The 288358-nt window shown below is 35.8% G+C and overlaps 4 protein-coding genes across 11 annotated transcripts; 1 reads left to right on the top strand and 3 right to left on the bottom strand.

Annotated features, from left to right (window-relative positions):
* Positions 1–891: 891 nt before the first annotated feature.
* LOC148946544 (uncharacterized) lies at positions 892–2187 on the bottom strand. The gene has a single exon (XM_089097142.1). The coding sequence runs from the start codon at positions 2185–2187 to the stop codon at positions 892–894; it is 1296 nt and encodes a 431-aa protein (XP_088953268.1).
* A 45900-nt stretch (positions 2188–48087) lies between these two features.
* On the top strand, positions 48088–265183 carry LOC148946542 (uncharacterized). Of its 8 annotated transcripts, none has more exons than XM_089097432.1 (16): positions 48160–48295; positions 88697–88810; positions 113389–113520; positions 121845–122000; positions 138436–138573; positions 171515–171742; positions 181651–181836; positions 198603–198879; positions 208341–208510; positions 219589–219758; positions 230535–230647; positions 243255–243451; positions 247355–247526; positions 249798–249853; positions 251902–252178; positions 261061–265183. In XM_089097432.1, the coding sequence occupies exons 2-16, from the start codon at positions 88735–88737 to the stop codon at positions 261074–261076; spliced, it is 2364 nt and encodes a 787-aa protein (XP_088953558.1). In that variant the 5' UTR covers positions 48160–48295; positions 88697–88734; the 3' UTR covers positions 261077–265183. The 8 variants fall into 8 exon arrangements, with proteins under 8 accessions (XP_088953557.1, XP_088953558.1, XP_088953556.1 ...); XM_089097430.1 differs by lacking the exons at positions 48160–48295; positions 88697–88810 and adding exons at positions 96711–96980; positions 109705–109928 and having other exon boundaries at positions 230583–230647; XM_089097429.1 differs by lacking the exons at positions 48160–48295; positions 88697–88810 and adding exons at positions 96711–96980; positions 109705–109928 and having other exon boundaries at positions 230538–230647.
* On the bottom strand, positions 220660–229165 carry LOC148946543 (uncharacterized). The gene is made up of 2 exons (XM_089097433.1): positions 229120–229165; positions 220660–222185 (listed from the first exon to the last, which is right to left on the bottom strand). Exon 2 carries the CDS (start codon positions 222174–222176, stop codon positions 220758–220760), a length of 1419 nt encoding a protein of 472 aa, XP_088953559.1. The 5' UTR covers positions 222177–222185; positions 229120–229165; the 3' UTR covers positions 220660–220757.
* A 6096-nt stretch (positions 265184–271279) lies between the features above and the next one.
* On the bottom strand, positions 271280–282870 carry LOC148946541 (uncharacterized). The gene is made up of 3 exons (XM_089097036.1): positions 282754–282870; positions 281664–281921; positions 271280–271920 (listed from the first exon to the last, which is right to left on the bottom strand). Exons 2-3 carry the CDS (start codon positions 281847–281849, stop codon positions 271552–271554), a joined length of 555 nt encoding a protein of 184 aa, XP_088953162.1. The 5' UTR covers positions 281850–281921; positions 282754–282870; the 3' UTR covers positions 271280–271551.
* Between the last annotated feature and the right edge of the window lie 5488 nt (positions 282871–288358).

Here is a 288358-nt window from a genome sequence, read left to right as displayed (position 1 = left end):
ATACACATGTCACTTATTGTAGACAGTAACATAAAAAGGCACAAACGAATTGCTGAAGCGATTAGTGCGGCACTTGGGCTGGGCTAGCCTTGTTGCTTTTGATCTTGTAGTTTCTTTTTTTGTCAGCATTGGGGGTAATATATTTCTGTGTTTATCACTTGTCAGAAGAAACTGGCCAAATTTACAGATAAGTTGAAAACGGCGATCGTGGAGTGACGGCAAATTTAGTTGAGACAGTGCTTATTCGTAATCGGTGTACTGATCAGACAGTATGGCCTTCACCGCTCTTTTCTGGACTGATTCGAGTACTTCGCTCATATAGGCAGTGTTCTGAACCTGTGGACCCCATACAGGGCACGCATACTCTAATATCGGGCAAATATATTTCATGTAGGCTGTTTTCAATTGCGGCACTGAAAAACCAAATCTTCGCATCAGTAAAAGGGGACGCATGGCACAGTTCGCCTTTTTTACTACCTCTTAAACGTGGAGGTTAAAAGAACAGTCAACGCCGAAAGTAACACCAAGTACAACTACCAACTATGCATATTAGCATGATCGAGGGGGGAACTGAAAATCCCTTGTGAGAGGGTTAAATCTAAGAATTTTGGTGTTTGTTTTATGGAGTTGGACGCTTTTTTCAGAATACTGGCCTCTAAAATAGATGATAAATAATTCACTGAACTGGGGAATGGTTTGAGACTTCTCAATGAGGTATTTTAAGAGGGTGGAAAGGTCGTCTACAAATTTGAACCATTCGTCAAAATCGGCCAGGACAAAGTTGATCACTGCCAAGAACAACAAGGCAGCGATTTTAGTTCCTTGTGGGACACCACACGTAAGCTCAGACCATTCCAAACCAGTATCACCTGGGTAGAGACCATATACACTCTATAGTTGGTCGTGTAAGAAATCTATTATTAATAAGAGGATATGTCTGCAAGCTCCCATAACCTTCAGATTGTTCACTGCAGTATAATGGCGTATCAAGTCGAAGGCTTTTCTATAGTAGGCTAGAAGGAGATCTACAATTGTGCCTCCTTGGTCAAGCCATTCAACAATAAGGTGATACAGACACACAAGATAAACAGTTGTACTACTACCTTTCAAGCACCCGTATTGGTATGGATCAAGAGAGCCCTGGACTTGTGACATACGTTCACGATATATAAATGATTCCGCTACCTTAGAGAGGTTCGGAACTATCGAAATTGGGCGGAGTTGGTCGCAAGATTTCGGGTTTTTCACTTTTGGAATGACGCGCACATAAGCTCTCTTCCAAACACTGGGGAACACTTGTTCGCGAAAACACTGGTTAATAATAGAGCTTAGTGGCTTTGCAAGAAAGATGGAAAACTCGCGTAACAACTTGACAGGGAGTTCACCAGGGTAAGACGCACAGTTTACTTTCAGTTTCTGAAGTTCCTTAAAGACGGCATATTCAGATACTTCACATATCTCATCAGTCCCGGTGCCAGCAATGATATTCTCAATTTGTGAGTTTGTGATTGATGGGTATGTGGTGCATATGCCGGAGAAAAAATTGTTCACTTCAGTAGCTGATGTCAGTGTGCCGTCATCTTTGAGTAGTCTCGGTTCCTTTGGCGTTGATTTCTCTGCAAGGGTTTTGACCGAGGAGTGCCATTTGTGAGGGTCAGTGTGCAGTAATGGCGTTATTTTCTCATTTACATACTGTTTTTGGGCTAGTCTGTTTAACTTCACAATTCTGTTGCGCAAACTGGCTGCAGCCGCTTGATCTCCAGCTTTGTGGAGACTACAGCGAGTTTTTATCATCTGCTTGAGTTCGCGGGTGATCCATGGTTTGTCAGTGTCACAAACTGTAATAACTTTTATTGGAAAAAAATCGTGGAACTTTTCCAACAGAAGGCTGTTCAGTTTGCTGATTTTGACATTAATGTCGGCCTCTGCACAAATGTCCTCAAAATCGTAAGTACCAATCCAGCGACCGAATTGAGCTATTGAAGACCTTGTGATGGGCCGAATTGTGGTTTTTGTTCGTTTCGGTCGTGGGATACTTGCTTGTGCTTCCCAGAAAATTATAAAATGGTCAGAATTCTTAAGGGGACCTAGAGATCGGGGAGCGTTATAAAGTTCTGCCAAGTTCATAAAGATCATGTCAAGAGTACTGCCACTTTGGTGAGTCGGAATGTTCACTACTTGTTTCATATCCAAAACGTTTGAGACCCACTGACGATTGGTCTGATTGAAATCGCCAGCAATCACAAACGCAGGGGAAGTGTACTTGTGGCGTATTCTGTCGACGAACACTTGTATGTGTTCAATAAGTTCTTTTCTGTTCCCAGCGCTTTCTGGATAGTACACTGACGCAACTATTAAGCAGGAGAATCTTCACGACAGATGCGCCGGTCTGCACTCCACCCACACAATCTCATGGCTCGAATCATTGGGGCTACTTAACAGTTTTGATGGTAGGTCGTCACGTATATAAAGTCCTACGCCACCTCCGTGACGGTCAATGCCTCGGTCATGTCGAGTGTTGAGGTAGCTTCTGTAACCTTTAATCTGTGCAGTCTCCTCAGTAATGTCCCAACACTCGCTGATAATCGCAATGGGTACGTTATTCTGCTTAATTAACACCTCCAGCTCGTCCCTTTTATTGTTCAAAGATCGAGCGTTACACATTAGCATATTCGGAAGTTTGTATTTTGCTGAGAATTGCTCCGGACGCAAATTTGGAGTAGGTTCCGAAGCACTGCAGTTAACATTCTCTATAAACCAGGGAACAAATAGGGGTGGAGTATAGTGAGGAGGAGTGCAACGAATTATGACGAGGTTAATCGTCCTTGTCAACCTGTCATTTGTCTATCTCCGGCAGCAGATATGCACTAAGAGTCTCACTTGGTGTTTCCTTTTTGCTCCTAGTTTGCCACGGTGGGTTCACTTATTCAAGAAGTCTGATAAGTGAGAGCACTCTGGTGGCTCTAAGTATCCAGCTATCTCAGTGCGCACTGGTGGTTTCTTTAAGAGTCCAAATAGCCACAAGTTACAAAAGGTAGATGGTGCCACTAATAAATCTGGTGATTGAATCTTCATTAGGGCCGGTTTTTCGTATTTAATTTGCATGATGATTGCACTAAGCAAAGTCAGGAACAGCAAGTCTTTGGTTACTTTCACTATCACAGCAGGAATCCGGATAAAAAAAGCACTGGACTAGCTAAACTAAGAAGTCGGAGGCAGCTTTTTCAAAGCACTCTCACCGCCATCTACATCAAGGAAACATCAGGGAAACCTCAGGAGCAAGAGATCACCGGGAGCAAGGGAAGTGTCGAGACCTGCTCACCTGTTCCCTGCAATTTAAGGCTAATTAACCGGCAGGTACCAATACGGCGCTTCCGGCAGGTTCTCTCCCCTCTTCTGCTTGGTCCCAAGCGATCCACGCAGTGCACAGGACTTCACTAATTCAGAAGAAACATAAACATATACACACACCGATTTTAACCTTTTTTTCGCGCCCGAAAACTAAACTCACAAACAAGAATGGCAACGCTGCGCGGCCAAAAATCACGCAATCAGCGCGTGCGCATCCAATAGACACGCCTGGTTCCTAGTATATGGCTCTTCTTAACTGGAAAAAAATATTCACTTGCTTGGAAAATCACAATTATAAATCTGGTTTCAAAAATTATCCCAAAAAAATATCCAAATCTTATTCAAAACTAGTGAAATGACAAGATATATTTTCCTTAGTTATTTCAGCCCTTTCAATTTGCAATTGAATGAGCCCTTTTTGAAGTTTCTACAACATCGCTTTCTATAAAAAAAAACTTAAATGCCCCCATTGAATAACCTACAACCCCCGTCCAAAACTTTCAACTACGTTGAATAAAATGGCTATCTAGAAATTTTGACTGCATGTGTTTCCGGAAAAAGTGGGCGTAAGAGGGGGTTGGTTGCCCTAAAATCACTTTCGACTATTAAAAAGGGCACTAGCCCTTTGGATTTTCAATCGAATGAACCCTTTTTCAAGTTTCTACGACATAGATTTTAATAAGAACCTTGCATGCTCCCAAGGCGTAACTCATAACCCTTGCCCTGAAGACTGTGGGGGGAGTGTCCTGCTCAAAGGTATAATTTCCAGGTCTTTCAACTGGGTTGAACAAAATGGCTCTCAAAATTTTGATTGGAAGTGTTTAGGGAAATGGTCGGCGTGGTAGGGGTGTTAGTTGCCTTCCAATCACTTTTGTCTTTTAAAAAGGGCACTAGCCATTTAAATTTCCAATCGAAGGAGCCCTTTTTGAAGCTTGTACGACAAAACTATCCATGAAAAGCTTATATGCCCCCATGGCATAACTTACAACACTTGTCCTGAGGGCTGTGGGGGGTTGTCATCCTCAAAGATCTAATTTCCAGAACTTTCAATTACGTTGAAAAAAATGTCTATCTCAAAATTTTGATTGGATGTGTTTGGGGAAAAGGTGAGCGTGAGAGGGGGGTTAGATGCCCTCCAATCACTTTCGGCTATTAAAAAGGGCACTAGACTTTGAATTTCCAATTTGTATGAACCCCTTTCGAAGTTTCTACGACAAAGCTTTCTATATAAACCTTTTATGCCCCCAGGGCGTAACTTACAACCCTTGCCCTGTGGGCTGTGGGGGGAGTGTCCTCCTTAAAAACATAAATTCTATCTGTAAAGCAACTACGTTGAACAAAATGGCTATCTCAAAATTTTGATTGGATGTGTTTGGGGAAATGTGGGAGTGGAAGGGGTGTTAGTTGCCTTCCAATCACTTTCGACTATTAAAAAGGGCACTAGCCATTCCAATTTCCAGTCGAACAAGCCCTTCGAGACAACTCCTTTCCTTCGATATGAAGTGCCCTGGTCTAAAGAAAAAAAAAATAGATAACGCATTATGCCAACATTCTTCTTTACTTAGGCAGCGCGATTGCGCTGCCTATGATTGACCTGATGGCACTCAATTTGCATACGTGCCTGAATACAAGCTATTGAAATGAAGGGCATTCTATGATAATAAGCCCCATTATTTCAGGTATGTAACTCGTTGTTGTCGTTGTGTTTATTATAAAAAACCGGCCCAATAGTTTGGGGAGGGTAAGGAACCAATGGGTAACACGCATTTTATCATTTAATTAATTAAAAAAACCTTTTTTAATTTTATTTTATAGTAGAAACTATAATCAATTTTAGTTTCACTTGTTTTAAGATTTATTTATTCATTTACATTAATATATATTGTATGCTTGTTCGCATTGATTGTTATTTAATTTCTGTTCGTTTTAAGTTTCATTTATACTTTAATAGCAAAATATTTTTTTTCATTTTAAGCTTGATTTTCATATTAAATCTAAGCATTACTCACTTTAAGATGTATTTATTCATATATATTATTACTTGTTGTATGTTTTTTGCTATGATTGTTTATTTAATTTCTGTTCGTTTTGGGTTTCATTTATTCTTTAACTGTAATTTCTGGTCGTTTTGAGTTTGAATTTTAACAAGTATTTGTATCTCCTGAGCTTAAGTTTAAAATGGCCTTTACTTTTCTTTGAAAAACTTATTTTTTTAGTTAATTTTTGTTTGTTTTTGATTGCAAAAATTTTCAAGTTTTTATGGCATGGGGGGGGGGTGCTTACTGTCCAATTATTCTTGACTTTAAAAAACGGATCTAGAACTTTCAGTTTAAATAAATCAGGCTTTTTTCAAAGTCTGTACGATTACCTCTTTGATAAAAACCTTATATGAACAAAATGGCTATCTCAAAATTTTGATTGGATGTGTTTGGGGGAATGATGGGCGTGGGGGGGGGGCTAGTTGCCCTCAAATCATTTTAGACTATTAAAAACGGCACTAGCCCTTTAATTTTCAATTGACTGAGCCTTTTTTGAAGTTTTTACAACAACGCCTTCTATAAAAACCTTATATGCCCCCAGGGCATAACTTGAAACCCTTGCCCTGAGGGTTGTGGGGGAGTGTCTTCCTCAAAAATATATTTTCTATCTGAAAAGCAACTACGGTGAACAAAATGGCTATCTGAAAATTTTGATTGGATGTGTCTGGAGAAATGATGGGCGTGGGGGGTGAGAGGGGGGCTAGTTACACTCCAATCACTTTCAACTATTAAAAAGGGCACTAGCCCTTTAATTTCTAATCGAATGAGCCTGTTTTGAAGTTTCTACGACAACGCCTTCTATAAAAACGTTATATGCCCCCAGGGCATAACTTCAAACCCTTGCCCTGAGGGTTGTGGGGGAGTATCCTCCTCAAAAATATATTTTCTATGAGGAAATCAACTACGCTGAACAAAATGGCTATCTCAAAATTTTGATTGGATGTGTTTGGAGGAAGGATGGGCGTGGGGTGGGGGGGGGCTAGTTGCCCTCCAATCTATTTCGACTTTTAAAAAGGGCACTAGCCCTTGAATTTGCAATCGAATGAGCCTGTTTTGAAGTTTCTACGATAACGTCATCTATAAAAACCTTATATTCCCCCAGGGTACAACTCAAAACCCTTGCCTGGAGGCTTGGGGGGGAGTGTCCTCCTTAAAAATATATTTTCTATCCGGAAATCAACTACGCTGAACAAAATGGCTATCTGAAAATTTTGATTGGATGCGTTTGGGGAAATGATGGGCGTGGGAGGGGAGGGGGCTAGTTACACTCCAATCACTGTCCACTAGTAAAAAAGGCACTAGCTCTTTAATTTCCAATCGAATGAGCCTGTTTTGAAGTTTCTACGACAATACCTTCTATAAAAACCTTATATGCCCCCAGGGCATAACTTGAAACCCTTGCCCTGAGGGTTGTTGGGGAGTATCCTCCTCAAAAATATATTTTCTATCTGGAAATCAACTACGCTGAACAAAATGGCTATCTCAAAATCTTGATTGGATGGGTTTGGGGGAATAATGGGCGTGGGGGGGGGGCTAGTTGCCCTCAAATCACTTTCGACTATTAAAAAGGGCACTAGCTTTTTGAATTTCCAATCGAATGAGCCTTTTTTGAAGTTTCTACGACAACACCTTCTATAAAAACCTTATATGCCCCCAGGGTATAACTTAAAAACCTTGCCCTGAGGGTTGTGGCGGAGTGTCCTCCTCAAAAATATATTTTCTATCTGGAAATCAACTACGCTGAACAAAATAGCTATCTTAAAAAGGGCACTAGCCCTTTAATTTCCAATCGAATGAGCCTGTTTTGAAGTTTCTAAGACAACGCCTTCTATTAAAAACTTATACGCCCCCAGGGCAGAACTTAAACACCTTGCCCTGAGGGTTGTGGGGGAATGTCCTCCTCAAAAATTTCTATCTGGAAATCAACTACGCTGAACACAATGGCTATCTCAAAATTTGATTGGATGTGTTTGGGGGACTAAGGGGCGGGGGGGGGGCTAGTTGCCCTCCAATCACTTTCGACTATTAAAAAGGGAACTAGCTTTTTGAATTTCCAATCGAATGAGCCCTTTTTAAAGCTTCTACGACAGATCCTTCTATAAAACCTTATATGCCCCCAGGGTATAACTTAAAATCCTTGCCCCGAAGCATGTGGGGGAGTATCCTCTTCTAAAACATTTTTTCTATATGAAAATCAACTACGATGAACGAAATGGCTATCTCAAAATTTTGATTCGATGCGTTTGGGGAAATGATGGGCGTGGGAGGAGGGGGGCTAGTTTCACCCCAGTCACTTTCGACTATTAAAAAGAGCACTAGCCCTTTAATTTCCAATCGATTGAGCCTGTTTTGAAGTTTCTACGACAACGCCTTCTATAAAAACCTTATATGCCCCCAGGGCATAACTCAAAACAGGCTCATTCGATTGGAAATTCAAAAAACTAGTGCCCTTTTTAATAGTCGAAAGTGATTGGAGTGTAACTAGCTCCCCCCCCCAAGCCCATTATTCCCCCAAACACATCCAATATATTTTTTTAGATAGCCATTTTGTTCAGCGTAATTGATTTCCAGATAGAAAATATATTTTTGAGGAGGACACTCCCCCACAACCCTCAGGGCAAGGGTTTTAAAATATGCCCTGGGGGCATATAAGGTTTTTATAGAAGGCGTTGTCGTAGAAACTTCAAAACAGGCTCAATCGATTGGAAATTAAAGGGCTAGTGCCCTTTTAAATAGTCCAAAATGACTTGAGGGCAACTCCCCCCCCACTCCCATCATTCCCCTAAACACATCCAATCAAAATTTTGATATAGCCATTTTGTTCAGCGTAGTTGATTTCCAGATAGAAAATATATTTTGAGGAGTATACTCCCCACAGCCTTCAGGGCAAGGGTTTTAAGTTATGCCCTTGGGGCATATAAGGTTTTTATAGAAGGTGTTGTCGTATAAACTTCAAAACGGGCTCATTCGACTGGAAATTCAAATGGCTAGTGCCCATTTTAATAGTCTAAAGTGATTGGAGGGCAACTAGCCCCCCCCCCCAAACCGATCATTCCCCAAAACACATCCAATCAAAATTTTTACATAGCCAGTTTGTTCAGCGTAGTTGATTTTTACATAGAAAATATGTTTTTGAGGAGGAAGATCCCCCACAACCCTCCGAGCAAGGGTTGTATGTTATGCCCTGGGGGCTTATAAGGGTTTGACAGAAGGTGTTGTCGTAGAACCTTAAAAATATGCTCATTCTATTAGATAGTTATAGGGCTAGAGTACTTTTTAATAGTCGAAAGGTATTTGAGGGCAACTACCCCCCCCCACGCCCATGAGTCCCCCAAACACATCAAATCAAAATTTTTAGATAGCCATTTTGTTCAACGTAGTTGATTTCCAGATAGAAAATATATTTTTGAGGAGGAAAATCCCCCAAAACCCTCAGGGCAAGGGTTTTAAGTTATGCCCTGGGGGCTTATAAGGTTCTTATAGAAGGCTTTGTCTTGGAAACTTCAAAAAAGGCTCATTCGATTAGAAATGTAAAGGGCTAGTGCCCTTTTTAATAGTCGAAAGTGATGTTATTTTGGCCATTTGGTTCAGCGTAGTTGATTTCCAGATAGAAAATATATTTTTGAAGAGGAAACTCCCCCAAAACCCTCAGGGCAAGAGTTTTGAGTTATGCCCTTGGGGCACATAAGGATTTTATTGAAGGCGTTGTCGTAGAAACTTCAAAACAGGCACATTCAATAGGAAATTCAAAGGGCTAGTGCCCTTTTTAATAGTCGAAAGTGATTGGAGGGCAACTAGTCCCCCCACGCCCATCATTGCCCCAAAGACATCCAATCAAAATTTGAGATAGCCATTTTGCTCAGCGTAGTTGATTTCCAGATAGAAAATATTTTTTGAGGAGGACACTCCCCCACAACCCTCAGGACAAGGGTTTTAAGTTATGCCCTGGGGGCATATAAGGTGTTTATAGAAGGTGTTGTCGTAGAAACTTCAAAAAAGGTTCATTCGATTAGAAATTTAAAGGACTAGTGCCCTTTTTAATAGTCAAAAGTTATTGGAGGGCAACTAGCCCCCCCTCCCACGCCCCTAATTCCCCCAACCACATTCAAACAAAAATTTGAGATAAGCGTTTTGTTCAGCGTAGTTGATTTCCAGACAGAAAATATGTTTATGAGGAGGACCATCCCCCACAACCCTAAGGGCAAGGCTTTTAAGGTATGCCCTGGGGGTATATAAGGTTTTTTATAGAAGGCGTTGTCGTAAAAACTTCAAAACCGGCTCATTCGATTGGAAATTCAAAGGGCTAGTGCCCTTTTTATTAGTGGAAAGTGATTGGAGGGCAACTACACCCCCCCCCCCCCTTCGCCCATCATTCCCCCAAACACATCAAATCGAAATTTTTAGATAGCCATTTTGTTCAGCGTAGTTGATTTTAACATGGAAAATATGTTTTGAGGAGGACACTCCCCCACAAACCTCAAGGCAAGGGTTTTAAGTTATACCCTGGGGACATATAAGGTTTTTATAGAAGGCGGTGTCGTAGAAACTTCGAAAAAGGCTCATTCGATTGGAAATTCCGAGGGCTAGTACCCTTTGTAATAGTCGACAGTGATTTGAGGGCAACTAACCCCCCTCTCACGCCCACCTTTTACCCATACACATCCAATCAAAATTTTAAGACAGCCATTTTATTAAACGTAGTTTTAAGTTCTGTAAATTAGGTCTTTGAGGATTACAACTCCCCCAAAGCCCTCAGGGAAATGTTTGTAATTTAAGGATCCTTCATATTATTTCTTATGGAAGGGATGCTCGTATAAACTTTAGAGAGGGCTCATTTGATTGAAAATTGAAAGTTCTTGTTCCCTTTTTAAGAGTCAAAAGAGATTGAAGGGCAACTAGCCCATCTTTGGGCCATCGGCTTGATTTTTGTCCAAAATTGTTCTATGCAATTAAATAATAACAATATACTTCTTGATGAGTGTGCGTAGCTGGGTTAATGTCAGGTGACTTGATTTTGTGGAAAGTTGTTAGTAGTAGTAATAGTCAAGGCTGTCTTCATGAAAAGAATTAAGGGGTTTTAATTCCCCCAAGTGAAATATTTGTCAAACTCGTAAAAACGTAATAAAAGTACACTTTTGACGTTTTGTTTAATTTTCCATTCTGCCTCTCCCCCCTAACAAAAAAAAATACCCCCCTCCACTGAACTAAAATCCATGATACGGCACTAGTAGTAGTAAGAGTTTCAATTTCTAATTAAGACCGGTCATTTTTTTATTATTAAGCCTAGTTACCCACTGTAAATTTTAAATTAAGACCCGTTATTAGATTTCTTCTTTTTACGTGTGCTGACTGGAATGTCCAACATTTGCTTTCGTATTTTAGGTTTATACTATTTAACAGAAAAATCAAAAATGAAAAAATACTGAAAATTATAAAAAAAAGATTACGATGATGTTGAAAAGAAATTAATGTTATGTTTTTGTTGCAGAATTTACATCTAAAATTAATTGTTATAGATGTAGAGTAGATCTTTACAGCCCCTCCCCTCCCATCCTTTTAAAAAAATATTTATATTCCTGAAAATAAAATAGATTTATAATGTTTTTTTATTAAAAAACACCTACTAGGCATCTGCCCACCACCCTAACAAAAGAATCAAAAGAACCAAAAAATCATATATAGCCTATACTCTATAACGTGTGTCTTAATTTTTATTGATTTTGCAGAGTTCACATATAAGTAAAACCAATAACTCTAATCCAAACTGGATATAAGGTAAGATTTTGTTATTGAAACGCTCATTATTTCGTATTTTAAGCGAAATTCTTGAATATACACTAAAAATCGCTGCATTGTTTTCACATTCAAATCATAGTCAAATACGCCGTAAATTATTCCAAAGAAATCAAGAAGAATCAAAAATCAGAATTTAAGAGAATGAAGCGAAAATATTGACAATTTTTAGTTTATTTAGCAGTAACAGAGGTCTTTAAACTTCCCCTCCCCCAGAAGTTTCCCCTAACCGTCGGAAAATTTCCCCAGGAAAATCACCCATGGTAAAATCTCCCAATTTTCCTTTCATAAAAATAGCCTAGACCTGAAATACTCGTGAGAATCAAGAGGTATTAAATAGCAACCCCCCCCCTCCAGCCCTTCCTTTGAACTAATTCTGTTTATACCTGAAGGCCCAATGACAGTTAGAATGTTTTGGTATTAACACGCACCTATTAGGCATCTGCTCTCCTCCCTAACAAGGAAAGAAACAGAGTGCAAGGCAGTGGCGGATCCAGGGGAGGGGAGAGGGGGCGTCCCCCTTAACGTAGTCTAAAGTAATGTAACTTACTTAATTACCGCAGCATTGCGTTAATTAAACTTGCTCCTAACGCAAGTTTATCGGATCAACCTATTTTGCCCCCCCCCCCCTAAATTACAGCCATACTTAAAATAAGGTTAAAATACATACTTTGCGATAAATGCTAAATTATTGTGGCACAAAAAATCCGAAAAATGGTCTAATCAAAATGATGCTGTTCTTTCTGCATCAACAAATGGAATAACCTAGCAAGATCCATTCATTGTTGCGTGACAAAATCAGGTTTGATTTTTCAGAGGCATGTAAATTAAGTTGTGTATAGCAAAGGTCATAAGGCTTCAATGTTTTATTATTATTAATTTAAAAAAACCTTAAATAAAAACAAGTTTTCTAAGAAGAGTAAAGAGCCATATTGAACTCGGTACCAGCAGAAATTAATTCCTATTATAGTTAAAACTCAAAAAGACCAGAAATTACTGTTAAAGAATAAACAAAAACCCCGAACGAACAGAAATTAAAATTAACTATCTTACAAACGTAAAGAAAACCGGTGCAAACATAAATAAATGAACAAATCTTACATAGCCTTAATATTTTCCCCCCAGAGCTGCTTTATATGCAAGGGTTAAAAATACCATTTTGTTAAAAATAGTTGAAAGGTCAAATCGTAGTCAAATACGCCGTAAATTAGTCCAAAGAAATCAATAAGAATCAAAAATCAGAATTTAAGAAAATGAAGCGAAAATAGTGAAAATTTTTAATTTATTTAGAAGTAACAGAGGATTTTAAACTACCCCTCTCCCAGAAGTGTACCCCAACCGTCGGAAAATTTCCCCAGGAAAATCTCTTAAAAATACCATTTTTTTAAATGTATTTGTAAGGTTAATTAACAAAACTCTGGCTTCAACAAAACCCCCCCCGGCCCGGGGGCAGGAAGGGATTCTCGTATAATCTTCAGAGAGGGCTCATTTGATTGGAAATTGGAAGTTTTAGTCCAGCTCTTAAGAGTCAAAATTGATCGAAGGGCACATAACCCCCCCACACGCCCTTTTTCCCCACCCCTTTCTTTGAACTAATTTTGTTTATACCTGAAGGTTAAATGAGAGTTAAAATGTTTTGGTATTAACACACAAATATTAGGCATCTGCTCTCCTCCCTAACAAGGAAAGAAACAGAGAGTGTAAGGCAGTGGCGGATCCAGGGGAGGAGACACTCCCCCACAATCCTCAAGGCAAGGGTTTTAAATTATATCCTGGGGACATATAAGGTTTTTATAGAAGGCGGTGTCGTAGAAACTTCAAAAAAGGCTCATTCGATAGAAAATTCAAAGGGCTAGAGCCCTTTTTAATAGTCGGAAGTGATTTGAGGGCAACTTACCCCCCTCACGCCCATATTTTCTCCAAACACATCCAATCAAAATTTTGAGAAAGCCATTTTATTAAACATAGTTTTAAGTTCTGGAAATTAGGTCTTTGAGGATGACAACTCCCCCACATCCCTCAGGGCAAGGGTTGTAATTTAAGGATTCTCAGAATCCTTCTAATTATTTCTTATGGAAGGGATGTTTGTATAAACTTTAGAGAGGGCTCATTTGACTGAAAACTTAAAGTTCTTGTTCACTTTTTAAGAGTCAAAAGAGAATGGAGGGTAACTAGCCCCCCCCCCCGCCTCCAAGCCATAAATGCACCAGATAAAAATTTTTAGATAGACATCTTGTTAAAATAGTTCAAAGTTCTGATAACAAAAAACTCCAGTGTCGACACAGCCCACCAGGGCCCGGGGGTAGGCGTTTTAAGTTATGCCCTGGGGCATAACTTATTAAGGGGGGTTTATAACTTGTGGAAAGGGGTTTTGTATTGGAAGAACACATAGGAAATTTATTATAATTATCCAACTATAAGGTTAAAATACATACTCTGTGATAGATGCAAAATTGCTTTGGCACACAAAATCCTATTATTGTTGTCAATCGCTGTCCACAAGTTATGCAAGCTGTCTATTGTTCATATATAAGGTTTTTATCAAAGAGGTAATCGTATAGACTTTGAAAAAAGCCTCATTCGATTTAAAAGAGATTGGAGGGTAACTAGCCCCCCCCCCCTCCTCCAAGCCATAAATGCACCAGATAAAAATTTTGAGATAGACATTTTGTTAAAATAGTTCAAAGTTCTGATAACAAAAAACTCCAGTGTCGACACAGCCCAACCCGGGCCCGGGGGTAGGCGTTTTAAGTTATGCCCTGGGGCATAACTTATTAAGGGAGGTTTATAACTTATGGGAAGGGGTTTTGTATGGGAAGAACACATAGTAAATCTATTATAAATATCCAACTATAAGGTTAAAATACATACTCTGTGATAGATGCAAAATTGCTTTGGCACACAAAATCCTATTAAGGTCAATTCCAAACAGTCGTGATCCCTTTGTGTCAGCAAGTGAAATGGTCTAAACCCCCTTATTGGAGCTATTTTTTCAATCACTTTATTGTTGTCAATCGCTGTCCACAAGTTATGCAAGCTGTCTTTTGTTCATATATAAGGTTTTTATCAAAGAGGTAATCGTATAGACTTTGAAAAAAGCCTCAATCGATTTAAATTGAAAGTTCTAGATCTGTTTTTGAAAGTCAAGAATAATCGGACAGTAAGTACCCCCCCCCCTCCATGCCAAAAAAACTTGAAACTTTTTGCAATAAAAAACGAACAAAAATTAATTAAAAAAAAACTCTCCTATAAATAAGTTTTTCAAAGAACATTAAAGGCCATTTCAAACTTAAGCTCATTTGATACGAATAACTGTTGAATTTCAAACTCAAAACGACCAGAAATTACTATTAAAGAATAAATGAAACCCAAAACGAACAGAAATTAAATAAACAATCATAGCAAAAAACATACAACAAGTAATAATATAAATGAATAAATAGATCTTAAAGCGAGTAATGCTTAGATTGAATATGAAAATCAAGCTTAAAAGGAAAACAAATATTTTGCTATTAAAGTATAAATGAAACTTAAAACGAACAGAAATTAAATAAACATTCAATGCGAACAAACATACAATATATATTAATGTAAATGAATAAATAAATCTTAAAACGAGTGAAACTTAAAAAGAATATGCAAATTAAATTTGAATCGAATAAAAATAATTAAAAACAAGAGTTTGAGTATCGTTTCACTGCAGAAACCCAAAACGTACTGTGTCATTGGCGCTTTACTGAAAACGAATTATATTACAAATGTTTTCTTTTGTACTTAATGTTGAAAATAAATATTAAAATTACAGTAAAATTTTGAAATGATGAGCTTTCAGCAATTAATATCATTATGCATCAAATTTTCAGTTTAAATTGTTAGTTCTTTTCAAGATTGGCCAAGGCAAATATAGTTTCACTACAACAAAATTTGTATACTTCCCCCTTCTTTAAATGTAAAAACCTAAAGCCTTCTGCGTCATTGGTGCTTCACTGAAAACGAATTACTCGTATATTACAAATTTATTATTTTCCAGTTCTTACAGCATTGAAAATGAAAATAAAAATTACAGTGAAAAAATTGTTTTCAACAATTAATATCATCATATATCTAATATTCAATTTGATTTTGTTTATACTTTCCAAGACTGTTCAAGACTCATATAGTTTTGCCATTTTTTTTAACTCTGCCATTTTTTCTAACTAATCGTGTTAGTTTGTTATGAAAACATTCTATGGCTTCTAGACATTTCTCTTTCAGCGGAAAACTGCACCTCAAACTTTGTGGAACATGCATTTTCTTGCATGAAACACCAAAATATAATAAAATGTCAAGTTTCGGAGTGTTCCACCACTCTCAAGCAAGTTCCATTGGTATTTTTGAATCCGCATGGTCAATTTAGGGTTTGGAGGGTAGGCTAATTCTCATAGCAGCCCCATTCCGTCCTGGTATGATTCACATTTTCAACACCTAGCGTCCGGACTATCATATAATCTACCAAGCATACAACTACCCCAAATCAGTATCAATAAATAAATGAAACCCAAAACGAACAAAAATTAAAATAAATATTAGAGTCAAACTCAAAACGAGCATAAATTAATGTTAGTAGGGTTCTAAACCCTATGCTTTCTAAAAGCCAGAATATAATTTGTACTTAACTGAAAAAAAAATTCAAATGAATATACTGAAAAAAAAATGTGCATTGTCAGTTTAATATACATATGCTGATATTTATTCCTTAAAATCTTAATTAATTCTTGATTTCTTAAAGTTACAAAAGTGAAAATATTTCAAAGAATTGTTTTCAGTAAAGCGCCAATGACGCAGTGGGTTTTAGGCTTCTGCAGTGAGGCGATACCCAAACTCTTGTTTGTTGTTATTTTTATTCGATTCAAACTTGATTTGCATATTCTTTTTAAGTTTCACTCGTTTTAAGATTTATTTATTCATTTACATTAATATATATTGTATGGTTGTTCGCATTGATTTTTTATTTAATTTCTGTTCGTTTTAAGTTTCATTTATACTTTAATAGCAAAACATTTGTTTTCGTTTTAAGATTGATTTTCATATTCAATCTAAGCATTACTCGCTTTAAGATCTGTTTATTCATTTATATTATTACTTGTTGTATGTTTTTTGCTATGATTGTTTATTTAATTTCTGTTCGTTTTGGGTTTCATTTATTCTTTAACTGTAATTTCTGGTCGTTTTGAGTTTGAATTTTAACAAGTATTTGCGAATTGGATCGTGCGAAGGTGGAGAAAAAAAGAGTTAAACTGATTAGCAGTTAAGGTAACCCCGAAGGGCTTGTTAACTCAGGTAATTTATTATAAATTTGAGACAACATCAATCTATGAAAATGGTTAACGGTCATAGAATAACATTATGAGTTGACCTAGCTTTACCTCACCGATATGTTCTGTATAATACACAAGTGGTGTTTGAACAGTGTTGTCAATTTAAAATAGGGTCTAACGTCTTAGTATATTAAAAAGATGTTACTAAGAGAGATGTAGATGGCAAGAAAAGAATTTTAATAACGGATAGCTTTACTTCTTCGATGTGTTCTGTATAATACACAAGTGGTTGGGTGATGGCAGGGGGGTATCTTAGAGTACTTATCGTACTGTACTGTGAGCCAAATTGCTTGCGAAAAAACCCGAATGAATGAGTTGAAATAAAAATTTTAACTAGAAATGGCTGAAAAGTGTTTTTTTTTGGGGGGGGGAAGGGTTGATTTACTATTTTGGACTTTTCTGAGCTATGTTTCTTAGTCTTTTGTTGGTGTGTGTTGGCTGAAACCTATGATTTGGGATCTTTAGTTTGCAATATCCTCCTTTTCTGAGCTAGGTTTCATAGCCTTTTGTAGGTGTGTGTTGTCTGAAACCTATGAGTTGGGATACTATTTGGCCTTTCCAGAGCTAGGTTTCTTAGTCTCTCCTAGGTGTGTGTTGTCTGAAACCTACAATGTGAGGTGGGTAGTTTACTATTTCTGGCTTTTCAGAGCTAGGTTTCTTAGTCTCTCATAGGTGTGTGTTTTCTGAAACCTACATTTTGGGGTGGGTAGTTTGTTATTTCTGACTTTTATGAGCTAGGTCTCCTATTATTTCGTAGGTGTGTGTTGTTTGAAACTTATGATTTGGGGTATGTAAATTACTATTTCGGGCTTTTCTGAGCTAGATTTCTTAGTCTTTCGCTGGTGTGTGTTGTCTGAAACTTATGATTTGGAATGTGTAGTTTGCTATTTTTGACTTGGCTGAGTTAGATTTCTTAGCCTTTCATAGGTGTGTGTTGTCTGAAACTTATGATTTGGGCTGTGTAGTTGACTATTTTTGACTTATCTGAGCTAGGTTTCTTAGTATTTCGTAGGTGTGGGTTGTCTGAAACTTAAGACTTGGGATTGTTAATCTACTATTTCAAGTATTTATGAGCTAGGTCTCCTAGTCTTTTATAGATATGTGTTGTCTGAAACATATAAAAATAAACTATTTCCGGAAAATCTGAGCTAATAAGGGTTTTTGACCGTAAACTCTAGTTTTGTGTAAGAAAATTATGGAGAATACATTTCGTTGACTAATAGGTGAAACTTAAGTCCAGTTATGGATCGAAAAATAAACTATTTCTATAAAATCTGAGCTAATAAGGGTTTTTGACCGTAAACTCTAGTTTTTTTTAAGAAAACTTTGAAAAATACAATTCTCTGGTTCAAATTTGATACTTAAGTCCATTTATGGATCGAAAAATAAACTTTTTATGTAAAATCTGAGGTAATAAGGATTTTTGACCGTAAACTTTAGTTTTTTTGTAAGAAAATTATGGAAAATACAACTCTCAGGTTCAAATGTGAAACTAAAGTCCATTTTGGATCGAAAAATAAAAGTATTCCCGTAAAATCTAAGCTAATAAGGCTTTTTGACCGTAAACTCTATTTTTTTGTAAGAAATTATGGAAAATACAATTTTCTGGTTTAAATGTGAAACTTAAGTCCGGTTATGGATCGAAAAATAAACTATTTCTATAAAATCTGAGCTAATAAGGGTTTTTGACCGTAAACTCTAGTTTTTTAAGAAAATTATGGAAAATACAATTCTCTGGTTTAAATGTGAAACTTAAGTCCGGTTATGGATCGAAAAATAAACTATTTCTGTAAAATCTGAGCTAATAAGGGTTTTTTGACCCTAAACTCTAGTTTTTTGTAAGAAAATTATGGAAAATACAATTCTCTAGTTCAAATGTGAAACTTAAGTCCGGTTTTGGATACTCATAATGATGAGGACTGATGGTTCTAATTCAATATATTTTTTAATAAAAACAAACTATTTTTTTAAAACTTCGAAATTATTCAACTTTATTTATTTTCTTTTTGTACGTATCTTAAAATGACAAAGTATTCTTAAGGCTCTAACAATTGTACTATATGATTGGTCAGAGATACGATGTGGCTTTAACACTGGTATTCTATGTCCGGTTATTGACACTACCTAGTCTATTGCATGTATTAAATCAGTATTTCTTACGCAGTGGAACGATAAACACATAAGTCATATCTTTAAAAAAAAGTGAAGATGGAGCATTTTAATAAAGTGTGTTCACATAACAAGGTTATTGTAGCATTTAATGCTGACAAGGAGAAGTATTTAACCTATGAAACAAGTACAAGTGGTAGCACTATTGGAAATGTATGCATGCATTGTCATGACAGTAAGGAATTAAATTTCTTTGGAATACCGAAAAAATTCAACTCTTATGTTGGTGGTTATGCAAGATTGAGATCTCCAGAGATGATTGCACTCAAAGAGAATGCCAACATAAAAATAATCGTTGATGATAGAGGACAACTCCTTGCTACTGTGTTGGCCTCAGGCGGCTTGGTGCTGCGATGAGTTGTTAGTAGTAGTAGTATATCTTGTCTACGTGCCGAAACTGTTACCTGTATAAAAATAATGTGATTATAGACAGTGAAATTGCCAGAAAAATAAAAAGGGCATTGTCAGAAAATATCACTATGGAATATAAAGATAAATCGTTGAAAAACAAAGCACCAGCAAACGTTACTGCCATTGATCAAACAGTCAATGAACCAAATAATACCAAAGACGAAAAGCACATTGAGCCTGTTGACGAGACACCAGTAAAAATTGTGTATGACTCAAAATGGAATAATAATTATTCTACTGATTACGAACTAAGAGAAGACAATAGCTACAATATCAAGAGAGAACACGGTGAACTATTCTATGGAACAGATTCAAAATGTCCAAAGTTAATCATTGATATTAATAATGTATCATAATATATTTTTGTATTAATATTCTACATAGCATTATTTCATTAACAATATTACATTGTTATGTGTTCATTATTTTTAGTGTAAACTAGCATATCAAACGTTTAGAATGTCTATTAAAACATCGGAGATGTAAGAAAAGGAATTTGCATACATCTATTGTCAGACACATGGGATAGCATTGACAAAATCTAGGTATCAGAATGAATCAATTCTTTATCAACATCCATTGTTGGATATGTTATTATGTCATTATGAAAAAATTGTAAGTAAGTAAGTAAGTAACAAACTCTTTCTTGAATTCACCTCTTTGATACACAATACAGAAATTTTATTCAGAAAATTATGAAAAAAAATTGAACAATTTCTTTATTAACATTCATTATCGATTGAAGTCGCTTCCTAAACAGACAATACACCAATTTCAGAAAATCTAAGTACCAGAGTGATGGAATTTTATATCAACATCCATTTTTCGGATACATAGAATAAAGTTGACAAAATCTAAGTGTTAGTGGTAAAAAATTTTTTTTATCAACATCTTATGTCAGATACTTTAGATAAAGTTGACCAAATCTAAGTGTCGGAGTAAATAATTTTTTTTTATCAACATCATTTGTCAGATACATCAAATAAAATTGACAACATCTAAAATTCAGAATGAATAAATGCTTTAACAACATCCTTTATCGTATATGTCGGATAAAATTGATATAATCTAAGTATCAGAGTGACTAAATTCGATATCAGCATCCTTATCTCAGATACACAGCACAGAGTTCAGGTAAAATTAATAAAATCTAAGTATCAGATTGATAAAATTCTATATCAGCATCCATTTCTCAGGTACATGGGATAACATTGACAAAATCTAGGTATCAGAATGAATAAATTCTTTATCAACATCCGTTGTTGGATATAACATTATGTCATTATGAAAAAATTGTAAGTAAGTAAGTAACAAACTCTTTCTTGAATTCACGTTTTGGATACACAATACATAAATTTAATTCAGGAAATTATGAAAAAAAATATTGAACAAATTCTTTATTAACATTCATTATCGATTGAAGTCGCTTCCTGGACAGACAATACAGCAATTTCACAAAATCTAAGTATAAGAGTGATTAAATTCTATATCAACATCAATTTCTGGGATACATAGGAAAAAGTTAACAAAATCTAAGTGCTAGAGTAATTAAATTTTATTTATCAACATCTTTTGTCAGATACATCGGATAAAATTGACAGAATCTAAGTGTCAGGGTGACTATTTTTTTTATCAACATCCTTTGTCAGATACATTAAATAAAATTGACAAAATCTAAATTTCAGAATGAATAAATGCTTTAACAACATCCTTTATCGGATATGTAGGATAAAATTGACAAGATCTATGTATCAGAGTGACTAAATATAACCGGACAATTCTTTTTTTCTCTTTTTTATCACAAACAATTTTTAATGTGTGCAAGGCAGAGCAATTTCTTCATAAATTCCACTATTTAATGCCCCCCTCCAGCCCGCCCCTCCCCCGGCCCGCCGCAGCGGGCCCTGTGGCGCTTCCCGGCCCGCAGCGGTCCCCGCGGCACTTCCTGTCCCACCGCAGTGGGCCCCGCGCCAGAGGGGGGGCATTAAATAGTGGAATTTATGAAGAAATTGCTCTGCCATGTACACATTGAAAATTGTTTGTGATAAAGAGAAAAAAAGAATTGTCCGGCTATATTTAGTCACTAAAGAGAGGATCCCAGAAAATCTCATTTGCAAGTATGAAGACAAAGTATCCCAATGGGAAGACGATTTCCAAAGTGAAATACGACGACTTAATGTCACTTCTGCCGTTTGTGCCTGAGGACTATCATGCCTTCTACAAAATTTGCTTTATGACAATACAGCGGTGGACTACCTCGAAAATGAAAATGAAGAAGAATGAGCTAATATTCTCATGTTTTACAATTTTGTTTTACCATTTCTTACATAAACGAAGTTGACTTAGCTTGAATTTACAATTTGTTTTTTGAAAGATTTTGAGAAAATTCAATTTGCAAAAACCGATTAAGTATATTATCTCAAAATATACTCCATTTTAGTGAAATCTAATGGCGAATTTCAATTCCTCGATGTTTTTTTCGCATATATCATTTTCCCCCAGCAGTTTTCGTTCATAATCAGATTCAGGAGACGCTTTCAACCAGAAAAATCGCTCTCCTGTAAAATTTGGAACATGTGACTTAAACGGTTTTTGCATAAAGCTAGTGATATACCCCCTGGGTATAACTTAAAACCCTTGCCCTGAGAGTTGTGGGGGAATGTCCTTCTCAAAAATATATTTTCTATCTGGAAATCAACTACGCTGAACAAAACGGCTATCTCAAAATTTTGATTGGATGTGTTCGGGGGAATGATGGGTGTGGGGGGGTTTATTTGCCCTCCAATCAATTTTGACTATTAAAAGGGGCACTAGAACTCTCGATTTCCAATCGAATGAGCACCCTTTGAAGTTTCTACGACAATCCCTTCCATGTGAAGTGCCTCTGGGGAAAAAATAATAATAATAAATAAATAATAAAACATTGGAGCCGTTATTATAGGCAACGCTACAGCGTTGCCTCTGAAAATATATATGGTTGAAGGGATGATGTTAGGAAACGAAATAAATCAATAAAGTGGATTGCCTTGTGTATTTGGGTAGTATCATTAGCAAATATTGTCAATGAAGTGATGATCTAGGACTGGAATAAGCTATTCGAAGGTTTTTTAGCTAAACTTCAGAATATTAGAAAGGTTAGCCAGAGAACTAATACAAGAATGTTGGAAGTCACGGTACTGTAAGCCGTCAAATATGGTTCTAAAACGTTAGCAATTCGAGAGGCATATTTTCTACTGTATATCAAAAATAGCCTTCATAAAACATGTGATTCAATTCCGATTTACAGGGCTGTAGTAAAAAAAGGTTACAAATGTTAAGCTGCACTTTAAGTACGGAGGATGAAATATTTCCAAAGAATATACTTTATATCCTTCAGCTGGTGAAAAGGATAATTAGGACACCTCCAAATGAGGTCAGAAGTTCACAAGAAAAATCTAATGAAATTAAAACTTCCTGAAAATGGTCAAGAATGAAGTTTTGAATAGTATGAGGTAGACGAAGAGCGTAAATAGCTACTTTGGCCACAAATGGTTTGTTGCTGCCATAAGTTTTAATAGTAGTAGTGGCAACTGTTTTGTAAAATAAATGGCATTGTTCTGTCACATCACCTTGATGTATTCAACTTTAATTCTACTTTAACAGACTTTCAACTTCAATTTATTATTGTTTCGGAATCTGCACAAATTTTAAATTTATCCTTTTTTATTTCTCATTTGTACTTACATTTAGTATTAGCAATAATATTAGTTAATGATTCTGTCAACATGACTTAGTCTTGAGATCAACCCAAAAAACAGCTTGAACCTCGTGTACTAATTCTTGAATTTAAAACACAAAAGCTTTACTCTAAGATATTCAAGAGCAGAGAGTTGAACCCCAAACATAAAGACATATATGAAAATACCACACATTATAGAATAAAGGCACCACATTCCAAATTATTAGCCCAAAGACCCAAATTTATTTCTAAGACTAAACCTAAGACGTTAATATAAGTAAAATCAATATTAGCATAAGAAATAACACCCTTACACAAAAAATTTATCTTGACACTTATAGTTCAATACAACACAAATGACTAAGGTCAATACCTACAAATTTTCACCCCCCCCCCCAAAAAAAACAAATTTAATCTAGATATCTAATTACAAACAGAGATTTGAAAAAGGTGATTATCGGTCTACAAAAAGTAAGAAAACTGAAAAAACACCCAAGTTACAGAAAATTCAACCTTTAACAAAGGAAATCCAAAGTCATAACAGAGGAGCTCATATCAACAAACACGTCTTAGACCCCAATTATGAAGATAAATCCCACATTAATTCCCAACTAAGTCTCCGAAAGCCACTAACAGATATACGAAGATTAAATACAGAACCCCAATAAGAAAATTTTAGATCTAAAAAAGAAAATTGAGTAAATCCCCAAATATTATGACTTCAATCCTTATATGCACACATGTGCCTCCAGCACAAAATATTGATCCTAAAAAAAAGAAAAATTTAAATTTTATTTTTGTTTTTGTATAACAAAACAAAATTTTATTTTTGTATAATACTATTCAATTTCTGATCGCTTTTTAAATAATGGTGGGAAATCCGGCACCCCCTTCATAAAAATATCCCTCCCCCAAAGGAAACGTCCTCCATGGAAATATTCTTCCAACTAACCTCCTCCTCCTACCCCCCCCCAGAAAAAATCCCTTCTGAAAATGACTGTATACTTCCGGGAACTTCCGGGTGACTTCAGGAAAAAATGATTGTGGGAGGGGGCCAAGTTGCCCTCCAATTTCTTTGGTCACTTAAAAGGGCACTAGAATGTTTAATTTTCGTTGGAAACGACCCTCTCACGATATTCTTGGACTACTAGATCGATAAAATTACCCATGGGAAAAAAAAAAATAACACGCATCCGTGATCTTTCTTCTGGCAAAAAAAAAATACAAAATTCCACATTTTTGCAGATATGAGCTTGAAATATCTAAAGTAGGGTTTTCTGTTACGCTTAATCTCATGGTTTGATTTTCATTAAGATTCTTTTACTTTCAGGGGGTGGTTGCCCGTTTTTTCGAAAATAAGGCAGATTTTTCAGGTCCAAAACTTTTGATGGGTAAGACTAAAATTGATGAAACTTATATATTTGAAATCAGCATAAAGATCCGATTCTTTTGATGTATCTACTGGTATAAAAATTCTGTTTTTTAGAGTTTCGGTTACTATTGAGCAGGGTCGTTCCTTACTGTAAGTAAGGAGCGACCCTTAGTTACCAGGAACTGTTTAAAAATATGGAATTTTTTATTTTTGCCAGGAGAAAGATCACGGGTGTGTGGTTGTTTGTTTAGTTTTTTGTGTTGTTTTTTTTCCTGGGTTGATCGTATCGATCAAGTAGTCCTAGAATATTGTTAGAAGGCTCATTCAAAAACTCGAGTGCCTCTCTTATGCAAGCAAAGAGATTGAAGGGTAACTAGGCCAAGAATAAGCTAGACAACAAATGAGCAATTACACCAAAAAAAAGACTTGACTTACTTGACTTAAGACTCCTGCCAAGGGTTCGGCGTAGTGAACGATGATACCAGGCGCCTCCAGGTTGCCATATCGCTTGCCAGGCTCACAGCTTCTTCCACCGGGATGTGGCCTTGGGTGACGGTTTCATCGATTTTGTCTTTTCATCTAATGGGGGGAGGCATCCTCTGGACTCCTCCCCCACAAAAAAAGAAAAAACGTAAAACAAACGCAAACCATAAATACTAGAGGTTAAAGACGAACCTAAATTTGAAACCATAAACCCACACGCAGAATTTAAAACATAAAATATAAACTCGAGCCTCACAAACAAAAACATGAAACCTAACGTAAATAACCCAATACAATACAAAACTTTGACCTCTTAAACATTGACTGAAGGGCGAGAGAAAACAGCTAAAACAAAAAAAGACTAGAATCCTATATTGATTTTTGTCATTTCTTTTTAATTATTTTTGTTCGTTTCAAGCTTGATTTGTATATTCAATTTAAGTTTCATTCATTTTAAAATTTATTTATTCATACGAAATAATATCTATTGTATGTTTATTTGTATTAATAGGGGTTAAAGTCTGGAGGTGAAACAGGTTGTAAAAAAAAAGGTTAAAGATGTTGTAAAAAAAGGTTAAAGTCAGTATTAGAAGTGACCAACCCAAAAAAAACAGCTTGAACCTCGTTTACTAATTCTTGAAATTAAAACACAAATGGTCTGCTCTAAGATATTATATAGCAGAGTCTATATATATATATATATATATATATATATATATATATATATATATATATATATATATATATATATATATATATATAAATATATATATAAGCTTAATTTGCATATTTAATTTAAGTTTCATTCATTTTAAAATTTATTTATTCATACGAATTAATATCTATTGTGTGTTTGTTTGTATTTAAAGAGGTTAAAGTCTGGAGGTGAAAGAGGTTGTAAAAAAAGAGGTTAAACAGATTTTTAAAAAAGGTTAAAGTCTGTATTAAAAGAGATTGACAAAAATTAAAACCCAAACAGAAAGATATATATGCAAATACCACATATTATAGAATAAAAGCACCACATTCCAAATTATTAGCCCAAAGACCCAAATTTATTTCTAACACTAAACCTAAGACATTAAAATAAGTAAAATTAATATTAGCATAAGAACTAACACCCTTAAACAAAAACTTTATCTTTACACGTATTGTTAAATCAAACACAAATAATTACAGGAAACACTTACAAATTGTCACCCCCCCCCCCAAAAAAAAAACTGTACACTAGATACCTAACTATAAACAGAAGTTTGAAAAAAGTGCTTATTGGTCTACAAAAAGTAAGAAAACTGAAAAAAACACCCAAGTTACAGAAAATTCAAACCTTTAACAAAGAAAATGCAATGTCATAACAGAGGAACTCATATGAACAAGCACATCTGGGACCCCAATTATGAAGATAAATCCCACATAATACCCCAAATAAGTCTCCGAAAGCCACTAACAGATATACGAAGATTAAATCCAGAGCCCCAATTAGAAAATTTTAGATCTAAAAAAGAAAATGGAGTAAGTCCCCAAATATTATGATTTCAATTCTTACTTGCACACTTTTGCCTCCAGCACAAAATATTGATCCTAAAAAAAAATTATTTTTGTTTTTGCATAACAAAACAAAATTTTATTTTTGTATAATACTAAAGGCAACGCTATAGCGTTGCCTTTAGTATTATACTATATGCTATTTAATTTCGGATCGCTTTTTAAACAATGCTGGGAAATTCGGCCGCCCCTTAATTGAAAAGTCCCTTCCCCCAAGGAAACATCCTCCATGGAAAGATTCTCCCACGTAACCCCCTCCTCCTACCCCCCCCCCCCACAGAAAGAATCCCTCCTGAAAACGTCTGAATACTTCCCAATAACCGATATTATATGTAAACAATGGGCAAAGTTCATAACTTGCAGCCCTTCCCCCGAGAACTGTGGGGAATCAATTCATCCTCAAAGACATATTTATTCAATTTTCGACTATGCTGAACGAAATAGCTATCTCATAATTTTGATTGGGTGACTTCGGGAAAAAATGATTGTGGTAGGGGGCCAAGTTGCCCTCCATTTTTTTTGGTCAATTAAAAAGGGCGCTACTATTGAGCGGGATTGCTCCTTACTTACTGTTTGTTGCCATGAACTGTTTGAAAATATGGAATTTTTATTTTTGCCAGGAGAAAGATCACGGAGGTGTGTTTGGTTGTTTGTTTAGTTTTTTTTTGTTGTTTTTTTTTTCAGGGTTGATCGTATCGATCAAGTAGCCGAAGAATATTGTTAGAGGGCTCATTCAAGAATTATATATAATCTTTTAAGCGACCAAAGAGATTGGAGGGCACATAGGTAACATATAAGCTAGACAACAAATTATCACTTTCACCAAAAAAAGACTCGCCTTACTTGAATTAAGACTCCTGCCAAGAGTTTGGCGTAGTGAATGATGAGACAAGGCGCCTCCAGGTTGCCATATCGCTCGCCAGGCTCGCAGCTTCTTCCACCGGGATGTGGCCTTGGATGAGGATTTCATCAACTTTGTCTTTTCATCTAGTGGGGGGAGGTATCCTCTGGACTTCTTCCCCACAAAAAAAGAAAAAACGTATAAAAAAAACGCAACCATAAATACTAGAAATTAAAGACGAACTTTAATTTGAAACCATAAACCCACACACAATATTTAAAACATCAAATATAAACTCGATCCTCACACACAAAACCACGAAACCTAACGTAAATAACCCAATACAATACAAAACTTTGACCCCTTAAACATTGACTGAAGGGCGAGAGAAAACAGCTAAAACAAAAAAAGACTAGAATCCTACATTGATTTTTGTGATTTCTTTTTAGTGATTAAATAAAAAAACAAGTTTTTTAAACTGAAAGTAAGGAGCGACATTAAAACTTAAAACAAACAGAAATTATTCCGTATATGAAAGGGGCTGTCCCATCCTCAACGCCTCGCTCCTTACGCTAAAGTTTTTTATTGTTTTAAAAAATAAAGTTGGGAGACAGAGTCAAACTTTAGCGTAAAGAGCGAAGCGTTGAGGAGGGGAGAGCCCCTTTCATATACGGAATAATTTCTGTTCGTTTTAAGTTTTAATATCACTCCTTACTTTCAGTTAAAAAAACTTGTTTTTTTTTTATTTAATTTCTGATATTTTTTTAGTTAATGCAGCTTTTATTTGTATAAAAATTTTAATTTTCTTTTGCTAAATGGATGTCTTTACAAATTAACTTACGCAACTAACTTCTATATTCGTATATTTTTCTTCTGGCAAAAAATACAAAGTTGCAGATTTTTGCGGATATGAGCTTGAAACCTATGTAATAGGGTTTTCTGATACGCTGAATTCTGACGGTGTGATTTTCATTAAAATTCTTTCACTTGTAGGGGATGTTTCCCCCTCTTTAAAAAATCGAGTAAATTTTCTCAGGCCTGTAGCCTTTGATGAGTAATACTAAACTTACTAAAATTTATATATTTAGGATCAGCATTATAAACACATTCTTTTGATACATTTATTGACATCAAAATTCCGTTTTTAAAAGTTTCGATTACTATTGAGCCGTATCGCTTGTTTTTTTATTGTTTTTTTATTACGTATATGTTATTACGTATATGAAGGGGTTCTCCCCTTAGTCAATACCACGCTCTTTACGTTAAAAGTTAAAAAAAAATTTGATTAAAAAACCCCTGAATCATACAGGCCGTTTAATTATAATAGATAACTCTTTTGAAAGCACTAAAAAAAACTGTAGCGTAAAGAGTGTTGTAATGACTTGGGGGAGAACCCCCTCACATACGTTATAATTTCTGTTCGTTTTAAGTTCTAATGTTCCTTCTTACATTTCAGTTGAAAAAACTTGTTTTTTTTATTTAATTTCTGATCGTCTAATGATCGATTTAATTTCTAATGCTTGGAAATCCGGCGCCCCCGTCATAGAAGTGTCTCTTACCCCAAAGAAACATCCTCCACGGAAATATTCTCCAGAGTAACCCCCTCCTCTAGCCCCCCCCCCCCCCAGAAAAAATCCTTCCTGAAAATGGTTGTATACTTCCCAATAACCAATAAATAATGCTGGCAAGTCCGGCGCCCCCTTCATGGCAATTTCCCTTCCCCCATGAAAAATTCCATCATGAACAGATCCTCCAACATAACCACCGACCCACCCTTCCCTCCCACTACCAGAAAAAAAACCTCCTGAAAACTTCTGTATACTTTCCAATAACCAATACTATATGTTAACATTGGGTAAAGTTCATAACTTTTAGCCCTCCCTCTGGGAGCTTCGGGGGATTAAGTCATCCTAAAAGACATATTTATCATATTTTTGACCATGCTGAACAAAATGGCTATCTTAAAATTTTGATCGGGTGACTTTGGGAAAAAAATAAGCGTGGGAGGGCGCCTAGTTGCCCTTCATTTTTTTTGGTCACTTAAAAAGGGCACTAGAACTTTTAATTTCCGTTCGAATGAGCCCTCGCACGATATTCTAGGACCACTGGGTCGATACGATCAACCCTGGGAAAAAAAACAAAAAAAAAACAATAAATAAACACGCATCCGTGATCTTTCTTCTGGCAAAAAATATAAAATTCCACATTTTTGTAGATAGGAGCTTGAAAACTCTACAGTAGGGTTCTCTGATACGCTGAATAAGATGGTGTGATTTTCATTAAGGTTCTATAACTTTTAGGGGGTCTTTCCCCCTTTTTTTGAAAATCAGCCAAATTTTCTCAGGCGCGTAACTTTTGATGGGTAGCACTAAACTTAATGAAAATTATATATTTGAAGTCAGCATTAAAATCTGATTCTCTCGATATATCTATTGGTATCAAAAACCCGTTTTCTAGAGTTTCGGTTACCATTGAGCCGGCTCGCTCCTTACTTACAGTTCGTTACCACGAACTGTTTGATTTTAAACAGCTTGAACCTCGTGTACTAATTCTTGAAGCTAAAACACAAAAGCTTTACTCTAAGATATTACAGAGAAGAGACTATATATATACATATATATATATATATATATATATATATATATATATATATATATATATATATATATATATATATATATAATTAAACCCCAAACAGAAAGACATATATATGAAAATACCACACATTATAGAATAAAAGCACCACATTCCAAATTATTAGCCCAAGGACCCAAATTTAATTCTAACACTAAACCTAAGACGTTAAAATAAGAAAAAATTTATATTAGCGTAAGACATAATACCCTTATACAAAAACTATATCTTGAGACGTATAGTTCAATCCAACAGAAATGACTACAGACAATACATACAAATTCTCATCCTTCCCCCAAAAAGAAAACCCTTTTCTAGATACCTAACTACAAACAGAAATTTTAAAAAAGTGCTTATTGGTCTACAAAAAGTAAGAAAACTGAAAAAAAAACCCAATTTAAAGAAAATTCAACCTTTAACAAAGAAAATGCAAAGTCATAACAGAGGAACTTATATCAACAAACACATCTTGGACCCCAATTATGAAGATAAATCCCACATAATTTCCCAATTAATTCTCATAAAGCCACTAACCGATATACGAAGATTAAATCCAGAACCCCAATTAGAAAATTTTGGATCTAAAAAAGAAAATGGAGTAAATCCCCAAATATTATGACTTCAATCCTTTTATGCGCACTTGTGCCTCCAGCACAAAATATTAATCCTTAAAAAAAAAAATTTTTTTGTTTTTGTATAACAAAACAAAATTTAATTTTTTTAAAATACTAAAGGCAACGCTGTAGCGTTACCTATAGTATTATACAATTTGCTGTTTAATTTCTGATCTCTTTTTAAACAATGCTGGGAAATTTGGAATCCCCTTAATAGAAAAATCCCCTCCCCCAAGGAAAAATCCTCCATGGACCGATTCTCCCACGTAACCCCCTCCTCCTACTCCATCCCCCTCCCCACAGATAGAATCCCTCCTGAAAACTTCTGTATGCGTCCCAATAACCGATATTATATGTAAACAATGGACAAAGTTCATAACTTGCAGCCCTTCCCCCGAGAACTGTGGGGAATTAAGTCATCCTCAAAGTCATATTTATTAACTTTTCGACTGTGCTGACCAAAATAGCTATCCCAAAATTTTGATTAGGTGACATCGGGAAAAAATGAGTGTGGGAGGGGGCCAAGTTGCCCTCCAAATTTCTTGGTCACTTAAAAAGGGCACTAGAACTTTTAATTTTCTTTCGAAAGAGCCCTCTCACGATATTCTAGGACTATTGGATCGATACGATGACCCATGGAAAAAGAAAAAACAAATAAACACGCATCCGTGATCTTTCTTCTGGCAAAAAAAAAATGCAAAATTCCACAATTTTGCAGATAGGAACTTGAAACATCTACAATAGGGTTTTCTGTTACGCTTAATCCCATGGTTTGATTTTCATTAAGATTCTATTACTTTCAGGGGGTGTCTCTCCCTTTTTTCGAAAATAAGGCAAATTTTTTCCGGTCCAAAACAGTTGATGGGTAAGACTAAACTTGATGAAACTTATATATTTAAAATCAGCATAAAGATCCGATTCTTTTTATGTATCAGTTGGTATTAAAAATTCCGTTTTTTACAGTCTCGGTTACTATGGAGTGGGGTCGCTCCTTCCTTACACTTTTTTACCACGAACTGTTTGAAAATATGACTTTTTTTTGCCAGGAAAAAGATCACGCATGTTTGTTTATTTGTTTGTTTAGTTTTTTTTTTCAGGGTTGATCGTATCAATCAAGTAGTCCTAGAATATTGTGAGAGGGTCATTCAAGAATTCTACTGCTTCTCTTAAGCGACCAAAGAGATTGGAGGGCAAATAGGCCACAACTAAGCTAGGCAAAAAAAGATTACTTTCACCAAAAAAAAGACTTGCCGTATTTTATTTAAGGATCCTTTAAAGGGCTCTGCATTGTGAATGAATATACCTGGTATTTTCATGCTGCCAAATCGATTAATCGGCTTGCAGATTCATCGTTAAAGACATAGCCTTAGATGATGAGCTCATTAAATTTTTATTTTCATCTAGTGATAGCATGCTATTTCTGGACGCCTCCCCCACAAAAAAAGAAAAAACGTATAAATAAAGGCAAACCATAAATACTAGAAGTTAAAGACGAACCCTCATTTGAAACCATAAACCCGCACACAGAATTTAAAACATCAAATATAAACTCAATCCTTGCGCACAAAAACGTGAAACCTAACGTAACTAATCCAATACAATACAAAAGTTTGACCCCTTAAACGTTGACTGAAGCGCGAGAGAAAACAGCTAAATACAGAGGCAACGCTATAGCGTTGCCTATAGTAAAGGCCATACGGCTCCAATATTTTATTATTTATTTTTTCTCCCAGAGCCATTTCCTATGGAAGGGGTCGTCGTAAAAACTTCAAAGGGGTCTCATTCGATTGGAAAATGAAAGTTTTTGTTTGTACTGATTTTGTTCGTTTCAAGCTTGATTTGCATATTCACTTTAAGTTTCATTCGTTTTAAAATTTATTTATTGTATGTTTGTTTGTTTTAAAAGAGGTTAAAGTCTGGAGATTAAAGAGATTGTAAAACTAGGTTGAAGATGTTGTTAAAAAAGGTTAAAGTCTTTATTAAAATATATAAACCAATAAAAACATCTTGAACCTTGTTCACTAATTATTCAAATTAAAGCGCAAATGCTTTACCCTTAAACTATTAAAGAGCAGAAACTATATATACCTATATGAAACCCCAAATAGGTGGAGTTGTAAGAAAATACTAATTCTATGAAAATATTAATTCTAACACTAAACCTAAGATGTTAAAATAATAAAAAATTAATATTAGCATAAGACGTAACACCCTTACACAAAAACTTTATCTTGACACTTATAGTTCAATCCAACACAAATGACTCAAGCCAATACATACAAATTGTCATCCCCCCCCACCCCAAAAAAAACAACTTCACTCTGATGCTGAGTTTTATGCTGATTTCAAATATATAAGTTTTGTTACATCTAGTCTTGCCCATCAAAATTTACCCTATTTTTGAAAAAAAGGGAGAAACACCCCCTAAAAGTCAAAGAATATTAATGAAAATCAAACCGGCAGATTCAGCGCATCAAAGAACCTCATTGTAGAGGTCTCAAGCTTTTATCTGCAACTAAATAAAAAACAAGTTTTTCAACTTTAATTAGGGAGCAACATTAAAACTTAAAAGAAGAGAGATCATTATTTATATGAGGAGGTTCGCTCCTTAGTCAAAATCTCACTCTTTACGTTAAAGATTGAATTTTGTTCGAATCACAAATCCCTGAATCACAAAGGCTGTTTAATTAGACTAGATAGCTTTTTGAAAGTACAAAAAAAATTGCGTAAAGAGCGAGGTGTTGACTAGGGGATGAACCCCCTCATATACTTAATAATTTGTGTTCGTTTTAAATTTTAATGCTGCTCCTCACTTTCAGTAGAAAAAACTTGTATTTTATTTAATTTCTGATCGTTTTTAAATAATGCTGGGAAATCAGACACCCCCTTCATATAAATGTCCCTTCCCCCAAGGAAACATTGTCCATAAAAAGGTTCTCACACGTAACCCCCTCCTCCTACCCCCCCCCCCCCACCCAAGAAAAATCCCTCCTGGAAACGTCTGTATACTTCCCAGTAACCGATACTGTATGTAAACAATGGGCAAAGTTCATAACTTTCAGCCCTTTCCCCGGGCACTGTTGGGAATTAAATCATCCTTTAAGACATATTTATTATATTTTCGACTATTCTGAACAAAATAGCTATCTGAAAATTTTGATTGGGTGACTTCGGGAAAAATGAGTTTGGGAGGGGGCCAAGTTGACCTCCAATTTTTGGGTCACTTAAAAAGGGCACTAGAACTTTTAATTTCCGTTCGAATGAGCCCTCTCACGATATTCCAGGACTACTGGATCGATACAATTACCCCTGGAAAAAAAATAAACAAATAAACACGCATGCATGATCTTTCTTCTGGCAAAAAATACAAACTTCCACATTTTTGCAGATAGGAGCTTCAAACATCTACGTAGGGTTTTCTGTTACGCTTGATATCATGGTTTCATTTTCATTAAGATTCTATTACTTTCAGGAGGTGTCTCCCCATTTTTTTGAAAACAAGGAAAATTTTTTCAGGTCCAAAACAGTTGATGGGTAAGACTAAACTTGATCAATCAATCAATCAATCAATCAATTTTATTCAATCAATAAACTCAACAAAATACACTTCAATATAAACTCCTCTGTAAGGATATATGGCCAGGAAGATAACAGGGGAGCAACAAAAAGGAAATAAACACTTACAACACAAAGACATTTTCAACATCATACATTCAGACTTTAAAAGACTCAACGCAAGAGAAATTATAAGATAGAAAAATCATAAGATCAACATAAAAAAAAACTTAATTACTAGCTAGAAAATCCTTAACACAATTTTTGAACATACCAAACGAGTGGCAGCTTCGTGCAGACACAGGGAGCGTGTTTCAAATCCTTTTGCAAGTTGTCAGAGGGTTGAAATCCAACCTCACTAATGAAGCATGAAGAATTTGTAGATTGCAGGAAGACTTAGATGATAGGTCGATTGATCAGAAACAAAAGATATATTATTACGTAGAGCAGCAGGAAGATGGCCGTGCAACTGTAAAAAGATGAAAGAAGAACAAGAAAGAAAATAGAGAGATTTCAAATCAAGCAACGGTTTAAGTGAAGGTTAGTTTCCTTAATAAGAGTCCTTGCTTTATCATACAGTTTTGAAAGTGGCATCAGAGACAGGGGAAAAGTTGACATCCAAATAACAGAATAATATGAAACATAAGACTGAACTAGGCTGTAGAACAAGATTCTAAGAATCGACCCTGGAAATACGTGCTTAAGCTTTCTAAGGATTCCAAGACTCCTGGAGACTTTCATTTTATTAGGGTCAATGTGATGCTTGAAGGAAAGATTTTCGTCAAGCAAGATGCCTAAGAATCAAAATGATAAAACTTATTTATTTGAAATCAGCATTAAGATCCGATTCTTTTGATGTTTCTACTGGTACTAAAATTCTGTTTTTTAGAGTTTCGGTTAATATTGAGCCGGGTCGCTCCTTACTTACAGTTTGTCACCACAAACTGTTTGAAAATATGGAATTTTTATTTTTGCCAGGAGAAACATCACGGATGTGTGTTTATTTGTTTGTTTTGTTTTTGTTGTTTTTTTTTTCAGGGTTAATCGTATCGATCAAGTAGTCCTAGAATATTGCGAGTTGGTTAATTCAAGAATTCTAGTGCCTCTTTTAAGCGCCCAAAGAGATTGGAGGGCAACTAGGCAACAACTAAACTAGACAATAAATAATCACTTTCAAAAAAAAGAGACTTGCCTTGCTTGACTTAAGACTCCTGCGGAGGGTTCGGCGTAGTGAACGATGATACCCGGCGCCTCCAGGTTGCCCTATCGCTTGCCAGGTTCGCAGCTTCTTCCACCGGGATGTGGGTTTGGATGAGGAGTTCATCGACTTTGTCTTTTCACCTAGTGGGGGGAGACATCATCTGGACGCCCCCCCCCCAAATTAAAGAAAAAACGTATAAAAAAAACGCAAACCATAAATACTAGAAATTAAAGACGAACCTAAATTTGAAACCATTAACCCAAACACAATATTTAAAACACCAAATATAAACTCGAGCCTCATACACAAAACCATGAAATCTAACGTAAATAACCCAACACAATGCAAAAGTTTGACCCCTTAAACATTGACTGAAGCGCGAGAGAAAACAGCTAAAATCAGAGGCATATAGGCCATACGGCTCCAATGTTTTATTATTTATTTTTTCTCCCAGAGGCAATTCATATAGAAGGGGTCGTCGTATAATTTTGAAAAGGGTCTCAATTGATAGAAAATTGAAAGATCTTGCTTGTAGTGATTTCTTTTCGTTTCGAGCTTGATTTTCTTATTAAATTTAATTCTCATTCCTTTTAAGATGTATTTATTCATACGTATTAAAATCTATTGCATTTTCATATTCTTAAAAAGAAGTTAAATTCTGGAGGATGAAGGGGTTGTAAAAAAAGATGTTAAAGACGTTGTAAAAAAAACGTTAAAGTATGTATTAAAAGAGATTAACCAAAAAAAAACGGATTGACCCTTGTTTACTAAAACAAAAATTTAAAACACTAAAGCTTTACTCTAAGATATTATAGAGCAGAGATTATATATATAAACAAATTATATAAACAAAAAAAAGAGATTATATAAACAAATAAACACGCATCCGTGATCTTTCTTCTGGCAAAAAATACAAAATTCCACATCTTTGCAGATAGGAGCTTGAAATATCTACAGTCGGGTTTTCTGTTACTCTTAATCTCATGGTTTCATTTTCATTAAGATTCTATTACTTTCAGGGGGTGTCTCCCCCTTTTGCCGAAAATAAGGCAAATTCGTTCAGGTCCAAAACTTTTCATGGGTAAGTTTAAACTTGATCAATCAATCAATTAATCAATTTTAATCAATCAATAAACTCAACAAAATAAACTTCAATATAAACTCCCCCGTAAGGATCTATGTCCAGGAAAAAACAGGGGAGAAACAAAAATGAAACAAATACTTAAAAAAAAAAATTAATTACTAGCTAGAAAATCCCTAACACAATTTTTGAACATACCAAACGAGTGGCAGCTTCGTGCAGACACAGGGAGCGTTTTCACTGATGGAGCGTGTTCACTGAATCACTGATGGAGGTTTAAAATGTTGTAAAAAAAAGAGGTTAAAGAGGTTGTTAAAAAAGGTTAAAGTCTGTATTAACAGAGATCAACCCAAAAAAACAGCTTGAACCTCATGTACTAATTCTTGAAGTTAAAACACAAAAGCTTTACCCTAAGATGTTCAAGAGCAGAGACTATATATATATACAAAAATTAGAATAAAAGCACCACATTCCAAATTATTAGCCCAAGGACCCAAATTTAATTCTAACACTAAACCAATGACGTTAAAATAAGAAAAAATTAATATTAGCGTAAGACATAACACCTTTATACAAAAACTTTATCTTGACACGTATAGCTCAATCCAACACAAATGACTAAACCCAATACATACAAATTCTCATCCCCCCCCCCCAAAAAAATGTGCTCTAGATATCTAACTACAAACAGAAATTTGAAAAAAGTGCTTATTGGTCTACAAAAAGTAATATTACTGAAAAAAACATCCAAGTTACAGAAAATTCAACCTTTAACAAAGAAAATACAAAGTCATAACAAAGGAACTCATATCAACAAACACGTCTTGGACCCCAATTATGAAGAAAAATCCCACATAATTTCCCAACTAAGTCTCTGAAAGCCACTAATAGATATACGAAGATTAAATCCAGAACCCCAATTAGAAAATTTTAGATCTAAAAAAGAAAATGGAGTAAATCCACAAATATTATGACTTCAATCCTTATATGCGGACTTGTGCCTCCATCACAAAATATTGATCCTAAAAAAAATCAAAATTTTATTTTCATTTTTGTATAACAAAACAAAACTTTATTTTTGTATAATATTATATACTATTTAATTTCTGATCGCTTTTTAAATAATGCTGGGAAATCCGGCAACCCCTTCATGGAAATTTCCCTTCCCCCAAGGAAACATCCTCCATGGAAAGATTCTCCGGCGTAACCCCCACCTTCTACCCCCCCACCTCTCCCCTAACCCCCCCCCTCCAAAAAAAAAACTCCTGAAAACGTCTGTATACTTCCCAATAACCGATATTATATGTAAACAATGAGAAAAGTTCATAACTTGCAGCCCTTCCCCCCAGAACTGTGGGGAATTAAGTCATCCTCAAAGACATATTTATTAAATTTTTTACTATGCTGAACGAAATAGCTATCTCAAAATTTTGATTGGGTGACTTCGAGAAAAAATGATTGTGGGAGGGGGCAAGGTGCCCTCAAATTTTCTTGGTCACTTCAAGAGGGCACTAGAATTTTTAATTTTCGTTCGAAAGAGCCCTCTCACGATATTCTAGGACTACTGGATCGATACAATCACCCACGGGAAAAATAGAAAACAAATAAACACGCACCCGTGATGTTTCTTCTGGCAAAAAAAAAAAATATACAAGATTCCACATTTTTGCAGATAGGAGCTTGAAACACCTACAGTAGTATTAAGGTTGTATAAGATTAGAACGGGACAAGAAACGGGACAAGAAAACCCACGCCTAAGACACTACAGTTTGACATGGACATTTTAAAAAAGCTGGCAAACCTTTACCTATAAAGTGGTCAAACACGTTTTGAGACTATAGTCAAGGTTGTATAAGACAACCAGACTGGCTTTTTGTTATTGATATCAATTGCACAAGAATATGCAGCGTAGCTTCACGTGCACATTTTTAAAAAAAGCTGGCAAAGCTATAAATTGGTCCAACATTTTTTGAGAGTATAGTCAAAGTTGTATAAGACAATCATACTGTTTTGTTTTTTTTTTTGCTATTGATATCAACTGCACAAGGAATTTCACAAGAATATGCAGCGTAGCTTCACGTGTACATTTAAAAAACAAGCTAGCAGTACGAACGGGGATTCCCCACACAAGTTTGTTTCAGCTCCATGTTTTCAACCAGACTTTTTTTTTGCTATTGATATCAACCATACATGGAATTGCACAGGAATATGCACTACAGTGACACGTGGACATTTTAAAAAGTGGATGGGTTTTTGCAGCATATTCAGCATGGCGTGTTTTATTTTTTTATCTTTTTTTGGCAATTGAAGTTTTTTCTGATAACAAGTACCATTCATTGCGATCATAGCTCTAAAAAAGGGTTCAGCATTTGCGAATTGGATCGTATGAAGGTGGAGAAAAAAAGGGGGGTTTAGCATTTGCGAATTGGACTGTACGAATGATCTTATTTGAATAATATGGAGAAAAACAGAGCTGGATAACATTTGCGAATTGGATAGTGTGAAGGTGGAGAAAAAAAAGAGTTAAACTGATTAGCAGTTAAGGTAACCCCAAAGGGCTTGTTAACTCAGGTAATTTATTATAAATTTGAGACAACATCAATCTATGAAAATGGTTAACGGTCATAGAATAACATTATGAGTTGACCTAGCTTTATCTCACCGATATGTTCTGTATAATACACAAGTGGTGTTTGAACAGTGTTGTCATTTTAAAATAGGGTCTAACGTCATAGTATACTAAAAAGATGTTACTAAGAGAGATGTAGATGGCAAGAAAAGAATTTTAATAACGGATAGCTTTACTTCTTCGATGTGTTCTGTATAATACACAAGTGGTTGGGTGATGGCAGGGGGGTATCTTAGAGTACTTATAGTACTATACTGTGAGCCGAATTGCTTGCGAAAAAACCCGAATGAATGAGTTGAAATAAAAATTTTCACTAGAAATGGCTGAAAAGTGTTTTTTTTTTTGGGGGGGGGGGATGGGTTGATTTACTATCTTGGACTTTTCTGAGCTATGTCTTTTAGTCTTTTGTTGGTGTGTGTTGGCTGAAACCTACAATTTGGGGTGGGTAGTTTGCTATTTCTGGCTTTTCAGAGCTAGGTTTCTTAGTCTCTCATAGGTGTGTGTTGTCTGAAACCTACAATTTGGGGTGAGTAGTTTGTTATTTCTGACTTTTATGAGCTAGGTCTCCTATTATTTCGTAGGTGTGTGTTGTTTGAAACTTATGATTTGGGGTATGTAAATTACTATTTTGGGCTTTTCTGAGCTAGATTTCTTAGTCTTTCGTTGGTGTGTGTTGTCTGAAACTTATGATTTGGAATGTGTAGTTTGCTATTTTTGACTTGGCTGAGTTTGATTTCTTAGCCTTTCATAGGTGTGTGTTGTCTGAAATTTATGATTTGGGATGTGTAGTTTGCTATTTTTGACTTTGCTGAGCTAGGTTTCTTAGTATTTCGTAGGTGTGTGTTTTATGAAACTTATGATTTGAGATGTGTAATTTGCTATTTCCGGCTTTTATGAGCTAGGTCTCCTAGTATTTCGTAGGTGTGTGTTGTCTGAAACTTATGATTTGGGGTATGTAAATTACTATTTCGGGCTTTTCTGAGCTAAGGTTTCTTAGTATTTAGTAGGTGTGTGTTGTCTGAAACTCATGATTTGAGGTGTGTAATTTGCTATTTTTGACTTTGCTGAGCTAGGTTTCTTAGTATTTCGTAGGTGTGTGTTTTATGAAACTTATGATTTGAGATGTGTAATTTGCTAATTCCGGCTTTTATGAGCTAGGTCTCCTAGTATTTCGTAGATGTTTTTTGTCTGAAACTTATGATTTGGGGTATGTAAATTACTATTTCGGGCTTTTCTGAGCTAAGGTTTCTTAGTATTTCGTAGGTGTGTGTTGTCTGAAACTTATGATTGGAGGAGTGTAATTTGCTATTTCCGACTTTTCTTAGCCAGATTTCTTAGTATTTCGTAGCTGTGTGTTGTCTGAAACTTATGACTTGGGATGGTTAATTTGCTATTTCCGGCTTTTATTAGCTATGTTCCTTAGTCTTTTGTAGATATGTGTTGTCTGAAACCTATAAAAAAAAACTATTTCCGTAAAATCTGAGCTAATAAGGGTTTTTGACCGTAAACTCTAGTTTTGTATAAGAAAATTATGGAGAATACATTTCGTTAACTCATAGGTGAAACTCAAGTCCAGTTATGGATCGAAAAATAAACTATTTCTATAAAATATGAGCTAATAAGGGTTTTTGACCGTAAACTCTAGTTTTTTGTAAGAAAAATATGGAAAATACAATTCTCTGGTTCAAATGTGAAACTTAAGTCCAGTTATGGATCGAAAAATAAACTATTTCTCTAAAATCTGAGCTAATAAGGGTTTTTGACCGTAAACTCTAGTTTTTTGTAAGAAAATTATGGAAAATACAATTCTCTGGTTCAAATGTGAAACATAAGTCTATTTTTGGATCGAAAAATAAAACTATTTCCATAAAATCTGAGCTAATTAGGGTTTTTGACCGTAAACTCTAGTTTTTTTGTAAGAAAATTATGGAAAATACAATTCTCAGGTTCAAATGTGAAATTAAGGTCCATTTTGGATCGAAAAATAAAAGTATTCCCGTAAAATCTAAGCTAATAAGGATTTTTGACCGTAAACTCTAGTTTTTTGTAAGGAAATTATGGAAAATACAATTCGTTGGCTCATAGGTGAAACTTCAGTCCAGTTATGGATCGAAAAATAAACTATTTCTGTAAAATCTGAGCTAATAAGGGTTTTTGACCGTAAACTCTAGTTTTTTTAAGAAAATTATGGAAAATACAGTTCTCTGGTTTAAATGTGAAACTTAAGTCCGGTTATGGATCGAAAAATAAACTATTTCTGTAAAATCTGAGCTAATAAGGGTTTTTGACCGTAAACTCTAGTTTTTTGTAAGAAAATTATGGTAAATACAATTCTCTGGTTAAAATGTTAAACTTAAGTCTATTTTTGGATCGAAAAATAAAACTATTTCCGTAAAATCTTAGCTAATAAGGGTTTTTGACCGTAAACTCTAGTTTTTTTGTAAGAAAATTATGGAAAATACAATTCTCTAGTTCAAATGTGAAACTTAAGTCCGGTTTTGGATACTCATAATGATGAGGACTGATGGTTCTAATTCAATATTTTTTTTCATAAAAACAAACTATTTTTTTGTAAAACTTCGAAATTATTCAACTTTATTTATTTTTTTTTTTTGTGCGTATCTTAAAATGACAAAATATGCTTACGGCTCTAACAATTGTACTCTATGATTGGTCAGAGATATGGTGTGGCTTTCCCATTGGTATTCTATGTCCGGTTATTGACACTACCTAGTCTATTGCATGTATTAAATCAGTGTTTCTTCGCAGTGGAACGATAAACACATAAGTCATTTCTTTAAAAAAAAGTGAAGATGGAGCATTTTAATAAAGTATGTTCACATAACAAGGTTATTGTAGCATTGAATGCTGAGAAGAAAAAGTATTTAAACTATGAAACAAGTACAAATGGTAACACTATTTGAAATGTATGCATGCATTGTCATGACAGTAAGGAATTAAATTTCTTTGAAATACCGAAAAAATTCAACTCTTATGTTGGTGGTTATGAAAGATTGAGATCTCCAGAGATGATTGCACTCAAAGAGAATGCCAACATAAAAATAATCGTTGATGATAGAGGACAACTCCTTGCTACTGTGTTGGCCTCAGGCGGCTTGGTGCTGCGATGAGTTGTTAGTAGTAGTAGTATATCTTGTCTACGTGCCGAAACTGTTACCTGTATAAAAATTATGTGATTATAGACAGTCATATAGCCAGAAAAATAAAAAGGGTATTGTTAGAAAATATCACTATGGAATATAAAGATGAATCGATGAAAAACAAAGCACCAGCAAACGTTACTGCCATTGATCAAACAGTCAATGAACCAAATAATACCAAAAACGAAAAGCACATAGAGCCTGTTGATGAGACACCAGTAAAAATTGTGTATGACTCAAAATGGAATAATAATTATTCTACTGATTAAGAACTAAGAGAAGACAATAGTTACAATATCAAGAGAGAGCATGGTGAACTATTTTATGGAACAGATTCAAAATGTCCAAAGTTAATCATTGATATTAATAATGTATCATAATATATTTTTGTATTAATATTCTACATAGCATTATTTCATTAACAATATTACATTGTTATGTGTTCATGATTTTTAGTGTAAACTAGCATATCAAACGTTTAGAATGTCTATTAAGACATCGGAGATGTAAGAAAAGGAATTTGCATACATCTATTGTCAGACCCATGGGATAGCATTGACAAAATCTAGGTATCAGAATGAATAAATTCTTTATCAACATCCATTGTTAGATATGTCATTATGTCATTATGAAAAAATTGTAAGTAAGTAAGTAAGTAAGTAAGTAACAAATTCTTTCTTGAATTCACCTCTTGGATACACAATGCAGAAACTTTATTCAGGAAACTATGAAAAAAAATTGAACAAATTCTTTATTAACATTCATTATCGATTGAAGTTGTTTCCTAGACAGTCATTGCAGAAACCTCAAAAAATATAAGCATAAGCGTGATGAAAATCTAAATTAACATTCAATTATTAGATACACAGGAATAAGCTCGAAAAATCTAAGTGTCAGATTGAAAGCATTTTTTTTATCAATATTCTATTCTAAATACTTAAGCCAAAATTGAAAAAATATAAGTGTCAGTGGGAATAATTTTTTTTAATCAACATCCTTTGCCAGATACATCAAATAAAATTGACAAAATCTAAATTTCAGAATGAATAAATGCTTTAATGACATTTTTTATTGGATATATTGGATAAAATTGATAAAATCTAAGTATCAGCGTGACTAAATTCCATATCAACATCCTTTTTTCGGACACACAGGATAAAATATTGTATAAACTTGATAAAATCTAAGTATCAGATTGATAAAATTCTATATCAAAATCCATTTTTCAGGTACATGGGATAACATTGACAAAATCTAGGTATCAGAATGAATAAATTCTTTATCAACATCCGTTGTTGGATATAACATTATGTCATTATGAAAAAACTGTAAGTAAGTAAGTAAGTAAGTAACAAACTTTTTCTTGAATTCACCTCTTGGGTACACAATACATAAATTTAATTCAGGAAAATATGAAAAAAAATATTGAACAAATTCTTTATTAACATTCATTATCGATTGAAGTCGCTTCCTAGACAGACAATTCAGCAATTACCCAAAATCTAAGTATAAGAGTGATTAAATTCTATATCAACGTCAATTTCTGGGATACATAGGAAAAAGTTAACAAAATCTACGTGCTAGAGTAAATAAATTTTATCTTTCAACATCTTTTGTCATATACTTTGGATAAAATTGACAGAATCTAAGTGTCAGAGTGAATAGTTTTTTTTATCAACATCCTTTGTCAGATACATTAAATAAAATTGACAAAATCTAAATTTCAGAATGAATAAATGCTTTAACAACATCCTTTATCGGATATGTCGGATAAAATTGACAAAATCTAAGTATCAGAGTGACTAAATATAACCGGACAATTCTTTTTTTCTCTTTTTTATCACAAACAATTTTCAATGTTTACATGGCAAAGCAATTTTTTCATAAATTCCACTGTTTAATGCCCCCCTCCGGCCCGCCCCACCCCCGGCCCGCCGCAGCGGGCCCCGTGGCGCTTCCCGGCCCGCAGCGGGCTCCGCGGCGCTTTCCGGCCCGCCGCAGCGGGCCCCGCGCCGGAGGGGGGCATTAAATAGTGGACTTTATGAAGAAATTGCTCTGCCTTGGACACATTGAAAATTGTTTGTGATAAAAAAGAGAAAAAAAGAATTGTCCGGCTATATTTAGTCACTAAAGAGAGGATCCCAGAAAATCTCATTTGCAAGTATGAAGACAAAGTATCCCAATGGGAAGACGATTTCCAAATTGAAATACGAAGACTTGATGTCACTTTTACCGTTTGTGCCTGAGGACTATCATGCCTTCGACAAAAATTTGCTTTATGGCAATACAGCGGTGGACTACCTCGAAAATGAAAATGAAGAAGAATGAGCTAATGTTCTCATGTTTTACAATTTTTTTTACCATTTGTTACATAAATTAAGTTGACTTAGCTTGAATTTGCAATTTTTTTTTGAAAGATTTTGAGAAAATCCAATTTGCAAAAAACGATTAAGTCTATTATCTCAAAATATACTCCATTTTAGCGAAATCTAATGGCGAATTTCAATTCCTCGATGTTTTTTCGCATATATCATTTTCCCCCAGCAGTTTTCGTTCATAATCAGATTCAGGAGACGCTTTCAACCAGAAAAATCGCTCTCCTGTAAAATTTGGAACATGTGACTTAGACGGTTTTTGCATAACACTAGTGATATACCCCCTGGGCATAACTTAAAACCCTTGCCCTGAGGGTTTTGGGGGAATGTCCTTCTCAAAAATATATTTTCTATCTGGAAATCAACTACGCTGAACAAAACAGCTATCTCAAAATTTTGATTGGATGCGTTCGGGGGAATGATGGGTGTGGGGGAGTTTATTTGCCCTCCAATCATTTTTGACTATTAAAAGGGGAACTAGAACTCTCGATATCAAATCGAATGAGCACCCTTTGAAGTTTCTAGGACGATCCCTTCCATGTGAAGTGCCTCTGGGGAAAAAATAATAATAATAAATAAATAATAAAACATTGGAGCCGTTATTATACGCAACGCTACAGCGTTGCCTCTGAAAATATATATGGTTGAAGAGATGATGTTAGGAAACGAAATAAATCAATAAAGTGGATTGCCTTGTGTATTTGGGTAGTATCATTAGCAAATATTGTCAATGAAGTGATGATCTAGGACTAGAATAAGCTAATCAAAGGTTTTTTAGCTAAACTTCAGAATATTAGAAAGGTTAGCCAGAGAACTAATACAAGAATGTTGGAAGTCACGGTACTGTAAGCCGTCAAATATGGTTCTAAAACGTTAGCAATTCGAGAGGCATATTTTCTACTGTATATCAAAAATAGCCTTCATAAAACATGTGATTCAATTCCGATTTACAGGGCTGTAGTAAAAAAAGGTTACAAATGTTAAGCTGCACTTTAAGTACGGAGGATGAAATATTTCCAAAGAATATACTTTATATCCTTCATCTGGTGAAAAAGGATAATTAGGACACCTCCGAATGAGGTCAGAAGTTCACAAGAAAAATCTAATGAAATTAAAACTTCCTTAAAATGGTCAAGAATGAAGTTTTGAACAGTATGAGGTAGACGAAGAGCGTAAATAGCTACTTCGGTCACAAGTGGTTTATTGCTGCCGTAAGTTTTAATAGTAGTAGTGGCAACTGTTTTGTAAAATAAATGGCTTTGTTCTGTCACATCACCTTGATGTATTCAACTTTAATTCTACTTTAACAGACTTTCAACTTCAATTTATTATTGTTTCGGAATCTGCACAAATTTTAAATTTATCCTTTTTTTATTTCTCATTTGTACTTACATTTAGTATTAGTAATAATATTAGTTAATGATTCTGTCAACATGACTTAGTCTTCAGAGCGACCTATAATAGCAATAGATAGCAAGAACATAAAGATTTAAACCGGAGCCATAGTAGTTTTCAGCCGGTTGTTGGTCCAGTGAACCAAGAGACAAATCGCTTACTTGTGAAATTAAGAAAACAAGTAAACTTTCAGCTTTAACGGAAGAAGATAAAATTTTTGTTTGTACACTGTAGACGCTTTCAACCAGAAAAATCGCTCTCCTGTAAAATTTGGAACATGTGACTTAGACGGTTTTTGCATAACACTAGTGATATACCCCCTGGGCATAACTTAAAACCCTTGCCCTGAGGGTTGTGGGGGAATGTCCTTCTCAAAAATATATTTTCTATCTGGAAATCAACTACGCTGAACAAAACAGCTATCTCAAAATTTTGATTGGATGCGTTCGGGGGAATGATGGGTGTGGGGGAGTTTATTTGCCCTCCAATCATTTTTGACTATTAAAAGGGGAACTAGAACTCTCGATATCAAATCAAATGAGCACCCTTTGAAGTTTTTACGACGATCCCTTCCATGTGAAGTGCCTCTGGGGAAAAAATAATAATAATAAATAAATAATAAAACATTGGAGCCGTTATTATAGGCAACGCTACAGCGTTGCCTCTGAAAATATATATGGTTGAAGAGATGATGTTAGGAAACGAAATAAATCAATAAAGTGGATTGCCTTGTGTATTTGGGTAGTATCATTAGCAAATATTGTCAATGAAGTGATGATCTAGGACTAGAATAAGCTAATCAAAGGTTTTTTAGCTAAACTTCAGAATATTAGAAAGGTTAGCCAGAGAACTAATACAAGAATGTTGGAAGTCACGGTACTGTAAGCCGTCAAATATGGTTCTAAAACGTTAGCAATTCGAGAGGCATATTTTCTACTGTATATCAAAAATAGCCTTCATAAAACATGTGACTCAATTCCGATTTACAGGGCTGTAGTAAAAAAAGGTTACAAATGTTAAACTGCACTTTAAATACGGAGGATGAAATATTTCCAAAGAATATACTTTATATCCTTCATCTGGTGAAAAAGGATAATTAGGACACCTCCGAATGAGGTCAGAAGTTCACAATAAAAATCTAATGAAATTAAAACTTCCTGAAAATGGTCAAGAATGAAGTTTTGAACAGTATGAGGTAGACGAAGAGCGTAAATAGCTACTTCGGTCACAAGTGGTTTATTGCTGCCGTAAGTTTTAATAGTAGTAGTGGCAACTGTTTTGTAAAATAAATGGCTTTGTTCTGTCACATCACCTTGATGTATTCAACTTTAATTCTACTTTAACAGACTTTCAACTTCAATTTATTATTGTTTCGGAATCTGCACAAATTATAAATTTATCCTTTTTTTATTTCTCATTTGTACTTACATTTAGTATTAGTAATAATATTAGTTAATGATTCTGTCAACATGACTTAGTCTTCAGAGCGACCTATAATAGCAATAGATAGCAAGAACATAAAGATTTAAACCGGAGCCATAGTAATTTTCAGCCGGTTGTTGGTCCAGTGAACCAAGAGACAAATCGCTTACTTGTGAAATTAAGAAAACAAGTAAACTTTCAGCTTTAACGGAAGAAGATAAAATTTTTGTTTGTACACTGTAGGATACGCTTTCTACAAAAATGGAAATGGTAGTTCTTTCCATTTTGATTTGGCTCATTTAAAGGATAGCAATATACGTTTTTATACACTATCCCATAGCAAACAAAAATACAATCTAGTCTTATTCCTTAACAGTTTCAGGTTAATTTTGCTGAACGACAGCAATTTGCGCTTAAGTTCACTCTGGAGGAATTACTAATCTTCCTGCCGGAAGATTGATGTCTGTAGTGTGTAGTCGTCAAGAGTGGCTTTAGACGGCTGCTGTTTGACGCTTCTCTCGAAGCTTTGCGTTTGATTAGTAAATAGTTTAGTGTCTTATATTTATTTTGGAAAAGTACAGAGAAGACAATGGTTGTAGATATACCGTTGTCTGATATTGTGGGTATCCTGCAAGTGAAGGCATGGAGGTTTGGGCTCAGTGTACCCCAAGTGCCCAAAATGACAAAACAAATTACAAACTACTTTCTTGCAACAAAATAAACCATTTACTTGAAAGAAAGCGAATGAATTTTGACCTATTTAATTTGGGATAGGAAACTTTTAACGGCAGAATTTAAAAATCTTTTCTCTAAAAATGTACACGGCAATACTTGTGATTTCCGATTTGGCTCATTTTAGCTAGGCCCTAAAATTTAGAATTAAACTTTCTTCACAATCATGGCATCTTAAAAGAAAAGAGTAGCCTAGTAATCTGGGAGTATTCAAATCTAGGAAGTTGTAGAGTTTTATTATTGAGACAAATTCAAGTGCCAAAAATCTCAAAGTGCTTAATTATAGCCAAGTTTGAAATAAAATCAAATGCTGAGGATTATTTCAAATGAAAAGTGCTAGTGAACCAGATATTTTTCACAAAGATGGACAGGATAGAGATTTAGCTGAAAATAAGCCTAAATCAGCCACTGTTGGAGGTTAGTTTTTCCATTTGTCATCATTCTATCTAGGCTTAAATTAAGCATTGAGGCCATAAGATAATCTATCAGTGAATTATGCTTACCCAAAGACAAATTCTAACCAAAAGAAACTTGGTAAATTTTTTACCAGATCATATTACTATTGAGTTTCAAACAAAGTGAACATACCATTCAATGCCTTTTTTTATGCTGATTACGAATATAACAATTATTTCTATTGGACATGAATTTTAGACCCCCCCCCCCTCCTATATATGTCAATTCAGGATATATATTTACAAATATGGGGATGGGGGTTAGGTTAGGGGGGGGGGCTGAAATTAATTTCCAATAGAAATGATAGTAAAGTTCTAAGAAATCATATGAGTTAGGACAAAAATGAATACACCATTCAATATTCCTAATTAGCATAAAAAAAGGCATCAAATGGTGTATTCACTTTAGTCCTAAATGATATGATTTTATAGAACTTTACCAAAATGATTATTATATTTGTAATCAGCATAAAAAAGGCATCAAATGGTGTATTCACTTTATTCTTAACTTAATAATATGATTTGGTAGAACTTTACCAGAAACTTAGCTAAGCTAGTCATTCAAAAACAAAATCACTCAAATAAGCTTCATCAGCCCTCAGTTAATCAAAGATCTAGACAATTTTTTTTTCAGCCAAAAAATGATCAATGATTAGAACAATTAGAGTAATTAGCTTAATTAATTAGCCTACCTTGATTTGCACTTTGGAACAAAAGTGATGCATCAGTGCATCTCTGCATCAGTGATGGTAATTAGGGTAAAAAAAACTGTATCCAATTGAGCAAAATTATGTAAAACTAAAACTCTCACATCTTGTTACCAAAAAGGAATTGAGAAGGTTTTGGTATAGGCTATTAATGAATAGCTAAAAACTTAAGGTATACATCAACATGGTTATTATTAAAATTATTCAAAAACAAACACTTGGAATTATTAGTTGATTGAATTACCAACAGGGACCTCTTTTTGGAAATACCAGTTATCCTGACAAAATCAATAAGAATTCCAAATAGGGATAGGTCCTTTTATTAGACAGTGAAACAAAAATATAAAACAAAGACTCTAAATATCTCAGTGATGCAATTGGTCATCATCATCAGTAGAGTTACTAACTTATCAAAATTAAAAGAAACTGCTTTTATACTAAACAAAATAATCACTTCTGGGTCAAAGCAAGTTACCGGTCCATTAACTTAAAAAGTTCACTAACTGTTCTTGAATTTTTTAATACTGCATTGAGTAAAGGTGGTACAAGTTTCTTCAAAATTGCAGGTCAAAGCAGGTTACCAGTCCATTGACATGGAAAGTCCACTAACTGTTCTTGAATCTTGTAATACTGCATTGAATATTCTTCTAATTAAAAATGAAATAATGCTGAATTTAGAGGTGCTAAATTTATGATTTTATTCTTCAAATAGCAAGTGAAATGTTGCTGATTCTGAAGTTGGTCTGTCATCCCCATATATGTGACATTACTATTATTCTCCATGACCACACTGCCTTTTCTATGACAAAATCAATAAGAATTCCAAATAGTGGTAGGTCCTTTTATTAGACAGTGAAACAAAAATATAAAACAAAGACTCTAAATATTTTGATGACACAGTCAGTCATCATCATCAGTAGAGTTACTAACTTATCAATATTAAAACAAACTGCTTTGATACTAAACAAAATATTTTGATGTATGTATCCAACAGAAAATAGAGTCTGTTCAAAGGCGGGTTAAACAAAGCTGTTGATGGATGCAAGAACCTTGAGTATCCATCTTGCCTGAACAAACTACAGCTCCCAACACTTGTCTACAGACAACAGAGGGGCAATGTCATTATGGCTTACAAGCTACTGCATGCTGATTCCTCTTCTCAGAGTCCTTTCCAACTTGACGAATCATTCAGGACAAGAGGGTATAGTAAGAAGCTGCTCAGGAAGAGAGCTCACAGCAGACTCCGCAACCACTACTTCTCCAATAGAGTGGTGGGCCCCTGGAACAGTCTTCCCAATGCAGCTGTCACCGCTCCCTCTGTCAATGCATTCAAGATTACCATTGATAAGAATTGGTCCACCAAACCATGGAAAACAGAGTGGGACGCTGCCAAACCAGTGACTCCCCATCATCACTGACCAGCGACTCTACAGGATCTTTCCTTATTTTGCTGGACAATGCGATTTAAGGTAATTTAAGGTAGTGATTCAATTTTATTCATATATTAACAGAAAGCTCATTTTCTTCTGATTCTGGAAATGTAACTTTTATTGCTTGATATTTATTCTATAAATCACAAATATTAAATATAATTTTCCTTTACAATTGCTTTTCCAAACAGAGACCACATTTTCAATTTATGCTGACAAATCATTGGTGAAAATTTGACCAAGAAGGCTGGCTCTTGTTACTGCCCTCACATTGGTTCATGCTGTAGTTAAAGGGGTGGTCCAAAAACTCATGGCTATTTTTCTTGAAAAATAGCCATGGTCTTTCCCAAAAAGAGGTCTCTTACCCTATATCCTTTTAGTGTTTCAGTTTTTATCATATATTAACAGAAAGCTGATTTTCTTCTGATTCTAGAAATGTAACTTTTATTGCTTGATATTTATTCTATAAATCACAAATATTAAATATAATTTTTCTTTTCAATTGCTTTTCAAAGCATGAGACCACATTTTCAATTTATTACCTTAATTACCTTAATTCGCACTTTGGAGCAAATTAAGGTCCATACTGGATCTGTTGTGCTCCGGGTCAAATGATGGCAAAAATTCGTCACTGTGTTAGGGCCCAGTGACACGCCATAGGAAAGGTCTGCTGGAGAGATGCAATTTAAGCCCACTCGGTAGCGGTGGCCACGAGGTAGGTATGGCCCGTAAAGACCATTCTCAGTGGTATAGAGCTGACACCGCCGCTCAACAGCAACTTTGGATCGAGTATGCGAGATGGTTGGGTATGACAAGCGGCATCAGCCTACTAGCAAGACACTCATTATGATAAAGTTGGCATCAGTCAGTAGTTGAGTGGGATGGACAGTCCCACTCATATTTCCATGGCTTGTTATTCCATTCCTTGTCAAGTCTGGACTTGAAGGACACAGCCATAGGTGTGCAGTCGCCGTTTCAGCTTGAAGGCTATTCCAATTGTTGACAACACACTTGGAAAAGAAGTGTTGCCGCGTTCATGTTTTAACAAAACGTTTTGACAGCTTATGTGAGTGTCCTCTTGTCTGGTGCTGACTTGAATGTTTGGTAAAGAGGGGGTTATTTGGTTGTGCGTTATACTTGTAGGTCAGCATCATATCACCACGGCGGCGTCTGAAGACAAGTGTTGGCAGCTGCATGTGTTCCAGTCTCTTGTTGTATGGGAGATCTCGTAGGCCAGCTATGCATTTCGTGGCACGTCTCTGAACTCCTTCGATTAGACTGGTGTCATTCTTATAAGAAGGGGAGGTGAGACACGTACCAAAATCCAAAACGGGTCTAACTATAGCCTTATAGAGCCTTAGAAAGACTGTACGGGAGCGGCTGGTTATAGTGCGTTTGAGGAGACCAAGGCTTATGCTGACAAATCATTGGTGAAAATTTGACAAAGAAGGCAGGCTCTTGTTACTGTCCTCACATTGGTTCATGCTGTAGTTAAAGGGGTGGTCCAAAAACTCATGGCTATTTTTCTGGAAAAATAGCCATGGTCTTTCCCAAAAAGAGGTCTTTACTGTAATATAAAGTGGTTGAAATATAATTAAGGTAAATTCAAAATTGGATAAATTTTTTGCTGTTTGTATTATTGACTTAAATAAAGTGAACATTCCACTTGATGCCTTTTTTTATGCTCTTGACAAATATAACAATCATTCTTGCTGCAAATGAATTTTACCCCCACCTCTATACATACCAGTTCAGGGTAGGCCTATATATTTGCACATTACGGGGGGGGGGGTAAATTTTAAACTTACCTCTCATTTGCATCAAAAATCAGCTTTATCATCCCCCCCCCCTTATATGCAAATATTTATCCTGAATTGGTAGCCTATATATAGGGGTGGGGGTAAAATTCATTTGCAGCAAAAATGAGTATTAGATTTGTAAAGAGTATAAAAAGGCATAAAGTAGAATGTTCACTTTATTTGTAAGTCAATAATATGAACTGCAAAAAATTTACCCAAAATAAGTTTTGCATAGAATAGGCAAAACTGATAGCCCAACATGTGAATGTGGATGTATAGAAAACTATGAGCATGTCCTGTATGATTGTCCTTTTTATGTTTGTCAGAGGTTTAATATGTTTGAATTGAGAGAATATAATATCAGCTTCCTGTTCAATTTAAATTTGATTGTTGGTTTGGTTTTTAAAACATTGAGTATGGTTTAGTTAATGGGGTAAAACATTTGTTCATATCAAGTAGAAGCTAATGCTGTAAGTTAGACCTATGTGTATAAAAAAGTGTTAACAAGGGAAACCTACAGAATTTAATGAGACTCAAAAAGTGGCCATAGGTAGTGTTGTGAAATGACAGTAAAATAAAAATGTGGTAAGTAGCCTAAAATAGGATAGCATAAGGTACTCCCTAGGAGTATCTTATTATTAGATAAAGAATTGCCCTCTAATTTTAGAGTTTTCCTATAAGTACAAAACCAGTTGAGCATTTTTTTTTTAGTCTATCATTTTTTCAGCATTTAATGAAAATTTTAATGATTTTTATTTCCCTGGGCTTAAAAAATATAATGCCCATTCTTTAGAGTTCCATCAATTTAATTAACAGTAGCCTATAATTTATCCCTTTGGTAATCTTGTGTCTAGGGTAATACTGTAGTGCTTTGACAGTGCCTAATTTCAGACAACTATTTTGTAAAAAAAAAACCTTCAAAACTTCACTTGTTTTGTTACAGATGATTCAATTTATGGGTGCATAGGTTCAAACCAGAGAGATGCATTGGTAGAATGCCTCTCAGATATATAATTTGGACTATATCTATGAGCATAAGGGAGGAGGGGGGGGGTAAATTATAGCAATGGTGCATGCAAAATGTGTTAGCTACAATCATTCTGCATATTACAAAGTAAGAATTGTTTTTTTTACATGTTTCCTTCTCAATATCCCCCAATCTAGACCTTTATTACATAAACTATTCATTAAAATAGATTAAGCATATGTAAATAAGGTGATGTACTGCAAGAGAAGGGCTGGTCAAATACCAATTTACTGCTCAATCAGAAACACCTTGCAACAAAATTAATCAGCACAATTAAAAATGCTGTTGCTTTCTTGTGCTCTGCTGCGTATCAAGTAAAACTCAATAAAAATATCATATCAAAACCTGTTTCTTCCAGTCTCTTGGAGATTTTGTGTAGTGAAAACTACAAGGTGCTGTAAAATAGCAGTAAAATAGGTAAAATACAAAATTTACAGGCATCTGTAAAATTATTATAAAATACCCAATTTTACCATGACCAATTCAACCATTTACAACACTACCTAGATGCATTTAAAAACATTTATATATCCCAATCTGTTGCTAGAGAAATTATAAGATTGTAAATCAAATATATGAAATAATAAAGCCATTAAGTGAAAAGTCATTTAAAGATAGCCAAATATCTTGAATTATACTAAGATCAGGACATTTAGCAACACCTGCATATAGAGCTAAATTTTACAATGAAAATGAAAAATGTATATCTGTTTTGTGGTGAAGAGGAGACAGTGAAACATCAATCTTCTAGAACAGAGGAAAAAAGAAAACAAGTAAGAAAGTTTATGAAAGAAAGAAGAATAGTTGAACCAGACAATTTACTAAGCAGTGAAAGATCCCCAAAATATTTTAGTAAAGGAATCAAATTAATATTGAAGTTTATTAAGGAGACTAACTGAATTCATACAATATAGTGCATGAGTTTGGTCATGTCATATAATTGGTTATATACATTAGTATGACTTATTTGGAAATAAGCCAGTCTATATCAGAAGAAAAGTAAGCATCTGAGGTCACTAGGGAAGAGGGGAGGATGCCACTTCAAGTACCACCAAATTATGTAATATGCACTTGGACACGTTACAGAAATGTGTAACAAATTAGACATTTGATGGAACTAAACTTCTCAAAAAGTAATCCTGTAACTGCTGAAATCCCTTCCAAATATATCTCCAAACCATCCTATGATGTGATTGTCAAAAATCTACCAAGTGACCTAGCCAAACCAGAATCAAGGAAGGACTTCCTAGAACAAGAATTTGAGGTTGACATTAGCTCAAAACTGTTGAGCTAAAGTGCAACCAAGGTGACTGGAAAGTCATCACTGCATCCAAATATGATGCTCATGCAATAGAAAATGCACTTTGTAGCTCTAAAAGTACCATTAGTGCTAAGGCTAAAAGTCCTTCTCAATAACTAAGCATGTCCCAAATGATCTGAAATCTGATGATGTCAAGTCTCTTGTGCCAAATTGTAGTGAAGCAAAGCAAAGTGGCTCAACCAGATCTTTCAGGCTGAAATTTGAAACAAAAGAGGATTTATTACAAGTAATTAAGTTCCCATTAGTGATTGGTTTTGAAGAATTCCCCATTCAAGAGTTTTTGTTTCTACCCCTTCAATGCTACATGTGTCAATCATACAGACATATTTCAAGTGCATGTATAAACAAAATTTGTTGTTCTGTCTGTGGAGAAAAAGGTCATGGAAGCTCTAAAACAGCTCCCTCTCAGAAACCAACAAAATGTGCTCTTTGTAAATCAGACAGCCTTGTTACACTTACAAATGCCCTATCGCACAAGCTCTGCTGAAAGGTAAATTTAATTCAAAATGAGATTCAGGTGCAGTATTTTGTTGTGGAACATTAATTAAAAATTTACAAATTGAATCCCAATTCTTTTGCTGTTATTGCAGTCCCATGACCTAGTTCCAATTCAGGAGCTTTTCCTGTCAGAAGACCACCAAAGCCTGTTACCACTATTTTCTAATTTTAATCTCCTCTTTCATAGTGCAAGCATAAGACCAAAAGGCAGACCATCTGGTATTCTATCTGCAATTCTCTTGCAACCTATTAGCAGAGACTGATTATTTTATTGCTGCTAAGCTTGAAAATCATGTAGTAATTAATGTTTATCTGCCTACAAATTACAACTACAAACAGTCTGATTCATGGTTTGTATCTGCCTGCAAGCTTCTAGGCAGGTTTCTTAAAAAAGTTGCCTTCCAGAAGCCAGCCAGAGAACTACCGGCCCATAAGCCTTACCTCAGTCGTTGCTAAGCTGATTGAAGGAATTGTCAATGATGCCGTTATAGCTCACATGACAAGGAATGGTCTCCTTTACAGCGGCCAACATGGCTTTAGAAAAGGAATGTCCATTGAAACGAACCTGATCCAAGCTTATGAATCAATCACTGAGGTTATCGAATCGGGATCCCCTGTAGACGTGTTCCTACTGGACCAGGCAAAAGCCTTCGATAAAATGTCCCACCGGTACCTGATGATTAAACTGTCAGCATATCACATTGATGTAGACGTAGCCCAGTGGATCCATAGCTTTCTGTCTGATAGAATCCAGATTGCTGCAGTCTACGACCACAACGGAAACCTCGTGTACTCGGCACCAGTAAATGTCAGAAGTGGTGTGCCACAGGGAACTAAGTTGGGCCCGACTTTATTCAACCTCTACATTAACGATGCTCCTGAGGTTGTCCAGAATCTGCTGGAACTATATGCAGACGATTCCAAACTTTTTGGACCTGCCGCTTCTGACGAAGACTGCAATGCCCTGCAACAAGACTTAACAAACCTCTGCCAATGGGCCTCAACTTGGACACTAGAGTTTAACCCAAGCAAATGTAAAGTTTTACATCTTGGACTGAACAACCCTTGCCATAGCTACCATATGTTGGACTCTACTGGTGCTATAACACCCATCCAAAGTGCAGAGGAAGAATGTGATCTCGGGGTAATCATAGATAATAAGCTGAAGTTCCATAGTCACTGCCGAACTCAAGCCGCAAAGGCAAACAAGATCCTAGGCCTAATCAAGCGATCAGTGACTAGTCGCCACCCCAGGGTCATTAAGAAGCTTTACACAGCCCTTGTCCGCCCTCATCTTGAGTTTGGGATGGCAGTTGCAAACCCCCACTTTAAATGCAATGCAGAGTTGCTTGAAAAAGTCCAGAGAAGAGCTACTAGGCTCCCATTTGCCAACCAACAAATCCCATCTGAGCAACGCCTAGAAAAGCTTGATTTGCAAACTCTGACCTACCGTAGAAAAAGGGGGGACGTAATTTTGGCATATAAGTTGATGAATAGCAGTGTTATCAAGCCCATTCTCGAACAGGACCAGTCTAGCAGAGCGCGAGGTAACCCCATAAAACTCCGCCAAAGATTCAGCAGAAAGCGTGAGAAATACAACTTCTTCACCAATCGCGTTGTTCCATTGTGGAATTCACTGAGCGATTCAACTGTTTCCGCAGCTTCAGTTAACAGCTTCAAGACTGGCGTTGACCATGACTGGAGGAACAAGCCATGGAGGACGCAGTGGGATGAGCCTGCATCCACCACTAGGGTCTATTAGTGTGTGATATTCAACTGTCCTGTATACGTGTAGGATGTGATGATCCACTAATGAATTGTGCAACGAACTCCTGTCAATACTACCTGGCGACATCTACAGGTTCCTGCAACCTTAGTCGCTAGAAGATGCGATTTAAGGTAATTTAAGGTAAACCTGTTATCATCAGCAGGGATTTTAATCTAGATATAAGTAACACAATGTCTCCTCAATTGCAAATCTTTTGGGGCTGCATTCCTTCCAACTATTGTGTATTGCCTAAGAGTAACATTTTTTCATACATTGGGCTGCTTTCCTCATCTTCTAACTTAGACCATGTTGTTGCTTTGTTTGACAGTCAGGAGGTCAAAGTTTTAAAAAGATTCTATTCCGACCACCTTCCTATCTCTACTTGCTTTTACTCCTCCCCACCTATGGCTCAAAATAAAGAATCAAATTGGTTTTCCTATCAAGATTGGAAAAATATGTCAAGTGAGTCTTTCAGTAAAGTCTCTGACAAGATGCTGAGCAAAATCAATGTGCCTTTCTGTCTTTTACATAATCATGCTGTGCTGCCACAAAGTGAAAAGAACATCTCACTTGAGCTCACTTCCTACTTGGCACAAATAAATCACATGCTGAAATGTGCTGAAATAAGAACTGTTCCTCTTTGACATGTTTGTAAAAAGTCTCAGCTATAAGATTGGACAAAAAACAAAGATCTAGTGAATGTGTGTTATTTGGCCAAGCTATGGCTTTCTTTTTAGAACAACTGTGGCCATCCAATAGATAGCTTAGTAAATGACTTGAGGCACCATACAAAATGGAAATTTAATAAGGAACTGAAAAACCACAAGTTAACGCTGATCCAGAAAACTGTAATCTGTATTGCTGAAGACTCCTCCAGACTCAGGAAATATAGCAAGCCTACCAAAGCCCAGAGTGGTAGTGTGCCTGAAAAGAATTGGGTTGAATATTTTGCAAGGGAGCTCAGTGGTCCCAACCAAAGGACAGAGGAGTTTTCTTTTTTTAAAACAGCTTGACCTTGCTCTTTCAAATAAGACAAAATCTTTCCTCTTTGTGTTGCCAAGTGCTGTTATCTCTTTGATTCCAAAAGTAAATAAAAAATCTTCCTCTGGTGTTGATTATGTTTCAGCTAGGCACATGCAATTTGCAGGTTCTTTAATCAAGCAACATTTAGCACTACTGTTTCAGATCATCCTTGTCTGTGGTTTAGTCCCTTTGCAATTTAGTATCAGATAAATAGCTCCCATCCTTAAAAATGGCAAAAAAGACATTTATCTGCAAAATTCTTATTGCCCCATTACTGTTTTGTGTACTGCTTTCAAGCAGTTTGAGTCATTTTTGATAAAAAGGCAATTGAAGAAAATTGTTCTGCCCATCCTTGTCAGTTTTATTACCAGCAAGGCCTAGGTAGAGAGCATGCTCTCTTTCTTGTTATAAATGTGCTGAAGAAAACTGAAGAAAGAGGTGATTTCTTGGTCTTGTGTGCACTTGATGTTGCAAGAGCTTTTGACTCTTGTATATTTTTGCAGGTTTTGCTTAAGGCCCATTTGATACATAGGCCTACTGATGCTGTGGTAATTACTTGTTTAAGATACATGTATAGTAATCTGAAGGCTGGAATTAAAGATGGTAGTCAACTATTTCTGGCTCTGAAAGGTGCACACCAAGGAGCTCTGACTTCTCCAGTTTTGTTCAATAATTGTGTAACTGGTGCTCAAGATAAAGTTGAACTGTACATTTATCTTCAAAGGAGTTGATCTTTCATTAGTTATGTTTGCAGATGACTTACTGAACCTTTCCTGCACTTTCCAAAGGTGCTGTTCAACTTTTGAGCTTCTCTAAGAAGTGTACATTGTTTGAAGCTTTAATACTGATAAAACAGTTGTTCTACCATTCAACTATAAAGGGAATTGAAATTCAATAAGTCTATCCAGTTCTGAGGTTCCTTTAGCTAGCAGCCTTACTTACCTGGGCATGCCTATTGGACCAAACCTGAAAGAAACTGTAAACCTGGCAATGAAAAATTTTGCTAGTAAGATCCGGGCTGTGTATGTCTCCCTGGTTGAAACGTGTTGTATCTGAGTAGAGTTCACTGTTCTCAGTTATATAATAGCCTAACAGTTTCTCACTTACTTGCCCTTGCTCCAGTTTGGTCTTTTTTTAATTGTGGGAAGAGAAAGCAAGTTCATCGCCTTTATTTTAAATTTGCAAAGTATTTAATGAAATTTCCAACTTGGAGAAGTAACTTTTTTTCTGCAAAGAAACTGTCAATTGGTAAACCCAGCTGGGGTATTGAGAAATGTATTTGTGATTTATCTACTGAATGCCATAAGTCTTCCCATCTTTGGTTATTTCTGTTTGCCCCTTGTTTGTAGTTGTCAAAGTGTGTTTTTATTTCTGTTGTTTCTTTTTTGTTTTTGCTGATTTTTACTCTCTTTTTCTGGGCTTTGCCCAGTTTTTGTGATAGGTTATAAATAAAATGATGATGATGATGTTGATGATAGGCAGGCTATAATATAATGTGTAGCCTGTATATGACAGGAAGTATGTCATTGGGCTTTATACACAATCATTTCTTTTTTTTTCTTTAAAGGTCTAGATTAGGGGCTGTTGAGAAGGAAACATGTTAAAAAAGCAATTGCAACTTCATAATAAGCAGAATAATTGTAGCACACACATTTGCTTCACCATACTTCACCATACCCTTAACCCTCCCTTATATGCAAATAGTATAGTCTAAATTATATATTTACCATGCATTCTGCCAATGTTTCTCTGTTGTTTCAACTTGTGTACCCATAAATTGAATCAACAGGGGCAAAATAAGAAGCAGAAAAAAAAGAGAGATGTGTGGAAGCCTAAATTTCTCCTGATTCTAAGTCTTGGAGAGATTTTTCCATATCTGCAATTGCTATACCAATTTTGATCATTCAGAATGGCCAGTTTCAGCCATTAGTGTATCTATCTACAATTTCAAAAAAATGTTTTACCTTGGTTATGGGTTTTTGGTCTCATATCCATTGGCTCTAGTTTTTCAAACTTAACTAGTTTTTCAAAACCCTATGGGCATTGGGTATTAAAAACAACTAGCCAGGACCACTTTCTATTAACAGTCTGGATTTGTTTTATACAAATTTAGCCATTCTTGTTTTCTTGCAAATATTATTATTATTATTATTATTATTTATTGGAAAACCCGTCATACAAAAAAGGAAAAGACGGAGCAATAAGCAAAACAAAAAAAAAAAGCAATACACATAAACTTAGGAGTTATACATTTCGTTTGTAGTGACGAACGCTGGAGCTAAGATCTAAATCAGCACTTAGAACAAATTACACGAAACGAGAAAGAAAAACACAATTATACACTGCTCTGTAGGTACGCGACATGTTTCTTTTCTTTTTTTTAGGATCATAAATACTGAACAAACATAAATAATATGAACATCATTGCATAAAGCCGTAATTGGTAAAAAAAAAAAACCAACCAAACACTAATTACACTAAGCGCGAAAACAAACACTTAAAAAAAACAAACACAACAAATACATCTTAACTAATGGGTTAATACTGAAGACCAGGGATGATTCAACTTCATTAGACGGAAATTATAAGCACAAATTTGCTTTTCCACGGCTATAATGGGGTCAGCAATGCTGAATTTTCTAATCAGATAAGAATTGCGCGTCCAAGGGGGAAAACGTAAAAGATATTTTGCGAACCGGAAGAAAACTGAACGAATTTTTGACTTGTCAGAATTTGTGAGCATTTTCCAAAACGGCGATATGTACAAATAATGTGGTAGAGCGACAGAGTTAAAAAGTTTTGAGAGAAGATGGTGGTTGAACCGTAACTTATTAGTTACAAAAGAAGCATATGATAACCCAACTCTACGCTCAATGTGAGCAATTAATAGTTTTCGCGTGTGCATTACTGACGAACCAATGGGAAGACTGAGGTAGGTGGTATGATCTACTGGCTTAATCCAATATTTCCGAGAGGAATATCCCTAGGTGACGCTTGCTTCCAATTGAAGAATACAACTTCGGACTTTTCAGCATTGAACTGAAGACCTAGTTTTGCATACTCAGATTGTAGCGTTGCGAAAGTCTCGCTTATTCGCTGGATAGTGCGGCTGACATTCAGAATGTCGTCTGCATAACATACGAGAGATAAATCAAGACCGGCAAAGATGAATGATGTGGGAACAGCTGACTGTGCATCAAGAACTACATTATTGAAGAGTGAATGGGAAGAAACAGCACCTTGACGGGTACCTTTTTCAACATTGACAAAAATATTAGGGGTTGGTGCATAGACTGGAGAGCCGTCAACTTTAGCTAATGGGTGAAGTATTAGGCGAACATTAAGACAATAATAGATGTCTTGAAGGGCTCTGATATATAAGGGGCTCACTCCACGTTCTGCTGCATGGAGTAGCATAGTGGCGTGAATTAGAGAGTCAAACATTTTACAGATGTAATTCCAAGCTTACACGTGTGATATGCTCTATATATAAGTATCGATTGATACGTTCGCCATAACCAACACAGAGTGAGAACAAGCGAAAAGTAACTGGAATCAATCTTGTTAAGGAGAAACATAGATTTGCGCGTTTAAATTGTTAACTAGACAGTAACAAGGCTCGGAGTAGATCGTAGTTACTGTTATAGGTTGGAAGGACAGGCGCTGGGTTGCGAGTTTACCTTTCTTTGGAATTGGAGAATATTATTTGGCAGCTTTTTGCTAGTTGGAAATATGAGATTAGAAGCTAAGCCAGCTCTGGATAATACCCTATAAACAATATTGTGGATGGCATGTGTGCCAAAAAGCAGCCACTTTAAAATATAAATCTGGATTTTGAAATAGAGATTTTCAAATAAAACCTGAACCATTCAGTGTTAATTTTCAATAAAAATTTAAACATCATATAACACTAAGGTTTAATTCTATTCAAATGATATAATTTGGAAAAGCTTCCCATTATTTCCAAGAAGAAATCAATGAGTTTCTAAAATTAGGTAGAAGCTTAAACAAAGAAATAAATAGGATAATTAGCAAAAAAAATAGTACTTAGATTGCCAATAGTTGGTGGAATACTAGTGAGATAGGAGGCTGATGATAATGATCTATTATCTTAGCTTTAAACATAAAGTTGTCAAGTGGTGACTCACTGTGAGCATCTAGTTTATGGCAACTAAAAGAAGATAGCAATGCTCTTTGCATACAAATTGTAAGTTTTCAATCTATACCCTTACCAGTGGTATATCTTTCTTTAAGTCAAACCTTGTCTATCTTAATGCCTGTGCCAGATTGTAGTCAAACTTGTCAATAAAATCAAAATTACGCACGACTACAGCGCCAACGGAGTTTGCTGTTTGTATTTGCTCGAGTTGAACATTGTTCAACTTTCAAACATAAATTTCTTGACTGACCAATCAGAGTCAAGCTTTAAAGTCAACAGTTGGACACAAATGACTATTGGTGCAAACTCTTTAAACTAATTTCTTGCAATTTTAATTTTTTGCTTTTTAAATACAAGTATGATGCTAAAATCAAGAAAATTGCCATGTCATTCACAATATTTGGCTTTCTTTATTGATAGATGTGGCACTAGGATGTGGCACAGGCATAAATCAAAGCCACGTCTTTTGATGGATGACTATTTACTAAATATGACAGTCAAAATAGAAGAATCAGTTTCAAACTTTTCATAATAATTCTAATTTCAATTTCCATTCAAATGAGCCCTTTTGAAGTTTCTACAACAACGCTTTCAATAAAAACCCTATATGCCCCCAGGACATAACTTACAACCCTTGCCCCAAGGGCAGGGAAAGGGGGGTTTTCATCCTCAAAGACCTAATTTCTAGAACTTTCTACTAAGTTGAACAAAATGGCTATCTGAAAATTTTGATTTGATGTGTTTGGGGAATGTTGGGCGTGAGAGGGGGGGGGGGTTAGTTACCCTCCAGTCACTTTCAACTATTAAAAAGGGCACTAGCCCTCTCAATTTCCAATTGAATGAGTCCCCTTTTGAAGTTTCTACGACAATGCTATCTAGAAAAAACCTTATGTGTCCCCAGCGTATAACTTACAACCTTTGCCATGGAAGCTCTGGGGGTTTGTCATCCTCAAACACATAATTTCCAGAACTTTCAACTACGTTGAACAAAATGGCTATCTCTAAACTCTGATTGAATGTGTTAGGGGAAATGGTGGGCGTGAGAAGTGGGTTAATTACTCTCCACTCCCTTTCGACTATTAAAAAGGGCACTAGCCCTATCAATTCCCAATCAAAGGAGCTCTTTTGAAAATTTCTACAATAACTTTCTGTATAAACCTTATATGTCCCCAAGGCATAACTTACAACCCTTGCACTAACAGCTCTGAGGGGGCTATCATCCTAAAAGACCTAATTTCTAGAACTTTCAACTATGTTGAACAAAATGGATATCTCAAAATTTTGATTGGATGTGTTTGGGGAAATACTGGGCTTGAGAGGGAGGTTAGTTGCCCTTCAATCATTTTCGACTATTAAAAAGGGCACTAGCCTTTTCAATTTCCAATTGTATGAGCCCTTTTTGAAGTTTCTACAACATCGCTTGCTACAAAAACCTTATATGCCCCCAGGGTATAACTTTCAACCCTTGCCCTAAGGACTCTGGGGGCGGGGGAAGGGTTTTCATCCTTAAAGACCTAGTTTCCAAAACTTTCAACTCCGTTGAATAAAATGGCTATCTAAAAATTTTGATTGAATGTGTCTGGGGAAAAGGGTGGGCGCAAGAGGGGGGTTAGTTGCCTTCAAATTACTTTCGACTATTAAAAAGGGCACTAGCCCTTTGAATTTCCAATTGAATGAGCCCGTTTTCAAGTTTCTACGACAAAGATTTCAATAAAAAACTTTTATGCCCCCAGGGCATAACTTATAATCTTTGCCCTGAAGACTGAGGGGGGGGGGAGTGTCCTACTCAAAGGTATATTTTCTAGAACTTTCAACTGCGTGGAACAAAATGGCTATCTCAAAATCGTGATTGGATGTGTTTGGGGAAATGGTGGGCTTGGAAGGGGTGTTAGTGGCCTTCTAATCACATTTCACTATTAAAAAGAGCACTAGCCATTTCAATTTCCAATCAAATGAACCCTTTGTGAAGTTTCTACAACAATGCTTTCCGTAAAAACGTTATATGCCCCCAGGACAGAACTTACAACCATTGCCCTGGGGGCTGTAGGGGGGGGGTCGTCATCCTCAAAGACCTAGTTTCCAGAACTTTTAACTACGTTATACAAAATGACTATCTCAAAATTTTGATTGGATGTGTTTGGAGAAAGGCTGGGCGTCATAGGGGGGTTGGGTGCTCTTCGACCAATGTCAAATATTTAAAAGGGAACAGGCTCTCTGAGTAGTCAATTGAGTAAGCCCTTTTTGAGATTCCTGTAACAACACCTACACTAAAAACCCTTTCTGTCCACGAAACTAAGGTTGAAACCATTATCCCAGTTCTTGTTGGGGAGTGTCCTCCTCAAAAACATAATTTCTGTCTGGAAATCAACTATGCTGAACAAAATGACTATCTCAAAATTTTGATTGGATGTGTTTTGGGAAATGGTGGGCATGGAAGGGGTGTTAGTTGCCTTACAATCACTTTCGACTATTAAAGAGGGCACAAGCCACTCCAATTTCCAATTGAATAAGCCCTTTTTGAAGTTCTTACAACAACTTCTTCAATACGAAGTGCCCTGGTCTAAAGGAAAAAAAAAAAATAAATAATACATTTTGCCAACATCATTCTTATATCCCCCCAGGGCATAACTGAAAACCCTTGCCCTGAGGGTTGTGGGGGAGTGTCCTCCTTGAAACATAATTTCTATCTACGCAGAACAAAATGGAAATCAACTACGCAGAACAAAATGGCTATCTCAAAATTTTGATGGGATGTGTTTGGGGAAATGGTGGGCGTGGAAGGGGTGTTAGTTGCCTTCCAGTCACTTTCGCGTATTAAAAAGGGCATTAGCCGCTCCAATTTCCAATCGAATGAGCCCTTTTCAAAGTTTCTACAACAACTCCTTTGATACGAAATGTCCTCGCCTAAAGAAAAAAAATAATACATTGTCCCAGCATTGTTTTTTACTTAGGCAGCGCAATTACGCTGCCTATGATAAATGTTAACTAGTCTTATATATATCAGATAACTCTTAATACATCTATTACCCTGCACATTTCCTAAGAAGAATTTTTTTTACTTAGCCTACTGTGGCTTTATTTATAGTAATATTTGAAGAGTGGGGGAATCTTTCCGAATGGTTGGACATATTTTGGGAGGAAGCGACGAAAGGCTCAGGTACATGCACCTTCAAGTCCGAATTTCTTATGAATTTGTCTGTCATTTCATAAAAATTTCCCCATAATCTATTTCTTCTTTGTTTTTTTTTAACTCCCCTCAAAATGTTTTACCCCTCCATAAGTATATATCTGAGTTCATGCCTGGCCTGATAATCACTTCCTAACAAATAAAGGGAAAACAAGTAAGAATGTACTAACCAGATGCCCTAACAAGACATTTTTCGCAAAAAAAGAACAAAAAAAATCAACAATGCAAGATGCTTCAGCCCCAAAACTGTCTCTTAGAAAACAGGATATAAATTCATCTAAAACTTGTTCCTTTGTTTTGTCTGTGCATACATCGATGTGCGTTTACAAAACACATAAAATAGGTGTGCAAACTTCTTCTCAGCTAGAGCCAGTGGCACTAATTTAAGTGTTGGGGAGGGGGGCAATTTTTTTCGTTTTACTTTCAATGAAAATACTAAAAAAAAAAGGCTATTTTTCAATGTAAATACCCAAAAAGGTATTTACTGAAATGTGGGAGAGGGGGCAAATATCCCTCCCCCATTGACGCCACTAGCTGGAGCCACTACATTAAACTAAAACTTCAGTTAAAAAAAAAATACTTTTCCAATTCTTTTCTATTTTCTAGCCTAATATATTCCCTAAAAGACTGATCCCGGGAAAATGACATGGCTGTGAAAAAAGTGCTTTTGAAATTTAAGACCTCTTTTCCTCCAGGACAAAATGCACTTCTATGCACTATGCATTGCCATCCAAGCCCCCTTAAAATTCTTCACAACGCAATCCAAAATGCGTTATAAACCAGATGTTTTGATCTTATACCATATTTTTTTTTCTTTTTAATTGTAAAAACATTTTAAGGCTGCAACAATAGAATATTCTATTTTTGGCGGATGAAGGATGATAGGTAGTTTATTGCCGCTACTTTAAAGAATTTAGAACTTATATTTAAACTTATTTAGAGGTGGCGGTGGATCCAGTCTTCTGTTCGAGAGGAAGGGTAGGAGGCTGACTAGAATTTTGATAAAAAAAAATTTTTGTATAAATCAAAATATAAACTGTACCCTAGCAGGGAGCGCGACTAATCGTCTTGAATCTACCACCGTACATAGAGGCATAGAGAAGATTATCTTTACCTAGATACCGGCCGGTAATTTTTGCATAGAAACGTATCTATTGGACAAATAGACCTCCTTAAAGGCTGACTGAAGGCATTTTTGGTCTTTGTACAATGAAAAACTATTTGGAATTGGAATTGTTATCCGACGTATAGCTGAAGTTCTTGCTTCAAGGTTCTTTGGAAATTTCCTACCCATAGAATTTTTTTTTATGTCGTTGCTAGTAGCTTGCTAACATGTATGATTGTGTAATGTGTGTGTGGGGGTCAGATCATATTGGGAATCAGAACGTTTACGAATTTTCGTTTACTCGGTACTATCTGTATGTATCTACCTTCACTGGAAATAGGGAGTTCAGAGTTTGAGAGTCAGAACTTTTACAAATGGTCGTTTACTAGGCAATATCTGTTTGTATCTACTTTCATTGGATTATGGAGTTCAGAGTTTGGGGGTCAGAACTTTTACAAATGTTCGTTTATTAGGCACTATCTGTTTGTATCTACTTTTGCTGGATTATGGAGTTCAGAGTTTGGGAGTCAGAACTTTTATAAGTGTTCGTTTACTAGGCACTATCTGTTTGTATCTACTTTCACTGGAATTATGGAGTTCAGATTTTGGGAGTCAGATCAAATTAGGAACTTTGAAAAATAATTTAAATTCGTTTATTGAATTTATTTTACATCCATCATAAACACAGAAATTGATGAAAAAAAACAGCAGAAAAAAAACAAATATACATTTAATGGTACAGACAAAGCAAATACACATACACATCAACCAAAGTGACGAGAGTAGAGGTAGCCAAGGATGGCTGCTACCCTCCAACTTAGCACAATACTTGTCAAGCAACTGATTAACTGCAGAAAATGGATTAATTACTGCGTATCGCCGGATCAGGTCTGAATTACGCAGTGGAACTGGCAGCAGGAACTTCAGATATCGAAAGAAAATTCTACGGATTTTCAATTTATCTTCGTTACCCAGAAGTTTCCAAAATGGTGTTATATATAATAGATTGGCAGCGTGACAGCATTATAAATTCTAGCCAGTGAAAACCTATTAAGATTTCTCTTCGAAGAAATTGTGGCCCCATACGCAGTTCTAATTTTACACTCTATATGTGTGATGACTAGCGAACGGGTAGATGACAGTGCGTCACCGATGGGCAGTCCCAAGTATACTACTGACTCCACAGACTCGGCAGACTAGGATCCTAGTTGATTGTGAGGTAGAACAGTTTTATTCCAGTTAAACAACATTGCTTCTGATTTTGACACATTAAAACTAAAGCCAATATCACCATACTGAGATGACAGGATATTAAAATTACTTTCTAGGGATGTTATTTGCCGAGGAAAATTCAAGATGTCATCCGCAAATCCAACTATGGTCACATCTATTCCTCTTAGAAAACAGCTTGTAGTGACTTTGGACTGCGCCTCGGAAATACTATTAATAAACAACTCTGGCGAAGAAATCGCACCCTGTTTTCTACCTTTTTTTTACGTGGATTTTCCTAGTGGGTTCTGCATTAGGAATGCGTAAACACACATTTAATTGGCGATACAGATCATAAAGAGGTCGAACAATAGCTGGGTCGACACCATTATTCCCTAATTCTAACATTATCTACACATGTATGACCAAGTCATATGCGCAGCGTGCGTCGTATTCGCCAATAGCCAGCGATTCATTAGAAATGTGCGCATCTAACAGAATATTTGCTGCAACATGTAATGTGTGGGCGCATCCCATTCCTGACTGGAAACCAAGCTGGTGAGGAGGGGCCTTGCAACACTTCCTAATGTCACCTACTATTAACAATTCAAAAAGCTTGTAAAAAACAGAGGAAATAGTCATCAGTCTATAAGAAGAAGGTTCTGTTGCAGGTTTTCCTTTTTTTGTACAGGCGTTATGGATCCTAAGCAAAATAAATCTGGTACAACACCATGCGTCATAATAATCTGGTAAGCAATTGCAAGATGTTCAAATAAAAGGGGACTACCATTCAATAGATGATGTGCACATATTTTATCAGCACCACTTGGTGATTTTTTCTTAAATTTTGTGCACACTTCCCGGATTTGACTACTGTTCAAAACAAAATAATTTAACTCTTTAGTAAGGAGGGGACTTAGTTGCTAAATTTCCGCTTAGTAAAAATACGAATTTTATTGACTGCACCACTTTTAGGCCTCTCACGCTCATGCCAAATCTGCAGCCAAAACTTGGCCGCAGCCTTTGTATTAACCAAATCGGAGTTTTGGGCCCATCCTTTTACTCGAGATGCACAGCGCAATTCAGCACTCGGAAACAGCTGAGTTTTCAGCCATTTTTAAAACGTGGCATATTTCAGCAAAGTATAGGTTCAATTGCAGACTTATTTCACTATCAGGTAAGTCAGCATTCTACTGGAGCAAATGAAACGGGACCTTAATTTTTCCGAGGACTTCGTCACACTTTTGTCGGAATAAAGGGCGGTAGACTTTTCCAGTCTCTCACGAGCTTCGGTTTAGGTTTTGACGGGTATGCATTCACAGCACAAGGGATAGTGACAGACAGGGGCAGATGGTCTGAGTACATTCCGTCAAGTCCTACCTGTACGGTAGGTAGCTCAACATTATAACAAATAGCATCATCGATGTTAGACACAGACTGAGAGACACTTATAAAAGAATAATGCTTGTTTTTCGTGGTTAGCTAGAATCCATTAGGAAGCGAACTTAGAAGCACTTGGGCACGAGATTTGCTGCTGTCTTCAATGTTACAGTTAAAGTCCCCCAAAATCACTAATGGTAAGCCGTCCCTTAGTACTTTCTTTATTGAGATTCCGAGTCTCTTGCAAGCGATAGCAAACTTTTGCTCTGAAACGATATTATTGTAATTAGTAGGCAAGTAAATATTGGCTACAATGAGATCCCCACACGTAATAAGCTGGAAGTGTTCACTTTGCTGGAGACAGGCGGGGGGGGGGGGAGAGGACTAGAATTGGAGATTATAGCAAGCCCTCCTGAAGGACGTCCGTGGTTGCCGGATTTGCGTGCTGGCTGTATAATATAATGACGATCTGGAGAAATTTTTAGCAAGTTGACACTGGCTTCAGTGAGAAAATGTTCTTGGAGGCAAATAAGGCCGTATTTCTTGGATAGATCACTAAGAAATGACAATTTTTCCAGCACTTTACAATTCATATTCCAACAGTACACCTTGCAACCCATCATGATACAAGAGGAATAGACGGCTGCACTTGATTAAATGGGCATGAGGCGTGGTGGTAATTGTGCTTTTTTGAGCTACAATTTAAACACATTTGGTTTTTTTTACACGGGCTAACTTTTGAAGACATATGATCCGTGCTGCCTCAGTATGAGTACTTTTCTTGTTGGATGCTGGTGGTAGTAATATAACCATTACTTTCACATTTAAGGCAATGCCGGGCAAAAAACGGAACTCCTCAACCCTGAATAGCTCAGGATAGATTTTAAGGGGATTAGGACTAACATTGTACGGATCAGCACGACTCAGGTCGTATAAATTTGAAGACTTTAGTATCACCGCACTGGACAGCTTTTCACACCCAGCTACTCGGCTTAGCTCGTTTGATCTAGAGAACTATGAATCCGCTTTACAATGCCTACAAATTGAGGCACTTTCACTTGGGTTTAATTTTGCTTTCTACTCATAGCCTGGGCTTGTTGCGTTGCTGAATCGCGTGACTTGACTAGGATTTTCCAGTCATTGTTGTTACGCTTTAGAGTAAGAGAGTCCGGATCAACCCCACTTGGGCACAGCTTTCTTATGAACTCTTGCCTAGCCTGTGGCGAGTTGAGCCTGTAGCTTGTGGCGATTGTGGCATATTTTTAACCACCACTGAGTACGGAGGCTTCTGTTGTGTCACTTGTGGTTCAAGAGAGGGAGGGGTTCGGGACATAGTGTCGGAGATAGCAACACACTGTTCAGACGCTTTGCTTAATTGTTCGGAGAACTTATCTGTAGCTAGCTTGATTTTTCCAGCTATAGAGTCTAATCCAACATCTACGCGGCGACACATTTCATTAACTTTGACCCGAATGCAAGCACTGATTTCGTCTGGACATGTGGGAACTTCCTGGGGATCCACAATGACAAATTGTGGTAATGATTTCTTGTATCTGGCACATTGGGACAATATCTTCGCCATTTCAACAATATTATCATGGTCGTTGACAGTTTTCCGGAATATGTAATCATATCCCAGTTCGCTCCCGATAGAGATCAACTTTTCTTTCGCGTTTAGTATGTCCGTATGAGAGAACAGCTCCACTGCTCTTTTAACAATTTGCTCTATTTTGTTTCCTGTTTGCATCGAGAGATACATACAGTTCAGCAGAGCATTTCCTACAAGCGTCGCCATCGCACCTTCACGTCATCAGGCAAATAGCAATCCAATAATCGAAGACCAGGTAAATTCCTGGATATTATATTTTATAATAACCTGAAGTCATGCGTATTTTTGTTGCTTGAATATTATCGCATAGTATTGATGAGTTTGGGAATTTTTTATGGATGGAAAATGTTCACCCAGTAGCTTAATATATTAAAAAAATTTTGATTTGCTACAAGTTCGAATAAAATTCATTTGTACATAATCAAATCGCATCGTGTAATAAGACGTAGAATTCCATAGTTATTTAATAGTACCTAATTTTTAAAATAAAGCATTAAGTAGTTAAAAATTGAAAGATGAATAAAACAGTATAAAACTGACTCAAGAATAAATCTTTGAATTAAACAGAACCATTCAGTATTTTTTCCTTATCAGTTATAAAACAAATTCAAAGTTGATAAAGTCTTTATTATTTAAGAATGAGCTGTCAAAAATTGATTGTAACAATAAAAAATGTATATTTGCCTGTATCTGAACTTCTGTAATGAGTTTATGAAATAGAATTTTCTGCTCCTGATGTATTAGACTGTTTCGATGGATTGAGCCAAGTTAGCCGAGTGGCGCTAATTGGGGGAGGAGGCAACTTTTTTGCACCCTCCTTAGGTTTTAGAACATATGTTTTTTTGGTATTTTCTTTTAGAACAACTTTTTGGTATTTTTAAAAACAAGTGCCGGATTTGATCTGGTATTTTGGAAACAATTATGTAACACAATATTCCTTCGGAAGGGGGCGGGAGGGTTAAGGTTAAGAGTATTCATTTAAGATCATCTTGCCCTATCACTCTCAGTATGAGTGAGTAGAGTAAAAAATTGGGGCAGGATATGGACTAAAAACTGTTTCCTGGTGATGGTGGGATATCAAATAATCAAAAAGAATGTTGGTCAGTTCAATTATTAAAATTTGGATTCATACCTATTTTTTCTTAACCCTTAGGTCGTAATCTGACGGTGAATTATCCAGTCTAATATTGGGTCCCCTCGTTTCTTTACAGTAATTAATATTGAGTAGGAATATAGTTAAACCTGATAGAATCAGAGGAAGCTTTCTTAGTCAGGGTTGTCATAGGTAGCGCAATAGCGCTGCCTAAGTAAAGAACGATGTTGGTACAATTTAGTAATTTTTTTCTTTTTTTTGGGGGGGGGGGTTGTTTGTTTTAGACCAGGACAGTTCGTGTAGAAGGAGTTGTCGTAGAAACTTCAAAATGGGCTCATTCTGTTGGAAATTGAGAGGGTTATTGCCGTTTTTAATTGTTGAAAGTGATCGGAGGGTAAATGCTCCCCCATGCCCATCATTTCCCCAAACACTTCCGATCAAAATTTTTAGATAACCATTTTGTTCAACGTTGTTGAAAGGTCAAAAAATTATGTCTTTTAGGATCCCCCCCATAGCCCTCAGGGCAAGGGTTGTAAGTTATGACCTGGGGGCATAAGTAGAGGAGGGGGTGTTACTCGTGACCGGGCTCCTTATATGGGTATAGAATACTGACAGGGCTCCTAATAAGGGAATGGAGTCATTAGGGAGAATGATTACGTAATGGGGTCAATGACCTAAATTGATTGCGTAATCAAAGTGTGTCAACAACAACAACATCGACCTTGACATTCACTGAGAGCGTGCACTTACAACACCGGTACGAACCACGTGGTGTATGGTCCATATATGGGCATAGAATACTGACGGGGCACCAAATATGGGCATGGAGTCATTAGGGAGAACACGTGGTTAATGGGGTCAATGACCTAAATTTCACAACAACAACATCGACCTTGACATTCGCTGAGAGCGTGCACTTACAACAACAACAACATCGACCTTGGAACACCTGTGCTGTCGACCTCAATTCACCTATCGTGAATCAATAATTCCCCTTAGAAACAACAAATTAATTTCCCCTTTCTTGACAGATCAATCAATCAATGACATCATCTGTCAGACTTTAAAAATTTTCGCCCTAGAAACATTTCTCCAGGAATAGATCAAAATCATTAATGTCTTTGCCTCGGGAACAACTCTTTTGGTCGAACTCCAAAGGATATTAATAACCAAAGGCCATGGAAACAATTAGGCAAGAAACATCTTAGCGATGAATTGTTTTAGCGCGCGAAAAGGTTTCTTATTAATTTGAAATGCGTTAGCGCAGAGATGCCAATAACAAAGGAACACGCTGAATTTACGTTTAGGGATTATTTGGGCGAAACCGTTTTAGACAGGTTATGGAACTATTTCGGCGAAACAGATAGAGACATTTTAAAAGAAGATTTTTGAAGAGATTTTGGAAGAGGTTTTGAGTGTGGTCGTTATAATACACATGTTTCATATGAACAGTGTTGCGAGGTCCTCTAACCCAACCCCAGAGGGATCCAATCCTCCTACCCCAACCCCGAAGGAAGCCCCCGGTCCTCAAAAGCCCCCCAAGCTCCCAAAGGCCCTCCACCGGTCCCCAAATGTCCCCCAGGCCCCCAACTGTCCCCCCGGACCCTCAAAGGCCCCCCAAGCTCCCAAAGGGCCACCGGCGCCCCCAAAGGCCCACCCAGACCCCAAAAGGCCATCCCCGGGCCCCCCAAAGGCCCAACGAGCGCCCAAAGGACCAACGGGGTCCCAAAGGCCCTCCACCGGCCCCCAACTGCCCCAAAGGCCCTCCCCTGGTCCGCAAAGGTCCCCCGGGCTCCCAAAGGACCAACGGGGCCCCAAACGGCCGCCACCGGTCCACAACTGTCCCCCAGCCTCCCAACGGGGCTCCCGGTGCCACCCAGGCCCAAACATACCCCCAATGGGCATGCCAAGGCCCCCCCCAAGGCCCAACGCGTTCCAAACGACCCCACGGGTCCCCAAGGCCCTCCACCGGGCCCCAAAAGTCCCCCCGGCCCCCAAAGGCCCCCCCGGTGCCCAAAGGCCCTCCCTGTGTCCCAAAGGCCCTCCCCCGGCCCCCAAAGGTCCCCCGGACCAGAGAAGCGCCGCCGGGATAACACACACACACACACACACACACACACACACACACACACACACACACACACACACATACACACACACATACACACACACACACACACACACATAGGTGAGTGTTGTCTGAAACCTATGATTTGGGATATGTAATTTGCTATTTCTGACTTCCTGTGTGTGTGTGTGTGTGTGTGTGTGTAAGTTTTTGTGTGTGTGTGTGTGTGTAAGTTTTTGCGTGTGGGTGTAAGTTTTTGTGTGTGTGTGTGTGTGTAAGTTTTTGTGTGTGTTAGATCTTGTGTGTGTTATTTTTTAAGTGTTTGTGTAATTTTTAGTGTGTGTGTGTATAATTTTTTGTGTGAATGTAAGTTTTCGTGTGCTTGTGTAAGTTTTTTTTTTGTGTGTGTGTGTGTGTGTGTAAGTTTTTGTGTTTGTTTGCAAGTTTTTGTGTGTGTGTGTTAGTGTTCGTGTATGTGTGTGTAAGTTTGTGTGTGTGTGTGTGTAAGTTTTTGTGGGTGTTTGTAAGTTTTTGTGTGTTTGTGTAAGTTTTTGTGTGAATGTAAGTTTTTGTGTGCATGTTAGTTTTTGCGTGTGGGTGTTAGTTTTTGTGTGTGTGTGTAAGTTTTTGTGTGTCTGAGCTTTTGCGTGTGGTTATTTTTTTTTTGTGTGTTTGTGTTTGTTTGTGTGTGTGTGTTTGTGTGTTTTTTTGTGTGTGTTAGTTTTGTGTGTGTGTGTGTGTGTAAGTTTGTGTGTGTGTGTGTGTGTATGGGCGCGTGTGTATGTTTTTGTGTGTTTTAGTTTTTGTTTGTTTGTGTAATTTTTCGTGTGTGTGTGTGTGGTATTTTTGTGTGTGTGTGTGTGTGTGTAAGTTTTTGTGAGTGTGTGTGTGAGTTTTTTGTGTTCGTGTGTAAGTTTTTTTGTTTGTGTTTGTGTGTGTGTGTGTGTTAGTTTTTGTGTGTTTGTTTGTTTGTGAGTGTGTGTGTGTGTGTTCGTGTGTGTGTGTGTGTGTGTAAGTTTTGTGTGTGTGTGTGTGTGTGTATGTTTGTGTGTTGTTTTAAGTTTTTGTGTGAATGTTAGTTTTCGTGTGAATGTGTAAGTTTTTGTGTGTGTGTGTGTGTGTGTGTAAGTTTGTGTGTGTGTGTGTGTGTTTTTTTTTGTGTGTGTGTGTGTGTAAGTTTTGAGGTTTGTGTGTTTGTTTGAGTGTGTGAGTGTGTAAGTTTTGGTGTGCATGTGTATGTTTTTGTGTGTGTGTAAGTTTTGTCATGTGTGTGTAAGTTTTAGTCTGTGTGTGTGTAAGTTTTGTGTATGTGTGTGTGTGTGTAAGTTTTTGTGCGTGTGTGTGTGTGAGTTTTTTTGTGTTCATGTGTAAGTTTTTGTGTGTGTGTGTGTGTGTGTGTGTGTGTGTGTGTGTGTTAGTTTTTGTGTGTGTGTTTTTTTTTTCGTGTGTGTGTGTGAGTTTTCATTTGTGTGTGTGTGTATGTTTTGTGTGTGTGTTTGTGTGTAAGTTTGTGTGTGCATATAAGTTTTTGTGTGCATGATAGTTTTCGTGTGAATGTGTTAGTTTTTGTGTGTGTGTGTGTGTGTGTGTAAGTTTTGGCGTGTGTGTGTAAGTTTTAGTCTGTGTGTTTTTTAGTTTGTGTGTGTGTGTGTGTGTGTGTGTAAGTTTTTGTGCTTGTGTGTGTGAGTTTTTTTTGTGTTCATGTGTAAGTTTTTGTGTGCGTGTGTGTGTGTGTGTAAGTTTTTGTGTGTGTGTAAGTTTTGGTGTGTGTGTGTGAGTTTTTGTGTTTGTGTGTGCGTGTGTAAGTTTTATGTTTGTGTTTGTGTGTAAGTTTTTGTGTGCATGTATGTTTTTGTGTTCATGTTAGTTTTCGTGTGCTTGTTTAAGTGTGTGTGTGTGTGTGTTTTAGTTTTTGTGTGTGTGTGTGTGTAAGTTTCGTCATGTGTGTGTCAGTGTTTGTGTGTGTGTGTAAGTTTTCATGTATGTGTGTGTATGTAAGTTTTTGTGCGTGTGTGTAAGTTTTTGTGAGTGTGTGTAAGTTTTTGTGTGTGTGTAAGTTTTTGTGTCGTCTAATGTGAATTTCAACCATTCAGGCTGGTGGACTAAGACCCCAATTCTGAGCTAGTGAATTTCCACCATTCAGGCTGGTGGACTAAGACCCCAATTCTGAGCTAGTGAATTTCCACCGTTCAGGCTGGTGGACTGGGACCCTAATACTGAGCTGGTGGACTAAGACCCTAATTTTCCAACTCTTGCATTTCATGACAGAAATTCAAAATGAACAAGCCTGAAATAGCAAACTAGTCATCCCAAACTATTGGTTTCAGACAACAAACACCAATGATGGACTAAGAATCCTAGCTCTGAAAAGTTCAAATAGCAAACTACACATCCCAAATCGTAATTTTCTGACAACACAAACCTATGAAAGGCTATGAAAGCTAGCTAATAAAAGCCCGAAATAGCAAATTAACCATCTCAAATCACAAGTTTCAGACAGCACTCACCTATGAAAGGCTAAGAAATCCAGCTCGGAAAAGTCAAAAAATAGCAACCCACACATCCCAAATCATAGGTTTCAGACAACACATACCTATGAAAGACTAAGAAATCTAGCTTAGAAAAGCCCGAAATAGTAATTTACATATCCCAAATCCTAGGTTTCAGACAACACTCACCTATGAACAGCTAAGAAACCTAGCTCAGAAAAGTCAAAAATAGCAAACTAGTCATCCCAAACTATAGGTTTCAGACAACAAACACCTATGAAAGGCTAAGAAATTCAGCTCAGAAAATTCAAAAGTAGCAATCCACCCATCCCAAATCATAGGTTTCAGACAACACACACCTATGAAAGACTAAGAAATCCCACTCAGAAAAGCCCGAAATAGTAATTTACATATCCCAAATCTTAGGTTTCAGACATCATTAACCTATGAAAGACTAAGAAACCTTAGCTCAGAAAAGCCTGAAATATCGAAACTACTCATCCCAAACTAGAAGTTTCAGACAACAAACGCCTATGACGGACTAAGAATCATAGCTCTGAAAAGTTCAAATAGCAAACTACACATCCCAAATCATAAGTTTCAGACAACACACACTTATGAACGGCTAAGAAATCTAGCTCAGAAAAGACAAAAATAGCAAACCGCTCATCCCAATCATAGGTTTCAGTCAACACACACCTATGAATGGCTAATAAATCCAGCTCAGAAAAGTCAAAAATAGCAAACTACGTATCCCAAATCATAGGTTTCAGTCAAAACACACCAACGAAAGACTAAGAAACCTAGCTCAGAAAAAGTCAAAAATAGCAAACTACTCATCCCAAACTATAGGTTTCAGACAACATTCACCTACGAAATACTAGAAAACCTTAGCTCAGAAAAGCCTGAAATAGCAAACTACACATCCCAAATCATAATTTTCTGACAACACATACCTATGAAAGGCTAAGAAACCTAGCTCAGAAAAGTCGAAAATAGCAAACTACACATCCCAAATCATAGGTTTCAGACATCACACACCTATGAAAGACTAAGAAATCCAACTCAGAAAAGCCCGAAATAGTAATTTGCATATCCCAAATCATAAGTTTCAGACAGCATTCACCTACGAAATACTAAGAAACCTTAGCTCAGAAAAGTCTGAAATAGCCAACTACTCATCCCAAACTCGAAGTTTCAGACAACAAACACCTATGAGTGACTAAGAATCCTAGCTATGAAAAGTCCAAAAAGCAAACTATACCTCCCAAATCATAATTTTCTGAAAGGACACACCTATGAAAGGCTAAGAAATCTAGCTCAGAAAAGTCAAAAATAGCAAATTAACCATCCCAAATCATAGGTTTCAGTCAACACACACCTACGAATGGCTAAGAAATCCTGCTCAGAAAAGTCAAAAAATAGCAACCCACACATCCCAAATCATAGGTTTCAGACACCACACACCTACGAAAGACTAAGAAATCCGATTATGAAAAGTCAGAAAAGGAAATTACATAGCCCAAATCATAGGTTTCAGACATCACGCGCCTATGAAAGACTAAGAAATCTAACTCAGAAAAGCCTGAAATAGTAATTTACATATCCCAAATCATAAGTTTCAGACAGCATTCACCTACGAAATACTAAGAAACCTTAGCTCAGAAAAGTCTGAAATACCCAACTACTCACCCCAAACTCGAAGTTTCAGACAACAAACACCTATGAGTGACTAAGAATCCTAGCTCTGAAAAGTCCAAAAACCAAACTATACCTCCCAAATCATAATTTTCTGAAAGCACACACCTATGAAAGGCTAAGAAATCTAGCTCAGAAAAGTCAAAAATAGCAAATTAACCATCCCAAATCATAGGTTTCAGTCAACACACCTACGAATGGCTAAGAAATCCAGCTCAGAAAAGTAAAAAAATAGCAACCCACACATCCCCAATCATAGGTTTCAGACACCACACACCTACGAAAGACTAAGAAATCCGGTTATGAAAAGTCAGACATATCAAATTACATATAACAAATCAGAGGTTTCAGACAAAACTCACCTATGTGTGTGTGTGTGTGTGTGTGTGTGTGTGTGTGTGTATGTGTGTGTATGTGTGTGTGTGTGTGTTTTTGTGTTTGTGTGTGTGTGTGTTTGTGTGTGTGTATATTTGTTTGTGTGTAAGTGTGTGTATATGTGTGTGTGTGTATGTGTGTGTATGTGTGTATGTATGTGTGTATGTATGTGTGTGTGTATGTGTGTATGTATGTGTGTGTGTATGTATATATGTATGTATGTGTGTGTGTGTGTGTGTGTATGTATTTATGTGTGTGTGTTTGTTTGTGTGGGTGTGTGTGTGTGTGTGTGTGATCCCGGCGGCGCGGCTCGGGTCCGGGGGCCCTGTGGGGGCCGGGGGAGGGCCTTTGGGGCACAGGGAGGGCCTTTGGGCACAGGGAGGGCCTTTGGGGGCCTGGGGGACATTTGGGAACCGGTGGAGGGCCTTTGGGACCCCGTTGGTCCTTTGGGAGCTCGATGGGCCTTTGGGGGGCCTGGGGATGGCCATTGGGGGTCTCGGTGGGCCTTTGGGGCATAGGGAGGGCCTTTGGGTGCCTGGGGGACATTTGGGGACCGGTGGAGGGCCTTTGGGGCCCCGTTGGTCCTTTGGGAGCCCGGGGGACCTTTGAGGACCAGGGGAGGGCCTTTGGGGCAGTTGTGGGCCGGTGGAGGGCCTTTGGGACCCCGTTGGTCCTTTGGGAGCTCGATGGGCCTTTGGGGGGCCCGGGGATGGCCTTTGGGGGTCTGGGTGGGCCTTTGGGGGCGCCGGTGGCCCTTGGGGAGCTTGGGGGGGCCTTTGAGGGTCCGGGGGGACAGTTGGGGGCCTGGGGGACATTTGGGGACCGGTGGAGGGCCTTTGGGAGCTTGGGGGGCTTTTGAGGACCGGGGACTTCCTTCGGGGTTGGGGTAGGAGGATTGGAACCCTTTGGGGTTGGGTTAGAGGACCTCACAACACTGTTCAAATGAAACTTGTGTATTATAACGACCACACTCAAAACCTCTTCCAAAATCTCTTCAAAAATCTTCTTTTAAAATGTCTCTATCTGTTTCGCCGAAATAGTTCCATAACCTGTCTAAAACGGTTTCGCCCAAATAATCCCTAAACGTAAATTCAGCGTGTTCCTTTGTTATTGGCATCTCTGCGCTAACGCATTTCAAATTAATAAGAAACCTTTTCGCGCGCTAAAACAATTCATCGCTAAGATGTTTCTTGCCTAATTGTTTCCCTGGCCTTTGGTTATTAATATCCTTTGGAGTTCGAACAAAAGAGTTGTTCCCGAGGCAAAGACATTAATGATTTGGATCTATTCCTGGAGAAATGTTTCTAGGGCGAAAATTTTTAAAGTCTGACAGATGATGTCATTGATTGATTGATCTGTCAAGAAAGGGGAAATTAATTTGTTGTTTCTAAGGGGAATTATTGATTCACGATAGGTGAATTGAGGTCGACAGCACAGGTGTTCCAAGGTCGATGTTGTTGTTGTTGTAAGTGCACGCTCACAGCGAATGTCAAGGTCGATGTTGTTGTTGTGAAATTTAGGTCATTGACCCCATTAACCACGTGTTCTCCCTAATGACTCCATGCCCATATTTGGTGCCCCGTCAGTATTCTATGCCCATATATGGACCATACACCACGTGGTTCGTACCGGTGTTGTAAGTGCACGCTCTCAGTGAATGTCAAGGTCGATGTTGTTGTTGTTGACACACTTTGATTACGCAATCAATTTAGGTCATTGACCCCATTACGTAATCATTCTCCCTAATGACTCCATTCCCTTATTAGGAGCCCTGTCAGTATTCTATGCCCATATAAGGAGCCCGGTCACGAGTAACACCCCCTCCTCTACTGGCATATAAGTTTTTTTTTAGAAAGTGTGGTTTTATAAACTTTGGAGGGGGCTCATTAGATTGGTAATCAGAAGCTCTAGTGCCCTTTTTAAGAGTCAAAGTGATCGGAGGGCAATTAACCTTCTCCGAGCCCACACACGTCGTATTTTTCTGGAATGCATCTAATAGAAATTTTGAGATAGCCATTTTTTTTAAATAGTCCAAATATTATATAACAAAGCTTTTGGGGTTGAAACAAACCCCCAGAGCCTAGGGGCAAGGATTGTAAGTTATGCCCCTGGGGAATTTAATGTTTTTATGGAAGTGATGACTAAATAAAGTTTAGAGGAGGCTCATTTGGTTGAAAATTGGAAGTTCTAGTTCCCTTTAAAGAGTCGAAAGTAATGGATGACAGCTAGACCCTTTCCCCTCCGATTATCTCTCTTCACAAGACGAATCTGACTGAAATTGTGAGATAGTAATTTTGTTCAAAATAGTCCAAAGAACATATAACAATACCTCTAGGATTGGCACAACCCCTCAGTGCCCTGTGGATATGATTGTACGTCATGCCCTGGGGGCATATAAGGTTTTTATGGAATGGGCGGTGGTCGTATAAAGTTCAGATGGTTCTCATTTGATTTGAAATTGGAAGTTATAGTGCCCTTTTTAAGGGTCAAAAGTGATTTCTTCGTGATGAATTGTGTTTCAAATTTGATATTCGTATATTGGAAAATCCACGACTTCGTGAAATCCTCCCCCCTGAGCATCTCCCTTCGCGTCAAAGGCTCCCGCGACATGTAGCTCAACCGGTACCAAAAATTCAACTGGTACCAGCGCAGCATATGCAGTACACAAGTAGTTTTGTTCCCTTGTTCGTCAAGATTTTTAGTTCTGTACCCACTCGTCAATAATCGTCAATTATGTTCAAACCTTCAGGGCTACTTCTATTACTAGTTCTGCTCGTAAAATTTAACTAAATCAAAAAAGTGTAAGTGTATTCATAAACGAGTCAAACTCAAAACGAGCTGAAATTAACAATGAGTACGGCTCGAAACTCCTATGCCTTCGCAAGGCCAGAACATAATTTGCACTTTACTGAAAAAAAAAATTTAATATTTTCACTTTTATAACTTTAAAAAATCAAATATTATTATCATTTCAAGGAATAAATATAAAAATATGTATATTAAACTGACAATGCACATTCATTTTTTTTTTTTTTTTTTTTTTTTTTTTTTTTTTTTTCATTTTAGTGCAAATTTTGTTCTGGCCTTGGGAAGGCATGGGGTTTTAAGCCCTACTCGTGTTAAATTTTGCTCGTTTTGAGTTTGACTTGGTTATCTGTTGTAATTTCTGTTCGTTTTGGGTTTCATTTATTTATCGATGCTTATTTGTGGTAGTTTTACGCTTGGTAGATTGTTTGATTCTATTTTTGCTCAGTTTTGGTTTAATGGAGTTTTTTACTTTTCTTTGGAAAACGTATTTTGTGGAAAAAGTTTTTAAATTAATACCCAGAAAGATCGGATTAAGTTCTGTATAAGGGCTATATTTCTTTTGTCGACATGCTTACATCTTCATACTAAGCAAGGGAAACGTATCTTGAGGGACCCAAATTCAGATTAATGAGAATTTGAAGCAGGCACGTACGGAGAACTTCTTTTCGGGGAGAGGGGAAGGAAAGAATAATTCTTTTTGATCATTTAAACAAAAAATACCCCCAAAAATAGGGTTAAGCGGGAAAGGGCTGAGGCCATCCCCCAGAGGATGTTGCTGTGAAATCTAGCACTTATGTCATTACTGGTACAAGTTGATTTGAATCTCTTTCATTTCTCGATCTTTTTCCTCTTTTATTTCTTGTTTGTGTTGGTTGTGTATTCGTAATATGTTTTTTTTGCCTGCTTAATGTCCTGTTGAAAAAGTTTCCTGAAATGGAAGCCAAAATGCATGTGTATGTCCATTGGAAAAGGGTTGTGAAAGTAAACTCAAGGTTCTCACCATTAGAATAATATTCACTAGTTTTTAATCAAGGGTTGTGAAAGTAAACTCAAGGTTCTCACCATTAGAATAATATTCACTAGTTTTTAATCAAGGGTTGTGAAAGTAAACTCAAGGTTCTCACCATTAGAATAATATTCACTAGTTTTTAATCAAGGGTTGTGAAAGTAAACTCAAGGTTCTCACTATTAGAATAATATTCACTAGTTTTTAATCATTTTTCCATGTTTAGTACAAAAAGACATGTTTAGTAAAAAGGTAAAGGACGTACTACATACTAGACTTTAAAGTCCAAACCAATGGCGCTGATCTCCGTTTCAAGACCCTTCAGCCAGGAATTGTAATGGCGGGTTGTGGGCAAGCCATCCTATGCTTTCGTACACCCTTCCTGTTTATCTGTCCCAGATTTCTCTAGGAACTCGTTTAGAGTTGGGTCGAATCTGGCTGAGCTTACAGAGTCACGCCACTGAGTTGTGCCTCAACCCCAATAATCAGGAATACCAGGACTTGAACCCGTGTTCTGAAGGACATTGGATTGAAGGTTCAGCACGCTAACCACTCAACTCGAACAATTATGACTCGGAAATAGTGTATAGTTTTAGAAATGTCCTAAATATATCTTGTTCTTTTTCAAGCTTTTTGATCATTTTTTCGATGTAAGCCAATGGTCTGTAGTCATTCCCTTATATAGAGATTACTCATATCCTGCTTTTTCAACGACGTAGTTGTTGTGGTCCCCTGCTGCTGTGTTATGGTCCCCTGCCCCATTCAGCTAAGGCCAAGGCCAAACCCACTATGCTACCACAGAAATTTTGTTTCTCATACCAGTTCTGCTAATGGGAAAATTAAATTCGGTGCCGTCTTCTTAAAAGGGGAACTAATAAATCTAGATGGCGTCTGTGGTCCGTATTTTATGTAAGAAATATGCTTGTTGTCGCCGAAAAATTTAGTAATACACAAAGAAGTTTCAAAAATAAGATTGCAAAGTTTGGGGTTTGATTATGCTCGACGAATATTAAATGGCTTAGGCATTTCAACTGCCTGAAAATGGTTCAATCTGATTGCTCTACATGTTCATGACTCTATAAAGAATGACCCATCCCCTAATTTTTTATCAGAAGAACCATTTCCAAGAAAAACTCGTATAAAAATACCATTTTAGGTATTTTGGTCCCTCACCATGGCTTGGGGGCCAATAATATGCTCTACAAGCTTAGGTTGTAAAGTGAATAAAACTACATTTTAAGGAAAAGACATTTTCTCTGTTCTCTCTCACAGAGGAGTGTAGAAAACCTTTTTTTCTTTTACATCGGAAACCATATGTATTTTCGATGCAATACCTTAAATTGGTTTTTTTCCCCAAGAACACACTGTTTTTCTATGACGAACAAATAACGTTCAAATGGGGGTAAGTCCATTTATTAGACAGTGAAAACAGATACAAAATTCTGGATATTTCGACCACATATACAGCGATAGTCATCAGAAGAAAGACATGACGATTGTTGTTCTCTAATAAATGGAATTATCTCCATTTGAACGTTTATTTGTAAACCATATATACTTTGTTTGTGCCTTTTGAAACATGGATTAAAATTATGAAGTGTATCAATGCTTAAAGGAGGTATAAAAGAATAAACATTGTAACAAATTACCTAGAGTTCAAGCAAAGAAAAAAAAATCGACTGAGAAAAAAAGGAAATTTCATGAGTATGTAGGGGTTCCATTTAATTTTGGACCATTACAACCTTTGATATTTAATTACCTATTTTATAATGATCTCCCTTGTCCTTACCACAAAGATTTTGTTTTTTGCAATAAACGATGTATTACTTAAAAGGAAACTAATTGGCAAAATTAATTATATTAAGTTTGTTATATTAACTTAGTTAATATAACAATAATATTGACTATAACAATTACAATAATATCACAATAATATTGACTATAACAATTACAATAATATAACAATTAATATTAACAATAATATTAATATAACAATAATATTAACTTAGTTAATTTTATTAAATTTGCCGTGGTGTTAGATTGCCGTGGTGTAGTTACTAATAATGCAACAAAACGAAAATTAAAGTTAATTATGGAAACTTGTTTGTTAAAAAAAAAATGTTTCATTTGATTGGGCTATTGACTTAGTTTTTGATAGTCAGGAATTAGATTTGATAGTCATATTGCTGGAGTGAAATAATAATTTAAAGATACTTAGCAATATTCTTTTCTTCTTGTGATAGACGGATTGTGCTTTACGTTTGAAAACCGCTCCATGTTTTTCTACTGTTGGAGTCAATCTCTGCACTAGATACAGATTTACCGTGTTTTCTTGATACTAGGTGATTATCCATTCTAGAAGGGCGTTATAAGGAAGCCTGCAGTGAGTTAGTCCTGTTGAACTCACAGACAGATCTTGTAAAGGGATTCATTAACTAGACCCTATCTTAGATCGACAATGGGGGATGGAAGGCTCAGTGATCTGGTGTTAGTTTTATTGAAAAGCCTCTTGTAAGATCGTTGGATCTAGTTGGTATAGTTGATATTTTTGGGAAAGTGAAACCTCATCAATTCCCAGTGTTGCAACAAAACTGTGAATTACTTCCAAACATCAGTTTTATGTGTATTCATTTCTATGCTAGCCGCTGTAGAGAAATTGCTCTGTAAACAACTTGGCGAGCAGGGTACTGTAGGGGGCCCAGAGAGTTACCTCCTCCTTCTAGTTTAAAATGGAATGACATCACTGATTCTAGTGCGGTGTTGGTAAATACGGAGACATTTCCAGTACTGGGCTATGAATTCAGTGAAAATACCACTTAGGCCCAGATTCGCCAACAGGCTCGGGGCCTAGGGGCGCACAATGCCAGGGAGGGGGCAGTAAATTATCACTAAATCATTTTTTTTCTTAACAAACCTGGACTGATGTGATTTATCGTCAAAGTGTCAGGTGGACTCTGCTGCCGCGCTGCCTATTCACAGAAAAGTGATTTTAAAAAAATACAGGAATTTCGTGGCCACTTATAAACTGTCAGATGTCTCCCAAGAATAGCAGCTAAAAGTTCGGTACAATCTCTCTATTCTCTTTCATTACTTTTGGCTCATTAGTTGCGTTCTGTTCAGTGCTACCACTATCCCCGAATATTCTGGGATTTCCCTGAAAATCTCGCAAAAACGGAGCAGCAAAAACACTTGGGCCTAGAAGCGTCAAAGCTTTAAATCCGGTCCTGATATCACTCTGCCTTTTTTATGCTCTTTTCAAATATAATAATCGTTTAACTCGGAAATTCAATTTTAAACCCTTAAGGATGATACGTTTTCTTCTTATTTTTGGCTTCGGAAAAGGGTTAAAAACAAAAATTTTTACTTCATAACATGCAGAATAAATGTAGTTTACATATTTTGACTACAGCTCCACTATAATTCACCCCTAATATACAAATATGTAGTCCAAATTATATATTTCCCATGTGTTTTCCGGCTCTTGCTTTTGTCAGAGTAGATTCAATTTACGGGTACATGAGTTAAAACAAGAGTGACGCATGGCAAAATGCAACCTTTAATAAGACGAAAACACCTAACGGCTTAACGTAAACGTAGCAATTTTTGAAAGATTTACTCATTATTTATTTAATTGGATCTTGATGAATCAATAAATAATTTCCTAGACCACACTGTTTTTCCATTTGAAAAAAATTAAGAGAGAAAAATGGGATTAATTTAAATAAAGCACTGGAACAAAACAAAAAATAAAAAACAACAACAAAACTTTAAATAATAAAAAAAATCTGAACATTTCGACTCTACGTCCAGCAGCCTTTTTCAACAGAAAAACGATTAAGGAAAGAGAAACAATTTTTCTAAAATAAAATCACCTAAAGAAAACAACAACTAAAAAAGAGGAGATAAAAGAACTGACACGAAAAAAACAAACAGATAAATACAACTCGCATTTTAAACACTGCCAGAACTGCAAATATTGTAAATGTATGACTAAACATTAAGATCAAGGATTAGTCAGACAATTAAAGTATTTGCGGTTCTGGAATTGTTTAAAATGAGAATTTTATTTATTTGTTTGTTTTTCTTGTTTGTTCCTTTTTTCATCTGTGTTAGTTGTTGTTTTCATCAGATGATTTTATTTTTGAAAAATCGTTTTTTTCTTTAACTTTTTTTCCATTGAAAAAGGCTCCCGGGCTTAAGTCGAAATATTTGCATTTTTTTATTATTTAAAGTTTTGTTATTGTTTTTCTGTCTTTAGTTTTGTTTTGTTTTTTCTCTTAATTTTTTGTACTTGATGAATCAATGCCTGTGGATCATATAACTTTAGCAATTATGGATTATAATCCATAATGGGGGGGGGGGGGGTACAAAAGGATTTTTCAAGGGGTTAGGGTGTTTATAGAAAAACTTTAAAAAACGCATCAAAAATTTGTTTATATTCATTTTTGTTACGTGTTTGCGAGTCGGACAAACATTTTGGGGGGATGGGGCTAAAACCCCTAACCTCCCCCCTCTGGATAAGGCCTTGATGTGATGTGCTCCATCTTGTGGAACGGAATGTTTGGCGAAGTGTGGATAAAAATATTGACAAAGATAACGCTTTGAAATCATGATGTCATTCAATTTAAAACATGAAACAATTATTAGCTTGCTTTTGGTCCCCTCTACATACCAAACATTATTTCGTATTTTATTAAAAATTAAACATGAAGAAATACATACATATGCCATTTTTTAATTTTTCGGAAGAAGTATTTTCAGGCGATCCTCCTAGAATGGGCCCTCCTTATGATTTCTGATTTGACTCGTTCTAAGGAGGAATATGCAGTAAAGGAGTGAGGATAAAAACCGTGATTTTGTAATTGAGTTTCTGGATTCTGTTTTGGTAGAAAATGGGGTTTGATGAGAAACAAATGTTACTTTTTATTGAATTCTGTGAATTGAACATTTTGTATGAAACGAATTTAATAGTCACTCGCTGCGTGTTTTAAATTATATTTGAGATATTTAAAATTACTAAACAGAAAAATTGTCATGGGTTTGCGTATGGTACGAGCTCATTAACCATGCCTTTAAAAAAACTTGATCGACTCTCTTAGGTGAAATATTAAGCCTTTAAACACAACGAAAATCTTTAAATCAACATCTTTCAGTCAACATTTTATTTTCAGGCAAACTCTCTGTTTCTCTGTGCAATATCTTTGTGGATTTCTGTGGTAATTTTTTGTATGGAATTTTAGGCCAGGAAAAAGATGCAAAAGTTTTTAGCGCACACAGGGAGATACGCGCGGACTCTTCGCCGAAGAGCACATTTTATGCGATTTGCCTCATTTAGAAAAAAAGGTTTCTCTTTAGGATTTTGTTTTGTATTTATCTTATTGGGGTGCAATTTTCATGTGTTATGTAAAAAAAGAAAAAGTTATTCAATCCATATTACATGAAATTTGCTATATGTATTTTTTTCAAATGGTGTAGGCCTACTTCTAATTTTATTTTAAATATATTTTATTATAAATGTAATTTCCTATCCAAGTTTAATTTTTATGGAGTTAATAGAAAAAGACGTAACTTTAGGTTTTGATATAAGTGCGTAAACTGGAGGTGGAGTGGTGTCTCGCCCATATAATCTAGAGATTTAACAAGGTTCTATAACTTATTACGTGTCTTTTATGCCCAAAATAACTCTCAGTTAAAAAATATAAAACTGAGCTAAAAATTGTTAAAAAAAAGTTTTCTTCTTAATATTACTGTAAAAAATTTTGTTCATTTTTACGAGCTTTGGGCCATTTTAAAACTTTTGCCCTTCAGAAAGAGACATTTGATTGATAATGGTCCCATTTCTTCATGGACCACCTAAATATTTTCACGGACCACCAGTGGTCCATGGACCACAGGTTGGCAACCGCTGATGTAGACGACAAAATAATCTACAAACAAGCATAACACAATCTTAAAGAGGCGTCTAAATTAAATTTTAGTAAGATCCGAATTTCACACAGGCCTAGATGCATGACAGATGTTTGATGCATTGAGACTTAAGACAGGCACTTAAAAGGCATAGCTAATGTCCATTTAAAACTGAATAATACGTAATTTGTGATGAATCAAGGAATGCGACCACCAAAGTATCAGTGTAGTAGCTTCCCTTGGGCATATAGAAGGAGGGACTGAACGCAATTATAGAAAACTGAATCACTAATTAATCATAGTTGAGCCATATCAGAATTTAAACAGATTTGTTTTTAAAAAAAAGTTTATTAAAGTTTTCAGAAAGAGCTGCATACGTCAATACAAACTTTACGGAAAAATTTTCGGTGGGTTTTCAACACAAGAGACTCGGGGATCGCCACTGTCCCAAATCAAAACATATTCCCAGTTGAAAACAGATCATGAGCGACTGCTGTTTAAAGTTAGTGCTGAAGTCTGAAGCTGAATGATGAAATTTGAAGCTTACTGCTGTTGAAAGTTACTAGGCTGCATCCAAAACCGCATCCAGGGGGGGGGAGATAAGAAGATTAGAACCACCCCCACTCAAATCTTTGTCCGATTTGTAAAAACGTAACTAAAATGCATATAAACAAATTTGTAACGCGTTTTTTTTTAGTTTTTTGATGTTCCCCTCCTCGAAGAAAAATCCTGAATATGGCCCTGGTTGCATCATATATTGCGCCTCAGAAAAGGATGAAACAAAAGGAAGACACCGAAGCAAGGATAACAAGTACAAAACTAAATCTCCAAGCCCCCTACTCCGCCCCAAATTCGGAGGCGTGCACATAACCGTACTTTTACAAAGGAGTCCTACTGAGATTAGTGAAAAGGCCCCTGTCCTATAAAAATATGGCCGAAAATGTACTTTTTTTCATCGTTATTCGTAAAAAAAACTTCCAATAAAAAGATGCCTCACTAGGAGCATTTTAAAATACTATAAGGTCGATTTTAAGTCAAGGAGATAAATCCGTGCCTTATTCAGTGCACTGAAGAGAGAATTGAGAGCACAAAAGTAACTGCCCCCCCCTTTTCCTGTGAGTAGGTGTGTATTGTTACCGTACTTTCACGGAGGGGGGGGGGAGTGGTCCTCCAAAGATTGGAAGAAAGTCCTTCCCCTTGGAATACAATTTGTCCAAAGATGAACCATTTTTCAATACTGAGCCATCCTCAAAGGAAAATGTTACCCCTCCCCCATAAAGGATTTTCAAATAATATAAATAAATTTAAAGTAAAGGAATTAAAGGCTCGTTTTCTTCAGTACATCCATCTGAGAATCGAAAGCGCACCGAAATCACACGAAGTAGCACCGAAAACTCACATTCGAAAGTCGCATAAAAAAGCTTTAAGAAAAGAGCTAGACGTTCCGAACAAAAACAGGTTTCTAGTTAGCATGTTCGATACACCCCCTGAGTATCGATACACCACATGTGAGTATCGATTGGTACCGTTAGCGATCGGTAATTTCATAGAAAAAATTACCAGAGAAATCCACAAAGATATTACACAGCGAAACAAAGAGTTTGCTTGAAAAACAAAAATGTTGATTTAAAAATCTTCGTTGTTTTTAAAGGCTTAATAGAGAGCCAATCCCTAACCTAAAGTATAAATTTAATAAGCTTTTCACGATAATTACTGTCAATTATAGATTAATAATCCACACCCTTCTAAATTTAAGCTGTGTAAAGCCAGTTTTTTGCTCCAAAATGGCTCATTGCTTAGGGTTAAAAAAATATTTGACCCGGTAGATTTATTTACTATAAGTTAGAAACCCCATGCTTTCTTCCTAGCTGCTAATGCAGCATTAGTTGGAGGTAATATAAGCATTAGTTGGAGTTAATGTCTTTTGATTACAGACAGGCGGCAGGACATTATGGACTATATTCATGCATAAATTCATTTTGCATATATTATGGAATCCGAGGCAACGACCTCATTAACCTGATCATCCTTTTGTACGGCTGTAACAGTACTTGTAGCGGCGCCTCAGGGCAGGGGTGTTTATTGGTATGGGGTTATGCAATAGCCCCTATCCTTCAAACAGATTATCAGTTTAGCTGAACTAAGCAGCAAAGATAAAGTCCGTAAGCAGGAATTAAATTCAGGAGAAGGCAAAATAAAATAAAAAGATTACAATACCAAAACGTTTATTTCCAAAATCAATGACGAAGAAAATCGAAAAAAAAGGAATTTTCTGACCATAGCACCATGGGCCTTCCTCAGCAGTGACAAAGAACACAAAGAAACAATGAGAAGATAAACCAAAAATCGCGAAGAAAGGAAGAAAACGAGGACAATTAACAGCCAGTGAGGACAATTCACTGGCTGTTAATTGTCCTCGTTTTCTTCCTTTCTTCGCGATTTTTTGTTTATCATGATTAGCCAGTGTGGTCTCAGAAATTATTTACAACAATGAGAAGAAAAAAAAGAAACACAATGAACAATAAGAGAGAGGTTTGAACACGGCAAAACCAAATAAACAAGATATCATATATTGTTTTTCAATGTTTAATATTCCATTAACATAAAAAAAGAAAAAAAAGAAGGAAACTTATCATATATTTAAAATTTAAAAGTTACATTTATTAGTATATAGCTTTATTGCAACTGAAAAAGGCTAAAAAAAGAATTGAGATGGGGGTTTTGTTGACACATTAAACGATTTCTGCCGCTGTACATTCTTGAATCTACATACATCTATGACAGTATGTATTTCTGTTTGGCTTTCTATTTCTCCGAAAAAGTTTCATTCTGTTTCATTTTTCTATCCAGTCTCCAACATTAATTTAGTTTCGTTCCAAAGGCAACTTATACGTTCCTGATTTTTTGCGGCTCAGCATAAGCTCCTTGAAAGTAAACTAATACTTATGTGAGCAAGTGTTCTCAAAGTTGAAACAGGTAACCTACACAGCTATCACTTTCACAATTATTAAGTTAATGGACTTTCCTGAAATTATTGAGTGAGAAAATGCTAGGACCCTTTTCTATGAGTTAGAAAAGCCAAGTGAACATTTTGCACTTCTTTGGAAAAAGTGAAGATAAAATAAGTGATGAAAATAGTAACAATTGTGAGCTGACCAGTGAATTTGACTTACCAGAGCATCCATAGTCTTGTCAGACAACATTACAAAGAACATTCAAAAAGGAGGCGAAAAGAAAAAAAAACAAAATGTCAAGAAAATAGGATTCAGTCTACCTGAAACTTCGATTTATTGAAGAACCCAAGACCTCTGAATGAACTAGAACTGGAATGAAATGAACTGAATGAACTGTACCCAAGACCTTTTTGTGTTATTTATCATGCAAGTTTATCTAATGCTGTCCTGAAAACGTCAAAACTTAGAATTCACTTGCAATCAAAACACCCAGATTTGCATATTAGCCCCTGTTGCAGATTAGCCTTCATTAATGGCTTCCTACTTGATAGCACTCAAAATTGTACAGAATGATAAACCATATACGATAGGAGAAGACTTGATCAAACCTTGCATGTTTCAAGCCTGTGAAGCTGTTTTGGGAAAACAGGCTATCCAAAGACTGAAATTAATTCCCAATTTCTGCTTACACTTTTAGGAGCAGAATTGAAGAAATCGCTGAAGATTTTTAAAAATCAAGTTATGAAAATGGTAAGAAATGCATCATTTTATTCAATTCAACTTGATGAATCTATAGACGTCAGTAACAAAGCACTTGCCCCTTGTGTTGTAAGAGTTGATTTTCAATGGGAATTACAAGAAGAACTTCTTTGCTCGCTGAAATTGGAGATCAGAACAACCAGCTTCGATGTTTTTAAAGCACTTGATAGTTATTTCCTGAAGCACTTTTTTTTACTTTACTTTATTAATAAACACGATAATAACTCTTCACAATTTACAACTACTGCATTAATGAAAAAACCTAAGTTTTTACTGACGTGCAGTAAAACGGCTAGCCATTTAAAAAACACACGAACAAACAATAACTAAATAAACTAAAAAATGGGGGAAAACAACAAACAAACTCCTTCACATTATCAATTCCAAATTAACTTCTACCTCCCTACCCCTGGACCCCCAATCCACCCGTTCCTCCCTACCATCTCCATTTACCCTACCACCCCATCTACCCAATCCTCCCTACCTTCCCATCCACCCGTTACTCCCTGCAACCCCAACCACCCCTTCCTCATTAAAAATAAATAAATAATATTAATAATAATAAATTAAATCAAATTCACATATTTATTAATCATTTTTTAATAAATATTCCTTTACCTTTCTCTTAAACTCCAAAAGATGTTCAGCCGCCCAAATGCTCACTGGCAAGAAAATTCCAGACGGCAGTTCCAAGAAACTGCAATGGGAATCCTGCTCTCGCGCTACTTCTAAGCTCAACCACCAAATTTTCACTGTTGAAAATGGAAAAAATGCATTGGCATTTGTACAGACGGTGCTGCAAAAATGACTGAACATTGCTCAGGAGTTGTTAGTCACCCAGGCATTTTGTCTACCCATTGCATCATACATTGTGAGCAGCTTGTGGTAAAAAAAATGCCCCCAGAAACAATTATGGATTTGGATGAAATAAATAAATGATGAAATAAATTGGATGAAATAAATTGCGGATGAAATTAGACATAAAGCTCTGAACTCTCAGATGTTTGAAATGCTCTGCAAAGAAATAGGTTCATAGTATACTCACCTTTTTCATCATACTGAGGTAAGATGGCTATGGAGGGGCAAAATATTGAGCCGACTATTTGTCTTTGCGTAGATTTTTTTTTTAGTAGAAAAATAATCAGAAATTTCAAGGACTTGTCCGATGGTGAGTGGGTAGCGATGCTTGCATACATGGCAGATATTTTTTTCTCTATTAAATGAACGACTAAACATATCTTTGCAAGGACAACTTAAGGACCTGTTTACATTATGAGGAAAGATAGATGCTTTTCGACAGAAATCATCACTGTGATCCACGCGGTTGGCAGATGGAGACCTACAAATGTTGATGAATGCATGGGAGAGAAGGATCTCAACTGTCAAGGGGTATCCATGAGTATTCAACAGCACTTTCAGTCACTGATATAATATTTTGATTTGTATTACCCAAGGGAAGAAGATCCCAGACATGTAAATATGTAGATAATAGATCGATTTGTATATAACATTGAAGAGGACAAAAAAGCAAAAAGGAAACAGAAAGCCTCACTTGTCTTTCTTGTGATGACAAGCCTAAAATCCAAGTCCTCTTTATCAAAGGCTCATTTTTGGGTATCTCTAAAAAATGACTACCCATTACTGAGTGAGAAAGCTATGAAAACTTTCATACAAATTTCAATTATGTCTTTGTGTGACGAAAATATTTTATATGTGACAGTAATTAAAACTCGGTACCGCTCTCCGCTTGAAATATATGTAGCTCTTCGTTTTGCAGTAACATCTTTGAAACCTAACCTCCACATCATGATGTCAAATACGCAAGAGAAACCACCTCACTTAAAAACGTCAGTTAAATATATATATATATATATATATATATATATATATATATATATATATATATATATATATATATATATATATATATATATATATATATATATGTATATATGTATATATATATATATATATATATATATATATATATATATATATATATATATATATATATATATATATATATTCTGTATTTCCTATTAATCATATTGCTACTGGTTAAGCAGATAAACTACTATACAGGCATATTTTAATTAAATATTTAATATGTAGAGTTGGTTAGGTTAGGTTTTTGATATAATGCGATCTTGGCGACCTGCTCGCCATGCCTTAAGGCATGCCATTAATGAGAATCCTTGATCCCCACCCCTCAGCTTTTGATATTGTTTTTCATATGGTACAACCATCTCAGGTAGTATATTGCGTGTTTAACCTGAAATTGACTCTTCACATACTCTCTTCACAGAAATCATACAACCTATTTGAGCCATGAACTGTGAAGATTGGGTCTAAAGAAAGCACAGATTAATTCATCTTTATCTCGACTGCGAGACATTGAGGACATCACTCATGTCCTCTGAAGAGTCCGTCTGCAGCCATGCTGTAGACATCTTTAAGGGACATTGCAGGCTGGTTAAGGAATGTGATAAAAAAGAAAACATATATATATATATATATATATATATATATATATATATATATATATATATATATATATATATATATATATATATATATATATATATAAACAAATTAAACTAAGCATCCTTAGCACGGCCGTACATGGAGGAGGGTCTCCGGGTCCGTGTTCCCCGAAACCTTAAATTGGTCCCGAGTTTCTGAGTAGGTCTTAATCAAATTATCAATAAAATTCGTGTTTATCATTGCCCCATTCCCCCCCCCCCCCAAAAAGAAACGCTTGCATGCCTGATCCATAGTTACAATGGAGATTTGTTCTCAAATTTTGATCTGGATAAAGGTTTTCTGTCCACTTTTGAGAGAAAACGAGTTAGAAAGTGAGATAACAGTCCCTTGTAAAACTGGTAGAAAAACCAGGCTTGTAATATCTTTATCTAGTAAATTTCTACACAACAAAGCTGCTTCAACAACGATGACATGGATAACCTTTTTGGGAAAGTGTTTAAGACACGCTTGGTAGATTATTTGATTTTATTTTTGCTCATTTTTTGTTAAATCGAGTTCTTTACTTTTCTTTGAAAAACTTATTTTGTGGGAAAAGTTTTTTTTAATTAATTTACATTTATGATAGTTATCTCTAATAAAACAACTAAGACAAACATTTTATGAGACTAAACAATTAAGACTACTAATGAGTAAATCGAATTTGAATGAAAATAAAGTAAAAATTTGGGTACTTGTCTAGTATAGGAGCTAAGTCAAACAGGTTTCTTCGTTAGTTTCTTTCAGCTCAGAGCTTAGCGTGAGACAAGACAAAGACAAGTGACGAATAAGTGGAAAATATATAATTTTGGCTATATTTTTGCACATTCGGGGGGGGGAGGAGGTGAAGGTAAAGTATTTGAAAAGTTTGAAGTTAGAAAACAATTCTTACTACATAATATACAGAATAATTTTACCTAACACATTTCGCATGCATACCCGTTATACTTTACCCCCCCCCCCCTAATGTGCGAATATATAGCTCAAATTTGTTTCTAAATTATTATAATTTCATTATATTATAAATTACATTCAATACAGATCGCAAATTCAATGAAAAGCGGTTCTACTTAGTTTCTATATACATAGGCGCTATAACAGGCAAGTACCAAAATTTGACTTTCATAACCCAAATTTTTTAGTTCCTTCCCACTCCGTTCGTAAGATAAGTTTGACACTTTCAAGAAAAATGTTCAGTTGGATTAGTTTCAGTTGCATTTGGGGGTTGTTTAGTGCTTGCGAGCGGTTTTTACTCTTGGCCAGATGTCACCCCGGTTTTTCAGTTTCGACTTTCTTTTTAGTATTTAAATAATGTGCGTAGCTCTCACCCTGCTTTTACAGGCCGCGGAACCTTGGTGGGAATTACCTTCTTGTCCCTTTTGTTACTAGGGCTTCTGCACAATTAAGTTTAGTTACATTTCAGTTCTTGCTGTCCCTTCTCCAAACCTCCGGGGTAACCTGTAAGGTAAAATCGATGCGATTGAACTCAAGGTTGTCTCGAAAAAAAAAACATAACACCATCTAGTGTTACCTGGCTAGGTCATGAAGTCAATTTATATATTTGTTTTTACTTTTGCTTTGCATTGAATCCAAGTTAAAAGATACGCTGGAGATAAAGGACCAAGCGGTAATTTTTGGTTTTCCTTTTTGACTTTTTCTACCATGGCGTTATCCACTTCCAAAAATAAAGTAAACTGGTACTTTCCCATTATATGGGCCTCTAGGGTTAACCGCTGTAGAGAAGGCAATGATAAAACCCGTTTTTGACATGTTAACCGCTACAGACTAGGCAAGGATAGCGTGGTTTGCATTGCGTATACGATATTAAACTGCGGCTTTTTGGGGTTTAGGGGGGGGGGAGGTACCTAGGTTAGGTTAGGTTACGTATTTAATATATGGTTAGCCTTACCCCCCCCCCCCCACCCCCTAATGTGCAAATATATAGCCCAAATTTGTTTCTAAACTATTATATATTCATCCTATTTTATTTTATTTCATTAGCATTAACCAAACTGGACTTTTTAGAGGCCCATATAATGGGAAAGTACCAGTAAACTACATGGCAACGACGGATCTAGAGCAAAATCTTGGAGGTGGGGGCAATGTGACAAGGGTGCTAGAAAAACCTTGGAGGGAGGTCCCCTGGATCCGCCTCTGCTACGTGGCACGTGTCACGCAAGATACGAATCTTTCACTTTCTACTTTTAGTTTTTCTGTAGTTTCAGTTTTTCTAGTTCGGCTTGGCAATGATAAATTGTCAGTGACTCTAGTAGGTTCTATACTTATTACGCCCACATTAAAGTATCAACGACTAACTTTTATTCAGTTTTACATAATTTGTGTTCGTAGTCATGAATAGGCCTTATTTTGTCACAGGGCATGGGCGATATTGCATTGATTTTCGGAGAGGTGCTCTGGTGTTTTTTTTCCAGACTTGCTCTGTTTCATTCATGCATTTTGTACTTGGCATTGAGAACTTGGTTTAAATGGGATAATTTTTAGTTTGCTTCAAGTGTTAACCGGTTTCATAGATATGTTGATATGTGGTTGAATCAGTAACGTAACTTCGTTGAGTATTCAAATACCTGGTGTTAACTTTGAGCTGAATGGATATACTTTTATTCTGGGAATTTAGTAGGACTGTCAAATTTGAGAGAATTTCTCAAGTGTTAATTTGGAATAATTAAATTTGTGATCAGAAATTCTTATAAAGTGAATGTAACAAAAAATGTGCGTTATTAGTATGAGGTACTGTAGTGGAATGGCTTTGACTCCCCTAAATGTAAAATTCGAGCCTCTATTGGGAGAAATATAAGAATGAAGGGTACTTGTCTGTTAGCCAGTACACAGTCGAGAATTTGGATCTATAAAATCAGACAATAACCGGTTTATTTTACCATACCAGTAAAATTCTACTTTAGCTACTTTTGGCAATCTTGGAAAGGGGTTAGGTTAGAAAAATGAAACTTTCAGGGGTGGGTCTGCAGGCTAAAGTATGTCCTGGGAAGGTATTTTGAAGACTTATCTCCACTCCTTCTCCCTCAAGTGGGTCCTGAAATTTGCCTACATAACAGGTCTATTACCTATTGAAATTTTGACAAAAAACTTTTTCTTAATTTTCAGTTATTAGTTTCTCTTTCTTTGGCTTTAGTTCTGAAAATGCGGAGATACGGAGACAATTAGCTTCGGCTCAGTGGAAAATTACATCGTAGCTTTAATAAATATTTAGTTGGTATTTTGGTTAGGTCAGGTTACATTTTGTATACAGCTCCATTATTCTATCCCGCCCCTAATGTGCGAATAGGCTATATAGCCTAAATTATATATATCCTAACTATCTCCCAAGCGTCTCAGTTGTTTTAACTCCATACCTGTTGTTCAAAATTCTCGAGTGTGTACTGGCTAATAGATAAGTAGCGAATGAATTTTAAATATTTAGCTAATTGTCATCACTATTATTTATATTTGCTATTATATTATATCATCCATTTCCTAGTACGCTAGTATTTTTTCTAAACTATTTTCTGTGACTACCAGATTGGAACAGAAGCAACAAATTTTCCCACCGAATTGAGGGGTCCCGTAATAAACACTCCCCAAACAGGGGCAGATCCAGGTCCGTTCCCAAGATTTTTCTGGCCCCCTCATTCCGTTTTTTCCTATTTTAAGCTTTAAAAAAACGGTACTGTTCTATTAGCTGGAAGACACGCGAGAAGTGAAGTTTGGTTAATGATAATGAAATGAAACAAAATAGGATAAAAATATAAGGTACTTGTGCATTAAATGTCACCCACCGCTATATCAAACAGTTCGTGGTAACGAACTGTAAGTAAGGAGCGACCCGGCTCAATGGTAACCGAAACTCTAGAAAACGTGTTTTTGATGCCAATAGATATATCAAAAGAATCAGATTTCAATGCTGATTTCAAATATATAACTTTCATCAAGTTTAGAGCTACCCATCAAGAGTTACGCGCCTGAGAAAATTTGGCTGATTTTCGGAAAAAGTAGGAAAGGCCCCCTTAAAATTATAAAACCTTAATGAAAATCCCACCATCATATTCAGCGTATCAGAGAACGTTACTGTAGAGGTTTCAAGCTCTTGTCTACAAAAATGTGGATTTTTGCATTTTTTGCCAGAAGAAAGATCACGGAGGCGGGTTTATTTGTTTGTTTGTTTTTTTTGTTGTTTTTTTTTACCCAGGGGTGATCGTATCGACCCAGTGGTCATATAATATAGTGGGAGGGCTCATTGGAAAGGAAATTAAAAGTTATATTGCCCTTTTTAAGTGACCAAAAAAAATGGAGGGCAACTAGGCCCCCTCCCTCGCTTATTTTTTTACCAAAGTCACCCGATCAAAATTTTGAGATAGCCATTTTGTTCAGCATGGTCGAAAATATGATAAATATGTCTTTTGGGATGACTTAATCCCCGAAGTACCCAGAGGGAGGGCTAAAAGATATGAACTTTACCCAATGTTAACATATAGTATTGGTTATTCGGAAGTATACAGAAGTTTTCAGGAGGTTTTTCTTCTGCTAGTGGGCGGGAGGGGGGGGTCGGGGGTTATGTTGGAGGATCTGTTCATGAAGGAAGTTTTCATGGGGGAAGGGAAATCGCCATGAAGGGGGCGCCGGACTTGCCAGCATTATTTATTGGTTATTGGGAAGTATACAACCATTTTCAGGAAGGATTTTTTCTGGAGGGGGGCTAGAGGAGGGAGTTACTCTGGAGAATATTTCCGTAGAGGATGTTTCTTTGGGGTAAGGGACATTTCTATGAAGGGGGCGCCGGATTTCCAAGCATTATTTAAAAAACGAGCAGAAATTAAATTAAAAAAAACCAAGTTTTTTCAACTGAAATGTAAGAAGGAATATTAGAACTTAAAACGAACAGAAATTATAACGTATGTGAGGGGGTTCTCCTCCAAGTCAATACCTCGCTCTTTAAGCTACAGTTTTTTTTTAGTGCTTTAAAAAGAGCTATCTATTCTAATTAAACGGCCTTTGTGATTCAGGGGTTTTTGAATCATATTTTTTTTTAACTTTTAACGTAAAGAGCGTGGTATTGACTAGGGGAAGAACCCCCTCATACACGTAATAACATATACGTAATAAAAATAATAATAAAAAAACAAGGGATACAGCTCAATAGTAATCGAAACTTAAAAATGGAATTTTGATGTCAATAAATCAAACAGTTCGTGGTAAAGAACTGTAAGTACGGAGAGACCCGGCTCAATGGTAACCGAAACTCTAAAAAACGGGTTTTTGATACCAATAGATATATCAAAAGAATCAGATTTCAATGCTGATTTCAAATATATAACTTTCATCAAGTTTAGAGCTACCCATCAAAAGTTACGCGCCTGAGAAAATTTGGCTGATTTTCAAAAAAAGGGGGAAAGACCCCTAAAAGTTATAGAACCTTAATGAAAATCACACCATCATATTCAGCGTATCAGAGAACCCTACTGTAGAGGTTTCAAGCTCCTATCTACAAAAATGTGGATTTTTGCATTTTTTGCCAGAAGAAAGATCACGGAAGCGTGTTTATTTGTGTTTATTTGTTTTTTTTTTTTTTTTTTTTTCCCCAGGGGTGATCGTATCGACCCAGTGGTCCTAGAATAGCGTGGGAGGGCTCATTGGAACGGAAATTAAAAGTTTTAGTGCCCTTTTTAAGTGACCAAAAAAAATGGAGTGCAACTAGGCCCCCTCCTACGCTTATTTTTTTACCAAAGTCACCCGATCAAAATTTTGAGATAGCCCTTTTGTTCAGCATGGTCGAAAATATGATAAATATGTCTTTTGGGATGACTTAATCCCCCGAAGTACCCAGAGGAGGGCTAAAAGATATGAACTTTACCCAATGTTAACATATAGTATTGGTTATTCGGAAGTATACAGAAGTTTTCAGGAGGTTTTTTTCTGCTAGTGGGAGGGAAGGGTGGGTCGGGGGTTATGTTGGAGGATCTGTTCATGAAGGAAGTTTTCATGGGGGAAGGAAATCGCCATGAAGGGGGCGCCGGACTTGCCAGCATTATTTATTGGTTATTGGGAAGTATACAACCATTTTCAGGAAGGATTTTTTCTGGAGGGGGGCTAGAGGAGGGAGTTACTCTGGAGAATATTTCCGTGGAAGATGTTTCTTTGGGGCAAGGGACATTTCTACGAAGGGCGCGCCGGATTTCCAAGCATTATTTAAAAAACGATCAGAAATTAAATAAAAAAAAACCAAGTTTTTTCAACTGAAATGTAAGAAGGAATATTAGAACTTAAAACGAACAGAAATTATAACGTATGTGAGGGGGTTCTCCTCCAAGTCAATACCTCGCTCTTTAAGCTACAGTTTTTTTTTAGTGCTTTCAAAAGAGCTATCTATTCTAATTAAACGGCCTTTGTGATTCAGGGGTTTGTGAATCAAATTTTTTTTAACTTTTAACGTAAAGAGCTTGGTATTGACTAAGGGGAGAACCCCCTCATATACGTAATAACATATACGTAATAAAAAAAACAATAAAAAAACAAGCGATACGGCTCAATAGTAATCGAAACTTTTAAAAACGGAATTTCGATGTCAACAAATGTATCAAAAGAATGTGTTTATAATGCTGATTCTAAATATATAAATTTTATTAAGTTTAGTATTACTCATCAAAGGCAACAAGCCTGAGGAAATTTACTCGATTTTTTAAAGAGGGGGAAACATCCCCTACAAGTGGAAGAATTTTAATGAAAATCACAACGTCAGATTCAGCGTATCAGAAAACCCTATTACATAGGTTTCAAGCTCATATCTGCAAAAATCTGCAACTTTGAATTTTTGCCAGAAGAAAAATATACGAGTATAGAAGTTAGTTACTTAATTTAATTTGTAAAGACATCAATTTAGAAAAAGAAAAGTAAAATTTTTATGAAAATAAAAGCTGCATTAACTAAAAAACGATCAGAAATTAAATAAAAAAAACAAGTTTTTTAAACTGAAAGTAAGGAGCGACATTAAAACTTAAAACGAACAGAAATTATTCCGTATATGAAAGGGGCTGTCCCCTCCTCAACGCCTCGCTCTTTATTCCGTATATGAAAGGGGCTGTCCCCTCCTCAACGCCTCGCTCTTTACGCTAAAGTTTTTTATTGTTTTAAAAAAAAATTGTGAGACAGTCAAACTTTAGCGTAAAGAGCGAGGCGTTGAGGAGGGGACAGCCCCTTTCATATACGGAATAAAGAGCGAGGCGTTGAGGAGGGGACAGCCCCTTTCATGTACGGAATAATTTCTGTTCGTTTTAAGTTTTAATGTCGCTCCTTACTTTCAGTTTAAAAAACTTGTTTTTTTTATTTAATACTGTACAAGGAACTACTACAGGAAACCAGACAAACGGGTATTTTCTAGATAAATGGATGGCAAAGCGTGATTTAAAATTGCTTTACAATATTTAAACTGTTGTTTTTTTTTTTTTAGGGGGGCAAAGGTATCTAGGTTAGGTTACGTATTTAATATATGCTATTTTTACCCCCCCCCCCCTTAATGTGCAAATATATAGCACAAATTGTTTCTAAACTATTATATATTCATCCTAGTTTGTTTCATTAGCATTAGCCAAACTTGACTTCTTTCGTGGGTAAAGTATAATGCACAAGTACCAAATATAATAGTTCAGAAACAAATTTCGGCTATATGTTTGCACATCAGGGTGGTGGGGATAAAGCATAGCATATATTAAATACGTAACCTAACCTAGGTATCTTTTTTTGCCCCTTCAACCCCGAAAAACTAAATTTTAAATATTGTAAATGGGATGTGATAGCCTACCCCTGTTTGCAATGCTCGGCATAGGAATTCTCCGTTAAAATAATCTGCTCGAGTAGTTTCTTTTATCATGTTCGCTATACGATATGTCGCGTGTCTTCCAGCTAATAGAAAAGTACCAAAATAAACTTTTCAATTTGGTCAATTATTGGCGCCCTTGTCACATTTTCTCACATTGTCACAAATTTTCTAACATTTTATCATTATTTTTATATCATTTCCTAGAACTTTTGTGAGTCAGCAGTTTAATTGATATATAAATCGAGACGAAAAACTGGGAATCGTGGATGCATTTCTTCCGAAAGGTCGCCAACTTTTCAAGGGGTGTATGGTGGAACCTTGTCAAGCGTTTAGGGGACTTTATCACGCGTGGAAAAGTTCTGGTAAGCGCCTCAGAACTATGTGGTACATATGGCGCTCCAATATGTACATCAAGTGGGAGAAAGTGGGTAGGTGGAAAGTGGGAACTTAGGGCCAAAGAGTATAGAAACTGATTAGAGAGGTACCATTGGCTCTTTGACAGGTGGGTACTTTTGTCTTATAGCCACCACACTCATGATGTATCCCGAACACGAGACAAAAGCCGGTTTTCATGGTCTTTATACCAGACAATATTAGCTTCGGCTTGGTGGGAAGCTACATTGTAGCTATATTTTAATTAGATATTTAGTTGGTATTTTGCTTAGTTTAGGTTAGTTTACGTATCTAATATAACAGTCTGGGCGGCCCCCTTCCATAATTTTTGTTGTGGTTTTCATAATTTTGTTGATAAAGTATTATGTTTTCATCGTATTTTGTTTTATTTCATTAGCATTAACCAAAGTTCAATTCTCGACAGAACTTGAGCGTGGTGGCTATAAGACACAAGTACCGACAGGTGTTTAGTAGAAATTAAAAAAAACTGCTGGCATTATTGACAGTGCAGCATTGACCAGCAGAACTATGATAACAAGGCTTAATTTGTAGCCATTTTAATTTGAATATGAGAACCATCTATTGCATTAACAAAAAAAATCATGAAGATCGAAGTTTACTAGATTCAACCTTAAATTGTCTGAAAATAAGTTAATTGTTTTGTTCTTAAACTATTTGTTTCTTAATCCTCAAATAGTTGAGACTAAGGTTTATAGGTATAAATTTAGGACCCGTACTGGTAATAAGAAGACATGTTAAGAAAACAATTCTTACTTCATAATATGCATAATTATCCTAGTTAACATATTATCCAAACCTTCATCCTCACTATTTTCCTTGTTTTTCTAGTTTTACAGTCACATTTTTCAATCTTTTGTCTTTTCTCCAAGTCTTGAAAATCGTTTTAAAACAAACACCCAAGAGTCATCTAGTTAACCTAACCTACAATTATTAATATTAGCCTGTATCTTTTTGGCAGATGGCAGTGATGGTGTTTAACTTTGTTGTATAGAATAATTGAAAACGGGAAAATGCAATCAAATATGTTTGTTTTTCACAATATTGTTAAAAATAATTGTATAACAGTGAAAATAGTGATGACGAAGGTGCTCCCCTTGGAAAATATGTTAATTGGGTTTATTATGCATGTTATGAAGTGAGAATTGTTTTCTTAAGATGTGTCCTCATGACCAGTACTGGTCCTAAATTTATACCCGTTTAGATTCAGAACTAATTAAAGATGTACGCTAATATACCCCTTTTTCCCGTTGTGCAAAAAGGGGTTCATTCACGTCCGGCCAACGCAAAGCATAAGCACAGATATAAAAATTTGACTGTAAGTTTTGTTTAGGTTTCTACAACTAAATGTATGATTCTGCTGATTGATGATAGAAGGTGTTGTTTTTCACTCTGAGACGAAATTATTTTGCCTTATCGGATTCCCATGTTCTTTGTCTGGGTTTGAAGGGCTGGTTTAAGGCTTCCATGTTTCAAGGGCTGGGCAAACTTACCTTAGCGTTTTCTTTTTATGTTTTAAAAGTGTGCGAGCGATAAGTTTACTTTTTCATAGGAAAAATATAATATTTTTGACAAATATTTTAAATTTGGATCACATGAACACTCAACAAAGAAAAGTCGTTTGGCCAAGCCATCAAGTAGTATGTTAAGTGAGACTGTAGGATATTAACCTTTTATAATAGCCAAGTCCAGAAATCCTGCATTAAACATATTTGAGGGACTACGCAACAATTTTCGTGAGGGGGGGGGTATAATTAAATAAATAATTTGATAATTGAATTATTTCGTCATTTGAAGAAATTATTCTGATGATAAATTTGATCCTTTGAATCATTTCAAATCAGTTATTCAAATTAATGAAATAGCTCAAAAGATTGCATATGATACAGCCCTATTGAAAAATACGTCCGTTTTTAGCTTTGAAAAGTCGCTACGTTTATCCAGCCCTTTGGGTAAACTTCTCGCATGCTGATCATGGTCTACGTTGCTCAGGTACCGATCTCCTGATTCAATGCTTTCTGCCGAGAGTGCAGTGCCTGGTTGGGGGCAAGTCATCCAACGCTTTCAGTGTTTTTCCTCCGAATTTCTCCAGGTATCCATTTGAAGCTGGGTTGTCTCTGGTTAAGCTTAGAGTCACACCATTGACCCCCGTTCCAAACCAAATAACCAGCGACACCTTTAGGTATCGTTTTATTTATTTTTTTTAATTTTTTAACTTAATTTTTTTTAATTTTTTAATTTAATTTTTAAATTTTTAAATTTAATTTTTTAAATTTTAAAATTTTTTAATTTTAATTTAATTTAATTTTTTAATTTTTTTTTAACTTTATTATTTATTTATTCTGCTTTAAATTTTTGAAACTTACCTAGCGTAGGCCTAAAATACGCTCAAAATGAGAATTGACCTAGAAAGAAATTGTAGTTCGAAAGCTGGCATGAACTACCGCCGTGTTTAGTTTAAAAAACACTACGTCTGTTCAGTCCTTTAGGCACAGTTTCGTGGCATTTTTTTTTAAATGTTTGGCACCTGCCTTGCTTAAAAGGATTGGACCGTTCGGTTTACTAAACCGGTCGCTTTTTGTTCAGTGTCGGCTAAATGCGTCGTTATTATCCCATTGTAATTGTTAAGTAACAGCTTATTATCACCTGAAGAAATTGACCAGTAGATGTGCTAATAATTATTTGTGTATCTTTTGGCAATACAACGTTTGAACAATAGGTGCAGTGAATATGTTATGAATTTTCACTTCCTTTATAAAAGTAGGGACGTAAACAAGGGGAGGGTGTGTTTGAATTCTCCTTTTTTGTACTGAATTCCCATAATTTTACAATGTTTCTATAATTTGTACGGAAAGAATCGTTTTTGTGGGGCACTATCACTTAATTATTTTGAATCACCGTCTTAATTAATTAATTAATCTATTAATTATAACATTCATTATTTGGTCATCATTTGGGTCAAAATGTGCGTATTGACCTGTCCTGCCCCTATGAGTCTTCAATGTAAAAATACTCTAATTTACTGCTGAAAATCGGAAATTTTTGTATGAACTGAATACTTCATTGGGACGTGAATCTAATGCATTCTAAGTCCAATGCATTGTATCACCCATCACCTGTTTTGTAGCTATGTAACCGGTTTTCTGAGATGTGACCTAAGCGTAATTCTTGAGTGTGTTTCCAACACAGTTTATAGACTAATTATATAAACTGTGGTTTCCAATAACCGACAAGTACCATGCTAATAATTATTTGTATATGTTTTGGCAATACAATGCTTGAAGAATAGGTGCAATGAATATGTTATGAATTTCCCCATCCTTTATAAAAGTAGGAACGTAAGCAAGGGAAGCGGGGCGTTTGAATTCTCCTTCTTTTACTGAGTTCCCATAATGTTGAAATGTTTCTATAATTTGTACACAAAGAATCATTTTTGCGGGGCACTATCATTTAATTATTTTGAAAGATTGTCATTTGGGTCAAGATATGTGTATTGTCCTGCCCTTGCCCCTAGGGGTCCTCCAATGTAAAAATACTCTACGGCTGAAAATCTGAAATTTTTGCTATGAACTGAATATGTTATTTTGACGTGAAGGGAAGCTCCTAAATAGCTGAAATATATCTGCTCCTCTCCAAAGTCATGAAACCCTCCTCCACAATTGAAAAAACGCGAGAAAAATGAGTTCTTCTTACACGACCATTTTCGCTAAGTTTACGATTTGCAAAACTTGGCTGTTATTGCGTGTTCTGTGAAACTTTTTTATAAAAAAGAATCATAAAACCGTGTCAAGATGTGACCACAGAAAAAACAAGCGGTCCCAAAATTAGCTCAAACAGCTTGTGTCTATCTGTGCATCCAATGGGTCAGTGAACTCTCCTTAAACTGTCTTGAAAATGTGATGTATTAATTAAGCTGCTTGGATGCAGCATAAAGAGAAGGCGCCCATATGTCCCCTCTCTTCCTCAGCTTTCAAGATAATTTCTATTTTCCATCAGTTTTAAGCATTTTAGTGTAACGACATAGGAAGAGCTCGTCTGAAAAATGTAAGGGCTTCTACTTTTTACTTGAAGCAACTCCATTTTAATTCCGTGTCAGCGTAGTGGATTGGTGCTCTGCTTTTTAATATTGGGCCCGGGGTTTGATTCACGCTGCCGTAAGGTTGGGCGACAGGCTTGCTACCTGTTTATGTCAAAAAAAAAAAAAAAAAAAAAATGGATCCAGTGACTGAAGCGTCAATTCGACACCCTATGCGCTATCAATTACTCTAGAGCAGGGCTTCCTAAACTTTTTTCATTCACGACCCCATTTATCCTGGCAACCCCATATAAATATAATTGAAAGACAAATAAATATTTTTTGATGATTCATTTAGGCAACAATATACACATGAAAATATATAGTTTTAGAATTTGTTTAGAAACAGACAAAAATCTAAAATAAAAAATTCCACAAAAGTTGAAAAGTTATCTTTATTATACTTACAAAATACATATGCCCTATTTTCCGTCAAAATTGTATTTTTTTTTTCAATAACAAATAAAAGAGAATTCTGACCGTCTTAGTTCAATCGAATAAAAAAAAAAAAAAAAAAATAATAATAAATATTAATAATAAAATAATATAAATATAATATAATAAAATATAAATAAAATAATATAAATAAAATAATAATAATAAAAATAATAATAATAAAAAAATAAAAAAAAAAATAAAAATAATAAAAAAATAATAAAAAAAATCTAAAATAAAAAATTCCACAAAAGTTGAAAAGTTGTCTTTATTATACTTACAAAATACATATGCCCTATTTTCCGTCAAAATTGTATAATTTTTTTTAAATAACAAATAAAAGACCGTCTTACCGTCTTAGTTCAATCGAATATATTCGAACGCAGTTGTTGGGTGGTAAATATTAAATTAAAATGAAAGGAAACACTTAAGTGAGATGTTTTTTATTGCATAACAAATTAAATTTTTGTGGAATGTGTAGCACTGTTAGACGTAATACCTCTTCAGCAATTTTTTACGTTGAAGGATATTGGGGTTTGATATGTGTTAAAACTCAGAAAGTAACTTCACATAAATTTGTGATGTTGAATGGCAGAAGAACATATAATGACATGTCTGTCATGATGGGAAATTCAGTTCTAGTTCTGATCCAGAATTCAGTCAAGGGCTTTTTTGGAAATTGTAGTTTTAAGTTTGAATCACTCGAAAGCTCAGCAAATTCCTCTTAAGCTTTAAGTGGCATGTGATCAATCTCAGTTAAATCAATACAAAACGGATTTAAAGCTACATTTTTGAAATGAATATTTAATAAAAAAAAAAATATGTCCGGAACTAAGTTTCTAGCGCTTTTAAGTGATCTACAATAATTTTTGCAATAAAAGTTTTACAATGATTTCTCTCGATTATAAAATTGTCGACACTGGAAAATATTTCGAACGATTTTTTTTCTATCCTATCTTTCCAAATTTTTATCTTTTTAATAAAACTTTCAATTTTATCGTTAGAATTTAAAAGTAAATATATCGCAGTTTTTTCCTTGAAGAGACAAGTTGAGATTGTCTAATCTCGCAAAGATATCCGACAAATAACACAGCTTGGATAGTCATAAGTCGTTTTGAAGAAAAGCAACAAGTTCAAATTTTCGTTTGGTTAAGAATTTTTCAATTCCGCCTTTTAATAATAATTATCTTCTTAAACTATGACTTTTTGACTACTATCTTACTTCTTCGTGCAATAATAAAGTTTTGTAGACGGAATCCATAGATATCCTTAGATAAATTTGAAAATAAGTGACTGTTAAAGGCATGGCTCTTGATAAAATTTATAATCGTAACAGCATTTTGAAGCACATCGTTCAATTATGGTGCTATTTTTTTTGCTGCAAGGGCCTCTCGATGAATAAGGCAGTGAGTAAAAGATATGGTCATAATGAGTAGCTTAAAAAAATTGGGTGCTGGTGTATTATGTGGGCACTCCTAAAGACGGCAGGTTTGGTTAATGCTAATGTAATATTTTAAATATAATAGTTTAGAAACAAATTTGGGCTATATATTTGGACATTAGGGGGGTGGGGGTAAACCATAGCATTTATTAAATACGTAGCCTAACCTAATTTAGGTACCTCCCCCCCCCCCCCCAAACCACGAATAGCAACAGTCTAAATATCGTAAACGCAATGAAAACCACGCTTTGTATTCCATTTCTCTATAGCGTTCTCTTGCAAATAAGCCGTTTGGCGAGTTTCGTCTCTCGTACAATATATAGCAGTGCCCACATAATGCACCAGTACCAAAAATTGTTTAAAACCAATGTTTTTGCCCGTCATCGCTTTTGTACCATCTGTGCATTTTCCACAGCAATTTTTCCATTCTAGACCTCCAGTCTTTTAAAATTCATCAACTTTACAATATATGTCTTTTTTTAGTATGTTATAAATATTTGACTTTAATATTTAAATATTTGACTGTAAAATCTCTTGCGACCCCACGGTTTTGCTACGCTACCCCATTTGGGGTCGCGATCCATAGTTTTGGAAGGCCTGCTCTAGAGGATATTTGTCCTTTAACTCCCCATTTTACGTATAGACACCACACAGTCAACAACTATTTGTAAGTTGCTATAATGTATATTGCCGTGTAACTATTATAGGCTTCCGCTAAATGAGAAAAAATATTTATTATTAATGTTATTTGGTGGCTTTACTTACCCAGAACCTGGTGACAAGCCTGCCATGTCATCAACCAGGTGGTCAATATTCCAGCCCAAATTTTAATTTACAGGTTGATTTATAGATCTACCTCTAAAACCGTTTTTTGGCTAATTGAGTTTTTTGTTTGTGTTTGATGTTGCTAGACAAAGCGTATCTCAGACAACATGAGTAAAAAATACATACCGTGACTGGACAAGAAATATTTTGCCCCCTTCTCCAAAACACAGATTTGGTTACTCCCTCCCTCGCCCCTTCCAAAAACACTTGATCGCTCAGCCGAGAGACAAAATAGGGTAACCCTAGTTTGTCTAATAGGGTAGACAAAAGGGTAGCTTTAGCTACCCGTTTTATGACCTCACATAATTGGCTTGGTGTTATGGACACTTGCCAATTATATAAAGTAAGATATCTAGTAAATTCAAAACGAAAATTTGCAAAGTAGAATGTCTTTCGTTGATTAAGCTCCTGTATCTCTGCTAATAACGCACACATATTTAATTATGCAAAAAAATAGATGACGCAGTTTAAGTGAAATGGCGTTTAAAGTGCAAACCGTATATTTTGCTGCAACTTCAGCTGGCTCTGGTCCTGGAAAAATGAAAGGATATTGCATAAGTAATCGATCAGGCATTCCTTTGTCGCAGAGTCTTGAATATCTTAATGTCAGCTTTGAGGAGAAGAAGCAGATGATTGCCTCTTCTTTGTCCATTTCAGACTTTTTGCAGGCCTCCAAAAAAGGTATATCTTGAAGTTATTTCTTTTGTATAGAATATTTAGTGTATCATTTGATATATTAATTTAATGCATTTTATTGTTTAAAAAAAATTTAGAATTGTCAAGTCTATTAATTCCCTAAGACCTGAATCTTCAAAAGTCTCCAACACCAGCTTCAAGAATAAGACATGGATTATCTTTTGCAGTTTGGTATGGGATTTCAGCTAGTTTCCAAACAGGGTTCCACTCCTGCTATTCCTCTGTCCTTTTTTTTTTAATATTTTCCATGATGGATATTATTTTTTTGTTGCTTCTAGTTTTTGTATTGTTGATGGTCAAGTTTTTATTTTTATTTTTATATTTTTTCATCCTCTACTAGTTTTGCTTTTAGAAGGAACCATGAAATGACTATTCCTCATAAAAAATTTAATTAATATACTTCACAAAAGAAATAAAGAGCGATAGAAGCTCTTTTAGACTGAAATATGTGACTTTTCATTCTTAGTTCGCATTTTTTTTTTTTTTTTTGCAAGTGTCCTGGACCGGCTTCCCAAGAAGTTTTTTAGATCAAATTCCCTGATATCCTCTTCTCCAGTGTTAGACGGTCTATATGTGATACGCAAAGTCAAGTAAGATGCCCTAGCTAGAGTCGGGCAAACTATGTGCTTTGCATTTAATCCAAATAGTTTAATTTACATTGTACATGAATTAACGGCACATGAACGGCACATGAATATGTGCCGTTCCAAAGTTTACGCACTGGAGATTTTTGAACAATTTCCTTATAAACAAGATTATCATCTAATTTTTCAATTGTTCCAAAATAGATGTCATTTAACATATTATTGGAAATGCACGAAACTTCTGAAACTTAAACGTTTTGCTTAGAAGCGTAAAGAAAAATTTAGATTTCTAGTGGTAGCCAGTACGCAGATAACAAACTTCCAGTGACAAGGTAGCATCTCGTTAACAAGTATATTAGCATCACAGTTTATATAATTATCCAGTATGATCATTCCCTATCTCACCCATTATAAAAACGCGGACCGGGGTGCGAGTGCTCTGGAGAACGTTTTTGCAGATATAAACATAAGCGGCATCAGATCTCTTCACGGGTAGACAAGTCAGACGCAAAATAATTGGAAATAAGTGGAAACCCGCTATTACGAATAATGCACTTTGTAACAATTTCTCATTGATAGACGCAAACACACTGATCCATAAGTGAAGAAATAAGTGGAAGGAGCTTTTTGTTCGTACCGAGAACGAAGACCAGAAATGATCTGCGATAAAATTACTGGATAATTCTACAAACTGTGATTAGCATGTTCAAAGTGAGTTCCTGCCATTGTCCTTGACTTGAAGCAGGGGCGTCAAGCAATGAAAAATCTAGAAAGGGCGGGGATATGTTTTCAAATTTTAGGATGGAGGTGGTGGTTGTTTTTGGCATATTTTCGGTCGTTTTTGGCATTTTTTTCGGTTTTTCATTGAAAATACCTAAAAGACATTATTTAACGACTCAAAAAGGTATTTTTCAAAATTTAGGAGGAGTAGGTGGTAAAAATATGGGGGGCTATTAACCACCCCCTTCCTCCCCCGATTGACGTCTTTATCGGGAAAATTGTTTCCAAACAGCCAATAACGAACCAATACGCTGACATACCCCTGATTTTTCGACAGAATACAACGTTTAGGGCCATTGACTATAATGACTCGCTCAGATGTTTTTACGTTTGAACAAATAGTTCATAATAAAACCTTGTATTTTGGTTAATTAATCTGCTAAGATTTTACTTCTCTGATCTTCACGTCAATTGGACAATATTTCCGTTTTTGCTTAACCAATATGCTATTTTCTTAGAACTCACTTATCTCAGCCAAAAATACTTCGTGTAAACTTTTCTGCCCTACTTGGTATTAAACAGAGGACTTTGTAATCCTTAGACTGCTGATCAGAGGGCACTGAATTTAAATTTGTCCAAAAACGGTCTAAGAAGCAAGATCAGATTTTCTTTTAAATTATTAATCACATCTTCAAGGCCGTACTCAGGATTTTTTTCGGAAGAGATTTTTTTTTTTTGGGGGGGGGGAGAGGGGTTTACACAAAAAACCACAAAAAATACATACAACATTTTTTTTACGTCCATTCTTGTTACGTTTTTACGAGTCGGGCAACCATTTTGGGTGGGGGGGGGGTTCAAACACCCCCCCCCCTGGATACGGCCTTGCACATCTTGGCAGAAGATGTAAGATCATAGCTGATTAATTAACTAGATTAGCAGAAATTTACCTAGCGCAACAATTGCAAGGTTTCTGAAATAGCATATGACTCAAATGACTTCAATACCATTTTCTTTAAAACAGTTTATATTAGCTGCCCGAAATTGTATTAAATCTTAATTCCTTTTGATATTCAATGTGTTGGGAAAAAACTTCTGGAGAGCATGTCCTATTTCAAGAAACAACAAGCTGTCTCTTTGAAAAATCAATTATAGTTTAGTTATATTAACGGCAGTTTCAAGAGTAATCTAAGCCCAATATCCAAGTCTTGGGCTTAGATAATAAAGTATACTTCCACTTTAATTTGCTTCCGATATGTTTACTTCCGATATGTTTAATCTTATTTTTCCACTGGAATTGTCACTTAAATTTGCTATAAAATCAGCGTCGGAGAAATTAAGTAAAACGTCATTCTGGAAACTTTTCTTTTATTAATCTTTCCTTCAAATGGTTATCCCTGTTTATATCTAATTCGTTTCGAAGTGGAGGTATAGAGAAGCATAAGGACTACCTTTTCGTTCCCTTTTACTGGTTCGAAATTTCACACAGGATACTTTAAAACCAATCACGTCTGAAAAGGCGATTTTTTTCCCCTCTAAAAGCAAGGAATTACGTGATTGGTTTCCGAAAATACGTCATAGATTTAAACCAATGAAATCAAACCACACTTTTACCATGGAATTATAGAAAAAAATAATCTGTTTCTTTGGTAAAACCCTATTACAGAAACGTCTGTAATAACTCCCTTCACAGAGTTATCTCTGTTGATGTCCAAATCATTTCTGATTAAGATTTAAAAATATATTCAAACGGACTTTTGTTGGAATTAATTTAAATTAATTTTTACTCAGTTTGCAACTCAATTTGAATCTCTTGACCACTGATTTGAAGCCGAAATGCTTGCCCATTCTGATTTCCCTTTGATTGGGATTAGGACTACTGATTGAAAATACAGGCCAGTCTTCCTCGAGAGATATAACTTATTTACAAGTTTGAAATTTGAAGATAATGGGATACAGGGAACGGAGCAGAAAATATTGAATAAAGTTTTCATCAATCCTAGAATATAGTCTCGTCTGTAACATGAAGGGAATATAATATAAGGAACATGATAGTAAAGGGATGGTCCTTTGATTGTTAGTGTATATTGGAACTCTGGTTTGATGTATTCTCATTTCCTTCATGTTGGATATTTTTATTTCAGGACGAAAGACATCAAACGGGACAATAAGAACACCCCCACCAAAAAGTAAACTGACCGTATTTGGAAGATTATTTAAGCCATGGAAATGGAAACGAAAAAAGAAATCGGAACGCTTTGAGGCTACATCAAAAGGTTTTTTTTTGTCTTTGGATGACTATATATATTTAAGTTTGAAGTGTAATATTAGGTGTTTTGTCATGGCAGTGTATTTCCTACTTCTGAGTAAATTCCATAGATCCCTGCTCACACGCGTTGAGGGCGCATAGGGTAGATTACTTCCTTCGAGAAATTAAAGAATAGTAGCTTTAACTCCGATCCTTTTCACATATCCCCCCCCCCCCTCACGTGGGTAGGATGTGTATGAACTGACTGTACGTTCAAAGTCAAGGCAACGTACATACTCCATTGCTGATTCTTGCTTACTGGCCGACTAGTCCAAAATAAGTAACTACTTATGGGGCAGCTTCACGCAGGAAATCGCTTAACACGTGGAACAAGGGCATAGCAATAAAACTTGTCGATTATCATTTCTAGATCTATTTAAACGGAGTTTAGCTTGCTAAAAAAAGAGACAGGTATTTGCCGAAACTAGTGGCTTATCATTGTTATTGCTGGCACTACATTTTCAGAAGGGGAAAAAATCGCTTCAAGTTTCAGCCCAAATTAGGTTACATACTATGTTTCTTGTTTTGTACATCTATACGACGGTGTGTTAAATGTGCTCTAATGTTTAATTGACTTTATTCCTTTATTCTTCTTTGAATATTCAAAAATTACTTTTGTTATCATTTACCTTTCTTTAACCACTCCTTTTTTAGTGCTTCGTATAAATCCGGGAGTAAATGATCAAACGATTCAAAATCGAAATTTACGTTGCTCGAATTGGCCAACCAAAATAGAAATACAGTCCCTGGCAAAAGCACGTGTCGGTTTAGATGTTCCATAATTCATTTTTTCTCATCGTTTAACCATTTCACCCCCCCCCCCCCTTATAATGAAAGATATTTTAGTGTTGCAGCAACTGTGTTGCAGCATATTAAGTGTTGCAGCAACTGTGAGTCATGGGTCCCTGTTGAAATGCAACACATATGAACCTTTCTATTGGACTGGGCTCGATTCCAATCAAAGCAAATCTGAAACCGTAGTTTTTCATTCCTACCAAGTTTAATCGAGATCTAGTTAGAGCTTGTGATGTACATGGAGTACAAGTACGTGACTGTTGAGTCACAGATGTTCGATGGAGCATAAAGCCCCCAGAAACCATAATGGAATCCCGAAACCGTAAATGTGAACGTTTGTCAAATGTGGTCATTGCTAGGTTACTCATGGCATGAATTTTGCCCCTCGCAGAGGGTTAATGGATGCTGGACTCACATAACTGTTACTTTTAATTGAGATCCAGCAGTCCATTTCTTTTAGTTACCGTTATCCCACAATAGAGATCCCGCAAGAAATCCCGCAATAGAGGTCGAATCCGGTCAGTATTTTAGAGAAACAATGCGTGGAAATCAACTGACTTTCCACCAAGTTCTTATGAAATCCTAGGACGATTATACCTGATATTCTGAATACACAGGTTTAAGCCTCTCCTCCTCTATCAACAACGCATATACAGGATTGGCTCCAGACTCCAAGAGAATACAAATAGAACACTAGTTTCTACTGCCCGCTAACAGTATCTGAGTGTCTGTCCTAGTACATGTGACAGTGAGAATAAAGCCCTCTTTATGCCCCTTTAAAAACAGGCTCACACTAGGTACAGACCCTCCAAAGGCAAAACTAGGACATTTGCTCATTCTTTTTGCCAAATCTGGTTGAGATTCAGTACTGGGCTCTGGTAGATGTCCTTTGACATAAATTTAGTCTCATCTCCCCACTGCAGAGCCTACGGTCGTGTCCTACCATTTTTTGTTTCAAATCTGACCACACGTTCTGGTAAATGTCGTTACGAGAAGAATTTAGGAGGCCCCTGTTGCTTACGAAATCATTGCTCTAGGGCTCCCTAAACATAGAAAACGAAGCCTAGTGATCACTTTGCAGCAGACTTTGTTAAAATGCGATAATCGGTTCTAGTAGATATCGTGATTATAAAAAGTTGGCATCGACCCATTTCCTGTTCCCCAGAGGTAGGATCGGGTTGAACCCAGAGAAATCGCAAATAGGATCTTTCGCAAAAATAAACTGTCCCTTATTAATTTTAAAAAAAGTTTTTCCGAGGGAAGTAAAGAGCGAAGTTGAAACTTAAAACGGACAAAAATTTATTATTTCACCGTCTATATAATATATATCAATACAACTAAATACAGATAAACAAACTTATTATGTTTCTCTATGTTTTTAGCATTATAGAAAACTAGCGCTTTACTGAAAACACAAAAGTCAAGTATAAGAAACAGGAATATTGATTTTGGAGTCAAAAGTGAGTATGTAGCCTGACGAAAATAATCTGTAAAACTTTCCATAGTCTTACACCAGTTGTGACATCAGTAACTTTCAGTATACAATTAAAATTATCTTAAAAACCTAAGCGTGAAATTAAATATTTTTTTAATAACCGCAAAGTAACTGAAGAGCATACAGAAATATTGGATTAATTTATCAGGTTATATTTTGGTCTCGCCAGGTATAATACCATCAGTGAGTAATATACAATCTTAAATTGTAATAAATATGTTTTAGTATTACTTGAAATGAGGATCAAATAAGACATAATATGCAGAAGTGATACCATATTAAAAGAAAAAAAAAATAAAACAACAATCCTAAAATTGATTGTTGCTTTATCTTAAAAGGGATTGATCGTAAAAGGGATTGATAATATTTTTATTCTGTAAAAAGTGTCTTTAATTGGTTCGCTTTTATTATAGCAAAACTCCTATATTATTTTGTGTTTTCAGTAAAGCGCTAGTTTTCTATAATCCTAGAAACATAGGAAAACATGATCAGTTTGTTTATCTGTATTAGTTTGATTGAAATATATTAGATAGGCTGTGAAGTAATAATTTTTGTCCGTTTTAAGTTTCAACTTCGCTCTTTACTTCCCTCGGAAAAACTTTGTTTTTCTTTAAATTAATCTTTGTTCGTTTTTTTATTAAAATTTAATGTAGAAACAACGCTGCCATGATCTTTTTTATTTATAAGGAGTAATGTATTTTCATTTTAAGTTTTAATATCACTCCTTAGTTTCAGTTGAGAACTTATTTTTAATATGATTTCTAATTTACCGATGTAGGGAAGATAAGACACCTCTAGAAAATACTGCAGACAAATTTGACTGCTACGAAAAACTTTCAGTCTATAACATAAAGTTCATTATCCATACTTCACAAAACAATACATGTTTTTCAGGAAATTTTGTTTTTCGTTGAACAAAAAGCTGCTTTTACTCGGCCGACTTCGTCTGAAAAAGCCATAATGAAGACAGGGCTTTATAAACCGGCTACTGACTAGCAGAAACTAGAAGACTACTATAACAAAAGAGAGCTGTTTAAGGGCTCATTTAAAAGCTTATATTTATACCCAATTGCTTTTTATAAATTTGACTTGATAGCACACTCCCATAAAATGCACATTCGGTTGTTTTCCCTTTTTTTTTCAAGTGAAAAACGTGCCTTTTCCAATCAAATGACAAAAAAAAGTTGTTTTTCAAAAGTTAGGCAGAAGCAAAAAACTAAGGGGGCAAGGACGTCCTTTCCCCTCAATTACTGTCATTAAAACTAGCACACAGGCTTCGTCGCAGAGTTTGAAGTTTGAAGGTTCAATTCAATACTGTTGATCATTCAAGCTAAATTTTTGGTTGATTTCTAGTTGAAAAGTTTTTAGTTTTAGTTAATTTGTTTTCGCAATAACCTTTTACTTTGAAGATGATTTGGCGATTTATGAAACTTACTAAGAGGGTCCGAAAGGGGAGTATATGTGAGGGTTCTTATAAACCTCCAGTTAAGGGCTTTAGACCAAAAATTATTACAATGGTACCGGGTTATGCTTTCAAACTCTTCCACTTAAGAAGTGGCACCAAAAGTGCCGTTTTTAGTGCTATATGGCACTTATGGATGGTAAAATTGATAAAAAGCACGTAGATATGAGTAATGGGTATAAAATAAGCCTTCCCGGGATATGCTTTAAAAATGAGTGCATCACATTTGCAAAAATAGTGGATAATCTGAAAAGTAATCAAAAGAATGGACAAACCATGATGAAAAAAAAAAAAAATCCAAGCTGGTATCGAACGCATGATAATCTAATTTGAAGTCCGGCGCTGTATTAACAGATCCACGCTTCTGATAATGTAATCTAATATGTTGGTGTGTGCAGGACTTTAATTGCGTAGCTTATCAAGGGGGCCTGGAGGAGGAACATGCTGGAGGTGTTCTTGCAAACCTCCAGTTAAGGGTTTTGGGCCATAATTATTACAGTGATACCGTTTTATACTTCAAAGATTTTCCACTTAAGAAGTAGCACCAAAAGTGTTGTTTTCAGTGCTATATCTCACTTACGAATGGTAGAATTTATAAAAATCACGTACATGTGAGCAAAAGTTTTCAAATGAGCCATTAAACATCACTCTACAAAGTTCTGGTAGCCCACTAGCCCCAGCTTTTCCACTTGACATATGGGAGAGTGCCGTTTTTAGTGCCATTTGAAACTTGCAGATGGTGGAATTTATAGGAAGAACGCAGATGTGAGCAATATTCTTTTAAATGAGCTATCAAAAATATATCTACGATGTTCTGGAGACCTGCTTGCCCCACCCCTTGAGAAATAGCATTAAAAGTGCCTCTTTTCTTGCCATATGGCACTTGCAGAAGGCGGAATTTCTATAAACCACGTAAATATGAGAAATAGCTTTTGAATGAGCTCTTAGGCATCTCCCTACGATGTTCTAGTAACCCGCTAGGCCTGGAAAAAAGAAGAGAAAAAAAAGACGGTTTTAATATTTTTTAACTTTTAGTTACTATGGGCTGTGGTTCGCTCTTTACTAGTTTGCAGCTAATACCTCAACCACGACAAAGAGTTCATTGCAAATTCTCCCATGAAACTACTTCATATCGAAACCTTAACAAATGGTATTACTTTTAAAAACCAACTAAACGTATGCTAATGCCTTTCCACAAGTCTTTAAACATTTATCTAGGTTGATGTAATAGCCTGCTAATGTTTCAGTAGCTTACTGATGAGCAGAAACCTTATAAAATTTACTAAGGGGGTTGGGAGGGAGAATGTACGGGAGGGGTTGTTGTAAGTCTCCAGTTAAGGGTTCTGGAACGTAACTATTACAATAGTACCTGTTCTGTACTTCAGAGCTTTCCCCCTTAAGAAGTAGCATCAAAAGTGTTGTTTTCAGTGCTATATCCTTATTACGAATGGTAGAATTGATAAAAAAAAAAAAAAGCACATGGATATGAGCAATAGATTAAAAAAAACCGTTAAAAATAATTCTTATAAGTTCTGCCAGCCTAATAGCCCCAGCTTTTCCATTTGAGACATTGCACCAAAAGTGTCACTTTTACTGCCATTTGGAACTTGTACACGGTAGAATTTATAGGAAGAACGTAGAATATGAGTAATATTTTTTATATGAGCTATAAAAAATCTGTCTACGATGTTCTGTTAGCCTGCTAATGCTACTACCCCTTGAGAAATCGCACAAAAAGTGCCATATGGCACTTGCAGATGGTGAGATTTATAAAAAGCGCGTAGATATTAGAAATAGCTTTTGAATGAGCCATTAAGCATCTCTCTATGATGTTCGGGTAACCCGCTTGGCCCGGAGAAAAAAAAAATCAGAAAAAAAGGAAGACAGATCAGTGCTACCGATGTAAAAAAGTGATTTTCCTTGTTTTTCAATGAGGGGAACTGTAATTTCCCCATACTAGGTTTTCGACCATGCTGATTCCAATGGTACTCTTTCCATTTTGATCTGACGTAATTTTCGAGGGGTTTCAGGTTTTTTTCGAAATCACCATAGATTCCTTTCGGAATAAACTTTTACTTTTAAGACGAACCAAAATAATGGTTACTATTCCTGAATCAGTGTCAAATGGCAAGTTTTTTTTCACAAGGCAGTTATTTCAAAACACCCTTTTTTACTTTTGGTTACTATGGGCTGTTGTTTTGCTCTTTACCAGATTGCAGCTACTGCTGCAACCATGACTTCTAACGAAGTTTAATTGAGACCATGCAACCCGTTCGAGTAGATGTTGCAGTTACAAGACGTTAAGGACACCTCCCCCCCCCCCTCCGACACACATACAGAAGTAAGATCAAATAGAAATCCAGGAGGCTCACCTAAAACACTGACCCGTAAATTTCACATTGTTTTGTTGAAAACTGATTCCCTTTCTGGTAGATATCGTGAAGAAAAGAATTTAGCCTCCTCTCCCTCCAGGCTAATGCACAGAGGCTTCAGTAATATGACTTTAGTTCAGATTTGGCTGATTGACACCTTGCTGTAATTAAAATCGTTCAAGGATTTTTAGTCTGTTTAATTGGAGAGACTCAGGTAAGGGCAGGGAGTCCCATCGGCTGAATATTAACAGTAGATGTTAATTGTATTAGTTACGTTAGTCGGACTAATTAAATAAGCTAAAGTTTAATGTTCGAACAGGTTTAGCTTCACAATATGTAGCCTAATCATTCTATAAATATGCAATTTTAGTGTTTCAAATTTAGTGGTTCATCCCTACTACTGCTACTTCAATCATTCCTTACTTGGAAATTTCTGCTGCCAAATCTTATACCTCTGCAATCTGATGAAAGCCACTTTTATGGCAACCTTGCCTTTTACGGCTATTCTGTCAACTGCTGCTTCTACCACGGCTCCTTCTACCGCAACTGTTCCCAGCACGATTAATTATAGCATGACAACTGCTACGATGTCCTACTGTACTTATATTACGTCACAGTTGAAACTACTAGTATTTATAGAATATCTCAGCGGACGTCGCTAATAAAAACTATGCCTAATAAAAACGAACTCAAACTAAACTTAAAAAATCCACGTAAAGATCAAATTTAAAACATGAAACGAGGAGAGATTACAACAAATAGGTTTGGTCTTTGCAACTCCCCTCACACTCTCCGAAATATTAGAGTGTCATTTGCGTTACTGAAAAGAAAATATACCGTGAACTTTCTTTTTTTTCTTCAAAATATACTTGAAAAAAAAAATACAACCTATATAGAAATACTCTTCAATCAGTAGTCGTCGTCGTCGTCACTACATTGTTAATTAATTTTTGGTTTTACAGCGCAGCAGTTTTATTAATATTCACTTCCTTTTAATTGTATTTATTTCCTTTTGGTTAAAGGCAACTTCGAATTTGAGCCCTCTATTTAGTTGTTAAGTAAAATGCAAGTGACACTGGGCTTTGCCGGGGTGGGGGAGCTGAAGGGAGACTTTACACCATAATTACTTGGGGTAATTTGTGCGTTGTGCGGATGAAGGATGACAGATTGCCGAAGATTGTTCTTTTCGGCCAACCGTCTAGGGCTAAACGGAAAGCAGGGGTGGGAGGACGTCATAAAGAAAGATTTAAAGGAAATGGGAACTTCATGGGCGGGTGTAAAAAGGGATGCTTTGAATAGATTGGTGTGGAGGAGGAGCGTACGTAGCTGTGTTGGCCTCAGGGGGCTTGGTGCTGCAGTGAGTTGTTGGTAGTAGTAGTAGTAGTAGTAGTAGTAGTAGTAATTTATGATTTGCTTCAATAACCATAATAATCATTGAATTTCAATCAACGTCAGCAAATGGATCGTTTTAACTTCTAAATTTGCCCTGCTTTTCGGGGGAAAAAAAACTTTGCATTTAATTATTGGAAAATCAGCAAAATCTTGAAATTTTTTTTTTGATGCATCCTCGTTAAATATTTGATTGTTATTTTTCTCGTTAATGTTTGCTCATTAATTACATACTTATGATATAGGTAAAATAGAGCAGAAAAGAGTTACAACACTACAGTTGTTTTCATTTAAGTTAGCTGCAATAACCACTAAACTCTAATTAACGGTAGCTACCCCTCCCCCTCCCCGTTTCAACTTGAAAATTTACTTTTTGATTTCGTGGTAATTTGTTTTCTTCTGTTGTAGGAATTGTTATAGTTTTGAGATTTTCTTGGGATACAATCATTATATGTCTCTATAAGTGACATATAAGTGACATATATGGCCCCATAAGTAGTTATTTGCTTGTTAACTAGAAAAAATACAAAAAAAAACTTTTCTTCAAATTGACTTAATGGTTTCATTTGTATATATACAATTACGACTATATACTTGACCGTTAAAGGGGATGGGGGATGGGTAAAGTTCATTTGCGACTCAAATGAAGGCTATATTTGGGTTCAGGGTGAAAGTCTGATTCTAAACTTATGTCTATTTCTTAGCTAGTTAATCAGAAAATTTCCACCGTTTTTTTTTATTTATTTATTTATTTTAATAAAGTCCTTTTTTATTTTCAGCTTTAGAGAGGAAGATCTCTGTTCGTGTACCTCGAGAAGAGTTGATACAAAAGGGAATTTTATTACCTGAAACACCAACTCCAACCAATCATAGTGTGCCAACGTCGAATAACCTACCCCCAGCTTTAACAGCACCTGTTCTTCCACCACTGCCGGGTAAGCATCTTATAATGCTGATATCTGAAGTTCGACTTAGTTGCTCGTTGAAAGACGAAATGGTTCCAAGATCTTTTTGTTTGCGAATTATTAAAACCCAATGTGTGGAGTCAGCAGAACGTTGCTCTTTTGAAAAGACCAACGTTGTAGGCGAAGAACGCTGTTTTTTGTATGCAAAATAAGACCTTACAAGTGTAATCCGAAGAACCTTCTTGAAAGAACGTCATTAGTTTGAAAAGAACAAGCGTTATAATAATCCTAAGTAGAAATGACCCTAAAGGTCCCACGATTACACCACCCCTTTGAATCCCGGTCCGGACACTTTTTTTCAAAACTCCCACGCCCACACCAAATAAGGGCATGGAATCCCCAGGGAGAATGATTGCATAATCAAAGTGGGTCAATGCCCTCAATTCCCCTTTCGTGAATCAATAATTCCCCTTAGAAACAACAAATTAATTCCCCTTTCGTGACAAATCAATCAACCATGACATCATCTGTCAGACATTAATAAACTTCGCCCTGGAAACAATTCTACTGGTCGAACTCCAAAGATATTAATAAACTTCGCCCCGGAAACAATTCTCCAAGAAACTTCGGGCGAATATTTTGATCTTAGAGATGAAGAGATTAACGCGAGAAAGGTTTTTCTGGTAATTTCAAATTTAACGGCGCAGGGATGCCAAAAATAAAAGGAACTCGCAGAAATTACGTTTAGGGGTTATTTGAACGAAACCGTTTTAGACATTTTAGGGAATTATTTCGGCGAAACAGTTAGAGACATTTTAAAAAATGATTTTAGAAGATGTTTTAGAAGAGGATTTGAGTGTGGTCGTAATAATACACAACTTCCATTTGAACAGTGTCGTGAGGTCCTCTACCCCAACCCCAAAGGGCTTCGATCCCCCTACTCCAACCCCGAGGGAAGCCCCCGGCCCCCAAAGGTCCCCCAGGGCTCCCAAAGGGCCCCCTGGGCCCCCCAAAGGTCCTCCCGGGTCCCCAAAGAACCACCCGGCCCTCAAGGGCCCCCGGACCCCCTAATGCCTCCCCCCGGGCCCCCAAAGAGTCCCTCCCCATTTTTAATACTTTTTTAAGGCTTTATTATATCTTTTCAGAACAAGTTATTTTCTTAGTGTCCATCCTAAACCCAATTTTACAAGTTGAAGCATCCATCCCTTTCACCCACAACTTTACTTTACAGCTTTTTGGATGCCTCAACACCATGAAATACCTTTCAAAAGGCATTCAGAGCAACTTCTTTTCTTAATGTCCATCCTAAACCCATTTTACAAGTAGAACTTCCCATCCTTCTCACCCACCAATTTACTTTACTACATTTTGCACACCTCAACACCAAGTAATACTTTTCAAAAGACATTTCAGAGCAAGTTACTTTCTTAAAGTCCCTTCTAAACCCATTTTCCAACTTGAAGTACCTGTCCTTTTCACCCACAACTTTACTTTACAGCTTTTTGGGATACCTCAACACCAAGAAATACTTTTCAAAAGGCATTTCAGAGCAACTTCTTTTCTTAATGTCCCTTCTAAACCCATTTTTCAACTTGAAGTACCCATCCTTTTCACCCACAACTATACTTTACAACTTTTTGAATGCCTCAACACCATGAAATACTTTTCAAAAGACATTCCAGAGCAAATTTCTTTCTTAATGTCCCTTCTAAAACCATTTTACAACTTGAATCATCCATCCTTTTCACCCACAACTATACTTAACAGTTTTTTGGATACCTCAACACCAAGAAACACTTTTCAAAAGACATTTCAGAGCAAGTTCCTTTCTTAATGTCCCTTCTAAACCTATTTTACAAGTTGAAGTACTCCTCCTTTTTACCCACAACTTTACTTTACAGCTTTTTGGATACCTCAACATCAAGAAATACTTTTCAAAAAGCATTTCAGAGCAAGTTCCTCTCTTAATGTCCCTTCTAAACCCATTTTACAAGTTGAAGCATCCATCCTTTTCACCCAAAACTTTACTTTACAGCTTTTTGGATACCTCAACACCAAGCAATAATTTTCAAAAGACATTTCAGAGCAAGTTCCTTTCTTAAAGTCCCTTCTATACCCATTTTCCAACTTGAAGTACCCATCCTTTTCACCCACAACTTTACTTTACAGCTTTTTGGATACCTCAACACCAAGAAATACATTTCAAAAGGCATTTCAGAGCAAGTTCCTTTCTTAATGTTCCTTCTAAACCCATTTTACAAGTTGAAGCATCCATCCTTTTCATCCACAACTATACTTTTCAGCTTTTTGGATACCTCAACACCAAGAAATACTTTTCAAAAGGCATTTCAGAGCAAGTTTCTTTCTTAATGTCCCTTCTAAACCCATTTTCCAACTTGAAGTACCCATCCTTTTCACCCACAACTTTACGTTACAGTTTCTTGGATACCTCAACACCAAGAAATACATTTAAAAAGACATTTCAGAGCAAGTTCATTTCTTAATGTCCCTCCTAAACCCATTTTCCAACTTGAAGTACCCATCCTTTTCACCCACAACTTTACTTTACAGCTTTTTGGATACCTCAACACCAAGAAATACTTTTCAAAAGACATTTCAGATCAAGTTATTTTCTTAATGTCCATCCTAAACCCATTTTACAAGTAGAAGCATCCATCCTTCTCACCCACAACTTTACTTTATGACATTTTGCACACCTCAACACCAAGCAATACTTTTCAAAAGACATTTCAGAGCAAGTTCTTTTCTTAATGTCCTTTCTAAACACATTTTCCAACTTGAAGTACCCATCCTTTTCACCCACAACTTTAATTCACCGCTTTTTGGATACCTCAACACCAAGAAATACTTTTCAAAAGACATTTCAGAGCAAGTTCCTTTGTTAATGTCCCTTCTAAACCCATTTACCAAGTTGAAGCATCCATCCTTTTCACCCCCCAACTTTACTATACTGCTTTTTTGAATGCTCCAACACCAAGCAATACTTTCAAAAGGAATTTCAGAACAAGTTCTTTTCTTAATGTCATTCCTAAGCCCATTTTGCAACTTGAAGTACCCATCCATTTCACCCACAACTTTACTTTACAGCTTTTTGAATGTTCCAACACCAAGCAATACTTTTCAAAGGCATTTCAGAACAAGTTCTTTTCATAATTTCCTTCCTAAACCCATTTTACAAGTTGAAGTACCCATCCTTTTCACCCACAACTTTACTTTACAGCTTTTTGAATGACCAACACCAAGCAATACTTTTCAAAAGGCATTTCAGAACAAGTTCTTTTCATAATGTCCTTCCTAAACCCATTTTACAAGTTGAAGTACCCATCCTTTTCAACCACAACTTTACGTAACAGCTTTTTGAATATCTCAACACCAAGCAATACTTTTCAAAGGCATTTCAGAACCAGTTATTTTCTTAATGTCATTCCTAAGCCCATTTTACAAGTTGAAGTACCCGTCCTTTTCACCCGCAACTATACTTTACAGCTCTTGAATGCCACAACACCAAGCAATACTTTTCATAAGGCATTTCAGAACAAGTTCTTTTCATAATGTCATTCCTAAACCCATTTTCCAACTTGAAGTACTCATCCGTTTCACCCACAACTTTACTTTACAGCTTTTTGGATACCTCAACACCAAGAAATACTTTTCAAAAGACATTTCAGAGCAAGTTACTTTCTTAATGTCCCTCCTAAACTCATTTTACAAATTGAAGTACCCATCCGTTTCACCCACAACTTTACTTTACAGCTTTTTGAATGCTCCAACACCAAGCAATACCTTTCAAAAGGCATTTCAGAGAAACTTCTTTTCTTTATGTGCTTCCTAAACCAATTTTACAAGTTGAAGTACTTATCTTTTTCATCCAAAACTATACTTTACAGCTTTTTGGATACCTCAACACCAAGAAATACTTTTCAAAAGGCATTTCAGAGCAAGTTCCTTTTCTTATTGTCCCTCCTAAACCCATTTTACAAGTTGAAGTATACATCCTTTTTACCCAAAACTTTACTTTACAGCTTTTTGGATACCTCAACACCAAGAAATAATTTTCAAAAGCCATTTCAGATCAAGTTCCTTTCTAAATGTCCCTTCGAAACCCATTTTACAACTTGAAGTACCCATCCTTTTCACCCACATCTTTACTTTACAGCTTTTTGGATACCTCAACACCAAGAAATACCTTTCAAAAAGGATTTCAGAGCAATTTCCTTTCATGTCCCTTCTAAACTCATTTTACAAGTTGAAGCATCCATCCTTTTCACCCACAACTTTACTTTACTGCTTTTTGGATACCTCATCACCAAGCAATACTTTTCAAAAGACATTTCAGAACAAGTTACTTTCTTAATGTCCTTCCTTAACCAATTTTACAAGTTGAAGTACTTATCTTTTTCACCACAACTTTACTTTACAGCTTTTTAGATACCTCAACACCAAGAAATACCTTTCAAAAGGCATTTCAGAGCAAGTTCTTTTCTTAATGTCCCTCATAAACCCATTTTCCAACTTGAAGTACCCATCCGTTTCACCCACAACTTTACTTTACAGCTTTTTTGGATACCTCAACTCCATGCAATACTTTTCAAAGGCATTTCAGAACAAGTTCTTTTCTTAATGTCCTTCCTAAACCAATTGTACAAGTTGAAGTACTTATCTTTTTCGCCACAACTTTACTTTACGACTTTTTGCATACCCCAACATCAAGCAATACTTTTCAAAAGGCTTTATTATGCCCTTTCAGAACAAGTTCTTTACGTAATGTCCTTCCTAAACCAATTTTACAAGTTGAAGTACTCATCTTATCCCCCACAACTTTACTATAAGGCTTTTCGAATAACCCAACATCAAGCAATACTTTTCAAAAGGCTTTATTATATCTTTTCAGAACAAGTTCTTCACGTAATTTTCTTCCTAAACCCATTTACAAGTTGAAGTACTTATCTTTTTCCCCACAACTTTACTTTACGACTTTTTTGCACACCCAAACATCAAGCAATACTTTCCAAAAGGCTTTATTATATCTTTTCAGAACAAGTTTTTTTTCTTAATGTCCTTCTTAAACCATTTTTACAAGTTGAAGTAGTTATCTTCTTCACCACAACTTTACTTTACGACTTTTTGCACACCCCAAGATCAAGCAATACTTTTCAAAAGGCTTTATTATATCTTTTCAGAACAAGTTCCTTTCTTAATATCCTTCTTAAACCAATTTTACAAATTCTAAATTTTTTCTTAGTAGATAGAAAAAGCTATAGCATACTTGTGAATATTTTCCCGGAAGATAAAAAGTTCTAGTTCAATGTTTAATTTTCTCAACGAAGTGAAAAAAAGTTCGAGTTCTATTCTGAATTTTCTCAATGATAAAGAAATTAGTTATTGATCATTTCTATTTTTCCAAATAATATAAATATTTTCCAACTTCAAAATGGACACACACAAAAACTTACACACACACTAAACTTACACACACACACAAAAACTTACACACACACAAAAACTTACACACACACAAAAACTTACACACACACAAAAACCTACTCACACACACAAAAACTTTATTTCAGAGCAAGTTCCTTTCTTAATGTCCCTTCTAAACCCATTTTACAAGTTGAAGTACCCATCCTTTTCACCCACAACTTTACTTTACAGCTTTTTGGATACCTCAACACCAAGAAATACTTTTCAAAAGACATTTCAGAGCAAGTTACTTTCTTAAAGGCCTTCCTAAACCAATTTTACAAGTTGAAGTACTTATCTTTTTCACCACAACTTTACTTTACAGCTTTTTGGATACCTCAACACCAAGAAATACCTTTCAAAAGGCATTTCAGAGCAAGTTCCTTTCTTAATGTCCCTCATAAACCCATTTTACAACTTGAAGTACCCATCCGTTTCACCCACAACTGTACTTTACAGCTTTTTTGGATACCTCAACTCCAAGCAATACTTTTCAAAGGGCATTTCAGAACCAGTTCTATTCTTAATGTCCATCCTAGACCAATTTTACAAGTTGAAGTACTTATCCTTTACACCAAAACTTTACTTTACGACTTTTTGCAAACCCCAAAATCAAGCAATACTTTTCAAAAGGCTTTATTATGCCCTTTCAGAACAAGTTCTTTACGTAATGTCCTTCCTAAACCAATTTTACAAGTTGAAGTACTCATCTTTTCCCCCACAACTTTACTATTAGGCTTTACGAATAACCCAACATCAAGCAATACTTTTCAAAAGGCTTTATTATATCTTTTCAGAACAAGTTCTTCACGTAATTTTCTTCCTAAACCCATTTACAAGTTGAAGTACTTATCTTTTTCCCCACAACTTTACTTTACGTCTTTTTTTCACACCCAAACATCAAGCAATACTTTCCAAAAGGCTTTATTATATCTTTTCAGAACAAGTTTTTTTCTTAATGTTCTTCTTAAACCATTTTTACAAGTTGAAGTAGTTATCTTCTTAACCACAACTTTACTTTACGACTTTTTGCACACCCCAAGATCAAGTAATACTTTTCAAAAGGCTTTATTATATCTTTTCAGAACAAGTTCCTATCTTAATATCCTTCTTAATCCAATTTTACAAATTCTAAATTTTTTCTTAGTAGATAGAAAAAGCTATAGCATACTTGTGAATATTTTCCCGGAAGATAAAAAGTTCTAGTTCAATGTTTAATTTTCTCAAGGAAGTGAAGAAAAGTTCAAGTTCTATTCTGAATTTTCTCAATGAAAAAGAAATTAGTTATTGATCATTTCCATTTTTCCAAATAATATAAATATTTTCCAACTTCAAAATGCGCACACACAAAAACTTAGACACACACAAAAACTTACACACACACAAAAAAACTTACACACACACAAAAATCGACTCACACACACAAAAACTTACACACACACAAAAACCTACTCACACACACAAAAACTTACACACACACACACAAAAACCTACTCACACACACAAAAACTTACACACACACACACACAAAAACTTAGACACACATTTACTCAATGAAGCACAAAATGTTCAAGTTCTATTCTAATTTTTCAAGGAAAATAAAAAGGTTCCACTTCAGTTCTTTTTTTTTTTTTATCAAAGAGATGAAAAATTTAAAGTTCTGTTCTAAGCTTAAATTTTACCTCCTTTGTCTTATGGATTTACCATTCAAATTTTTAAATTAGAAAATGAGTGACTCGTTCTACTATTAAAGAAAATCATTCAAACTTGTTCATCTAACCTCCAAAATAATAGGTTAGGTATAAATAAATAGAAACATTTCTCCTTGTTTAACTTAAACAAGGAGAAATGTTTCTATTTATTTATTAATATTTATTTATACCTAACCTATTGTTTTGGAGGTTAGATGAACGAGTTTGAATGATTTTCTTTAATAGTAGAACGAGTCACTCATTTTCTAATTTAAAAATTTGAATGGTAAATCTATAAGACAAAGGAGGTAAAATTTAAAATTAGAACAGAACTTTACATTTTTCATCTCTTTGAGAAAAAAAAAACAGAACTGAAGTGGAACCTTTTTATTCTCCTTTAAAAATTATAATAGAACTTGAACATTTTGTGCTTCATTGACTAAATGTGTGAGTAAGTTTTTGTGTGTTTGAGTAAGTTTCTGTGTGTGTGTGTAAGTTTTTGTTTGTGTGTAAGTTTTTGTGTGTGTGAGTAGGTTTTTTTGTGTGTGTAAGTTTTTGTGTGTGTGAGTAGGTTTTTGTGTGTGTGTAAGTTTTGTGTGTGCCCATTTTGAAGTTGGAAATTATTTATATTATTTGGAAAAATAGAAATGATCAATAACTAATTTCTTTTTCATTGAGAATATTCAGAATTGAACTTTAACTTTTCTTCACTTCGTTGAGAAAATTAAAAATTGAACTAGAACTTTTTATCTTCCGGGAAAATATTCACAAGTATGCTATAGCTTTTTCTATCTACTAAGAAAAAATTTAGAAATTGTAAAATTGGTTTAAAAAGGATATTAAGAAAGGAACTTGTTCTGAAAAGATATAATAAAGCCTTTTGAAAAGTATTGCTTGATCTTGGGGTGTGCAAAAAGTCATAAAGTAAAGTTGTGGTGAAGAAGATAACTACTTCAACTTGTAAAAATGGTTTAAGAAGGACATTAAGAAAAAAACTTTTTCTGAAAAGATATAATAAAGCCTTTTGGAAAGTATTGCTTGATGTTTGGGTGTGCAAAAAAGTCGTAAAGTAAAGTTGTGGGGAAAAAGATAAGTACTTCAACTTTTAAACGGGTTTTGGAAGAAAATTACGTGAAGAACTTGTTCTGAAAAGATATAATAAAGCCTTTTGAAAAGTATTGCTTGATGTTGGGTTATTCGAAAAGCCTTATAGTAAAGTTGTGGGGGAAAAGATGAGTACTTCAACTTGTAAAATTGATTTAGGAAGGACATTACGTAAAGAACTTGTTCTGAAAGGGCATAATAAAGCCTTTTGAAAAGTATTGCTTGATGTTGGGGTATGCAAAAAGTCGTAAAGTAAAGTTGTGGTGAAAAAGATAAGTACTTCAACTTGTAAAATTGGTTTAGGAAGGACATTAAGAACAGAACTTGTTCTGAAATGCCTTTGAAAAGTATTGCTTAGAGTTGAGGTATCCAAAAAAGCTGTAAAGTAAAGTTGTGGGTGAAACCGATGGGTACTTCAAGTTGGAAAATGGGTTAATGAGGGACATTAAGAAAGGAACTTGCTCTGAAATGCCTTTTGAAAGGTATTTCTTGGTGTTGAGGTATCCAAAAAGCTGTAAAGTAAAGTTGTGGTGAAAAAGATAAGTACTTCAACTTGTAAAATTGGTTTAGGAAGGACATTAAGAAAGTAACTTGCTCTGAAATGTCTTTTGAAAAGTATTTCTTGGTGTTGAGGTATCCAAAAAGCTGTAAAGTAAAGTTGTGGGTGAAAAGGATGGGTACTTCAACTTGTAAAATGGGTTTAGAAGGGACATTAAGAAAGGACATTGCTCTGAAATAAAGTTTTTGTGTGTGTGAGTAGGTTTTTGTGTGTGTGTAAGTTTTTGTGTGTGTGAGTAGGTTTTTGTGTGTGTGTAAGTTTTTGTGTGTGTGTGTGTAAGTTTTTGTGTGTGTGTAAGTTTTTGTGTGTGCCCATTTTGAAGTTGGAAAATATTTATATTATTTGGAAAAATAGAAATGATCAATAACTAATTTCTTTTTCATTGAGAAAATTCAGAATAGAACTTGAACTTTTCTTCACTTCGTTGAGAAAATTAAACATTGAACTAGAACTTTTTTTCTTCCGGGAAAATATTCACAAGTATGCTATAGCTTTTTCTATCTACTAAGAAAAATTTTAGAATTTATAAAATTGGTTTAAGAAGAATATTAAGAAAGGAACTTGTTCTGAAAAGATATAATAAAGCCTTTTGAAAAGTATTGCTTGATCTTGGGGTGTGCAAAAAGTCGTAATGTAAAGTTGTGGTGAAGAAGATAACTACTTCAACTTGTAAAAATGGTTTAAGAAGGACATTAAGAAAAAAACTTGTTCTGAAAAGATATAATAAAGCCTTTTGGAAAGTATTGCTTGATGTTTGGGTGTGCAAAAAAGTCGTAAAGTAAAGTTGTGGAGAAAAAGATAAGTACTTCAACTTTTAAATGGGTTTAGGAAGAAAATTACGTGAAGAACTTGTTCTGAAAAGATATAATAAAGCCTTTTGAAAAGTATTGCTTGATGTTGGGTTATTCGAAAAGCCTTATAGTAGTTGTAGTAAAGTATAGTACTACAATAAAGTATAGTAGTAAAGTTTTGGTGAAAAAGATAAGTACTTCAACTTGTAAAATTGGTTTAGGAAGGACATTAAGAAAGTAACTTGCTCTGAAATGTCTTTTGAAAAGTATTGCTTGGTGATTAGGTATCCAAAATGCTGTAAAGTAAAGTTGTGGGTGAAACGGATGGGTACTTCAAGTTGGAAAATGGGTTTAGAAGGGACATTAAGAAAGGAACTTGCTCTGAAATGGCTTTTGAAAAGTATTTCTTGGTGTTGAGGTATCCAAAAAGCTGTAAAGTTTTGGGTGAAAAGGATGGATGCTTCAAGTTGTAAAATGAGTTTAGAAGGGACATTAAGAAAGGAACTTGCTCTGAAATACTTTTTGAAAGGTATTTCATGGTGTTGAGGTATACGAAAAGCTGTAATGTAAAGCTGTGGGTGTAAATGATGTGTACTTCAAGTTGGAAAATGGGTTTAGGAGGGAAATTTAGTAAAGAACTTGCTCTGAAATGTCTTTTGAAAAGTATTTCTTGGTGTTGAGGTGTCCAAAAAGCTGTAAAGTAAAGTTGTGGGTAAAAAGGATGGGTACTTCAACTTGTAAAATGGGTTTAGAAGGGACATTAAGAAAGGAACTTGCTCTGAAATGTCTTTTGAAAAGTATCTCTTGGTGTTGAGGTATCCAAAAAGCTGTAATGTAAAGTTGTGGTGAAAAAGATAAGTACCTCAACTTGTAAAATTGGTTTAGGAAGGACATAAAGAAAAGAAGTTTCTCTGAAATGTCTTTTGAAAGGTATTGCTTGGTGTTGGAGCATTCAAAAAGTTGTAAAGTAAAGTTGTGGGTGAAACGGATGGGTACTTCAATTTGTAAAATGAGTTTATGAGGGACATTAAGAAAGTAACTTGCTCTGAAATGTCTTTTGAAAAGTATTTCTTGGTGTTGAGGTATCCAAAAAGCTGTAAAGTAAAGTTGTGGGTGAAACGGATGGGTACTTCAAGTTGTAAAATGGGTTTAGGAATGACATTATGAAAAGAACTTGTTCTGAAATGCCTTCTGAAAAGTATGGCTTGGTGTTGGGCATTCAAAAAGCTGTAAAGTAAAGTTGTGTGTGTAAAGGATGGGTACTTCAACTTGTAAAATGGGCTTAGGAATGACATTAAGAAAAGAACTGGTTCTGAAATGCCTTTGAAAAGTATTTCTTGGTGTTGAGATATCCAAAAAGCTGTTACGTAAAGTTGTGGTTGAAAAGGATGGGTACTTCAAGTTGTAAAATGGGTTTAGGATTGACATTAAGAAAAGAATTTGTTCTGAAATGCCTTCTGAAAAGTATGGCTTGGTGTTGGGCATTCAAAAAGCTGTAAAGTAAAGTTGTGGGTGTAATGGATGGGTACTTCAACATGTAAAATGGGTTTAGGAAGGACAATATGAAAAGAACTTGTTCTGAAATGCCTTTGAAAAGTATTGCTTGGTGTTGGAGCATTCAAAAAGCTGTAAAGTAAAGTTGTGGGTGAAATGGATGGGTACTTCAAGTTGGAAAATGGGCTTAGGAATGACATTAAGAAAAGAACTTGTTCTGAAATGCCTTTTGAAAGTATTGCTTGGTGTTGGAGCATTCAAAAAAGCAGTATAGTAAAGTTGGGGGGGGGGGTGAAAAGGATGGATTCTTCAACTTGGAAAATGGGTTTAGAAGGGACATTAACAAAGGAACTTGCTCTGAAATGTCTTTTGAAAAGTATTTCTTGGTGTTGTGGTATTCAAAAAGCTGTAAAGTAAAGTTGTGGGGGAAAAGGATGGGTACTTCAAGTTGGAAAATGGGTTTAGCAGGGACATTAAGAAAAGAACTTGCTCTGAAATGTCTTTTGAAAAGTATTTCTTGGTATTGAGATATGCAAAAAGTCATAAAGTAAAGTTGTGGGTGAGAAGGATGGATGCTTCAACTCTTTAAAATGGGTTTAGGATGGACATTAAGAAAATAACTTGATCTGAAATGTCTTTTGAAAAGTATTTCTTGGTGTTGAGGTATCCAAAAAGCTGTAAAGTAAAGTTGTGGGTGAAAAGGATGGGTACTTCAAGTTGGAAAATGGGTTTAGGAGTGACATTAAGAAAAGAACTTGCTCTGAAATGTCTTTTTAAAGGTATTTCTTGGTGTTGAGGTATCCAAAAAACTGTAAAGTAAAGTTGTGGGTGAAAAGGATGGGTACTTCAAGTTGGAAAATGGGTTTAGAAGGGACATTAAGAAAGGAACTTGCTCTGAAATGCCTTTTGAAAAGTATTTCTTGGTGTTGAGGTATCCAAAAAGCTGAAAAGTATAGTTGTGGGTGAGAAGGATGGATGCTTCAACTTGTAAAATGGTTTTAGAATGGACATTAAGAAAGGAACTTGCTCTGAAATGCCTTTTGAAAGGTATTTCTTGGTGTTGAGGTATCCAAGAAGCTGTAAAGTAATGGTCTTGGTGAAAAGGATGGGTACTTCAACTTGTAAAATGGTTTTAGTAGTGACTTTAGGAAAGGAAATTGCTCTGACAAGCTCGTGAAAAGTATAGCTTCGTTTTGAGGTATCCAAACAGCTCTAAAGTATAGTTTTAGGTGAAACGGAAGAATACTTCAACTTGTAAAATGGGTTTAGAAGTGCCAGGTAGAGAGGAACTTGATCTGAAATGACCTTTGAACGGTATTGCTTGGTGTTGAGGTATCCAAAAAGCTGTAAAGTAAAGTTGTGGGTAAAAAGGATGGATGCTTCAACTTGTAAAATGGGTTTAGAAGGGACATTAAGAAAGGAACTTGCTCTGAAATGCCTTTTGAAAAGTATTTCTTGGTGTTGAGGTATCCAAAAAGCTGTAAAGTAAAGTTGTGGGTTAAAAGGATGGTTTGTTAAACTCGGAAAATGGGTTTAGAAGGCACATTAAGAAAAGAAGTTGCTCTGAAATGCCTTTTGAAAAGTATTTCTTGGTGTTGAGGTATCCAAAAAGCTGTAAAGTAAAGTTGTGGGTGAAAAGGACAGGTACTTCTAGTTGGAAAATGGGTTTAGAAGGGGCATTAAGAAAGTAACTTGCTCTGAAATGTCTTTTGAAAAGTATTTCTTGGTGTTGAGGTGTGCAAAAAGTCATAAAGTAAAGTTGTGGGTGAGAAGGATGGGAATTTCAAGTTGGAAAATGGGTTTAGAAGGGAACATTAAGAAAAGAAGTTGCTCTGAATGTCTTTTGAAAAGTATTTCTTGGTGTTGAGGTATCCAAAAAGCTGTAAAGTAAAGTTGTGGTGAAAGGGATGGATGCTTCAACTTGTAAAAATGGGTTTAGGATGGACATTAAGAAAATAACTTGTTCTGAAAAGATATAATAAAGCCTTAAAAAAGTATTAAAAATGGGGAGGGGACTCTTTGGGGCACCGGGGGGAGGCATTAGGGGGTCCGGGGGCCCTTGAGGGCCGGGTGGTCCTTTGGGGACCCGGGAGGGCCTTTGGGGGGCCCTTTGGGAGCCCGGGGGACCTTTGGGGGCCGGGGGCTTCCTTTGGGGATGGGGAAGGGGGATCGGAGCCCTTTGGGGTTGGGGTAGGGGACCTCACGACACTGTTCAAATGGAACTTGTGTATTATAACGACCACACTCAAATCCTCTTCTAAAACATCTTCTAAAATCATCTTTTAAAATGTCTTTAACTGTTTCGCCGAAATAATTCCCTAAAATGTAATTTCTAGCCAATCATGAATTTTGGAACTTGAACTCTGGGAAAACAGGTATGCAAAGCTGCGACGAAAAGTATCTGACACCTTGAAAAGTGCATTTTTATGCACAAATTGTCTAATTTTGTATGGGTAGTCTTTCACATCAGTATGTAGAGTGGGAATCACCCCCTGATCCCTGAGTCTGAGCGTAATTTGTACCATAATTACTCCCTCCATACCTTTTTCAGGCTTAAGACCACCAAAGCCTATTAACCGTCTTTTTTTTACACGGCTCAGTGTTGCCTTTTAAGATGGATTTTTCGTCATGTTGGCAAACTGTCCATAAAATTGCAAATTTTGTAGGACTTCCATGATTCGCTGAATATCATCAAATAATTCAGAACACAATGAAGGCAGCCAACACAAACTTGCTGTTAGTAGCATAAAATCACACGGGACTCCTCAAAGTAGTTTTAAAGTAGCAGTGGCGGTTCTGGCCTCTCTTGTAACCGGGGTAAAATCTTGATTAGCGTCCCCCCTCCTGTCTTGCACAAAATTTTCAGGCCAAATTTTAACAAAATTTTCATTTATTAACAGAAATATTTTCAACTTATTAATTAATTCATAATTTATGTTTTAATGTATTGTTCAAATTATTTAATTATTATTAATTATTTTCATTTACTAACTGTGCCCTCTATTTTATTAATATAATTTCAAAATTACAAAATGATTATAACCGTTAGATTATTTGTTTGAAATGTACCGCCCCTAAAATTTTAGCGCTTGGGGCTAATGCCCCCTCCGTCCCTCCCCTAAAACCGCTACTGTAAAGTAGGTGGGTAGTAGGATGAACAAATGTAAACAACTGCTCATAAAATCGATAGTTGTGCCGCAATAATGTTCCCAGACCACAAGTAAATTTTCAAATGATTGAGCGCGCCCTGAACTTTGCGAAAAAAAAGTCTTGCTGTCAACTACATTAAATCTCAGGGAGCTCCTCAAAGTGATTTTATATCGGGTGCTCAAATTTTGAATATTTTGCCAAAATTTTAATTTTCTATGACTGTTGTATAGAGTCGACCCAGCTCTAAATGGGCATTTGGAGAAAATCTGGGGAAGGTAAACAGGACGGATGTGCGAAAGCATTGGGTGGCTGCCCCTCCTCCCCCTATTGCAATTCATGGCCAAAGGGCCATGAAATGGAGATCAGCACCGTAACGTCCGGTAGGGACTGTAAAGTCCAACGCCGTATTCTTTATTCTTTTTTTATTATCGGAATGTTGAATGGTGAATTCAATAACGAATGATTAAAACCTGGTAATCTGGATTGTTGAAATTTACTTCTTCAGTAACAACTCAAACAAAGAAAGGTGTAGATTATGAGTGAAAACCCTCCTAGGCTACATCTTTAGGATATGTCTCTTTCAGCCTAGACCTAAAAAAGATTTATGTTTTTTATCACTAACATACGCATAAATCCGGGTAGCGGCTTTATTTCATGCGTAACAATAAGAAACTAAATGAAATCACCTAGGTAATATTATACTCTATAGTTAAGCTTTAATGAATATAATGATTTATGGCCAACGCACAAAGTGGAAAAAAAAATCAAAAGTTTTTGGCTGTTAAACTGCTGGGAGAGTATTCTTGGCAGACACTTGCATTTGAACCATCTCGTAGGCTATTCTAAAGACGCCTTGAATATTAATAAGCAGCACTAACCACGCAGTTCACCAAGTTTTCCTTCACACTAACCAGTTCAGCAGTAAATTACTTTGGATTGTCTAGTGGCTATCATGTTGTCTGTTGCAAGACATGGACAACAAATAGTTAGTTTACGAAGTAGCTCGTCTATAATAATCGTAAAGACTCGAAGCTACAGTAAAACAGAAAGTTCATTTGTAAAAAATGGTGGGACTCAAGGCCGTACTCAGGATTTCTTTTTCGGAGGGGGTTTTACTAAAAAAAAATGATACTGTTGCGTTATATGGGTCTTTACAAGGAAACCAGTCACGAAAAACCCGCCCATTCAAGAGACCGCTATAGAGTAATACAGTGCAAGGCGTGGTTTTCGTTTTCATTACGATATTTAAACTGTTTTTTTTTGGGGGGGGGGGAAGGTAGGCCTACCTAGGTTAGGTTTGGTTAGATTACGTATTTAATATATGCTATGCTTTACGGTCTTGGTGCTCTGGGTACGGCCTTGGTGTGACTCATTTATTTTTGTAAACCTTTTGGTCTTTTTACTTGCTTTTTGTTCTTTTACTTGAGCCTTGCTCTGTTCTCTTTACTTGCTTTTACTTGTTCTTTTTTGCTTTTTGTTCTTCGTTCTGTAGTTGCTTTTTATTCTTTTTTACTTGTCTAATATTTCATAAAATAATTTAGTTTTAACTGAGTTGTTAAAAGCTGACCATTTCATCATTTCAGCTGTAAATTAGTAATCAGTAATAAGTAATAATCAGTTATAAGTAATTAGTAATCAGTGTAGATTAGTTAGCTTGTCTAGTGGCTAAACTCGTTTTCTATGGCGAGTCACTTATCAACTGTCGTCTGCCAAAACCTAGAATGTGTGACTTTGAGTTAGGGAATAGCCTCCCCTAATCTCGATACAGCGAGTCCACTGGCGCAATTAGAATTTTTCTATCTGCTATAGTGTTTAAGGTATGTCCTAGTATCTACAGGGTAAAGATTTCATCATTTCAGCTGTGAATTAGTTTAGATTGTCTAGTGGCTAAACTCGTTTTCTATGGCAAGTCACGGATCAACTGCCGCTGTTGAGTTTTCACTGTCATTTTCACTTGATTTGGGAAAATTGGCTCCAACTTTGCCCCCCCCCCCCTCCCTGGGATTTTGATGAGATTACGCCACTGATTTGTGGTTACGAGTTTTGAAATGTCTTTTCGAAAACTAGCAGCAACGTAGTAAGAATTGGAGGGCGCGCCCTGGAAGAGAGAAGCTTGATTACATAACGTGTAGACCTATTTAATATGTTTGATCTTTAGCATTTATTTATTTATCAATTTTGTTTTTGTTTAGAATCAAGGCGGAGCAAACCTGACTGTGATAATGATCTAAATGATCAAACTGTATGTTCATCTCGGACGGACTCACCAAAGACTGCTCCCGATAAACCACAGGCGACATCTTATCCTGCGTATCATCATTCAACTTTGAGTAAGAAAAAGCTATGTATTACTTTTATTAAAGGACTCTGCTTAAGTAAGCTAAATGATATGCAGTAGATATGACCAAAGGAAAGGTGCAGAAAGAGGTGGGGTATAGTTTTCCTATGAAAAGAGACACATAGGCTATATATAGTCATTTATTTCATTCTCTTTTACTTACGTTCAACTGCTTTATGCTCCCCTCACCTGATTGATTAACTAGAGTCAGCTAGTAGTTCAATCCCCCTCTTCATACTTCAGTCCAAGTTGTAATTTTTCCCGCTAGTCCAAGTAATTTTTTCCCGCTAGTCTTTATTTTTTTTCTTTGATTCATCCTCAGTTACTCAAGAACAATTAATATCTTGTGATCGCGTGAGTAGAGGTGAAAGGAGATAATTTGTAAAACGGTACTAATTCTATAGCTAGGCATAAAATTTGTGCATATAAAAATTAGTATCTTTGGAAGTATAAATTTCTGTGTTACGCTCTTCTTGGAGCCCTGCTGTGGTCACCAGTAGCGCCTGTATAGATAAGTAAACTTTAGATTTTCGATATTGTATGAAGTTAATCTCCCTCCCCTCTCAGTAAAATGATTACGCCAGTTTGCTCTAGGAACCCAAGTTTTGATTGCTCATATTTTACGTGTACCATTAGTCTGGAATTAGGGGGTGGGGGTAATATTATTTCTGATGTAAATGAGAGGTAAGTTTAAACTTTCCCCCCACCCCCCGAATGTGCAAATATATACCCTGAATTGGTATATAGAGGGATGCGGGCTAAAATTAATTTTCGACCAAAATGATTATTATATTCGTAAAGAGCACATAAAAGGCATCCAGTGGTAGGCTATATTCACTTTAGTCATAACTCAATAATATGATTTGGTAAATATTTACCAACTTAATAACCTCGTCAATGGTTTGGCAGTGATAGCATTCCAGGTTGTAACCCATAGTAACTGTACATTACGTACAGAAGTTACTTAAGGTTGACGTCCATCAAGAAGAATTCTAAAGTAAGCAAGGGCTTAGGTATTTTCGAATACCGCACTGCCTTTCCACGACGTACAAATAAGAGTTCAATAAGGACAAATCCTGTTATTCGACAGTAAAACAAAAACACAAACGTCGGTCACATATACAGTGGCCGTCATCAGCAGATAAACTAATCATCAGCGGGTCAGCAGAAAAGTAATATTGATTATAATAGTGATTAATATTAATATAATATTAATAATAATATTATTGGAGTGAAAGAGATTGATACAATTAAAAGTTATAAAGATTATGCCCTTATTAGCCAAATGAGCCCTTAGTTATTACGTGTATTAATATATTAATAACTACGAATATGTTTCTTTTAATCAGATAGTAATACTGATGATAATGATTAGGTAGATTTAGTTAATTAAAAATGCCCGTTGAGTATTTTTATTAGAAGTTACTACAAGAGTAAACTCAAAGTTAGTTTTCTGTCGTTCCAGCTGTTACGACAACGTCAGATGGAGCGAAAAAGTTCGTTTTTGGTAACTTTTTGTTACCAAAAAGTTACCAAAACTTTTCAGTAACTTTTTTTCGAACCTGGAATGCACCCATTTGCATTTCGCAACTTAAGCTACTTAACATGAAAATGTAAATTTGTTTCTGATTGGTGGAACCTTTTTAGCTGATCAAGCAAGGCAATTTTGGACCGTTTTGTTAAGTAGCTAAGTCATGGAATGATAATGTATGCCCAATATGGGCTACTATGGTTGATTGTTCTTTAACTTTTCACATCAGCATCTTAAGTATTGTCCTTTTCATCGTGTCTTCAAATAAAGATGGATTTTCGGATAATTCGTCCGACATCTTGCATATTATCATAAATCATAATTTAGATCTCATACTATCGTAAATCATAATTGGAGCGAAAAATCAGAATTAAATATCTGCTTTGAGTAAACCAAAATCCAGTTTAAAGTCATTTAGACATTTTCAGAAGCGCAGAATTAATCCTATATCTGATTTTTGGCAGATACGGTAGTATACAATATGGTCGATGATCTGTTCTGGCGAAGCTAGGAAACATAAACAGCCAAGGATCTTATCATTGTCAACTTTTTTTTGTCACAAACCACTATTTCCAAAGATGCTATTTTCAAACGTACTAGAACCCTAATGAAGGAGAAATGATTTATTTGTTTCTCGACAAACTGTAAAGATTTCTAACAATTACTCAGAAATGCAGCTACAGAATTATAATTCATCATTGGTGCTTTGGGCCTTTTCTATTCTCTCATTTAACTTATACTTTCTCATTTAGATTTTAAGCATCTGAGGGGGGCCTATTCTATAGTGGTTTCTTTTTACTAGTACCGTAATGATAGAATGAGTTATTTATTTCTTGTTTTATGCAGAGATAGATGCTATTTGGTCTGTTCCGGACTGCTGGTGAAACGCTGTGATGCAAATCTAGTGTCAAACTTTAGTCAGAAGTCAATATTTTCAGGTAGAAACTAGGTGGCTAGGTTTGGTTTTTTGGCAGGCTGGCTGCTAGGATTGTTCGGTGGGTAGGGCTGTTAGGGTCTCGTTGGGGGGAAAAACAATTATGCAAGGATAACTGATGTTAGTTTTGGACTTCTGTAGAAGCCCTGTGATGTAAACCTGGTTTTGAACCTTATGTATCAGTCATCATTGTCAGGTAGAAACTAAATGGCTAGAGTTAATTTATTCTGCAGAATAGTCTTACTGTAAACACCGAATAATACAGTTCAAGCAGTCCTTTTGCGTCTTTCTCTTAAGGACAGAGGCGTAATTTGTCATAGGGCAAGGGGAGGCAACTGCCCCCAACAGACCCTAGTTTGCCCCATCCCAGCTGAAATTTAGTTTCCTCAAAAATCTTGTCAAAACTAAGATAAGCTTGCATAGTTCAAACATCCAGAGAAATGGGTCAGTTTTCTTTAGCATATCTTCGGCTTTACGGTACTATACGGCTCATTTTTCATTACACTGTGTTTTACGCTTGATTTGGGAAAACTGGCTCCAACTTTGCCTCCCTCTCCCCACGATTTCGATGAAATTATGACACTGGTGTGTAATATACCTTAGAAGAGTGAAGAACAATACAATACCCATATATTCAATAATGTATGTTCTGCCCTCGGAAGAACTTATTTTATCTCGGGTTTCTTAACGTAATTTTACCCGCAGTAAAAGTCTAGCAATCTCTGTTCTATGGCATTGTGATTTTGTAGATTCTGTTCTAGTTCCTTAGTACATAGATTTGTTTATTTTCCGAAAAAACTGCTAAAAGGATAACTAGACATCTCAGCACCAGGCTCTCATTTCAGTTGACATTACATAATCAATACTTTCATATAGAATTGGACATGACAAGTTCTATAATATATAGAGCCAGTGTCAAAATGAAGAAATGGGCTATTTGTCTCTCCCAGAGCTTTAGAAGTGTTATAAATTTGTTCCACACAGCTACTAAAAAGTTATGAGATAAACCTAGCGCTGGACGCTATGATGTTTCATTTTGTCTATAAAAGCAATGTTTTCATATGCAGCTTTGATCTTTAGAATCATTGGGTTTTTTTTCTGTTTCTTTTTGTATAAATAGTTTACAAAGGAAGTGAATCATCCGTGCTTTGACTATATATATATATATATAAAAATATATATATATATATATATATATATATATATATATATATATATATATATATATATATATATATATATATATATATATATATATATATATTTATATATACATATATTGTAAAAATGGAAATGTACAGTAAAAATGAAACAGAATTTTACTACAAAACAGCAAATAAATGATTATACAATATCAAGCAGCATTAAGCAATCAGATGAGGGTCCATCCTTATGCACACATTATAAGTAAGTTGATCTTGATGATGATGGAGAGCACCTTTTTTACATTCAGAAACGCATAATAGACATATATATACATATATATATATATATATATATATATATATATATATATATATATATATATATATATATATATATATATTTATATATATACATATATTGTAAAAATGGAAATGTACAGTAAAAATGAAACAGAATTTTACTACAAAACAGCAAATAAATGATTATACAATATCAAGCAGCATTAAGCAATCAGATGAGGGTCCATCCTTATGCACACATTATAAGTAAGTTGATCTTGATGATGATGGAGAGCACCTTTTTTACATTCAGAAACGCATAATAGACATATATATACATATATATATACATATATATATATATATATATATATATATATATATATATATATATATATATATATATATATATTATATATACATATATTGTAAAAATGGAAATGTACAGTAAAAATGAAACAGAATTTTACTACAAAACAGCAAATAAATGATTATACAATATCAAGCAGCATTAAGCAATCAGATGAGGGTCCATCCTTATGCACACATTATAAGTAAGTTGATCTTGATGATGATGGAGAGCACCTTTTTTACATTCAGAAACGCATAATAGACATATATATACATATATATATATATATATATATATATATATATATATATATATATATATATATATATATATATATATATATATATTTATATATACATATATTGTAAAAATGGAAATGTACAGTAAAAATGAAACAGAATTTTACTACAAAACAGCAAATAAATGATTATACAATATCAAGCAGCATTAAGCAATCAGATGAGGGTCCATCCTTATGCACACATTATAAGTAAGTTCATCTTGATGATGATGGAGAGCACCTTTTTACATTCAGAAACGCATAATAGACATATATATACATATATATATATATATATATATATATATATATATATATACATATATATATATATATATATATATATACATATATATATATATATATATATATATATATATATATATATATATATATATATATATATATATATATATATATATATATATATATATATATATATATATATATATATATATAGTAAAAGTGAAAAAGAAATTTACCACAAAATAGCAAATAAATAATTCTACAATATCAAGCAGCATTTAGCAATCAGATGAGGGTCTATCCTTATGCACACATTATAAGTAAGTTCATCTTGATGATGATGGAGAGCACCTTTTTTACATTCAGAAACGCATAATAGACATATATATATATATATATATATATATATATATATATATATATATATATATATATATTATATATATATATATATATTAAAAGTGAAAAAGAAATTTACCACAAAATAACAAATAAATAATTATGCAATATCGAGCAGCATTAAGCAATCAGATGAGGGTCCATCCTTATGCACACATTAGAAGTAAGTTCATATTGATGATGGTGGAGAGCACCTTTTTACATTCAGAAACGCATAATTAGAACATATATATATATATATATATATATATATATATATATATATATATAATAAATATGGAAATATATAGTAAAAGTGGAAAAGAAATTTACCACAAAATAGCAAATAAATAATTCTACAATATCAAGCAGCATTAAGCAGTCAGATGAGGGTCCATCCTTATGCACACATTAGAAGTAAGTTCATATTGATGATGGTGGAGAGCACCATCATCAATATGAATTATATGGTAAAAAGTGGAAAATTATATGGTAAAAAGTATATAATTATATTTCCATATTTATTATATGGAAATGTATAGTAAAAGTGGAAAAGAAATTTACCACAAAATAGCAAATAAATAATTATACAATATCAAGCAGCATTAAGCACTCAGATGAGGGTCCATTCTTAAGCACATATTAGAAGTAAGTTCATATTGAGGATGCTGGAGGGCACGCATATTGTCAGTTGCCTCAAACTGAGAGATTTTTTTCTGTTGTGACATGAACGTTGCAACTTGTAGGAAGAAACTTGCATTAACGAAAATAGTAAATACGGACTAGATTCATACCACATTCTCAAAACAAAAAAGGAAGTCCAGACACGAAAGTATTGAATGATCACAAAAAGTCAAGCGGAATTTCGCATGACCTTGTCTATTACAATGGCCATTATTTGCAACTATGTTAGCATAACCTACTTTAATTTATCTTTAATATCAGATACAGCTCTCTACCGCAAGCTTGAAACTGAATCGCTTACAGAAATCCCAAGCCACCATAGACTAGGAACACGAGGAATAACGAAAAAACGACGGTTTTAGTCATCCGTACCTAACGCTTCATTAAGCGACGAATATTCGCATTTAGCAATATTTAGGGATAAACCAATTCAAGAGAAAAATTTACCATATAGTTTAGTTCAACATAGTTTATGCTTTTTCTGTTGCTTTTCATACACGTAGCTTAAAGAAGAAGTGTACCCGTAGAGTCTTGACAAAGCCGCAGAGATTTAACAAGTTCTTTTCAGACAGCTATACTTGAGTTATGTAAGTAATGGTAACCGGGCCTGATTTATTCTTTAGCTTTTTATGCTAGTGCTTTAATGTCAAGGCTAAATAATTTGTCTCCCGACAATGATTCCCTTAAGGTCTGTTTCAGACAAGTACAGATACACTTCTTTCTTGAAGGTTTTCTTGAAGGCTCTTCAAAATGAAGAGCCTTCATTTTGATGCAGGTGCTCGATGAGCAATTTCTTTTTTTTTGCAATTTGTACGGAATTTCTCTGGTCGGGGATTTCTCATTCCAGAGATTGTCCTAAGAGAACCTGTATTAAAAAAAATTCACCTCAAAACAAAGATGACAAAAAAGTCAGGATTTTCGTTATCAAGTACAAATAAGTGCGATGTAACGAATTCTGGGGCAATGATTCTAAATCTGGAGGGAGGGTGGAGCTTTTACGCTCCCTATCGAAAACTTTCTTCTGAGTTGTCCCCCTGCCCCGAGAAAAACATCTATGGGTACGCTTGTTCTTACACTTGCGCTTTCTTCGTTGAGATTGGTGCATATTTGACTTGTCAATTGCAGTGTTATTACTATATATAACCAAGTCAAGACGAGTTACTTTTAGATGACTGATATATAATGGTATTTATTATATGTTAGAATATATAGTATATATTCTAATATATAATTGCTTTGTTCAAATGTAATCTTAAAGCAATAGTAAACAGTAGTAACAATATGCTATAGAGTGTTAAATTTCTAGTAAAAGCCGAATTTAATAAACGAAAATAATGTCAGATGGATTTGGCTCTCTTTTTTGGAAAGAAACCATTTATTTATAGAGCATTACACAAACTACTTGAAACTTTCGCCTGGTGGGTGAACTAGAATTTATTTTTGTAGTGATTATGCCATCAGGATTCGGAATGATAATGAAAGACCATAACAAAATGAATAAATCCTAACGAACAAAAGGTTCATGAATATACACATGATGTCAATTGAGGAGAAGAATATATGCCCTCCTCTTTCGATTTTTTGCACCTCGATTTTGAAGAAATGCCCTTTTTGTATATTCATTGAGAATCAGGTTTTTTTTTATTTTCATTGAAAAAAATTCGAAAAAAACAACAAAACTACCCGCCTTAGATTTAAAAAAATACATTTGCCCCCCCTCCTACGTCTTGTTGAATTGACGCCACTGAATGGACATGCAAGTCTCAGGATTCTAGTCGACATTCCATTAAAAAGATATATTGACTTTTGTGGGGGAAAAAAAAAATTAGAAACGACCTTTTAGACAAGGAATATCTGAGCAAAACCTTAAAAAAACTTTGTCATAATTTAATATCACAACTCGCTTTAATTCCTGGAAGCCTTTCACAAATTTTTATACGCCGGTTGACTGCTTAATATTAGTCATGATTCTATGGAGTGAGCAATCAGAAGGGGTAACTACGTAAAAGCTGGAAATATATCCTATGTAGCAACTTGTCCCATAGGAACAGAAAAGTGCGAACTTCGGGAGTAAGCATGGGCACTGTTCTGTTTTTCTGAAGAAACAGAAAAAATATAAACAGGGCTTGAATGAAACAGAACAGAAACAGAACAGGTCAACAAAAAACAGAAGACTTGTTTCTGTTTTGTTTTTTGGTAAACACAGGAAACAGCTGTTTTCGTTCAAAAAACAGCTGTTTAAACAACTGTTTTTGATAAAAAACTACACTTGCCATGGGTAGTGCTTTTCTGTGGCGGTAACACTTTTGAGAAAACTTAGCACTCTTGGTGCATTTTTTCCACAAAAAAAGCAGTTTTTCTAATATAGGGGCGAAAAATTGTCTGCGCACATAAATATTGCTTTAATTTTTTTCTTTATGGTTATTTTTCTTCCATTTTCCCATTCCAAAAATAGAGTTTTATGTTTATAATACATACTAGTTATTCGAGACATTTGGAAAAAAAAATTTCAGCATGAAATTACGCAGTCAGCTCAAAGTCATTAGTATTTAAGCAGAGCATATAGTTGATTTGGGAGGAGAAAATTTTCCCTCCAGACCATGCTTCCCCCCCACTCTATCCTGATGTGTGGAAGTCATCTTCAACAAAAGTAAGAAAGAAGAACAATGCGCGGGAAAATGACAATTCTTACTGTCAATTAAACATTTTTTTGTTACCTTGCAGCTTAAAGCAGCCTTTTAAGATTAATTATTTCCAAGCCAATTTGTATGGAAATTTTTCCAGTAATACCCCTCAAATAAACCCCTATGCCTTCCCAAGGCCAGAACAGAATTCGCACTTTATTGAAAAAATATAATTGTTTTTAATTTTATAACTTTAATAAATCAAGTAATATTAACATTTCTATTACTGAATATAAGTATAATTATATTAAACTGACATTGATCATTAATTTTTATTTTTTCATTAAAATGAAAATTTTGTTCTGGCCTTGGGAAGGCATAGGGGCTTTGCGCCCAACTTATGTTAATTTCTGCTCGTTTTGAGTTTGACTCGGTTATTTATTGTAATTTCTGTTCGTTTTGGTGTTTCATTTATTTACCAATGCTGATTTGTGGTAGTTTCACGCTTGGTAGATTCTTTGATTTTATTTTTGCTCATTTTTTATTTAATGGAGTTCTTTACTTTTTTTGAAAAACTTATTTGGTGGAAAAAGTTTTTTAATTAATTTCTGTTCGTTTTACGAGATTCGTTTAATTCGTTTAATTTAATTCGTAATTCGTTTAATTCCTGCTCGTATATTGACATAATCTTTTCAGGGAAAAAGAAAATAATACTCTAAACCTTTTCATTTTTTAAGACTCTATAGTTTGGCCTGATATTTGTAAGCTGGAGAAACATTTTTAGCAATTTTTAACAACCTACACCCTTTTAAAAATCTGGACACAAATAGTACTATTTGATTTCATGCCTCCTCTAGTTGACCTGAAATGGAAAACTTGATACCATTTGCAAAAAAATTTTTACTTTCTTTGATAGCTTGGATAGACTTACGCTATTTTGACTTGGTTACATTTTAAGAGCAGAAGCAGCCCCGAAGGTTTGAATATAATACCCTCAGTCGTTCTTGGGATACAGCTGAATGCCTAATTGGGAATTAGCATTAACACAGTGCATTTTGATTTTATCTAAAGGCAACATTTAGCTTTTAAACATAATGGGCAAATGGGAGGGTGGGCGGGGAGGGTGGGAGCGGAAGGGGATTAGTCACCCTCCAATCAGTTTCGACTATTAAAAAGGGCCTCAACCCTTTCTTTTTTCAATCAAATGATCCCCTTTTGAACTTTCCACGACATCTCCTTCGATACGAACTGCCCTGGTCTAAACAACAACAACAAAAAAAAATAATACATTATACCCACATCGATCTTTACTATAAAAATGTCAAGCCTTCCAATCACTTTCGACTATGAAAAAAGGCCCTAGGCCTTCGATTTCCAATCGAATGAGCCTTTTTGGAAACGACAAAGCTTACTATAAACACCTTATATGCCCACAGGGCATAAATTACAACCCTTACCCTAAGGTCTGTTAGGGTGGTTGTCATCCTCTAACACCGAATTTCCAGACCTTTCGACTACGTTAAACAAAATGGCTATCTCAAATTTTGATTGGATGTGTTTGGGGAAATGTTGGGAGAGAGAGGTGGTAGTTGCTCTCCAATCACTTTCAACTATTAAAAAAGGCACTAGCCCTTTCATTTTCCAATCGAATGAGCCCTTTTGAAGTTTATACGACAACACTTTTAATAAAAATTTTACATGATTCCAGTGAATAGCTTAACCTCCTTGCCCTGCGGGATGGGGGGAGGGGTGTCATCTTTACAGACCTAGTGGCCATAACTCTATACTACGTTGAACAAAATGGCTATCTGAAAATTTTTATTGAATGTATCTGGAGGAATGGTGGGAGTTATAGGGGGGTTAGTTACCCTCCAATCACTTTCGATTATTACAAAGGGCACTAGCACTCTCAATTTCCAATTGAATGAGCTCCTTTTGAAGTTTCACGACAAATCTATCTATAAAAACCGCATATGCCCTCAGGGCAGAACTTACAACCTTTGCCCTTGGGGCTCTGGAGGGTTTGTCATCCTTAAATACATAATTTCCAGAACTTTCAACTATGTTGAACAAAATGGCTATCTCTAAACTTTGATTGAATGTTTTTGGGAAAATGGTGGGCATAAGAGTTTACTCTTTACTCACTTTCAACTATTAAAAAGGCAATATCAATTTCCAATCAAATGAGCCCTTTTTGAAGTTTCTACGACAACGCGTTATATAAAAACATACATGCCTCCTGGGTATAATTTACAACCCTTGCCCAAAGGGCTGTGGGGAGGGGGGTTGTCATCCTCAAAGACCTAATTTCCAGAACTTAAAACTACGTTGAACAAAATGGCTATCTCAAAGTTTTGATTAGATGTGTTTGGGGAAAAGGAGGGCGTGATAGGCGGGTTAGTTGCCCTCTAATCACGTTCAACTACTAAAAAGGGCACTAGTCCTTTGAATTTGCAATCGAATGAGCCTTTTTTGAAGTTTCTACGACAACACCTTCTATAAAAAACCTTATATGCCCCCAGGGCATAACTAACAACCCTTACCCTAAGGGCTTTGGGGGACTGTCCTCCTCAAAAACATAATTTCTACCTGGAAATCTACTAGGCTATGCTTAACAGAATGGCTATCTCAAAATTTTGATTGAATGTGCTTCGGGAAATGGTGGGAGTGGAAGGGGTGTTAGTCTCTTTTCAATCACTATCAACTATTAAAGCGGGTACAAGCCACTCTAATTTCCAATTGAATGATCTCTTTTCGAAGTTTCTACGACAACTTCTTCGATACGAAGTGGCCTGCTCTAAAGGAAAATTTTTTAAATAATACATTGTGCCAACATCGTTCTTATATGCCCCGAGGGCATAACTTAAAACGCTTGCTCTGAGACTTATGGGGGAGTGTCCTCCTCTTTACTTAGTCCCCGTTTCTTGTCTCGTTCTCGAGTGTCCCCGTTCTTTACTTGGGCAGCGCGATTGCGCTGCCTATGATTTATGCAACAGCGTTCCATATAAACCTTATATGTCCCAGGGAATTATTTACAACCCTTGCACTGAGAGCTGTGATGGGGCTCTAAAAGACCTAATTTGCAGAACGTTCAACTACGTTGAACAAAATGGATACCTCGAAATTTTAATTGGATATGTTTTGGAAAATAGTGGGCGAGAGAGGGGCGTTAGTCGCTGTCCAATCACTTTCAACTGTTAAAAAAGGCACTAGCCCTTTTAATTTCCAATTGAATGAACCCTTTTCAAGTTTCTACGACAACGCTTTTAATAAAACCTTATATGCCCCCAGGGCATAACTTACAGCCCATGCCCAGAGGGCTGTGGGGGAAGGGGTTGTCATCCTTAAAGACCGAATTTCCAAAATTTTCAACTACGTTGAATAAAATGGCTATCTAAAATTTTTGATTGGATGTGTTTGGGGAAAAGGTGGGTGTGAGAGGAGGGTTAGTTGCCCTCAAATCCCTTTCGACTATTAAAAAGAGTACTAGCCCTTTGAATTTTAAATAAAAAAAAGTCTTTTTCAAGTTTCTACGAAAAAGATTTCAATAAAAAACCTTATATGCCCCAAGGCATAACTTTGTCCCTTGCCCTGAAGGTTATGGGAGAGTGTCCTCCTCAAAAACATATTTTCTATCTAGAAATCAACTACGCAGAACAAAATGGCTATCTCAAAATTTTGATTGGATGTGTTTGGGGGAATGAGGGGCGTGGGGGTGGGGTTAGTTTCCCTCCAATCACTTTCGATTATTAAAAAGGGCACTCAAAATTTTGAGATAGCCATTTTGTTCAGCGTTGTTGATTTCTAGATAGAAAATATGTTTTGAGGAGGACACTCTCCCATAATACTTTATTTCCAATAGAATGAGCCTGTTTTGCAGTTTCTACGACAACGCCTTCTATAAAAAACCTTATCTGCCCCCAGGGCATAACTTAAAACCCTTGCCCTGAGGGTTGGGGGGGAGTGTCCTCCTCAAAAACACATTTTCTATATCTGGAAATCAACTACACTGAACAAAATGGCTATCTCAAAATTTTTATTGGATGTCTGGGGGGTCGATGGGCGTGGGAGGGGCTAGTTGCCCTCCAATCACTTTCGACTACTAAAAACGGCACTAGAACTCTCGGTTTTCAATCAAATGAGCCACTTTTGAAGTTTCTACGACAACCCTTTTCATATGAAGTGACCTGCTCTAAAGGGAAAAAATAATAAATGATGCAGTGTGCCAACCTTCTTCTTATATGCCCCCAGGGCATAACTTAAAACCCTCACCCCGAGGGTTGTGATACGAAGTTTAAAAAAAAAACATTTTGCCCACATCGTTCTTTACTTAGGCAGCGCTATCGCGCTGCCTATGATTAGAAATAAGGATTGGTTGTATGTCTACTCTTCTTATTCTATATTTAACTAATTCATTATCCTCTGTTTCACTTGCTTTGCTATTGGGACCTTTCTTTCGGGCAGCAGCCTGAATTTATATAAATTTTTTTTTAGTTGGTTTTGGTTTGTTATTTACAGCACCACCCACATATACTTCATTTTTGTGCACGTCAATTATACCCTTCCTTTTAAGATGGTATATAAATGTCGTGGTAGAGACTCCCTTAGCCTTTAGAGACACTTTGCAGAAATTGCACCTGATACTTTCTGTGATTCCTTTTTCAAATGGGATATCCAGAGAGATAGCTTAAAAGTTTTAGTTAGAACATCCAAGTCGTCATCAGAAGATGACATCATGCTTTTCTTAGCACAAAGGTTGATTTTAGGATTTTTTACAAAATTAGAAGCACCTTCCAGTAGCCTACTATTTTAAAAATTGCACCTCCACCCAAATATCTGACCTTTTTCACCTCACTGGCATAACTAGGGGAAAGGGACCAATTGCCTCCTGAGCTGTTTTGTTGGCACAATAAGCCAAAGAATATGTCTGCTTATAAAAGCAAAATGACATATCCCAACTACTGTTTCATAACAACTTAGACCATTTGAAGCACAATATTAATTTTTTACGGGAATTAGCTTGTCTATAATTGGTATTTATGAGACTGATAAATCAAATAATTCACCGCTTAGTGTTAATTTTTTGAATTTCTTTTGCTGTATGGTAAAAAATACTGTGTTCGCGAGAAGATTGGTATCCTACTGAATGAGAAAAGTATATCAGCATTTTATAAGAATTTGTCCCTTCCAGAAAATCAGCTAGTTTCAACTCTAGACTTTTCCTTGAAAGTATTTCTATTGATTTTAGAGATGATTTTAGTAACATGAGAAAAAGTATTTTTGGCTATCTTGTTATGTTGATGTAATAAAGATCGGCTAGCAAAAACTTATATTTCTACTGGACAAGACTTCAATACATTTACATTGCTCTCTGACTAAGCATTTAAGAGAATTTTACAAATTAATAATCAGTATTTATCATGTATAGGTCAGAACGGTAATCGTAGCAGGTCTATGTTATTTAGCAGCATAAATTCCATAAAAACAGTTAGATTAAAGTTCTCGCGGCTAAAGCTGCAAATTATTTCCCATGTAATGTAGGAGACAGAGGCCTTACCACTAGAACCAGGATACACAGTAATAATGATTTGTTTGTATCCTGCTTCTCCTGGACAGTAACTGTGCAACTTTCCCGCTCAATTGATGGAATAATATACTGTAAGGAATACGTCATTTTAGTGGAATTTAAACTGCACCTTTACAGTCTTAACGTTCAGAGGCGGATCTAAAGTAAAATCTCTAGTGAGGCCTAATGTGACAAGGCTACCAATGAGCAAAATCTTGGGGGGACCCAATGTGACAAAGGTACCAATAATTGACGAAATTGACAAATTTATTCTAAACAAAGGAGTGAAAAAAAAGTAAGGAATGAGGGTGCAGGGAAAAATCTTGGAGGGGGGAGTTGGGTCCTCCCTGGATTCACCACTGCAAACACTTACGCAACTACCTACAATTATCTGACTCCTAGTCCCTAATTCTGCCTAGCTGAAACTATCAAGCAGCACTATTTGATACGCTTGACAGACTGAGTTCCATCTTTTTACTTACGTTCCAATTCTAGAAATCGTATGAGAGGTAACCACGCTTCTACTCAATTTCAAATTATGTTTTAAAAATCATTTTGCAAGTTCAAAATTCTCAAATATCTCATTCTCGTGTCACTTAAATAAAATCAAAAACAGAAGAAAAACAGGTAGTAAAAAACAGAAACAGGACGAAATAGCTATTATAAAAACAGAAACAGAACAGAACAGGTAAATTAAAAACAGGTTATCCGTTTCTGTTCTGTTTCTGTTTTTTGCAGAAACAGAACAGAAACAGGTACTTTAAAAACAGAACAGAAACAGTGCCCATGCTTATTCGGGAGTGGGATCTATCCTCTGACTTTTCACTTGGGAGGGGATCAAAACATGATAAAAGCGTGCTCGAGGCTACTTATTTCAGTTTTTCCAAGCGACTCATTCAGATAAATTTGTTCGAGGGGGATTCTCCCTCCTATCCCTCGCAGGTGTAGGTAAATCTGTCCCTGCTTTTCTAGATGGTCTGGAATTGAGCGTTATTAATACAGGGGCGGATCCAGGATTTTTTTTTGGGGGGGGGGCGCAAAATAGGTTACTTGCGTTAGGAGCAAGTTTACTAACGCAAGCTTGAGTTAATTAAGTAAATTACACTACTTTAGACTACACTAGGGGGGGGGGCGCCCCTCGCTCCCCGGATCCACCACTGGATTAATACGATAATTACATAAAAGTACATTTTATATTTAAGATAATTTAAAAGTAAAACTTCAGCTGTTTTATTTCCTTATTTCCGTTTTTTTTAAGTGAAAAGTTGTTCCTTGATTTAAATGAACGCTTATTTTCATTTTGCAATATTTATATTTAAACTAGATATGAATAAAGGTTATCTTGTTTAATGCTATGGGAAGAGACGTCATATATCTTGAATGAACGGTTTCTTTCTAAAAATGTTGCTCAATTACTTGTCATTCGCTAAATAAAGAGGCTTATTTTTGGAAAAAATATTGCTGCGGAGTATGCAGATTGCCAGGACCTTGGCTGTTCGTTATTTGAACGTTTCTTTGTGCTGTGTAACGTTTCTTCGTGTGTGGGGTGTAAATACAGGAAACCCTTATTTCAATCAGCTATCCATACCAAAAGAGCAGATGAATATTTTATTGAAGTATTTGAGTCATGGTGTTTTACCGACTCCCTTAGCTCCCTTCACTTCATACGGTCAACAGCTTGGGCCTTCAGGCCTTGCATAATGCTATCTGATATTTTTTTTTTTTTTTTTTTTTTTTTTTTTTTTTACATTTTTTTAAATGTATGTAGACTGTCTCTAGCGTATATAGTTTAGTTGTTTGTTCAGTGTTGTCCGACACAAACACTCGCACAAAAAAAAAATACGCTTTTAAATGGAATTGTAAATGGATTTAATACGCAATTGGATTTAAATATGCTTTGTAAAATGATTTAAATTCTCACCCAGTGCAAAAACAAGCTCCAATTACATGCTATGGATTGACTCGATTGAAATCAAAACAGGGGGTGCGCTGCACTTTCCAGTCCCACCCTGAATCACCAAGCCCAAATAACGCACTGACCTGTAGAAGTTTCAGGGGGTGGCAACTCTACTCCTGCTTGTGGTAATTCCCTTTTTTTTAAGTCAGGCTTCATTATCCATATTAATTTCTGGTCGTTTAAGGATTCATTATCTTAAAGACGTTACTGTAAGATAACAAAACGCAACAATTGATCAAATACCTTTCTCACTGTTAGTTACCAATCATGTAACCATTTCATTCGCATACCCCTTACTATCCTCTTACCTCCTGAGCATATCCCCTCTGAGTTCCTCTTTCTCCCATAGACCCTTATCATGTTTCAAACTAAGAATCCTCAGAGTTGTATTACTCTTTTATAACCCTAAGTATACTCCTCTTAGTTTCCAAGTTGATAACCCAGCTGAGTTCCCAAGCTTAAACCCCCTGAGAAGGAACTTACGCAGAGGGGGGATTAGGGTCCCAGACAGAGCTGAAATCTTGAGTTTTCACAAGTTCACAGGCATTCCTTATTCAAATTATCGGGTAAAAATAGTTTTTTTGTTTTTTTATTGTCCGCCCCCAATCCGAAAAAATCCCCCGCACGTTCCTGTTTCTGGGTTACCATTTCTCGTTCTATTGAATTGATATTCAATGAAACTAGCTCACCCGGGTTTTATGGATTATGAACAGTCTGGTATTTGATTCAGCAGATAGAAAGCTGTTGAGGTAGAACAACCCCGGATTTAGATCCTACACAAAATTTAGGCAAGAAAGACGATAAGTCCTGAAATTCACGTATCCAAAACTTTTTGGGCATCATGAAATTGAGCCAAAAGTAAAAAAGAAATTGTATTTTCTTTTGAAAAAAGTAGAATTGTTTCCTACTAAACAGGACATATTAGAATGGCTTTAGTCCTTCTTGAAGTATAGTGGTGGGATTGCATCGTGTCGGTCAGCTGGAGTTCATGAATAATATTCTAAAAGAAAGCTACACTTTAAATATGCCTGGTAAAATCTGGCAAAAATCGCACAAAAAGTAAGAAACAAATTTGAATAAAACTGATTGGTATTACATCCTTAATTAGACTCACGGTATTGATTGCGTCGCTTTGATTTTACGCTAAAAGTCTGTTTCAGCTTCACACGCATCTTGTATTAGCTAGTCCTCAACCACGGTCGTCAGTTCTCGTCTGAACATTCTGAACAAGCAGGAGTGCATCTTAGCCCATACCTTTGACATGATCATTTTGCTGTTTGATAGCCCGACTTCCACGTGTATCTGATGAGACTAAGCAGCCGCTCTGATGAGGATTTTGCTTCTGACACGACTGGCAATAGTTCATCCTCTTGAAGGTGCCAACTCCAAGTGATATGGCCCAGACTGGAAGTATTTTTGTTCCACATAGCTATCTGAAAAAAACACTCGATTGAAGTAGTATCGAGCATCTGAGTGTCGGTAGAAGTCTTTCGGGGCTGACAAAGTATGTCAACATTGACAGTTTCTAGCAAAAGGCCTGTGTCATAAAAAAAAGACTTGACTTACTTAGAGCTTCTGCTGGTGGTCCAGCGTAGAAAGAGATGTGACTCTTCTCCTTCATTTCGAACGGTCCTGCGCAAGCGTGACTGCTTCTTGGACATCAGTACCGACTATGGAGAGGTACTGGGTAAGGCTGGTAAGGCTGTGTCATAAAAAAGCGTTTTCCAATTTCTAGCCTTATAAACGCTGAACAGCCCCACTCTTTAGTTCTAACCAGTTCACACTGTGTATATTTTGAAGACTGAAGCAGCTTCGTGAAAACGCTTGTCGCTCTTTGCCAGCGTGTGCCCGACCAGCTTATCGAGACCGTGCAGTCTCACCATCAAGGAAGGTATGCAAATGCACAATTTCATCTTCATTGTCACCGAGGTTTTGCTTCACCTTTAGAATATTGAAGTGCTTCGCACTAGGCTTTCTATCAACTTGGTAGAAAAGACTATCGGTGTTTTCTTTTAAGTCATAAACCAGTAGAACCAACACATCTGTATCAATACCGAGAACAAAATCTTCCGTTGTAGTCGCAAAAGAAACACCTGTCTTCGCAGTAAGAAATTTGGCATCGTCAGTGGCATCAGTGGCTTCTCTTCAAGCCGTAGCGCAAGTAGCAGGATGAACCTCTGCTTGTTAGCTTTAATGGTAAGACATTCTTCCTTAATAATTCAAAGTGGCATAGAAGCTCTGAATGGATTTCACGGCCAGAGATCCCCTTTTTTTGGTTGGAACAGTCTTTGATCGAAGGTCAACAACTGTATCTGTCAATGACAACATATGCATTTTCGAAATGCTGCCTCGAGTAAGCCACATAGTTGTCTCATATAACCCCTTAAGATAGCTCTACTAATCATGGTATCCTGTGCAAGAACCACCCTCCATCACTAACATACTGACGGGGTGGACTGCGGGACATTAAATCGAAAGTTGAGATGCCTTGTCGGGACTACTCATAACTTCAAACGCTAATAGAAAATCTGTTTTCCAATGCGCAATGTTCTTCATTGCATAAACATAATGCGTATGTTTTCTTAGCGTACCTTCAAGCGCTAAAAGAAAATATGATTCTTGACTTTCAGCATGTAAAATAAGGTGTAAAATGACCTTCCAGAAAATTTTGAAGAAAAGCAATTCGTAGGGTTTTTTTCCGTGAAATTTGGCTTTTAGGTATTTTGGGGTATGTGAGTCGGAAGTCTAAAACAACTTTAAAGCTGAAGTCGTTCTCATCAGTTCTGGAAACATAGTTAAAAACCTATTTTTTATTTTTGTTCTAAAATTCGAGTCTTTAATTACGATTTTAGGACATTTCCGTTTCAGGTTCTTGCGGAGTTTTAATATGTTATTCTTCAGATTTTTCTGAATATTTTGATGTAAAATTTATTATGCGTTGCACGTTGTTCCAGGTTTGACGATTTTTTCACGTAGAACGACTACCTTATTCCGACTACGACTGGGATGCTACGGTAATGACGGGCCGATAAATGCAGCTTGGTCTCTTTATGTACATTTAGAGTAAAAGAAAAACTAAGAATATTGGTCATGTTTTACGAATCCAGGAAGAAATTAGTACTAATATTACTGCTAACACCTTACTGCAGAGCCAAGCAGCCTGAGACCAATGCAGCTACGCACGCTCCTCCTTCCAAAGCCGTCTCAATCTATGTAAAGCCTCTTTCTTTACACCTTCCCAAGAAGCTCCAATTTCCATAAAATCCTTCCTTGCGAACTCCTCCCACACAATTCGGGGACGACCTGCTTTTCGTCTGGCGCTAGAAGGTTAGCCGAAAAGGACGATCTTTAGCCATCTGTCATCTTTCGTCCGCAGAACTTGTCCAAGCCATCTCAATTTTTTCTCACTAAACCCCGAGAAAGTGGGATAGCCCTAGAATCCAGGAAGAAAGGAACCGGAGGTTTTGTTTTTTGAAAATCCAGCTGATATCAACGAAAAAGAGGACGTCTTGATCAATGCCGTGCCTAGGGGGGGGGGGTTAGGGAGGTTTGGACCCACTGAAATGTCTTTCTGACACGTGAAAACGTAACGAAAATGGATTGAAAAAACTTGTATTCTTTTTTTTAGTTTTTTGGGGTAATCCCGAAAATATTTTTTGAGTTCCCACCCCCCCCCCACCCCCACCCCCTCCCCCGAAAAAAAATCCTGGGTCCGGCCTTGTCCTCGATTCGAGTGGGAGGAGGCCATCAGAAAAGATATAAGTGAAGTTAGAACTTCATCAGAGGGAGTAAGAACCAAAGCTCCAGATTGAGTCGAACGAGGAATAGCGTTTTCGTTTTTTTTTGGCCTCGGGTGGTCTAGTACTGAATTTACTGAGTTTACTTGGATAATATAGAGAAGCATAAAGATGAATGGTTGGAACGATAAGCTTGTAACATACAGCTTTTATGTCTTATCCCTCGTGATCCGTCCAGGTCCTGATAATACTTTGGGAATAATGTCTTCATAAGCAAAAAAATCTTAATAATTATCCCTTTATATTTCAGTGATTAATAATGAAGCGCTTGTTATGTCAAAAAGCACGTTGCCAAGTACGCAGTTAGGTGGACTAATGATTTGAGATATTTGGATGTGCTATTGAATTTAGAGGAGGTTTTTTTATGCCAGAAATTAAGGAAGCTCTATCAACAATTAATTGCTTGGCCAATTTGCTATGATAACAAATTTGCATATCATAGATGATTGTGGCTTTATTTTTTTATTTTTTATTGTGAAAAAAAAGATGATTTTGGCATTTTTTGGCTTTAAATACACCTTATTTTATCTTACTTCTATGAAGGTTATCAAGCTCATTTTACTAGGAGTTCTTTCACCCTTTACTGAACTTGCTCAAGCTTCAATGTTGGTATTTTCCCAGAAGCATTGAAAGGGACAAGGACCGTACCCAGGATTTTTTCGGAAGGGTTTTACTCAAAGATTTGTTTTTGAGGGGGGGGGGGGTACACAAAAAAAAAAAAAAAAAACCCATATAAAATTTGTTTATATCCATTTTTGTTACGTTTTTACGTGTCAAAAAACATTTCGGGAGGGGTTCAAACCCCCCTCCCCCTGGGTACGGCCTTGGGAAAGGGTAATAGTTTTATTTAAGGGGGCTAGAGGAGCGACCCTTCAAACTGCAGACTGATTTCTCTCCTGTCAGTCTTCAGCAAGAAATTTGAAAAGGATATGCTATCGAAACTCACAAGCTTCTTTTTTTTATACAAAAGGGATATCGGTATTCATAAATATCAGTTTACGTTTCGTGTTGGGCATTCGACTGTGAACGAATGTGCTTTATTCTTAGTTTTATTCATTTCGTCTTACGACCTATAATCTCAGCTGCTTTATTTTAGGATGTAAAGAAGACGCTCACTCTTGGTTCCGTTCGTATCTTTCGTGTAGGAAGACTTGTTGACGAGAACCCTCTACATGATAATGAAGTTTAATTTGATTCCCACAAGGGCATATCCTGGGCCCAAACCTTTTTTAATCATATTAATGATATGTTTTATGCAGTAAAAATGTGCATTCCAAAGTTTTGTTGTGACCCCTCTCGTTCTGGTGTACCGAGATTCCGATGATAGCCTTGTTGCATTCCCTGATATAGCCTAGTTGCATTCCCTGATAAGGTTACTTGATCTACGGTAGCATTTGATCTATCTTCACTACAGAAAAATCTTGTTGCATTATTTAAGGAGTTTTTCCATGGTTTAATGTGTTTTTTTTTTTTTTTTTTTTTTTTTTTTTTTTTTTCCAAGTCCAATGTGAACCATTTGGCTCTTGGTGTTTCCAAGTCCAAGTTACTTTTTTTTCTAGAATGTGTCCGGATATTTTTTCACATGGTATTCTCTTTAGATCTGAAATTGGTTATGTACTATGCCTTGGAATTCTTCTTTAATAGATTACACCTTATAGATTACACGTTAAAGCTATAAAATTAAAAATTGCTAGGAATCTGAGCATCACATATAGCTGAATCTGGGTATAACACATTCCACGGATCCATCCTACGGCATCTTTTCTTCAACTTGATCCAATGAAATGTTTCTTACTATTCTACTATTTAGATGTCTACTTTTCAGTCCAATTTATGAAGTATAGCATCTCTGTGTGACAAGGCCAGACACAAATGGAATAAATAAGGAAAAAACAAGGGTATTATATGGAAAATACAAAACGGTATAGGGTAAATTGAAAAAAAAGCTCAATATTCTGGGAGGAACAACGGTCTGAACGCCACGAACCTGCGCAGATGCTTTGGAGCAACCCCAAATACTGACTCCTTCCCCCGCCTTATTTTATGAAAGCAGGGCCTTTTTTAAGGAGAATTTCTGGTTTCAGTCATCTTATTGCTAATTATCTGAGTAGGCAGGTAAGCAATGGGGGGGGGAGGGGTTCGGTGAATGGAGTGGTACTCGGGAGTGGATGGGCTCTTTTTCGTATTGTTGTGTATGAATTAAGGCTGGTTCGAATTTTAATAGGGTTGCTCCAGCTACAAATATAATTTGCAGCCGGAAAAGACATGATGTCTGTTACAACACTGGAAGAAGCGGTGACTATCTTTGGCCTAATAGAATCGGCGACAATGATCGCTGAATTTGTTAGGCCCAAATGTTTACTAAATTCTGTGGGTATTAAGACTGTTCTAGCTAAAAATTGCATTTATAGCTGTAACAGTCCAGATTTAGTCCACGATCTGGATTAATTTAAGAAAAAAAGTCAAATATTGAAATTAGTGGAATTTTTGTCCCGAGTTCATAGTATAGGAATAATTTTTGTATTGCCGTTTTGTAAAACATTCAAAATAGTATTTTTGCTACGAAAAACAATATTTTTCTGTAAAATATGGTAATGTATGAAAAACCAAATCAAGTTTAATTTACAGACGAATTGAGCAAACCAGCAAGAAAGTGTGATGTTTATTTATTTTACCGAAAATTTTAGAGCCACTTCGTTGGTTCTTATTAAAAAAAAATTTCCTCTTATCCCCCCATCCAAGGCCGTATCCAGGGGGGGGTTAGGGTTTTGAACCCCCCCCCCCGAAATGTTTGTCTGATTCGTGAAAACGTAATAAAATGGATATAAACAAATTTTGTATGCATTTTTTGAATTTTTGTTTGTGTAATCCCCCCCCCTTCTCTTTCTTTTTTAGTAAAACCCCCCTCCGAAAAAATCCTGGGTATGGCCTTGTCCCCATCGAATGATGTTTTTCAAAGCCGAATTGAACAAGTCCGTGTTGAATTGTATACTTATTAAATAAAAAAAAACAAGATTTTTCAACTGCAAGTAAGGAGCGACATTAAAACTTAAAACGAACAGAAATTATTCCGTATATGAAAGGAGATGTCCCCTCCTCAATGCCTCGCTCTTTACGCTAAAGTTTTTTATTGTTTTAAAAAGTAGAGTTGTGAGACAGAGTCAAACTTTAGCGTAAAGAGCGAGGCGTTGAGGAGGGGACAGCCCCTTTCATATACGGAATAATTTCTGTTCGTTTTAAGTTTTAATGTCGCTCCTTACTTTCAGTTGAAAAAACTGTTTTTTTTATTTAATTTCTGATCGTTTTTTAGTTAATGCAGCTTTTATTTGCATAAAAATTTTAATTTTCTTTTGCTAAATGGATGTCTTTACAAATTAACTTACGTAACTAACTTCTATATTCGTATATTTTTCTTCTGGCAAAAAATACAAAGTTGCAGATTTTTGCAGATATGAGCTTGAAACCTATGTAATAGGGTTTTCTGATACGCTGAATCTGACGGTGTGATTTTCATTAAAATTCTTTCACTTGTAGGGGATGTTTCCCCCCTTCTTAAAAAATCGAGTAAATTTTCTCAGGCTCGTAGCCTTTGATGAGTAATACTAAACTTAATAAAATTTATATATCTAGAATCAGCATTATAAACACATTCTATTGATACATTTATTGACAGCAAAATTCCGTTTTTAAAAGTTTCGATTACTATTGAGCCATATCGCTTGTTTTTTTATTGTTTTTTTTATTACGTATATGTTATTACGTATATGAGGGGGTTCTCCCCTTAGTCAATAACAAGCTCTTTACGTTAAAATATAAAAAAAAATTTGATTCACAAACCCCTGAATCAAAAAGGCCTTTCAATTGGAATTGATAGCTATTTTGAAATCAATAAAGAAAACTGTAACGTAAAGAGCAAGGTATTGACTTGGGGGAGAAGCCCCTTTCATAGACTATAATTTTTTTTCGTTTTGAGTTCTAATGTTCCTTCTTACATTTCAGTTGAAAAAACTTGTTTTTTTTTATTTAATTTCTGATCGTTTTTTAAATAATGCTTGGAAATCCGGCGCCCCCTTCATAGAAATGTCTCTTACCCCAAAGAAACATCCTCCACGGAAATATTCTCCAGAGTAACCCCCTCCTCTAGCCCCCCTCTCCAGAAAAAATCCTTCCTGAAAATGGTTGTATACTTCCCAATAACCAATAAATAATGCTGGCAAGTCCTGCACCCCCTTCATGGCAATTTCCGTTCCCCCATGAAAACTTCCTTCGTGAAAAGATCCTCCAACATAACCATCGTCCCACCCGTACCACCCACAACCAGAAAAAAAACCACCTGAAAACTTCTGTATACTTCCCAATAACCAAAACTATATGTTAACATTGGGTAAAGTTCATAATTTTTAACCCTCCCTCTGGGGACTTTGGGGGATTAAGTCATCCTAAAAGACATATTTATCATATTTTCGACCATGCTGAACAAAATGGCTATCTAAAAATTTTGATCGGGTGACTTTGGGAAAAAAATAAGCATGGGAGGGGGCCTAGCTGCCCTCCATTTTTTTGGTCGCTTAAAAAGGGTACTAGAACTTTTAATTTCCGTTCCAATGAGCCCTCCCACGATATTCTAGGATCACTGGGTCGATACGATCACCCCTGGGGAAAAAAACAAAAAAAAACAAACAAAAAAACACGCATCCGTGATCTTTCTTCGGGCAAAAAATGTAAAATTCCACATTTTTGTAGATAGGAGCTTGAAACCTCTACAGTAGGGTTCTCTGATACGCTGAATATGATGGTCTGATTTTTATTAAGGTTCTTTAACTTTTAGGGGGTCTTTCCCTCCTATTTTGAAAATCAGCCAAATTTTATCAGGCGCTTAACTTTTGATGGGTAGGACTAAACTTGATGAAAATTATATATTTGAAATCAGCATTGAAATTTGATTCATTTGATATATCTATTGGTATCAATAACCCGTTTTCTAGAGTTTCGGTTACCATTGAGCCGGGTCGCTCCTTACTTACAGTTCGTTACCACGAACTGTTGTAATGAAACATTAGCTCTGTGCTAAAATTTTCGATTTTTCAGTGAAATATATAGGAACAATATATTTTTGGCTTTAGCCTCAAGGGTATATTTAAAATATTGTATTGTTTATGTAAATAAAAATGAACTGAATTTAACAGACTATGCGAATGAATACTTATATTTTGGCGATTATCCCTAAATGACGCTTACTGGCTTTTTATCAACTTATTATCGTCATAAAGTGCGGAAGTCTTAGTATACTTGTCCTGCATTTTTTCCCGTTGTGTCAGCTCTTTCTTGTTGTTGGAATTTTGTCTACTTGTCGAAGTTTCCGCCTGAGTTATTTTTGTAGCGGGAAATGAAGCGGTTATTGCAATTTTAAATTTGATTCAGAGTTTCCTCCTTCATTTTTAGATTAAAATAATTTTTAGTTCCAAAAGTCTGTCACAAGCTCTACCTGAGCCGAATTCAATTCTTATGCATAGTAAAAAAAAAAAAAAAAAAAAAAAAAAAAAAAAAAACAAAGACAACTAAAAAGTTATTTTGTTCACAAATAGCTATATTACAGTCACATTTGTCTATAAGAAGTTAATACCTATGAATGATAATTGGGTTTTCCTTTTTTTAACGTTACACTTGTAGTGAATCAGCAGAAAACGATCAAACAAATTATGGTAACGATAATGAGTGGCTCGGCCGTATAGTAACTGAAACTCTAAAAAAACGGAATTTTCATAAAAATAAATATATCAAAATAATTTAATTTTTATGCTGATTCTAAATATATATGATTAGAATTCATTGAGTTTAATTTTAACCATCAAAAAGTCTACGAGCCTGAGAAAATTTGTATGATTTTCAAAAAGGGGGGGGGGCAAAAAAGTTAAGCAATCTTATGGAATCTAAAAGTCAAGCGTGATGGTGAAAATCACACCATCGCATTCAGCATATCAGAAAACCCTACTGTTGATACTGATAATGATCCTAGAAGATCAAGAGAGGGCTTATTCAACAGAAATCATAAGTTCTAGTGTCCTTTTCATTGACTAAAAAGATTGGAGAGTAACTAGCCCCCTCCCATGTCCCTTTTTTCCCCTAAGACATCCGATGAAAACTTGGAGATAGCCATTTAATTCAGCATAGTTGAAAGATCCAATAGCTATGACTTTGGGGAGGACATGACCTCCATATTCCCCAGTGAAAGGACTGTAAGTTACGTAATTTGCCCATTTCTCACACATAGTATTTGTTATTGGGAAATATACGGATTTTTAGGGGGGAGGGAATTTTCTCTGAGGACTTAACGTGGAGGAAAGTTACCAGGGGTTATTTCTTAGGAAACTTCCACATGGGGAAAGGAGGAGGGAAGAGGATTTCCTGGCATGATAAAAAAAAGGTCAACTGAAAGTTTTTTCAACTGAAAGTAAGTAGCAGCTTAAATGTTAAAACGAACAGGAACTATTCGTATATGGATGGTGCCCCCTCCTCAATGTCTCTCTCTTGACGCTAATATTTGACTCTTTTTCACATTTCTTTAAGAAACCCTGCTCAGACACAAGAGCCATTGGACTTGAATGAGAGGTGTGTTTGAAGAACTTTAATACTTTAGTGTAAAGCAAGGCTGTACCCAGAGGGGGGAGGGGGGGGGCTAGGGGGTTTGCCCCCCCCCGCCCAAAATGTTTGTCTGACTCGTTAAAAGGTAACAAAAATGGATATAAACGAATTTTTGATGCGTTTTTTGAGTTTATTTTGTGTAAACCCCCCCCCCCTAAAAAAATCCTGAGTACGGCTTTGGTGTAAAGGGTGAGGGACTGAAGAAGGGACAGCCCCCCCCGCAAATACGGTGTAGTTTATATTAATTTTAAGTTTTAATTTTGTTCAATAACGTTTTTGACGTAAAAATTTTCCCTTAAATATAAGGTACTTTCATAAGGGGGGGGGGGGTAGAAATAAAAGAACTTTTAGAGGTTGTGCAAGATCAGGGTGCTAGAATAGGTTTAAAAATTAATATTAATAAAACTAAGTCGCTAATGCAAGGAATAAGTGAAGATGAAAAGGTGACATTGCTTTAGGTGACATTGGTGGACAGCTTTACTTACCTTGGTAGTATTATTAGTAAAGACGCTGAAAGCAGTGAAAATGTTAAAAGTAGAATAGCCGAGGCTCGGGGTGTTTTTTCACAGTAAAAAAAGGTTTGGAAGAATAGGAAGATAAGTTTACAAACCAAGATTAGAATATTGGAAGCTACAGTGATGACAGTGGTCATGTATGGTTCTGAAGCATGGGCGCTCCGAAAAGCGTAAGAAGATTTGCTAGATGTTTTATTGAGAAATTGCCTATTGTTCTTGGTACCCGGCTGACGAAAATTGTGGTTCAGTCCCACTTTTTAGGGCTATAATGAGAGAAAGGTTGAGATGGCTTGGGCGCGTTATGCGGATGAACGATGACAGATTGCCGAAGATTGTCCTTTTCGGCCAACCGTCAAAGGCTAAGCGGAAAGCAGGTCGTCCGTGGATGGGATGAGAGGATGTCATAAAGAAAGATTTAAAGGAAATGGGAACTTCCTGGGAGGGTGTGAAGAGGGAGGCTTTGCATAGATTGGGATGGAGGAGGAGCGTGTGTATTTGTGTTGGTCGCAGGCGGCTTGGTACTGCGATGTTTTGGTGCTGCGGTATTTTTAGTAGTAGTAGGGGTGGTCCTTGGGTCCGTGCCAAGTATAATTTCTTTTGTTTTTCATATATTCCGGCTTCCTTTTCGGACTAGTTTGTGATATTTTAGTTTATTCATAATTTCCTCTTTCATTTTTAGTATTCACAGGAGAGAATTGATTTGAATCCTTGGATTCTTTTGCCAGAGAGTTTACTTACAATCAATGAAAAACCTTGCATTGCCCGACTGCAACTAACTGAATAAAAGCATATTGAGAAACCCGAGGTAGTTTAGGTTTCCTGTGGACATAATGTAATGATTGGCTATGGGGGTATTCTATTTCTTCTCTCTTGTGTAGTAACATTAGTTATTATCATAAACAGTAAGGTTAAATAATAATTAAATGGAAAAAATAAGTTTCTTTTAGCTGAAAGTGAGGAGCGACATTAAAACTTAAAACGAAGAGAAATTATCCCGTATATGAAAGGGGCTGTCCCCTCCTCAACGCCTCGCACTTTACACTTAAGTCTGACACTTTGTCACAACCCTACTTTTTAAAACAATAAAAAGTTCAGCGTAAAGAGCGAGGCGTTGAAGTGGGGAAAGCCCCTTTCATATATGGAATAATTTCTGTTCGTTTTAAGTTTTAATGTCGCTCCTTGCTTTCAGTAAAAAAAAAAAAAAATGTTTTTTTTATTTAATTTCTGAACGTTTTTCAACTAATTCAGGTTCGAATTTGGCTCTCCGTACCTGACAAATTAAAACAAAATTTGCATATTAATTTTCGTAGATTTATTCCATATATGAAGGGTTGCCCCCTCCTCAATACCTTGCTCTTTACGCTAAATCTGTTAGCACTTTTGAAAAAGTTTCCTATTCTAATTAAACGGCCCCCATGTTTTAGTTTTAGTAAACAGTCAAACTTTAGAGCAAAGAATAAGGTATTGAGGAGGGGGCAGCCCTTCATATATGAAATAATTTCTGTTCGTTTTCAAATAATACCGGTAAATCTGGCTCATCCTCTATTAAGTATACCCCTCCCCCTCACAGAAAACCCTTCTGTGGAAATTTCATCCAGCGTAAAGGGCACCCCCCTTCAAATCCCCTCCAGACAGTTCTATCATCGCTGAGAATCCCCCTTCCTGTAAAATTGCTTGCGGACGATTTAGCATTCTTTCATTTGAATAAGACTTTAATCTCTAATCGGTTTCTCGATCACTCCTGAATTGTCCCCTTCCCTGAAAATTTTTTTTTAGAAACAAAACACGCGAAAAAAAAACCCCTGGATAATACCCCCGGAACATCTTCACATGAAAAACTTGGCAAAGAGAATGTAAGACAATTAAAAAGAATCTCGTATAGCAATTCTGTCAAGTCCCCCACTGTAACATATCCCCTGTAATTATCACCCCCCAGAAATTTAACTCCCTAAGGAATATTCTCCCCATAGAAATCCACCCCAAGCACATAACTTACAAGCCTCTCCCCACGGACTGTGGAGAGGGGGTCATTTTACACCTAAAGACATATTTATTCAACAATACTGAACAAAATGGCTATCTCAAAATTTTGATCAGATAATTTTGGGGAAAAAATGGGGGTGGGAGGGGGCCCAGTTGCCCTCCAATATTTTTGGTCACTTAAAAGGGCACTAGAAGTTTTAATTTCCGTTCCAATGATCCCTCCCACGATATTCTAAAACCACTGGGTCGACACGGTCACCCCTGGGAAAAAACAAACAAACAAAAAAACAAATAAACACGCATCCGTGATCTTTCTTCTGGCTGAAAATAGAAAATTCCACATTTTTGCAGATAGGAGCTTGAAACCACTATAGTAGTGTACTCTGATATGCTGAATCTGATTTTGTGATTTTCATTAAGATTTTATGACTTTAAGGGGTTTTCCCCTTTTTTCGAAAATAAGGCAAATTTTCTCAGCCCCGTAACCTTTGCTGGGTAAGACTAAACTTCATAAAACGTATATATTTTAAACCAACATAAAAATTCGGCTCTTTTGATATATCTATTGTTATCAAGATTCTGTTTTTTAGAGTTAGGTTACTATTGAGCCGGGTCGCTCCTTACCTACAGTTTGTTACCACGAACTGTTTGATAAATCATGTTGCCGTTTTGTGCCTTATTGGACTGTTTGATTTTACCCACATGAATTCTGTTTTCCTTGTCGAACTGACTATCCCCCCCCCAGCAGAAGTGAAGTATCAGTACACTAACAAGATTTTGCAATCACATTAACGGGAAAGGGCTTAAGTAGTGGCCGAACAGGTACTTATTTAGAATCCTGAAAACACGCGAGAAGTGAAGTTTCGTTAATGCTAATGAAACAATGCAAAATAGGATGAAAATGTAATAGTTTAGGAACAGATTTGGGCTATATATTTGCACATTATGGGGGGGGGGGGGTAAAGCATAGCATATATTAAATACGTAACCTAAGCTAGGCACCTTTTTTTGTCCCTTTAACCCCAAAAAACTAAAGTTTAAATTTTTGTCACGGAGTAAGCAATACCTCATAAGGCAGCGAAACCTGTTTTTTATAAAACATCTTCAAGATTTCGATCCGGTCTTTCTCGCGTGCTTTCTGGATTCTTAATAAGTACCGCCAAACATTATGGAGTTACTGGTAAGAGTGAGAACTGCCGCTTGCGTCGGAAAACACAATTACACAGGCCATCTAGCATTTAGTGGGTCCTGCTAACGTCAGGCATGTTTTGAGACAATTTAGGTCTTTTGAATTGTTAATAACCTAACTGCTTTTGAATGGTTTTTTTAGGCACTAACATGTATTAAAGGGCAAATAACTCTAAATTTTTGTCACTAGCACCAGTTTGAAGTCAACTAGTCTACTTGACCGGCCATATTGACGCTACTCTGAAGAACCCCAGCCTTCACTAAATACTTACAGGAAATTATCCCATCAAGGACTACTCAGAGGTTATGATTTTGTAAAAAAAAAAAAAAAAAAAAAAAAAAAAAAAAAAATCCTAAGACCTTCAAGTAGACGACAATAAATTCCATACGTTCGGATTTTTCTTTAGCTCGCCCATATGCCTAATATCGCACCCTTGATTGAAGTTTAACCCGCTGCTGATGCTCAGCATTAAAGCAGCCAAGTGCTTTGTTAAAAGACAAAGCAGAGCAGAGCAGTTAATGCATTTGGGGGTGATAACGACGACAGAAAAGTCCCTGTTGACATCACTAAGACGTGAAAACTCGGAAAAGGTCTTAGCAAAAGGTTCAGTCTTTGCCAAAAAACTTTGATCGTGAATTCACCACTCTAAATGAAGGAAATGGATGTTTATTTTTGACGACGGTATCGCCTGTTGTTAAACTTTTCGCCATGTATTTGCTTACCTGTTTAAGGTTTGGTCGTAAGCGTTATTATTTTGTGGCTGGAATCGGCGAATGACACAAACAGCGTCGCTACTCGGTTTCTCATTTTGGCCAACAAGCACATTCCAAAGACCACCCCGATACCATTGATTGTGTTGTCGAATACTCGCGTTTGGTTGGTGGTGGAGTGCGAAAATCAACTCGGGTTTAAGAACTACTGTACATCATGATTTTTTGGTCGTGATTGATTTTTGATTTGGTTTGTTCCCAGCCCCCACCCCCCGCTGAAATTTATTGTCTTCAAAAATCTTGTCAGAACTAAGATAGCCCTACATAGTTCAAGCATGCACAGAAACAGATCAGTTTTCTCTAGTATATATTTGTTTTTATGGTACTATATGGCTCATTTTACATTGTCATTCTTATTTAACTTGGGAAAATTGGCTCCAACTCCCCCCCCCCAGAATTCTGACGAAATTACGCCACTGCTCATAACGCCCATTCCTCTAATAGGACTCGTGCTGGTAAATAGACTGGGAGCGTTGAGTAAATTCCACAATGTCTACGTGAACATCCCTCCCTTCAACTGGGTTTAGTTTTGTGCGAGTAATGTGCCAAATGTGCTCAACTTGCGCAAACCAAAATGTGCAAACCCTGTCATTTTGTCCGAAAACTTTCTTTTGCAGCTTCTGTCCCACCCTTGAAAGTTTTGGCTGTTTGTATCTATTAATACCACTGTTTAATTCTAAAAAAAAAAATGTATTTTTATTTTAATTCCTGGCAAAATTATACTGTCCGTTCAAATACTGGTTTTTGAATATTTCTTCCCTGAAAATGTTGCGTTTGAAACAAGCGTCATTGACCTAAAGGTTAGCTGATAAGTATGTCTCATTCTTCTAAGGTAGTTGACGAAATAAGGACACACCTATTGGCTATTATGAAAATAATGGCGATAAATGCTTTATTAATTGCCTTTTTATAAAAACACCGTATTATTAATTAAGTACTTGCGTCAAAAGGATTTCTTTTTTAACTTCTCTAAAGATATTGGAAGGGCTGCCTTGTCAAGTTATAGATTGTTTGATTTAAAGGAACTGCACAAGCTTTTAAACGCCGTACTTCTCTTGTATGAATAGCTCCACGGTTGATTTAACGAGATTTATGGCCTTCTGAGTTATGTTATTGGGCTGCAAATACAAGAAATAGGGTGGAATAGGGAGGGGGTGGTCGAGATTCAGAAATAGCATTAAATTATCAGCGGCAAGTAGTCAATGATCAAGGCACTTGGTAATTGAAATCTTTTGAATATTGACAGTAAGGTGAACCAAGTTACTTTTTCCAAGAATCTTGGAGTTGTACTTCTCAACAAGTCTTTGACTCCTCAAAAGTGTGGATAATTGATTTGTGCGATTTTTCTTATACCCCATTAAAATTTTGTTCGTGGGATGTTCACGGATATTTCAACACATTTTAGGCAGCATAATACTGAACACAATTATCCTCTGATTTGTAGTGTTATACATTCGAAAAAAAATTGTTTTAGTTTATTTAACTTCATTTATCGGCGACAGGGGATTATTCTAATAAATTTTTTTTCAGTTCTGTCCCTTTGACTTGTTTAATTGTTGTCTGTTTTTCTGAAACAGCCTGCTATCTAATATGTGTATTAGGTAATTTTAGGCTACTACAAAGTCGTTTCAAAATTGCCCGGCGAAATCGTTAGCACATTCCTCGAGGCCATGCACCCCCTATTGGGAATCCTTAATTGAAGAAAGGATGACACTATACCTCAACGGGATTTAGGGGGGTAACCTATTTTTGTTGTTAAACAGAAGGTTACTCTTACGGAAGACTTGAGCAAAAGTTTATCTATTTTTTACTGGACTCTGACTGCTATTTGTAGTTGCGACTACCCACTCCGTCACCCTAAATCTTTTTGGGTGCAGTCCTCTTTGGCGTTTATTATCCTAAAAGAATCTTTCCCCACTTTACCAAGAAATAATTGTAGTCTAAATATTTTTGTTCATCTAACTCTATTTTAACATCTTTCTTTAGCTTTTCTCCTGTTTGTTTTAGCGTATATTTTATTTTATAGGAAGTATATTTTATTTTATATATTTTATTTTATAGGAAGTAATGGTGCTGTGTCAGGACCCAAACCTACAAGATGGCTGCGCGCCTACCATAGTTCAGATGAGTCTCCGTCCTCTCCGCCTGTTTCCGCCCATGCAATAGCTTTGGCTTCAGCCTTGGCTTACGTCACTGCCACATCGTCTGAGAGCTCTTCAACGATAACGACGTCAGCAACTCAGTCAAGTTCTGCAGCTCGACCTGTTGCTATGCCGACGCTAGCACCAGGTAATATCTCTTTAATGATAATTATCTAATTTTTTGTTGAAATACTCAATGAGTCACTGATAGTTTAACCACAAAATCATTTGTGTTATGACATGAATACACAATAAGTGAATGTAGAATTTTTTGGGTTTTTCTGGGAGAAGTGGCTAATTTAGAGTGAAATATACGCTCAGCTTTCGCCCTCTGCTTGTAATGGTGGCTGAGCTTGCAGAGTCACAGCATTGACCTTCACCGCAAGCCAAAGGATTTGCTACACTAAGACTCAAAGCCTCGTCCCAAAGGACAAAGGATTATAACACCAGCACGCCATCCACTCGGCTAGGGTGGCCCGAGAGGTAGCTTATAGGTCTCCCCTTTTCGCTTCTTGAATATGCTACAAATCTCTGGATCCATTCTTCTCCTTTCTTTCACCGTTTATTGAGAGTAAAAACTTTATTATAACTTGAATAATAGGAGTAAAAATTAAATCGTATCAGAAATTTTTTTTAAATGAGCAGACATTATTCTTAAATGAATTAACAGAATCCGAAAAGATTGAACCAATTTAAAGCTAGTTCTAAACTCAGTATCTGTGTCAAGTATCGAGATATTAGCACAGAGAAACAGGGACTACATGCAAAACTTGTGGCTCCAAACCTTTGTTCTTTTTACTGGCTTATAATCTTACAAATTGAAACTGATCTGACACAAAGAAGAACCAATCAGGTCTTTTAAATGTGGGGTTCTTTGTTTCTCCAAAAACTTCCCTTTGTGACACACACGTAAATTACAAACACGATTATGGAAATTTGACTTACTTTGACTTATGTCTCCTGCCGGGCGCTGCTCGGCGTAGAGAGTGACGTCTGCCTCCTCCATCTACTTTGGTCCATGGCAAGCGTTTGCACATCGCTCAACCTGATATTTGCCATCGCCAGGAACTTGGACAGGCTGTCAGACCATCGTTTCTTCGGTCGGCCGCGAGGTCACTTCCAACCGGCTTTGACAGGGTCGAAGTCATGGATTGGTTTCGCAGGTATGTGCGGAGGCATTCAAAGTAGGTGTCCGAACCATCGTAGTGTTCACTCGGCTGCTTAGGTCAAAAACCGAGACTGCTTGGTGAGCTGCAGCAGCTTCTCATTGCTGACAAAGTCGAACCATCGTAGACCTTCGATCCTCCTCAGGCTCTTCGACTGAAAGACATCAATTGCCTTGAGGGTTGCGGCTGAAGCTTGCCACGTCTCAGCTCCATAGAGCAGCCGACGAGGGCGTTGAAAATCCGCAGCTTCGTTGTGCAACTGATGTTTGGTTTTCGCCAGAGGTGACGGTTCAGTCTGCCCATGGCAGAAGACGCTTTGGATATTCTCGCTTGTAGTTCAGAAAGAAGCGAGCCATCTGAAGAAATTATGGAGCCCAGGTAGATGAACCTTTGGACAACTTCGATTCTAGTGGTGCTATCCAGGTTAACTGAAGGATTGGCAGCAGGAGAGGATGGGTCAATGGCCATAATTTTCGTTTTAGTCCAGTTTATCTGCAGTCCTACTTTTGCAGCCTCTTCTCATAGGATTTGAAGCGCTTCCAGCAACTGCTCCATGGAGTCCGCCAGAATGGCCAAGTCATCGGCAAAATCAGCATCTGTAATGACACAATCTCCAAACTTGAGTCCAAAGCTGAGATGTGAAGTAGTCCTTGTCATAACGTAGTCTATGATGACATTAAAGAGCTCTGGGGCAACTGCACATCCTTGACGCACTCCTGTCGTGATTTGGAAGAACGGGCTGCGGCGGCCGTTCACTTGAACACAGCTCTCCTTCCCATGGTGTAGAGCTTTGAAGAGTCTGCAGTATTTCTCAGTGAGGCCTGTCGATTCTAGAATCCGCCAAAGAGCTTCTTGGTCCACTGAGTTGAACGCAGCACGGAAGTCGACGAAGGTGAAAAAAAGCTTTTTGTCGGAACTCCGTGGCTTTTTCTATGATTTGTCGGATCGTAAGAATCTGCTCAATGGTTGAACGGCCCGACATGAAACCAGCTTGTTCCGGTCGCCAGATTTTACGAATGATATTTCGACATCGATCTAGCAGGACCATTGAGAAAAGTTTTCCCGGGACAGACAGTAGGGTTATTCCACGGTAGTTCAAGCAGTCGCTTCTAGAACCTTTCCTCTTCCATAAAGGGATAATTACACCCTTCCGCCAATCTTCGGGAATTATCTCGGTTTGCCAGATTGTAGAGAACAAGGTGTGGAGAAACAGGAGCATAACAGGACCTGCATATTTTAGCAGCTCCGAACTCAGGCCACAGATACCGGCAGCTTTATTGTTCTTGAGCCTTTTTACTGCATTTCCAATTTCTGATGGACTGAAAGGCTCGTCTGGAGGAGCATCTGTTTCGTATCTTGGACTGCCAGGTTGGCTGGGACTATCAGTAGGAGGCATAGACGGGCTAATGTTGTTCAGGAGTGAGCAGAAGTGGCCCTTCCACCGCTCGAGACAAGAACCCTCATCAGAGAGAAGTGTCCCATCCCTGGATAGGACGGGTCCCAATGCTGGTGTTTTATTTTCTGTGAGATTGCGGAGGTGCTTGAACAGGCTACCCATGTCTTTCTTTTTTGCTGCTAGTTCGATTTCATCGGCTTTCCTTGTAACAAACTGAGTTCGGTCTCGGTGAATAAGTCTGTTCCGCACTCCATTGAGCCTTCGATAGGTGGCCATGTCCCCAAGAAGTCTTGCCCTCCGCCTTTGCTCTATGACCTGCAGTGTTTCGTCAGTTAGCCACGATTTCTTCGGGAAACTTCGCTTGCCAAGCACCAGCTGTGCTGCTTCGCTGGTCTGTGATTTAAAATACTTCCAGGCGTCTTCGCTGTTGTTGAGTGTGCCCAGGAGCTCAAAGCGATTTGATATCTCAACACTATACTTCTGGCGAGTATATGGCTCCTTTAGTTTCCCAATATCCGCTGCTACTGGTTTTCTTTCCGATCGCTGTGCATTGAGGCGAAGCTGGACATCAGCACACACAAGCCTGTGATCTGCATTTCCGAGCTCTGCTGATCTGTAAGTTCTGTAGTTCTTCAGCGATGATCTCCAGCGTTTAGAAATAATGACGTAGTCAATCATCTTCTTTGTGCGACCGTCGTTACTATACCACGTGTACTGGTTGATAGTCTTATGTTGAAAGTAGGTGTTTGCGATCACAAGTTCATGGGATCGGCACAATTTGAGTAGGCAAAGGCCGTTGTCGTTCAGTGGGGCGGGGGATACAGGTCCAATTGTGCCACGCCAAACACCCATATCATCTCGCACTCTAGCATTGAAGTCACCGAGAAGAACAGTGACATCGTGGGGGACACTGTTGACAGATATCTGGACAGAGCAGATTAGAACTCTTCCTTGGTTACGTCGTCGGAATCGTTGGTCGGGGCATAGCATACAAAAATTGTCATCTTGCCATTCTTGTGCCCAAAGCGGGCCTTCATTAGTCTGTCTGATGCAGCTTCGTGCAAGAGTAAGGCCTTTCTTGCAAGGCCGTTTAGCGCGAGGCCAACACCATTTCTTCTCATGCTCCCTGCAGACCAGACTAACGAGTAATTATCGCCTATTCGCTCTTCTCCACTTCCAGTAAGACGGGTTTCTGTGAGACCTGCAATTGCCACTTTATTCTTACGAAGTTCTTGAGAAAGTAGGTTCTTTGATGCAGGTGCATTCAGGGTCAAAACATTCCAGGTGGCTATTCGAAGCCCCCTTTGGTCTAGAAGGTTCAGTCTGTCAGTTTTTTTGACGTCGTCAGCATGTCCGTTGACGCGCGTAGGTCGAGATCTTAAAAGGAGGTCCGGATCCGAGGCTATGTAGTCACTTTGCGTAGCACTTGATTTTCAGGTGGAGGGTCACTAGCCCAACCGACCCTAGGCCTGGAATCTGATTAAAGCTAGGTTTAACCTAGATACTGATTTTCCCAGGGAGGGCTCCACCCGCCACATGAGGTTGCAGCAACCCTGATCGTAGTGTTTAGTTAGGGGATGACCCCATATCCAGAGGCACGTGGTCAGCAGACAAGGTCTGCATCATTCCGGACGAACTCCATTCGCCTCCAATGGCATTATGGAATTGCCTCAAAGATATAAACCAACGGAATTTAAGCGTACGTTTTACCGCGATATCGTAGGAAAGTAATATCTCCTGTCCAATTTCATCAATTTCATAAACCAAATAAAGCTTCATTTGATATAATTATAGCATTAATAGTTGTGGCAATTGTGTTTGACGGTAGTTCGCTTGACGGTCGTCAAGTGAAAATGAACTCTTACTCTTTGAATTAGTTAAATGGAAACTCACAACACCATAAACTAACAACACCATAAAAAAAAAAATGGAAACTCACAACACCATAAATGGAAAACTCACAACACCATAAAAAAAAAATTAGAAATATTAATTATATTATATAATAATATAATATATTATATGAATAAGCTGAATATAAATTCAGCTGAATTATAAAGCATTAAATTCAGCTGCATTAAAGCTGAATATAAATTGAGCTTTAATGAGAAGATCTCCATGTTCATTTATGCAGCTCTGGTAGTAGCAGGGGCCAAATTTTGAAAATTTAGTTTTAGTGAGAAGATTTCCATGTGCAGTTATGCAGTTTTGGTAGTAGCAGGGGCCAAATTTAATTAAGGGATATGTGGTTAAAAAATCAGCAAAATATAAACTAAAAATATATAACATAAAAACACATGTTTACTGATATAATTTTATAACAAAAAATATAAAAACATATAAACTAAAAACATGTAACAGCAAACAGCTTAAGAAGGTGCAGCTTTCCTTTGAAGGTATAGTTGTCTTTGGGAATCAACAAATCATTAATGTTTGTATTTTTGCGGATAAAAATTGTTGCAGATTTAACTAATTAATTTTGCTTATTCATCGTCACGACTCAGCTTGGTAACGCTAACTAAATGTCATACTGCCCCAAAAACTTCATAATTTTCATAGAACTTCAATAAACATCAATAAAACTTCAATAAATTTTGTAGAACTTCATGAGCTGTCTGGACCTTGAGCATAATTACAGATGCACAAAAATCCTGTTTTGGGTTGTTTGTCATTTTATGTTCAGCATGCTTTTGTTTCAATTCCAGCGTTCCGAAAATCCAGCTAGTAATGTAGCCTATTATTGGCAGATATGCCTTTGGAAAATACTGTATGTCCACTGTACACACAGAAAATCAGGGAGCATTAGATACCAGATGCCACTGGAAAATCATTTATAACCAGCGTTCTCAGAATGTATAGTTACTTCAAACAAGCCCTGTAGACAGGGTTGCCACTCAGAAGGTCTTTTTGGTGCCACTTTGGACGGCAAAATGGGGTCAATTTCCTATAAAAAGTGTCATTTTCCAAAAATTTTTCCTTCGCGTTGCTTCGTATTGCTCGCGCTGGCACCAACAAGCTTTTCAAATTGAAAATATTACTCAATCTGCTTGGGATCGCCTCCGTGCAATTTTACGCATCTTTTAATTTTCAAACACGAAAAGTCGGCTCTAATGCCATCCATAAACTACAAAAAATAATATGGATTTTACTTAGGCGGTGCTGATTCTCTGCTTTGCGCCGCACTTCCAATCTTGTTAACTTTCCAGCCCTCCCCTTAAAACCCACAAAAGTGCAAATGGTGCTTACTGTATAAAATGGGGATTCGTCCCCCAGAGTACTTGTTTCTATTTTTTATTATGAGTAGTCTTTGCTCATAGCACAAAAAAGGAAAGAAAAAAGAAAAGAGAAAAAGCCGTCCGAGCGTTTTTTTTTTCTTTTGAGAAAACGGAAAAAAGGGACAGCAATACTCGTCTTCATTGAGAGTTGTTCATCCAGTTTTTCCACACAATTGTCCATCTGGATTATTACAGTACGTTTGGGTGCTTGAAACTTTTCTCTGAAAATGCCGAACAGAATGCCGTGAACATAGATCTCATGCTATTGATGACCCTATGATAAATACAACTAATAGTTGATCAGACACTAACTCTTTCAAATAATTTATTCGGCAAGAACTTAAGGAATATGGGAGGCAAAACTTAAGGAAACTATCACTTATTACACTCAAAACTTCATGACCAGGAAACAGCTATGAGGAGGAAGTGTGTCCAATACTTTTTTTTGGTGTGATTAATTAGCAGGTTTCCAAAATGGCTGTTTGCAGGGGGGTGCCGGATTTCCCAGCATTATTTAAAAAAATTCAGATTCACAATATATACGTATAAAAATTTTACATTCACAATAACATACGTAATAAAAACATACGAACATAGAAGTTCGTTACGTGAGTTAATTTGTAAATTACGTCAGAACCAAATTTAGAGAAAGCCATTAAGCACAAGAAAAGTAAAATTAATTTGCAAATTCTGTTTTACTTATTCAATGACGGTGAGCCAAAATGAAAGCTGCATTAACTAAAAAACGATCAGAAATGAAATAAAAAAAAACAAGTTTTTTTTAACTGAAAGTAAGGAGCGACATTAAAACTTAATAAATTTTTTCCTGGCAAGAGGTCAAAATCTGATTTGCCCTGCAAAATCCGGGCAAGTGGAAACACTGGTATGTTGTCTTGATTCGGTCTTGACACTAAATTTAATAAAAAAAAACAAGTTTGTTATCAATGTGATGATGATGAAGCATAATATTTATGATTAATGAGGAGGAGCATAAACATAACAATAGTGCTTCTGAATCTGAAAACAGAGAGATCGAAACATAAAAGAAAAAAGGATGTTGACGCTTGTACATTGACCGTTTTCCTTCCAGTTTTTTTTTTGAAAAAATTCTTTTTGGTAAAAAAAAGTGCTACTTTGAAAAAAATTCCACTTTTGCTAAAAAGTGTCGCAATAGTGTCACATTACCAAAAAGTGCCACTTAAAAAAAAGAGCCAAAAGTGTCACCAGTGGCTACCCTGCCTGCAGATGAATGACCAAAAATTTCCGAATGCTGTCCTTCACTGGAATCACTTTGGCTCCCATCGAAGAGGAAGACTCGTAATCACACTACAGCGCAACCACCTGAGAGACTTTTGCTGTCTCAATACATGCATCCAACCCAGGTTATTGCAGCACCAAGCCACCTGGAGCTGACACAGCCGCAGAAGCTCCTCCCCACTCCTAACAATTCACTTTCAATCTTTGCTTCCTCGTGTGCAGTTTCTTTTTGTTTTGACTCGTTTTTTTATGGCTTCTTTCCCCTTTCAGCCCCATTTACAGCGTCTTGCGTTTCTTTTGGTATGTATGTTCCCGAACTCAAGGGGCTGAAATGGAACCGCAAATTTCCGCTGGCAGTTTCAGAAAACCAGTAAACAAGTTTTAGAAAAATATATCGAGAGGAGTATTTGAGACAAAAAAAGTGAAAGATAAAAACTGCAAGACAAATTTGGAGCCAGTGAAACAAAGTTAAGAAAGGAGACGCGGATATTTCGGTAAAAACCTCAACCAAGCCGTTTTCTCTACTAAACAGTGTACGAAAAACGAAGGTACGAAGAAAAACAAAATAAAGGACTACCTTTCAAAACCCATGAAATATAGTAGTCCATAAATGTATAATATACAATAATTGTATAATATAATTATTATATAATATTATTATTATATTATATATTATAATTTATATAATAATCTATTATAACATAGAATTTATAAAAAGGAAACTCTTTTACAGCAAAAGCATTAAGGTGATCTAGTATAAAGCATAAAACAGAATACAACATTCAAACATTAAATTGAGATCGAATCCTATCCATGGCTTTTGACGCAACCAATCTACTAATCCGCTTTGGTTCAATTAGCTTATTTGACCCTTTTCTCTGATTGGATTATAGTGTGCCCATAATCTTTTTCCATTGAATCATTTTAAATTGGGCTTATAAAAATGTCTAAAGTAACTTTATTCAAAGCCAGGTCCTTGGGGATATATTTTTAATTTTTAATTACTTTTTATTTTTAAATTTTTACGGCTTTCCTGAAAGAATGTCGTAAATTTGTTTGTTTTTTTCGTTTTGTTTTATGGAAACTAAATCAACCTCGTTAAAAAGAACAAAGCGACTTGGCCTACTAAAAGTTTGGGGGAGGGGGGCAGGGGGCTAATATCCTTGCCACATCATGTTCACACCTATTTATAAAAAGCCAGGATTTATTAGTGACATGTGTTTTCCAAGATTTCAACGCCACACTTGTAATACAGATGTGAAAATTGAAATTACAAGAAACTGATTAGAATATTTTCGAGTTGTCATTAGCTGATTAGAAATTTATTAGAATTTCTAGAAAAATCCCTAGAATTGTCTACTAATGCTATGTCTTTGCGTCTTTTGCTATATTCTTTCATACAGATGGTTAAGCCTTCAAAGTTCTGTCTAATTCCAAAAGCTTTCTACCTTAAATCTCTACTCTTATTGGTCAATTATAAAATTTAGGCTTGAAAACTGAGCAGTGTTCAACTCAAGCAAGTTAACAATGGGGTGTATGATTAGCCCTGCAGTCGTGTATAATTTGATCTTATCCACATGTGTGACTATACTGTGTCCTGGGCGTAATACAGAATCAAGTCTTGCAGTTTATTGATTTTCCTGTTAATATTGCAGCCATTGCTCGTGCAACTTTTCACCCAACTGAAGGTGTGGTCTCCCGAAACAAAATTTACCAAACAAACAAGGGACCCTGTTTAACCGCTGCCTGGAATTGAAAGAGTTTTGTCCTGACAGTGATTAAACAAATGTTCTAATTTGTTCTTATTTCTGAAGAAGACATCCAGATTAGGATTCTGTCAAAACTTTCAAGTGCATACTAGGTCTTATGATATATGGTAGCAGGAGCATACCCAGGAGGAAGTACCAGGGTCCCCCCCCATCCATTCCAAGATATATCCCCGACACAAAAATTATTCTTGTAAATGCAGGGGAAAAGACCTTTTCAAAAAAAAAAAAAAAAAAAATTTCTCCGACTAGTAAACTGGTCTAAAAATGCATATAAAATACCATTAAACGCTTCATCACCCCGGACAAAAGTCCTTTTGTTCCCCCTCCCTCTGGCCAAAAGTAATTGTGTTACCTGTACGAACTCTTAAAACTATCAATTTGAGAAATGACACCACCTCGTTTTACAGAGATTTGCGATTGTTTTTTTTTTCGATTTTAAAGTAGAAAATCTTTTTAAAACCAAACTTTAGCCCTTTTTCTCTTTTCTATAACTTTTATGTAATAAAGTGTATTTTAAATATTCTATTATAGGCACTATATGAATGTTGGATAAACTCTTAAAAATCTGTCCACCAAAGCTAACAATACCAGTTTCTACAAAAGGATGGTTATTTAAAGAAAAACGTAAACAGTGGTCATTGAATAATCGTTTCTTTTTAAAATAAAATGAAAAAAAAAGGTTTTTCAACTAAAACTAAGGAGCAACATCAAAACTTGAAACCATCAGAAGTTATTACGTATATGAGGGGGTTGCCCCCTCCTCAACACCCCGCTCTTCACGCTAAAGTTTTTCTTAGCACTTTTGAAAAACCTTACTAAAAGTTTAGCACTTTTAAAAGCTTATTGTTCTAATTAAAAGAACCTTGTGTTTCAGTACTCGTTCTTAAAGAATTGGGACAAAATTCAAACTTTAAAAGATTCTTTGACTTTTAGGCGGTGTTTCCTCCCTTTTCGAAAATCAGACAAATTTTCTCAGGCTTTTAACCTTTGATGTGTAACACTAAACTGAATGACTGATATATTTGACATCAACATAACAAGTATGTTCTCTTTATATATCTATTTGTATTGAAGTTCTGTTTTTTAGAGTTTCGGTTACTATTGAGCTGCGTTGCTCCTTACTTACAGTTCGTTACCACGAACTGTTTGGTAAGAATATCAAGCTGCAGGTATAAAAATCTTTCAAATTTCAGGTTTATGCTTACTTGGCAACTTAGTAAACTCTTCGGCTAGTAGTCCGTTATCAGCTGGTGCCAATGGAACGATAAAATCGACGCAGGCTTACCAATCCGCGTCGCAGAACGTTTATGTGGCAACGCCTAGTACCTATGTTTCTTCGGCTTCATCTTCAACTCCTACTTGGCAGTCAGAAGGAAGAGGTAATTTTTCTAGTCCTGTTGTCAGTAGTAGGGTCGAATATTGAGCGAAAAATATACATAATATTTGATATAAAAATATGCATAATATTTAAATATTTAATATATAAATACATAATACATAAATATTTGATCTAAAAATAAAAAGACGAGAGAGAAAAAGATGATTAATTGCTTTGGAGGTAGTGAAATTATCGTCCATCACTCATGTAAGATAATTACTGTTTCATCCTAATAGCAATGCTGTAGTAGCTGTCACTTTTCTTGATTTTCAAGCCAAAATATTCCCCTTGCTGTTCAAGCCAAGGAACAGAAAGTTTCCTATATAAGAGTTTAGGACAAGGCGGTTCTAATGGTGTACTTTTTGTTTTGATCTCACTTTTTTTTTTAGGAGTTATGGGTTTTTATATTTTTTAACATCGGACGTGATCGTCTCTTACTAGGTTCCTAGCTACCACTGCAACCCGGATATTGGAGTATGAGGTGACATGGAACAGTGGAAAGATTAGGAATTGCCTTAAGATAGACGAATAAAAAAAAGGATTTTCAGTCTTAAAACAAATTTATGTAAAACTCAGAAATGTGTTAACATCATTGTAAAAACTGTAAGATAAGTATTTCTTTTGGTCTTCTCTCCCTTTCTTCTTTATGTGGATATGTTTCTTAAGTTTTTGATACTGATTGGGATGAAAAGGTTTTCCATACGTCAGCCTGTACTTTTTGGTAGCTTTGAAGTCATTCATTTATAAGTTTCATACATTTTAGCATAGTCTCTATTTTTAGCTTACGCTTGCCAACATACAAGAGCAGAAAAGAAAATAAAACGCGGTAAGCTATTGGTCCACGTATGGGGCATTATACGCGGTCCTCAATTGATCTGAATTATTTTAGGAAGTATAAAGTTACATACATAAATTTGGTAACTGTGTTATATACAGCGCGGCCTGGTTGGATTACAGTAACCTGATAACGCGATTTGCAATAAATTAAAAATGTAAGCGGTAATGATAAAAATAGTGCAATAATTTGATGCAAATTTTTGAGTGCCCTCGTTCCTTAACTACGGTAGTTGTCTAGACTACGGGCGATTCAACTTTTGTTGTAGTTGTATGTCTCACAAAGTCCGAAAGTCGACAGTTTGCTTTTTCTAAGCATGGCGAGATGTTTAAAAATTAAAAACATGTCTCTTCCATCATTATTTGCCATTATAGTTTATAATTTTTATATCTTGGCTGCAGCGGTAGCTGCAACCAAGTAAACAGTTCTAAAAATCGTCAGAGGAAATTAAATGGAGTTTTCTTTCTGATACCCTTAGAACACTTTTGTCAAAACTTCCAAAATACACAAGTTGATTTCCCAATATCCTGAAATGACTACGCATTAGCTCTACTCATTGACAGGAGTTTCGAAAATTCAACGAAACTTCGAGGGTGAAACGGTCAGAGTAGCTGTGACTACTAAGGGTAAAGGTTGACTTGGGTAAAGGTTTGAGGTTGACTTTATTTCAAACATAGTAAGCTTAAGTTCTGATCTGAATGCACTCCAAATATCTCAAAAAATGTGTCTGTGCTTATTTTTAGCTGTTTTGTATACATAAAGGATAAATATCCTCCAGAGCCATCGTATTTCAGTCGCTGTGTCTTTACTACAGGAACATGTAGCAAGTCTGTCGACCAACTTTCCTGCAGTAGGGATAGGTACCTGGGCTCCGTATGCCAAGCTGAGCATCAATCCACTGTGCTGCTCATTGTGCTGCACTGTGCCGCTATTTATTTTTATCTGATTTTGGATTATCTGCGGTTGTCACGCCGCCCAATCTATTATGTATAAGTGAGAGTATTCGAGAGACAGAGCCAGCCAATAGTTAATCTTCAAACCTTTAGAGGGATTAGTATCATTCTCCCTTGAGAGCGGAGTTCAGATCAGTCGAATGGTTTTAATAAGCTCACAAAGGAATATATTTCCCCCCTTTTTTTAATCTAAAAACAAGCAACTATATTTTTTTAGAATTTTCATGGAGTCAACGGGTTTCATAAAACGGTGACTATTTTTATGCATACTTTGGTAGGTATAACCTGGGTGTCTGACGGCTCGGGAATGGAGTTGAAACCTAAAGGAAAAGTTTCCTTTTTGGAGGGGGAAGGGAATAAGGGGACTTCTTGGGGAAAGGGAATTTTTCGGGAAAAGGGGTAAATATTGTTTCTCTTGTCCTAACATGCATGCAACGTTTTTTTTCTTTTTTTGTGCCTTTGATTGACAGGCTCTTTCAGTAGTTCTGTGAATAATCTACCACTTTGTGTAGCGCTTTTAAAAGTGGAAATGTTTAACCCATAAAGTATTTCTTTACTAGAATCAAGCATATGGCAGAAATATGTTTTGTGTTTTATGCAAGTTTAGTGTTTAACTTGGCACTTCATATATAATTTGTTATAATAATAATAATGATGTAATGCGAAAAACGTATCTTAAAATAAATTTCCCATAGAATTGACGTTTATTAATAATATTCGTCATGCCATATTTTGAATATTAACAAGAAGGTACTTACATGGAGTTGGATCCTTCGTTCTTGCCTCACCTACTCCCCCCCCCCCCAAAGTACTTAGGTTTTTCCTTTCTGTAATTCACTCAGTTTTTGGTGTTTCTAAGCGCGTGCCCCCCCCCCCCCCATCCTCTGCTCATGGAGAAATCTCTTTGCATGTATCTGGTAGTAGGATGTCAGCATGGATAGAACCTTAGAAAGCATTGAATTAAGATCCCTTTTGATCTCCGCATTATTTTTACCAAGAGGATTGTGTCCAATTTTGTTACTCAGAACACGTAATACACTATGCTCTTTGAATCTCAAATCCCTCTCTTTCCTTTTTTCCATCCGGAGCTATTTTTGGTTGCTAAATCAAACAGTTCGTGGTAACGAACTGTAAGGAGCGATTCGGCTCAATAGAAACTGAAACTCTTAAAAACAGAATTAAACGGACTTTTTATGCTGATTCAAAGTTCATTAGGTTTAATGTTGCCTTTCATAGGCTACGTGTCTCAGAAAGTCGCCCAATTTTCCGAAAAGAGGAAAACACCCCCAAACAGTCGAGCAACCTGAATGAAAATTAAACCATTTGATTCATCGTGTCATAGAACCCTATTCTAGAGGTTTCAAGCTGTTATATACAAAATGCGGATTGTTTTTTTTTTTACTTTTTTGCCAGAAGAAAGATCACAGATGCGTGTTAATAATTTTTTTTTCGTTTTCCCCAGGAATTGTCATATCGAACCAGTAATCCTAAAAGATCGGGAGAGGGCTCATTGGATCGAAAATAAAAATATCTAGTGTCCTTTTAAGTGACCAAAAAGATTGGAGGGCAATTAACCGCCTCCCATGCCCTTTTTCCCTAAAGACATCTGACACAAATTTTGAGATAGCCGTTTGATTCTGCATAGTTGACAGATCCAATAATTTCGGGGATAATATTACCGCCCATAGTCCTTGGAGAAAGGAGGGGGTGAGGGAATAGGATTTCCTGGCATGATTTGAAAAAACAGTCAGAAATTAAATAATAAAAAAAAATTTGTTCAACTGAAAGTGAGGAGCAACAATAAAATTATGTTCGTTTATGTCCATTATTATGGAACAATTTACATTCGTTTTAAATTTTAATGTTGCTCCTTACTTCAACGAAATTCAATGTCATTATTCGCTTTAAAATTCTGAAAATTATACAGTTGTTTATGATGGCGAGGAAATGAGGAAGGTCTGGGGGGAGAGTGGTTTATCAAATAAACCAGCCGCTCTTAACGAGGGTCAGTTAATTCATTTATGTAAAACCAAGTTCGGAGGTTATATATAAAAAAAGATATTAAAAAAAATACAAGAAAACGGTCTTGGTTTTGTTTAGTCTCGTCATGGTTGTCTTCATCTTTGATAATCTTTTAAGGATTCAGGCGTCGATTCATTGTTCACTATAGATTGTTCACTATATTCATTTAAAGATTCTACATCATTTGAAGAAAAATTTTGACACCTGTTGAATATTCACACCAATACTGACATAAAATATTGACACCAGTCTGCGACCGGTGCCAGTATTTTGATATTAAAGTTTGGATATCAAAAATTGTAATGCAATATTGTTTAATCCTATATATTTCTAATTCAAAGTGAAAAAAAAAACTCTTAACTGTAACTTGGGATAAACTTCAAACACATTTCAAAAAATTCTTGTACACTCTAATCAGGGCCATATCCAGGATTTTTTGTATCTAAAATCTAACAGTAGTCTCCTCTAAATTACAGTATCCCAAGTTTCTTAAACGAAAATACTAAGATTTTGCAAAAAATCCTAAAATATCAAATATTGGTATAATATCAAATATTATATTATGTTTACATAATATAATTATTCTGGTAAATATTTCATGTAGCCTATGTATTTTTCTCAGGAGTGATATCTCAAAATTTTGGTGGAAATCTTAAGGGTTGAAAGCTGTGTACATGCCACTAACGACGCTAGACTGTAAACAATTTTCCACTAGATAATTTTAACTAATTTATTTATTTTTTTATTTGAAAAAAAGGTTGGATTCCTGGTATCTTTGTTTTTATGATTGGAAAAAAAGAGAATAAGAAAAAGGTGCAAATGGCATATTAGCCCATATGTATTTTTATTTTACTTTGCATGGGAAAGTGATACCCGTTATAGACAGTTACATTGTTTTGTGGTTGGGTAGTTGACCGAAGTCCAACATCTTTAAAGGCGTTAAACAATCAATATTTATGGGTTCAGTTCGACTGTACTTACTGGCTAATTTGGACAACTTTGAGGGTACGGTAGACAGATATGCTGGGGGAGGGGAGGAGGAAGTTGTATGTCAGGCTCGAATCCCCTCAAAATCTAGGAACCTCCCTATATTTTCTCGAACTTATCATGCATGTCAGCTTTTTTATGTTTTCTTCTTGAAGTTGTGACGCCCCTCCCCCTCGAAAGAAATTTTGTGTGATAACCCGTTAAAAGGTGAAATTTTGTTGTTCGGTAGTTCTTGTTGTGGATTTTCTACAATGCGTAGAGGAGATCCACATTTAATGTAATCCACTCTCTTTAAACTGTACAAATCAGCTTGGCATGACTATAAGCAATGCTCTTGATTCATGATAATGGTTGGCAAAGGGAATGTTTTGAAAAAAAAAGGTTTGGTCAGATTTTTTTTGGGGGGGGGGGGCTTGGTGCTTTTCGCTCCATTAACCCTACACAGCTCACCGTTTCCTTTTAAAGAACAAACTTGCCTTTCAACACGCTCTTTAAAGAACGACTAAAATTAGGGTAATGGTAAAATTACATATTTATTTTTTTCCGAAAAATCAAATTTCTACCGCAAGTGATCCATTTATCCGTGTGAGATAAGCAAGATGTCATAAATTATAGATCGGCCTACCAAGGCCGTATCCAGGGGGGGGGGTCCCGGTTTTGAACCCCCCCCCCCCCCCCCGAAATTTTTGACCGACTCGAAAATAAGTCGAAAATTAGTAAAACCTAGGTAAAAATTAGTAAAATTAGTCGAAAACTGAGTCAAAAATTAGTAAAACCTTCCCCCAAAAAGTAAAAAATTAGTAAAACCCCCCCTGAACAAAAATCCTGGATACGGCCCTGCGGCCTACGCTAAACTTGCCTATGCATTCACTTGATAAACTACTGAAAGATCCATTATGATTTAAGCGGTACAAATTATCACATTTTTCTATAATTGTCAGTATTTTGTGCTTTCGCTTCGGGTCTGATGACGAAAGTACTAGGTATAGGCCTACGTGATTCACAATGAATAAACAGTAAACAAATGAACGCATGCTAGGCAACACTGCTATCAGAATAAATTCAAATTAAGCAATCAGAACGAAAACAATAGTTTTCCTCAAGCACAATAATAGTGGCGCGCACAAGTTGTAACCAGTTTAATCATGCGTTATTGAACATGCATGCATTTTTTACATTAGCGAAGCTTGTCAAAAAACATTCATTAATAATATACATGTCGGATTACAGGGGGCGCCGAATTAAACAGGGGCCTGATTACCAGGGCCCACTGTATATATTGTATTCTCTTTTATCAGAGTATATATTCCATTCTCTTTTATCAATTTATGTGTATACTTGAAATTTTGGACAATAATCCGGAAAAAAAAACGAATTAAAAAACACCGTGTTTTTTATGTATTTTTCCAAATATCACGGTCGCTTTTCTGACAGTGTACCCCCACCCCTCGCCTCGGTAGTCCCTGATATAGTCCTAAGAATGTATACAGAATTAAAAGAAAGTATTAAAACCCTGAAATTCTTACTTTATGATATGCACTATGTTTCTATTATCAGGCTATCATGGTTCCTTCAACTGTTATCCACATTTTTGAAATTATTTAAAATCATATTTATAATCACAATTATATTTTTCTTAATCAGGTGTAATTAAATTCCATCGATCCTGCAGATACCCGTGGCTGCAGACACTGCAGAAACCCGTTAAAGCTTCCTTTAGAAGTGGCCAACCCCTAAATATTTATCTAATTAAACTAGCAACTAGGGGTAAGGTTTTTTTTCAGATTTTCCTCTGTTTTTTTTTAGATTCCCGTTTGAACAGTGTATGTAGTCCATCTCCCCCAAAGATAAATTGAAATGGTGACTTTTTCATAGAACTGTATTGATAGTCCCTAAATTACACCCTATAAATTGCAAATGGTATTTTTAAACCTTGGGAGATGTTATTTCCCGAGTTACTTAATAATTCATTAATTAATTGTTTTTATTATATTATAGAATTATTTCTATTATAAATTAATTATTAGTTAATTAAATAATTGTTCTCAGTTTTACTTATTTCACCTTGACACTGTTTTTTATTTGTTTTTATCAACACTTTCTATTTTGATAGTGTTTGAATCCAACTTTCAGGATTGCAGAATCCTAAATTTGCGATCAGGATTTTATTAAAATGCTATTGCTAAAAAGGAGGATATTGCTATTCCTAGAGAGAGAGAGAGAGAGAGAGAGAGAGAGAGAGAGAGAGAGAGAGAGAGAGAGAGAGAGAGAGAGAGAGAGAGAGAGAGAGAGAGAGAGAGAGAGAGAGAGAGAGAGAGAGAGAGAGAGAGAGAGAGAGAGAGAGAGAGAGAGAGAGAGAGAGAGAGAGAGAGAGAGAGAGAGAGAGAGAGAGAGAGAGAGAGAGAGAGAACTTCGTTGTAACGAAAAAAGAAAAACTTCAATTTAGTGGCCGTCTCGAAAAGTAAAGAACTTGTCTTAGGGGGTACTCAATTACATACACTGCTGCAATAAAAATATGGTAACAAACTGGTAAAACTTCCCCTTTTTCACACCCAACCCTTCAAATAAACGATCTCATTAATATATATCGCAATAACACCCTGGGAGCTCAACGCCCCAAAAATACCTAAAAGAAAGAAACAGACCTCAGCCAAGCAGTTCTGACAACCAGATCAGTACTGTGACCAAGTTGTAGCAGCAATGGTAGCCGCAGTATCATCAACAATGGCATATTTACATTCCAGCCTTTTTAGTCATACCGTTTAAATCTGGAACATAATTAGGTGCGTCACTAACGGACAGCGGGAAAATAATTGGATCTAGGACAGATCCCTGTGGGACACCGTGAGCCATAGGACGCTCTACGGATTGTCTGAAATTCATCTCCAGTTGCGAGTGCTGGTAGCTGTGGAAGCTCTTAGTAATATCAAGAGCTTTATCTTGTCTCACTATTCTCCGATAGTAGACCGTTGTCAACTTTGTCCTTCATTAGGTCTAAAAACCCAGCATACGGTAGTCTACGGTAAGTGTATCTACGGTACGGTACGGTATCTTGAAATATCGACGCAACCTCCGCCTTTCTTTTCATTTGAAAATCAAACTGACTTTTTCATAAACGTCTCCAAAATGCATTAACCGTGCAATAATACTAACCAGGATTACTAAAACAATGATCTGCAATTCTGACTAAAATTCGGAAATGCCTGTGAAATTAGATATGCCGTAAATTTTGTTCTACAATAAAGCTTCCCTCTTTTAGTTTTTTAGTTGATCCCGGAAAAGAATCCTTATATCTACTGCTGTACGGAGTTTACTGAACTCTGTGTGCTCATATCTACCTCTCTCTTGTCTTCTCTTGTAGCAGAACTCAAGCAACTTAGCTCTCCCTGGCGTAAAGTAGATTCGTCATTGTAATAAGCCAAGAGTCTCGGTCGTTCGCGAGTGGCTCAATCAATTCAATCCAGGACTTTTCCCATCTTCGTCCATACTTCTTGAAGCCATCGATTGGGTCTAGGTCAGCCTTGATGCAGGCGAGCCATTTTTTGTTTTGTCCCCCGTGTCGCTTTTTCCATCCCGGAAGAGGTGTACATCTGAGGGCTTTATTGACGAAGGGGTGGTGTGGGCGGCAAAGTGTATGGCCGGACCATCGAAGTCTTCTTTGTTTAATTATAGTAGCCAAATAAAAACGCTGATGGCAGATTTTGCGGAGTTCGTTTTTGCGGATTCAATCACGGAGTTTAATGCCAATAATTCTCTGTTGAGGGCTTGAATTCGGATGCTTTCAGAGCCCATGTCTCACAGCCATTTAGTAAGACAGATCAAACAATACCTGATATATCCTTATTCTTTTCTTCAAACGAACATTTTTTTTGGTTCCATAGAGCGTGATTCAGCTGGGTGAAGACTCCAGTGGCTGAAGCAATTCTTGACTGAATTTCTTATGTGCATCCTCCTATTGGGTCTACCAAAGAGCCTAGGTACTTGAATTGGGGCATCTCGTCTATGGGCGACTATTCTAGTAAAACTGGGGGGTCTTGAGAAGATATACCAGACACCATGACTTTAGTCTTCGAGGAGTTTATCTCCAGGCCGACCAGAGAGGATTCTTCAGCTACCTTCGATAGCATGGATTGGGCTTCTGAAAGAGATTCAGCTAATAAGCAAATATCGTCGGCGTAGTCCAGATCCGTGATCATAAAATTGGGACTTACTTCAACGCCTGAAAAAGTCCTCATTGTTCTGGTCATAGTCCAGTCCATTACGAAATTAAATAAGACGGGAGACAATATACATCCTTGTCGGACACCAAAATCAATTTGGAACGTCGAGGAGAGCTCCCCACCGATCTGAATTTGGGCTCGCGTATTATGGTAGTATGCTTGGATAAGTGTGACTATCTTGCATGGTACTCCATCCTCCGTCATGGCCTTCCAGATTCCATCCCTTAGAACAGAATCAAAAGCTGTTGTAAAATCTACAAGTAGAGACACTGTCGGTTTCTAGTGTTCTGCCCTGTGTTCAAGGGTTAGTCTTAAGACGAATAGTTGGTCGATTGTTCCCATGCCTAGGCAGAATCCCGCTTGATTGGGCCTTGTCTTTTCGTTGTGCTAGATACGAAAACAATTATGTAGCACTATTCCAAATATTTTGGCAGCAATGCCGACGAGAGACATCCTGCGATAATTGCTCCATTTATTATTTAGCCCTTTTTTGAAAACCGGAAGGATGATAGAGTCTGCCCAATTCTATGGAACCATCTCTTCTACCCATATACGATAGGTTACTTTATGCAACCTGCTGACAAGTGCTGTCCCTCCATACTTGTAAAGTTCAGCCGGGATAGCAGCAGGACCAGGGGCTTTATTACTTTTCAGGCAATTGTTTGCTGGTCGGACTTCATTGAACGTGGGGGAGCCACGTTCATGTCTTTGTAAATACTACTGGGTGAGTTTGGTTCGTGTAGGTCATGGGGCTGTGACTTGGATCATAGTAATGCTGATTATGATCCATTGCTGTGGAGAGTTGGTGCTGGTTATGTAGTTTGTCAAAGTTCTCCTTCCAGCGATTTATTATTTCGGAATTATTCGAGAGTAACTTGTCGTTTTCATCTTCGACGGACGTAATAGTAGGCTAATGTGATTTTCTCCTGATTCATTTTAAGAGTTGATATTTCTTCCTGGTGTCGGATCTGGAGGCAGCCGCTTCCATGTCTTTAGCGATTTTCTCCTAGTACTGGTTCTTATCATTCTTAGCCGACTGGGGGCATTCTCTTCTCAGGTGCTTGAACAACTCCGATTTTCTATCTGATATCTGTTGCTTGTAGTTAGCCAGTGGGACAGTGCGTGTTGACATCCATTTTTTAGATAGTCTTTTGCGGTATCCTATCGTAGCTTCTGCAGCCTCGGGGATTGTATTGCGTATGGTAAGCCACTCTTCATGCAAGCTTTGGGTTTGCTCGTCGGTCGCTTGCACTTAGAGACCTTCAAAGTGATTAGACATGTCTAAGCTGAACGCCTGTTGTATATTAGGATCATCGAAGCGATTGGTGTCAAATCTTTGTGTCTTTCTTGAGGCGTTTTCCAGTCGCAACTTTAGATCTAACTTGACAAGAAGATGATCTGACCCATGTTTCGAGTCAGTATCTGCTCAAATGTACGATCTACTGTTCTTAGCCATTGATTTCCAACGGCCGGACTTGAGGATGTAATCAATCTGGATTTTTGCTCTACCATCTTTTGAATTCCGTGTAGATCTCTGGCTAGGTTTGTGTTTGAATAAGGTATTGATAATGACCAAATCGTTCGCCATGGCAAAGAGAAGAAGTCTTGATCCCCTGCTATATCTAGCTCCAAGACCGAAGTGGCTAATGGCAGACTCAGCATTCGATACTTTTTCCCCGATTATGGCGTTAAAGTTGCCTCCAATAAAGATGAGGTCTCGTTTCGGGGCCTTCTTAAGTGTACAAATTAGAAGTCGGTAAAAAAGATCTGCTTCGCTCTCCGGTGCGTCTCTTGTTGGAGCATAAACTACAATAATTGATATGTTGAATAGGTGGCCTTTGAATCGCGCTCTTGCTACTATGTGAGATAGGTTCCCACTCTAGAAGTCACCTCGATGCTAGGGGGGGCTTAAAATGCTGTCCACTCCCCCATACGCAGATCCATCAAGAGATCCGGAGTTGAAAAAGGTGAAAGAGGAGTCGTCCTCAGGAGTTCTAATTTCTGAGCCTTCCACAATGCCGCCGTTGATTCTATTTTCTTACGCGCATATGATGTCTATGTTGTAACGCAATAATTCCTCAGCGATAAACGACTGGGTCGTCAGGCATTTCATCAAAGCAGACGTTCCAGCACCCTACACTGAGGGGTTGTCTGTGTTTCTGAAGGAGTATCTCAGCTTGCCAATTTTTCGGAGAAGGCGCTGTTGAAACCTTCAACGCATCGCTTGTCGGGGATGTCGTAGTATGGACTTTCCTATTTTTCGAAGAAGGCGGCGATGAAACATTCAACGTATCGCTTGCCGGGAAGGCCTTAGTATGGATTGAACTCTTTACATTGACTTGCATTTGGACGTTTCGAGGAAATACATTTAACCATACAGGTCTCCACTCGCTGATGGCACCCTCTGCAGTTTGGCCTAGCAAGAATTGAGACAGGAAATTCTGGCCGTTTCCACCTGACTACCACGATGGGAAGACTGCAGTCAGATTTCTCTTATGCTTAACTAGGGTTAGCTACGTTTAACTCGTGCACAGCAGATGACACGCTCCAATAAAGGCAGAAGTGCACCACGGTTGGCACAAAACTTACCATACTTAGCGCAAAGTATGCTCCACCAAGCATGTAACACGTTTGGTGGAACGATTGGCGTCTAAGATAAACATCGGGCGATGGAGACTGGTTAAACCCTCCTATACTACAATTGGAATTTCGTTTAGGATGCATGAGATAAAGCCCCGCTTGACATAAAAAAAAATTTTTATTTTAAATGCGGAGATTAGAAGGAAAATGGGATTCACTAAAGCCATGCATTACCACAGACAAATTTTTCTTGAGGGCTCGGGTTTTTGTTTTCCTTATATTTTTTTTTCAAAAGTTTTATTATCAAAGTTGCGACTTGTCAGTTTAACTTGAATTCAACGACCTTTTCAGCTTCAAATCATAAGCATAAATACCACAGGGATTTTGCTCTGAAACTAAATAATCATTTAAATTACTTTGAAGCTGAAAAAATTGGTCTTGGTGAAATTATGAAAATAAAACTTAACTATCTTGGATACCGCTACAAATTTAGTGGTTTCATCTCAGAAATGTAGTAATCACGTTTGTCTTATGGATTTTTTTTTTCTTATCTAAATAGACTGTATTTCAATACAAATTATAATATTTGATCCCCAGGGATCCTTAATTCAGTATGATAATTGGCGAAATCCATAGACTTCATAGAGAAAGCTTGTTTATTTTAATCTATAAATACAACAAAGGCATAAAACCACTAAATAGACCGGGCTCGCTCTTTTTGTAGAGTGTTTGATTTATTAATCCTATGATAGTGGGTTCGAGCCCGACATTATGTGTTACGGCTTTAGGCATTTTTATCCCATCTATAAAAATAAAAATATTGCGAATATATTTCTTTTTTGGGTAGAAATTGTATTTGTTGAGTAAAAAATCAATTTTAAAAACCGAGGCTAAAATGCCAGCTTAGATGGCTGAAGAATAGGTTAAAGGTGGGGGCGGGTGTCTTCTTCCTTCGTAAATAAGTATCTTGGAAGTTATTTAATTCTATAGATAATCTCCTATATTTTGTTCAATGAAAAGACCGAATTCAATGAGTAAATCAAGCGCTTCGTGGTAGCGAACTGTAATTAAGGTGTGACTCGGCTTAATGGCAATAAAAACTGTAAAAAAATGAGTTGTGATAACAATACTTACATCAAAAGAATTGGCTTTTTATTGGGTTTCTAGATATACAAAATCCATCTATAACTCGGGCCCGAAAAATATTCGTGATTTTTTTTTAGAGGGAGGAAACACCCGCAAAAGGGTAAGTGACATAATGAACATTACACTGTCAAAATCAGCGAAGCCTATTGTAAAGGTTTAAAGATCCTACCTACAAAATGTAGGATTTTGCTTTTTTTTTTAAGGAAGAATGTTTATTTATTTCCTTTTTCCCCCAGAGGCTATCGTATCCAACCAATGGTCCTAGATAGCTGGGGGGTGGCCCATTCGTGCCAAAATTAAAAGTTTTGGTGCCTTTTTGTTAGTAGCCAGAGATTGTGCCACAGGTGGTGTTTTCAAGTGGCGTTTTCTGCCATTTTACGGCACAAGAAATCATCAAGTGGGACAAAAATCGCTCCTAAGGAAGCACATAGTCCTTGCAAGATAAACGGTTAAATTATACATTTAAGCTTTCTTTAATGAATTTGAAAATATAAATATACAGTGGTATATAATTTTTCATCAGTCATTATGGTGGAGGGCTGGTGGATCTTTGGATAGGTGGGGAAATGTGTTGGAAGCTTGAAAAAGGCGTTTTTACAACCGACTTCTCTAACTGTTTGTGGGCGTTTACTTAAATATAGAAGGGGTTTGGGGAGGGGGGTTAAAAATTGGTCTCTAGTCTCCCTTGATTCTTGGGAACCGCCGGGAAATATCCTGCGGGGCCTAGGTGGGGTGATCAAGTGTTACCAGGTTCTTTGTTTTAACCTAAACTTAAACGGGAACGCTAGTCATTTTCATATTTATATATGTTACTGTGAATGTCCGAAATCTGGTTGATGTTAACATTCTCCGGTGAATGTCAGAAATTCTCTTTTCCCCGCTTTGACTCCAATAGCGTTGCAAATTAGCTTTTTCAGTCTTATGTAAGCTTTGATGGTAAAGTTAAATTTAGGTTATGTTAAATTAGGTTATAAAACACAGAAATGGATGAAAACCTAACCAAAAATAACCTAACGTTTCACCATGAAACCTTACATAAAACTGAAAAAGTTTACTGGCAGCGCTGACTAAATCCCACTAGAAAAAAAAAATGGTATTTTGGACATTCACGGTAACACATACCTAGTTTAGTACCGTCTCGTTTCTCGGGGTACGTTGCTCCCTGGCCTTCTTGCCGGCATCCATGATTAACATCCATATAAAAAGATTTGTTCAAAGAACTCACATTAAAAGCCATGGATATGATGACCCAATAATTGATTTTTAGCATTTAAGACCCCCCCCCCCAATTAATATTTGAGGTGGTGCACTTTTTTGAAAATAAGTTTTTCAAAGAAAAGTAAAGAACTCCATTAAACAAAAAAGAGCAAAAATAAAATAAAAAATCTACCAAGCGTGAAACTACCACAAATCAGCATCAAAAAATAAATGTAATTCGAAACGAGCAGAAATTAAAATAAATAACCGAGTCAAACTCAAAACGAGCAGAAATTAACATAAGTTGGGCGCAAAACCCCTATGCCTTCCCAAGGCCAGAACAAAATTTGCACTTTACTGAAAAAATATAAATGTTTTTTTTTTATAATTTTAATAAATCAAATATATTAACATTTTATTACTAAATATCAGTATATGTATATTAAACTGACAATGCACATTCATTTGTATTATTACAAAGGAGATACACCAATCAAAATTTTGAGATAGCAATTTTGCTCACCGTGGTTGATTTTCAAATAGAAATCATGTTTTTTAGGAGGACACTCCCCCACAGTCCTAAGTGCAAGGATTGTAAGTTATACCCTGGGGGCATGTAAGGTTTTAAAAGAAGTAGTTGTCGTAGAATCTTAAAAAAAGCTCATTTGATTGGGAATACAAAGGGCTAGTGCCCTTTTCAATAGTCGAAAGTTATTGGAGGGCAACTAGCCCCCCCCCCCCACCCACGCCCATCATTCCCTGAAACACATCCAATAAAAATTTGAGATAGCCATTTTGTTCAGCTTAGTCGATTTCCAGTTAGAAAATATGTTTTTGTGGAGGACACTCCCCCACAACCCTCAGTGCAAGGATTATAAGTTATGCCCTGGGAGCATATAAGGTTTTTATTGAAATCTTTGTCGTAGAAGCTTGAAAAAAGGCTAATTCAATTTGAAATTCAAAGGGCTAGTACCCTTTTTCATAGTCGAAAGTGATTTGAGGGCAACTAACCCCCTATCACACCCACCTTTTCCCCAAACACATACAATCAAAATTTTTAGACAGCCATTTTATTCATCGTTGTTGATAGTTTTAGAAATTCGTTCCTTAAGGATAAAAACCCTTCTTTATCACAGCCCTCAGGGCATGGGTTTTAAGTTATGCCCTTGGGGTACATGAAGGTTTCATTGAAAGCTTGGTTATAAAAGCTTCAAAATGGCTCATTCAATTGGGAATTGAAAGGGCTAGTGCCTTTTTTAATAGTCGAAAGTGATTGGATAGCGACTAACTCTCACGCTTACCATTTTCCCAAACACATCCAATCAAAATCTTGAGATATCTATCTTGTTCAACGTAGTTCAAAGTTCTGGAAATTAGGTCGTTTAGGATGATAACCCCCTCAGAGCCCTCAGTGCACGGGTTGTAAGTTATGCCCTGGGGGCATATGAAGCATATATAGAATGTTGTTATGGAAATTTCAAAAAGGGCTCATTTGATTGTAAATTGAAATTGCCCCTTTTTAATAGTCGAAAGTGAGTGAAGAGTAATTAACCCCCTCTTACGCCCACCATTTCATCAAAAACATTCAATCAAAGTTTATAGATAGCTATTTTGTTCAACGTAGTTGAAAGTTCTGGAAATTATGTATTTAAGGATGACAAACCCCCCAGAGCCCCAAGGGTAAAGGTTGTAAGTTCTGCCCTGGGGGCATATAAAGTTTTTATTGATAGAGTTGTCGTAAAACTTCTAAAGAGGCTCATTCAATTGGAAATTTAGAGGGCTATGGTCCTTTTTAATGGTCAGAACTGATGGCAGGTTAACTAACCCCCCTCTCACGCCCACTTTTCTTCGAAAATCATTCGTGAAAAGAAATTTTGTTCACTCGTTTGTTACCTAGTAGAAAGCACTGAACATTAGGTATTTGAGAGAGACACCCCCCCTCCCCCCCAGCACTCAGGACAAGGGTTATAAGTTATGCCTTGGGGGCATATAAGATTTTAATTGAAACTTTTCTCGTAGAAACTTCAAAAGTGTTCATTTAATTGGTAATTGAAAGGGCTAGGGTTATTTTTAATAGTTGAAAGTGATTGGAGAGCTACTACCGCCCCTCTCACGCCCACCATTACCCCAAACACTGGGCTTGGGGAGGGGCTATTTGCCCTCCGATCACTTTTGACTATTAAAAAGGACACTAGCCCTTTGAATTTCTTGAGCCTTTTTTGAAGTTGCTACGGCAACGTCTTCTATAAGAACCAAATATGCCCCGAGGGCATAACTTAAAACCCTTGCCCTGAGGGTTGTGTGGGAGTGTCCTCCTCAAAAACATATTTTCTTTCTGGAAATCAACTACACTGAACAAAATGGCTATCTCATGTCAAACAACTTTTGAGCTTCTAATCGGCACTGGTTAAAACTTAGTCAAGGTGGAATTGAGTTAAATGGCTGGAATTGGTGGGCATAGATATCTGAACATAAGGGTCTAAGCGATTTTGACTAGAATTCAGTTGTGTGGGGTTGAGTTGCATGGGATTGAGTTAAATGGGGTGGAATTGAGTTAAATGGGATTGAGTTAATGGGTGGAGTTGAACGGGGGCTAAGAGGGTTCATAAAAATGGGGTTGAGATGAATGGGGGCCGAGGCGAGTGTGAAGGAGTTAGGTTCGTACCGTAAAACAAAATCATTCACTCTGGTGCTACTTGCTTAAAGTCAGCTTCTTGTTATTAATTGTTCTCCATTGTACATCATTTACGATGAAATGTACATCATTACGGTTATTAGTGTTTTCTTCTTTTGGCATGACTTGATATTTTTTTATTTTGTATTTTAGTATCAGCGTTTACTTCTGTAACGTCTAATGCGTCACCTTCGATAGCTGCCAAAGCTGCTGCGTTGGGGTTCGGATTCCAGCATATGCAAACGCAGAGGCCCCCTCCTCCACCCCCAATTGAGAAAGAGGATCGAAATGAAGGTGGTGAAGTACTCCGCCCTCCCCCGAGTCCAAGTTCTAAATCTGAGTCTGGAGATACACAGATGACAGTCAACGAAATAGGCCCTATTCCACCCCCTCCCATGTTTTCGTCACCGAGTCCTATGTTACCTCCGAGGTGAGTTTAGAGAGTTTTTTTTTTACAATATGGTTTTTCCTGTCTGGTTGAACGAACTGTGCATAGCTAAAATAATAATTACATGGTGTTTCGAAAGCTGCATTACCGAAAAAATGGAAAGCAAATAAAAAAATCGACATTGATTTCTCAGCTTAATTACAATTTAGCTGCTTGTCAGTTATCCCGACCACACTCAAGTTCTTGATATGAGTAAAACCGGTTTGTCTGTCTACATTCGGAGATAATTAGCTTAGTCTCAGTGAGATAAACTACTATAGATGTATATTTTAATTAAATATTTAATATATGTTTTTGTGTGTTATATGTTATTTTAATTTATGTGTGAAAATGAAGTTCAAAATTTACTTAGAAATTTAAAAGTTATTTTTTAAGTATGTTGAATTAGTTTGTGGTAACCGCCCAGTGTCAGTGCATTTATGTCTTCCCATGGGCGGTTACCTATGCATCATGTTTAACGTTTAACTAGGTCGCTTTTGTAATAAACTAAACTAATCGAATCTAATAATATTGAGTTGGTTAGATTATATTAGGTAAGGTATTTAATATAATGCGTTCTGGACGGCCTGTTTTCCATAATCTCTGTTGTAGTTTCCATAGTTTTGTTTCTAAAGAGTTATATTTTCATCATATTTTAGTGTAATTTAATTATGATTAACCTAGCTTCACTTTTTGGGTGTGGTCGGGATAACTGAAAAGTACCACAATTTATTTCAATTGTTAATGCTGCAAAAAATATGCAAAAAGATCATATATCAACTTTTTTTTTATTCTTCTATCCAGTGTTTCCACTCAATCCAAAGACTCCCAAATTCGATGGAACCTGGGAAGTTGGTGTGTAAGGTTGTAAACTCCTTCCCGATCTAGGCTGGAGATGCATTTCTGAAAGTACTTTTCGCCTAACACGAAAATATTTCAACTAAAAGAAAATTTAGCGTCATAGAAGGAGGGAAAAGTGGAGCTTAGACAAAAATAGAAAAAAAATAGAAACAGGGATGATGTTTTACTCGTCTATTTTAAATCTTTTTAAATCCTGTTTCAATCAAAACTAATTAGGTTAAAACATAACCTTTACGTATAATTTATGGAAAATACAAGAAAAGTTGCAAGAACCTCAAGAACTCAGAAAAAGAGCATAAACCCCTCCCGGAAGCAAGAGAACCAATTGGAATCCTGGATCATTTAATGAGCTCCCACCCAGAGATTAAATAACCTTTAACTCATTGGATAATACTATATTCCATTAGATATTAACTATAGTTGATTTAATTTCAATAACTGATTGAATAAATGAGACAATGAGACAATTGAATAAATGAGACATAACTGAGACAATAAACGCTACTTGATACTGAACTCATAAATACGGTCCATTATCAACCAATAGAAAGAGTTTTATTGCTGTTTTCTAGTCTCAGGAATTTTCCAGTTTTGAAATGTCTCTAAAATGTTTCTTTTTCAATAGATTTATGCTTATTTTTGTCGTTAAAACTTTATCCAAAAAACCTTTTTTCCTTAATTCCACCAATTTCTTACATTCATCTAAAAAAGGAAAGAGTTTTTATCCCGTCACTCCCGTAATACCATCTTTGACATGGATTATGACGAAGACATTTTGGAAAAAATTGACAAGGGTTAAAGTTGTTTTTCACAAAATATCCATCTGATTTATAGAGTCATTCTTCCCCCTTTTTATTCCTCTCAACGTGAATGTGAACGTGAGCGTCCTTTCAGACCAAAAATTTTGCTTACGTATCCTCTTGAGATCGGTCATTTTACGGATTATTACGGAGATTACGGTCGAACTTGAGTTCGATAGCATAATAAAAGCGATCATAAAACAAAATTAACATTCGTTCAACTTTACAAATGCAAACTTAAAAATGAGGAACTTGAAAAAAAAATTGTTCAAGAAAATACCTGATGGGCTACGAGAAAAAATACAGTTAAAACACAGAAAGCATCCGAATATTAGGCCAGAAGTATAGGGGGGAGGGAATGGAATAGGTATTCCATTATGGAATATTGCAATAGGTATTGTTTCCATTTGCTACGTTCTGACGGCACAAGTCATATTCCTTTTGCTGTGTTCCCGTGATGGAGCTGTGACGACGTCGTCGTCGGAAGAACTACAATCTCTCATGTTGAAATTGTTTTGCTCAACTGCCAGATGATGAAAGTAGTGTCTTTAAAAGAAGAATATTTACGGAATTTTTGCTTACTTTACTTTGAACAGAAGTAGTTTTGTCTGGAAGCATAGCTCAGTAAAACGTAAAACCGTAAGCTTTAGAATTCTTACGTTTGAGTTTAAAAGCTCCATTATGCTGATACATATAAGCAAACATGAGCCTAGTAATGCCAATTACGGTGAATAAGGTTGTTGCCCTATAGTCTTGTCAAACGAAGTGTAAAACTGAGTATTACCAGAAGGCGGTGAATGGTTTCGAACACGATTTTAATATATGGGTTTTGGCTTGTATGTCTTGACCATAGATTTATTACTTAATAAATACCAGATAATATAGAAAAAGTATTATAATCCTTGAAGAGGAAAACAACCACCAAAGCTCCGTTTTCAGGCTACCCTATATCTAATATGGAGCAGGACAGCACAGGGGATGTGTTGATTATCGTTTTCGGTGCTAGTCTTTGGATGTTTTAGAACCCGTCTTCAACCATGCTATTGGGGTGGGTTTTAATTATTAAGAAACCGTTTACTACGCCCTTGGGACCAATAGATGGAAACACTAAAGTTTCGTAGTATTGAAAACAGAAATTATGAAAACGATTTTTGTTTAACCTGTTCAAAACGCGCTTTAAACCCTGCGACTGAAATGGGAGGTTTTTAAAAATCAATGATGAAACGGTGAAGCAGACACAGGTAACTGGTTTTCCCTGCTTCAAGCGCCTTGGGAAACCATTAGTGGTGGCATGGATAAAAAAGCTTAAGGGGCTTGCGAAATCAAACCCTGTCTTTAGTCTATTATGAATCAATACGTCTATGATTGCAACACTGGGCGAAAACCCCAGTTTCCCCTTTGTCCAACCGACAAGGCAGACGCGAAGGCATACAGCTTGGTCCAATTATCTATAAGAGGATACGCCAAGAACCGATTACTTGAGGAAGAGCTTCATCCGGCGCTGCACTCCTTTCTTGAACGATCTTCCTGGAGATGTTGTTCCTGCAAATACCTCTGTTGACTCCTTCAAAATAAACCTCTGTTTACTCGGCAAATACCACTGTTGACTCGGTTCAACAGACATTTAAAACCCCGAGGTTTCAATACGAGATAATTGAATAGCGGCATATCAAATACCTTTAAGTACCTGGTGACGTGAATATAGGGGAAAAAATCATGCCCGAGCTATGGACCTAATTATTCGCCATTTTACGGCCATCATTTGCCGTGTAAGCAGCCATCAGGCATATTACAAGGATAGTTGCAATGAACGGTAGTAATACCACCGAACCAAGAAACGGAGAAACAAAACCGAGAAACAGACCTAAATAACTGGTTTTGCCTGCCTCGACCACCGTGGGAAACCTTCGTCGGTGGTATAGCAAAAAAAGTGCAAGGAGCTTGCCAAAACACATGCTGTCTCTTGACTAATATAAATTAATATGTTCGTGCTCTTAACTGAAAGCAAAATTCTTTGGTGTTCTTTGAAATATTTTGCAATAATGAGAAGACTCGTTCAAGTACCTTTTTAGAAAAGAATATAGAGACACGAGTCAGACAGGAGTGAGTTGCTTAATATCAAGCTGCCAGAGAAAAGAAGAAAGAGCCATATTTCTTGAGATTATTCTGTGTAAATAATAATTAGTGTAAATTAATTAATACTATTTTTATATTTTACCTTATTCATTTTCAGTCTTGCTAAATTATCTTGGAAACTATAAATTCACCAAGTTGGCAAATTTTGTCTCAGTTGACAGTTTTTTTTAGAAAAAGAAAGTAGGGTTCATTAAGAAGGTCTTACATACTATTTTGATATATGAAAAATCATACATTGGGAAATTTAATATACGAAAATTTATACACGGATATTGAAAAAATTTACTAAAACATGAAAGATAATTTTTATTTAAATGATATGATATTTAATTACAATTACATGTGCAAATTTCATTGCAACCCAGCGAAGATAGTCTGTGGTGGGTAAAGTTCCGTATTCCTCCATGACATTTTTTAGACACTGAGAATTGTGGCGATAAGACTTTTGACCTCAGTGCTCAAAACATTAAAAAAATAAAATAAAAACAAGCCTTTACCCGTAACAAGACAGAGTTAATTTGCCTTTTTGTGTCGTTAATTTTTTCTATGTGTGACGAACTTCTGTTCTACTTAACAAATTTTAACTGAGAGTAAAGGTATATAGTAGCAGTTGCTGAAGCACATCGGAAATATCTTGTTTTCTTTCCGAGCAACACCAATATAAAACCAGTTCTACTTCACAAATTTTAACTGAGAGTAAGCGGTGTATAGCAGCAGTTACTCAAGTACATTGGAAATATCTTGTTTTCTTGATTTACAGTATTAATTAATACTGTAAATTAATTAATTAATACTGTGTAAATTAATACTTTCTGTGTAAATAATAACAATAATTAGAAGACTCGTTCAAGTACCTTTTTAGAAAAGAATATACAGACACGAGTCAGACAGGAGTGAGTTGCTTAGTATCAAGCTGCCAGAGAAAAGAAGAAAGAGCCATATTTCTTGAGATTATTCACTCACCAAGTAGTCCGGGAGCCACTAAAGTTAGGGAGCCACTAAAGACTCGTTCAAGTACCTTTTTAGAAAAGAATATCGTCACACGAGTCAGACAGGAGTGAGTTGCTTAATATCAAGCTGCCAGAGAAAAGAAGAAAGAGCCATATTTCTTGAGATTATTCACTCACCAAGGTGTAATAATATGGTCTCCAGACCTTAAACTGGATTTAGTATGGTTAATTGTAATTGTAAAGAAGAAGGATTGAATACAAAATTTTTAACGTAAAATTTAATAAGAAGACTATTTTTAATTCTAAGAGGTGGTTTTTAGAAAAAGATCTACATTTCTAATAATTGATCTAAGATGAAACTATGTACAAGCGAATCGAACATTCACCCTTATGAAAAGATTTTTTCTCGTCGGGTGATGGGATATTTGGATACCGAAGAGAAATTGGACTCCTTTCTGATCTTTACTGAACTTTCTTTAATAGGGACAATAATCATGTGACTTTGCCTTGTGTTGGACTGTTTATGCTGCATCATAAACACAAAGTCCAACATATACTTTACTAGCGTAAGTTTGATCCTCTTAAATATAACGAGCAGGGCAAGACAATTGACGGGATGAAGTACAAAATGTAAAAAAAAACTTTGCCGAAATTTGCTAAATAGTACCGAGAAAAGAGTCATTTTGCATGGTTTGATATACTCTTTCAAAGACAGTTTTGGGGGTTCCACAATCTTGCTGTTTTGTAACCCAAAACCCAAAGTTTTGCTCCTGCTTTGCTGAAAACATTCTTGAGTGCAGTAAATATAACTATTTGCAAGAAATTTTCTTGCCAATTACCCCTCATGGCATTTGAACTTAAAATTATGGTGTTCGTTAGTTAAGTTAGTTAAGTTAATTAAGTTAGTTAGTTAATTAAGTTAGTTAGTTAGTTAGTTAATTAAGTTAATTGAGTTAGTTAAGTTAAGTTAGTTAGGTTAGTTAAGTTCATGGCATTTGAACTTAAAATTATATTAACAAAACTATGGTGAAAAATATTTTTTATATCCCATTCCCATGGCCCTTGTGTTATAGAGCTTGTTTTTGAAGCATTGCGAAAATAAGTCAAGCTGTTGCGCAAAGGGTGAGAGGTGGAGGGGAGGGGTTTCCCTTTCATATTTGCAGAATAATTTCTTTTCTTTCTCAGTTTCAATGCCGCTCTTTATTGCCATTTGCAACACTTGTTTTAACTTATACGTATCGATTCTTCGAGATAAAGTTTTTTTTTGAACATTTACTTTTCAAAATAAAGTCTTAGGTTTTTATCGTTCCTGTAACGAGGGGGGAATTTTTATCTGCTCAACAACCATACTGCGTGCTTCATCCTATTTTTCATCCAATTTATCGGAACCATGCCCCAGGGAAGGTTTGAAATGTGGTCGAAAAGACCTTGCTCGAAATCCGGCAAAATTGTGTCCTGATAATAAAGGGCGATTGGGGGAAATAATTTGAACGATATGTGCATAAACAAACATAAAGAGATGTCTGATCAAGTTACTGTATACTTGCCGAGCGATTTTTTTTTTTTGAAATTCTAGCTTATTCATGATTCTTTGTTGGAGTGGTTTCAGATAAGAAGAAAAAGATGGCACCGATATACTCCGTCAATATCAGACTTAAAACTGAATTAAAATATAATATAGGATTGTAGCCGTGTGATTGAATGATCAAATATGATCAAATGATCAAATGAGGTCGTATAACTTTTTGTCGAGAAGAATGCCTAAAAATTAGATTTAAAAACCGGATTTTCTAAAATCCCTAAAAATCTGTCCGATTATAGACGATCTATAAGTCTGTTGATTGATCCTCTTGATACACTGAGGTACTTATGTACTATCTGTAACACACGCGAAAAGTGAAGTTTGGTTAATGCTAATAATATAAAACAAAATAGGATACAAAAAATATAATAATTTAGAAACAAATTTCGTCTATATATTTGCACATCAGGGGGGGGGGGGGTAAAGCATAGCATATACTAAATACGTAACCTAACCTAGGTACCTTCCCCCCCCCCTAAACACCAAAAAACAATAGTTTAAATATTGTAAACGCAATGACAAAACAACGGTTTCCAATCCAAAACTCTATTGAAAGAAACCCGTTTGACTAGTTTCTTAAACATCTTCCCTATATAATATGGCGCGTGTGTTTCAGATAGTACGTAAGTACCCAGATTGATTTCATATAACTGCGGAAAAATCTGTGACAACCATGAGACAATTAAAAATCTTGATTAAGGGCCTCAAGCGATAGTAATACTCTCTCAAAAAGGTTGACTAAGTTTGAACGAAACTCTAACGCTGTTCTTCGAAAAGTACTAAGCGTACTAAAATCAGCGTATTCAACAAAGGATGAATTGTCATTATAGAATCAGTATAGAGCATGTTTAATTCTGTAATTGAATTATTCAACAAAGGATGAATTGTCATTATAGAATCAGTATAGAGCATGTTTAATTCTGTAATTGAATTATTCAACAAAGGATGAATTGTCATTATAGAATCAGTATAGAGCATGTTTAATTCTGTAATTGAATTATTCAACAAAGGATGAATTGTCATTATAGAATCAGTATAGAGCATGTTTAATTCTGTAATTGAATTTTAATGATAAAGAAGAGTCTTTAAATATATTAAAGGTAATTTATGTCATTATCTATGCGCAATGTGCCTTGGTGCGAGCAAATGCAATTAATTTAAAAGTCCAACAATAGCTAATATTTTCTAACTTTAGTGACTGATTGTAAACACAGCTTAACTGTGAGAAGTTGTACTTTTGAACTGATATTGTAACGTAAAATAGCAGTGTAAGAATTAAAGAAGAGGATAATTTCTGTGTTAGTTGTGCTTCATCGCAAGTAGAGAAAAGTAGGATTGTTAAAGATGACAATCTTTGCACAACTGTAATAACTATATAATGGTATAGATACAATTTCATAATTCAAAATATATCCTGAGATGAGGATAATATCGGCCAGCTCTAGATGTAATATCTTGACTAGTATTGTGGCCAATTAGCAGCTTAAAATGTCCTGGAAAATCCTTTCAAGAAAAGAGTGGGAAACCTAAACAAAGGAAGAATTGTCAGTATAGCCTTAGAACCAGTAGACAGACGACTGCGAACCCAAGTTTTCTTGTCTACTTCCAGGCAAATAAGGTCGTTAACATAAATTCGGAATATTACCGACTCTAGAATTGAGCCTTGAGTGATACCATTATTCTTGACTGAGGATGAACCCAAGAATATTTCTTCATTTTTTCCTCAAATATTGTATGACGTTTTGTCATTTTGCTCTTTTCTTCCTCTCATTTTATTAAAGACAATCTATTTGTCCCAAATTTTTTTACTAGGTTGTCCCTACCGGGGGGGGGGGGAATACCTGTGGACAAGTTAAAGTCAGATGATCATCTCAATGCCGAAAAAGGTATAGCGAGCTATATATTCTTTTGAAAAAGAGCACGTAATGATACTTTTTCCTGATATTAATGATCATATAGTTATTGCACCGACTGGTTATGAAATCTTTAAAATGCCAAGGACATAAAAAAAAAATGCGCCTTGGATCCATCTTTTGTCTATTTATACCTAAAAACTGCGATTTCTTTAAGATTTTTTTTTCGATAACTCCAAAATGCGGATTTTTAGGCTACTATCATGTTTTCTTCAGTGTTGTCACGTTGAAACTTGTAAATAAATAAGTGGAACTAATTAGATAATGTGACAGCGCTTGTCCTTCGTCAAAATTCAGACATTAACAATCTATTGGCTCCTAAAAACAACTCCACCTTCAAACGGAAAGCAATACCTTCCTAAGCTGTGAGGCGTCACGTTTATTTAGCTTATTTTTTGTCGATTTTTCACCAACGTCTTTTTTTTGGCAGCCGTCGCCACCAAAAACTGCATATGAGGGTCTTTTTCATTAAAAGTGGAATTCCCAATTCTTCATGATCTTTTAAGATATATCTTGTTGAGCAAATTTTCTCTTCCCAGACCATCTTTTCACGGCCCTGACCAGAAACGCCACCTGAAACAACCAGAAACCACTTGAAACCATCAGACTTCATTTTTCACGGTTCCTTTTACCTAATTTGGTCCCTTTCACGAGCATTCTACCTATTAATAATGCTGATATTGTTATAATTGTGATTAGAAGTATTTTTCCTTTTATATTGTCTTGGCATCTACTTCTTCCTAGTTTTCTGCCCCTTTCGTAAACTTTACCAGTAATACCAAGATATGCACCAAGAAATGTGACTAGGGACCACATGGCTTCCGTTCATAAATATTTCTATCGAATCCCATCCATTATTTCAACATTTCTGTGCTGGAAATAAAACTTAATACTGAAACTACATTCCAGCACATTTAGCTGCTACTGAAAATATTATCACGCTATTGAATTTTACAGTTATAGAATTTTATAATTGACTAATGTATTACTGAGCCTATTATTGAATTTAAGCTTGTTAGTTTTTGTATGTGCTGTTTTAAATTTTGTTTCTTGCTCTTTCTGCTACAAGCTCCAACGCTGGGTCTAGCTGGCCCCGCTTATTGATAATTATCAATAATTATTGATAATTATTTATCTATTGGTAAATAATTTATTGATTATATTACTAAAATATAGTTCCTCTTGTTAAATCCGTGATTTTGAGTGTTTTTCATTTTTGAAGGTCTCAGCACCTACCTCCTCCTTCTGTTCCACCACCATCGTATACGTTATCCATTGCTGCAGGGTATACAACCAGGACAGTAACCATGGCTTCTATGCCCTCTATTGTTGTAGAAGGACATGGAATAGGTGACGTTGACCCACGTGATCTCTCAGATGTTCAAATTGCATGTAAGTTTATGGTTTTAATCTTAGGTTTCTTGCCTTTTTTTTACCATTTTTCCATCCTTTCTTTTCCCAAATCTGGAGATATTTTGATGCTTTTCAATTATCTTGTTGGATGATTTGCCCCTAACCACGCATTCTACTCTTGGCCAAAGGCAGAGAATATCCACGCTACGCAGACCAGAGTCTGATAAAAATGAAAACTTTCAGAAAAATGCGAAAGAGTTTTTTTTTTTTTTTTTTTTTTTTTTTTAAAGTTCGATTATCTTACTTAGTCAATGTCATATAAGGATTTTAAATGTGTATAATTGAAAGGCCCAAAATAGGGTTCTTTCAATCCCTCTGACGATGCCTCCAATAATAATAGCTATACGCAGTGAGATGACTTCTTCCCTTATTTGGAAAGAACCCTATTTTGGGTTCTTTCCCAAATAAAGGAAAGAACCCTTAAGTCATAGTGTGGGTCGTTGGGAGAGTGTGGGTCCAAACGACCCACACTCAGGGAAAAGTTGCAAAAAACTAAGACATAAAAATGTACTTTTCAGTTTTGGTGTATAATTCGCCCTTGTGTTTGATGACTGTGACTCTGATCGCATCAATAAACGGAGAAAATATTTTAGTTTTCATTCATTGCATCAATAAATAAAAGCTATGATTGCCATCGCCAAATTCAACTAATGAGCTTAGATATGGTTTTCGGTTATCAATGAGGTAACTACATTATACTCTGTCTTTAATAGACTAGCCATGGTAGGAATTTTATAATTTGAATAATACTAGGTAATTTTGTCAATTTATAGCAATCGCTCGTTTCTTCTATTGCTGGGTTAGAATTCGATATTGGTATCATGACTTGCGCCAGTTTTACGTGAAATATTCTTAATTTGCCGATCAAATGTAGAGCTTTCAGCAAGCCCGTACCCAGGATTTTTTTTCGGGGGGAGGGGGGGGGGGTACACAAAAAACTATAAAACGCATACAAAATTTGTTTATATCCATTTTTGTTACGTTTTTACGAGTCAAACAAACATTTTTGGGGGGGGGTGAAACCCCTCTAACCTCCCTCTGAGTACGGCCTTGGCTTTCAGTGACTGCGAACACAACAATAAATGGAAATTAAATAAATGGAAAAAACAAGTTTTTCAACTGAAAGTATGGAGCAACATTAAAACTTCAAAGAACAGAAACTATTACGTATATGAGGGGGGTTGCCCCTTCCTCAACACCTCGCTCTTCACGCTAAAGTTTTTCGATATTTAAAAAAAAATCACTTATTGGTCTAATTAAACGACCCTTGTGTTTCAGGAGTCTTTTTTAAAGAATTGGGACAAAATTTAAACTTTAAAAAGAGTGAGGTGCCGAGTGAGTAAAAGGTAGCGTAAAGAGTGAGGTGTTAAGTCGCTCTACAGATTTGTTAGAAATGCAAAAAGAAAAATTCTTCTGCTGTGTGTAAGTCACGTTAAAAAAAAAGCGTAAAAAAGAAGTAGTAGAGCTTGGCTTTGCGTTGACATAGCGAGTGAATGCTACTTGTTTCCACATTTATTCGTGCATGCACTATTTTCGTTATTGTGCATGCACGTGCACGCTACTGTGTGACATCTTGAGGTCTGGTTTAAATTAAAACCTTATTAAATTGTTTAAATATAAAATTTCTGATTTTGCTAGTTTGAACTTCGCCTGTATCTCTGTAGAGGTCAAAATATTTTTACTTCTGTTGTTTCTGAATTTTTGCTATATGAGACGACTTCAAAACCACAGCTGAAATTCTGATATGAAGCAAAATGGACATAATGAGAGGGTTTTACAAAAATAGATTACACAGGGCATTCCTTCCTCCCTCCATAGATTTTGGAGGAATTCTTGTTTTGGGATATTTTCGTTGAAAAAAAGGCTTTTTTGGTGGATCAGTGGAAAATTTTAAAAAATAAAAATGCCCCCCCCCCCTTCCATGGATTTTGAAAGGTACTTTGCCTTGGAATCCCACCATGGCTGGTCTATTTAAAATAGAGTATAATACAGTTATCCCATTGATAGCCAAAAAACAGTCTAAGCTCTTTAGTTGAATTCGACTATGGCAATCATAGCTTGACTATGTTTTGATATAGCGAATGAAAGCTAATTTCTTCTCTATTTGTTCATGCCTTCACAATCGCTGAAAGCTTTCTAGTTGCTTCGCAAAACAAGATATCAGCTTACAAGAAACTAGAAAATGGATTTCATCGTAGCCACAACGACTTCACTCACAGACTTCACTAAGTGTTTAGGGAACTATTTAATTTGACTTCTTTTCCGTAATGGGAAACCAACACTGAATTTTTACCGTGTTATGAAAGGAAACGGAATCGATGAACACAATCTACTTTATTGCCCTATCTGCCCTATTCTGCCCTATCTCTTAGCCGGTGGCACCAATTCATGAAAATGTTTGAAAGGGGAGTAGAATATATTTTTCAAAATTCCGGAGTAGGGGCGGATAAATTTGGTTTTTTTCTTTTTTTCCATTGAGAATACCAGGAAAAGGGTATTTTCCAATAAAATTCCTCTAAAAAAAAACTTTTGTAATCTGGGGCGGGGGAATTGAAGGGGGCAAATGTCCCTCCCCTCCCAATAAGCACCACTGCTCATTTCACAATCAATCGTAACAGAATAGGTTATAATAAATATTTGTAAAAGTGTCAGTAACCTGCAGTGGAAGGTGTCAAGGTCATTTAAGCTCTTCATTTAATTCAAAACTCGTGTACAAAAACAAATGAAAGGATGGACTTTAAGAAAAAGGAACAATCATATTTGTAAAATGCTAAAAAATATATTAATAAAACACCAGACAATAAAAAGAAAAAAAAATCAACAAGCTAAAACTAAATCAAATAAGAGTTTTTTAATGGTACCCATAGAATAGATAATAAACTGTTTTGTCTAAGTCCTGAACTATTTTGCAATTATCTTGCTTATTTAAAAAGCATAAAGTAATGTGGGTACTCTAAGTTTTTCGGCAACCCTTCTCCAGTCTCTAATTAAAACTCCTTTGTAAATTTCTGTTAGAAAACTAGGAAAATGATCCAAGGCGTTTGGAAAATAATTCTACGTCCCCAAAAGTTTAGGGTTGGTTTTCTATCCAATTAAACTGAACGAAACTTTGACAACAGTATTGATTAAAAGTTTTGCTTTTTGCCACAGAGCTAGTAGATTTGTGGAGCTAGAAATCTTGAAGTAGACATTCTCTACTTCCTTTGCAAAAAAATCCAAAATGTTTGTATATAATGTGTGCTTTTTTTCCTAGAGCCTGGAGATAAATTTTGGTTAATCTGGTAATGTGTGCTTAAAAACTTATTAGCACCCTCGTGTAACAGAAAAAAAAACAAGTCAGAGCATAAAACTGTTCTACAATCAGTTTTTTAGACATATTTGAAAACGGCGAAAAAATTTAGGGTTTTTACAATATTTAACTATTTTCAGTATTTCCTTATGTTTATTCCCAACTTTTTATGTTTACCGTCAATTAATTTAATAGAAATTACAGGTTTTATATTCTAAAGATTTAGGTTATCGAAAAGAAATCAAATAACCTGTGATAAGTAAGGTAATGATTAAAATACTCACTTGTCAGATTGATCTTCAGGTAAAGATTTTTAATAAAGGATTGTGTGCCATGAATTTGAAGCGCTCCAAGGTTCTCTTGTGTGATTTTATTTTATTTACTACTATTATTATTACTAACAACTCACTGCAGCACCAAGCCGAAAAAAAAAAAATTTTGAACATAAAGCTGCCATCTGTATAATTGTATTCGCTTTTTGGGCGAAATTTGTTTTAAAGTCATGAAGACATCCAGAACTAAGTACTGGACCAAGAACGTATCCAGGATTTTTTTTTTCAGGGGTTGGGGGTTACCCAAAAAAAAACTTTAAAAAACACATCAAAACTTGTTTATATCTATTTTTGTTACGTTTTTATGAGTCGGACAAACCTTTGAGGGGGGGGAGGGTTAAACCCCGTAACTCCCCACCGGATACGGCCTTGTACTGGGCAAATCTTAAGTCTACTTTAATCTGAAACCCGTGTTTTTTAAGATTTTCTTTTGATTCTTTCAAAATTCTAAAGTTCTTAAGGCAGTATTTGTCATTGTTACCCCACTGAATCGTGAAAATAAATAAGCAAAACTAATAAGTTAAATTTGGCACTGACTTTCACTCGAAAACATTCAAACATTAGCAATATTTTGATTCCTAAAGACAAAATACATCTTCAAAGGAAAGCTATACCTGCTTCAGCTGTTTGATGCCATATGTTTTTAGTTTTTTTTTTTTTTTTTTTTTTTTTTTCCTGATTTCTTACCAAAGTTTTTTTTTCAAATTTGGCGCCCGCTACTACGAAAAACTACATAATTGCATATGGAGGTCATATTTGCATAGAATTAAACTTCCCGATTGTCCTTAATCTATATATATATATATATATATATATATATATATATATATATATATATATATATATATATATATATATATATATATATATATATAATATATATATATATATATATATATATATATATATATATATATATATATATATATATATATATATATATATATATATATATATATATATATATATATGGTTAGTAAGTTTCCACTTAACCAACTAAAACAATCAATTTTTAACTCATTTTTTTTTCGGCTGGAAAAAATGCCTCTATTGAGGATTCGTTCTCAAGCTTGTAAAAAACCAACCTCAAACTACCTGCCTCTGTCAAAGCTAAAGTTCTCAAAAACTATTAGGAAAAAAGTTATATATTTTTTATAAATACTTGATAACGTTTTTCTGTACGTAAGTTTCTCTAATAACGTTTTTCTCCCCATTGCTTGGCACGTATGCATAAATGGATTTTGATAGGAAGGGACTAACATTTTGTGGAAGGAAAACACCAAAAATTCGCGAATTGTATGAAAAGTAAAAGAAATCGTAGAAAAAAAATCGTAAAAATCTCGATATTTATGAGAGAGCATGGACCGTGAGGCCCCTTTCTCTCGTCCCCCGATTCTGAGTGTGTGCCTGCCCACTATATGCAAGAAGGTAATAGCTAGCGCTTTGAAAATATGTGCTCTGGAGTCTTATTGACATCTTCCTTGTAGTCATAATACCCTCTTTATGCTAAAGGAGTGTACTTATCTCGTTTTAACCAAAAAAGGACTTAAAGCATATTGTTTAGAGCAGCGAAGTGGTATAACACTTCCTTTTTTTTTAACGTGATTGATGATTTCACCTTTAATTTCCTAAATGTCAATCACTAACTATTTAAGATAGTGATATGGTGAGAACAATTATATGTTTCACTGATTGCTCTGGGTGTGTCCTCGTCGGAGGTATATATTCTATATTGTATATTATATTGTTGCAAATTTATTGATTTTTGTTAAATGCTCATGGTGTTTCCATAACAGAGTTGCCATTTATATATATATATAATATATAAATATTATATATAATATATATAATATTTATATATATATATATATATATATATATATATATATATATATATATATATATATATATATATATATATATATATTGTATATATATATTAATTGATTCACTTTGGTACCGACCCCTCCACGTGTGTGACAGATAGACTAAAGACCGATCTACCATTTTCCGTGGAAATCAGGTTATATTTTGGGAAAAGGGAAAAGGGAAAAGGAAAGGTTTTTTTTTAATGCACCAGTCTAATCCATTTTAGTGTTGTCCGTAACTTTCATCCAACCACGAATGGCTGGATTAAGAACCTGATGACACGCCCAATTTAGCGAGATTAAATCGGAGTCTTTGCCAAACAGACCTTAAATTGGCGTTCACTGATTAATTGCAATTGCTATAAGGTGAAACATGCCATTTGTTATGTCCTTATTCTAAATATGCAATTTCAGTTTGGCACGTTTTCTCGTTGTGCTGTTATTTATTTATTTTTATTCGTCACCGTAAAGAGTGCCGTATAGAAAGTAATCGCAAACAGTTTAGATTGCAAGCCCAAATAATGGTAAATTAAAGTGAGAAAAAGGGAGTTCTCCAAAATGATATTGAAGGTTTAAATCTATGATATTAATATCTTTAATTCTTAGATAATTTTATGTTTCCATTATCTTCCGAAATAAAATGGACAACGTCTTGAATAATGTCATTTTAACCAATTTAAAACTGATTTGACAACATTTAAAACTGATTTGACAACAAACAACTTGTGTTTTGAAACTAGATCCCTGAAGGTTGAAGGCTTTCAACTTTCAGGGATCTTTAAACTCGGCCAGCAGGCGATTTATTAAATATATTAATGGGGCTGGTGGGAGGGGGAAATGAATTTTCCCAAATTTGTGACCTTTCTGGGTCGTTTTTTTTTCACGTTGGAAAAAGGTAGTATGACAATATTCACAATAAAATATAGTACCGTCTTAGATAAAAAAAAATTCAGATAAATGATTATATAAATATATGCAATTATTGCTCGTTCAATAATATATTTAAGATACCGTCGTCCAAAGGAGTAGGAAATTCTCTTAAACAATTCTTCTGTTGAAAATCTGGCATATCTTTCTTGACTTCTTGAAACATCCTTTTACAGCGTGTCTTCCTACTGAAAGTTGCACCACGTTTCGTACCCATACTTGACAGTTTTCATTAACTTGGCTTGTATTATCCTAATCTTCGTTCTAAGAATTACTATATCATTCTTCTTCCAAAGTCTTCAACTGGAGAAAATAACGCCCTGGGTCTTGGATATTCTACTTTTTACATCTTCACCGCCTCCACCTTCCATACTAACAATGCTACCTAGGTAGCTGAAACTATACCTCTCCGTCAATATTCTCATTAAACTGAAAAATCCCGGGCACCCAATCTCACAAGAAAAAGAGAGCCGTAAAATATTATTACGCAAAAACTTGGGTGGTGAAGCGTCTGATTGTATTTTTGAATTCAGCATAAAAAAATCTATAAAAATACGACTCTAATTCTCTAAAAAAAAAAAAAAATTTAAACGAGAGTAAAGAGCGACATTAAAACTTAAAACCACCAAACCACCACTATTTTGGTGGTTAAAACTATATGAGGTGGTGGGGGGGGGGTCCTTTCCTTTACCCACAGCTCTTTGCGCTAAGGTTTTACAGTGCTTTAAAAATACTTCTTGTTCCAGTTAAATAGCCCTTGTGCTTGAGCAGTCGTTCTTAAAGAATTGGGACAGAAAATATAAATTGAGCGCAAAAGCGAGGGGTTCAGGAGGAGGCAGTCCCCTTATGTAATTTAAGTTCATTTTAAGTTTTAACATCAATCTTTACTTGCATTTGAAAAAAAAACTTGTAAAAAACAAAAACATTTCTGTTCGCTTTTTTAAGTAGCATATCTGGGGATAATCTAACTGTGGGGATGGTTACCGTCCCCTCAAGCCAGACTTTTTAAATCGAAATTAACTTTTTGCATAGCTAAGCTTCGAAAAAAATACTTCATTTAGTCTGCTTGCTTTTCGAAATAAAGTATAATTATCATAGGCAGCGCGCTAGCACTGCCTAAGTAAAGAACGATATGGGCACAAAGTTTTTTTTTGTTTTTTTTTCATACCCGGGCACTTCGTATCGAAGGAGTTGTCGTAGAAACTTCGAAAAGAGCTCATTCGATTGGAAATTAGAGTGGCTAGTGCCCTTTTCAATAGTTAAAAGTGATTGGTGGGCAACTAGCCCCCCCCCCCCACACGCCCATTATTCCCCCAAACACATCCTATCAAAATTTTTACATAGCTATTTTGTTCAGCGGAGTTGATTTCCAGTTAAAAAAGATGTTTTTGAGGAGGACACTCCCCCACTACCCTCAGGGCAAGGGTTTTAAGTTATGCCCTTGGGGCATATAAGGTTTTTATAGAAGGTGTTGTCTTAGAAACTTTAAAAAAGTCTCATTCGATTGGAAATTCAAAGGGATAGTGCCCTTCTTAATAGTCGAAAATGATTGTAGGGCAAATAGCACCCCCCCCCCACGCCCATCATTTCCCAGAACACATCCAGTCAAAATTTTGAGATACCCATTTTGTTCAGCGTAATTGATTTCCAGATAGAAAATATGTTTTTGAGGAGGACACTCCCCCACAACCCTTAGGGCAAGGGTTTTAAGTTATGCCCTGAGGGCATATAAGGTTTTTATAGAAGACGTTGTCGTAGAAACTTCAAAAGGGGCTCATTCGAATCGAAATTGAGAGTTCTAGTGCCCTTTTTCATAGTCGAAAGTGATTGAAGGGCAACTAACCCCTCCCCCCCCACGCCCACCATTCCCCCAAACACATCCATTCAAAATTTTGAGATAGCCATGTTTTTCAGCGTAGTTGATTTCCAGATAGAAAACATGTTTTTGTGGAGGACACTCCCCCACAACCCTTAGGGAAAGGGTTGTACGTTATGCCCTGGGGGCATATAAGGTTTTTTATAGAAAGCTTTGTCGTAGAAACTTCAAAACAGGCTCATTCGATTGGAAATCTCGAAGGGCTAGTACCCTTTTTAATAGTCGAAAGTGATTGGGGGGCAACAAGCCCACCCCGCACCCATCATTCTCCCAAACACATCGAATCAAAATTTTGAGATAGCCATTTTGTTCTGCGTATTTGATTTCCAGATAGAAATTAGGTTTTTGAGGAGGACACTCCCCGAAAGCCCTCAGGGCAAGGGTTTTAAGTTATGCCCTGGGGGTATAGAAGGCGTTGTCGTATAAACTTCAAAAAAGGCTCATTTTATTTGAAATTCAAAGGGCTAGTGCCCTTTTTAATAGTCGAAAGTGATTGGAGGGCAACTAGCCCCCCCCCCCCCACGCCCATCATTCCCCCAAACACATCCAATAAAAATTTTGAGATAGCCATTTTGTTCAGCACATGTGATTTCAAGATATAAAATATGTTTTTGAGGAGGACAGTCCCTCATAGCCCTCGGGGCAAGAGTTTTAGGTTTTTCCCTGAGGACATATTAAAACAATGTTGGGACAATGTACTATGTATTATTTTTTCCCTGAAAAGACTATGTCAATATAAAACGAACAGAAATTAATTAAAAAAAACTTCTTCCAAAAAATAAGTTTTCCAAATAAAAGTTAAGAGCCCCAATAAACCAAAAAAGATAAAAACTAAAATCAAGTAATCTACCAAGCTTGAAACTAACACAAATCAGCATTAATGAATAAACGAACCTCAAAGCAAACCGAAACTAAAATAAATACCCGAGTCAAATTCAATATGAGGAGAACTAAGCATAAGTTGGGCGCAAAACCCCTTTGCCTTCCCAAGGCCAGAACAGAATTTGCACTTTACTGAAAAAATACAAATGAATGTGCATTCTCAGTGTAATATACATATACTGATATTTAGTAATCAAAATGTTAATATTATTTGATTTATTAAAGTTTTAAAAGTAAAAACATTTATATTTTTTCAGTAAACTGCAAATTTTGTTCTGGCCTTGGGAAGGCAAAGGGTTTTTTGCCCAACTTATGTTAATTTCTGCTCGTTTTGAGTTGGGCTCGGTTATTTATGGTAATTTCTGTTCGTTTTGGGTTTCATTTATTTATCGATGCTGATTTGTGGTAGTTTCGAGCTTGGTAGATTATTTGATTTTATTTTTGCTCATTTTTTGTTTAATGGAGTTCTTTACTTTTCTTTAAAAAACTTATTTTGTGGAAAAAGTTTTTTTTAATTAATCCCGAATAAAGAATCATCTCCACAATAGAAGAGGAGCTTTCGCCCCCTCGGGCCTCATACTGAACGAATTTGGAATTATATATTGCTAATAGATTTCGGTAAACAAATTTAAAATAAATATATTTTTCATATTAAGAATTAACATGTGTTATGTTTTTCATTCTTGCATATATTATAATCAAAACTTTGTTTTTTAGAGTTGGGGTTTCTACTAACAAGGGTTGCTCTTTACTTACATTTTGTTTGTACGAGCTGTCTATGGTACTTAATAAAGGAGATCTACTACTCCCTCTTTCAACCCCCATATTAAATTTAAGTTTAATATTTGTAAAACAATTCTTTGGGAATGATCATCATCCCTGAATAAAATATATTCCTCCAAATATTTATTAGGAAGGGATATGAAATATCGAAATTAATTATATATTCTTTGTTTCCACGGTTTTCAAGGCGAATTCTTCGAACCAATGTTTTTTATAGGGATGTTTCCATTTAGGTCAGTAGGGGGACGATGCCTCCTGGAAAGAAGAAGGCCATTAAACATTGTTTATAAATAGGAAAATGAGATACATAAAAATGTGAATCTTGACGGAAGAAATTCCTGGTACCACTTGCTCAATCTCATGGAATTTCCTGGCAGTGCTATTGCCCCCCCCCTCTCCACCGTTGTGCCGATAGGCATGTAAATCTAATTTTTTATGTTGCTTAGAAAAAGATTTTGTGTAATTAGAGGGACACTATACATCCAGCACCAATATTACAGGCGCAGTCCCAACATTTTCGCGGGAATCAAGAGAGACTAAAGATTAATTTCTATAACCGCTCCACGAAAGCTCCTTCTATGTTTATCTGAACTAACACAGAGATTTAGGAAATTTGGCAATAGCCACTTTGGGTCTTCAAGCACATACACCCTCCCCCCCCCCTACACAAAGATCCACCGGCCGACTTCCGTAACGGCTTATGCGTAATTATATACCACTGCACGTGATTTCATCAAATGAACAAAATTAGTTAAATGAAGCCTTAAAATAAATGTCTATATTAACTGTTTATTTAATATGGACTATGTACATTTTTAGGAACAAATGCACAACTTGTGACTGTCTTATTAAAAGTTTTATTTGTTTTTCAATATTTTTATTTCATTTTGATATTCTGACATTCTGATAATTATTTACCCGAGGGCTATTACCCTTAGTTTATAACTAAAATATTTTTTTTGTTTTGTCCTGTTAGTGGTTATATTTAATATTTTCTACTATTGAAATGACTCATTGATAATACGTATCGTCAAAATTTTTCTGCCTGGCTGTTTTGTGTGAAAACTCCTCTGTATAGCTCTAGACTATTTGTCTTTTAGATGATGATTATGATGATGACGAAGAGCTTGAAGATGATGTTGATCCAGAAGACGACGCCTATGGTCTCACGTTTGGTCATCCAGATCCATCTATGGATACAAACAGGATTGAAGAAATTCCAGCAAAAGAGCCAAATTTAAATGCAGTGCCACTAAAACCTGCACTGAAGGTAAGATACTTGTTCTCAATTTTTTTTTCCGAAATTTTAAAATTGACGACTCCGTGTCTGGACATATGAAATTATATCTTTATTTAGATACGTTACAAATACTTAATGTTACATTTTCTTATCTATTTGCACATAATAATTTTATTTATATGTTTTGCAAACATACTACGAAAATTTTAAGAAGGGAAATCATATATTTATTAATGTTTTTACACATATTGTATAGATATTTATAGATTTTAAATGGGCCGGTCAGCGGATGTATTTGTAAATCAGATTGCATTGTTGAAAAGGGTGCAGCTTTTCAAGTGTTTGTCTGTATGCGCACAGATCTATCTTTTTTCAGGATTTAAACTTATCTCCGCTATTTCCCAAGGTATTGTCTTGCAGCATAAACAGCGTTGCAAGAAAGTACATGCAGCGGTTGTCTCTGTCACTTTTCGGGTGAACGACTCATATCTCATTTTTTTCAACTAACTAGGAATAAATATGATTAAATATTTTCGACGCCTTACGGATGACACAAACTTTCTTTTTTTCGTTAAAAAAAAAATGCTCGGGAGTCGTGTGCTTAACAAATAAAGCTGGTACATAAAGGAGCCAGTATTATCCGGTGCAAAAAGCGGCATTTCGTCTATAAAAATTGGAAACCACTGTTTTCCTTGTTTCTGGGGACTGGTGGTTTTCACTGCAAAAAATGACACTTTTTTATAATAGGAAACGAACCTGTAAATGAAACGATTCTCTAAATTTTGGGTATAATTTTTACTCTTTAAGAAGGAAAAAGATTATTGAATGGTGGTATGGAGCCAGATTAAAATAGATCAAATTGAAATTCTCCGTCTTAAGTCGATGGCATGTGACATAAAATCTGTAATAACAGCCTTTCGGCAACTAGGAATTTTATTCTAATCACGGTAAAATCACGATTAAAATATGCACCAGTTATGTGATGAAAGCCTCTTTGTCTTTGGACTTGTTTGACTTGCCGGGGAAAGTTCACAAATATTCAAGCATCTTTTCAACTTTGATAATGACACTGTCCAAATATCTCCACAATAATTTTTCTTCGTATGAACCGTTTCTGTATTTGCCACTGCATTCACTTTGAATCTCCAATTCACAAGTCTGTCTGTAATGTTGATTGTGAGCAACGTGTGTTGAAACATACTTCCTTTTACATTTTGATACACATCCACCTTCATAGTGATGACCGACCCATACCACTTTGTCTGTATTGTGAAGTGATTTATAATGTCCGCTAGACTTTGGGTCAAGAAAATATTTTGGGGATCTTAAGGTCCTTTGGAAATAATACAAATCACAGGAGCTGCCGTCTATACATTTCGTACTGTTGCTCCAAAAGTACACTTCCGGAAATGACAGAGATGTGAAATTGTTTGGGATGGAGTTGATCATTTCCATGAGAGTTCTATGTTTTTTTGGTACTATAAGCTCATCAATATCTATCACTAACACATATTGGTAAATATTCATATTACGAAAATAGCAATCATTAATTGGGACTATTTCATGTACCCATGCTCTAACTGTTGCATCAAACAACTCTTTTCTCATGAAATATGTATTGGGTACACAACCCGGGATTGTGATGGGTAGCATATCAATTGAACCCGATTCAGTATATTTCTCTAACAGCTGTTTTGTTTTTGAGTGGATATTGTATATATAAAAGGTCATTTTTGCTATTCCAAGTTCTTTGTTTATTTCAATCCATTCTGCGAGTTGTTTTGATATATCTGAATTGTATTGCAATCCTTTAAGACATACACTAATGCCTCTCTTTTCATTTGAATTTGTAGAATATACTTTAATGTTGTTTGAAATGCGGGTGCAGTTTGATTCTGCGATTGAAATGGATATAGGTATACTATCTCTCCTTGGAATGATGCACGATATCATGATAGGAAATGTATATTGAGAGTGTTTCTTAGTATAGAAACTAGGCTTGCCATACAGATACGTTAATTTGATATCTGTTATTACTGGTGCACTGTTTATACTAAACCATAAATAACATTTTGTTGTCAATTGGTTAACTCTGCCCACTGTCTCGGCTAAGATTCGAATTGTCGGGTATGTTCTGTTATCAAAATGAGCGCTAAATAAGTAAATGGTTGTGGATTTTAAGTTGGCCACTTGCCAATAGCTGTTATCAAATGAGATTGTATGAAATGTTGGAAAGCGGTTGCAGTTCCTGACAAATCTTTTCATTTTGAAAGCTTCATAAGGAAAGTAGGGACTTTCTCTTTCAAACATCTCCTGTTCTGTTGTCTTTTTATTTGAATTGGATGTTGGGTTTGATACATGCTGCTCTTTCTTTAAGATGAAACTGAGTAACGACAAAAAAGACACCAATATTAGAAGTTTTGTCGGACAAAACTTGTTGCGATACATCTCTTTCACCTAAAAAAAAGAAATCCTTTGAGGTTCAATGGAGGTACCGGTAAAAGTACTGTTTGTACTTACGGTACTTACGGTAAAAGTACCGTTTGTACTTATGGTACTTGCGGTAAAAGTACCGTTTTTACTTACGGTACTTGTGGTAAAAGCACTGTTTGTACTTACGGTAAAAGTACCGTTTGTACTTATGGTACTTACGGTAAAAGTACCGTTTGTACTTACGGTACTTACAGTAAAAGTACCGTTTGTACTTACGGTACTTATGGTAAAAGTACCGTCTGTACTTACGGTAAAAGTACCGTTTGTACTTACGGTACTTACGGTAAAAGTACCGTTGGTACTTACGGTACTTACGGTAAAAGTACCGTTTGTCAGGATTTAGCTTTTGGTCTATGACAGCACACAAGGAAAAATTTTGCAGAATTACCTTTGAAAACCCCCGAGTCCTTCCCCAGCCCATCTTCTTGGAATGATGAGAATATCTTATTTACATTTGGGTTTTAAGGGAAGAAATCCTGTGAAAATTAAGGGTTCTGCTGAAATTTACGCTAAAATTACTATTTACATCAGAATTTAGTTATTTTTACCGCCCGCAAGAGCAAATGCAAAATATGAATAATTCTCCGTTGGGACCTCTTGAGTTCTCCCCCATCCTACCTTATTTGTTACATTATATGGAACATACATATTTCTATCTGTAATGTACAACAGCCAAAGACCTGGCTTCGTTTTTTCACCAGCTTATTCAGCATGTATGTGCCTTCGACCCTCGAATGTCTACTGAAATGACGTCACCTTATAAATAGGAAGACAGACACTTGATGGTTTATAAAGATATTTTGACTTAAGTTAGCTTTTTCATCAGTTCCTGTAGCTTTTTTTTGCTTAAAAATGTGCATACACCTGGTCGAAACTTGAAATAAGTTATATGTTAGGACGAAAATTAATTAAACACGACTGTTATGTGTCGCATTTGGCCTTGGTGATTTTTCTCGCAATCCCCACACATTGTTTTGTTCCAGCAACTGCTATTTAGTGCTATTTGACTTCTAAGGCATGCTTAGGGACGTGCACAAGAGAGCCTCTCAAGGCCCGACCCCTTGAAAACCCGAGTTTCCTGAATTTCTGGACAGCTCCTGTTCTAATTTTCAAATAAAGGTTGTCTTTTACTGCCCCTCCCCCCTTGAAAAAAACAACAAATACTGCGCTCGTACCTGTTCGTAATGATGATTCATTTCAACCTTTGTTAATTTTAAGAGGTGCTACGGAGGTGTTCGGTAATGTTAAAACAAAACTATTATGTGTTGCATTTGGCCTTGGTGGTTTTCTGGCAATCCTCATACACTGTTTTGGCTCCAGCAACTGCACTTCTCTGAGTATGTCAGCAACGGCGTACTCGGGGAAGTGTGTAGAGGTGGGGAGGGGGGGGTTGAGACCTGCCCCCTCGAAATTCCAACTTTTCTTGGATTTCTGGACAGTTCCTATGCAAATTGCCAAATGAAGTTTGCCTTCTACTATGCCCCCCCCCCCCGGAAAAAAATCGTTCATACGTGCATGTTCGTGCTGGTGATTCCTTTCAATCTTGTTAATTTCTAGAGTTGCAATGGAAGTTTTTGGTAATGTTTCTTATCTCTTTCTTATTATTAATGGCGGTTTGTTAACTGGTAAATTAATCAGTTTTGTGAGTTTTATGTAACTACTCATCACGTCCCAATCTCAAATTTTCGACCTATTGGGACTTCGCGTGGGACTGATGATTCGTACAATGTTGTTTATTTCCATTGGGACTTTCCGCTCTTATTTTGAAGGATGAGCTACTTTCTATAATAATGCTCTCATCATTCTTGTTTCCAGTGACTGAGATGGTTTATGTCCCTGTGCTTCCATGCTTTTCTCCCTCTAGAACAATTGATGACTTTGCGCTTTCTACAGCTATTGATTTTTCCTCTTTGACTGTTGTTTTTGCCCTTTATTTTTCCATGTCTAATAGTCTCCTTTCCTTTTGGTTTTGTTAGAAGAGGGGTGATTTGAGGCAGAACCAATAAATTTTGAAAAAAGGATTCTGGGGTTGATATTTTTGGCTTTGGTACTTGACCATGGATTCTCAAGGCAAGTGAAGTTAGAGTTGAGTTGATTTTTTAAAGCATGAAATCATGTAATAAGAGTTTGGATCGTAATTCTTCTAAAAGTGGATTGGGAGCCGTAGTCGTTTTTGCAGTTTTCCTGGGGGGCGACTGTTTTCATAGCGAATTTTCCATGGAACAAGTTTCCTGGGGGCAAGTTCTTGATCAATCAATCGTTTTATTCGGGGTCCAGTGTATTCTCTCCAGAAAATCCTCCCCTCCCATGCGGAAAATTTCTCTCATGAAAAATCCCCTTGGAACATTTACCCCGTGGCAAATCCTTCCTGGAAAATTTTCCTCGCATGTAAAATTGAGCAGACAAAGAGAAACTAAGAAAAAAAAAGAATGAAGAAAAGATTCTGGAACAATCTACCTATATTGCAAAATGCATGCTCTACAGTTAAATAGAGCATGGTAACGAACTGTAAATAAGCAGTGACTGGGGCCAATGTTAACTAGAACTGTGAAAAAAAGGAAGTTTGATAACAATTAATGCGTCAAAAGAATTGGTTTGTTATGCTGATTCCAAATATATAAAGCTATTTAAGTTCAATGCTGTTTTCCCGTGGCATAATCTTTTTGCTTACTTCAAAAAGGCTCTACAAATTATAATTTCCGTTCCATAGAGTCCTCCCAATCTTCTACGATTATCAGTTCGATCAGATCGCCCCTGAGGAAAAAAAAAACAAGAAAAAATGGAAAAAACACATAAATAAACACGCATCTCTAATTTTTTTTTTCTGGGAAAAAAAATACTTAAAATAAGATTAGTTGACATTAGCTGTAATGTCAACGTTCATCGGTAAAACATGACTTTAGGTTTATGTAGTTTGTGCAAGTTTGTTTATGCTGCATGGTTTATGGTGTAAGATTTATGGTGTAAATTAGTTTGACATTAGCATTAGATCATTAGGAAAAGCACCTTCGTGTATACGCCTAGTGGACGCTTTTTTGATCGCAAGGGGTAGACTTTATTATCTGCTATAGTTGTCGACAAGGGGGTCACGTATGAGGGGATTGGGGACGCCCCTTCCCCAGTGTTTTCAGCCGGTTTGGTAAAAAGTTTGAGTCAGCAAAAAGTTGTTTTAACGGGGACTGGATGGATGGTGGTAAAGCTCTCCAGTATGCAGAGGAGCTAAATTGATATCTAATCTAACTAATCTAAAGGTCAAATCGAACTTTTGAAACATTTTAGAGACGAATTCAATAGTGCTACATATGAAATTGTATATTTTCTGGGATTAAGCATAAGTAAATCCGATTGCATTGTTGAAAAGGGTGCAGCTTTTCAAGTGTTGTTTGTGTGGGCACAGGCCTATCTTTTTTCAGGATTTAAGCTTATCTCCCCGATTTCCCAAGGTATTGTCTTGCAACATAAACAGCGTTGCAAGAAAGTGCATGCAGTGGTTGCCTCTGTCACTTTTTGGGTAAGCGACTCACATATCTCAGTTTTTTCAACTAACTAAGAATAAATATGATTAAAAACTTCGTCGCCTTACGGATGACACAAACTTCCTTTTCTTTGTTAAAAAAAATGCTCAGGGGTCGTGTGCTTAACAAATAAAGCTGGTACATAAAGGAGTCAGTATTATCCGGTGCCAAAAGCGGCATTTCTTCTATAAAAATTTTAAACTACTGATTTCCTTTTTTTCTGGGCAACAGGGGTTTTTACCGCGAAAATGGCAGTCTTTTTTTTTACAATAGTAAACTAACCTGTAAATGAAACGAATTCCTAAATTTTGGATGTAAGTTTTACTCTTTAAGAAGGAAAAAGGCTATTGATTGGTGATCTGTCTTATCTAAAGGTTTTCCTTAGCAATAAATGCTCGAAATATAATAGGGCTGTTGAACTGCTTTGGGGGTGGCCGGGTACAGATGTAAGGGCAAGTTTTCCGGGGTGAATTTTTCCTAAACCCAAGAATATCACCTCCTTTGCCCACCGACTTGGTAGTATAGCTCCTCATTTTTTTTCATTTTTGCGCTGAGAATCGAATTCATGATGCTGTGGGAGAATTCCCAAACGACGTTTGGAAAAGAAAGAGCAAATGATAGTGTGTTTGTTTGTAATACAAAAATGCAGCTACTGTTCAGTCTTCATGGCCTGAATGAGTAATTTTATGAACACTAGTCCCCCCTGGGACAAATTTTCTGGTCTCCTGAACTGTCTCTTTGATTGTGTGTTTTATGTCTTCTAGTCCAACTAGTTTCATCCCTCTTCCTGATAATAACCTGTGTTTAGGATTGTGGGTTTCTCTCTTTGAGCTCCACCGCTTAATACAGACATCTCAGGAGGTTTGTATTACGGCAGCCACGCATTACAGCGGCCATGTGTTACGATTTACTGACATGATATAGAAGCAATGCCTAAGGTGCCCAGTGTTTCCACTTCATACTTTTTTAAATCCCAACAAGGCTCATTGCAAATCTCTAGAAATCCCTATTTCCAATACCAAAATCAATATAATTTCCCGATTTTTTCCCATTAAGTTTCCCATTTCCAAATAAAGCCTTGTTATGCTGACTTTTAATAGCGTTTGTTCAAGACGACTTATTTTGAAACTCAAGACCTTTACTTGTACCAAAATCTCGTGTTTTGACGTTTAAAACTATGCTTTGTATTTATCGACTAGATAAGATTGGTTTTGATTAATAGATTCCGGTGCCAGATTCTGTGGCTTCACTTAGTCCTTCTTCGACTCCCGAATTAATTGAGGTGTACCTCTGTACCTTTGAAAGCAGGTATCCCTAATCTGCATCTTTCCCAGGTTTTCTTCAAAAGATTAGAAGTGTTGAGTGAATTCCGAACCCCTCTTCTCTTGACTTCTAGGTCAATTTAGTTGTTGGTATCGTCGTCTCCTAGAAGGTTCTATCCAGCATAGGCAAGCATTCAAACATAATGCGCTTCCGAATCGACTGTGCAAAAGATCCTTAACTTTCTTTATGGCGCATCCAGACTATAAGCTTTCTGGAAAAATGGGACGGAAAACTACTTCCGTCCCATTTTTCTTTTTCGGGTCGGAAGAGGATTTCCAAGGGCCGAAACCCTAAGAATTCCTCAAAAAATCCAGAAGACTTGTAAAAATACCCCAATCCCTGAATGAAAAATTTTTGCCCCTAAAAGACCTTAAAAATCCCCATTTTAGGGGGGAAATCCCTATAATGAAAACACTGAAGGTGTCTTCCATTGCCGTCAGGAAGGAACCTAGCAACTAGTCAAAGAAAAACTTGGGTATCTACCATTCAAGTTCGACCCGAATCACTTGGCGAGTTTAAGAAGCATGGCAGGCGGCTGGTCGAGAGTAGTTGTCGATCATCAAGCCATCAACTGTGGATAGACTTTCTAGGGCCAAATTTGTCACTGAATCTCTAACGCCACGCTGAGTCAAGGGCTTGCAACGTGAAATAAGTACAATTATTAGTCAACCCTGGCAATTTCAGTCACCTTGATAAAAAGCCTGTTGTGTACTTTTTCTATAAAGAAAGAAAGAAAAAGAAATCACGAAAATTGTCTATTGTTCCGATGTGTTGAATAGAGTCTATTGATTGCTAAGCAATATCAGATTGATTATGTTTTTTCTTTGTATTGACGCTCAACCGCAATCCACGCGTATTCTTTAATTAAACCAAATGTCCAATTGATCCAAATTTTGAAAGACTTTGGCCAGAATAGAGCATTCGTAACTAATTTCAAGAGCAAAATTAACAAATAAACGTGCTTTGTTGAGGAAAAGAAATATAGGCGGATTAGCCAGAAATCCTTTTCACAGGTTAGGCCGAATAGTTCGATTCACATCAACTGATGGATTGTTTTCTGCAGACAATTAACCCATCGCATTAATAGTCATAGGTTCCACCGTTGGAGGGGGGCCTACGACTTTTACTAAGGAGGGGGGAGTCGGAAATGGGAAAATGGCAGTTTTAGGGCACAATAATATCCCCCTCTCCTTGTGTACGTCTGTAATACTACTGAAAAATATTATTCATATCTTTATTGTCTTAACTTTTATTTTAAAGAATGACCCGGATGTTTAATTTGTTAAAAACAAAATACAAAAAAGTGGCCTCAATTATGTTCAATTAGATGAATTGAAAGGCTATGTAAATTTGGCTAAGTCCCAGATTCCGCCCTTCCCTTATCGAGTCCCTACGTCCCTTAGTAATCATTTTTGAAAATATTCTTCTTTTAAAGAAAAAAAATAAAACTTCAGCTAAACAAGTAATAAATAAGAAGAATTAGGTGATGTTCCTTTCATATGCACTTGTTGATTCATTAGAAAAACTTATAATATTCCGCAGTATAGAGAATTTGATTTTGGTGGGGGGTTTTCCCCAAGGAGCCCTTGATTTTTTGTTTTAAAACTTTGTTCCAAGAAGTAAAAAAAAAATATATAGAACTATGGCAGAACAACAAAGAAGAGCATTACAGGACCTGCACTTTATTTAAGTCTTATTTATTTATTTTTTGGTTTTGTTTTGACTTTCAGTTTGTTCCTGGCGCCTTTTTTGTCTTTTTTTTTATTCCCGATTCGGAATTTTATTTTTTTCCACGGGCAAGAATGAAAGTTCTTGCTTTCGGACTTTCATTTGCTTTTCTAAGAAGTAAAAACAACATAGAAAGTATGATGGAAAACAAAAAAGAACTGTGCAGGAATTACACTCTGGAAAATTTTTCCTTTTATTCTTGGTTCGGTCTTTTACTCTTTCTAAGGGTGGGAATGAAAGTTCACGATTTCGGACTTTCATTTGCTTTTCTAAGAAGTGAAAACATTATAGAAAGTATGATGGAAAACAAAAAAGAACAGTGCAGTACTTACACTCTATAATAAAATTGCGTCTTAATCAATCCTGTCTCGAATAAAGTTGAGTCTTCTCTGTTGCGGGTTTTATTAAACTGAACCTTTTGTCAAATAAAAGGTTTTTGAAGATGTGCAGTGTTCTGGAAAGGTTCTGTCGTCTTTAAAGCTTGGACCTTTTTCAGAGAAAGATTGTCAAAATTTGTATGTGTTTTTGGGCCAAAAAGTTACAAATTATAGACAATTCCATTAAATTGTATATTTATTGGTTTGTTTTTGTATTTTGATGCCGAAATTTGCTTTTGGGAATACTTTGGATCAATTTTGGTAGATGAGATATTTTTCAATGAGAGAGTAGTCTATAATTTTGTTCTGGGGAGACTAACGTTTGAAACAATGGTTTTCTGCCAGAAAAATGTATATATATATATATATATATATATATATATATATATATATATATATATATATATATATATATATATATATATATATATATATATATATATATATATATATATATATATATATATATATATATACTATTATTAACCCAGTTTTACAAAGTGTCGAATTAAATATTTAAAATTTTATCAAATAACTAAAAAAGGTACAAATAATTATTCGTCCAGTTTTACAAAGTTTCGAATAAAATATATTAAATTTTTATCAAAAATTCCAGATATAAATAATAGTATATTCTTAAGCAAATAAAAAGGAAATTTTAAGTCTTTTCATCAGTGTTCAAAATAAATTGAACTTGTTCCTTAGATTTGTATGCATATGCAAGCACCGAGAATCAATAGCCTTTGGAGTAACCTTTGATCTCTAAATTATACTGGTCAGACTTATAATGAATATATATATATATATATATATATATATATATATATATATATATATATATATATATATATAATATGAATGTTTATGTTTATATATATGTACGTGTCTTTGAATGTTTATATATATGTATGGCACTTTTTTACTTTTTTCCTTTTTATTACGATTTGGTAACAATTATGTAAAGGCTAGTATTTGTTCTAATAGTTTAATCTATTATAAGGTATGCAGCAGCAAATAATTTTATTTGCTATAATCATTTTTTTTTTAATATTATCATCCTTATTATTAAATCATTGTATTTTAAAATTATTAAGTCGTAGAATTATTGTGCCATTTATATATCGTTCAAAAAAGTAAAGTATTTTATGTATAACTTTTACGTTCTGTTGATAAAGTTGAATGGAACAGCTGGAAATAAGATTCTTATTTCTTGATTGAATTTTACTTAATCATAAAGAGGCTTCGTCACAGTTGGTAGAAACTGTCCAACGACAAATAATACTTTCATTATTTACATTTATAATTAGGTGTTAAGCGCCTAATAACTATTTGAAAACTTGGAATTCTTTTCTCCTTATTTTGTATTATAGAAGAAGTTGAATGGAACAGCAACACATAAGAATATTTTAAATTCTCAGACGAATACTCCAACGCCATCTCAAGAATCTAAAGCCATTACAGGAAGGGACGGAAACACATCTAGGTAAGTTTTTGTTTTTTTATTGCCATGGCGAAACTTATACTAAAGAACTACATGAGTTTTTAGTCACCAAACTGCTACCGCCTTAATCCTTTGGTTGGCTAATACACAAAATACCCTTTTCTCTATTCAGCTTTCTTTTCTTCTGCAGGAATTCAGGAGGCTAAAACTGAGCAGAGGAACTTCTAGATAGTTGATCTGGGAGGGATTATAAGGAAACTCGTCGAATATGGGCTCAGGAATGCCCAGCTGGTGCCTATTGAAGGCCACAGAAGTCTTGCTAGGCAATCGTTAACAAAAAAAAATTTTGGAAAGACTTAAAATATTTTAGTCTTTTCCTTCTTTCAATTGGAGAGTACTCGTGTGGACCAAATATCTCAAAACTCTAACATTTTAATCCCGGCACTGCTACTAATTTATAATGTTCTAATTGTCTAATGGCGACCTACATCGATTATTACTATCATTATATGTACATTTTTGTACACAAGCTGACAACCGAGAGGTGTAGCGTGATCGGAGAGATGTAACTCTTTGCGTTCGCTTTTATAATAGAGGATCTAAACTTTGTAATTCATTAGTAGCTAATGAGAGAAGAAATATTTTATGCATAGAGGTTTATTCCACTTATAAACTTAGACTTCCAATATAGCACTCGAGGAGGCAAGCCTATGATCCAGTAATTAATTGATTAAATGATTAAAATTAACTATTAAAATTGAATAAAAATTAAATGGGTAAATTATCTGAATAAAATCAATAATATACCATTAAATCAGCAATAACAAAAGCCACCAAATGAAGTGAAGGAAAGGGCATCGGTTAATGCTATATTATCTCCTTCCGTTTTGACTTAGATGTCAGAACACATCTAATGGTTGAGAATCCTCAACATTAGCTCGAATTTGAGCACAGCAAAAGTGGGCCGTCAGATAACCGTGAAGTACCAAAGACATCGACAATCAATTAAAATTATTTGAGTTGGTTACATGGAAGCTTACGTGACCTTATATGTCTTTAAATATTAGGAGAAACCTGGAATTCAGTTGTTTTTTTTTTATGAAAAAGTTGGTTTTTTTTTATGAAAAAAAGGTTTTTTTATGAAAAAGTTTTTTTTATGAATTTTTTTTTTTATGATGCACATAGTTATGCCCTTTATGATAGTAGTGGGCACTAAATTAAAAAAAAAGAAACATGGGTGAAAAATCGGCAAAAAAATAAGTTCAAACCATATGTTACTAAACAGCTTAGGAAACAGCTTAGGTCTTTGGAAATCAACAGATCGTAATGTTTGAATTTTTACGGGCAAAAGTCTTGTAAAATTTAACTAATTAGCTCTGCTTATTTATTTTCGCTATTCAACGTGGCAACACTGACGAGAATGTGGTACTTCCTTAAAAACTTCGGCGTTTTTGGAATACCTAGAGACAGTCTTAGACAATTGCGGTTTTCAGGTATGGATAGACCTAAGATGGTTCCAGGGTGCAAAGAAGGGTTTTATTTGGATGTCCTTGGTGCATTCACAATTCTGCTTATAAAAAAAAACAAATCATCTTTGGCTTCTCAATGTAACTTTACCAAAAAAAAAAAATTTATTCTAGCGATACAAGTTCTTTGGTAAGGACTTCGGTAAAAAATTATGGTTCTTAAGCTCTTTTTCTTTTTTGGCACTGCTCTGGTCAGCTGTAGATAGTTCAGCGGCCACTTAGCAGCCTTGCCGAATTCTTTTATACTTCAAGCTTGACTCAAAATGATTTTAGTGGTTTTAAATCGTAAAAATTTTAACAACTCTTCAAGTTGAGTGAGAAAAGGTCGTTAAAAATTATTTAAAGGAAGTGGCAACTTTATTGGAGGGGGGTAGAGAGTCAAATCTGAACAGAGTGAGCTGCGTGAAGAGTTCGCACAATTGTGTTTGCCTCAGATGACCTGGTGCTGTGATGAGTTGTCAATAGTAGAGTAATAAATGGCTGAACAGTAATTTGTAGAATTGAAATAAACTTGAACAGAATTAATCTCATTAACACATGAAATTAAATTAGTTTAATTTGGTCAAATGAAAGTTTGTTTTTTGTTTCCAGAGAAGTAACGCGATAGTACTTTGGTAAACAAAAAAAAACGGAGGTAACATTGATTGTTACCTCCGGAGGTAAACCCTGCTTTAAAAACTGCGCCTAAAATGACACGTGACTCGATTTTCTTTAAAATTTTTAGCTGACGCAGGCAGTGATTGAGAGCGAAAAGAATTTTTATTTATTTCAGAAACGTATTCTTCATCGGCAGCTTAGGATTTTTATTAAAAATACAGATAGCAAGAAAATAAAAAAAATTAAGTTAAAAAAAAAAATATAACTAATATTGCTGTAATAATAAGTAATTTATCATAAAAGTGAATTCAAAAAAAATAGTAAAAATAAAAATACAAATATTGACTTTGCGTTCCAACCTTCCAATCTGTTTCTTCCAATCTACCTTATCCTCCTTTCTCCATAAAATAGGCTCTTCAGAATAAATTCATTCTTATAGGCCTTTTTTGTTTTGAAAGACTAACTTGTTTCTTTTAAACTTTACTCACTTGTAAATTCGACTTGACTTAGTTTTTCGTTACTCTGTCATTTAAAAGAAGAATAATGTATAAAGAAGAATAAAGATAAAGAAGAAGAAGAATGAATTCATTCTTATAAGCCTTTTTTGTTTTGAAAGACTAACTTGTTTCTTTTAAACTTTACTCACTTGTAAATTCGACTTGACTTAGTTTTTCGTTACTCTGTCATTTAAAAGAAGAATAATGTATAAAGAAGAATAAAGATAAAGAAGAAGAAGAATGAATTCATTCTTATAAGCCTTTTTGTTTTGAAAGACTAACTTGTTTCTTTTAAACTTTACTCACTTGTAAATTCGACTTGACTTAGTTTTTCGTTACTCTGTCATTTAAAAGAAGAATAATGTCTAAAGAAGAATAAAGATAAAGAAGGAGAAGAATGAATTCATTCTTATAAGCCTTTTTTGTTTTGAAAGACTAACTTGTTTCTTTTAAACTTTACTCACTTGTAAATTCGACTTGACTTAGTTTTTCGTTACTCTGTCATTTAAAAGAAGAATAATGTATAAAGAAGAATAAAGATAAAGAAGAAGAAGAATGAATTCATTCTTATAAGCCTTTTTTGTTTTGAAAGACTAACTTGTTTCTTTTAAACTTTACTCACTTGTAAATTCGACTTGACTTAGTTTTTCGTTACTCTGTCATTTAAAAGAAGAATAATGTCTAAAGAAGAATAAAGATAAAGAAGAAGAAGAATGAATTCATTCTTATAGGCCTTTTTTGTTTTGAAAGGCTAGCTTGTTTCTTTTAAACTTTACTCACTTGTAAATTCGACTTGACTTAGTTTTTCGTTACTCTGTCATTTAAAAGAAGAATAATGTATAAAGAAGAATAAAGATAAAGAAGAAGAAGAATGAATTCATTCTTATAAGCCTTTTTTGTTTTGAAAGACTAACTTGTTTCTTTTAAACTTTACTCACTTGTAAATTCGACTTGACTTAGTTTTTCGTTACTCTGTCATTTAAAAGAAGAATAATGTATAAAGAAGAATAAAGATAAAGAAGGAGAAGAATGAATTCATTCTTATAAGCCTTTTTTGTTTTGAAAGACTAACTTGTTTCTTTTAAACTTTACTCACTTGTAAATTCGACTTGACTTAGTTTTTCGTTACTCTGTCATTTAAAAGAAGAATAATGTATAAAGAAGAATAAAGATAAAGAAGAAGAAGAATGAATTCATTCTTAATAGGCCTTTTTTGTTTTGAAAGGCTAGCTTGTTTCTTTTAAACTTTACTCACTTGTAAATTCGACTTGACTTAGTTTTTCGTTACTCTGTCATTTAAAAGAAGAATAATGTATAAAGAAGAATAAAGATAAAGAAGAAGAAGAATGAATTCATTCTTATAAGCCTTTTTTGTTTTGAAAGACTAACTTGTTTCTTTTAAACTTTACTCACTTGTAAATTCGACTTGACTTAGTTTTTCGTTACTCTGTCATTTAAAAGAAGAATAAAGATAAAGAAGAAGAAGAATGAATTCATTCTTATAAGCCTTTTTTGTTTTGAAAGACTAACTTGTTTCTTTTACACTTTTCTCACTTGTAAATTCGACTTGACTTAGTTTTTCGTTACTCTGTCATTTAAAAGAAGAATAATGTCTAAAGAAGAATAAAGATAAAGAAGAAGAAGAATGAATTCATCCTTATAGGCCTTTTTTGTTTTGAAAGACTAACTTGTTTCTTTTAAACTTTACTCACTTGTAAATTCGACTTGACTTAGTTTTTCGTTACTCTGTCATTTAAAAGAAGAATAAAGATAAAGAAGAAGAAGAATGAATTCATTCTTATAAGCCTTTTTTGTTTTGAAAGACTAACTTGTTTCTTTTAAACTTTACTCACTTGTAAATTCGACTTGACTTAGTTTTTCGTTACTCTGTCATTTAAAAGAAGAATAATGTCTAAAGAAGAATAAAGATATAGAAGAAGAAGAATGAATTCATTCTTATAGGCCTTTTTTGTTTTGAAAGACTAACTTGTTTCTTTTAAACTTTACTCACTTGTAAATTCGACTTGACTTAGTTTTTCGTTACTCTGTCATTTAAAAGAAGAATAAAGATAAAGAAGAAGAAGAATGAATTCATTCTTATAAGCCTTTTTTGTTTTGAAAGACTAACTTGTTTCTTTTAAAATTTACTCACTTGTAAATTCGACTTGACTTAGTTTTTCGTTACTCTGTCATTTAAAAGAAGAATAAAGATAAAGAAGAAGAAGAATGAATTCATTCTTATAAGCCTTTTTTGTTTTGAAAGACTAACTTGTTTCTTTTAAACTTTACTCACTTGTAAATTCGACTTGACTTAGTTTTTCGTTACTCTGTCATTTAAAAGAAGAATAATGTCTAAAGAAGAATAAAGATAAAGAAGAAGAAGAATGAATTCATCCTTATAGGCCTTTTTTGTTTTGAAAGACTAACTTGTTTCTTTTAAACTTTACTCACTTGTAAATTCGACTTGACTTAGTTTTTCGTTACTCTGTCATTTAAAAGAAGAATAAAGATAAAGAAGAAGAAGAATGAATTCATTCTTATAAGCCTTTTTTGTTTTGAAAGACTAACTTGTTTCTTTTACACTTTTCTCACTTGTAAATTCGACTTGACTTAGTTTTTCGTTACTCTGTCATTTAAAAGAAGAATAATGTCTAAAGAAGAATAAAGATAAAGAAGAAGAAGAATGAATTCTGCGCAATAAACGGACTATTTTGACCGCACATAAAGAAAATATTGACTCTTCCTTTGAGTTCCTCAAGATCGAATACCTCAGAAGCAGGGACGTTTCCTTCAGTCTCTGTAGAAATAAACGTGTGCCTAGGTAGTTTAAAGCGTCACAATATCTCTGCGCAATCTGGCGTTCAAGAACGCCCGAACAGGGATAAGTACATAAAGGGTTAGCTAGCGTAATCAATGACATATCGAACACTATTCTCCTTTTTTCAACCCTTTTGAACAATATTAGCTTTGTCGTCTCAACAGTGGTGCAGATTTCGATTATTTTATTATTATTATTTTACGATGAACACGGCCTTCCAAAATAAAGACATATAGCTTTTCCTCCTTTTCTTGCTGCAGAAGACACTCTTTAAGGATTAAATTCAGGTAATTATACAGCCTCACTTCTGTTTATTATTATTATTATTATTATTATTATTTATTTTTAACCCACACTATACAGAGGTACAATACGTGGAGTATCACGGGGAAAAACACAAAAAATGCGACACAAGACAATATATAAATCAAAAATTACCAAATTACAGTGTAACAAATAATAATTTAAAAGAAACTACAGCAAAAAAAAAAAAATAACGTGAAAGGAGGGGGAAAACAGGAAAAAAAAAAAAAATGACAACTTGCAAAATCTAATAAGCAGTCATTAATATTATCATTATTGTATTTTTACTCACTCTTTACAAATCTAAATTGTAGAATGACCAAACAGAGAAAAACAACTAAACAAAAAAAAGAAAAATAACTTACGACTGAAAAAACCTGATAAGGTGATGGTGCGGAGAAAAACGGATACAAGCATGATTTGAAAGTTTTCTGTGTAGTGCTTCCAGTTTTTCAGTAATATTAGGAACAAGAAATTTATTAATAATTACCCGGTTTTTGGTCCAAGGTGGAAGAAACAACAAAAATTTACAAAATCTAAAATAATTAATCCGGATTCTTTTTAACTCAGTTTTCTTCAGAAGGATGAAAATTCAAGAAGCAAAAAGAATTGAATGGTCACAAAAAGTTGAGTAGAGCTTGGCCAACGCAAGTTTATTATATTTACCTCTATTGGCAACAATCTTAGCATATCCTAATTTAATTTTCATATTAATATCTGAGACTGCGCTGGCGCAAGCTCTGAAGACTATTAGTAATAAAAATACCGAGCCATCGAATAGAATCTACGAGAGGGATAGTAAAGCCACTACAGCGAAGGGAAGTACTAAAAATGTTATTAAAAGAAAGAAATTTACATTTATCTACATTAACAGAAAGGCCTATGTCTGAAAAAGAAGAAGCAACACGAGCAACCATGTTAGATAAACCAGTTTTAGTACGGCTTATAAGAAGCAGATCATCAGCGTAAGCCAGGTAGGAAACATCAGAAAAACCGGAGAGATAGGTAGCCGAAATCTTTGCCAGAACTCCTGAAATACACAAATTAAAAAGGGTCGGAGATAAAACTCCACCTTGCCTTAAACCTCTTTTCAATTTAATATTAGATGCAGGCAGAGATTTCAGCCGAAGAAAAGAATTAGAGTACCAGTACCGAAGAAGCAAAATAACCGATAGATTGACACCGTAACCACGAAGAGCAGAAAAAAGCTGACTATGACATGCACTATCAAAAGCTTTTGATAGATCTAAAGTACAAATATATATACTCCTTCCCTTAGAAGAATTTTCAAGGAGCAAAGAAGATAATACACGATATGTGTGTTGACAACCTACTCCGGGCTTAAATCCAAACTGGTTATCTCTCTCAAGCATATTATTAGTCACAAAAGGTATTAAAACATGCTCAAGAACTTTACTAAAAGTGCAAGAGACAGAAATAGGTCGGTAAGAAGAGCAAATAAAAGGAGAATTCCCCTTCTTTAAAATTGAAGAGACAGTACCACACAAAAAACTCTCCGGTACACTAGAAGTACAAATACACATCTGGAGAAGTAGGTGTATATGGTTAATAAGGGGGGGCAATCTAATAAAAGGTGAAATCTAGATATACCATCATTATCAAGATTATCTGATTTAAGTTTCTTAATTGCTTCAATTACAGATGAAAGAGAAATAGGAACACAGAGACGCTGAGATAGAGGGGTACTAAAAATAGCAGAAAGAGAATGAGAATACAAAGAATGCACACGGTAATTAACATTAGAAAAAATAGACGAGTAATGGTCATGCCAAGCAGAAGCAGGAAGACAATCACTATTTGGTACATCACTTCTAATCGACTCAGAATTAATAACTTTTCGCCATTCTCTCTTCGACACTGGAAAATCCATACCACGATAACGCATAGACTTAAGATATTTTTTATATTCCCTGCGGGTCTTACGCTTAAGGTCAGAAACAATACCACAAGGCGGTCTATCAAATTCATTCCAAACTTTTAACAAAAACTTAGCTTTAATTTTCAAAGTTTTTAAACTAGGATCTAAAGACCAGATAGGTTTTGCGTACCACGTCTAACACGTTGCAGCGGCACTGCAACTGCCTCGGCATCTTATAAACATTTAATTATTTGATTATAATAGCAATCCAGGTCCTTTTTGCAATTCCCTCGTATAGAGCTCTGAAGCAGATGATAGGGAACTCGTATAGCAGACAGCAGCCTTGTTAGTGTAAACGCATAAGGAGGAACATCAGCTTTCTTCCAATTACTTTTTTCAAACCATTTTGAAGACTGGGGTACTTTGCAGAAACTTACAGGGTTTAAATTCAGCGTAAGAGTAAGTGAGATAAGGATATTGTATAAGTCTTGTTCTTCAGCATGTAGAAACACTATTGATGTAGTAATACTAGGTGATCAAATAATGTGATCAATTTACTCTTACTGCCTGAATGGTGAATGTAAGAAAACGGATGAGTTTTTGGTATAATATGATACGATGGAAGGCAATCCAACAACAAATCACATCTCACTGATGAGTTATTTATATCCGTATTGAGGTCACCAATGATCATATAATCTAGAGAAATAGAAAGAATTTTTTCCACTAGAAACTTCAACGTGTTACAGGCTTTAGCAAATCTAGCCATCGATCTAGAGGAACGGTCATCATAAGGCATATAAGAATTAATGAAAACTATAGTGCCCATACGAACAGCCAAAAAAAACTCATCCGAGTAAAAAATCACCGGCGAAACCAAATTAGGATTGTCAAATTACATTTGACGTCTTATGTGCATTGCCATTGCATGGCTTCGTCTTTGTTTATTCGTGTCTTTGAATGTTTTTTATTTACGAGGATAAACAGCCTAATTAATGGTGGGAGGCATTACATCTATTATTTGTAAACGACACTGCAAATACCTATGAATGGTTTTGTGGTAGCGCTGTGCCTGTCAAAGTACCTATAAAATAAAGTATATATGGCGGTCATGAAATATGAAGCTACCCTTGAGTTGTTATTAAATATGTTCTGTACACCAACCGCCCTACCTCCTCCCGCCCCCGCACCAAACTTTAGTTTTAGTATTAAAAAAAAGGATTTTCTATGTAACAGGAAATTTTGTTTTGTTAATTTGGAGATTATTTTTAAACTTTTTATAACATCTTTATTTTCCTCCTTTTTTTGTTAAAAAGGACAAGTATACCGCTGTTGCAGATATTTAAATTGTTTTTTTTTTTAGCGTATTAGAATTGAGAGAGGAACGGGGTAATAGTTGCTCCCCTAATGGTCTTGTAACTTGTATCTTCCTTACAAAGTCCAACTTACTTGTATCTTATTTAGGAATGTTTCCTGAAAAAAAAGCCACTCTCCTATGCTTCCATGTTAAAGTGTGCTTTAATTTTATTGGTTTGCTTTTGTGATGTGTTTTTGTACCCCAATCCTTTTACTCCTTAAGTAAATGGCAGCCAAGGAAGCCAAATTATCCTACCTTCTTTGACCCGTTGCTGCTAAGTAAAATTTTGAGCCAAAAAAAGAAAAAAATGAGTCACAACATTTCTTTCAAGTAAACTTTCTGTTTCTCAGTGATTTTAGCCTTTAAATGTAAAGGTTAGTGGATGATTACTGCTAAGCTGTTTTTTTTTGTTTTTTTTCACTGCAGGATTACTGCAATGCAAATGCTATGCTGGTTAACCACGACATGACATTACAAGATTCCCAATAAAGCCACTTTGTGATTTTATTGTGATCCCCTTCCCTTAAAATCACTTTCTACATAGTTATGTGTCACAACATATCTATTGATCAGTCAGTACAATAAAAAAACATAGTTTTTGTTTTGCAAAATATATATGATATGGGCGAATATGCGACGCTTTTATCTTCAAACCTTTACAGTATCTGGAACGATTCATATTTGTCTTATTAAATTTAATTAAAAAAAAACTTTAAATTCCATAAGTTATCTATCTGTTTCATGCATCCATACACCCTAAAGTTCAGACCTGAAATGTGTACTTACGTCAGTATTTTGGTTGTTGCAATAACTGGTTATATGTGTCCCGCCACGAACACTCAAGTCTTGTATTTCTTAATGTATTTCAATTCCACTGTCTTACCAATAATCGTAGGCCAAAACTTTGAGGTGTTGGTTGCATAAACAGCTCTTTATATGCTTCTTGTGCACACTGTCTCCACAAGATCCGCAAAAATTAGTTTCGAGTAGGCCTACTTAAGTATGATTATTTTGGCAAAACTTCGCGTTTTTGCTTTTAGTCTTCTTCCTAGCCCGAAACCTGCTAGTTTCTTTCCTTAAGTTTTCTATAGTTTTCCAAGTTTTCTTGGCATTTTTTTGTGAAATAATACGGCAAAATTAATTAGTGTCTGCTCTCAGTTTCTAAAAAAAACACAATTACGAAGTTTGAAAGAAATGCCAAGAAAAACCAAACGCTAGATGGTGTTCGATGACTTTTTTTTCGACACTAGCGTCTCTTTTCTGTTTCAGCACTTACACCCATACCCTTTAGGGTAAGTCGTCTGATTTTTAACGCATAGTCAACGCTCCCTTTGCGATTTTTGTGATTAGCTTTGGTCAATAACAATATTTGTCTTTAGCGAGGGAACTACACTTACTTAATATCCTCTTACTTCTTTATTGTCTCTGGAAGGGAATTCCTTAATATCCTTTGCTCAATAAGCATTAACAAAACAATACGAAGAAGATTTAGAAGGAGACAAGGTCCTTATATGGAAATGTTATTGTTACTTTTAAGGCAATAATACTTAGTTCAAAGAAAATAAAAACGTAAAGAAAATCTCGAATAGACGTTTGACGAGTATTTACTGATTAGACCCCCCCCCTGTCATCACCGTAATTCGTAGTATAAAGTATTCATGATACAGTTTAACTTTATGCCTAATAATGAAAAAAATTCATTAGCCTTAAAAGAATTATTTTTATTTTTTTAAACCCTAAATTGTGTTTGGCCATATGAAGTAGTTACTGAAAATTACGTAAGCAGTGATGATAACGACGAAAAAAGGGATCAATAGAAATTGAACTAATATTACCTATGAAATAGGGGTGTAGTCAATATCGCCACTTGTGTCACAAGTACAAAACAATTCCAATAAATTAGTTCTCAGTTTTCTAGTCATTATTAATTATTGCATAAACCTTTGATATAATTTTATAGTTTATGACAAACAGTATTTTTTTTATTGCGAAAATATCGGTTTTTTAATGTTTAATCTTAAAATTTACCTCTGATCATTTGACTTACCAAAAAAAAAAAATTGTAACTCATGGTGATTGTGATGAAAAGGGGCACTGATAGGAATTTCTGTTCCAGTTGGTGGCACGTTCTGATTCTCCCTGAAAAGTCTGTGTTGTTGATCTCGTGAATTAATAACAGAATTTGTGTAGCTTGTCATAATGGTGATGAAAAAGGCGAATGCTAGGAAGTAGTCTGTATTGAGGTCCTTTAACCAGAATAGGCTAAAATCATAATTTCCATCAAAGTTTGTTCTTTATAATCCCAGTTGGTGGATTGCTTTTAGCTTAGCAGGATACTGTAGGCTCTTTTGTTGAGCCCCCTTCCTCTTTTGTTGAGCCTACAGTATGCTTAGCAAGATACTGTAGGCTCTTTTGTTGAGCTTCCTCTTTTGTTGAGCACACAGTATTCTTAGCAGGATATTGTAGGCTCTTCTGTGAGCCTCCTTCCCAATTCTATACAGAATTTGACAAAAGAAAATATGATAAAGACAGGTATGTTATTTTAAACAAAGCAGCTGTGGTAAACTTGTTTTAAGGTATTTAGATGAGGTTGAGGTTAATGCCTTCTTTACCCCTTCAGTTGTGGGGTGCCTGTGGTCCAAAGCTAATCGAGTTAAGGCATTATTTCCCTGATTAGAACATAAGGTTTGAGGCGTAACCACTGGGATCTTCTGTAGCACTAGAATTATATTCTAGAGAGGCTGTTTATCCTAACATACTTTTAATCAGTTAACATGCACCAGTACAGGGTTTGATAATATATATATATATATATATATATATATATATATATATATATATATATATATATATATATATATATATATATATATATATATATATATATATATATATTATATTACGCTGGGACTGTTTGTCCCAGGGAGACAACAAGTATAAGAAATCTACAATAATGTATAATGCTATAAGATACTTGAACACTTACAATACTCCAACAATATTCCGAAGTATTTCTAAAATCAACGGACCAGAGGTCAGTCCGGCATAAAATTAGTATCAAGCCACCCTGTTTCCATTAAATGTTTCATTTATATATTTCAGCAATCATACTTTATCGGGGCCCACTGACGCACATAACTAAGAAGTGATGATTTCTCAATTTTCTTTTTAGTCTGCACAATATGTTCCTTATCTTAATAAAAATTTTATTTCTAAAGTTTGTATTTGTGTCTTAATGTTTTTTCTAATTTCCAAATTTGACTTAATTAGAAAGCGTCACCACACAACGGACAAAACCAAAAAAAAAAGCAACAAACTTTTTAATATGCTAAACAAATCAGTCCTCAATCGAAGAGTGAAAGGGTCGTTGTATGTTTATGCTTTCACTTAGTTCTGGCATTTTTCTTTTTGTCATTTTTCTCGTATGGTATAGGAAGAAAATTCCTTTGCTGCTGAACAAGCATAAGTAAGAACATGTTATGCCTCTTGTGTTATATTAACGAACAAAAATTCAGTCTGCGATCTAATTTGTGTTTTAGACTTCGTGCTTAGTTTTGCGTATAACTTAGCGTTTTTAGTTTTGCGTATACCTAAGTTTTCAGGCTTCACATAAATATTCATAATAGTTCTGAACTTTTAATATTGTTTTTTGATTTTTTAATTCTTTTACAGCACAAAACCCCTTCGTTTTTCCATATCAACTGGAACAAGTGAGTCAAAAGAAAATGTTCAGCAGCAACAACAGTCACGGCCAAATTATTTGCCCCTTAGTATTCCTACCCCCCTTGCTCACATCCCAACAAGTAGAGAAGATGACACGGACAGCAATTCTTCGTCAGAAGGCCCCATATTATATCGAGAGGATGATGGTGAGTCCCTGTTTAGTATGGTTACCAAAGATAAAAGTTTAGGAAGTCTCTCCTGCATTGCGCTGGCAATACTGATCCCTTCCCCTGTGCTGGAGATGCTGCATTTTCCCCTCCATCCAATAAAAAGCTTAAGAGTCATATAGCTAAAATTGTAAATGTCTCTTTTAAGCCGGTCTTAGCTCGTCTAATAAGGATTATAATGATCTTGTGGAGATGTATATTTTGGTATTGTGGATATTGTGGAGAGGATATCTTGGCTTGTTTTAATTTGTGTGCAAGTTGATTCGGAACCATCTTCTGTTTGATTGGTCTCCTTATTAGTGGATATAGGACGATTAGAATGGACCACGCCTCCCTCTTTTCCTGATCCATCAATATAATTTATATATTTGGAATTAGCACAAAAGGTCAATTGTTTTGGTGTATCTATTGTTATCAAAATTCGTTTTTAGAATGTCGCTGCGACTCGACTATTGGGTCGAGTCACTCCTTAGTTACATTCCGGTACCATGAACTGTTTGATTATTGAAGTTGATAGTATACACAAGAAAAAAGAAAAATTAAACAAAGCTAGGAAAACAGAAAAAAATATAACAACAAATAAAGATCAGTTAATTGAAACAAAATTGTGTTTTTTTTGTTTTTTTTTTGTTGAATGAACAGCTAAAAAAAAAAAAAATAATAGCTACTGTATTATCTTACATCAGTATGTTTGTTTTTATTTCTTGACATGGTGAAACATGTATTGAAAATCAAAGAATGTTTCTTTAGAAGTCTTTGTAAAAACTTAGTCTCGTCTCGTAGTCTCGTTCTTTTGACTAGAGGTCTAGTCTAGAAGTCTAGGGAGTCTAGTGCTTAATGAAAAGCGTGCAGCTGGCTTTTCTGAAAAACAAAATCGAGAGGTCTTGTAGTCCCGTTCTTTGGAAAACGTTCCTATCTCCTTGGAACAATATTATATATTGTTTTTCGCATTAAAACTGAACGAAACTTAAGAATAAAACTGAACTTGAAATTTTAAACTGAAAACTAAAATTATTGTGAAAACTTAGTTTCGTCTCGTAGTCTTGTCTCGTAGTCTTGTTCTTTGGAAAACGTTCCTATCTCCTTGGAACAATATTATATATTGTTTTTCGCATCTGTATTTGACGAATAAGAATAAAACTGAACTTGAAATTTTAAACTGAAAACTAAAATTATTGTAAAAACTTAGTTTCGTCTCGTAGTCTTGTCTCGTAGTCTCGTTCTCTGGAAAACGTTCCTATCTCCTTGGAACAATATTATATATTGTTTTTCGCATCTGTAATTGACGAATAAGAATAAAACTGAACTTGAAGTTTTGAACTGAAAACTAAAATTATTGTGAAAACTTAGTTTCGTCTCGTAGTCTTGTCTCGTAGTCTCGTTCTTTGGAAAACGTCCCTATCTCCTTGGAACAATATTATGTATTGTTTTTCGCATCTGTATTTGACGAATAAGAATAAAACTGAACTTGAAATTTTGAACTGAAAACTAAAATTATTGTGAAAACTTAGTTTCGTCTCGTAGTCTTGTCTCGTAGTCTCGTTCTTTGGAAAACGTTCCTATCTCCTTGGAACAATATTATATATTGTTTTTCGCATCTGTATTTGACGAATGAGAATAAAACTGAACTTGAAATTTTAAACTGAAAACTAAAATGATTGTGAAAACTTAGTTTCGGCTCGTAGTCTTGTCTCGTAGTCTCGTTCTTTGGAAAACGTTCCTATCTCCTTGGAACAATATTATATATTGTTTTTCGCATCTTTATTTGACGAATAAGAATAAAACTGAACCTGAAATTTTAAACTGAAAACTAAAATTATTGTGAAAACTTAGTTTCGTCTCGTAGTCTTGTCTCGTAGTCTCGTTCTTTGGAAAACGTTCCTATCTCCTTGGAACAATATTATATATTGTTTTTCGCATCTGTATTTGACGAATAAGAATAAAACTGAACTTGAAATTTTAAACTGAAAATTAAAATTATCGTGAAAACTTGTCCGATAATCTTCTTTCCTTTTTGTCCCTTTTTCATGAAATCTTGAAGGAGAATTTAGTAAGTTTTCAAGATTGTAAGTTTAGTAAACTTGGGATTCTGAGAGTTAGAAGGAAATGCTTGAGGAGTTTTATTCTTTGTTGTTAAGCTTGAAAGTTTTGGTACAACTTCTTTTATGATTTTTTTCAAGCGTTAAAGAAAGAGTTCAGAAAACACGATTAGGTAAAAGTGCGAACAATTATCAAGTGTAAGTAAATTTTGTTGAAGAAATGACATTCTTATGTGAATGTGTTTTCCCTTACTTTAGAATAGTCACTCCAATCAGCTAGAAATTTAAAGGTTCTTGACATGTTTTTCTATATTTAAAATGAAGAAAACTTACTTATTTGAATAGAGAAGCGAAACCGTTAAGAGAAGGCTTTTATTTGCTTGTTGTTTGCCAACGGCTTTATAATTAATCGTTTTTTATTTAATTTAATAAATCAGTGTTTTTTCTGATTGTCTTAGTTTAATAGCACCAGGTAGAAATGCAACAATTTCTTCCCGACGTATGAGTGTGAATTCGTCAATATTGCGAAAGCATAAAATTTATATTAAAAATATAACAAATCTTTTGATATCAAATTTTCTGGGGGGTGGGGCAAATTTTGGGCTTTGTTTACCATTTGCTACTGTTTTTTTTTCTATATTTTCTGTCTCTGTATTCCATGCTGCTTCATGGAAGGCCAGGTATACGGAAATGATTAACCTACGAAGATTTTGGACATGTCCACTCTTACCGGACGGACATGATTATGTGCAGAAGAATAACGAGGGTTGGGGATTTTGAGGTTTGAATATTGTAGTTTTAAGGTAGTAAAGGATTTATTCACAAATATAAAAACTGCAAAAATTCAAACAAACCAGTGAACAAAATAAAAGTAATTACAGTCACACGAGGGTAACTTGATTTCAAAGGTTTGGTAAAAAGTGGTTGTCCTGGATGAACTGTCATGCATTAGATAGATCTGTATCAGAAAAATCCTATGACACCATAGCCTATATAAAGAAAAAGGTATTTTAAAATGGAAGATGTAGAGTTATATACCAATGCTTCAAATAAATTTGCTTTGTCTCATTTAATGCTAAAAGATAATGCTACAAATAAATTTACTTCATTTCATTGTCCAGATTTTAAGAAAGGATTGTTCTAATCAAAAATAGAAATGCTTATCAAGGTTGCTACCAGTAAGTTTCCTTTGTTGGATTTTTAGAAGACAATTTGGGGGGAGGGTATTTTTTTAATGAAAGCATTATTGCAGATCGATAGATAATGATAATGGTATGAATAAATTGTGTTTCCTAAATCGCGAGAGATTAAGGGGGGGGGGGGGTTATGTTTTAACCAAAAATATTAATGTCGATGACTAAAGCTACCAAAAAATTTTGTTTGTTACAAAATCCTGATAAAAGGGGGAGGGAGGTGATCTTTATTTTTAACAAAAATATTACAGAAAAAAATGTGCATCTCTGGACTGTATTTTTTTCCGTTTTTTGAATTCCTGGTATCTGAGCCAACCGTGATATGTAGTGGAGATTGCGATTCAAATCTGTCAGTCGCGAAATCTCCTCCCTGGAAGATTTGTAATCCTTGACGCTAATGTATCCGAAAACGGTCACAACTTTCTGGCGCGACACATTGCTAGTAGTACAAACGAAAAATAAATTCTCGCTCAGCAAAAGCTAAATATGAAATGGGGCTTAACCCTAGAACATACTTTGGCATATTCAGAGCCTCCCTCTCAAGAAATTGTCATGATGCCTCCTCGAGAGATCAAGGGGGATCGATTTTACTCCTTTATTCCCATCTTGATCAAAATATACTGTCACTGATCAATTTTAATGTATTTTAGAAATGGATGCCAATTCAAGGCAAGCAGTAAAACTGGCAAGAAAAGAAAGTTTAAATATAAAGCTTGCTCTAAGGCCGGACCCACAAACCCTCCTTGACCGAGGTATTCTTCGCATGCAAACAGATCAAGAAAGAGAAGAATTCAAGCAAGCCATCAGTGCAAAACTAATTAGGTACGATATTAATTTTTTATTTTTAAATTTCATTCAAATTTTTTCAAGTGTTAGCCCATCAAAATAGAACATGCATTATTTTTTAAATTTATGTTGTGAATTTTAAGTTGGGTGGGGGATGGGGAAGCTAAGGTAATTTTTTGTCTCAGACCTTAAACTAAAGTGGCTAAGCTAAGTTTGTACGAATATATAAGTTGACCTTTCGTTAGTTACGTTTGCGGATGACTCAATGAACCTATCCTGCACTTTCCAAGGATGCTCTTCAACTTTTGAACTTCTCCAAGAAGAGTAAGTACACATTGGTTTGAGCTTTAATACTGATAAAATAGTTGTTCTACCATTCAACTATAAAGGGAACAAAAATTCAATAAGTCTATCTGGCTCTGAGGCTCCTTTAGCTAGCAGCCTTACTTATCTGAGCATGCCTATTGGAGCAAACTTGAAAAAAACTGTAAACCTGGCACTGAAAAATTATGCTAGTAAGATCCGAGCTGCGTATGCCTCCCTGGCTTCAAACGTGTCGTGTCTGAGTAGAGTTCACTGTTCTCAGTTATATAATAGCCTAACAGTTTCTCACTTACTTGCCCTTGCTCCAGTTTGGTCTTTTTTTAATTGTGGGAAGAGAAAGCAAGTTCATCGCCTTTATTTTAAATTTGCAAAGTATTTAATGAAATTTCCAACTTGGAGAAGTAACTTTTTTTCTGCAAAGAAAGTACCAATTGGTAAACCCAGCTGGGGTTATTGAGAAGCGTATTTGTGATTTCTCTACTGAATACCAGAAGTCTTCCCATCTTTGGTCATTTCTCTTTGTCCCTTGTTTGTAGTTGTCAAAGTGTGTCTTTATTTCTGTTGTTTCTTTTTTGTTTTTCTTCATTTTTACTCTGTCTTTTTCTGGGCTCTGTCCAGTTTTTTGCGATGGGTTATAAATAAAAGGAGGATAAGATTAAAATCAGAAAGATTGTAACTATATCGAACTCAATCTGTACATACTTTTATTCTTAGAAATTTGTCAAAGCTCACCAATCTTACAGCAAAACTATCTCTCGCTGTTCTTCAGGATTTTTCTAACCTTTCCTGAACACAGAAGGTGAGGGCTCCCTATGAGATGAGTTGGATGTTCTCTCTATCTCTCTCTCTCTCTCTCTCTCTCTCTCTCTCTCTCTCTCTCTCTCTCTCTCTCTCTCTCTCTCTCTCTCTCTCTCTCTCTCTCTCTCTCTCTCTCTCTCTCTCTCTCTCTCTCTCTCTCTCTCTCTCTCTCTCTCTCTCTCTCTCTCTCTCTCTCTCTCTCTCTCTCTCTCTCTCTCTCTCTCTCTCTCTCTCTCTCTCTCTCTCTCTCTCTCTCTCTCTCTCTCTCTCTCTCTCTCTCTCTCTCTCTCTCTCTCTCTCTCTCTCTCTCTCTCTCTCTCTCTCTCTCTCTCTCTCTCTCTCTCTCTCTCTCTCTCTCTCTCTCTCTCTCTCTCTCTCTCTCTCTCTCTCTCTCTCTCTCTCTCTCTCTCTCTCTCTCTCTCTCTCTCTCTCTCTCTCTCTCTCTCTCTCTCTCTCTCTCTCTCTCTCTCTCTCTCTCTCTCTCTCTCTCTCTCTCTCTCTCTCTCTCTCTCTCTCTCTCTCTCTCTCTCTCTCTCTCTCTCTCTCTCTCTCTCTCTCTCTCTCTCTCTCTCTCTCTCTCTCTCTCTCTCTCTCTCTCTCTCTCTCTCTCTCTCTCTCTCTCTCTCTCTCTCTCTCTCTCTCTCTCTCTCTCTCTCTCTCTCTCTCTCTCTCTCTCTCTCTCTCTCTCTCTCTCTCTCTCTCTCTCTCTCTCTCTCTCTCTCTCTCTCTCTCTCTCTCTCTCTCTCTCTCTCTCTCTCTCTCTCTCTCTCTCTCTCTCTTATTTCATGGTCATTTTAGTACCGCGCTGCTGATATCTAGAAAATCAAATGAATTCAAAATAATTTAATAAAAATTTTGTTTATTTAAATTGAGCTTTAGTACAATAAAATTAATGAAAAGTAAATGAAAAAAAAACTTTTTTAATATTTTTCAAATTAACAAAATTGTAATTAATTAATTTTAAATTCAATTTAATTGAATTTTTATAATCGAAAATAAAATGAAATTTAATTTAATTAATAAAAAAAATTGATCAGTTTGGCTTTTAGGCGGTTTTATTGCAAGGAAAGTTAATGTGAGAAAGAAAGTGAATTCGTTTACGAGCACTTTTTGTATGATCTCGACGTTATTAATTTATCTCTGAATTTATGTATATTTTATGCATTACTTTTTCTTTTATTTTAGGCGGTTAAGTCTGCGACCAACACTTGAAGAGTTAGAAGAAAGAAATATTCTCAAGAGTAAGTGATAAACTTATTCTTTTTATGGATGCAATTTTTGAACGGCATTTTCTTTTAAAAATCTCGGTAAAAATGATTAAAACTGTGTTTCTCAACCTCTTTATACCCATTTGGAGCCCCATAAAATGTATAACCTAGGAAAATAAATTAATCCAAGATAATTTAATATTTCCTGCCTTCTTTTCGGCAACCTCACGGGCTTTTAGAGGGTGATGATGATCATAAGGCCGTAACTGGGACTTGTGTGGTTCATCTGCCTGTGCTCTGAGTGCCACTTGGCAGTCACTTTTGGTCGCATTTTTTTAGTTGTGAAATAACTAAAGTCACTTTTTTCGGGAGCATCGTTGCGGCCGACTCCTGTTTGAAATTTCTACATTCATCGGACATTTTTAACTTTTTCTTACTTTAGTTTTTTCGGACATTGACGTTTTTTATTGTTATCGATACTATCCTTTATAAAAGAAAATTTCAATAGAGACCCGTCCATACTAATAGACATATCCGCTGTTTTAGCTTCCTGACGAATGCTATCAAATGTGCCCCCTGCCTGGCTGGGTATGCCTAAAGAATATTTTTTCTAGCAAGAAAAAGATCGTCTACATATATCCATCGATCTGGATATCCTACTACCGATTCGTGTACCCTAAAAAAAGTTACCTAAGGCACCTTGTGATACGCCACATTTAATCTACATTTAATCTTGTATGTGTTATCAGAAAATTTGCCCCAGCACTTAAATTTATTCTTGCTATTAATCAGGAAGCTAGCAGCAATTCTTATTAGGAAAGATTCAACATCAAATTCATCAGATAAAGGGATATGGTGTCTAATTCAAGTTAAAGACTTTACGCAAGTGAATTACTGTAAGGTTTAACCTTGTTCCCGAAAATTCCAGTCTTTAGAATCTTATCAAGGAGACCCTTCGGGCAATGCGATGGAGAGGTGTAGGGGATGTTTAGAAATTAGTTGTCATCTTTGATTAAGAGAATTCTTGCTTTTAGCTATAGATAAGATCTAGTGATCAAAGAGAGAACTGATAGAAATAAATATTGAATTGTGAGAATCACTTTTAAATCACTGTGAGGATCACTTCGTGATCACTCAAAATATGTAGCAACACCTTACAGAAATTTCATTATGAACTAGGAAAAGGGGAGGAGATCTGTCATTATTTACTAGGGGATATAACTAGGAGTTATTACTATAACTTTATTAGGATTATAAACTAGGAGAAGATCTGTCATTATTTACTAGGAGTTATAACTATAACTTTACTAGGATTATAAGCTAGGAGAAGATCTGTCATTATTTACTAGGAGTTATTACTATAACTTTACTAGGATTATAAACTAGGAGAAGATCTGTCATTATTTACTAGGAGATGTAACTAGGAGTTATAACTATAACTTTACTAGGATTATAAGCTAGGAGAAGATCTGTCATTATTTACTAGGAGTTATTACTATAACTTTACTAGGATTATAAACTAGGAGAAGATCTGTCATTATTTACTAGGAGATATAACTAGGAGTTATAACTATAACTTTACTAGGATTATAAACTAGGAGAAGATCTGTCATTATTTACTAGGAGATATAAATAGGCATAGATGCATAGATGTTTAAGTCAATATTTTGATCTACGGTACCTTAGACTTCCAAATAAAGATAGTGTTTATTTGAATATGGTTGAGTTTTTGTGGTTATGCTAGCATTCAGTAAAATTTATTATTCTAATAACGTATTACGAACGCTTGGGATGCGCATTCTTCTAGCAAAGTGAGTTATCTCAAAGTTTGAGGCGTAAGACGATTATCACAGGGATATAAATTATAAAAGTGTCAGAATATAGAAAATATTATAGAAGAAGGCCCATATAGAAGATAGTACGGAAGACCCGAATAGGTATCAAGCTGAGCGATCAGTATTAAAAAGATCCTAAGTACTTTATTTTGTAAAATTTTTATCGGTTTAAGGTAACACCAGATAAATGTTGCATTAACAAGAAAAGTGAGGTGCTCCTAAAGCCCTTTTTTTTTTATTTTAAAGAAATAACGCCATCTGAAGAAAGGAAATTGAAAGAAGAAAAAAAGAAAACCCTTCTTCGTAAACTAAGCTTCCGTCCAACAATAGAAGAGCTGAGGGAGAGAAAGATTATCCGATTCAATGATTACATAGAAGTGACTGAGGCCCAGGATTACGATAGACGAGCTGACAAGCCTTGGACTCGATTGACACCTAAAGATAAAGCAGCTATTCGGAAGGAACTGAATGACTTCAAAAGTGCGGAGATGGAGGTTCATGAAGATAGTCGACATCTTACGAGGTAAGCCATTTATCACTTGCTCAATTGCTTAGCTCCTGGCTAAGTGGTCGTGCGCTGGGTTGAGAGTTCTTTGTCCAAGGGGCACGGGTTCGATCCCTGGCGTGGCCAGTTTCATGGTTTGGGACGCGGGTCAGTGGTGTGACCCTGTAAGCTTAGCCAGAGTCAACCCAGTTCTAAATTGGTACCAGGAGAAATCTGGGGACGGTAAGCAGGAAGGGTGTGTGAAAGCGCAGGATGGCTGGCCCCCAGCCCCCATTGCACTTCCTGGCTGAAGGGCCACGAAACGGAGATCAGCACCGCCAGTTTGGACCTTAAGGGTCTAGTGCCGTCATACTTACTTTACTTACTTTTACAATAGTTATAAACTAGCCTTGAAATTATCCAAAATGCTCAATTTAGTTGTAGAAGTTGCCCAAATTTGGAAAAGTTATAAGTAAGTAAATCAAGGGGCCTTGAAGTTCGAAAACTCCATGGGCCGAGGTTATTTGCACACCTGGTATTTTAGTGATTCAAAACAGTGCGAGAAGAAAGGTTGTCTCTAGGGCCACCATTGCCCAGGGAGTATCAAGATTTTTATGGTTTCTTATGATTTTTATGCATTTAATATAATTGGCATTTTTTTTTTCCCTTTTGTTCTTTTTAAGATATCCTTCCGTGGATTCGAAAGACAAGATGATATTTTATTCCCAATATGGCTCTCACTAAGAAAGATTACCAAACTTGCACTTATCTGCATAAAATTGAAATAAATGTTAAATTAAAAAAAAAGGAGGAGAGGCAGCCCCCTCCTCAATACCTCGCTCTTTACGCTAAAGGTTTTTTTAAACTTTTAAAAAAGCTTATTATTCTAATTAATCGGCCCATATGTTTCAGGAATCATTCTCAAATAAATGGAACAAAAAGTCAAACTTTAGCCTAAAGAGTGAGGTATTGAGGAGGGAAAACCCCCCTCATATACGTAAAATTTTCTGTTCATTTTAAGTTTAATGTTGCTCCTTACTTTTAGTTGAAAAAACTTGTTTGTTCTTTTTATTTTAGAAGACGAGCTTTATCTAGACCAGGGCTTTTGAAACTTTTTCATTCACGACCCCATTTATGATTTTGAGTTTCCTGACGACCCATATAAATTTAAAAGAAAGACGTATAAAAGTTTTATATTTATATGGGCGACCCCATATAAATATCAAAGAAAGACAAATAAGTATTTTTATATTTAATAAACTATTTGTAAATAAATCTATTTAGAAATAAATAGTTTATTGCATAACAGCTTAAAGCACGATGGAATGTTTGACACGGACGTAAAACCTCCTCAACATTTTTTAGCGTTGAATGATATTGGGATTTAATATGTGTAAAGCGGAGAAATTAAATTCACATAAATATGTGGTGTTGAGTGGCAGAACATTTAACGCCAAATCAGCGATTGTAGAAAATTCAGTTCTAGTTCCGATCCCAAATTCGGTCATGATATTTTTTAAAGATTGTAGTTTTAAGTTAGCCACTCGAAAGCTCAGGTTAGCCACTCTTGAGCTTTAAGTGGCAAGTGATCAATCTCACTTAAGCCAATCCAAAACGGCTTTTGAATCCAAGCTACCTTTTCTAAATCAATATTTAATATAAAATATGTACGGAATTGTTTTTACAATGATTTTTCTCCATAAAAAAATTGTCAACACCGGAAAACATTTCGAAAGAATTGTTTTCTACCCTACTCTTCCAAGTGCTGATGTCAAAGTTCAAGCTAAAAATGTCAAAATTGCAAAAAGCAGCAAATAACCCATGATTCAGACTGGATCTTCTGCGAGATTCCGCAAAAAGGAAGACCTACACTTCCACTCTATCTGAAAAACTCCGAGAGACCCAGGAAATTCCTTGTCCCCTGACCACTGCTAATGAGATAGACTCCCTGACCGAGCAGGCTACATCAGCTATCATAGAGACAGCGAATGACGTCCTTGGAAGAAAAACTCCAAATGAAAAACCATGGATCACAGATGAGATCATTGCGCTATGCGAGGATAAGCGACTTTTTTGCAATAAATCCGACCGTCACAGTCGGGATACTTACAAGCTTCTCAAGAGAAGAGTAGAGCGAGAGATCAGAAAGGCACTATGTAACAACCTGCGAAAGAAATGCGAAGACTGCGAAGTACTGTCCAAGAAGGGGAATAGCGGAGCAGTTTTCAGAATGGTACGCGAGTTAAGCCGTAAAAAAGAGCCGCAGACATCAGTGATCCTGGACAAAGACGGAAATGAGATCTACGATTCAAAGATGAGACTTGAAAGATGGAAAGAATACTTTAACGATAAACTGAATCCCCCAGTAGCTGCAGATCCTAAAATACTAACCCGCTTCCCCATACCCGACCAAGAACTCAGACCACCACCCCCATTCAAGTCAGAAACCGAGTCAGCAATCAATTCGCTCAATCAAGGAAAAGCCCCTGGTCCGGACGGAGTCACCGCTGAACTCATTAACATTAGATCAGATGATGTAACTGATCTGTACCATGCCATTGTGTCTGTGGTGCGGGAAACCGGCCACGTACCCCATCAGTGGTGCAAGGCTGCTATTGTACCCATTCACAAAAAGGGGTCAAAGAAAGAGTGCGGAAACTACCGTCTGATCAGCCTGACGAGCCATCAGTCACGTGTCCTGACAAAAATCCTACTCCGTCACATTCAAGCAACAACTGCCTTTGCCATTGGAGAATATCAGGCCGGCTTCCGCCCTGGAAGATCAACAATCGATCAGATATTTGTCGTTTGGCAACTCATGGAAAGACTAATCGAATTAAACCAAGAACTCTACCAACTATTCGTTGATTTCCGTCAGGCATTTGACCTGATATGGCGCGAAGGACTTTTGCATATCCTCCTTCACTACGGTATCCTTTATGAGATAGTCCAAATAATCAACAGTCTGTACGACCAGTTCCGAGACCAAGTAATAACCGTTGATGGGTTGTCAGAAGAGTTTACAACTTTGTCAGGAGTACTTCAGGGTTGCATCTTATCACCACATCTCTTCAACCTCTTTCTAAATGCCGTTCTGTCAATGATGCAGTCAGAATATGGTGCAACAACAGGAGGAGTGTTAATAGAGAATCTTGCCTATGCTGATGATATTGATGAGCTAGCCAACTCTACACAAGAATTGCAGGCACAAGCTGATAAACTCTACGATACCACAAAGCCGTACGGAATGAAGATCAATGCCAGCAAGACCAAAGTCATGGTAACTACGAGATGTGAACTAGACAACCCGCCCATTATCACCATAGGCGGGAGACAGGTTGAAACGGTTGACCACTTCCTGTACCTTGGTAGCCTACTCTCCTCAGATAATTGCCATAGCTCTGACGTGAAACGTCGACTTGCACTTGCTAGCTCTAGCTTCCAAAGACTAGCCAACCTCTTGAAAAGCAACCACCTAGCCAAAAAACTCAAAATGCGCCTATTAAACAGTTGAGTAAGCCCCATAGTTATTTATGGATGTGAAAAATGGACTCTGAAAACAGAACATAACATTAAACTTCTTTCTTTTGAGGTGGTATGCTGTTGTTGAATTTCTGGATTCAAATGCAGTAACCGAATCAAAAATGGGGAAATACGTGAAAAGCTACAGTCTACTGAAACTATACTCAATAAAATTAAGAAGCAACAACTGCGCTGGTTCGGCCACGTCAAGCGAATGGAGCCGAGCCGCCTTCCGAAAATCTCCCTTGAAGGATCCCTCCATGGCCTTCACCCACGAGGCAGACCACGAAAACGATGGATGGAGAACTTCCACTTCGACAACGTAAAGATAGCCCAGTTATCACGTATCGCACCAGATAGAGCAATGTACCGATAGAGCCCTTACGCATGAGCTAGCAAGAGGAGTGGCCCCAAAACGTCCCACGAGGATGGCCGGGACCTAAGAAGAACTTCCAAGTGTTGATCTTTTCCAATTGTTTTTCCAAGTGTTGAATTTTTCCAATGTTGATTCCAAGTGAAGATCAACACTTTCTTCAAAGTGTTGATCTTCCAAGTGTTGAAGGGTTGAAAACTTGTAATTGTATCATTTGAAGTAAATATATCGTAATTATTTCCTTGAAGAGACAAGTTGAGATCGTTTAATTTCGCAAAGATATCTGGCGAACAACACAGCTTGGATAGCCATAAGTCATTTTGAAAAAAAAATCAGCAAGTTCACGTGTTCGTTCGGCCAAAAAAATATTTCGATTTTGCCTTTTATTAACAACAATAATCTTCTTAAACTTTGTTGAGCATGGCTCTTAATAAGATAAGTTGAAAAATCAGATTTTTTGTTGTAACCCCCAAAAAATTACTGCATTTTACATAGCTATATCTACAGGCTTTTTATAATGGTAAAAATCCTATTTTTATTATCGTATGCAGGAAGATGTTAATAACATTTCTACTACAGAGTTATAGAAAAATGCAGTTTTTCGGTAAAAATTGGTTTTTTTTTAAATTTTTTTTGTTAATTATGAAAGGTTTTTAAATACATCAATTTCCTTTCAAATGAGCCATTAAGCATCTCTCTATGATTTTCCAGTGCCCAGCCAGCTGCACTGAAAAAAATACGGGAGAAAAGATGCCGTCGATGCAGGAATATGGTGCTTGGAGCCACTTTTCTTGTTTTTCAAGCTAATGAATTTTCCTCATTATTCAAACCAAGAGACATTTAGTTTCCTATACTGAACAAGGCGGTTCTAATAGTGTACTTCTTTTTTTTTTGATCTGACTCTAGTTTTAGGAGTTAGGGGAAATTTTGGTGCTAATTTATTTGGTGCAAGAACCTCTCGGTGATTAAGGCAGTGAGTAAAAGTTATATGATCATAATGTGCAGCTTGGTAAATAATTTATTAACAATATTTTTGCCCCTCATTACTCTTACTCCATCTGTGCATATTCAACAGCATTTTTTTTTTTCGTTCCAAACCTTCAGTATTAAAAATTTGTCAACTTTACAGTATGGTAAAAAACACTTTTCCAACTTTAAAAGTGACCAACTTTTAAATAAAATAAAAAAATATATATAAAATAAATGTTGTCTTGCGTAGGAGACCACAAGAGAATCCTTGGCACTGAAGGTGCTTACGTAAAGACAAAAGACTGTCGAGGATAACAACGAAATATCATAATTTTATTTATTGTTTACGCAATACCTACAGTTATTTTCATTTATTTACCATTGAAAAATATTATAAAAATAGGTCAAAATATTATAAAATAAAATTTTCAGATGGCCCCGAAAAGACATATCAAAAAGATATCAATAAAACTTTCCAGTTTTAAGGGGGCCATAATGCCCCTAAATAATAGCAAAAGTTTCAAAGAGCCCTCTTGATTAAGTTAAAATATTGATCCTAAGATTCATTTTGGAAATTGAGCCCAAATGGAAATAAAAGTTGTATTCAAATAAGCGAAAATTATAAAGAAATAATTTAAAAAATTTAATTTTGACGTTACACTTCGATTTAGACAATCTTCCGGGGACAATCATTAAAAGTTTCTCAGTCGACTCCTTCTAAAGAAGATTTGACAGTCATCGAAAACCTCGTGATGGAAAAAAAAGTGGCAAATCAAAAAGTTGGTCACTTTTTCCTGTTATATGGTCTTTTATAATAACATTTCTTCCTTCACACTTTCCTTTTAAACGCACCTGACATATACTTTTAACTGAGCCAATCTAGTAATATCAGTTGTTTCGCCCGACTGAATTGAAAAATTGGGCTTTCTTTAATTCTTGTAATAAGATGCATTAATTGGTCCTTGTTAATATCAGAAATTTCTCTTCGAGATAGTGTCGTTCGACAAAGGAATTTTTCAAATATCATTGCCATATTTACTTCATGTAGTATTTCTAATTTTTTCTTTATTTCAATATTTATACAGTCTTTCACAGCTCAAATGTTCTTTCGGTTAATTGACATACGAAACATGCTTTGATTCAAGACGTCTGTTTAATTTCGATGGTTTCGTGCTGTAGCCGACTTGAAGAAAAACTCATCATATTTTTTTTTTTTTTTTTTGCACATTAGATGCACATTAAATCTCGCGACCTAAGAATTTTGCTACGTGACTCCATTTGGTGTTGCGAAACATAGTTTAAGAAGGCCTAATCTAGGCTATACTCCAGCTTTTGTGACCATTCTCTTCTATTTTTATGCCGGTGTTAGCATTATTTTTAATAATATGGATTTACTACGAATTAAGAACAACCATTACCTCAAATTAAAAAGAAATTAATTTATAAAATTTAAATTTAAGACGTTACACTTCTATTTAGAAAATCTTCCGGGGGCAATCATTAAAAGTTTCTCAGTCGACTCCTTCTAAAGAAGGTGTGACAGTCATCGAAAACCTCGTGATGGAAAAAAAAAAGTGGCAAATCAAAAATTTAAGTGTACCTGGCGCAAACTAATTATTTGGCACTCAGCAATAGGTATCATTGAAATGCTTAGTTGTAACTTTTGAAATGATGCACTGTTAAGTCTTGGTCAATTTTTCTGTCTGGTTTGCCATTTCTCGTAATTAGGTTCATTTTCTCGAGTTTTTGTGTCTTTTGATATGTTTTTTTCTTGGGTGATTTTGTGTTTTGAATGATTTTTTTGGTTCTTAGACCAAAAAAATAATTATTATTATAATTATTATAATAATTATTGTAATTATTATATAATTATAATTATTATAATAATTATAATTATTATAATAATTATAATTATTATAATATTTATTATTATAATTATTATAATTATCATTATTATAATAATTATTACTAATATTTTTCTATGGTATCTTTCTGCTGCCAAAGTGAAATTATCACGAAGAAAAGCAATAAAATTATTAAAAGAGTAAAACAAAAATTGTAAAAAGGGAATAAAAAAATCGTAAGGAGTAAATGACCACTTTTTGTTAATCACTACATAGTTGGTTTTAAACAATTTGTTAGCATATTATACACATGTAATTCTCGATAGTGCTTACCGCTATTTTAGATATATTTGATGTATCAATTTCTAACTTATGTTTTGAATCAAGATTGTCCAATACGTCAAACGAACATCAACATCATCATCTAAAAGTTTTCAGACTAATGAATGTGAGACAAAAATATTCTAAAAAAAAACACTTTTACCTCCAAATGTATTAAGAACACATTTTGCTTTCTTGTCTTCAGGAACATCTGAAATTTGTTAGAACTAAAACTGAAAGCATTAGGCAGTCAAAAAATATTTTTTATTTCTTCAAGGATAACTTTTTAGGTCAGGACTGCCCGTACTCTCGTTTAAAGGCTTAAAAATTTAAATTTTTTCTGGTAGCAAGAATTTTCTTTTAACACACTTGAGAAAAAAAAGGGTTTTTGTTAGTCTTTGGTAAATGTGTTATAAATATTTACCTTCAAGTGGGGAAGAAAAACATAAGAAAGGTGATAAAAGCGAGTGTGGTAATTATTGAGGCATTAGTCTGGTCTCTGTAGGTAGTAAATTACTTAGTAATATGATACTTTTTAGACTGAGAGATGCCATAGACAAAGTTTTAAGAGAAGAACAGTGCGGTTTTAGACAAGGTAGAGGATGTCTCGACCAAATTTTCACTCTTAGGATAATAATAGAAAAGTGCCTGGGTTTTCAAACACCTTTGGTCCTCAGTTTTATAGATTATGAGCAAGCATTTGATTCTGTTAAAAGAAGAGCTTTAGTAAAGGTTTTATCCTTGTATGGTATACCAGACAAATACATTAAAGTGATTAGTACTATGTACAAGAATAACACTGCTGCAGTTAAGGTAGGAAATGAGGTTAGCAGCTGGTTTTGTATTAAATCAGGAGCTAAGCAGGGTTGTGTTCTATCCCACTTTATATGGATTATTTTTATTGACTTTGTTCTAAGGCGCGCAGGAAAGGCAATGGGAGACCACGGAATCAAATGGGGAGGAAAAAGTCTCCTGGACTTGGATTATGCTGATGATTTAAGCATCCTAGATGAAAGAGTGAGTAAAATAAATGAACTTTTAGAGGTTTTGCGAGTTCATGGTGCTAGAATAGGTTAGAAAATTTATGTGAAGAAGACTAAGTCGCCAAGGCTAGGAATAAGTGAAGATGAAAAGGTGATGTCGGGTAGCGAAAAGATTAATTAGGTGGACAGCATTGCCAAAGATTGTTCTTTTCGGTCAACCGTCCAGTTCTAAACGGAAAGCAGGTCTTCCGCTGTTGGGGTGGGAGGATGTAAAGAGGTAGGCTTTGAATAGATTGGGAGGGAGGAGGCGTGTGCTTAGCTGTGTTTGCCTCAGGTGGTTTGTTGCAGCGGTGAGTTGTTAGTAGTAGTAGTAGCATGTTGGTAATAGAAACAGACCTAAATAACTGTTCTGCGTTCTTCAAATACCTTAGGAAACAGTTGTTGCTATTATGCAAGTAAAACACAAGGAACTCGCCAAAAACATGCTATTTAGTGTCCGCCACTATCCAGGGGAGGGAGGGTGGGGATACCGAACGAATGGAGAAGAAGGGCTTTACGTACCATGGACTTTGTCTAATGGCCTTTTTTTATCTTCATTGCTTAGACCAATTTATGAGTCGGATGAAATATTTGTTTGTTTTCTAGTAGAAATAGTTCGTTTTTTAGTTGCATTCTTAGGACTGACTCACGCGTTAGAGTAATATTGGAGGGGGAGGATGGTTGTTCTAACAGGGTAACTGCCTCCTCTCCCTCTGTGCCCCTGTCTGCTGTCTATTCTAGATTAATATTTGTATTTTATCATCATATATCCCTCAACGGTTTATCATTTTTATTTCTAATTTTATCATTATAATTATAATAATCCTTATAATATCATTAGAATTATAATTTTTTTATTTTCATTTTTAGGTTCCATCGGCCATGACGAAAGGCTCATTAACTCTTAGTGTTGTTGGAGTTTAATCATTTGAACTATGTTGAATAAAGTGCCTAATTACTTTTCATTCGACTGGTGAGACCGTTGTGATAAGATTTAGAATTGTGTGCTAAGGCTGAAAAAACAGACATTGGCATCTTTTTTTTCTGTTAATTTTTCTTGAACCGAGCAGCAGCCAGTGTTTTAATTTTGTGCTAATTTAATTGAGGTTCTAAAATATATTTTTACGGGATTATTTATCATTATGCAACTATTTCCTTATTTCCAAAGGACCATGTGCTTTGTTGCGTCTATATGTTTGTTATTTTAAATTCAGTGCCTTTTGTTTATAATTCTTTAGTAAGCTTGACAATAATTTGTCTCTGAGAAAAGGGTAACACACGCATCCATAGGGGAGGGGGGAGGGTTATTTACACCCATATCAAGCATAAATTTGAAATTGACTTAACTAAAAGGATATTCCATCTTAGGTCTTTTTTTTACATCTTTATATGAATAAAACTTGGAATACCAAAAACCCCGTAATAGTTCAAAATATGTTTATCTCTGAATGTATGCGCCAGACCCACCAACGATAACAGATTGTTTTAATTAAATTATCCCAGATTTGAACTATTGCTAACTCTGACATAATACTATATATTAATAATATATTTATTCTGAACCAGTATTCCTTGTCGGCTTGGTGTAGACTTGTGTGCTACTTAATATATAAATTATTACTGTTTTTAGATAATTCTATTTTGTAATTTTTTATTTTATTTTTTTATTAGAACTTAAAATTAACAGAATTTATTCTATATCCCCAGTGCTTTAAAAGTGAACGCTTGAAAATAAGGGGAATTGGAGTGAAAAAAATATAAATCAAATGCCTCAAGAACGAAAGACATTTTCGATGCACACTTTCTTTAAGCAATAACATCTTTCGTTCGAATACCGTAAGAAAGTATTGGTAAATAAAATGCGGGTAATTACTATATTGGTAACTTAAAATACAAGATTTATTCAGAGTTGCAAGGAAAAAAAGTATTCACAGGATTGTGAATAACTTTTAAGTAACTGTATTTATGGTGGATGTGCATCATAGATGGTGCTTCTCTTCTGAACTTTTAAAATTTGGGGGAAGTCTTCGAAATTTGGGTTTTTGAGGAAACAAGACGGATTTTTTGGAAAGGGACAATATAACCACCCCGTTCTCACCCTTTAAATATTTTGGTTCGAACATTCAAGCTTTATTATAAGTAGCTTCAGTTGTTATAATAATTAGTTTAAGAAATAATAGTTATAACTTTGAAGCAAGAAGCATTATGTGCATGTTGCAGTATAAGCAACAGTCGCAGCTAGGTTAGGTCAAAATACCTAGAGAAGAAGTCTAATTTGGGTGGTTTCCAGTTTGGCTCAGATGGTAAAAAACTTATAGGTAGTCCTGGTATAAATTAAAACTATTTTTATTTTGTTTTTTTTTTTTTTTTTTTTTTTTGCCAATTTACCAGGCGCTACCTTTGCAATGTTTAAATGTGGCTGGGCTGCCTGTTCAGTTTTTCTTACAAAATCTGCTATGCCCAAGTTTAGATGATTTAGACTTTAAGTATCAGTACTGCTTTGTTTTGAGCTTTCAATTTTAGACTATAGAAACGGGAATTTCGCTTGTTTCCTATTCCAATTGTTTTCAACATTTGACCGGCCTAGGCAGAACAGCTTTGGGCCGTATTTCTGATAACTACCTTAGAAGGTTCTAAGGTAGTTTTCTTACTGAACACTGAATTGTGTTTTCAACAAAGAATTGACATTCATTTACAAGACTAATGTCGTACTTTTCCGTAAAGCAAGATCTTAGAGCGGGGGGGGGGGGATTTGTGGAGGTTATTTACATTGACAGTTTTACTGATAAAAATCAGGTTTTATTGTAATTTGTGTAAGTTTCTGAAAACGTGTTAAGCTAAATATGAAAAACTAAGTAGTTTTTTTTTTTACTCTATATCGCCCTGTAACTCTATAACTCTAAATCTGTTTTTTAACTCTATAACTCTATATCACCCATCCTTAGTAGCCCCTGCCCCTTCCGTATTCCTCATATTTATAATCAATTACTTCAAAAACTCTTGAATACCAACTTTGGTGAAAATCTAGCATCCGTCTTTCTACATTGTAATGATGGCTTAGGACGAATTTCCTTGCTAGTGAATACCTCATAACCAACTTCTGTGGTAAACATAAAAATTGTACAACGCGTTTGGTTTAAAATTCCATAAAGAACACCCCCCCCCCCCTCTCTTAGAAAATTATATGACTTATTGTCTTAATATAACGGGCTTTATTGGCTTGTGATGATGTATATATTTAAAACCACATGAATCCTCATCATATGCTGTGACTTCTCGTATTGGTGCCAACTCGAGGGGGGGGGGGGCAATTGAATTGACTTAAAGGTATATCTTGACTTAAAGGTTGATGGTTATTTTTGTATTTTAAAATGAACTTTGTTAAATTATCTATTTAGAAAACTAACAAATGATTGTCAAAAAATGCCTTGTCATTTTTTGGGTATAATTCTTTACTTTTACGGAATTACACTTGTCACAAAGTAAAGTGCAGGTCAACTCAACTGATGCTAAATTAAAAAAAATATATATATAAAAAGTGGAATTATGCTAAGCCACTTCTAAAACGCCAAAATTAAGGATCATTTATACTAATTTACTACTGGAACAAATCTGTAGCTTTTTTTTTTTTTTTTTTTTTTTTTTTTTTTTTTTTTTTTTTTTTTTTTAGTGCATTGGTGAATTAAATATGAAAGCGTGGTTTCATAGTCTTCTGTTAAATATTTCTCCCCTAACGGAGGTAAACGGTCTTTTTTATTAGGACCGCCTCTAAATTATCTTGCTTGCTTTTTGTATGTCTAGCAAGTTTTACTGAGTCCATCGAAATTCTCAGGGGTTGCTCATCCTGCTGTAGGCTAGTGAATGGTTTTGAGGTTTTTCCCTTAGTCTTTAATTAAATACCCTGTATGTTTTCAATTTAACAGTATTTAGAGCTCGCAATGTTTTATAAATATGAAATAAAGTTTGCGATATAGTCCTCCAATTAGGCGATAAAACTACCATATTAAGTTAAAAATTGCTGGCTGTGCAATTTGTCACTCCCTTATTCTGTAGCGTTAGGCAAAAACCACGTATGTGATATTGGTAGTACATTTGAATAATTGGTATCAACTTGTTAAAGTTTTATATGAATGAATTTGTGTAAGCAGAACCCTCTGTGGAATATTGGATTTTTGCTAGACGAATCAGCGAAAATTGCATGGAAGTAAATAAGCCATCCCACTCCCCATTAAATAAATTATTTACTTTGTAACTATAACTTTTGTAATACTTCTTTTTGTGTTTACAAATTTGTTTTCCTCTTTCCATCTCCTTTTTGTCTCTTGTGCTTCAACGATCAAACGTTGTGCTTCAACGTTTTTATCTGGACATAACACCTTAGCTTTTATTATTGCCTTTAGACTAAATTACTCTGAAGACTAATTGCCTAATTTTAAATTATTATTTTCAAAATTAATTATAGCTAACTAATTATGAAAACAGTCAATTTGAAGATTTTTGGTTTTGTTGGCCTTCTGCTTGTAACTAGATTTTTTCTGGTCACGATGCGATCAAATATTTTTGAATCCTGTATATCCATTACTTTTTTTGGAGGGGGGTATCCTAGCTAATATCTTGGAAGACAGCCATAAAAATTTCTTCTTGTTTTTAGTTTCAAACCTGTCTGCAGGTACATTTTCAGGATTTTTGTTCGGGGGAGGTGGGTATAAAAAAAAAACCTCCCCTAAATACGGCCTTGCCTCTCTGACTCAAAATTTTGTTAGTTTTGTCTTTGTGGTTTTCACTTAACGTTATAGTTTGGGTATTTTAGGTTTTTTCCTTTTTTTTCTTCTTTTATTAGCTTACAAAGAATTGTATATTTGCCTCTTTATACATAATTATATATATGCTGCATTTTGTTTTTTATATTGTTAAGATTTTTGTCGTACTCTATATTCCTATAATATGTAAATAATCTCGTTTTAAACATAAAATTAAAACAGATTTCATCATTTTCATTTTATTTATAATTTCCAGTTTTAGGGATCGAAGTAAATCGAATCGAAGTGGAGACTTTCTGTTCCTGTTTAAAACAAGTTGCAATACTTGGCTTTTTAAGCAGATCAGAAAATTAAGTGATTTTTAGATTTTTAAGTGATTAAGTGATGTTCACTGGTCACACTGACTTATTCGACTTTTGTCCCGAACGTCCTCATGGGTCGTATTGGGGCAATCTCCTTTACAAGGTCATGGATCAGTGCCCTATATGATACTTGGCCGTTATCTTGTTTGAGAAGGGCCAGGAGATCACCTCCAAAGTTGTCGTGCCATCCCTTCCTGGGTCATCCAGGTGGTTGGCTTTAGTGGACCCTCCCATCAAAAGTCAAATTTTGGCGGTCGTGATGTTTTCCATTTGGTGTGTTTTACCCAGCCACCTGAGCTGCTTTAATATAACTTCCCGGAGAATTGTAGTTTCCTCTCTCAGTTGGCTTCGAAGGTCTCTGTTGGAGATTCTGTCTTGATACGTTACACCAACTATAAATTAGGGACGCTTTGTCTCGAAGGTCGAAATTCTGTTCGTCCTTGACCTTCAGTGTCTACCCTTTGCTGGTATACATGGTAACAGGGCTGATTAGCGAGTCGGAGCTTCAGTTGCATTTGTAAGTGCTTGCTTTAAAGAGGGGGAGCATTCTCTTGAATCTCACACATCCCAAGGCGAGTCTTTGTTTTATGTTGTCAGAACAGTTGTTGTCTGATGATAGTAGGGTCTCTAGATTTACAAACCTGGTTACCAGTAGTGATGCCACTCTGCTTTCCAATGGTCAGATAGGAAATTAACATGGGACTTCTGGAAGTCAAATAGGGAAATTAAAATGGGATTTCTGCAGGTCAGATATTGAAATTAATATGGGATCTCTGCAGGTCAGATAGGAAATTAGCAGAGGTTTCTAAATGGCAAGATAAGGGAATAGCATAAGCTTTTAAATGGTCAGATAGGGGAATAGAATAGGGTTTAAATACGCCCATAGGAAATTAGTATGGGATTTAAAATACGCCACACTTCCCATGCCGAGTCTTTGTTTTATGTTATCAGAACAGTCGTTGTCTGGTGATAGTAGGGTATCTAGGTGTACAAACCTGATTACCGATTGAAGTTCTTCGCCACTTACTACAGCTTAAACGGGTATTGGTTTGGGTCTTCTCATGTCATACATGTCATATTGAAGACCTTTAAATAGGAGTTATTTTACAAAGCTCTAAGGTGAAACCCGACATTACTGTATTGTTGGCCATCTACCTGTATTGTTTCTTATATTAATTAATACGTTAAATTAGTAATTTTTTATTAATTAATAGTTTAATAGGGAATTTATTGCCAAACTGACTTCTACAGTAAAAAAAATGTGATTTATCTCATTAATGAGTTTACGAAAAACAAAACTACTAAAGAAATAAAACAAAGTTGTAATGAGCAATTAAATAAATCAGAGATGTAAAAATTAACATCGTGTACCAAGTATTAAATTAATTTCATATAAAACGCGCTGAAGTAATAAATACGAAATTGAAGAGAAGATGAAAAAAAAGAACTAAAAAAAAGAAAGTTAAAACTCAGCCAAACGGTAAAAGGGCCTCGGAATCTTCATCAAACAATGGGAGAGATAAAAAAAGGAGGGAGGGCGTGTGATTGCTAGGTTCTCGTTAGTTTATATCGTGTTTCAACACACGATAGCACAAAGCTTTTATTTTTCAAAACTTACAATAAGGGAATCTTGTAAATAAATCATATATTTTGAGTGCCTACACTTTTTTTATCAAGGAGGCACACTTGTGCCTCTATAAAGAGGCGACCCACCACAATGTTAAGCGCTTTCAGGTCCTAGAGGTCGCAGAGAGACGGCAGTAATCGCATTTTGTAGCCCAAGCTCAAACTAAGAAACTTGCAAAATTTCATCCTCCTCCGACTTTATCTTCATGGGGTAAACTGGGCCGGAAGTTTCGACCCTCCCACCACAACCCCCCTTCAACGTTGTTCGATTAGGCTGAAATTTGGAGGATAAGCTTTTCTAGGGCTCGGGAGCTTGTCCTCAAAATTTCAGCTCAATCCGATTACTCCTTCCCTGTTTTCAAAAAACCAAATATAGCCACTTAAAATTCATTTCTTTTTTTTATCCACGCCTACAGGCCACAGTTGGCAACTGATCCGGGTGAATGAGGACTCATTCGAAGCAGAATTCGACCTGTTAGGGTCTTTTGATATTTTCATACCTAAAAAATTATCCCCCGAATTTACATTTACGAAAAACCTCGTTTTCATATAATAGCCCATGTTAATTTTCCCACCACAAACCCCCTTTTACGTTGTCTGATCGGACTGAAATTTAGAGGATAAGCTTTCCTGGGGCCTGGGAGCTTATTTTCGAAATTTCAGCTCAATCTGATCACTCCTCGCTCTTTACGCTAAAGTTTGACTTTCTCACAACTATTTTTTTTAAACAATAAAAACTTTAGCGTAAAGAGCGAGGCGTTGAGGAGGGCACAGCCCCTTTCATATACGGAATAATTTCTGTTCGTTTTAAGATTTAATGTCGCTCCTTACTTTCAGTTTAAAGAACTTTTTTTTTATTTAAAGTCTGCGAAAGCGGGGGTTTGGGGGCGGCAGCCCCCCAACTGTGCCTCCTAATCCCTGTACGTTTTAAGGTTCGACGTTGTAACTCAGCCTCTTTAACTCTTTAGAAAACGTAGTTTTTTTCAAATAATTAATATATAAAACTGGACGACATAATACAAAACTTGTATAGATAGTTTAAATAATATAAATGATAAAATAACGCATAATTTGAAACTAAAGTATAAAAATAAACCTATTTTCTTTTTTAAGCTAATAGTGCTGAGCTTCGCAACATAATATGTTAAGCGCTTATTATTTTCTGAAAATAAAACAAGAAGACGAGAAAAAATCCCTTTGAATAGTTTTACCCGACTAGCCCAAGTCTCACCCACCGACCATCCGATTCAGCAAAAATTTGTTCATGGTGCTATAAAAAATTTTACACAAGGAAAAAATTAATTTGGCTTGCTGGATTTTCAATTTTTGATCAGTATTTTGAAGACGTTTAAAATGGCTGCTCTGGTTTTCCTCTCTTCACCAAATTCTGGAAATAATTATTTGTTCAAAGACATTTGCATTAATCATTTATAAAAAAAAAAATATTATAACCAGTCATAGACATTTGAAATAAAGCTTAAATACTGAACCGTATAAAAATTGTTGCTCTTCTTTTCTTTTCTTCTAGAAATGTGTGGTATTATTAGATTTACTGACATTGAAGGGATGCCTTTGCTGATCGCAGATGGGCTGAAAGGCAGATCTACCCCAATAGGAACCACAGATGAGTAAAAAGAATTCCACTATAATATAAAAAACCAAAAATAATTATTTGGGATATTACTTTGAGAAGTTATTCGATTTTAAATTACAGTTCCATCTTAATTAAAATATTTTTGAAATTTTTTTATTATGACAAACTCCGAATCCTTCCTATAGGCTAGATAACCAGATATGTGTTATATTCCCATGAGGTTAGCAAGGAGAGAAAAGTTAGTATCCCCGTCGATAATTTACTGCCAGACTTTAGGCAAAAAAAATCTCCAAAACCGTGTTAAAGGCAATTTAATACAGTTTTTGATTATATTCATACACATTTTTGGATCAGAAACTGAAATAAAGATGTAATGATTACTCTAGCTTTTCAAAAAATCGAATCTTTCTTAGAAGTTAAACAATAGTATATACTGATACTTTTCCACAAGATTCTTCCAAACCCGCCCCCCCTCCCTCTCTAAAGGACTTCTTATGTTTCGAAATGTGTTTTCAAGCCAGAGGTTTTCTGAGGATTTCGGCTACATTATTATAGTTCTATACATGGGCATAATTTGCTATGGGGCCAGGAACAGAGTTGCCACCGTTGGGGATTTATCACAAAATCGTGTGATTTTTCTTTTCAGTTTGGTTATTTACCCAGAAAACTGATTTTTACCTAGAAAAGTGGCTTTACTATGTTTGTTTGAGAGCCTAATTTAAGTTTGAGCAGTATTGATTTCACTTCCCCACTCTAGTGCCTCACCAAAGAGAGAATTTTCTCTATTCGAGCAAAAAAGAGCCCTCTAGGAAACGAGCTGGACCCCTGCATTCGTTTTTCACTTACGCATGTGCATAGGTCGTGATGGATGTACCATAGGGCATACGCCTCACGATGCTTCGATCGTGGCACGACGCTTCATATTGGGTTGCCATTCCAACGGAATTAATGGTACTACTCAGGGTCTTTAAAAATTGGACCTTACAACACTTCAAATGCTACTTGTGTATTATACAGAACACTGTCGAGAGCCGCCCAAATAAAAATAATATATATCTCTTAATAGAGTTAGCATTCCCTTAGATGCCTTACCTTTTCCGTTTCTACTTCTTCCAAATTTATCATGTCTCATGGAGAAATTGTGTCAATCAGATATCTTGTCCCGTCTGTATTTCCAACTCTCTGATAAGAATGTTCCAATGTTGAAATTTCCTTATCTTATGATGTCACCTTGTTATCCCACTATTTCTAGCTCTGTCATCTTTTCCTTATCTGATGATGTCACCTGATCTTGTATCGGTTGTATTCACTGAGCAGGTTGCGTCACCCTCGAAAGTAGGTCAATGATCTTGTACTACTCGCGGTATTCAATGCACATATATGGACTTCCATCAGTACCTTCTGGGCCCCTCCTACTAGAGTATAAGCCAAGGGTAACAATTTGGGAACCGGGAAGAAGCAAGGATTTTGTTCCATTCTCCGTATATAGATACAAAAGGTGTTTCTCAAAATTTCAAGGGTATATTTCGCTTGAGAAAAAATCCATCAAACTAAAGGTAGTTTTTTACATCTCAGGGGTAGTTTTACCCCCATCCTCTAGGTGGGCTTGTATAGAACATGGTAAAGAAACTAAACAATTATTAATCACAATGATAAAGAGTATTATAATTCTAGTGATTTCTGGTCAATAATCTAAGTAGTGGGGGCATTTAAGGTTCAAACACATGCCTTCCCTTTTCCCATAAGATTTCAAGCGCATGCTTTCCTTCTTTCAATAAAATTTCAAACGCATGCCCTCTCTTTTTCTGTAGGATTCCGACCGCAGCCCTCTCACGTCACGACACAGTTTCGCCTTTAAACGGTCAGATAGGAAAATAAATATAGAATTTCTATGACAGCCCTCTGACGTCACGACACACCCTCACGCTTTAAATAGGTCACTTGAAAAATAGAAGCCCAATATTGGTGTCTATTGATTTCCCTGTAAACGCCGAGGTGTTCCCCTAACAAAACGAAACATAGTTGTCCATTGATCTCCCTTGGATGATGTCCAGTCTCTCAAAAAATAGAAGCCCTATATAGGACTCTATTGATTTCCTTGTAAGACGCTCAGGTGTTCCCCCTTACACCATTTTTGTCAATTCCTTGAAAAATAGAAGCTCTATATGGGACTCAATTGATTTCCCTGGAAGATGTCCAGTCCCTGGAAAAATGGAAGTCCCACCCCCATATAGGACACTATTGATTTTCCTGGAAGACGCTTAGGTGTCCCCCTAGTAGCGCGCCAGATATTATAAATATCTGGGAGAAAGGTAATTCTACATTAGTATCATTAAGATTTTTGAAGACGAAACAATTCCAAGAAAAATAAATAAATAGTTACCGTTATCAAAAGGTGAGTCTCTAGGATTTCCCAACCCCCCTCCTCAAAGCCCAGCCCCCACACCCCATTCGATGATAATTATTATTTTTCGCTAATAACTATACATTTTTATGTAAAAAAAATAATTTTTTCCTCATATTTTCAAAATCAATATGCATTAAATCTACCGTGTCTCTCTGGCAAACATCTGTTGGGAACTAATATCGCTATTTCGCTTAATTAGAGCATAATTATTCAAGCTTTGTTGACAAGAACTCTTAAGGGGGATGAAGCATTTTTTAAAGCGAGTAATGCTTAGATTGAATATGAAAATCAAGTTTAAAATGAAAAAAAAAATTCCTATTGAAGTATAAATGAAACTGAAAACGAACAGAAATTAAATAAACAATCAATGCAAACAAACATACAATAGATATTAATGTAAATGAATAAATTAATCTTAAAACGAGTAAACTTAAATTGATTATGCAAATCAAACATGAAACGAACAAAAATCACTACAAACAAGAGTTTGGGTATCACCTCCCTCTCTCATTGTAAAAGTCTAAAACCTACTGCGTCATTGGCGCTTTACTAAAAACCAATTCTATGACAAATATCTTCTTTTGTACTTCATATTGAAGATAAACATTACAATTATAGTAAAATTTTGAACTGGTGGGGGTGTGATTTGAGCAAGGGTATCATCACTCCGTTGTGTAAATGGCAAGGGCCGCAACTTGACCTTGGCCGGATGGAGGAGCTCACCATTAAGCTGGAAGCTGTCCATTCGCTTTTTAACTTCCTTATAGGTGGGGCAGTAAATTCATGCTCTTGTACAAATGAGGTTGCGAATTGCCTGAGGGCATGTCCTAGGGTCTGTCTAAAAGCATTGGCATATTTGATAACTGATAGTCTTGAATAGTCGACATGGCAGTTGGATGGGCAAGCCATTTCTATCCGTTGCACCGGTGTCGCTGCGTTCCCTATTGCCCTCTTGCTTGGAGGGAGGATGGTGGGAAAATGCTAGAAAAGAAAACAGAATTTAGTATACTGCATTATTGGAAAATAGCTCCCCCTTCTACTGAAGAAAAGAAAACATGATTTATTGAAAGCATAAACTTTATGAAAGCCTCTTAAACTATTAATCACCTAAATAGCAGATAAAATACGTGAATTTGAAAATAAGAGCATTGGAATTTAATTTAAAATCTAGATATCAAAACAGGTTCCTCCTCCCTTTCCAAGAAAGCAATGAGTAGAATTTGCGAGTGATAAACTAGGCTTAGAAATCAAATGTTTTACCATTCTAGAAAAATCAAATGGTTTAATACACGCCTTGCAAGAAATAAACCTGTCAATAATTAGTCTGTAGTTTTAGGATCAAAATAAATGTTTCTGTTTTGTCATTGAGAAAAATTAAATTACTCACCCGGAAATGAGGCATAAAAAAAGGCATTTTAAGCATAAAAAAGCTAAGGTGTATTTTAAGCAAAAAAGAGCTAAGCTATATTTTAAGCACAAAGAAAAAGCTTTAAAAACTAACACTATTCACCCGTCTAAGGCTAAAAAGATACTTTAATTCGAAATTAAGAGCATTTAAATGGAATATAAAGTATCAAAAGATATTCTTATTCATCTAAAGAAGGGGTAAATAGGCCCCCCTCTCTTTTCAATATCGCTATAAGTAGAATTTGTGAGAAATAAAGCAGACATTTACTACACTTTTTGTTTAGGCCTGGGATGGAAATGAATGTTCTATTGCGCACCCGGTTGCTCCTGTTAGAGCCCCTCCTTACACTTGAGCTTTCAGCAATTAATATCATTATACATCAGATATTTAGTTTAATTTATTACCTCTTTTTAAAGTTGTTCAAGACGAATATAGTTTCACTGCAAACAAGAGTTTGGATACTGCCTCTTTCCTGAACTGTAAATAAAAACCAAAAGCCTACTGCGTCATTGGCGCTTAACTGAAAAAGAATTTAATTACAAATATTTTCTTTTCCAATTCTGACAGAATTGAAAATAAAAATAAAATAACAGTGAAATAAATTTTTGAACTGATGGATCTTTCAACAATTAATATCATTATACATCAAATATTCAATTTGATGTTGTTTATACTTTACAAGACTGTTCAAGACGCATATATTTTCAGTAAAGCGCCAATGACGCTGTAGGTTTTAGACTTTTACAGTGAGAGAAGGAGGTGATACCCAACTTTTGTTTATAGTGATTTTTGTTCGTTTCAAGCTTGATTTGCTTATTCGATTTAAGTTTCACTCGTTTTAAGATTCATTTATTAATTTACAATAATATATATTGTATGTTTGTCTGCATTGATTGTTTATTTAATTTCTTTAACTAACCTTGGGTCTCTTTTGATTCCTTAAAAGTGAAGTATAACTTTCTATTTTCAATCAAATGAGCTCTCTCTGAAGTTTATACAAGCATCTCTTCTATAAGAACCATATATATTTCCAGAGTATAACTTACAACGCCTGTCCCTGGGTCCTGGGGAGTTGTGTCGACCCTTGAATTTCGACGAAATTTACACGGAAATCCACGTGACACTAACCCTCATCTCCACCTAGGACACTTTCAACCGTTTCACTCCGAAAACAAGCTAGTGAATCTAAATTAAACACTGTTTTTTATTTTGGAACAGCGGGAACTCGAAATTTGATTGTTACAACGTGATACTCCAAGCAATTCACGCCACAGTGCCACACTATTACTGGTCTGTGGCACCATCTGACACATTCTTAAGACATTTTTCAGAAATTTCTTGTTAAAAATTATGCTTCAATCCGGTAATTCAAGTTTTTTCAAGCCAAACCATTCATGATGGTTCACAAAACACTCCACAACACCATTGTATTACGCGCCTGCCCCTAGAGCATCCATGTGGACTCACCCACTCATCCCCCTCTAGAAAATTTTCAACTTTTCCCACCGAAAATAAGCTCATGAATCTGAACTCAACACTGTTTTTTATTTGAATAGCAGGAACTCGACATTTCATTGCTAGAACGTAATAATCCAAACAATTCACGCAACATTGCCACACTATTACTGCACTGCAGCACCTTCTGACTCCCCCTTCATCATTCCGAAGACTTTTTTCAGACATTTCTTGTTTAAAATTATGCTTCAATCCGGTGGCTCAATTTTTTGCAAGCCACGCCTACTATAATGCTCCACTAAACCCTCCCCACCATCGTGACATTATACGCCTGCCCCATACCATCCACGTCACATTGAACAGTGGAACTCACATTTTTACTACCAGAACTGCCCTGCAACACCTTGCGGAACCCGTCATCAACATTTTAAGCGTCTTCTAGCGTTTGAACACCCTAAATGGATATATTTTCTATTGCTATTATTTTCCAACGATTCCCATCCCTGTGTCACACTATTACTGCTCTGCGGCACCCTCTTACATCACAACACTATTCCTAAGACATTTTTCAGACATTTTTAGCTAAAAATTATGCTTTCAATCCATTGGTTTGAGTTTTCGCAAGCCTAGCCTTTAATAATAACCCCCAAAAGGCCCCCCCCCCACCAACACAAGACTATATACGTGTCATGCATTTCGTTACCACAACGTGACACTCCAAGCAATTCCCAGCAGTGTGCCACACTATTACTGCTCTGGGATACTCGTATTCAACAAAGGAAGTTGATAAAGAATTCAATCACTCTGATACTTAGATTTTGATAATTTTACCCGGTGTATCCGACAAAATATGTCGATAAAGAATTTTTTCGATCCGATGTATTCGACAAAGATTCTGATAGGAAAAATTTATTCACTCTGATACTTAGATTTTGCCAATGTTATCACATATACCTATCAATAGATGTTGATACAGAATTTAATCACTCTGACACTTAGGTTTTAATAATATTAACTGACATTTCCGGCAAAGGATGTTGATAAAGAACCTATTCGCTCTGATACTTAGACTTTATCAATTTTATCCCGACCTATCCGATAAAAGATGTTGATAAAGAATTTATTCATTCTAATACATAGATTTAGTCAATGTTATCCGACATATCCGACAATTTATATCGATAAAAAATGTTCATGAAGAATTGGTTCACTCTGATACTTAAATCTTATCAGTGTTATCAAAAGTATCTGTCAAAAGTCACTGATAAAGAATTTATTCACTCTGATACTTAGATTTTCTCAATTTTATCAGGTATATCTGACAAAGGAAGATGATAAAGAGTTTATTCACTCTGATACTTAGATTTCGTGAATGTTATCTTATGTATCCGACAAAAGTAGTTGATAAAGAATTAATCACTATGATACTTATATTTGGTCAGTGTTATCAAACGTATCTGTTAAAAGACATTGATTAAGAATTTATTCACTCCGATACTTGAATTTTCTCAATTTTATCAAGCATATCTGACAAAAGACGATGATAAAGAATTCATTCACTCTGATACTTAGATTTTGTGAATGTTATCTGATGTATTAAACAAAGGAATTTGATAAAGAATTTATTCACTCTAAGCATAGATTTTTACAATGTTATCCAACGTATCCGACAAAGGATGTTGATAAAGAATTTATTCATTCTGATAATTGGATTTAGTCAATTTTATCCGATGTATCTGACAAAGATGTTGATAGAAAAAATTTATTCCCTATGATACTTAGATTTTTTCAATGTTATCCCATGTATCTGACAATAGATGTTTATATAGAGTTTCATCACTCTGACACTTAGGTTTTGATAATGTTTACCAACATATCCGGCAAAGGATGGATAAAGAATCCATTCGCTCTGATACTTAGATTTTGTCAATTTTATCCTGACCTATCCGATAAAAGATGTTGATAAAGAATTTATTCATCCTGATACTTAGCTTTTCTCTATGTTAACCTATCTATCCGACATATGATGTATGCAAATTCCTTGTCTTACGTCTCCGATATTTTAATAGACATTCTAAACATCTGATATGGTAGCATACTCTAAAAATAATGAACACATAACAATGTAATGCATAATATATTTTTAATGAAATAATGATATATAGAATATTAATACAAAAAATTTATTATAATGCACTATTAATATAAATGAATAACTTTGGACATTTTGAATATGTTCCATAAAATAGTTCACCATTTTCTCTCTTGATTTTGTAGCTATTGTCTTCTCTTAGTTCGTAATCAGTAGAATAATAATTATTCCATTTTGAATCATACACAGTTTTTATTGGTTTTTCAATGACAGATTCAGTATGAGTTTCGTCTTTTGTATTATATGTTTCATTGATTGTTTGATTATTAATGGTAGTAACGTTTGCTGGGACTTTATTTCCGATTAGTTCAACTTTATATTTCATAATTATACTTTCCACCAATACCCTTTTTATTTTTCTGGCAATTTCACTGTCTCTTACCACATTATTTTTACACGGGAAACAGTTCCGGCACGTACACAAGATATTATTTATAATATTATTTAAAGAGTTACCCTGTCTTCTTTTCATCTTCCTTTGAATGTTATTACCTGAAATCTGACGAAAGAATGAACCAGTAGGTAATCTGTTACCAGCAACAGTAGTAAGGAGTTGTCCTCTATCATCAACGATTATTTTTATCTTGGCATTCTCTTTAAGAGCAATCATCTCCGGAGATCTCAATCTCGCATATCCACCAACATAGGAGTTGAATTTTTTTGGTACTCGAAAGGTATTTAGTTCCTTACTGTCATGACAATGAACGCATACGTTTCCGATAGTGCTACCACTTTTACTTGTTTCATAGTTCAAATACTTCTCCTTGTCAACATTCAATTCTATAATAACACTATCATGTGAACACACTTTCTTAAAATGCTTCATATTCACTTTTTTAAAGATATGACTTATGTGTTTATCCCTCCACTGCGTTAAAATTACTGATTTAATACATGCAATAAACTAGGTAGTATCGATAACCTACCATAGACTGCCAGTGGGAAAGCCGCGTCGTGTCTATGAGCAGGCATAGAGTACGACTGATCCAGCCGCAAGCATATTTCATGTCATTTTAAGATACTTAAGAAAAACGTTGAATTATTTTTTTAGTCCAGAAAATTCAGTCTATAAAAAAGTGCTACTACAATCATTATTTTTCTAATAGTAAAAGTCATGACTAACATTTCTGTATTATGCTCATTTTGAATTTGGGAAATATTAAAAGTGAATTTTTTATACTTTAAGTATGTTTTATGTCATTCTAATACATGTAAAAAAAATTTGAAGAATAAATATCATGTTAAAAAAAAGTAAAAAAAAAGTTTAAAAAATTCAAAAAAATATAGCAAAATGGGGGAGGGGCCCAAAAATTTAGAGGGAGGGGCCCCTTGGAGGTTGGGGATAGGGAACCCTTGGAGGTTGAGGTCCTTGGTGGTTAGGGTCATTGATGGTTGCGATCCTTGATGGTTCAAACCCATAATCTTCTCACTGGTTGATTTCTAAGGATTTCTAAGGATTGTTCTGAATTTCTTTATTAAAATTCTTTTCTTTGCATATACATCTCTAATAGTCTCAAATTTTTAGCATACTCCATTGCTAATGCAACTTTTATATTGATAACACTACTCAAATGGTACTTGTGTATTATACAGAACACAACCAAGAAGTAAAGCTGGGTCAACTCTCAAGGTCACCTTTGCGACTTCGACTCTATTACTTTCAGCTTCTTAGCATATCCCAATGCTAAAGCATATTTTATATTGGCAAAACTGCTCAAGTAGTAGTTTTGTATTATACAGAACACAGCCAAGAAGTAAAGCTATTCAAGTCCCATGACCACCTTGTCAACAGTAATCGCTTCCGTAGAATGCTACCAATGATGTTATTCGAAATTTATATTAAATTGCGTAAGAGTTAGCACCCCCTCAGACTTACCTTAACTGGTAAGTAAAGCTAAGTCAAGTCCCATAATCACCTTGTCAGCAGTAATTGTTTCCATAGATTGATACCATTGATTTTATTCCAAATTTATGTTAAGTTGCGTAAGAGTTACCACCCCCTCGGACTTACCTTAACTGGTAAGCAGTTTAACCCTTTTATACAATCCAATTAAAATAAATCTCGAAGCCTGTTTTACCCCTATTATTAAATCACCAGTTAAGATCATTCAGAGCAGAGTTATGCAAATGGAATCGCTTTTTGCAAATTGAGTTAACATTACGCAAATAATACAACTTTTTGATATCTATAATAATGTATGCAATCATTAAACGTAGCTATGAGTCTATTACACGCTCAGCTTGGCTATTAACCACAGAAACCTGTCTGGTATGTGAATCTGTCTTTGTAAGTGCAGAAAGTGGTCTGATGAGTTTTGTACAGTTGATAGTAATTAATAGTGGTCCAGTAAAATGGGTGTTGACACAGAAACTTGTCTGGTCGCTTTATACGATCTTGTCCCTGAATATCTACTTCCAAAATATAACGTGTTTGCTCGCTTTATAGGTCCATAATATAGAGTATATGGACGTATTATGAAACCTGTCTTAGGACTGTGCATATCAATACTACTAAAATGGTTTTCAGCACTTGACGATGCTCTTCTATCAACAAGAGTCAAAATTCTGCACAGACAGTCCCAAACCTATTACCTCCGACTCATTATATATTCTTGCCTACAAATATTATGCTACTACGGGGAGGCAACCTATAGTAGACAGATTAGCTAGGAAGAGGTTTTACAGTCCGGAAATGCCCGTCAAAACAGACAAAGCCCTAAAGAATTATCCATTAATCAGAATCCCGTGTGAATGCTGTGTCGTTTACAAGGCTATAATTTCCTCGAGGGGCGCCACTCCTGAAGTGGGGATAGAGTTGACCGCAAGATCCCCAGTCTTGAATGTACCCCGAAAGGTTCGAGGCAGCCCTTTGCAGAGGCTATTTTCCATAGATATGGATCTTACGCCATGCTACAGTGGTCCTCCTATAGAGGATCCTCCCACGCTGGTGTTCTGCGTCACCATGCAAGTTAACCCATTACTGGGAGAAGGTTTGTAACTAATTGGGCGTTTGAACACGCCGGTGGGCCCTGTTGAGTGTACATTTGAGGGGCCTTCTTCCTCCTCCACCTGTATTTATGTCCCCGGGAGAGGGTGCCCCAGTTTCTAATATGGATCCCTTGACCCCCCCCCCTTGGTCCGTGCCTCCTATGGAGGTACAGTACATATATGTAGGGAGTTCCCCTATCGTCACCTGGGGACACGTTGAGTAGCCTGGGGGAGGTCCCTAAAGAGCAGTAGACTCATAAAGCTTTTTTTATTATTATTGTTAGTTTTTCCCAGAGGCACTTCATATAGAAGGGGTCGTCGTACAAACCTCAAAGGGGCATCATTCGATTGGAAATTGAGATGTATTAATTGACAGATCTTAATTTTATTGTGTTTAATTCTCATTTCTTTTAGTCTCAATTTACATAATTTGCAGTTGTAGGTTTGAGATACCGAAATGTCTAGTTCAGTCACTACTAAAGTATCTAATGTATCTATTCATCTATCTATACATTCTCATGGTTCCAATGGTGGGTCTGTCCTCTCTTGCAACCGGGGCAAAATATTGATTTTGCAACCCTCCTCCCTCTTTCTCGCCAAAAAAATCGGGTCAAATCTTAACAAAAATTTCATTTATGAGCAAAATTTCCATTTATTAACAAATTTGTCATTAATTTAAATCTGACTTTCCTTACTTTATATGGGAATAGATATGGGAAGTGAAAATCTCGGATTCAATTTGCCCATATGTACTGCCAACTTACCCTCTACTTTATTTTAATAAAAATCAAATTTGAAAAATTACAAAAATTGCATGTTCATGGCTTAATTAGCTTAGCTTTCTCTGAGTGCATACGAATAAGTATACAACGACATTTTTGTACTTATCTGTTTTAGCAACCCCACTCAAAAATTATGTTGTGTAAAACTTGAGAATAGACCTAGAACCGATTTTTCACCTGTCTGTATTAGGTGATAATTAGCTTACAAGTGAAAAACAAGTGGCGGGTAACAGAATACATTAGGCTTATATAATGTTGGCTGTATATTTCCATATTAGAGGTGGGGTGGGGGTAAAGTATTTCGAAACCGTGAAGTTAAAAACACTTCTTACTTCATAATATGCAGACTGATTGTAGCCAAGGCCGTATCCAGGGGGGGGGGGGTTACCCGGTTTGAACCCCCCCCCTCCCCCCGAAATTTTTGACCGACTCGAAAATAAGTCGAAAATTAGTAAAACCTAGGTAAAAATCAGTAAAATTAGTCAAAAATTAGTAACCCCCCCCCCCCGAAAAAAGCCAAAAATTAGTAAAACCCCCCTGAACAAAAATCCTGGATACGGCCCTGATTGTAGCTAACACATTTTGCATGCAGACCCGCTAAACCTTACTCCCCCCCCCCCCTGATAGCTCAAATTTGTTTCTAAAGCATTATATTTTCATCACAATTTGGTATTTGTCATTAGGATTAACCTTACTTCACTTCTTGAATGGGGTCGCTATAACAGAAAAGTACCGAGATTTTTTCAATATTTTTAAGTATGTAGATGAAGTTTCTACGGCTTAAGTTAGTGCAACTTGTGGAATCATTTTCCTTGGATACTTGATCGTCTTTTTGCAGAGCGGCTCTTCAATTTATGACATCACATACAATTAAGCGCTATAAAGAGATCATTGTATTTAATAACTAAAATGACTAAACAACTTCCTTTGAAGAGCTATTGAAGCTCAATAATCAAACCAGAGGCCATTTTGGCAAACATTTGGTGTTGGCGGAACGGAGCATGACCAACAACACTATTTTTCCTAGTTTATTTAGTTTCCTATAAGCTTTCGTGATTGAAGCTGACTAAAGGTAAAGTTTTAAAGCATCATCTACTTCATTATGGTACTTATTCACGTCACATTATTGCCTAATATGATAATGTTAGGCAATATAGACGAAACAATTCCAAGAAAAATAAATAAATAGTTACCGTTATCAAAAGGTGAGTCTCTAGGATTTCCCAACCCCCCTCCTCAAAGCCCCGCCCCCCCACCCCATTCGATGATAATTATTATTTTTAGCTAATAACTATACATTTTTATGTAAAAAATATAATTTTTCCCTCATATTTTCAAAATCAATATGCATTAAATCTACCGTGTCTCTCTGGCAAACATCTGTTGGGAACTAATATCGCTATTTCGCTTAATTAGAGCATAATTATTCAAGCTTTGTTGACAAGAACTCTTAAGGGGGATGAAGCATTTTTTAAAGCGAGTAATGCTTAGATTGAATATGAAAATCAAGTTTAAAATGAAAACAAAATTCCTATTGAAGTATAAATGAAACTGAAAACGAACAGAAATTAAATAAACAATCAATGCAAACAAACATACAATAGATATTAATGTAAATGAATAAATGAATCTTAAAACGAGTAAACTTAAATTGATTATGCAAATCAAACATGAAACGAACAAAAATCACTACAAACAAGAGTTTGGGTATCACTTCCCTCTCTCATTGTAAAAGTCTAAAACCTACTGCGTCATTGGCGCTTTACTAAAAACCAATTCTATGACAAATATCTTCTTTTGTACTTAATATTGAAGATAAACATTACAATTATAGTAAAATTTTGAACTGGTGGGGGTGTGATTTGAGCAAGGGTATCATCACTCCGTTGTGTAAATGGCAAGGGCCGCAACTTGACCTTGGCCGGATGGAGGAGCTCACCATTAAGCTGGAAGCTGTCCATTCGCTTTTTAACTTCCTTATAGGTGGGGCAGTAATTTCATGCTCTTGTACAAATGAGGCTGCGAATTGCCTGAGGGCATGTCCTAGGGTCTGTCTAAAAGCATTGGCATATTTGATAACTGATAGTCTTGAATAGTCGACATGGCAGTTGGATGGGCAAGCCATTTCTATCCGTTGCACCGGTGTCGCTGCGTTCCCTATTGCCCTCTTGCTTGGAGGGAGGATGGTGGGAAAATGCTAGAAAAGAAAACAGAATTTAGTATACTGCATTATTGGAAAATAGCTCCCCCTTCTACTGAAGAAAAGAAAACATGATTTATTGAAAGCATAAACTTTATGAAAGCCTCTTAAACTATTAATCACCTAAATAGCAGATAAAATACGTGAATTTGAAAATAAGAGCATTGGAATTTAATTTAAAATCTAGATATCAAAACAGGTTCCTCCTCCCTTTCCAAGAAAGCAATGAGTAGAATTTGCGAGTGATAAACTAGGCTTAGAAATCAAATGTTTTACCATTCTAGAAAAATCAAATGGTTTAATACACGCCTTGCAAGAAATAAACCTGTCAATAATTAGTCTCTAGTTTTAGGATAAAAATAAATGTTTCTGTTTTGTCATTGAGAAAAATTAAATTACTCACCCGGAAATGAGGCATAAAAAAAGGCATTTTAAGCATAAAAAAGCTAAGGTGTATTTTAAGCAAAAAAGAGCTAAGCTATATTTTAAGCACAAAGAAAAAGCTTTAAAAACTAACACTATTCACCCGTCTAAGGCTAAAAAGATACTTTAATTCGAAATTAAGAGCATTTAAATGGAATATAAAGTATCAAAAGATATTCTTATTCATCTAAAGAAGGGGTAAATAGGCCCCCCTCTCTTTTCAAAATCGCTATAATTAGAATTTGTGAGAAATAAAGCAGACATTTACTACACTTTTTGTTTAGGCCTGGGATGGAAATGAATGTTCTATTGCGCACCCCGGTTGCTCCTGTTAGAGCCCCTCCTTACACGTGAGCTTTCAGCAATTAATATCATTATATATCAGATATTTAGTTTAATTTATTACCTCTTTTTAAAGTTGTTCAAGACGAATATAGTTTCACTGCAAACAAGAGTTTGGATACTGCCTCTTTCCTGAACTGTAAATAAAAACCAAAAGCCTACTGCGTCATTGGCGCTTAACTGAAAAAGAATTTAATTACAAATATTTTCTTTTCCAATTCTGACAGAATTGAAAATAAAAATAAAATAACAGTGAAATAAATTTTTGAACTGATGGATCTTTCAACAATTAATATCATTATACATCAAATATTCAATTTGATGTTGTTTATACTTTACAAGACTGTTCAAGACGCATATATTTTCAGTAAAGCGCCAATGACGCTGTAGGTTTTAGACTTTTACAGTGAGAGAAGGAGGTGATACCCAACTTTTGTTTATAGTGATTTTTGTTCGTTTCAAGCTTGATTTGCTTATTCAATTTAAGTTTCACTCGTTTTAAGATTCATTTATTAATTTACAATAATATATATTGTATGTTTGTCTGCATTGATTGTTTATTTAATTTCTTTAACTAACCTTGGGTCTCTTTTGATTCCTTAAAAGTGAAGTATAACTTTCTATTTTCAATCAAATGAGCTCTCTCTGAAGTTTATACAAGCATCTCTTCTATAAGAACCATATATATTTCCAGAGTATAACTTACAACGCCTGTCCCTGGGTCCTGGGGAGTTGTGTCGACCCTTGAATTTCGACGAAATTTACACGGAAATCCACGTGACACTAACCCTCATCTCCCCCTAGGACACTTTCAACCGTTTCACTCCGAAAACAAGCTAGTGAATCTAAATTAAACACTGTTTTTTATTTTGGAACAGCGGGAACTCGAAATTTGATTGTTACAACGTGATACTCCAAGCAATTCACGCCACAGTGCCACACTATTACTGGTCTGTGGCACCATCTGACACATTCTTAAGACATTTTTCAGAAATTTCTTGTTAAAAATTATGCTTCAATCCGGTAATTCAAGTTTTTTCAAGCCAAACCATTCATGATGGTTCACAAAACACTCCACAACACCATTGTATTACGCGCCTGCCCCTAGAGCATCCACGTAGAATCACCCACTCATCCCCCTCTAGAAAATTTTCAACTTTTCCCACCGAAAATAAGCTCATGAATCTGAATTCAACACTGTTTTTTATTTGAATAGCAGGAACTCGACATTTCATTGCTAGAACGTAATAATCCAAACAATTCACGCAACATTGCCACACTATTACTGCACTGCAGCACCTTCTGACTCCCCCTTCATCATTCCGAAGACTTTTTTCAGACATTTCTTGTTTAAAATTATGCTTCAATCCGGTGGCTCAATTTTTTGCAAGCCACGCCTACTATAATGCTCCACTAAACCCTCCCCACCATCGTGACATTATACGCCTGCCCCATACCATCCACGTCACATTGAACAGTGGAACTCGTATTTTTACTACCAGAACTACCCTGCAACACCTTGCGGAATATTATGCTCATTTTGAATTTGGGAAATATTAAAAGTGAATTTTTTATACTTTAAGTATGTTTTATGTCATTCTAATACATGTAAAAAAAATTTGAAGAATAAATATCATGTTAAAAAAAAGTAAAAAAAAAGTTTAAAAAATTCAAAAAAATATAGCAAAATGGGGGAGGGGCCCAAAAATTTAGAGGGAGGGGCCCCTTGGAGATTGGGGATAGGGGACCCTTGGAGGTTGAGGTCCTTGGTGGTTAGGGTCATTGATGGTTGCGATCCTTGATGGTTCAAACCCATAATCATCTCACTAGTTTATTTCTAAGGATTGTTCTGAATTTCTTTAATAAAGTTCTTTTCTTAGCATCTACATCTATATTAGTCGCAACTTTGTAGCATACTCCAACGCTAAGACATATATTATATTGACAAAACTGTTCAATTGGTACCTATTCATTATACAGAACGTACCAAAAAAGTAAAGACAAGTCAAATCACAAGTTCATCTTGATGTCTACGTCACTATTGCTTTCAAATTTTTAGCATATCCCAATGCTAAAGCATATTTTATTTTGGCAACACTGCTCAAATAGTAGTTTTGTATTATACAGAACACAGCCAAGAAGTAAAGCTATTCAAGTCCCATGACCACCTTGTCAACAGTAATCGCTTCCGTAGAATGCTACCAATGATGATATTCCAAAATATATATTAAATTATGTAAGAGATAGCACCCCTTCAGACTTAACTTAACTGGTACGTAAAGCTAAGTCAAGTCCTATCATCACCTTGTCAGCAGTAATTGTTTCCATAGATTGATACCATTGATGTTATTCCAAATTTATGTTAAGTTGCGTAAGAGTTACCACCCTTCCCCCTCAGACTTACCTTAACTGGTAAGCAGTTTAACCCTTTTATACAATCCAATTAAAATAAATCTCGAAGCCTGTTTTACCCCTATTATTAAATCACCAGTTAAGATCATTCAGAGCAGAGTTATGCAAATGGAATCGCTTTTCGCAAATTGAGTTAGCATTACGCAAATAATACAACTTTTTGATATCTGTAATAATGTGTGCAATCACTAAACCTAGCTATCAGTCTATTACACGCACAGCTTGGCTGTTCACCTCAGAAAACTGTCTGGCATATAAATATGTCTTTCTAACTGCAGAAAGTGGTCCGACGAGTTTTGTATAGTTGATAGTAATTAATAGTGCTCCAGTAAAATGGGTGTTGACACAGAAACTTGTCTGGTCGCTTTATACGATCTTGTCCCTGAATATCTACTTCCAAAATATGACGTGTTTGCTCACTTTGTAGGTCCATAATATAGAGTATATGGACGTATTATGCAACCTGTCTTAGGACTGTGCATATCAATACTACTAAAATGGTTTTCAGCACTTGACGATGCTCTTCTATCAACAAGAGTCAAAATTCTGCACAGACAGTCCCAAACCTATTACCTCCGACTCATTATATATTCTTGCCTACAAATATTATGCTACTACGGGGAGGCAACCTATAGTAGACAGATTAGCTAGGAAGAGGTTTTACAGTCCGGAAATGCCCGTCAAAACAGATAAAGCCCTAAAGAATTATCCATTAATCAGAATCCCGTGTGAATGCTGTGTCGTTTACAAGGCTATAATTTCCTCGAGGGGCGCCACTCCTGAAGTGGGGATACAGTTGACCGCAAGATCCCCAGTCTTGAATGTACCCCGAAAGGTTCGAGGCAGCCCTTTGCAGAGGCTATTTTCCATAGATATGGATCTTACGCCATGCTACAGTGGTCCTCCTATAGAGGATCCTCCCACGCTGGTGTTCTGCGTCACCATGCAAGTTAACCCATTACTGGGAGAAGGTTTGTAACTAATTGGGCGTTTGAACACGCCGGTGGGCCCTGTTGAGTGTACATTTGAGGGGCCTTCTTCCTCCTCCACCTGTATTTATGTCCCCGGGAGAGGGTGCCCCAGTTTCTAATATGGATCCCTTGACCCCCCCCCTTGGTCCGTGCCTCCTATGGAGGTACGCTACATATATGTAGGGAGTTCCCCTATCGTCACCTGGGGACACGTTGAGTAGCCTGGGGGAGGTCCCTAAAGAGCAGTAGACTCATAAAGCTTTTTTTATTATTATTGTTAGTTTTTCCCAGAGGCACTTCATATAGAAGGGGTCGTCGTACAAACCTCAAAGGGGCATCATTCGATTGGAAATTGAGATGTATTAATTGACAGATCTTAATTTTATTGTGTTTAATTCTCATTTCTTTTAGTCTCAATTTACATAATTTGCAGTTGTAGGTTTAAGATACCGAAATGTCTAGTTCAGTCACTACTAAAGTATCTAATGTATCTATTCATCTATCTATACATTCTCATGGTTCCAATGGTGGGTCTGTCCTCTCTTGCAACCGGGGCAAAATATTGATTTTGCAACCCTCCTCCCTCTTTCTCGCCAAAAAAATCGGGTCAAATCTTAACAAAAATTTCATTTATGAGCAAAATTTCCATTTATTAACAAATTTGTCATTAATTTAAATCTGACTTTCCTTACTTTATATGGGAATAGACAAGGGAAGTGAAAATCTCGGATTCAATTTGCCCATATGAGTAGAACCCTATCATGAGCTCGTGACGGGGCTCCTTATATGGGCATAGAATACTGACGGGGCACCAAATATGGGCATAGAGTCATTAGGGAGAATGATTACGTAATGGGGTCAATGACCTCTTTTTCCAAGGTCGATTTATTTGATGTTTTTCTCGGATGTCAACATCAAATTATGGATGTTTTATGGTTTTTGTCAGTGTGAATTTGAAAAACAGGAACTTTGTCACATTTATGGATGTCAACAGCAATTCATGTCTGTTATATGGTTTTCTCAGTGAGAATGAAAAAACAGGAATTTTCTCACTTGGATTTACATAATCGCTAGGGAAATTATTGATTCACGAAGGGGGAATTAAGAAACAAACATGGCTTCATTGTTGTTTGGTTAGCTTAACCTGAGAAATTGATTTACATAATCGCTATGGAAATTATTGATTCACGAAGGGGGAATTAAGAAACAAACATGGCTTCATTAATCTTTAGGCCTGAGGGATTTACATAATCGGCGGGGAAATTGTTGATTCACGAAGAGGGAATTAAGAAACATTAAGGCTTCTTTAATCTTAGGTCTGAGGGATAAACGTTCTTTAGGACAGAGAGAAAAAATAAAATTCTATTTTTAAATAGGGCTTCATTGATCTTTAGTGTCAGGAATCATAAATGACATCACTTGTTATCTTGGAATTATGCGGGAGTCTAAAGAGATAGAAATTCTATTTTTAAATACGGCTTCACGGAGCTTTAAGTCGGAGAGGTAAATTGATATTCTATCGAAACCATAATAGTTTAGCTAGGAACATTTATGAGATGAAGAGATTAACGTAGGAAAGGGTTTCCTAGAAATTTGAAATTTGAAAGCATAGAGATGCCAAAAAACAAAAGTAACACACAGAAATTACTTTTTGGGGATTATTTGGGCGAAACGGTTTTAGATAGGTTATGGAATTATTTCGGCGAAACCGTTAGAGACGTTTTAAAAGATGATTTTAGAAAGGGTTTTAGAACAGGTTTTGAGTGTGGTCGTTATAGTAAACAAGTTCTATTTGAACAGTGTCGTGAGGTCCTCTACCCAACCCCAAAGGGCCCCGATCGCCCTACCCCGATCCAAAGGGTTCCAATCCCCATACCCCAATCCAGAAGGAACCCCCCGGTCCCTGAAGGTTCCCAGGGCTCCCACCGGCCCCCCAGACCCTCAAAGGCCCACCCCGGGCCCCCCAAGGGCACATCGAGCTCCCAAAAGACCACCGGGGTCCCACAGGCTATCGCCCGGTCTCCAACTGTCCCCCAGGCTCTCTACCGGCCCCCAGGACCCCCAAAGGCCCTCCACCGGCACCCAAAGGTCCCCCAGGCTCCCAAAGGGCCCCCCACCCTCCCTCTCCCTCTCCTCCCCACTCCTCACCGTCACCTCCCCCTCCCCCCAACCCCCTCCCCCCAACCCCCTCCCCTCCCCTCCTCCCCCTCTCCTCCCCTCCTCCTCCCCTCCTCCTCCCCTTCTCCCCCCCTACCCCTCCCCATCCTCCCCTCCCCATTTTTTTAA

The sequence above is a fragment of the Artemia sp. Qi Xiang Cuo genome, chromosome 11, assembly GCF_049724085.1.
Source record: "Artemia sp. Qi Xiang Cuo chromosome 11, ASM4972408v1, whole genome shotgun sequence".
Taxonomy (NCBI): domain Eukaryota; kingdom Metazoa; phylum Arthropoda; class Branchiopoda; order Anostraca; family Artemiidae; genus Artemia; species Artemia sp. Qi Xiang Cuo.
This window is presented reverse-complemented; position numbering and strand designations above follow the sequence as displayed.

Bases quoted from the DNA above. Each gene is read 5' to 3' on its own strand.
- LOC148946543 (XM_089097433.1), bottom strand. From the start codon at position 222,176: ATGTATCGCAACAAGTTTTGTCCGACAAAACTTCTAATATTGGTGTCT.
- LOC148946541 (XM_089097036.1), bottom strand. From the start codon at position 281,849: ATGGCTTGCCCATCCAACTGCCATGTCGACTATTCAAGACTATCAGTT. The intron at 271,921-281,663 runs GTGAGCTCCTCC...TTTCTTTTCTAG, and splicing joins GGACAGCTTCCAGCTTAATG to CATTTTCCCACCATCCTCCC.
- LOC148946544 (XM_089097142.1), bottom strand. From the start codon at position 2,187: ATGAAACAAGTAGTGAACATTCCGACTCACCAAAGTGGCAGTACTCTT.
- LOC148946542 (XM_089097427.1), top strand. From the start codon at position 109,724: ATGGCGTTTAAAGTGCAAACCGTATATTTTGCTGCAACTTCAGCTGGC. The intron at 208,511-219,588 runs GTAAGTTTATGG...TTTGTCTTTTAG, and splicing joins CTCAGATGTTCAAATTGCAT to ATGATGATTATGATGATGAC. The intron at 243,452-247,354 runs GTGAGTCCCTGT...AATGTATTTTAG, and splicing joins ATTATATCGAGAGGATGATG to AAATGGATGCCAATTCAAGG.